Source organism: Biomphalaria glabrata, chromosome 1, assembly GCF_947242115.1.
Source record: "Biomphalaria glabrata chromosome 1, xgBioGlab47.1, whole genome shotgun sequence".
Classification (NCBI taxonomy): Eukaryota; Metazoa; Mollusca; class Gastropoda; family Planorbidae; genus Biomphalaria; species Biomphalaria glabrata.
This window is the reverse complement of record NC_074711.1, coordinates 57,256,440-57,528,588: the sequence shown is the minus strand read 5'-3', so window position 1 is coordinate 57,528,588 and position 272,149 is coordinate 57,256,440. Positions and strand designations below refer to the sequence as shown.

The 272,149-nt window shown below is 37.0% G+C and overlaps 3 protein-coding genes and 1 long non-coding RNA gene across 12 annotated transcripts; 3 read left to right on the top strand and 1 right to left on the bottom strand.

Moving 5' to 3' along the window:
* Positions 1–29,632: 29,632 nt before the first annotated feature.
* On the top strand, positions 29,633–40,235 carry LOC129926848 (uncharacterized). Its single transcript, XM_056033326.1, has 3 exons — positions 29,633–30,273; positions 39,157–39,264; positions 39,956–40,235. The coding sequence occupies exons 1-3, from the start codon at positions 29,753–29,755 to the stop codon at positions 40,179–40,181; spliced, it is 855 nt and encodes a 284-aa protein (XP_055889301.1). The 5' UTR covers positions 29,633–29,752; the 3' UTR covers positions 40,182–40,235.
* Positions 40,236–49,503: 9,268 nt separating this feature from the next.
* On the bottom strand, positions 49,504–73,846 carry LOC106071986 (uveal autoantigen with coiled-coil domains and ankyrin repeats-like). Its single transcript, XM_056004166.1, has 25 exons — positions 73,769–73,846; positions 72,068–72,166; positions 71,261–71,403; positions 70,644–70,732; positions 70,286–70,350; positions 69,759–69,887; positions 69,350–69,465; positions 69,157–69,251; positions 68,930–69,031; positions 67,632–67,675; positions 67,392–67,469; positions 66,222–66,359; positions 65,977–66,108; positions 65,786–65,851; positions 65,619–65,688; positions 64,005–64,117; positions 62,981–63,091; positions 62,570–62,749; positions 61,590–61,781; positions 60,412–60,711; positions 59,561–59,701; positions 57,781–58,767; positions 57,262–57,399; positions 56,977–57,042; positions 49,504–56,793 (listed from the first exon to the last, which is right to left on the bottom strand). The coding sequence occupies exons 2-25, from the start codon at positions 72,119–72,121 to the stop codon at positions 56,719–56,721; spliced, it is 3,624 nt and encodes a 1,207-aa protein (XP_055860141.1). The 5' UTR covers positions 72,122–72,166; positions 73,769–73,846; the 3' UTR covers positions 49,504–56,718.
* Positions 73,847–79,223: 5,377 nt separating this feature from the next.
* On the top strand, positions 79,224–269,497 carry LOC106059132 (furin-like). 9 transcript variants are annotated; one of them, XM_056004098.1, is made up of 18 exons: positions 79,224–79,975; positions 109,910–110,008; positions 126,682–126,771; positions 184,930–185,058; positions 224,213–224,289; positions 234,328–234,416; positions 246,217–246,389; positions 246,646–246,858; positions 247,726–247,826; positions 248,106–248,209; positions 250,438–250,555; positions 251,524–251,828; positions 255,091–255,627; positions 257,312–257,458; positions 260,935–261,038; positions 261,730–261,929; positions 263,168–268,037; positions 268,125–269,497. In XM_056004098.1, the coding sequence occupies exons 1-17, from the start codon at positions 79,805–79,807 to the stop codon at positions 263,403–263,405; spliced, it is 2,895 nt and encodes a 964-aa protein (XP_055860073.1). In that variant the 5' UTR covers positions 79,224–79,804; the 3' UTR covers positions 263,406–268,037; positions 268,125–269,497. The 9 variants fall into 9 exon arrangements, with proteins under 9 accessions (XP_055860073.1, XP_055860072.1, XP_055860091.1 ...); XM_056004097.1 differs by having other exon boundaries at positions 79,247–79,975; positions 263,168–268,008; positions 268,155–269,497; XM_056004116.1 differs by having other exon boundaries at positions 79,247–79,975; positions 268,155–269,497.
* On the top strand, positions 84,758–96,356 carry LOC129921698 (uncharacterized). The gene is made up of 3 exons (XR_008773676.1): positions 84,758–84,989; positions 90,349–90,511; positions 95,956–96,356. It is a non-coding gene; the product is annotated as an uncharacterized LOC129921698 (long non-coding RNA).
* Positions 269,498–272,149: the final 2,652 nt, after the last annotated feature.

Here is a 272,149-nt window from a genome sequence, read left to right as displayed (position 1 = left end):
CCCAACAAACTCTCTCCCAACAACTTCTCCACCAACATCAACTCTCTAAACAACCTCTCTCCCAACAACTTCTCTCCCAACAACCTCTCTCCCAATAACCTCTCTCCCAACATCCTCTCTCCCAACAACCTCTCTCCCAATAACCTCTCTCCCAACATCCTCTCTCCCAAAAACCTCTCTCACAACAAACTCTCTCCCAACATCCTCTCTCCCAACAACCTCTCTCCCAACAAACTCTCTCCCAACAACCTCTCTCCCAACAACCTCTCTCCAAAAAACCTCTCTCCCAACAACCTCTCTCCCAACAACCTCTCTCCCAACAACCTCTCTCCCAACAACCTCTCTCCCAACAACCTCTCTCCGAACAACCTCTCTCCCAACAACCTTTCTCCCAACAACCTCTCTCCCAACAACCTCTCTCCCAACAACCTCTCTCCCAACAACCTCTCTCCCAACATCCACTCTCCAAACAACCTCTCTCCCAACAACCTCTCTCCAAACAACCTCTCTCCCAACAACCTCTCTCCCAAGAACCTCTCTCCCAACATCCACTCTCTAAACAACCTCTCTCCCAACAACCTCTCTCCCAACAACCTCTCTCCCAATATTTTCAGAAAGAACATCCGAATGAAATTATATCAAAGACAAATGAGATATAAGAATGGAGAAAGAAGGTTGACAGATCTTAGTCTGTTTGAACCGTTGGGGCACCACACAATATCTGTCAACCGTCTTTCTCCATTCCTCTCTGGGTATGATTTCATTCATTGACAGGCCTGTCCATTCTTTGATGTTGTCTTCCCATCGATTTATTTGTCTTCCTCTTTTTCTTTTTCCTGATACTATTCTCTGAAGGAAGGTCTGTGCTACGTATGCTTATATGTCTCTCACTCTTCAGTGTTCTCCTTTTCCCGCTCTTTCTTTCATTGACTTTATTGAACATGCGCTCTTCTTTCTGTGACGTCAGCAATGTTTAGGCCAGGAGAATGCATCCAAGAAGCTCAGAAAACACGAAATCTCTTGGCAGACCCCACTATGGGGTTAGAACGCTTCCCCAAACACCAAGTAGGCTGAAAGAGGGACGCGAATGACTTTATTTCCACCTAGGAGGGCGTCCTAACGTTTAGAGAGACTGTAAAGCAGCCTAATATAAATGTTTACTCATAATATAGAGGTAATTAATATAATGCTATCTATATATCTATATGACAGTCAGTTGATAACTTCCTGACCAAAGAAACGTCTCACACACACACACACACATATCATATTGATTTGTTCTTGGTGCAGTGGAGACATTTGACCTCTTGACCTGACCAGCTATGACCTGTTAGGAAATTTATTCCTTGGTTACCGTAACAAATATTGTCTTGGATCAGATCAGAAAAAAAATCCCGGTAATTGAAACAGCGTATGAATCGTTTTCACTGAAGAGCCAGTATCAATCTTCTGCTGTCTATTTGTGGTATGCAATCGTGACTTTGGTATTCATCTCATCACGACACCAGCAGCAGACGCTAAACTTTGTTTATTTGATCTAAAACTAGTGCTGACCCCTGAGCCGTGACATCGAAAGCCCGTGTCTCTTTAAAGTTCTAGATCAAGAATATGTTTACATTTAATATTAACATTATGCAAAGGAACATCTTTTGAATCAATTCTCTGACCACCGTTTGAGATGAGAATGTCACTGTGGTCAGAACTACATGACGTCGGCTTACGGCCCAGGCACACAGTTTACATTTTGTTTCAAGATGCTATTCAATGTATAGACTCCATGAGTTACAGGGTTCTGAGGTGAAAGCGTACAAGCTCATTTTGTCCAAGTCTTTCCGTGCACGAAGATCGTAGATTCTTGTTCAATCACAAAATGAAATACAAATGAACTGAAAAGTTTTTTGACTTGCGGCTACATTCAACTTGGCAATACATTTATACCGAGTAACCTTTTTATCAGATCCTAGAGGAAGTTTCATCTTTTGGTTTGACTATTTCATAATTATCTGGCAAACATCTGTTTCGTCAACTGGATATACTAGATGGTATACTTATCAAAACTAAATTTCATTTGAAATGTAAATCGAGTCTGAATAGCGCTTCTTGAGCAAAGAACGGTGTAGACTTGATTGCAAATAGCAAGTTTACTAAGGAACCAACTTTTCTTGTTTGACTTTATACAATGCTTATATCAACTCTCTCTGTCTGTCTGTCTGCCTATCTTTCTGTCTGCCTGCCTGTCTGTCTGTCTGGTAAAAAGTGTGTACACGTTATTTCTCCCACACCCATTCTCGGATCAATTTGAACCTTATCTATGTCTATACATAGGCATAGACAAGACATAGACAAAAAAAAAGTGAACCAATTAGATAATTTATTACTCCAATTAACTATTTTGTTTGATACCAACAAGGGAAACTAATCCTTCAGTATTCAAAGATATGGCTACATGGTGTTGGATTTAGTCCCCTTAAATAATTGTTAACACTATTTCTCCCTCGTGTATTCTCCGATCAAGCTGATACTTTAAACTATTATTTATTGTAGCTAACAAACATGAATCAATAGGAAAAAAATATTTAATTAATTATTAGTAATTAATATTTTTTACGTCGAATGAAGGGAAATAAATTTTACATTATTGATAGATATAGTTTTAAGGGCGGAGTTCTTACCCTTTAGATAAGCTTTTTTTTAAAAAACAAACTAATGATTTTTTTATATTTTGCTTGTTTGAGTTAAGAATTATTTCAATGCGGTGTCCAACTTATAAAACAGGTGAACTGGAGAAAAGTTGTACATATTTGTTCAAAAAGTTGTACTTGTTTGTTCAAAAAGTTGTACTTGTTTGTTCAAAATAAAATGTAGACTAAACAAGGTTACAAAAGACAGTTTGTGTGGAAACACAAACTCAAAATCGGCCCTCGAAGTGGTCCACCCAGGCAGGCTTCAATATTTTCAGAAAGAACATCCGAATAATATTATATCAAAGACAAATGAGAGATAAGAATGGAGAAAGAAGGCTAACAGATCTTGTGTAGTGCCCCAACGGTCCAGCAGATCAAAGGATAGGTGAAAGTGAATGTAAAGTTCGATGTGAACCTGGCCTAACTAGTTCCCCTTTCAGACCTTGTGGTCTATAGGGCAGATGATGTAAAGTTCTCCTTTTTTGTGGCTTACGGTTAACCAGGGTGTCATGTAGCCAGCACAACTACCTACAGCCTTTACTTTTCCCCAACTAATGTCAGGTACCCATTAGAGCTGAGTGGACGCCCAAGGATTCCAAAGTAAAAAATCCCGTTCTTCACCAGGATTCGAGCCCGGGACCCCCGGTTTGGAAGCCAAGCGCTTTACCGCTCAGCCACCGCACCTCACCTGGCCTAACTGATGTCTTATAATTGATCTAATTGTTTTGAAAAATGTTCAATCTCTTATTCGAATCCTCAAAACAGTAATATCGCAGCTTTCTAATTGGTTTCAAACAAAAATTTGAAAATTTAATTTACAAAATTACTATTCGTTTTAAATTAGGTCTAACTTATAATGCGTACTAATTAGGTTTTTCTCTTTAAAAAACTGCTTGCATAAGGGATTTTTTAAAAATTAGATTTTTCGCTTTCAGAAAAAAAAAGTAGCCGTTGCATCAGAACTTTGAGTGGTCTAAAATATTGTGATGTCGGATTTTCAATATCTTTTCTAGTTTACGAGATCTAAACGGGACGCACGGACAGACGGACAGACATTTCGCACAAAACTGACCGCGTCTTTTCCCCTTTCGGGGGCCGCTAAAACGCAAAAGCATAATCACTGTTTAAGGTACAGCTCTTTGCAAATGTATTTGTCGAGTTTGACTCCCAGTGTGTAGTGAAAACATTTTTAATTGGGATTTGACTCAAGCTGAATTGTACTTGCTTAACGCCCAAAAGCAGCATAGAAACTTCGCACAGATACCCCTTCCCCAACTTCCTCACCCCCCTTCACATGTCCACAAAATAGATTCAACAAACAGGAGCTGCACTAGCAAGAAATAAGTGCTATACAAATGAAATGTTAAAAGTCATTTGTTGAAATCCTAAATCTCATTGTTCAGACGATACTCTCGACAATTAATTGAAATATTCTTTCAACAAGCCACACCTAAACAGCTAGAATTAATTTAAATACCGCTGTCTTTTTTTACCTACTCAATAACTAACGACCTCCAGGAGCGGTTTTGATATCCGACCGTCAGCAATCTTCATCTCTGACCTACAATGTATCAGTCGGACGTGGTCACTAAACAGGGATGACAAGTTTCATCCGGCCCGCTCAGTCTAGCGTGACATCTTTTCTTTTGACAATCATTAATCCTGTCCAACGTTCAGACAGGGGTCTTCTTTTCTTTGCACACACACCTGTCATAAGGTTACAATATATCGTCCTCCCCCATCCCCCGCCGTTTTTTTTAAAGAGGGGAGGTTTCTAGGGAGTGTCGTCGGAGATGTCAGGTCATATTTAAATTAAGTATAAAATAGCAGCCAATAATATAAGAGAGAAACTAGAGAAGGACAATCATCCTGTAATATTACCATGGAAACGTACATTTTTTTTTCTCTCATGTTTAAAACAATAACAAAAATAATAACAACAGAATACTTAATAATGACACTTCTTCTCGAGATAGACTTTCAACTTCTCGATTATCAACAAAAGCCTGGAGACCAGAAAACATAAAACCAATGACGTATTCAGAGCTGTGTCTAGAACATAAGAAACATGAATAAAACAGCTTGCATTCACAAAATGTAAATATCGCTTTATGATTTTGGTAATCTCCCCCTCCCTACCCCCCCCCCACTTTTGTTTTAAAAACACAATGCTAATTATTCCCATATTCTACTGTAATTAACTTTACTTGCGTGTTCTTCTTGTGTGTCCCTTTTAGTAGCCTTTAGTTTAGCTACCTTGTTGAAAATTCTAAATATCCCCCAAACATTCATTTATAGGATCTGACAAAACTACAGACCTACCAATGAACAATCTAGCTTTTTAAAAAATTTGCACCTTTATCTCTCAGACCGTGTTACAGTTCCTATTTAAAGGTCCGAAAATGTTTACATTTAATCTTCGGAAAATTCCGATCGCTTAAAAGTCCTAAAAATATCTGAATCGTTTCCGTGTTTCGGAAAACGGAAAGGAAGCTCAAGGCTGTTTTTTTTTTCTTGTTTAATGACATCATGAGCATCCAGTAGACATGCTAAAAATACAAATCAAATATGACCCGGATGTTCCTAAGTGTTTAGTGTCAGGCTGATGGAAGTCGGAAAAGGAAATATGCAACTACAAACATTACAATGAGGAAGATGGACAATTTCATTCTGAATGTCGATTGAACAAAATAACAGGTTACTTCCATTCCTCTCATAGTTCCCAAAGAGGTGCTCCTTTTCATCTCTTCTCATAATCCCCAAAGTGTAGGTCAATTCCCATCTCTTTATAAATCCCCAAAGTGTAGATCAATTTCCATCTCTTTATAAATCCCCAAAGTGTAGGTCAATTTCCATCTCTTTATAAATCCCCAAAGTGTAGGTCAATTTCCATCTCTTTATAAATCCCCAAAGTGTAGGTCAATTTCCGTCTCTTTATAAATCCCCAAAGTGTAGGTCAATTTCCATCTCTTTATAAATCCCCAAAGTGTAGGTCAATTTCCATCTCTTTATAAATTCCCAAAGTGTAGGTCAATTTCCATCTCTTTATAAATTCCCAAAGTGTAGGTCAATTTCCATCTCTTTATAAATCCCCAAAGTGTAGGTCAATTTCCATCTCTTTATAAATCCCCAAAGTGTAGGTCAATTTCCATCTCTTTATAAATCCCCAAAGTGTAGGTCAATTTCCATCTCTTTATAAATCCCCAAAGTGTAGGTTTACTTTTTAAAAAAGTCTCTGTAAAGTGAAAGTTTTAAGATGACTTTTTTCCAGTATCATAGTAAATAATGAGGATTCGTTTTAAGTTTATATTAGGGTTAGGAATACGATTTTCGATTAATTTCATGTTATTATTATTGTGGGTTTTTTTTTTTTCAAGGACAAGAATCAACTGTATTTTCATTTGATTACTCCATATTTAAGTATTACTCAAGAAAAAATAAGTTTATTATTAAATTATTAAATTAGGGGAGGTCATGTCATCTTTTAAGTTGAATCTTCCATAGCGTTTAAGAAGGAGTCTTCTGTGACGAGAACACTTAAAAACTGTCTTTTAATGAAGACATTTCTATACGCCAACACGATTCTAGTTGCCATTTAACTGTTAGGCGCTTCCACGCTGTGAATTATGCAGATAAGTCAAACGGAGGTAACTCTCAAATAATGAAATCCAAAAACACAAACGAAAGTCGTACACCATAAATTAGTCACGACGGTGATAGCGAATGTCGAACAGGGAGTTGAATACTAACGAAGGTAATCGTCGAATGTCGTCAAGCTAAATCTCTACGTCCGTAAAAACTGCCTCTCTCTGAAGCCTTAAAATGTAGTCTGTTTACATTTCGTTATTCTTCCTAAACTCCGAGTCTTGTTTTTACTAGTCGCCCGTCATTAAGTCAAAACGTTCCCTTCCTATGAAAGCCAACAACTCATGGGACCGTAACATAAGAGCGAGTTGGTCACGAGTCCTATACCAGAGTTCTGGTCACGTCTTTTGTCTTGCTGACCGCGACGTGCCGATTGCCGCCTTGTCTGGTTCGACTACTGCCTCCAATGGATCGTACACTTGAGTAAAGGCCCGCACCGCCCCTGTCGTAATTATAATATTATAATATAATATTAATAATAAAAATAAAGCTTGTCTTCGAGTCCGAAGATAAGTGAGGAATGCAGTATTTCCCGTGGCTCCTGTCTTAATTGAGCTTTAGTTTCCTGGCGCTCTTCTCAATAGAAGAAATAGGGGGCGCTGTAGACGCCAGAGCGTGCATTTCTCAAGCTCAGAATGCAGGAAAGCACTTGGCTGAAAAAGGTGGGGGGGGGGGGCGCACTTCCTTAAAATTATTTGTGTGGAGGGGGGCTTCACTATGAAAAATCTGGAAACACTTCTTTTAGAGGAGTGGTGATATCAAGGGCGTCCCCAGCAAATCTAAACTGTGCATGAAAAAATAACTATAAAAAAAGATCAGATGCGTCGGCTATGATATATGCACTAGTAGGTTATAACATAAAAAAGTTCAACGAACTTTATAAGAGTCATTGCTGATTTGGTTTTTTGGTGTTGTTTAAATACATTTTTTTTTCAAATCAATGAAACGTTGATGCTGAATAGTCTACCAATAAAATTAAAAAAAAATGCTAGAGACTCGGTTACAACATCAATGGAACCCCACGATGACCTGCCAACTAATGTAAAAAAAAAAAAAGCGCAAACTAAATCTCTATGGCAAGGTCTTCGGGTCTTGTTAAGACCTTCCTTCAGGGAACAGTAAAATGAAAAGAAGAAGAGGCAGACAGAGAAAGCGATGGGAGGACAATATAAAAGAATGTAAGGGGCTGCCATTGAAAGAGGTTTTATCCAAGACAAAAGACAGAGAGAAAAGGAGACAGACGGTCGATGGTCCAACAGACTACGGGATATGTTAAGGGGAATGGTGAATGCGGTGTTTAAGTCGAATTAAATTTAAAGTTTGGCTTTTAAAACAAGAAAAACTTAAACAAAAATATGTTTAAAAAAATTTTTAAAATCTTATATTAAGTGTAATTGTTTCAATTATTTAAGATTGACCAAGACATAATAAATATGTGCGGTTAGAAATATCGTTTCAAATAGTTCATGTTTAGCTTTTAACTTTCTCAATGCGCTATGATCCTATCACATGTCTGGACCAGTTGTGAAAAAGGGGGGGGGGGGGAAGAAGGGGGTATCTTGGTGAATGTTTACATGATCGATTTTGATAGCATAAAAAAAAGTTCACTCAGGGCTCAAGATACTAATACTCAAGGGTACTAATCCACCTTATACCACCACATCTGTCAAGTACGATTTCTTTTCCTTGTTCGAGATATCAAACAAAATAATTAATTACCAATAGTTAATTAACTGTGCTATCAGGTAAAAGAAATAATTATGCAAAATTTCATCTTAAGCCGAGAATGGGTGTGGAAGAAATAACCTGTACACACTTTTTACCAGACAGAGTTAGTTGATATAAATTTTGTAAAAAAAAGAAAATTCACAAAAAAGCTTCCCTGGCATAGCTACATTACCTTACATCTACATTATTATTTCCCCTCGCTCCTAGGATATCATTTCGTTGAGGAAACTTCGGCAATAAAATGCATTAATCTGGCCAGGTACACGCTGCATTTTCCTTCTGACGAAGGAAATAATTAAATTGTAGTGACTAATTCACTAGTATTATTTAACTTTAAAGTAGTTGAAATGACTTGATATCTGCCAGAGGGTGTTGGGGGGGGGGGGGACATTCCGAAGTTGATTGATAAATTAGTCCTTGGTTGGTCTGGACTATGATACATTCCCCTAGTCTAATGATGACATGTATCTCTCCCCTTCAACGCGCGCTCGGCCAACTCATAAAAAGAGACAAATTGTGTCTTCTGATGGCTCCTATTACTTATCACTTCATGGTTCGGTCACCTGCTTCCTGTTTACAGTCCAATTACTGCCAGTAGTATTTCAGATTGAAGTCTACAATTAGAGCGCCGTGACCTTTTCAATTTTAATGAATGTGGGAAATGGCAGGTAGACTTAAGGGATGATTCCGTGCTATTGTTAGTAACACTTTAGATAGACTGTGTAGGATCATACGATAAGTACTAGAGGAGAATAAGATTGATTAGATTAGGTGGAAATTGAGAATAAAAAATGGTTTTTGATAAACTTAACCGCTTCGATTTCGATCTTGAAAATGTCTTAGTTGCTCTAGGCTTAAGTTATGTAATAACAAGTTTAAATGTCGTAGTTTATCGTCCACGGCAATCCACGGGAAGTGGGAGACTTAGTGATGAATCAAGGCCAAGAATTTTTTATAGTAGAAGATTTGTACGGCCTTTAAAACATGTTGTTTTTTTTTATTACAAAGCTTGTATCAACTCTCTCTGTCTGACTGTCTGATTGGTCAAAAGTTGTACACGTGATTTCTACCACACACACCTTATCTCGGGTCAAGCTGAAATTTAATTATTTCTTCCACCTGACAACACAAGAATCAATAAATAAAAAAAATAACCATTTAGTTAATTAACAACTGGTAATTTTTTTTATTTGGTATCTCAAACAATGGAAAAAGGTGTACTTGACTGAAGTGGTGGTACAATTTGAATTAGTCACCTTTTTCGATGTAATTTAAAATGATATATGTGTCATCTATGTAATATAAAATGGTATATTTTTAAAATATGTAATATAAACTGGTAAATGTGTTATCTATGTAATATAAAACGGTAAATGTGTTATCTATGTAATATAAAACGGTAAATGTGTTATCTATGTAATATAAAATGGTATATGTTTAAAATATGTAATATAAACTGGTAAATGTGTTATCTATGTAATATAAAACGGTAAATGTGTTATCTATGTAATATAAAACGGTATATGTGTTATCTATGTAATATAAAACGGTATATGTGTTATCTATGTAATATAAAAGGTATATGTGTTATCTATTTAATATAAAACGGTAAATGTGTTATCTATGTAATATAAAACGGTATATGTGTTATCTATGTAATATAAAACGGTAAATGTGTTATCTATGTAATATAAAACGGTATATGTGTTATCTATGTAATATAAAACGGTAAATGTGTTATCTATGTAATATAAAACGGTAAATGTGTTATCTATGTAATATAAAACGGTAAATGTGTTATCTATGTAATAATGCCATGCTAACGTAAGATAAGTAACAAAACACAACTTTGCCAAGACTTGTTACAATTTTGCCAGATTTGTTATTTGTTAAATGGAAACTGATAGGAAATGTAAAAGGTAATTGACTGAATTAAAAAATTAAAACGTCTGTTTGATGTAAAAGTTATGACATTGACAAATATCATTTTCGTTGCTAGTAACGGTGCTTCGTCGATGGTAGGATACTATCGAGGTATACCAGCGTATCGAATGTATTGGCTGCCTGGTCGTGCGGTTTGCGCGCTGGTTTGTCGTTTGGATTTATCGATGGTCCCGGGTTCAAATCCTGCCCGCTCCCATCCCCCGTCGTCCTGCGGGAGGTTCGGACTAGGAAGTAAACTATCTTCAACTCTGAAGGAACATCCGAAACATGTAAAACATTTTATAAACAAACAAAACATTTTATTTAAAGTAAAAAAAAAACAAAGTTTCCCTTTCAGACATTAAGGTTCAGATTAAGGTCATCTGTTTCTTTGGCAAACGGTTCACGAGCAGGGTGTCATGTGGTAAGCACAACGGCCTACCGCCTTTACTTTCCCCAACTAAAGTCTATAAAGCTACTGTAAGCATTGGAGATTCACTAACTTTGCCAACATCATAGATTGGCAGTAGTTTGGCAGGGACAGAAGAATAGCTTAGCTGACTTGGTGATGCGCATTGACAAGAACTCCGCAGCATTTGCTGTGCAAATCAATGCCAAAAAAACAACAACACCCAAATTATGACCAATAGACAAGAAGGCTTTAAAAGGGACATCAGCACTGGAGTAGTTTTAAATACCTTGGCGCTATCGTTTTTGACGTAGGAACTAAACCGGAACTACTGGCCAGAATTGCACAGTCCACAGCAGAACTTGCAAAACTCAAAACACAGGCACAGCCCTCGACACTAAATCAGACCGATGCGCTCCCTGGTCATGGTCATTCTTATATGCTTTGCGAATGTTGGACGGTGACTGCAGAACTAGAGTGGAGGATCCTAGCAACGGAACTGAGAGGATGTAGAAGGATGCTAGGTATCACTTACAAAGCGTCACAAGCGAAGAGATTAGAGACAGGAGCACAGCGGCTATTGGTCCCAATGTTGACCTGTTAACTAACGTGAAAAAAAGTGCAAACTAAAGCTTTATGGCCATATCACAAGGTCATCATGGTTTGCAAAGATCTTCCTTCAAGGTTTGCAAAGATCTTCCTTCAAGGTTTGCAAAGATCTTCCTTCAAGGTTTGCAAAGATCTTCCTTCAAGGTTTGCAAAGATCTTCCTTCAAGGTTTGCAAAGATCTTCCTTCATCTTGCACCAGTGTCGATACGAAAAATTAATGTCTTGCCATGCTCGACTAGTTTTACAGTCCACTTGTCTTCAACGACATTGATTTCCTCATATTTACCCTTTTTATACTGGCTACTTGCAGTGCTAACAGGTATAATATTTTCATCACTGTGACTGTCATCTTCTACTAGATTGACGTTGCGTCTTTTTCTGCACATTTGAAACCAGTGGTTTTTCTTTTTGCAGAAATTGCATGTGGTTCCTATTGCTGGACATTTTCCCTTTTCGTGGTTCTTGCCGCATTTACTACATAATTTATCTGAGTTGTCTTTAGACTTCTGCTTGAGTACATCGTGTGACTGTCTCTTGATTGCTAGAACTTCTTGGCCCCTAAACATTTTCACTTGGCTTTGTGACATCTCATATTGTTGTCCAATTTCTATAGCTTTGCTAAGGGTCAACTTCTGTCCCTGATCAAGTAGTCTTAATTGTACCTTTTCGTGTATGACTCCACTAATGATCAAATCTATAAGCATATCATCTGGGTTGTCATACTCACAGTCCATAATGAGAAGCTTTAGGTCTTTAACAAAGTTATCAAAACTTTCTCCCTCTACCTGCTTTCTCTGATGTGCTCTAAATCTAGACACTCGTTTATTTTGTCTTGGCCTTATGTAGTCTTCTATTTTCTTTAATAGCAATTGCGGATCTCCCTCTTCACTATCAGTAATATTTAGAGTTTTGTAAACCTCACGGCCTTGCTGACCTATCCACATTCCCAGCCATCCGGCTTTTTGTTTACTATCGGCACCAGCTAACGGTCCTTTGAAACAAAAGCTCACCTGCTGTTGAAACCTTAAAAACTCTTGATACAAATCTTTAGCATTCCAATTCAAGATTGGTTGCTCAAAATAAAAAGAAGCCATTATTAGATTAATAAAAACCTTTGTCTGGACAGCTTTTTAAGTTTTATTCTGACACCATGTAGAATATTTGTATTACACAAATAACAAACTAGTGTTTAAGAGGGAAGACCATTTATTACGTAAACACAAGCGGTGTTGCACTGACGCGCTAGTGTGCAAATGTAGATATATTACTATTATGTTACAGTTTGCAAAGATCTTCCTTCAAGGAACAGTAACAGAAAAAATAAGAAGAGGTAGACAGAGAAAGCGATGGGAAGACAGCATAAAGAATGGACAGGCAGCTGACGGGCTTGTCAAAAAGATTCTATCCAAGGTAAAGAATAGACACGAATGGAAAAAGACGGTTGACAGATTGTGTGGTGCCCCAAGGGATCCACAAACATGTGAAGGTATACTGTAGAAATGTTCCTATTCCTACTTTTCACAATCTCTTCTCTGCATCCTTTCTAGCTGTTCAAAAAGCAGTTCGCCTCATTTAAGTTTGTTTTTGTTTGATGAGTCTCCTTCAGAAATAAAGATTAATATTTCCATCACAATGTTATGTTAGAACGTCGAGGACAAAACTACACACTATACACGGACTTCCTTTGGGTGTGTAAACTACATCAGACCATAACTACGAGAGTTGGATTTAGGAAATGATTTTTTAAAATAACATTAAAAGAATCCAGTCCAGTGTAATATATCTAAAGAGATTAGTCCAAACTTTCACCCTGAGACATCTTGCAAAAAGGCAACTTTCCCAATTATCATGTTCTTGCTGTAGACTTATATGTTGTGGTTTCTGATCATTGTATGCTCAATATAGTTTTGTTCAGATCTCAGATTTCAAATCATAGATCTTACAAACATATATTATATTAATAAATTTAGATAAATCAATATAAATCCCATAAGATATATTTATCTTATTTAATTTTTTGAGGCAGATTGATCTAATTAAAAAAAAAACCAGCAATTTATCTGACTTGAAACAGAACCAAGAGACAACTACTCACTCAATGTTCCAAAGTTGAAATAGAAGCGCTGGACTAAAGATTTCAGCAATTATCTAGATAGCTCTCAAGGTGCTCATAAATCTATAAATAGGGGTGCTTTTGTTCTTTTATATATATATATATATAACGGATGTAAAAAGAAATTTGAAGTAGGAGTGATAAAGTTAATTAGGTAAAGAAATTGGCAAATTACCTGTTGTTGTTTAATAATGATGTATTTATTTTGAATTCTTCTTTGGTCCTAGTCATTGCATGAGCTGGCACAGAAAGCTTGGTCTTACTGTTGACAGTGGAAATTTTCAAAGTGTATTAGCCCGCCCCCACTCGATACTAGAATCGTACGGGAAATTCCAGATAGTTAATATAGCAGTCTAGAAGATGATTTTCAAGAAGCTTCTAAAAATTTTAAAATTTTCTTGGATATATTAGAGGATTTGAAGAATAATTTAAACCTTGCTAAGATATATTAGAGCAGGGCCAGCCCCAACAATTGCGAGGCCCTATGCGAAACGGATTGCGCGGGGCATAATGTCAAAATTAAGATTTTGTATTAGAAAATACATTCGTCTTTGCAAAACATTTTTATTAAATGAAAGAAAGATAACAATACCATTTTTTTTCGCGCGTAGGATTGGCCCCCCCAAAATAACGTTTTTGTCTATTTTTCAGGAGATTTTTTCGAGTTTTTAGGACGCTTTAATAATTTCAGATTTCCAGGACTTTTTCATATCTTAAGCACTTTCATGAGATCTCCAGGAACTCCCTAAAAATCATAAGAAACCATGTTATTAATAAGTTACAATGTTTTAATTTAATAATTTACAAGCATGAAAGTGCGGGTCCCACTGCGGCAGCATAGGTTGAAGTGACCTAAGGATTTGAAGAATAATTTGAGTAAAAAAGTTCAAAAGGTGGCTTTAGGCTGTAGAACACCCAGGGTTGGGCGGGGCGGTAATGGGCGATTGAATTTGGAAAGACGGCTCACTTGGACAAAATATTAAGTAAATGCTAGATACTTTGAGTATATGTTACTTATTAATATTGGTGTAGAATATTGTGACGAACTTCTTACTTTCTCTAATCAAAACCTCAGCGTGCAGAGTATGTCTACTACATATCAAGATGTCACATTGAGTGGTGACAATGATGACGGTATGTCCCGAAGTTCAAGCTGATCACCCACTTTGTATGTTCCGAAGTTCATGTACATTTCTCTTTACGAAATAAAATAATTTAAATTTTCAAGTAGAAATCATGAAAAGCTTGAAAACATACTCTATATAGTATATATTAAGCAATAATACACTAAATATTCGAATTTCATAATCAATTCACAGAAGCAGACTTCACATAAACATGAAACAAATAGACCGACATTGACAAAAGCTTGTCTTTTCTATTTATAGTTTTTCAAACCGAAAGTTCCCGTAGAGGAAAGTAACTACACAATTTACATTATTTAATCCTCTTGTAGAAACTCAAAGCTACTAGAGGTAGGCTACAAGCCAAAGTAAACAAAAAAATGATGTCACTTACATACTGCTATAGCGCTGGCGCGTATTTTAACTAAAAAGAAACTTTTTTACAATGAATAATTAAGTATGAAGAACCAAAGAGTTAATTAATTGCTTTAGACTCAATTCTTATGTTTAAATTGCCTCAAAGCTAACTACGGAGTTTTAATCCTTCAACACCATCCATAATTTTTGCAAGCGTTATAAGTAATGTTTTAGATCTGCCCTCGACTGTCAATCAGGGGCGGACTGGCTATATGGGCAAACAGGCAAATGCCCGGCGGGCCGGTACCAAATGGGACGGTCTGGTCGCGACCAAAGAAAAAAAAGTTTTTCAATGCAGACAACTTAAAAAAAAAGGACAGCAGCGAGACACAGATGCTCGAACACATTTTCTTTTTTTTTTTTTTTTTTTTTTATTACACTTAATTTTGTTTGAAATTTAACAAGAATATCAAAAAAATTTACACTATACACTAAACAAATGTACATTATACACTGTAGTCTACTTATTATCATTTGCAAAACGTAAGACCGTACTTTTTGCTATGCACGAGCGGCATTAACTTCAATACTTCTTTGATGTCTTCGAGGTTGTGTTTGGCCTAATCATTTTGCTGATCGGCATGTACGTTTGATGGCACTCTTTTTTTATTTTGCGCCTTCCCTCCCCCGTCTTTTGATGGTTCCATTGTCAGTTAAGGAAAAAGAGGGATAAGAGAGGTTAAGTTAGAAAACATTGATATAATGTAGAAAAAAATTGGGGCGACAATTAGCTCTTTAACGGATACAATGGATTCCAGCACATATATAGAACTAGAAGAAAATGAGAAGGCTGACACACTCGCCAAGAGTGGGAGAACATATTAACAATTAAATTGCACTCTATCCAGAAGAAATGAAGAAACTAATAGTAAATAAAATAAATGAGAAATGGACAAGCTCTCATCTAAATCACAAGAAAGATGTTGCCTATTATAAACTCTAATCTTACGACTCAGGACCGGACACAACAGAATGAGACAACATGTCCTTCAAAACTGTTCTCTTTACCATGAGGCTCGAACAATACACTGGCCCCAAAACACCTCAATAGAAAGCAAACTATATGGAGAGCTCCCTAATTTGGAAACCATTTCGAAGTTCATCTCTTATATTGGTCTAGTCATCTGAACGCTCCAAAATAAAAATGAGAACGAAGAAGAAAAAGAAGACACTTTAACAATACTTAATAGGAATTAACACACACACAGCCGCGAAATTGCAAACCACTCAACTTATTCACAGCTCAATATGAGATTTGTACAGAAAAGTAAGTTTCCTTTTTGTTTATTTTTAATAACATCAATCTAAAAATACTACACCTAAGGCTTACAAAAAATATTTAATTAAAAAAAGACAAATCTAGATCTACATCATTTTTTTACAATTATAATTAATGGCAAAATTATGCTTAGTATGAAATCATTGATAATGTAAAGGCTTATAGCGCTGTCCCATCCGATATTTAATGAAAGGATCCACATATAGAAGTTAATTCGGTTCGACTTCTCTACTCACTTTAAAAGTTTGACAACATTTTCTAGTCTATTAATAGAGATTTATGCTTAATTTGAAAACTTACATACTGTATTGGTAGACTTTGTTATAATTATAGGCTACTCATTAATGCAGCACAGAAAGTGACAGATGTCTCACCAAAGATCTAGCTAGGATTAACATGACTATCTGTACGACAACTTATCGAACATTCATATTCCTGTAGAGAGTTATGTAGAGAGTTATGTAGAGAGTTATGTAGAGAGTTATGTAGACATCCACCAAGTGACTATGTCAACGTGAACATTTACCGGTGAAAGTCGACAGTCTCCGATTTCGTTGTACTACGGTTACAGCCTCACGGACAAAAAAGGTGTTTTGCTTTTACAATAAGAATTTTAAAAACAAACAATAAACTTTTTTGTTTCCTTGGCCAGTCTATGGTATATGTATATCTGCCCTGGCCTATAGTGCGCACTAAATGACTAACAATAGGGTTGGGCAGAAACAAAAATGTGAATGTTAATTTCAAGCATTTTTATTTCATGAACGTTTTCTCGGAGGTTCTCGTGAATCTATTTGAGTCCAAACATGAATGTAAAGTGTAGGGTGTGGAGGGGGCTGACACTGACACTCACCACCCGTAGACTACAACGACATGCATCAATTAGACGTTGCGGTCATAAGACAAAACAGAGTCCAGTTTCAGACAGGCCATATAGCACTTGCACGCAAAACATGTCCACAACTTAGGGTTCCACGCATGCGTCAATACCACATCCTAGGCCCGTTATTTGAACAGAAAGACAGGTAGAAGACAGACAGGTAGAAGACAGACAGGTAGAAGACAGACAGGAAGAAGACAGACAGGTAGAAGACAGACAGGCCATATAGCACTTGCACGCAAAACATGTCCACAACTTAGGGTTCTACGCATGCGTCAATACCACATCCTAGGCCCGTTATTTGAACAGAAAGACAGGTAGAAGACAGACAGGTAGAAGACAGACAGGTAGAAGACAGACAGGTAGAAGACAGACAGGAAGAAGACAGACAGGTAGAAGAAAGACAGGTAGAAGACAGACAGGTAGAAGACAGACAGGAAGAAGACAGACAGGTAGAAGACAGACAGGTAGAAGAAAGACAGGTAGAAGACAGACAGGTAGAAGACAGACAGGAAGAAGACAGACAGGTAGAAGACAGACAGGTAGAAGACAGACAGGAAGAAGACAGACAGGTAGAAGACAGACAGGTAGAAGACATGTCCACAACTTAGGGTTCTACGCATGCGTCAATACCACATCCTAGGACCGTTATTTGAACAGAAAGACAGGTAGAAGACAGACAGGTAGAAGACAGATAGAAGACAGACAGGTAGAAGACAGACAGGAAGAAGACAGACAGGTAGAAGACAGACAGGTAGAAGACAGACAGGCCATATAGCACTTGCACGCAAAACATGTCCACAACTTAGGGTTCTACGCATGCGTCAATACCACATCCTAGGCCCGTTATTTGAACAGAAAGACAGGTAGAAGACAGACAGGTAGAAGACAGACAGGTAGAAGACAGACAGGTAGAAGACAGACAGGAAGAAGACAGACAGGAAGAAGACAGACAGGTAGAAGACAGACAGGTAGAAGACAGACAGGAAGAAGACAGACAGGTAGAAGACAGACAGGTAGAAGACAGACAGGTAGAAGACAGACAGGTAGAAGACAGACAGGAAGAAGACAGACAGGTAGAAGACAGACAGGAAGAAGACAGACAGGCCATAAAGCACTTGCACGCAAAACATGTCCACAACTTATGGTTCTACGCATGCGTCCATACCACATCCTAGGCCCGTTATTTGAACAGACAGACAGGTAGAAGACAGACAGGTAGAAGACAGACAGGAAGAAGACAGACAGGTAGAAGACAGACAGGTAGAAGACAGACAGGTAGAAGACAGACAGGTAGAAGACAGACAGGAAGAAGACAGACAGGTAGAAGACAGACAGGTAGAAGACAGACAGGTAGAAGACAGACAGGAAGAAGACAGACAGGTAGAAGACAGACAGGAAGAAGACAGACAGGCCATAAAGCACTTGCACGCAAAACATGTCCACAACTTAGGGTTCTACGCATGCGTCAATACCACATCCTAGGCCCGTTATTTGAACAGACAGACAGGTAGAAGACAGACAGGTAGAAGACAGACAGGTAGAAGACAGACAGGAAGAAGACAGACAGGTAGAAGACAGACAGGTAGAAGACAGACAGGAAGAAGACAGACAGGTAGAAGACAGACAGGTAGAAGACAGACAGGAAGAAGACAGACAGGTAGAAGACAGACAGGTAGAAGACAGACAGGAAGAAGACAGACAGGTAGAAGACAGACAGGAAGAAGACAGACAGGCCATAAAGCACTTGCACGCAAAACATGTCCACAACTTAGGGTTCTACGCATGCGTCAATACCACATCCTAGGTCCGTTATTTGAACAGACAGACAGGTAGAAGACAGACAGACCAGGGCCGGCCCTACAGGTTGCGGGGCCCTAAGCGAAACGGATGGCGCGGGGCCTAATTTGGGTTATAATAAGGATAATAAGTGAAAATTAAGATTTTGTATTAGAAAAGAAATTCGTCTTTGTATTTTATTCATACTTTACTAAGTACAAAATCACTGTCAACTTAACTTTACGAGCCATCTACAGTAGATAGTAGTTTTCCAACAAAAAAAAAGCCGATAAATATTCAAATCTGCCTTTAGATTATAATGGATAAGACATCGACTAGCAAAATATCGCTTTTGTTGTTTTGTTGTTGTTTTTTTTCTAAGAGATCGACATAGATTTAGATCTATATTTGTATGCCAGTGACTATTAACGTAAATTAAGTATTTGAACTTCTTGTCTTGGTTAAAATTCGCCTTATTATTGCATTTTTATTAAATGAAAGCTGACAATGTCGGTTTTTTTTTAGGATTGGCGTTTTCCATATTGAATGACACCCCGAAATGACAATTTTGTTTGTTCTAAGGAGATTGGCATCAGTTTCCAGAAGATTTTAATAATTTCAGATTTTCATGACTTTTTCGTATATTTATTAATTTCAGGAGAATTCAATAAAAATACGTTAAAATAGTTTAATTTAACAATTAACACCTAGAATTCACATCGCGCGGGGCCTATGAAAGTGCGGGGCCCACTGCGGTCGCGTAGGTTGCAGTGGCTTAAGACCGGCCCTGAGATAGACAGACCGGTAGAAGACAGACAGGTAGAAGAAGACAGGCTGACAGAAGACAGACAGACAAGTAGAAGACAGATAGACAGGTAGAAGACAGATAGGTAGAAGACAGATATGTAGGTAGAAGACAGACATGTAGGTAGAAGACATGTAGGTAGAAGACAGACATGTAGGTAGAAGACATGTAGGTAGAAGACAGACATGTAGGTAGAAGACATGTAGGTAGAAGACAGACATGTAGGTAGAAGACATGTAGGTAGAAGACAGACATGTAGGTAGAAGACAGACATGTAGGTAGAAGACATGTAGGTAGAAGACAGACATGTAGGTAGAAGACATGTAGGTAGAAGACAGACATGTAGGTAGAAGACAGACATGTAGGTAGAAGACATGTAGGTAGAAGACAGACATGTAGGTAGAAGACATGTAGGTAGAAGACAGACATGTAGGTAGAAGACATGTAGGTAGAAGACAGACATGTAGGTAGAAGACAGACATGTAGGTAGAAGACATGTAGGTAGAAGACAGACATGTAGGTAGAAGACAGACATGTAGGTAGAAGACAGATAGGTAGAATGCCCCAGTGCAGTCAACTTAAGTAAACTACAGTCACCGAATTTCCTAAGCGTAGCCAAAAAGGGTTTTGTGGTTATCCCCCCCCCCCCCTCCAATACAAAAACTAAAGCAAAACTATAGTTACCATTTTCTGGACTCTATTAATTAAGTGCAGTGAATAGCAGATTTGGTTTGCGATTTTTTTGCGGAAGAGTAGCATGCTGATTGCACTGTAGATACCTCAGAATATGCATTTTTTAACGCTTAAGATAACGGAAATAATGCTTGGATCTGGGGTGAAGCCTCGGACCCAGCTGCAGACTCCCTAGCTGTCCTTGGGGGTGTGTACTGTCTTGTCACTAGTTAAAAGAAGAACCTACTCTAGGCTAAATAAAAACGCCCAAAAAGAATGAAAAGTCGGAATATAATGAAGATTAATTACATACATATACATTGCAATGGGGGGGGGTAGAAAAAAATTCCCCCCCAACGAAAAACGCCCATGATATGACGCCATTCATTTGTGGACCGGTTTATATTGTAAAACCCGGGCCGATTTTGATACCCAGTCCGCCCCTGCTGTCAATGAATCTTACTTATCGTCCCTGAGGAAAAGTCGTTATAATCAGTGTAAGAAAAAGGCCAAAGAGATATTGAACTGATGACAATGTTTAATAAGTTGGAAGAAGTCTAGATGACCAACGATTGAAAAGTTTTTATCTTCGTCATAACGAGACCGCGTACATACTTTGCGTTTAATGATGGCAGAGCAGCAGTACTCGCCATAGCACTGACTTTATAAGGTTCTTCCCTCGCTTGTGTCACTGATTGGACGTTCCATGGAAATGCTGTTTATCTGTCATTGCATTTGCATGGCAGGTGCGGACTGGCTATATGGGCATTCGGGTAAAGGCCCTGTGAGCTGGCACCCAAATGGGCCTCTAGGACCATCTAAATGAATTCCCTTATGACACGCATAAAACTGTTAAAGGTTTGATAATATTCTCTTATAAAAGTGGCCATCTGAGTTTCTACCTAGAAGGACTATATAATTATGCTGCGCGCTCATGTGTACATGCAGGTGTGCTTGAGATGTTATGTAACTCTAGTGCTGGAGAAGTAGAGCAAACAGGTTGTAGCCCCTAAGTCAGGGTCAGAACGTTACATGTTCCTCAATCTGTACAAATGAATTACTAATGTCACTGGGACGTAAATGAATAACTTGTTGCTTTGGCCTCGTTTTAGCTCAGCTTTTTTGTCTGCTAAGAGACCCCATGCCAGGGACGAGAAAAAGCAAGAGTGAGAGACAGCAAAAGAGAGAGAGAGAGAAAGACAGAAAGTGAAAGAGTGAGAGAGCAAAAAAAGAAAAAAAAAGAGAGAGAACGAAAGAGAGAGAGCAAAAAAGAGAGAGAATAAAAACATTCAACGGGTAAGATGCTAATTACTGAGAAATTTGAAAATTGAAAACAGATTAAAAGTGAGAGACAGACGGACAGAGAGACAGACAGAAAGATTGAAATAAAGAAAAGAAACAAAAAGGGGAAGAGTGAGAGAAAAAGGGAAAAAGTTTGAGAGAGATTTAGGAGAAAAAAAAGAAACAAAGAAACAAAAAGAAATGAGTAGATTAAGTAGATTAAGTAGATTGAGTAGATTGAGTAGATTAAGTAGATTAAGAAGATTGAGTAGATTGAGTAGATTAAGTAGATTGAGTAGATTGAGTAGATTAAGTAGATTGAGTAGATTAAGTAGATTAAGTAGATTGAGTAGATTGAGTAGATTAAGTAGATTAAGTAGATTGAGTAGATTAAGTAGATTAAGTAGATTGAGTAGATTAAGTAGATTAAGTAGATTAAGTAGATTGAGTAGATTGAGTAGATTAAGTAGATTGAGTAGATTAAGTAGATTGAGTAGATTGAGTAGATTAAGTAGATTAAGTAGATTGAGTAGATTGAGTAGATTAAGTAGATTAAGTAGATTAAGTAGATTGAGTAGATTGGGTAGATTAAGTAGATTAAGTAGAATGAGTAGATTAAGTAGATTAAGTAGATTGAGTAGATTAAGTAGATTAAGTAGATTGAGTAGATTGAGTAGATTGAGTGGATTGAGTAGATTAAGTAGATTAAGTAGATTAAGTAGATTGAGTAGATTAAGTAGATTGAGTAGATTGAGTAGATTAAGTAGATTAAGTAGATTGAGTCGATTGAGTAGATTAAGTAGATTTAGTAGATTAAGTAGATTAAGTAGATTGAGTAGATTGAGTAGATTGAGTAGATTAAGTAGATTGAGTAGATTAAGTAGATTGAGTAGATTAAGTAGATTAAGTAGATTGAGTAGATTGAGTAGATTAAGTAGATTAAGTAGATTGAGTAGATTAAGTAGATTAAGTAGATTGAGTAGATTGAGTAGATTAAGTACATTGAGTAGATTGAGTAGATTAAGTAGATTAAGTAGATTGAGTAGATTAAGTAGATTGAGTAGATTGAGTAGATTAAGTAGATTGAGTAGATTAAGTAGATTGAGTAGATTAAGTAGATTAAGTAGATTGAGTAGATTAAGTAGATTAAGTAGATTGAGTAGATTAAGTAGATTAAGTAGATTGAGTAGATTAAGTAGATTAAGTAGATTGAGTAGATTGAGTAGATTAAGTAGATTAAGTAGATTGAGTAGATTAAGTAGATTAAGTAGATTGAGTAGATTAAGTAGATTAAGTAGATTGAGTAGATTGAGTAGATTAAGTAGATTAAGTAGATTGAGTAGATTAAGTAGATTAAGTAGATTGAGTAGATTGAGTAGATTAAGTAGATTGAGTAGATTGAGTAGATTAAGTAGATTAAGTAGATTGAGTAGATTAAGTAGATTAAGTAGATTTAGTAGATTAAGTAGATTAAGTAGATCGAGTAGATTGAGTAGATTAAGTACATTGAGTAGATTGAGTAGATTGAGTAGATTGAGTAGATTGAGTAGAAAAATAATGAACGAACCGCATAGAGAGAGAGGGGGAGGAGATATTGAACAAGAAGCCTGAAGAATGAGGATGGGAGAGAAAGAAAGAAAGAGAAAAGAATACAACGACAAAAGAAATGGAAAGAAAAAGGAGAAAAAAAGAGATTGTCAGAAGAGACCGTAAGAAAGGATTGAGGGGGGGGGAAGGGGGACATACATTGAAACTATTTCCTACACACCAGGTTTGATGACTGTAGTCTGTTCTTTCATTTAGACTTTCACTCGAAACTTTCATTCAGCTCCATTTACAACAACAGCAACAACAACAACAACAACACACACACTCACACTCACACTCTCCTAACAACATAGAGTCAGCCCATGCGTACAACTTGTCAGTGTCTAGTTTGAAAGTGAATGGGTGATGCTGGGGTGGGGGGGGGGGGGGCGTGGGAATATCAAGGATGTGACGTCAAAAGGAAGTGACGCTGAAAGGAAAGATTGTTTTTAAAGTCCCACCTTCCTTTCCCCTTCTAGTCCACTTCACTTACTGCTGTCATTTTAACATACTCTTACTTTCCTTAGTGTCGTCAAATAATGAATTGAAACACGCGGGGGTGGGGGGGGAGACATGTAACACTTTTAAACACTTAATAAACAGAACTACATTACAATACTTCTATTAAACTCGTAACTTCGTGGAAACATCTGGGTGGGAAGAGCCTCCTGGGTGGAACCTGAACAAGGATCTCGAAAACGGCTCTAACGATTTTCCTAGAAATTCGACAATTGTTGTATATCGTTGGGGAAGAATTAACCAGCTCGTTTGCTACACTGGGAAAACTCTGGTTTGACTTATAATTTTCAAAGTAAAAAAAGAAATACCTTTCAAATTGTCTAGAGAACGAGAACATATTGAATGGACTCTACGCCAATCGGGTATTTCCGCATTCCTTGAAGAGTGTAATAACTTAAAGTCTAAATCTTAAGGCCTATCATTGGAATATTATATGAGTAGAACTATACATTCGCTTAACCAGAATTCTTTCTCGGTGCAAATAGGGCGGGGAAAAAATATGTTTCATTGTTTTCTTGAATCTAACATTCATTAGTTATTAAGAGAAAACCAATCGCTCAAGAATTGGTCTATTTTTAAAAAGGTATTTCTAATGTGTGTTTTTTTTTTGTTCGATTGAAGAGGATTAAAGAATATTACGTGACTACGCAGACCCAGTTTCAACCTACATATTTTGCCACAACTGATATAGATGAAGATCTAGTTCAGTTCTTTTTTCGTTACCAGCGTTAGTCTTCGCCAAGACGCCACGTTATGTTCTGCGAATTTTATGACAGTTTAAAACATGAATATATAGCAGCGTACCACTGGTCAAAACTATATCGACTGCTTAATGTCAGACAACTCGTGTTCCAGAAGATGAAAATAACTATTAGTGCAACCTAGTCCTAGAATGTCATATTGAAACTTGGTCCTAGAGTGTCATAGTGAAGTCTGAGCCAATATGTCATGTTGAAACCTGGGCCTAAAGTGTCCTACCAAAACCTGGCATATAGTGCCACTAAATAAAACGTGTACTTTCCTTAGAACCTGCAGTTATTGATCCGAGGATTGCACACTAAAAGAGATGCACAGAGACCTGTCTGATTGACCAAAGCGCAGATAATCTCAATTATACAATTCATTATCTGAAATTCTGAACTCTAGAAGATTGAAAATTGGAATTAATGAGGCGTGAGAAATGACGGCAAAGATAAAAGCAATTTTATATTACTTTATTTAGATTCTTTTCTTCATCTTTAAATTATGGGAGATGTTGTATGCGATATGTTATTAATTGTGTGGCAATTGTGTAAGTATTCATTCCCACCATCCATCCAAAATTTTTGGATTTATTTTTTGGTCGTTTTCTTTTCGAATGTTCTCTAGTCCATTGCTTTTTTTTTTGTTCATTTATTTTTTTTTTTACAAAGCTTATACTTGCTGTGACCTTTGTGTGTAATCTTGTACACCTTCTTTTCCCACTTGGATCAAGTTGAAACTTTGCACCATTATTCATTGTCGATGACAACACATTAATTAATTTTAAAAAGTAATAAATACGTTAATCACTTAGTTGTAATCAATTAATTTTTATTTAAAGAAATTATAGAAATTTACCAAGCTAAAGGGAGGCGAGAAACTATAGACTTTTTTTTTTAGATTTGTATAGCTCAATGGCTAACGCGTCGGCCTTCCATCATAAGACTCGAGATTCCAAGCTCGAATTAACATTCGAGCAACTTTTATTTAAAACAAAACAACAGCTTTTGAAAAAAGCCGAACGGAAACCTTCTCCCAGATATTACCCACCCCCCCCACACACACACCCACCCCCAGCTGTTCCACATAAGTGATTGGACCATAAGCGCACTAAGCATTGTCTATAAGTATGAAAGTTAGACGAAACTAAAACAATTTAATAAACATATTTCCAATCACACAAATTAATTATTGTTAGTCAAGATCTATTCAATCTAAGTTATCTTAGATCTAAGTTTAGATCAAATCATTAAAAAGCCAACTAGATTAAACAACACATTAGATCTCTTCTTAACCAACAGACCTGGATTAGTAGTAAATTATGATATTATCGCTGGTCTATCAGACTATGATATCATTAAAATAAAGTCAGATAAAAGCAGTAGCCAATACAAAACCCAAAAGAGTAATTGTACTTTTCAATAAATGCAACCTAACACAGCTACACCAAGCTACATTAAAATTTCAAAAACCATTCTTATTAGAAAAAGACATTAACCAACCATTCCATACATAAAACACTGAACCATAGTCTTCAAATACAAAAACTAAATTTAATAAAATACACAGAAAGACACAAAGATAAAGGCACATTCCTCGTTCCATATGCTAGGACAAATGTTTACAAATGCTCCTTCTTCCCTAGTGCTATTAGAGCATGGAATGGGTTGCCTGAGCTAGCCAGAAACCAGTGACTTGGCAGAATTTAAGTCATTGGTTAATAAGCATGACTAAATGCATGACGCTTAGGACGTAATCATCTTCTTTTTTGAAGTAACGTCTGTATTATATAAGATAAGAAGATAAGATAAAAATTAATTAACGATTGATTCAAAATAATTGATGCAATGTCACTCAATATAAGTTTTTAATTTTAGGAATGTTTTCTGTTTGACTTGTTTGTTAATGTTTTCTGTTTGACTTGTTTGTTAATGTTTTCTGTTTGACTTGTTTGTTAATGTTTTCTGTTTGACTTGTTTGTTAATGTTTCCTATTGATTGATGTAGCATCTTTTACTTGCATGTTTACAATGCCTCATTTTAGCTTGCCAACTCTTAATGAGGTCTGACTCTGGGTGGGTATAAAAAAAACGACTGTAACAATTTCCCTAGAAATTTAACAGTTTTTCTATATTTTGTGGAAACAAATAGCTACTTAATTGGCCTAGTAGTGAGAATTGGTTTGACCGTTATAAAACTCACATGAAAGACTCCTTTCAATAATGAAGCATTACAAGAAATATAGAGATATGAAAAATTATAGACCACCTTTATCTTTATGAAGAAGGAATTGATTTTTTTTTACATAGCTTATACTAACACACTCTCTTTGGTAAAATGTTTGAATATGTTTGCACAATTATTCATTGAACTTGACAAGTAATGAATCAATCAATACATCTAATCAATTCGTTGATTAATCGTTGGTGCTTAATTATTTTGTTTGATATCAAAATAAGGGGAATAAATGCTACTTAATGAGATAGGTGGATGTATATATGGATTTAATCCCCTTATTACGTTTTGACACGTTTTTTCTCCCACTTCCCATTCTCAATTCATCTTGAAATTTTGCATAACTATAACTATAACAAAACACGAATCAATCCAAAAATCAACCAATTAGCTAATAATTTAGTACTAATTTATCAATTTTGTGTTATATGGCAGAAAGGGAGGTAAACCCTGCCATTTTCATATAAATGACAGTGATTAGCGGTTTTTTCCTTCGAAAAGCTTTTTTTAAAAAAGTATTCTTTTTTTTTTTTTTGTATTGCTTTTTTATATTACTTGTTCTTATCTTAGGCTTCAAAAATGTGACAAAGGTTTAAACCAGTGATTCCCAAAGTGGTCTATATAGACCCCCAGGGGTCTATGAAGACTTCCAGGGGGTCTAGGAAAGGGAAAAAATAAATTGGGGGTCTACGAGATGTCCACGGGGGTCTACGATAATAGATTTCATTTAAGAAGGATGTGACTTTAATTTTTACATCCCATTAATGTAATTCTTTCATAAACCAATATATTATGTTTACCTAATCCATTAGATATTAATTTTTGTATTTAATTTCTATACTTATTTAAATAGCTTAATTTTGTCTACATGTCTACATGTAACTAATGTTTCACAAAAATAATGTAGATTTTACAGCTTTGATTATTTAAAATTGGGATTCATTCCTTCCTTGTCAAACAAGCGGTTGCCTAAGTGCCCTTTTATGACAATCTGAAACTAATTACACTAGAAGATCATTTGAGACAATGCCACCTTGACAAAACAGATGAAGATTTGAAAATCTTTCAAATACTCAAACATAAATTTCAGAATATACCCACAGAATCTCTTAGACATCATATAGAGAAGATGATGGTTTGTGAGCGGCTTACAATATCTCTTTATTTATAGCAAAATACGGAAAACATTCATTTTACCAGCTGTTGTAGTTTTAAAATCTGCTTTACACAAACCTATATCTGATTATTATTAAAAGAATTTCTTTAAGCAACAATATAGTTCATGGACTCATAGGTGGCATGAGTTGTAAAATTAAAAGCTTCTTATGCAATTCTTTGCAAACGAGTTTGGGATCAGGGGCGTCGCAGGCTCTGACAGGGTGTAGTGCTTTGTGTCTGCTCCTTATTTTTCTTCAGGGACGACCCACGAAACCTTTCCCATATTTGGGTATAGCTGTGAGGCAGCAGAGTTTTGCAGTCATTTTCCCTTCTGCTAGGTAGGTAGAAAGCCAAGATAGCCCTTCCCGCTCGAAGCTTACTGGTTTAGGTGACAGTTACTCGCGTTCGCTCCGTCTCCTTTTAGTAAAAACAGTTCCGCAGCCCCAATATTTGAGCCACACATGAAAGATCAAGATATACACGAGAAACTGTTCTTTGCGAAAACTTTTACAATTAAGGCAAATTAATTAATTAATATTTAATGTTTGAAGGACTACTTCATAGAACAATAAATTCCTATACGAAATATAATATCCATAGCAACGGATGATAAACTTGCTATAAAAAAACAACATATTTCCAGCGTGTTTAGTGATTCCAGTAATAAAAATTAATTGTTATTTAATTGGTTTAAATTTTAATTTTATCAATAAAAAAGATAATCTCTATAACTTACAGTGTCGCTTTAAATTAATTTTTCACTCTTTAACTCACTACAGTTGGAAATTAGTTTTTTTTTAAAATGTTGATGAATTTAAAAATGCAATACAAAATATGTAGGGGGTCTACCGAAAATCAGAAAACATGGCAAGGGGTCTACGAGACAAAAAAGTTTGGGAACCACTGGTTTTAACTCTCCGCTACATATTTGTATATAAATGTAAAGTCTAAAGTAACTGTGGTGGCTAATGTTGTACTAAATAATGCAATGTATTGTTTTCTTTCCACCTGAACATTGCCATCAAGAAAGTTGACCAGTCTAGAGACACACCCCCCACCCTCCTCCTGACGTGACCAGTCAGTTGTCCAATAGAACATGACAAGGTGAAACAGACACCTGAGACCCCTGTGTGACTTCACAGATTGTCCCTACGTTTGTCACCGCATCTCTTTGACCAATGCCACTATGCAGTTAGGATCCAAAGGCACTGTCTTTAGAGCTAGCCTACCGTTGATATACGGCTATTCTGAGCCTACCGTTGATATACGGCTATTCTGATCCTACCGTTGATATACGGCTATTCTGAGCTTACCGTTGATATACGGCTATTCTGAGCCTACAGTTGATATACGGCTATTCTGTGATTTTGGAATTACTGTCTACGTAACAAAAATATTTATGTAATGTTTTCAGAAACTTGCTTGTGGAGAGTTTTATGTTTGACGCTGTGATCGCGTGGAATCAAACAAGTTAATTAAGTATTAAAATCTTTGAATGTTAAGTAAGGCGCGATACATTTGAAAGGATCAGGTAAAAACTAGGGCACAAAAAATAAGATTGTTTACCAGACACACTCTTACATAAGCTGTGCTAATGTGACCCAGGCCTTCAATGTAGGCAGTAAGTCACGTATGATCTTGCAATTTTCACGATATTACTCTTAGTGATAATTTTTTTTAGAAGTGAAAGCTGTAGGGTGAATAATACATGACCCAATGTGTCATTGGCAGCATTGGCTTAATGTTTCTACTTCAAACATTGTAAGTAGAAGAGCTAAACATAGCTAATAAAAGCCCAAAAGGAACTAAAGGTTAGGTTTAGGGTTAGAATTCACAGTAACCAGAATAAAGTTGTTTCTAAAAGTATTCTTTGGAGGCAAAGTATACAACAAACATGCGTGGATATTCTGAATTACTAGTTTATTCTGTTTCATTTCAACACTGTCATCGTGACTTTATTTTGTCTTTATACTTGAATGTGCCTATACGAGTCAAGTTTGTCAAATTAAATGATTCAATTTGCTAAAGTTGATTTGATTTCATTAAAAACCACTTCACAAATCTTCGGCATTCGCTTGGATATCTCACCACTACACAGACGTCTAGCATTAAGTCTTTAAAATAACTACGCAATTCCAGCATTGTATTAATCAGGAGTCCCACAGATGGCGTTACTTGCATCTCATATACCTGTGTTATACTGCATGCTGTACTATCGAGGCGCCAGACACAACTATACTTCCCAGCTACTGCGCCCTTTCCCAGATTTTAGCATCGACTTAACCTCGAAGAATGACGCCTTGAGCGAAGAAACCGGCTTTGGGAGAAGGTCGTCCACTGAGAGACCATGGGTCTACCACAATCGAAAGATCGATCTCAATAAAGTTTGTTCTAACCAACAAGGAGCTGATCCAAAAGCAATCAAAGCTACCGGGCACCAAGACTCGAGCGACAGGTGTACATTCAGGCACCCAGACGAGGTCCGGAGAGCTTTGCCCACAAGATTTGTATCAGAAGAAGACCTGCAGACAATCACGTCACAGATTCAAACATCTGCTGCAAGAGAAGAGCACCTGAGCAAGATTAATTATGTGGTGAGATTGGTTGTGAGGCCTAAAAAGTCAGAGGCGTTGACAGAGGCGTTGGCAGAGGCGTTGACAAACGGAGATTGTAGATCCTGTGAAACGTAAGTATGAATTAGAATTCGTATGAACATTTTGTTTTGTAGCTATCAACAGTGCCAAATAATACAGCAACCGAGATGGCAGGGTCTCTAGAATCAAGAGACCTGCACACATTAGATCAAACGAGATGACACGGTTTCTAGAATCAAGAGACCTGCACACATTAGATCAAACGAGATGACACGGTCTCTAGAATCAAGAGACCTGCACACATTAGATCAAACGAGATGGCAGGGTCTCTAGAATCAAGAGACATGCACACATTAGATCAAACGAGATGACAGGGTCTCTAGAATCAAGAGACCTGCACAAATTAGAGGAAGATAATGAGAAGAATTATTACATTTTCTCTACCTTCGCATTGTAATTTTTTTCTGCAAGTGTTTCTGTAACAGGTAGTTGTATAGTAAAAATGTTCTCTATTTAAAAGCGCCGCTGTCATCATTAGGTGATGACAGCGCGGTGGCTGAGCGGTAAAGGGCTTGGCTTCCGAACCTGGGGTCCCGGTTTCGAATCCTGGTGAAGACTGGGATTTTCAACTTTGGAATCTTTGGGCGCCAGTGAGTCCACTCAGCTCTAATGGGTACCTGACATTAGTTGGTGAAAATTAAAGGCGGTTGGTCGTTGTGTTCTCTACATGACACCCTCGTTAACCGTAGGCCACAAAAACAGATGAACTTTGCATCATCTGCCCTATAGACCACAAGGTCTGAAAGGGGAACTAGTTAGGCCAGGTTCACATCGAACTTTACATTCACTTTCACCTATCCTTTGATCTGCGGGAAAGTTGGGGCACTACACAAGATCTGTTAACCTTCTTTCTCCATTCTTATCTCTCATTTGTCTGATATAATTTCATTTGGATGTTCTTTCTGAAAATATTGAAGCCTGCCTGGGTGGACCACTTCGGGGGCCGATTTTGAGTTTGTGTTTCCACACAATCTGTCTTTTGTAACCTTGTTAAATACTAATTATGTATTTATTGGAAAATACTATAAGTATGGAATTTTCACATCATACTAGATGTACTTGTATTCGTTTATCATTATCAATGGTCATGTGTCATTTTCATTGTATAAATATCATTAGATTAAATCTATATTGTAATGTTTATGTACAACTGGGTGTGTATGGTGTGTCTGTTGGGCTGAGCTTTGGGCCTAAAAGTAATAATAAAATATAAATTAATTATAACACACACATACATTGCAATTAATATTACTTTTAATACCTTGAAAAGTTAGTATTTATTAATGAAATCTTAAGACCTAACAGTTTCGTTTTTAATTCTACCAAAAAAAGTAGAGTAGATTAAAATTAAAAACTTAAACTACCTAAAGTACACTCTTTTTTGAAAGCTACAGAAAGCCACATAAATAGACTTTAACAGAGTATACTACTACTAGTCGACCAGCGGCGTAGCATACGCCGCTATTTGCAGGGCCGGCCTTAGGCCACTGCAACCTATGCCACCGCAGTGGGCCCGGCACTTTCATTATTTCATAGGATCCGCACTAATTCTAGGTGTATAAATTATTAAATTAAACCATTTTATAACTTATAACAGATTTCCCGCGTCCTCCTGTCGATTTACCACCTGGAAATCTCCTGAAATTGCAAAATATACGAAAAAGTCCAGGAAATATCCGGAAATTATTAAAATCTTTAGAAAACTCATTCAAATCTCCTGAAATATATAGACAAAAATAGTCATTTTGGGGTATCATTTAATATGGCAAACGACAATCCTACGCGCGATAAAAAAAAACGGCATTATCCCGTAATTTTGGAATCTGGCTAAAGAAGCTTCTCGCGCCTCAAACTAATGAGGAATTACTTGAGGTCAACTTAATGTCAACAATCCTTGTAGATAGATCGAAACATTTGGTAATTCTTGCTTTTGAGCGTGATCTGTGTACGAAATATAATTCTTATGATATACTGTATGACTTCGCTACACGCAAGGCTCGTGAAGTAATTCTGTAAGTAGTAAAGAATGAATGAAATGCAAAGACGAATATATTTTCTAATACAAACTCTTAATTTTCCCTTATTATCCGTATCCCTACCCAAACTGGGCCTCGCGAATTCCGTTTCGCATAGGGCTCCACAATGGTTAAGTCAGGACCTGCTATTTAGTGATGGGTGAATACAGAGTAGATTACTTGTTCTCTTCCCCCCTCTTTTTTTCGCCGCTAAAACTACGTGGGGTTGAAATAAAAAAGAGTGAACTTTCAATGACTTCTTGGTTACAACGGTTAGTCCGGCCCTGCTATTTTGTGACGGGCGAATACTACTAGTTCTCCCCCCCCCCCCCTCTCTTTTTTTTTTCGTAATGTCTGACTTGCAGAAATAAAAGAGTGATCTTTCCTTTACTTCTTGTCCAAACTCTTGAGCCATGAAGATAGTTATTTATCTATAGATTCGAAACTGTGCTTTCTACCCAGGTCCCACAGATTATGTCACTCCCGGAGATGACAATGAGACTGCATGAGACAGTAAGAACTTCCTCCTGCGGTAGTCACGATGCAGTTCTTTGACACTAAGCCATCTTTAAAAAGTTTTGATGAAGTCAGCAGTTTCTCGACGAAGGCGCCTGGCTCCGTCAATATTGGTCTAGTGAAGCTTGACGGAGTGCAAGTGGTTTTCTCTTTATAAGTCTAGTGAAGCATGACGGAGTGCAAGTGGTTTTCTCTTTATAAGTCTAGTGAAGCATGACGGAGTGCAAGTGGTTTTCTCTTTGTAAGTCTAGTGAAGCTTGACGGAGTGGAAGTGGTTTTCTCTTTGTAAGTCTAGTGAAGCTTGACGGAGTGCAAGTGGTTTTCTCTTTGTAAGTCTAGTGAAGCATGACGGAGTGGAAGTGGTTTTCTCTTTGTAAGTCTAGTGAAGCATGACGGAGTGGAAGTGGTTTTCTCTTTGTAAGTCTAGTGAAGCTTGACGGAGTGGAAGTGGTTTTCTCTTTGTAAGTCTAGTGAAGCATGACGGAGTGGAAGTGGTTTTCTCTTTGTAAGTCTAGTGAAGCTTGACGGAGTGGAAGTGCTTTTCTCTTTGTAAGTCTAGTGAAGCTTGACGGAGTGGAAGTGGTTTTCTCTTTGTAAGTCTAGTGAAGCATGACGGAGTGGAAGTGGTTTTCTCTTTGTAAGTCTAGTGAAGCTTGACGGAGTGGAAGTGGTTTTCTCTTTGTAAGTCTAGTGAAGCTTGACGGAGTGGAAGTGGTTTTCTCTTTGTAAGTCTAGTGAAGCTTGACGGAGTGGAAGTGGTTTTCTCTTTGTAAGTCTAGTGAAGCTTGACGGAGTGGAAGTGGTTTTCTCTTTGTAAGTCTAGTGAAGCATGACGGAGTGGAAGTGGTTTTCTCTTTGTAAGTCTAGTGAAGCTTGACGGAGTGGAAGTGCTTTTCTCTTTGTAAGTCTAGTGAAGCTTGACGGAGTGGAAGTGGTTTTCTCTTTGTAAGTCTAGTGAAGCATGACGGAGTGGAAGTGGTTTTCTCTTTGTAAGTCTAGTGAAGCTTGACGGAGTGAAAGTGCTTTTCTCTTTGTAAGTGGCTTGGTGGAAGTGCCTCTGTGTAAGTTGTTCTTTGTTAGTGGCTTGGTGGAAGAGCCTCTGTGTAAGTTGCTCTTTGTTAGTGGCTTCTTGTCCAAACTCTTGAGCCATGAAGATAGTTATTTATCTATAGATTCGAAACTGTGCTTTCTACCCAGGTCCCACAGATTATGTCACTCCCGGAGATGACAATGAGACTGCATGAGACAGTAAGAACTTCCTCCTGCGGTAGTCACGATGCAGTTCTTTGACACTAAGCCATCTTTAAAAAGTTTTGATGAAGTCAGCAGTTTCTCGACGAAGGCGCCTGGCTCCGTCAATATTGGTCTAGTGAAGCTTGACGGAGTGCAAGTGGTTTTCTCTTTATAAGTCTAGTGAAGCATGACGGAGTGCAAGTGGTTTTCTCTTTATAAGTCTAGTGAAGCATGACGGAGTGCAAGTGGTTTTCTCTTTGTAAGTCTAGTGAAGCTTGACGGAGTGGAAGTGGTTTTCTCTTTGTAAGTCTAGTGAAGCTTGACGGAGTGCAAGTGGTTTTCTCTTTGTAAGTCTAGTGAAGCATGACGGAGTGGAAGTGGTTTTCTCTTTGTAAGTCTAGTGAAGCATGACGGAGTGGAAGTGGTTTTCTCTTTGTAAGTCTAGTGAAGCTTGACGGAGTGGAAGTGGTTTTCTCTTTGTAAGTCTAGTGAAGCATGACGGAGTGGAAGTGGTTTTCTCTTTGTAAGTCTAGTGAAGCTTGACGGAGTGGAAGTGCTTTTCTCTTTGTAAGTCTAGTGAAGCTTGACGGAGTGGAAGTGGTTTTCTCTTTGTAAGTCTAGTGAAGCATGACGGAGTGGAAGTGGTTTTCTCTTTGTAAGTCTAGTGAAGCTTGACGGAGTGGAAGTGGTTTTCTCTTTGTAAGTCTAGTGAAGCTTGACGGAGTGGAAGTGGTTTTCTCTTTGTAAGTCTAGTGAAGCTTGACGGAGTGGAAGTGGTTTTCTCTTTGTAAGTCTAGTGAAGCTTGACGGAGTGGAAGTGGTTTTCTCTTTGTAAGTCTAGTGAAGCTTGACGGAGTGGAAGTGGTTTTCTCTTTGTAAGTCTAGTGAAGCATGACGGAGTGGAAGTGGTTTTCTCTTTGTAAGTCTAGTGAAGCTTGACGGAGTGGAAGTGGTTTTCTCTTTGTAAGTCTAGTGAAACTTGACGGAGTGGAAGTGGTTTTCTCTTTGTAAGTCTAGTGAAGCTTGACGGAGTGGAAGTGGTTTTCTCTTTGTAAGTCTAGTGAAGCTTGACGGAGTGGAAGTGGTTTTCTCTTTGTAAGTCTAGTGAAGCTTGACGGAGTGGAAGTGGTTTTCTCTTTGTAAGTCTAGTGAAGCTTGACGGAGTGGAAGTGGTTTTCTCTTTGTAAGTCTAGTGAAGCTTGACGGAGTGGAAGTGGTTTTCTCTTTGTAAGTCTAGTGAAGCTTGACGGAGTGGAAGTGGTTTTCTCTTTGTAAGTCTAGTGAAGCTTGACGGAGTGGAAGTGGTTTTCTCTTTGTAAGTCTAGTGAAGCTTGAGGGAGTGGAAGTGGTTTTCTCTTTGTAAGTCTAGTGAAGCTTGACGGAGTGGAAGTGCTTTTCTCTTTGTAAGTCTAGTGAAGCTTGACGGAGTGGAAGTGGTTTTCTCTTTGTAAGTCTAGTGAAGCTTGACGGAGTGGAAGTGGTTTTCTCTTTGTAAGTCTAGTGAAGCTTGACGGAGTGGAAGTGGTTTTCTCTTTGTAAGTCTAGTGAAGCTTGACGGAGTGGAAGTGGTTTTCTCTTTGTAAGTCTAGTGAAGCTTGACGGAGTGGAAGTGCTTTTCTCTTTGTAAGTGGCTTGGTGGAAGTGCCTCTGTGTAAGTTGTTCTTTGTTAGTGGCTTGGTGGAAGAGCCTCTGTGTAAGTTGCTCTTTGTTAGTGGCTAGGTGGAAGTGCCTCTGTGTAAGTTGTTCTTTGTTAGTGGCTAGGTGGAAGTGCCTCTGTGTAAGTTGTTCTTTGTTAGTGGCTAGGTGGAAGTGCCTCTGTGTAAGTTGCTCTTTGTTAGTGGCTTGGTGGAAGAGCCTCTGTGTAAGTTGCTCTTTGTTAGTGGCTAGGTGGAAGTGCCTCTGTGTAAGTTGTTCTTTGTTAGTGGCTAGGTGGAAGTGCCTCTGTGTAAGTTGTTCTTTGTAGTGGCTTAGTGGAAGTGCCTCTGTGTAAGTTGTTCTTTGTTAGTGGCTAGGTGGAAGTGCCTCTGTGTAAGTTGTTCTTTGTTAGTGGCTAGGTGGAAGAGATTTGGTAGAAGAACACAACTTGTGAATGCCCAACTCTTGCATTGCATTATACACCTCATTTTCTACACTCTCATTGTTAGTTTTTTTGTTTTTGTAAATGCGCCGACAAGTTAGTCAAGTTGATCATGTTGGACTAGTTGGTAAAATTGTCGATTTGGACATTTTGGACAAGTAGGAGAAGATACATTTCATGGAAAAGAGAAAAAACAACTCATTCTATTAAGCGGGTCAAACGTCTCTGGTACAGCCATGAAGGAGCATCCAACCTTTTCACGTCTTCCAAGATCTTTATGTCCTGACTGTCACACGCAGTTCAAACAAATATTTGACCCGAACAAGTCACACGGATCACAAATGAACACACACACACACAAACGATTTAGAGGATCGCGATGCCCTCCATGGAGTTTTGCAGTGTTCATTAATCAGGTCACTCGGGACTCGGGTCCAAAAAAAAAAAAAAAGCTGATCTGCGTGCATTTCAGACAGATTTGATTGACAGCTCCCGGCGGCTGGATGTAATCCTAGTCTGGGCATGTCCAGAAGACGAGCAGATTCTAAATGGTGACTGAGAGGTAGGGGTGGGAGGGGGATGACGAAGTCGATGGGCAAAAGTTTGGGTGGGGGTGGGGAGAAAGAGAAGTATACATTCCCGGCTCATAAATTTATTGAAAGATAGAGTGTCATAGCCTCGAGTCTTGTTTCTATTTTAACTTTCATTTGTATCTATATATAGTAACTTTTGATTGACTAGATATATTGTTGTATCGTATCTTATCCGTTGCCATTGTACACTATTAAACATGTTTTAAAAATAGCCCAAAAACAAACAAACAAAGAAGCAAAGTTTAACTAACTTCTATTTGACGTGCATACTGAGAAGTTGAACAAAATTATGAAAAGTAAGAATCTCTAATGTAGGCCCTAAAAGGATAAGCCAGTGATGCCCAAAATACGGCCCGCGGGCCAGATCCGGCCCGCGACGTGCTTCCATCCGGCCCGCCGAAATGTCAGCACAAATACAGAAATTCCCCCCCCCCCCCCAAATGTTCAAAATGTATCTTTACCTATGTTAGGGACGCTAACTTTTTCTAATGGATTACTAACAAGGCATTAAACATTTGTGCGTTCATGAAATAGGATTATAGAATCTTTACTTTTTTGTACAACATGATACCATTGCAAGCCAACATGTTTGTTTTTATAAAGAAAGTGTGGCTGTTTAAAAAAAAATAAGAAGAACAACAAAATATAAACAAAACTTACGTCATTTTTTGAAGTATAAAGAGAAAATTCAAATATCCCAATAATTCAATGTGAGTACTAGATCCTCAGGTTTGAAATAAAATAGTTTCAGGTCAATTCCATTACGTTTTTTGTATCTTTTACATCATGTGGCCCGCGACACCAATCTTGGAAATTAAAATGGCCAGCAGATTGAATTAGGTTGGGCATCACTGGGCTAAGCCATGAGAACCTATTTCTTAACACTGTTTCAGGCCAGCTCAATTGCACGCCCTCAAGCACACAATAGGCTTGATGAAATGATATTCGAAACTGTTCAAACCAAAAACAAAACTTAAAAATAACAAACGAATATGTGAGCACTTAAGATGGTTGTAATCCAGACAGAGTGAAAACTTCTTGCATAATGTTTAGAAAAAGAAGGTTACGAAGACAGTTTGTGTGGAAACACAAACTCAAAATCGGCCCCCGAAGTGGTCCACCCAGAAAGGTAAAAAGGCAGGTTTCAATATTTACAGAAAGTATATCAGAATGAAATTCTAACAGAGGCAAATGACAGAGACGAATGGAGAAAGAAGGTTGACAGATCTTGTGTGGTGTCCCAACGGTCCAGCTGACCAAGGGATAGGTGAAAGTGAATTTGAAGTTAAACGTGAACCTGGCCTAACTGATATCTAATAATGATTATCTAATTGATCTAATAGTTTTGTAAAGGGTCAATCTCTTATTCAAAGCCTCTTAAAAAATTACTATTGTGTCGTATTACAAGTCACGCGATAATGATTGTTGTTTTAAATTATTTTCCACTTATATGAATACTAAATAGATTTTTTCTCTTTTAAAAAAATACACATTTGACAGAACTTACTTAACTTAGCAATAAATTTGTAAAAAGAATAATTTTGACAACAAATCTAAAACTGTTTGCATAAACGTGTTTAAAATATGACAAACTGATATTTCCCTTACTAAACAGATGTCAGTATTTGCTTGTTTTACTAGTGCATAGTTGTAAAAATGGTGTATTTTTATATAAAAATATAAATATATAAAAAAAACAACTTTGCGTAATTGATTTTAAAAATGAGATTTTTCACTTTCAGAAAAGAAAAAAAGTAGTCGTTGCATCAGAACTTTGAATGGACTAAAATATTATGATGTCGGATTTTGACTATTTTTTCTAGTCTACGAGATCTAAGCGGGAGGGGCGGACAGACGGACACTGAAGAACAAAAAAGGCTTATATAAAATGTAATTGTATCAATTAGTTAAGATCAGTCATGTAATTAAATTTGTAATAGATCTAGACTAGCAATAATAAATCTGTGCGATAAATATTTTACCTATTGTTTTTGTTTAGCGCAATTTCATGCTTTTAACTTCTCAATACACTATGATCCTATCACTTGTCCGGATCACTTTTTAAATGCATTAAGAAAAAAGAAAAGGGGACTAATTCCACTTATATCACCATATCTGTCATGTACGATTTGTTTCCCCTGTTCAATACCAAAAAAAAAATTAATTAATTACCAATAGTTAATTACTAATTGGGCTTTTTAAATTCGTGTTTTGTCAGGTGGAAGAAATATTTTCAAAAACTCTACTTTATCCGAGATTGAGTGTTGGAGAAATAACTGTAAAAACATTTTACCAGACAGACAGAGTGAGTAAAAAACAAATTTTAAACGGCACTGACGCACAGACGGACTAACAGAAAACCCACAAAAACAAATAGCGGCTACTTCGCTTACGGAGGTCGCTAAGAATGTATTTTTATAGTTTAATTTTTTTTTTATATATTTGTAACAATTAAATTCCACTTCTGCTCCTTGTTGCCAGGGTGATTGGTTATGAGGTTGTGACGGAAGTGAGCGACTTCAAGGGAGTGAACTTTACAGTTGTCAACTTCAATAATGGCTACCAATTTATCGCCACTGGCCGGTGTCTGTGAGTATTTAGGCAGTTCTCTAGGCCTTCTGTCAAATAACCTATGATGGGTATAAATTAGCATTTAGGCCTACACACACACACACCTTGAAGCCATGTTTGTATCAAGCTAAAAACAAACAAATGTAGTTGAATGGATGTTTGTATAACTGGGTTTCTTTTTTATTTTTTACTAGTGTACTCCCCCACTCTCCAGAAATAAATACTCACACCCCCTTTTCAATTACACTCCTTAAGCTAGGTGCTACGGAACATTGGACGTTTTTTTATCTTACCTTGACCTCTTCCTTATGAGACGCGGTGGCTGAGTGGTAAAGCACTTGGCTTCCGAACCGGGGGTCTCGGATCCTGGGGAAGACTGGCATTTTTAATTTCGGGATCTTTAGATGCCTGAGTCCACTCAGCTCTAATGGGTACCTGACATGAGTTGTGGAAATTAAAGGCGGTTGGTCGTTGTGCTGGTCACATGTGGATCTATCTAGAGTTTCTTTTTCCCAACTTTTCCCCAACTGTTAGTCTCGATTTTGAAGAGCTTCATGTCGCGACTAGTATACATAGGTCTATGCTGTTCCCTTTTAATACCAAAAGGTAAGTGTGTGAGAGAGTGTATGTGTGTGAGAATGTGTTTGTATCTGCTTGTAATATGCAATGTAAGACTATTGCCTTCTTTTTAAAATTGTATCTTGTTCAGCAATGAAAATGCCCCTTGCAGAAGTGGAAGCCGGGCAAGGTGCAAACAAATCTACAAGGCCCACTGGACATTGGTTTGGACTAATGAACTTGGAGCTCAACTTGTTGCCCACGAGGTGCCATCGCACTGCGAATGTATAAACTTTGGCAGCGCCACCTACCCGATCTCAGCCCAATCTAACTCTGGGAATGTGGACACAACATTGGACATTGTTTCCAAACCTTAAGGAATTCAAGCCTTGGTGTATTAAAGCTAAAGATAATAAAATAAAATAAAGAATAAAAACCCCAACTACTTTTGTCATTGTTCAAATCCTTACTGTTAGCTAACATTCTCTGGGTGGAAGGAAACATTTGGTCAGAGTGGCAAGTTTGAAATTGGCCACTTAGAGGTTTGTCTAAAAAGACACTTCACTGTCATTTATTTATATAGACAGAAAACACGTTAATTATTCAATCGTAAAATAAACTTTTAAAATTGAAATAACATCTAAGAAGTCAACTAGAAAACAGACCTAAATCAGATCTGAGGGATTTATCACAAATAGATTACCCGTTTAACTAGAATCTAGAATAATATCATTGGTAAAATCACAAACCATAGGGACAATCAATGACAGATAACTAATTTGTTAATACTACTAATAATAATAATAATTTTATTTATAAAGCGCTGTTAACAAACAAAATGTAGGCTCAAGGCGCTGTAACAACATTACAAACATAAACATGAGAGCTGAGATGACTGTTAATCTAAAAAAGTTTTAAACAAATAGGTCTTAATGTTCTTCTTAAAAGTGGTGTAGCATGTTGTCTGTCTGAGATCAATGGGGAGTGAGTTCCAAACCTTTGGTCCGTGAACTGAAAAAGCACGCAGACCGTAGCTTTTGAGGGAGAAACGTGGCACTACTAAAAGCGTTGAGTCCATTGAGCGCAGGGCTCTCTGTGGGACATATGGAGTAATCAGTTCGCTAAGGTACAAGGGCATCTCATTGTTATATATACACTGATGACAAAGTGTGGCGACCTTGTAATCGATTCTCGCTTTCACGGGAAGCCAATGGAGCGTGCGCAAGAGCGTAGTAGCAGAATCTTGTCTAGTTTTTTTAAGGACTATTCGAGCGGCGTTGTTCTGTATACGTTGCAGCTTGGCTATTTTGTCATCAGGTATACCTGCTAACACGGCGTTGCAGTAGTCAAGGCGGGAGAGTATGAATGCCACAGCTAGCGTTTTTGTTGACTCTGTTGTTAAATATGGTCGGATCTGGCCTAATCTGCGCAGCTGCAGATAAAGACCTTTGCAGAGCTGACTTATGTGTGGGTCGAAAGATAGTGTTGAGTCGAAGAAAACTCCAAGATTCCGCACTACATGGACAAAAGGAACATGGCAGTTCGTGATAAAGAGAGAATCTGTGCTTTCAACTTTTGAGACATTGTTCCTAGTGCCAATCTTAATTATTTCTGTCTTGTCTTCGTTCATCTTGAGTTTATTTTCAACCATCCAATCGCTCACCCTTACAACGGTACTACTGATTTTCTCTGCCAGATGCGACACCTCTGAGTGTACTGATGAATCGTATAACTGTGAGTCATCGGCAAAGAAATGGTATAAGATGCCGGTTGGCCGTATGACACCGCTGAGTGGATATGTGTACATAGTGAACAGTACTGGGCCTAGAACTGATCCTTGGGGTACTCCGTACTTCAAAAGTAAGCTTGTTGATTCCGTCCCGCTAACAACGACACTTTGGGTGCGTTCCGTCAGGTAGGATCCAAGCCACTTTAGGACGACTCCTGCTAAACCAAAAGTTGCAGAGAATCTGGCCATCATAATTTCATGGTCTAGCGTATCAAAGGCTGCGGACAAGTCCAGCATGGAAAGAATTGATATGTGGCCTTTGTCGGAATTGTGAAGTAAGTCGTTTAGTACCCTGACCACTGCTGTCTCTGTGCTACGGCACTTCCTATATGCAGATTGAAATTCTTCCAAGAGACAGTACTGTTCAAGATGAGAAAGAATTTGCGCTAACACGATGCGCTCGAGAAGCTTTGACAGGAAGGGAAGATTTGATACCGGGTGATAGTTTTGTAGACATTCCGGGTCAAGACTGGATTTCTTTAATAAGGGCCTGACAAGTGCATGCTTAAATTGCTGTGGTACAATGCCTGAAGTCAGTGAAGAGTTCACAATGTTAGTAATTGTGGGTACAAGCTCATCTAAACATTCAAGGAACAAGGAAGTTGGAATAGGATCAAGGTCACATGACTTATTTGGCATCTTTAAAATAGTACTTTTGACATAATCTTCAGATACACGCTGAAACTCGCAAAAAGGAGAATTTTGAAAGATTGGAGAGTGGTCAAGCTGTGATGAGAGGGATGGCATGTCATTTCTAATCTGCTCAATCTTCCCAATGAAGAATCTATTGAAGGAATCAGGGAGTTCAGATACTGGGATAGATGACGGCAAATGTTCGTTATTTGCTCCCCCTAACATTTCAGCGGTGATCCTAAATAGCTCCTTTAAAGAATCAGAAGTTTCGATTTTTTGTCGAATATGACTAGCTTTTGCGTCTCTAATCATACGGTTAACCTTGTTTTTTTTCTAGTATCTATATTTGTCGATGTATCGTCAGACCTGTCTTTTGAAATGTACGTTCGGCACGTCGGCGAATAAGTTTGGCAGTCTTTATGTCTTCCGTCATCCAGGGTGCGGATGGCCTGAGACTGTACGAGTGACAAGAGGTGCATGGCTGTCCAGCAACTTTTTTAAGCAAGAATTGTAATTGCTGAGAACGTCTGTGTTGCTCTGTTGCAACAGCAAAGAGGTTACGTCCATTTTGAAGGAGGCAATATCTATGGCTTTAAGTTTACGGGAAGTCACGTTTTTCTTTGGCTTTTTTGCTTTTGATAGGCGCATTTCAAAGTGTACGAGAAAATGATCTGACAAGCCGCGGTCTGAGACATTGAGTTTGTCTATAAGCTCACTTGCATTTGTAACAATCCAGTCAAGAGTATGGCCTTTGACGTGTGTCGGGACATTTATCAGTTGGTCTAAGTTGCGATCCTTTAGCGCATTTTTCAGCGACATCGCGTATGTCTCATTTTCACTGTCAAAATGCAAGTTCACATCGCCTATGACAAATAGATCTTTTGTTGATATGTGACTGTCAAGGAGGTCTTGAAATTCTTCGATGAAAACTTTTGTTGTCAATTTATTTCTCTTGCTTGGTGGTGGGCGGTACAGGAAAATAAAAGTCAGTGTTCTACTGTGGTGGGAAAGGCGAAACTCGCACATCTCAAAGGTGCTGTACGTTGAACTTTCAGGTCTTATTGTTACATACTTGGCTAGACTATCTCTGTACAGTATTGCTAGACCCCCTCCGCTGCCTGTTTTTCGAGGGAGACTCTTTAAAATAAAGCCTGGTGGCGTTAGCTCAGTGGTTCTTGGCTCATCACCAACTTCTTTAAACCATGTCTCACTAAGGAAAACGATGTCGTAGCTATCATCAGTGATGGTGTCTGCAAGCTCAAGAGCTTTGTTACTGCATGACTGGGCGTTTAGGTGCATTATTTTAAGCCGACTGGAGGATATAGTCACCAGAGGCGTAGCACATTTTGAAGACACCGGTGGAGTAATATCACGAATTATAGGTTTTTGATGGGGACATCTGACCTCTGTTGTGTGAGGAGCAATAGGGGTGGGGTGGTTAATAAAACAGTTTAGTAGGGAACTGTTGAACTCTGTCGTAGAAGAAATGACAGGGGTAGGGGTGGGGTTAACAACACAGTAATAACCAAAAATATATTTTTAAACAAGGTTACAAAGACAGTTTGTGTGGAAACACAAACTTAAAATCGGCCCCCGAAGTGGTCCACCCAGGCAGGCTTCAATATTTTCAGAAAGAACATCCAAATGAAATTATATCAAAGACAAATGAGAGATAAGAATGGAGAAAGAAGGTTGACAGATCTTGTGTAGTGCCCCAATGGTGCTGCAGATCAAAGGATAGGTGCAAGTGAATGCAAAGTTAGATGTGAACCTGGCCTAATTAGTTCCCCTTTCAGAAAATGTGGTCTATAGGGCAGAGGATGTAAAGTTCATCTGTTTTTTGTGGCCTACGGTTAACGAGGGTGTCATGTAGCCAGCACAACGACCAACCGCCTTTACTTTTCCCCAACTAATGTCAGGTACCCATTAGAGCTGGGTAGACTCAGGGGCGCCCAGGGATTCCGAAGTTGAAAATCCCAGTCTTCTCCAGGATTCGAACCCGGGACCCTCGGATCGGAAGCTAAGCTTTACCAAGCCTCTCCTGGTCTTTACATAATGTAATTGTTTTGAAAAGGCTCTATTTTGTATTTGAATTTATGTTTGATGCATCCTAGCGGTTAAAGTTCAAGAAAATGAAGTTTATAAGATTACTATTCGTTTTAAATTAGGTCTAACTTATAATGCATACTAATTAGCTTTTTCTCTTTAAAAAACTGCTTGCATAACTGATTTTAAAAATTAGATTTTTTGCTTTCAGGAAAAAAAAGTAGCCGTTGCATCAGAACTTTGAATGGTCTAAAATATTGTGATGTCGGATTTTCAATATCTTTTCTTGTTTACGAGATCTAAACGGGACGGACGGACAGACGGACAGACATTTCGCACAAAACTAATAGCGTCTTTTCTCCTTTCGGGGGCCGCTAAAAACACTATAAAAAGTATCAAGTTAATGTAAGAATTCTTTATTTCCAAGTGCACTTAGGGAACAACTTGATGGAATGCTACAGCCAGGAAAACAAAGACGTATTCTCATCTGTCCTTGACATAGAGGTGCTGTATGACAGTTCACGAAACCAAATCTTTCCACTTTCCCAGCTGTTCCTAGCAGACTAATAAGAGAAAGGTTGGTCCATCCTTTTCTGTTGTACATCCAACTTCTCGAGCCTTTCTTCATGCTCCCGACACTGTATCGTGAAGGATGACTTTTGGCTGAGTCGTGTCTTACAATATCGCCAAACCAGCTCAGCGTTCGTCTCTTCACAGTACTGAAGAGTTCCACCTTTTTGCCAGCCAGAGTGCTGACTTGTAATAGTGCATACTCATTTCTTTTTCTTTTCCTGGTATCTGATACCCAGCACTTTTCTGTAGCATTTACTTTCAAAGGTTTGAATTCTTCCTTCAGCCTCAGCGTTCAGTGTCCATCTCTCAAAACCATAAACTATATAGAGGTGAATATACCACTAGAGAAGAAAACAGTTTTAATTACAATATGGTCCACTAAGAGAAAGCTTAAATGCACTATAATTATAAGTTGTAAGCCTGTTAGCAGCAGAATAATCGCCATTCTAGTCGGGTGTGACATAATGGGGAAATAACTATTTTTGATTACCTGTAAAGACAGGATTGATTCCCCTTACGAAGCTTAAATAAAAGCATGTAAAAGCATGTTTAACTCTTTCGCTCCGTAATTATTTTAATTTAATGAGTTCAAATCAGCGTTGGTTTCGTACAATAGGAGAGAGAGAGTTAATTGCCACGTGCTCCTGAGTTACCAGCTTGACCACTGGACCTGTGTTGTGAACTGTATATATTTTTTCTTTTAGTTATTGGTTGTGTGTCTTGTGGTACTCGGGAGAAGTGTGCCCTGCTCTGGAGATCTTTGGGCTAAGGATATCTTTAGTCATTATTGTATTTTATATAATGTTAGCACTGGCGGATCCAGGGGCGGGGGTGGTAGGGGCGATCGCCCCCCCCCCACTCGGCCGACCCCCCCCCCCCACCCCAAAGGGGGGGGGGCGGACGAATTTAATACAGAATTCACACAATTTGTATACGAATTTATTGCTTATGTTAACTATTTTTAGATTATTTCGCCCCCCCTCTAGTATGTTGGCCGATTTGGTAGTGTCGGGAGGCGATGGTATCAATCCCACCCCCCCATACACTTTCGGGTGGGGGGGGGGCGGTCCAATTTATTTGTAGAAATCACAGCTTGCTAACAGAATCAATTAGATATCTATATGATTAAAACTTGTTATTGATATTTTAACCGATCTTTATATTATGTCGTTCCCTGTTTGCCGATTGGGGGGGGGGGGGAGGGGTCGAATACCTCTACTGCCCTTCCCACCTTAACCCTTCGATTGGGGGGGGGGTCGGTCCTACTTTTATGGAGAAACCATAGTTTGTGAACAAAATTAATTCAATTAATATATAAATTTTATATTATGTCAATCCCCTTATGGTATCTTGGCCGATTCGGTGGGGTTGGGGTTGCATGTACTGCCCTCCCCACTCTAGCCCTCTGAGTGGGGGGGGGGGTCCAATTTTTATGGAGAATCATAGTTTGTGAACAAAACTTACTAGTTGAATATCTATATAATATAAACTACGTATTGATATGTGAACCCATTGTATATTATGTTGTACCACACTCTAATCTCAAATTTTATCATTAGTTAATTCAAATGAAAAAGGTTTGTACCAGGTGGGAGGGGCGATACATGCAATCACATTTCCCCCATCGGACAAATAAATACTTTTTCTTTTTGTATTATAGTTAAGAAATTACAAAATTAAAAAAATCTGTCACTAATATAATTTATATATACTATAAATTAAATTCTTATATCGAGTCGCCCAACCCCTATTCTTTAATGCCAAATGCAATCAATAGCAGAAATTATTAAAGGAGTGAAGATTAATCGTTTTCACTCTACCGCAATCCCATTTCCAGACAGAGTTTATGTAATTTCACATGAATTTATCATAATTATTTTAAGAAAGTTAGAATTCAAACGAAATTTTTCAGTATAAGAGTCATGATTGAGATGAGTTCTAAACCCAAATAGTAATTTCATAGTCGCCCTTTCCCAACCTTTACTCAATCTGATATATTTGTAGTTAAATAAATTTGGGACTATAACTCACAATTTATGCTTGCATTTAATTGAAAATTATTTATCGAATAATTTTTTTTTCGGCGGCGATCCTCAAAGCCAAAATCTAAATATTTATCTTTTCAAGGAACAAATCCGTTTTATTTGCAATGTATTAAGGGCCTATATATTCATATTAGAATATTTTTCAAGTACAACATTATTCAAAAGGTCCTTTTTAATAGTATGAATAATGAAATTTAGGTCAGGAGAATGCGTTTCTTCTGTGAAGTATGCAAGAAAAAGTTTTTGGCGTCGGAACCCCACTGATGAATAATGAGCTGTAGTTGTCAGGAGAATGCGTTTCTGCAATGAAGACTGCAAGAAAACGCCTTTGGCGACGGGGCTTCGCCCTGAACTCCACTGATTAATAATGAGCTGTCGTTGTCAGGAGAATGCGTTTCTGCAGTGAAGAATGCAAGAAAACGCTTTTGGCGTCGGGGCTTCGCCCCGAATTCCATTTATGAATAATAAGCTGTAGATGTCAGGAGAATGCGTTTCTGCAATGAAGAATGCAAGAAAACGCTTTTGGCGTCGGGGCTTAGCCCCGAACTCCATTGATGAATAATAAGCTGTAGATGTTAGGAGAATGGGTTTCTGCAATGAAGAATGCAAGAAAACGCTTTTGGCGTCGGGGCTTTACCCCGAACCCCACTAGGGAACCTTATAGCGTCACCCCAGTTGTTTTATTTTTCGCCGAATGTTGAGAAATGCTGCTGTTTTTTATTCTCATATATATATATATATATATATATATATATATATATATATAAAATATATATATGTGTGTGTATGTATATATGTGTGTGTGTGTGTGTGTGTGTGTTTTACGCACGTTTAGACATAGGGTTAGGCTTTACTGGGCGTTAGGGTTAGGGTTTGGAAAAAAATCGCCCCCCCCCCCCATTCCAAAGTTCTGGATCCGCTAGTGTTGATTAGTAGATATAGTCTCAAATGATTTCCAGGCAGTATATTTTTACCCTGATGTTCTGCATCCTGGGGTACTCCCAAACGTGACATATTTTTGTAGCCTTTTCTCTGAGGGATTCAACTCTGTAATGAATTATCAGATAGGCTTTAGTACCAAACGGATGTCTATAGGTGGGATTCTATGAAGTTTGTAGGCTCATAGGTTTCCCTGAAGCTTATAGGCTCATAGGTTTCCCTGAAGCTTATAGGCTCATAGGTTTCCCTGAAGCTTGTAGGCTCATAGGTTTCCCTGAAGCTTGTAGGCTCATAGGTTTCCCTGAAGCTTATAGTTCATCATGACCCTTTTGTGTTTTTGGCTAAAGTGGCTGTGTTGGCCTGAAGCCTGTAACCCCTGAGTGGCCAAAAGTGGTCGTGTTTTGACGTGAAGGCCTGTGACTTTCATTTTTGTTTTTACACTGATGTGTGATGTCCCTGATTTGACAATATATTGTATATTTAGTTGTAATATATGACTAGGGAAGTGTGCCATACTATTTCTGAATGTGTAACTTTTGTTAATTTTGTGTTGAGAAGGCCTGTGAGTTAATGGCCATTTATTTACACATTTATTTTACTTATGTAAATAAACTTTGTATATATCTTTTCCTGCGACTTTGTTGAAATTAAGTCTTGTTATGCATACATTAGTTTAGTTGTATACCTAGAGGTTATACTTAATAACCTAGGAAATACAAGTAGGGGCCAATGTACCACTGGACGAACGTGCCAGCTCACCTTTAACACTGATCTGTTGATCTGAAATACCTAAATCTAGCTATAATTCTAATTGAATCTTTTTAGCTATACCCGCTAATAGGTAAATTAATTGATCAAAATTTTGTTATGTAGAATGGGGTGCTGTTTTAGAATCAATCCCCATTATTATGTAAGCTGGGGTACTCTTACAAGCAACCTCATTCAATTTGTAACATGGGGCTAGACCTCTCAATATAACAATTATTCATGTGTGTGCCCCAACGTATGATTCTAAAAAGTTTGTAAAATGTTTGACATGTTTAGGAGGTTTCTTCAGAGTTGAAGATAATTTACTTCCTAGTCAAAACCTCCCGTAGGACGACGGGGGATGGTAGCGGTCAGAGTATGAACCCAGAACCATCTAGAAGTCCGAACGACAGTCCAGCGCGCATACCGAACGACCAGGCAGCCATACTTTATTTGTACTTACTATCAGTGCTAGAAATTTCATGTTTACAAATATATTATTTTGTGAAAATGTGTATCGGTAAGGCTATGTACTTAAAATAAGCCAGTGTCCTAAAAAAGAACAGATCTGGGGTAAAAGACACGTCAAAGAAAGACCTGTAAATGCGCGGTCTTCAGCAGCTTCTCTTGTTTTATAGTCTGTATCGGGTTAGATCCCAACACTACGTATTTGAGTATATATATATATATATATATATATATATATATATATATATATATATATATATATATATATATATATATATATATATTCAATTATTAATCTTGTTTCTGTGGCAAATGCAGCACAAGAACAACAAAATCTGGCTAAAAGAGGAAGTCCTGGACCCAGGTCTATCAAGAACGTAAGGGCTCAAACTGTGCAATGTAAATAGAATCAATACATTTCTACTATGGACGAACACACAAATTAAACAAATTCAAAAGTAGAAATATTTGAGTCGTTTAATTAAGTAGGTCTCTACAAATACTGACGAGTTAATACAAAAGTACAAAATGATAAAATCATTTAAATGACAACAAAACAAAGTTTGCTAACTATAAACACAGTCTACAAACAATTCAGATATTAGTGGGAAAATGGGAAACATAATTCTGTAAACTGGGAATGAATTTTTATCTTTATGTTTCCTTTATATCAAACAGTAAAATAGAGGGGACATAATTTCATAGACGCTTTATGAAGTTTTGTTCCTTTTACAAATGGCTAAATAAGAGGTTATCTCCCTTTGAGATAGCAACTGACTATTCAATACTACTAGATCTATATAAACACGCCAGGACTAACGATAACAGTGTAAAATGCACATAGAAAAGAAATCTAGATCTATATTTGATCATTACAAAATAAAATTTAAAAAAAATCGATTTCAAAATCAAATGGAATGTAGAAAGTGATTTTTTTTCTAAGCAATGAAAAATTGCTTTTTTTGTGTTTTCTTGTACATCTTAAAAATTAAGTCACACAATTTATTTTGTATCAGGAATGTAGGAAGTTTGCACGGCAAATGTTGAGCTTTATAAATTAATAGAACGAGATATTTTAGTATAAGTAGATAAATTCATATAAGTAGACAATTTAATATGAAGAGAATTTAGGTAAATAGATAATTAAGTGTAAATTGATAATTTCGTAAAAACAAGAAACTGGAAGCAGAGAGACTACAAAGACTAGCTGAAAAGTTCTGATGGAATATCCAAGACAGACTATAAGATTAGTCAATGGTGGAGACTTCAGTCCATCAGTAGGGTGTAGACAAATTCTGGGAAACATTGTCAAGGTAGATGTACATAGCAGTTCAACAACAGAACGTCTACTTTTATCAGATTGTTGCCAACTCATCAATCCGACATGCTCTTCATTAGTAGAACGTTACTCCCCCAGTAGTCCAGCAGTTAAACATTAAATCACCAAATGTACTAAGTCAGCAGTCAATGTTATAAACTGTGTAAATAAAAACTTACATGGAGCAAGATGTAGAGCTGAAGCAGCAGTTGTATCACTGACATATAAAACTACTGGAGGGAAGTGAGGGAAACATGACCTTGACACGTGTACATTATGAATGCTATAAAGCTGAAGAGCTCCATGTTCAAACAGTATTGAGACTGATCGAGAAATTATCAGATATCCCTTTCAGAACTGAACGATAGGGGGAGGAGGGTTGGGGGAGAAAGAGAAAAAAAAAAGGGAACATTTACACAGGTACTGTGGAATGATACAAGATGTACAAATATTTATAGAATCAGACATACGAAAACACACACAACTTTTGGTGATCAAGGAACAAACTAAAGTCAACAAATGTTTGTAGAACTTGTTCTACTTTTAGCAATAGGATGGTAAATAGTAAATGATATATATAGAGAGCTTTGATGAATTTACCAGTATAAGATATATACAATAATAAAATTACATTATATTTGTGTAAGGGAATGAAAGTAATTTACAAAGAAGATTTTGTAAAAATATTTTTTTGTGGTATTTTTTTTTCATAAAACTTTTTATAAATTTTGCCAAAAAAAAAAGCATGCAATAATCAAGAAAATTAAAATGCAATTTTGTACAATCACAACTTTTTGAGATAAAAGTTTTTACAGGAATAAAGAATTATAGATTTGAATGAGTGCTGGTCACTTCATCATCTGGTCATCTTATTTACCACCATTTCAGCCCTGGTCATTTAATCCCCAATTAAATAAATTTTTGTATGTCATTGTGTAATGGTGCCCATAAAAACTTTGACTTTAAGCCCCCATTAACCTAAAATATGCAAATATACTGTTTGTTGATACTTTGACCCCTGTCCTTACTCGAATTTAGAGATCTACAACAAAGTAAGAGAACTATCAAACATTATGCAGAAAAAAATATAAAATACATAGGCTTAGAGTTTGAAAGTATCTAGCATGGTGAGGGCAGACATAGCTATGCAAAGAAATCTAACAATATAATTGTAAATAAGATGTAACAATTCAGATATATTGAGAAGCTTGGTGTGTTTTTAGTTAATATGGTTCACTCTGAGCTAGGGGATGTCAACAGTATCCTGTGCATATAGCATCAAAGCTTTATTCATCTTTTCACCAAGGTGCGATGAAATAGGAGAGGCCAGAGTGTTAGGAGATATTCTTTGGAGTGTGTTATTATCATGATCAAGGGTCAATCTGAGGTGGAAATAGTGAAAATCTTACTAGAAATAAGAAAAAAAACAAGGAATCCTGACCATGCTGCTGATAACATCTTGGTACACTTTATCATCATTTGCCAATCATTCTTTCTTTCACTAGTCTTGATTTTGTCACCATGACTATGGGTGCATAAATTTTAACTTTGAGATAACTTTCCAATTATTCCTTTAAAGGCTTTCACTACTGTAAGAGTGAATTTGTATCGCTTAATTAACTTTTATTTAAATACTGTTGAAACATTAAAGTGGTATTGGACCATCATCTGTATCTGTGTATATATTTCTATCCATATTTCTAAATTGTTTATTGCTAGTTTAGAGTATACTTCCCACTACATACATGGACACAAATACCTGACGATTGGTACTTAGCAAACCATATTATCTTTAGAATGATTTCTTCACTCTTGATATTAATCGAAATGTTTACTGCATTTAGCTTAAAAGTGTATATATTTATATCCATATTTCTACATTTGTTTATTGCTAGTTTAGTTATCAACAAGAATATACTTCCCACTACATAAATGGACACAAATACTTGTTCATACATTTTCTAATTTGAATTTCTTGGATAAAAGGATCAGAGGAGGGGGATTGAGTGATCAGTGGAATTAAATGACCAGGATTAAATAGACTGGACATCATCCTTGGAATACAAAAACTGTGAATTGTTATTGGACCTGACAATTGGTACTTAGCAAACCATATTATCTTTAGAATGATTTCTTCACTCTTGATATTAATCAAAATGTTTACTGCATTTAGCTTAAAAGTACAAAGTACATCTTCATGGCCTGAAACGAAACTGTAAGCCATACACCCAATCAGATCGTTAGCGACTAAGAATTTGCTATAGATGTATTATATATGATTAGATTTTTTACCAGTAGTCTAAGACTAAAATACAGGAAGAATAACTCATCTACTGGAAAAAAAAAAAAGTATGTTACTAAGTTAGATGTTGTTTTTTTTTTAAACTTTTTAAAGCTGTGCTGTCAGTAATTATTTTCACAAAGTGAGATAGGTCTATGTAAAGAGAGCACTGGAAGACTATATAAATTAGGGCTATATTTCTTTTGAAATGACTGACCAAAATTAATTCAGAGATGTAACTGAGCAACATTATATGAATAAATAACAAACTGAGAAAAATTCAGATGAACAAAAAAAAAATAAACTTACCTTAAAAAAAAAGCCTAAAATTGGTCAAACCCTTAGCTTACTGCTTCATTGAACTAGACTAAACCCAGCAGCATCTCTGATATTACCATTTTCTGAAGTCAAAACTTACAAGAAAATGATACAACTAAGTCAATGCACTACAATATTGATTCTGTTTATCATCAGATACTCTTTAGAAGTTGGAATGAGGACATGAGAAAAGTTTGATTAACAGAATGGAATCATTGCTTTTGGCATTAACCCTTTAAATACATTACTGCATCATGGAAAGGTCAACACTTTGTCTCTATTGAGTAGCTTGCTGAGGTTGACAAAGAGTTAAAATGGTTAACTTTTGACACATAACAAGTAAACATAATTGTAGGCCACATAGCCCTGATCTGACAAGTAAGCAAACACTCAAAGACTTAAGACTACTTGTCAGCTACAGTAAGCAGCACATTATACAGATTCGAGCTCCGTTACTAACTCTTGGGTAGCAATACAATAGTTGAAGTAAACCCTACATTGTTTGCATTCAAAAATTTACTCAGAGCTCTCCAACCACAACATACTACAAGGCCAGACTATTTAAATTTCTTTTAAAAAGTGTGCATTGATAGACGCACATTATTTCAATGATACAGATGTTTTGTGAAATAAATATTCAAACAGTGTGGAGTTTCTATGTCACTAAAAATTCATTGATATTACCATAACATATAACACACCTTGCTAATGGTTAACATGCATAGCAAACAAAACAATAGCTTTAGTTTCATATCATCTAGTTACCTAAAAATTTACACAACGCAGGCAATATCCCTTGCAGGCAATATCCTTTGTCGTTAAGAGCACCGTGCAGCAATACAGCAGCACAAAGTTTTAAAGCTGCTCATTGGAACAATTTCGCTCACTAAATAGAAATATTTGAGAAAAATTCTGTTCCTGCAGTGTGTAAACAAAAACAAAAATAGTAAAAGTAAAAATGTAAAAGACAAATGGAATTACATAAAAACCTTTCTATCAATGTCAACAGAAAATCAGCAAACCAATTTATGTTACAATATACACTTCAAAAAAATATTTATAAAATTAAAACTAATAAGAAAAGAACATGATTGTACTATTAGATAATTTTGTCAAGAGGTGACATATTTGGACAAAAGTTTTACATTGAATGTAATAAAAAAAAAATTCAAGGCACTTTAGAAGCAAGGAATAATAATCATCAGTATAAAAAATGATCAGAAAAGAGTTGGTTTCTGGACTGGCAGCTTGTTCTGGTTTGGTGGAATGAAAAGTTAATACATTTAGAAAAGATATCTCAATTAGAATACAAATTATTTGAAACACTCTTATAGCCAGTGGAGTATAACATTTTAAAATTCTATATCTGGTTATGGGTTAGGGCTGATCTTTGACAGCCTTGAGGCTGCAGACATAAATGTAGACAACTATGTACATTTAACTCAGTAAAGATAAATACTTTAAGTAGAAAAAAAAACTTTGAGTGGCAAAATATTCAAATAGTTACAGAAATATCTGTAAAGTTTGCATCTGGAAGTAAACTTATGGTAGTGCTACTGACACCATTTGCTCTTGCAATGTTGGTCTTAAAATTAATTTTTTTTATTTTTAAAAGTGGTGAAAGAGAAAATATGTGGTGTGGTGGAAAAGTGATCGACTGCTAGACAGAAGGTTCTGAGTTCAGATCATGCTGAAGGGTTTCCTACTTAAGGATTTGAAGGTGTCCCAATATCTTGCTACAAAAATTCATTCATTTAGGTCAGTGTTTCCCAAACTTTTTCCTTAACTGAAAAATTCACATTTTATGAGTAGTTAGCAGAACACTTTGCTTATTTTTTAGAATGATTAATTCAGGTGGTGACCTACTTGCTAATTATTCCAATAGTTGTGGAACACCTATTCAGGCGTTGTGGAACACAAGAGTAGTGTTTGGCGAAACACAGTTTGGGAAACTGATTTAGGTAATAAGTTACAGTTCAGGAGCATGAGTCAAATGAAAGATAACTCTACACAATTTTACAACCAGTAGAGTTGTCCTCAGTTCTTGTGGCATGTTTGGCCAGGATGGGAACACAATTTAGGTGAGAGAAGCAAGATACTCCTCTACTCTCAACATGGAAACTGGGGGCAATGTGAAACCCTGTGGTTATCATAAAGGTAATAAAACATAAACTATCAGCCATCACAACTCAGTGACCACACAACCTTTGTGAAGTAACAATGAGGTGACCACAACAACAAAACAGGTCATCACAACCGAATGGCAAGGAAAAAAAAAAGTGGATATCACAACCTAATGGCAAGGAATAAGGTAGCAGATCACTGGAAATTAGGATAGGTTGTTACGACCTGATATTGCTATTCGTAATTCTGGCATCATTGTTATCAGGTGCAGGTGTTGTAGGTGATACGGAATGCTACCTAAAAAGTCGAGGTGATAACAAACTTGTGGCAAGGACAATCTGTGTTGCATAAATAATATCACATGAGATAAGACATAAAATATTTAGAAAAAAGATTTCAAAATGATACAAACATTAACACATGATATTTTTAAGCATTATGACCTTCAATTACTGACCAAAGTCTAAGGGCATTAGTAAAAAAAATAAAGATATTAAAAAAAAAGAAAAAGCAGAAATAAGAAAACAAAAGAAGTAATACAATATTTCTCATAATTTTAGAGCAATATCTGAGAATTAAACTGTACTACATAAAAATAGTTAAAATTAATTCAATAAAATGTTTCCCTTAGCTGCAACTTTTTTTGTTATATCTACAGCCCATTTCTAAAACTTAATACATTAGCCTGTTCTGTGTAACTCTTATTCCACCTTGCATTCTTGGATGGTATAGGATACAGTTTGATAATACTAACCAAGCTTTTTTTTTGTTTCCTACGCAGAATAAATTCAAGATTTGATAAAAGAAATGATGATAAAAAATAAAATGTAATTACTAGTGAATGAATGTGTCGCTCAATCTTAAAAAAGTCACTTCATGATCAAAGTCATCTCATACCTACAGATCAACCCAGGAATGAACTCGCATCATAACTCACAATTGATAGATGTGCAGACGGTTAAAACATCATGAAACTAAGATAACTTCATATTTTCTTTTCAAGTCATAATCATACAAATATATATAGAGAGAAGTTATTTACAAAAATATTTTTTAACTGATATGCAAAATGGTGGCTACTAAATTCATATGATATTCAAAAAAATCTTAACATTCTACATCAAAAAAAAAGCTATTACTGATTAAAGATTACTTTGTGCCTGCTATGAGAAATGCATATGATCTTAGAGATTAAGAATAACATGAACTTTGAACTTTAAAATGGCCAGTGATGTGAATTACAGAAACTTATAGACATAAAAGTCTGGTTTTTCAAAATAACTAACTCCTTATTTGAAGTAAAAAAAAGTAAAAATGGACAACAGTAACAAGCTACAAAGAAAGTTTTAAAATCTCAAACATTCATGAAAGTCTGTATATAATATAACTGACCTGAACTTTTAAGTACAATGTTCCTTCCTCTCAAATTGAGAACCACAGAATACAAAGCAACAAATGACACAATTGAATACTGTCTTTGAACAACAAACGTTTTGGTACTTGAAAGTTAAAGTGATATTTTTTTTACATTTTGTAAAGACTTCAAATTAACTTATCCTGAATATCTGATGCATCAGTTTGGAGTACCACATGCAGCATATTATGCACAACTTTGACCTTTTCATTAAGAGGGTCAACAGTATTGTTCCATACTTCTCAGCTCAATGATATGAGACAAGGCGTCCTTGACATCTGGATCAATATGGCCCTGTAAGAAAAAAAAACAGTGACATGTTTAAGTCAAGCTGACCTACACAGCAATTAAGATTAAGAAAAAAGGGCAGCTTACTAGTACAGCACTTGCTACTACTGCAAAGAGAACAGCCCTTAATGCTTCAATAAAGACTTCTAACCTATACAGCACTTAGTACTTCAACAGAGGACAGCTTACCTGTACAGCACTCAACAAATGGGTTCTGTAAGTGCTGACTGTTTCCGCATGCTTTCTTTCCCAATCCTGGTAATAGACAAGAAGAACGTCAATGTTACATGTCACAAGACGCAGAAATAGCTATGGGGGATGGTCTTTGTGATGACTATTACCAGAGAAACACAATTAGTTGTTTTTTTCTGTTTTTTTTATATTGTTTACAGTGTCTGTTGATTTCTGTTTAGCAATTAATAAGAAATAACTTCTGCAAGAGAGAAAAAGAGAAGTAAAGAGAGGACAACTTACAGCACACTCTGTAGTTAGTTTAGCTATTTGCTTCTTTAACAGAATTATCTCCTCCTGATTTCTCAACATCTCCTCCTGATGGGAGGCTGGATTGATTGCAGCTTTGGCTTCTGCAAGACTGTTCTGGAGGTGCTTCACCTGAAGAGGACAAAGAATTTTCTTTTAATTGACCACCAGAACACTGTCCACTATGCTTTTATTTTTTTTTTCAGCTCACTCTATTTCATTAAGCTGACTCACACTACTTCCCCAATAACTGTGTTTGTGTATGTGTGTGTGTGAGTGTTTAGGAAGGAAGGAAGATAACTTACATTATCTTATATTTTATGGCTCAGATTATAGTAACCACACTAGGATGCTTTGTCTATAATTGATTATAAAATATCCTATACGAAACGAAACAATAACGTTTTGGAGTTTAACTACATAAAAATCAAACATATAATTTATTTGCAAAGAATTGTTTAAAAACTTAAAGATCCTTAGAGATGATTTTACTGTCATGCATAAACTACTTACCTTTTTCTCAATGGCCACATTGTGTTTGGACAAGCCATGCACAACATTTTCCATTTCCTCCTTTTCTAATAGCAACTCTTGGTACTCTGCCTTCAATTTCTCATAGTCACTAGTTCTACTGTTATCAGTCTTTGTATCTCTCAACAGGGGGACAGTTTTTTCCAGCTCCTGAAGCCTCAGGAAATCTCTCTGACATCTCTCTTCCAAAGCAGACTTCTCCTGGAGCAAAGCTCTGTAATCAGCCTTGAACTTCTGCAGCTTTTCATGGTCTTTAAGATGTCTGGATTCTAATGCTTCTTTCTCTTTGAGCAGCTCAGCAAACTCATCCTCCAGCTGCTGGACTTTGGTCAGATCTACTTCCCCCACTGCTTGGAAATTGATGCGCTCCTCTAGCGCTTCTTTCTCCCTCAGCAGATCAGCAAAGTCTGATTCAATTTGGAGCAGCCTCTCAGCATCATCTCCTGTATTACTTCTAGCTTCGTGGAGAAGTTCCTCCAAGCTGACTTTCTCCCTCAGCAACTCATCACAAGTGTATTTCAGCAGCTCTATCTCAGCTTGGAAATGTTTCACCTGGGAGTCTTCGTCAAGCAGTGCCTCACTCTGGTACAGCTGCTCCTGTAGCATCTCTTTCTCTTTGTAAAGCTCAGCAAACTCTGCTTTCACATGCTGCAACTCTTCCTCTAACAGCATCACTCTGTCTCCAATGTCACCAGACCTTGTAGTTTCTTCACTTTTATGTTTCTTTTTGACGCCATCATTCCAGTCTTTTTTTACTTCACTAGCTTCCTGTTCTGAACTGGAGAAATGAACTTCTACCATTGACTCCTGTATATTGGTCAGGACTAGTTGTTCTACCACTTCTCTGCCGGACATGACTTGATCAAACTCTCCTTCAGTTTGGGTCCCTTCACTGTGTTGATCAGGGCGGAGTTGTTTCCCTTCTAATTTTTCTTTCTCTCTCAAAAGTTCTCCAAAATCAATTTCCAACTGAAAAGGTTTAAAATAATGTGATCCAAGCAAGCAGTGTTTATATACATACATACATACAAATATATACAACTGAACATACAGTTGACTCAACAACTTGAGATTTCCCAAGAAAAGAGGAGAGTATAATTTAAATATTCAAATACAAATATGTTTATAATTAAATAAAAACTTATTTTAGCTTTAATTCCAACATATAATAAATGTTGAATAGCTAATTTAAAGCACTTTTGCCTTATGTAAATTGAAAACATTAAATAAATATTATACAAAAACTATGTCAAAAAGGGCCCAAATAATGGTACAGAAGCTGGGAAAATATTTGGTCTAGACCATAGTTACTGAGAAAAATTGCATTAAATTAAAAAAAAAACAACAACTATCCAGTAATGCTTCCTAAGCAGATAGAAAACATTTTTTTTACCAATTTATACAAAAAGTTTATTCAGTCGCACAATTCAGTGGGCGATTCAGCAAACCTGGAAGAGGTCAGCCATCAGTGAAACTGAAGGTACTGGACTGACATGGGAGCAGATAAAGAAAGCTGCTTAGAACCGAGTTCAGTGGAGAGATGTGGTTGCAGCCCTGGGAGTGCACATGATGAAGTCAGTAAGTGACATCAGGACCACACCTAACTAATATTTTGTACATTTTGTTCAATGTAATTGGGTTCCAATAATTATTGTTATAAACACTATCATTACTAATATACTAACACAATTACTATATAGTCATTTAAGCAATTACTACAGAATGTTGTTATTCCATTGAAAAAAAAAGATTCTAAATTGACCTGGCCAAAGTCAGTCTGTAAAGCTTCATGCTGCTGACAAGTTTCATCCAGCTCAGAGGTCAGCTGCTCCTTCTCAATGGTCAAATTGTTGACCTCATCGGTCAGACTCTGAACTTCTTCCATAAGAATGTTGTGGTCATGCTGTTGGTCAATCAAATACAAACAATCATGTATGTTACTGGAGTCCAAACTCACCCTACAACAGAAATCTACAAAAAAAACTTTTTTTTTTTCAACTTTCTTTTTACCTGCGATGTAATAAATGACATTCCATTTTGTTAATCATTACTTTACCCAAATTCAATAAATGCTATTGAATAAACTAGTAGAATTAATTCAGATATAATGTTGATCACAATGATCACTATTTATGTTACAAATCTTTTAGAGCTGCGGGCCTTAGTTTGGGCATTACTGATCTAGTGAATTGAATTTAGGTCTATGTCAAGCATGGAGAATGTGCCCTTCAAATTTTTAAATTTCGCCATGAAAATAAAAGTAGAGTGTGAAAATGGGTTTACCTGTTCAGCCGACATATTCATATTTAATATAAAATACGGTGAAAACGGTTTTACTTGATTTGTAAAAAAAGTTTTGTACTTTAATAGAGATACAATTAGGTACTTTTTGTCTGTTTTTAGGACCATCCGGTTGTGGAAGGGACATTAGACATACACTATGGTCTCCCACATGATCTAAGGAACATTTATACTAAATTTTATCAAGATTGGTCAAACGGTGTTGATTTCTATGTAGGACATACATACATACATACGCCTTACTTTCTGCCTTATATATTAGATGACTGTAAATGACTACAGAACATGGCCAATGTCCAATCAATCATTTACCTGCAGTCGATCTTTGATTTCCTGTAAATCTGAACATTTGTTCTTCAGGTCATCATTTTCCTCCAACAGCCTGGTTACCTCCCCCACTTTGCCAGCCACAGCCACACTCCTCTTGAGTTCATCGCACTCTGCCTGGGCAGCTTGGTGCTTCTCCTGCATCTTCTCCAGCTCATGTACAAGCTTGTTCAGGTTATCATGGAGCTCGTTGGTGTCATTCATCAAGTACTCATTCTCTGTGATGATGTTTTGTTTCTCTCTCAGAGCTGCTTCCAGGTCATCCTGAATGGCATCTTTCTCAGCCTGGTGCAGGAATGGAAGGCCTCACAAATCAAACATTTTGTTAGAAAAAAGAAAACAAGCTACAAACACAGAATTCTCAAATAATAAATCAAGCTTCACTTTATGACGTGTGTGGTTATACTTGCTTTTCTTTTCAATTTAGCATCAATTTTCACTTCAACATATCTACTCAAATGTTCGTGATTGGGGGGTGGGGTGGTGATGTACACTTCACATGGTTCTGTGATCAATGATTATTAATGAATATTAATGGCAACACAATCTAGAGCCATTACAAGTGTGATTTATAGAGCATCCTGAAATCTGGTCTGAACTTTAAAATAAAAACAGTTTATTAATAAAATAAGTTTCAATATACACATAAAAATAACAAACTTTTGAACAAAACAGTTTTTTTTTGTCTTTACAATTATATCTACGTACAGCTAACTGATCATAGTCTATGTATATCTACGTACAGCTAACTGATCATAGTCTATGTATATCTAGGTACAGCTAACTGATCATAGTCTATGTATATCTATGTTCAGCTAACTGATCATAGTCTGTGTATATCTACGTACAGCTAACTGAACATAGCCTGTGTATATCTATGTACAGCTAACTGATCATAGTCTATGTATATCTATGTACAGCTAACTGATCATAGTCTGTGTATATCTACGTACAGCTAACTGAACATAGCCTGTGTATATCTACGTACAGCTAACTGATCATAGTCTATGTATATCTACGTACAGCTAACTGAACATAGCCTGTGTATATCTACGTACAGCTAACTGATCATAGTCTATGTATATCTACGTACAGCTAACTGAACATAGCCTGTGTATATCTACGTACAGCTAACTGATCATAGTCTATGTATATCTACATACAGCTAACTGATCATAGTCTGCCTGAAGATTATCTCCAGCTTTCAGAATTGCATCAAATGTTGTCCTCAGTTTGATCAGCTCCTCTGTCAGCAAGCTGCACTGTGCTTTGAGCTGCTGGTTCTGTCCCTGTAGAAACTCTTCTTTCGTCATGTCACGTCCATCCACAAACCCTTCTTCATCAAAGTTCACTTCCTGTTTATTAAATAATTGTAATACAAATTATCACCATCACAAGCCTGACAAAAATATAGATATAATAATTGAAACTATTCCCCCCCCCCCCTTCCCATATATAGTGTATTTAAAAGAGAATACTTTGCAAGAAAAAAGGAATCTTTAGAGTTTTTATTTTAACTCATGAAGTAATGGAACATTCTTTTATAAAAAGAACTTTTAAGATCATTGTTCTATCTATTTGTAATAATCCTGACTTTTTGAGAGCTAATGTATTATGGGTATAAAAGAAAAGGCAGTACAATCAAATCTGGTTAATAGGACCACTGTTTAATCCAATAGAATCCTAAAGTACTGAGACAAATCCTATTATATAGTCGAATCCAGTTAATCAGACCAGAAAATTATTATGAGCTTAATGATTGCATCACAATATGACTTCATTAATTAGATTTTACTGTAATCCTATCAAAGTTAACATTTTAAAATAACACAGCTGATGGAGGATGGATACAAATGTTAAGAAATAGGATTCAATTGGGTTCATTAAGTAGTCTGGGCAGAAATATCAGACCAGTGAAACATATTTAATGCTGCTTGGTTATGTGCTCCAGGCTGTCATCCTGATGTTCCTGAGTTCAAATCCTGCCCATTGTTATCTTCTGCCATCATGCAAGAGGTTTGAGATAGGAAATAATAATCTTCCTTTCTGAAAGCATGTACACAATCAAACTATAGAGTAAGACTGAATCTAAAAGACATTTTAATATGTACATTTTGGAGTGTATAGCAAATAATGAGTTCACCTCAAAGTTCTGATTGATTAAAGCATCCAATCTTTGAGCCTCTGTGGGCAGAGATTCACGCAGTGATGTAACCTCTTGGCGCAAAACTTCTAATTCTGAGGCCATGGCGGAGTTTTGATGAAGGAGATCCTCAGTGTCAACACTCTGAAGCTGTTCTAATTTCTCTTTCTGTTGTTTCAACTAAAAATAAAATATGTTTTGGTTTTATTCATTAGACGGTAGGCAAGCTGCTTGGCTAAATTATCCTAGCTGGCACCAAAATCAGGTTACATGCAGACTAAGGGCCTTGATTTCATGTGCATAATAAACAGCTTTGCTTAGTCAATATTGGTGGTAGAAAGTCACACAAAAAAAAACTTATATTGTTGAGCTTGAGCATATGCCTCAAATATCTGAGCTTGTAACACTTACCTCAGATATCTGAGCTTGTAACATTTTTCTTTCTGTAACAAATTGATTCACTTCATGGTCAAGCAAATCAGATGATTGAGTTCCATTGTTTTCTATGATTCCGTCCCAAGTCTGTCCAATAAAGAAGCCAAAGTAAAGAAAATACTAATCACATAAATAATCTCATTTATGTAGGGTTTATTTATGATTTTGGCAACAGTTTATATAAGGTGGTTATATCTAGTGGTTACCACAGACCCAGCTTTGACCTACATATTTTGACACATCCAGCAGAAACAAAGCTAATGTCTGCCTAGTTTCTATTTAAGTTCTCTTTATGCCTTATTTATCTGTCTTCATTTTGGTCTAGTGATCTTTGAAAGAGTTCTACATCTGTGTTTTTTTAGTAAGCAGTTTGCCACCAGGTATTCTGGAGGCCTTATAATTAATAGAAAATTTACAGAACAATAATTAAAGAAAAAATAATTATTAAGGTACTAAACTAATGCACATGATACTGCTTCTTAGAAACAAAAATCTTAACATAGAATATCTAGTTGTTATTGTTTTTTTGCCAAAATGAATTTTAATGATATTACCTTGTATGGCAAGTTTATGTTGTTGTTTTTTTCACGATTGGGTGAAAATTATATTTATTAGTGATTGCTTTCAAAAGGTTTAATTTGTTATGTTTAATAAAATACTCAGAAAGACACAAAGATAAAGGCACATTCCTCATTCCATATACTAGGACAAATTTGTACAAATACTCCTTCTTCCCTAGTGCAATTAGAGCATGGAATGGGTTGCCTGAGCTAACCAGTAAAACAAGTGACTAAGCACAATTTAGGTCATTGGTTAATATGCACAACTACAAGCATGACGCGTAGGGCATAATCATATTCTTTTTTGAAGTAACGTCTGTATTATATAAGATAAGAAAAAGATATGTATGTTTTCAGATGTATCCAAATTTAAAATATACGCTCAGTAATAACACATGATTTATAAACTGAAAAATAGATCATAACTCATATGACATTACCTTGGTGGTCTTGAGTTGGTCATTCTCTTGTTTCAATGCCAGAATTTGTGTTTTTAATTTGTTCAGCATGTGGTCATCATTCATCAGATCAATCTCCTGATTCCCCTTGAGACCTGATATGTTAACAATTGTGCTTAACTGTAATGTTGGCTTCATGTGTAATACAATACTCTAGACTTAAGCCTAGACATCAATGGAAAAAGTGTAGATGTAGAGCAAGCTATTTGAATATATCTATACTAGTAGTAACCCCAGCTTTGTTACGTTGACAAATAAATATGTTGCAAACATTCTATGTTTCTTGCAACTTTAAACAGAGTGGCATGCCTGAAAGGATACACCATTTTGGCCTATGAACTATAGTAGTGCTTAAAAATGAAATAGTGGTGCGGTGGCTGAGTGGTTAAGCACTTGGCTTCTGAACTGAGGTTCCGGGTTCTAATCCTGGTGAAGACTGGGATTTTAAATTTTGGGATCTTAGGCGCCTCTGAGTCCACACAGCTCTAAAGGGTAACTGACATTAGTTGGGGAAAAGTAAAGGTGGTTGGTCGTTGTGCTAGCCACATGACACCCTGTTAACCTCTGAGTCCACACAGCTCTAAAGGGTAACTGACATTAGTTGGGGAAAAGTAAAGGTGGTTGGTCGTTGTGCTAGCCACATGACACCCTGTTAACCGTGAGCCACAGAAACATATCACCTTTACATCATCTGCCCTATAGATGACAAGGTCTGAAAGAGGAACTATTTTGTTTTCTTTCTTGTATGTAAGAGGGAAAGTCCTATCCTCCTCACAGTCTATTGTTGCCTGTCAGCTAAAGCTCATGCCTGTGCTTGGCTACATTAAAAAATTTAAAGTTAGTTTATTCTGTTTGCTTTGACTCAAATTCTTTCTTCTTTCTTGGCAACCCTTTTCATAACAAACACTATTTTGAGTTACTAAAACAGGTCTCCACAAACTCAAGTATATATGTAGCTGCCTGTTAGTGTGGTATGCGCTTCTGACTGTTGGCATGATGGTCCCAAGTTCATATCCTGCCACCATCCTTCAGGCCGTCTGGGGTTAGGATGTAACAATCTTGCTTTCTGATGGAATGTCCAAAACTTGTAAAACAATGTTTCGGTATAGATTTCCAGTGTATGCTGGAATTTTTTTTAAAGATGTTCAGGTAAGCACCAAGTACCTGCCTGTGGTTAGGACAATTAAAGAGAGTTGATCATTATGCTAGCTACATGTACACCTCATAAAAAGTTGAAACTTAAATAATCTGCAGAGGGGGCATGGTGGCCGAGTGGTTAAGTGCTTGGTTTCCAAAACTGGAGTTGTGAGTTTGAATCTCAGTGAAGACAGTGATTTTAAAATTCAAGATTTTTAGGGGGCCCCTGAGTCCACTTAACTCTAATGGGTACCTGACTTAAATTGGGGAAAGTAAAGGCGGTTGGTCATTGTGCTGGTCACATGACACCTTGCTTGTTAACCATTGGCTATAGAAACAGATGACCTTTACATCATCTGCCCTATAGACCACAAGGTCAGAAAGGAAAACTTTACTTTTTTTTTAACTTTTTATTAAAATCAAACATGTCGTTTACTTATCCTAGAGTGACCTACTTACTTATTTCATTATCACACTGGGTCCATTCCTCCTGGCTGTCTTTCCTCACTTGGCTATCTACAAGTTCCTTCTAAACAGAACATTAGAAAGATTTTAAAATTGTTTCCTTATTTCTACACTTTGTTATTTGCTTCAAAAGAATACAAACTAGCAGATCAACATCTTACCAGTTTCTTTTCCAACTCCTCAACTTTCTCTTTTTCTGAAGCAAGTTTTTCTTCTAATTGTTTTACCTTCAATATGAATAAAACAAACATTTAAAATATAAAAAGATATAATAGAATGTAAATTAACAATAAATTAGCCAAGCATTCAATAAGGAAAATATCAATTCAAAATTGTGTAGTGAAATGTCTACCTGCAGGACTTCATTTTGGTGAATTTCTTCCATTTTCATGTGTAATGCTTCCAGTTTATCTCTAAGTCGAATATTTTCTATTGATACATTTTTGTAATCCACATTGAGTTTCTCATGATCAGCTTTTAGCTCCTGAAGAATTAATGACAAGAAATGTACATAATTAGACTTACTACACAAGATCTACCTCTAATATTTTTTTAAATAGGTTTTTTTAAAATGCACATCTTAAGTTAAAGACTTACATTATAAGTCACTTCTAAATTTGAGGTAAAACTATTTAAGAATGAAGGTTGAGAATTTCTACTTTGATGATTTGTGAGCAGTTCGTCGTCCATTGAATGAAAGGAGTGCAGAGAATGAGCATCTGTCCGAGAATAGCTCTACATTAAAAAGCAAAAAAATAATTTTAAAATACCATTTTATTTTACTGTCACAACAATTTTGTTCATCTTGATAAACCATTTTTTGTAATAAGTAAAGTGCCTCTTTATTTGTGAATATCCGTAAAAAACAAGGTTACAAAGACAGTTTGTGTGGAAACACCAACTCATAATCAGCCCCCTAAGTGGTCCACCCAGGCAGGTTCAATATTTTCAGAAAGAACATCAGAATTAAATTCGATCAAAGACAAATGACAGAAGAATGGAGAAAGAAGGTTGACAGATCTTGTGTGGTGCCCCAGCGGTCCAGCAAACCAAAGGATAGGTGAAAGTGAATGTGAAGTTAAATGTGAAACTGGCCTAAGTGATGTCTTATAATGAATATCTAATTATCTAATTGCTTTGGAAATGGTCAATCTCTAATTCCTCAAAAAAAAAAAAAACATTTCGTAAAACAAAAAAAAAAAAAAAATTTTTTCCTTTAGTTAATTGTTCTATAACTATATCTCAGCATTGCAGTTTATGCGATAATATGAAAAATTACTTATTAATTGTTGTTTGTTTTAAATTATGTCCAACTTATATGCATACAAAATAGATAAAAATGAAAAAACCTTGCATAAATGTGTTAAAAATATGGCGAATTGTTATCTCCCCTACTAAAGAGCCTCCACTGTTTGTTACTATAAATAGTTAATAGTTGTAAAAGTGGTGTATTTTTTATGAAAAACTGTGTTGCATAAGTGACTTAAAAAATTAAATTTTTCGCTTTTAGAAAAGAAAAAAATAGCCCTTGAACTTTGAATGGAATAAAATATTATGATGTCGGATTTTCAATATCTTTTCTAGTTTACAAGATCAAAACGGGACGGACGGAAAGACATTTCACACAAAACTAATTGCACATTTCCCCTTTCGGGGGCAGCTAAAAAAGGGATGTACGTTTTTCACACTGCATTTAGAATCCTTATTGACTCACAATTTATTTCATGAAAACACTTTGTCACTTCAAGAACCAAAAAAAAAACTTACTTCACTATCACACACAGACACTGCAGCACGCCCATAGCCCCGTGAGCGTGTTTGAAGCACTGGAGACATGCCATCAATCTACAATGGAGAGTGATGTTAACATGGTAATGATTGGATAAGAGAACTCCTTATTTCTTTGTATATAGTATGGTGTTATTATATTGATGAATATGACATAAGATTGAATACAAAAACAAAGAAACAATGCGTGCTACTATGTTTACAAATGAGCTGAATTACCTGATCATGTGTGGCAGAACCAGACTCACTCGGTGTATAACTACCTGTACAAAAGAGAAAATTGAGCTTTCAATGAATTAATTGTACCTTATAGGTATCCATTCAAATAGTTGGTACATGTTTAGTTAATAAAGTTGTTTTCTCTGCAATGAAAATTTAAATTAAAGGAAATGGATATTCTGTTTTATAATTTTTACTCACATAAATCTATAATCAGTTTTTTTTTTTAATGTACAAGTACTATTCAGTATTCTCTTAACTCTTTGACTCCATAATGACACCTCCAGCATTGATTTGATCCGGACTTAGTGTGCGAATCAACACTGGCAACGTCAGTGCTTTAAATATTTGCTTGTTGTTTTTTTATATGTTTTTAATTGCTTAAAAATTTATCTTGAATAATTTCACATAGCAAAACATCAGGAATTTCCTTCTTTCAGTATATTTTTACCTAGAAAGATGTTTTTAAAGCTCTTGGTTTTTTAAATTGATGTTCTATATGGAATTGATATAAGATAATGAGCTCAAGTCAATCATTATATGTGTTTTTAAATAAATGTCATAAAAAAAAAAGCCATAATTAGCTCAATAATTCCATTTATGTATTTAAATTTATATAAAAAATTGTTTCAATTTGGATTATAAAATATTTCCTAGATAAATTAATATTAAAATAATTTTTTAAAATAAAAATTTATGAAATTCATTACCGAATATATAATTTTCTAATAACAAAAAAAAAAAATATATAGGTTGAATCAAAGCATTTTTCTACTAAAATAGAGAAAAAATATGGATTCTGTCCGATTGTGAAGAATGATTCCCCAGTCAAAGAGATTTTTAAAAAAAGGGAAGTATCATTTTCTGCTATTAAACAGATGTATTGAGAAGAATGAAAGAAAGAAAATTGATCATACTGTCCTCAATGTCATTTAAAAATACTAAATAATATCATGAATACAATATTTAAATGAGACTGAATGGTATATTAAAAAACAGATCTTTTCAAAGGGCTCAAACAATGCACAAAATATGTAAAAGTATACAGGCATGTATCAGGCTCGAGACAGCTTACCACTGGAGTGCGTTCTTTCACCAGTATTGTATACCATCTACACCAATGACATTTGGAGCCAATCATACCACAGGGGTGCGTTCTTTCACCAGTATTGTATACCATCTACATCAATGACATTTGGAGCCAATCAGCTGATACGCCCATCATAAAATTATCTAGACACCAATTATCTTATCTTATCTTATATAAATTCAGCTGAAAACAAAAATCAGATAATAACCTTGTTCTGAGCTATTTTCAAATACTCGATTTGGAACTCTTTCAAATATTTCTTGTAGTGATGTATGCCCTCTCTTTCCAGCTTGTTCAAGAGCTGTTAAACCTGTCATCAATTCAACATTTGTAGAGATAAATAAAAATGTTTAAATATCAATTTTAAAGAAAAAACACTTCATATTAATTCTAAATTTAGATTTACTTAGAGTATCTCAAATTAATAAGACTTGCCAGTTTTATCTTGTAAATCCGCAATTGCTCCATGGCTTAGTAGATAGGCACACACATCTGCATGGCCTTCCCTAGCAGCCAACATTAAACTCGAACTAAAAAAGTAATTTTGAAATGACAAAACAATATATATTTCCTACATACACTACAATGTATTGTCTTGTAATGGAAAATCTAAAACACAGTTCCTTACGTTTTGTCCTTGTCTTGTGAATTAACATGTGCACCTTTTTCAATGAGCCACTGGCAGATTGTCACACCATATGGACCTCCTTTATGAGCAGCATAGTGGAGCGGTGTCCTTCCAGCCTAAGAAAAATGTTATTCAAATTGAAACTAATATTGATTTACATTTGCTTGTAATATTTCTTGAAGTTTGAAGAACAAGTCAATGTTCATCTTAATATTAAAGCCTAGGAATATTGAAAACAAATAGGCACTCCCTTTTAAAGTTTTCTTTCACAATTGCATTTTAAAATGACAGCAAGAACAAATACAGGAAGTAGTTTTGTTTCTGTAAATCAGAAATTCAAGTGTAGTTAAGAAATTTATTTTGAATTTAATAAACAAAATAAAGAAATAAATATTTTTGTTTCTGATACCTGGTCTATGGCTTGAGGATCAGCTTTTGACATCAAGAGCACTTTAACACATTCCAAATGTTGTCCAGCGCAGGCATGGTGTAATGCTGTCATTTTATTGCTGTCTTTTTTATCCACACTGGCCTGATGCTGCAATCAACAAATAAAATTGCCTTTCAATGCATGTTACATAAAACCTAAGGGAAATATCATGGTGAGATCTTTTTTTCAGCTTTCCTTAAAGGCACTCATTTAATTTTAAATGTCCATAAAATGTAAGCAAAAGCAGAATTAATGTGTGATATTTACAAAACTATCAGAGTGGTACTCAATGCATACTGCTTTCAAAAAGCTTCTCTCTTTCTTTCTCTCTCTCTCTTGTCATATGATATATATATATATATATATATATATATATATATATATATATATATATATATATATATATATATATATATATATATATATATATATATATATATATATATATATATAAAGAGAGAAAGAGAGAGAAAGAAAGAGAGAAAACAGTTCACTAAAATGCTGACCTTCAAAAGTTTCTCCACTGTAAACGCATGACCCTGAGAAGCTGCTATATGTAAGGCTGTGACACCTTTTGAAAGAGAAAATATGGGCTTAATAAATAAAACAAACTAATGGAATCTTTTCTTAAAGAGTAATAGCATTGAGAGTTTTAAACAGATTTTTTTTTGCTTAAGAAAATTAAATGCTCTAAAAAATGACTTTTTTTTTTATCTTTGTTCCAAAATCAAATAACATCCTATTGCAGTGTTTATAGAAATTGTCTAGATAACGTCACATCATCATGAATATTAAATATCATTATTAGTCCATCAATCATAAGCCTGGTAGTAACAATATAATTTTTTTTTAAAAGTTGTCTACCTTGGCAAGTACTATCATTAACATCTTGTGTCTTTGATAAGATCAAATCTAATATCTGTTTATTTCCAATCTCACAGGCACAATGAAACCTGACAACAAATCAAAGTTTTGCATCTTAACAAACAAATGTAGTGACTTTATTATGCACTTTCCTTTTTTTTAAATATAAATTGTGTGTAACTTAAATAAATACATTTAATATTTAAAGGAAGAGGTGCTGTGGCTGAGTGGTAAAGTACTTGGTTTCCGAACCGAGGGGGAGAAGGTAAGGGATCCTGGATTCCTAGGGCGCCTCTGAGTCCACCTAGCTCTAATGGGTACCTGACTTTAGCTGAGGAAGAGTAAATGAGGATGGTCATTGTGCTGGCCACATGACACCCTCATTAAACATGGGCCACAGAAACAGATGTCCTTTACATCATCTGCCCTATAGATCATAAGGTATGAAAGAGAATGTTTTTACTTTTACTAATATGACAACATGCACAATGAAACTTGCCAACAAAAGTTTTACATCCTAACAAACAAATGGAGCAACTTTATTTTGCTCTTTCCTTTTTTTTTTTTTTTTATAAATTGTGTGTAATTTAATTAAATTTAGTATAAAAGGAATTTACACAGATTTTCCATTTGGTCCTAATTTTGTAGTAATAATTGGTTTCTTGATCAGCAGTGTCCCAACTTTTTTAACATCCATAGCCTCAACTGCTTTCATCAGCTCTTTATCTTGCTTAGTCCATGGTGAGCTGTAGGATGGGAGCTGAAAGAAATACTTCTGGTTGAATAAACATGGATGCACAGCTAAATAAAAAAAGATGATATGTGTACTAAAATTGTAATACTGTCTAACAAGAGATGAATACCTAAAGATAAGTAAAATACAAATTTCTTTTTGATGTATCTGAGATTTTAATTTCCCAGACATAGATTGGAAGATATTAATAAGAAACAAACATAAACCTAAAGAATAGAACTAAATTATTTATAGCTACAATATACAATCAAACTGAAGAGTGAACAAGAAAAAAAATTTTTAAAATACTTTTTTTTTTAAACAAAGCTTATATTAAATGTAATTGTATCAATTAGCTTGGATCAGTCTTGTGGTTATATGTATGAATGACCTAGACATAATAAGTCTGTGCAATTAGAAATATTTTTACCAAATGTTTTTTTTTTATTTTTTTTTATTGATTCTTGTGTTGTCAGTTAAAAGAAATAACTAAGCAAAATTTTAATTTTTCTGATTGTCAGAGTGATCAACCTTATTAGGGTCTTAACCATATAATATATAGTTCAGATTCTCCTTAATGCCAGACCACAATTTGAAATATGTGCTGTATACTGCTGTACAAAAGAAATTTTAATAGTATTAAAACTTCAAAGTGATAAAAAAAATCAAATTCTTGAAAATTTCTACTTACATTAGGCACACTCTTGCCTTTCAATAAATTGGAAATTTTTGATTTACTAGTCATCTTCTTATTTGTAATCTAGCCTCAAGACTCCGACATGGTGATAAGCTGAATGTTTAGAATAAAAAAAACAACACAATTTTCATATTGACTTATAGTGTGTGCTATCAGCACATACCTAGGACTAATTTCAAAGAAATGTAACTGGCATCCTGATAGGGGACTGTACATAACAGGCTCAATCATATTTTTATTAGACTGAAAATTCAAACATTATTTTAAATGAAAAATGCATATAAAGCAATAAGATAAAAAATATCTATCAACAGATAAATAGTCTATCACAAGCCATGGTAATAAAATAATTTTGGAATGTAAAATTGCACTCTAATTGATCTAAAATTTAGTACTGCATAAATTTATTTGTCATCACTGTTTTAGAAGCTAGTTTTAGTTAGGATATTGTATGCCTATGAAGAACTAGACATGGGAAATAGTAATTTTTTATATAAAAACAAAAACTTGAAAAAAATAAATGTAACAAAAAAACAACAACATATAAATTGATATAACATTATTAATGCTAAGGTCGACAGGGACAGGTTAAAAAAAAAAAGATGATATGCTGATTACAAAACTATATGGGAAAAAAATAACAATAACAAGTTAGCATGTAGTCAATGGATAAATTAATCATCATTATCATTAAAAAACAACTCTTCAAAGTATGCTGAAGTTGAGTGAGGTTTGAGAGTATTGAGAGTATAAAAAATCCTTCTTTTAAAGCCTTGGATAAAAACCTTAAGGCTGAATTAATTGTAAGTATGTTTCCATACTTGACAAGTCAAGAGCAAATGACATCCTTAACCTGTCAAATAAATACAAATTATTAATTCACATATACAAAAGAACTACAGATTCTAATTTTTTTCATCTTTCCTTAAGCACGCACTGTGAGTCAAGGTTTGATGTCAACAAGGCAAAAATAAATAAAAATCCAAATCTAGAAATAGAATTGAAATCTAGAGTCTCGATCTATATATATAACAATACATTATAATTATACATAGAGAGATCTATATATTTAGTCTATTATTTGAGTATTATAAGTTTAAAATAAATAACTATAATCTTGAAAGATTTCAAGAGATCTAGATTATTTATAGTAGCTATTAATTAAATCTAGATTTAAATTAATTCTATTAGATATCTAGATCTATCATTCTAGGCTTATGATTATTATGATGAGACTAGACTGAGTAGACTAGATTTAGAATTTAGAGTGTCACTGGAAAGTCTACTTCCTCAAGTTGAAATTCATTAATTAATTTCATTTTTTAATAAATGTTTGTTTGTCTTTTAAATCTAATTTTATCAAAATGTAGACTAGAACACTAGATCTATCAAACGTTGTTATAATTGATCAGTGTTAGCAGCAGAATAGAATCTAGATCTACTCTAGGCTAGAGAATTCAGAATACATAAACACACAAATATTGTTGTGTTTTTTGTTAGTGATCATTGGCATTTTTCACTGTCACTCACTCAGTCACTGTGTCAGTGATTGTAATCAGTAATAACTTAATAAGTAATACATCTAGATCTAATAACAACATATAAAATTACATATAGAACCTAGTTTCCATAGATAGGAAATTATTCTATAAAACTCTTTCATCACAATCATAAAAACACTAAATTAAAACTTACTGAAATCATAACAACCAACCATAGCCTTAAACAAGTTTTACGAGATTTAACAAACTTCTTGTAACTCTTGTGTTTACAAAGTAAAGAATATACATTTTATAATTATTATTATATGGTTCAGTGGCTTCCAAAAATAAAAAAAGGGGGGGGGGGCGTGATAATATTTTAACTTTTCGAATAACAGGCGTTCATACACTGGATCGTTCTAATCTAGATCTAGAATCTAGATCTAATCGTAATGACTAGACTGGTTTATCCAAAAATTACAGGCATTCTAAAATAAATATTTAAAAGGTGAATATGCTTAACGAGTTAGGTCTTTCTTGGCTCTCTAAACAACAAAGATAGAAATAAACAATATTCAGCATACAAACATATGCATACATCCGCTACATCTATCCATCCGTATGACTATGGGGCAAGTGTTTGGTGCTTTCAAATTTAAACAACTCTTTATTTAAAATTTCATTTTAGGGTTTTATGATGTTTCTTCTTGGACAGAAAACCTTTTAATAAAAATACTTTAAAAAAAAAAGGTTATATATAGTGTAATTGTATCAATTAATTTGGATCATTCATGTGATTGAATTTGTAATAGATTCAATTTGTAATAGATATAGACTGACAATAATAAATATTTTTACCAAATGCATGTCTATTAAATTAACAAATTCAACTTATACATCTGTCAAGTACGATTTCTTTCCCAAACAAATGGTTACTTTTTTAGCGGCCCCCGAAAGGGGAAAAGACGCTATTAGTTTTGTGCGAAATGTCTGTCCGTCTGTCCCGTTTAGATCTCGTAAACTAGAAAAGATATTGAAAATCCGACATCACAATATTTTAGACCATTCAAAGTTCTGATGCAACGGCTACTTTTTTTTTTCTGAAAGCGAAAAATCTAATTTTTAAAATCAGTTATGCAAGCAGTTTTTTAAAGAGAAAAAGCTAATTAGTATGCATTATAAGTAAGACCTAATTTAAAATGAATAGTAATCTTATAAACTTTATTTTTATGAACATTTTTTTATTGCGGAAATTTTTTTTTTTTTTTTTTGAGGATTCGAATAAGAGATTGATCCTTTTCAAAACAATTGGATCAATTATAAGATCAATTATAAGACATCAGTTAGGCCAAGGGAGACGCGGTGGCTGAGCGTAAAGCGCTTGGCTTCCGAACTGGGGGTCCGGGTTCAACTTTGCAATCTTTGGGAGCCTCACTGAGTCCACTCAGCTCTAATGGGTGCCTGACATTAGTTGGGGAAAAGTATAGGCGGTTGGTCATTGTGCTGGCTACATGACACCCTCGCTAATCGTAGGCCACAAAAACAGATGAACTTTACATCATCTGTCCTATAGACCACAAGGACTGAAAGGGGAACTAGTTAGGCCAGGTTCACATCTAACTTTACATTCACTTTCACCTATCCTTTGATCTGCGGGACCGTTGGAGCACTATACAAGATCTGTTAACCTTCTTTCTCCATTCTTATCTCTCATTTGTCTTTGATATAATTTCATTTGCATGTTCTTTCCGAAAATATTGAAGCCTGCCTAGATGGACCTTTTCGGGGGCCGATTTCGAGTTTGTGTTTCCACACAAACTGTCTTTTGTAACCTTGTTTTTTATATTCTTGTTTTGTATGGTACAAGAAATAATTGTACAAAATTTCAACTTGATCCTTTAGATTAGGCGTGGGAGAAAAAACGTGTACAAACTTTTATTAGACAGATGGTCAGACAAAGTGAGTTGATATAAGCTTTTTGAAAAAGAAAAAAAAACACATTTATATTGCTTATTAACAGACCGACTTTATGATTTTTTGTTTCAAACAAATTACGACTATTGTGTGCGCAGGAATTGTTCTACATATGCATTAGATCTAGTCCTAATTGTTCCAGAAAATATATTTATATTACTAGTTCATCTCTCATCTCATCTGTCCCTTCTCTCATCTCATCTGTCCCTTGACTTTCGTCATATGGGAGCTGTGACAGTTCGCGGAACCTATTTAATTCCTCCACTTTTCCGGGTCAGCTGTTCTTAGCAGGATATCAAGAAAGCGGCCGGTCCATTCATTTATGTTAACCAGCCAACTTTTCTTTGGACGACCCTTTCTTCGTGCTCACTCCGCTGTACCTAGAACAATGACTTTTGATAGTGAGTCATATTTTAGGATATGACCAAACAAACCCAGATTTAGTCTCTTTAAAGTATTGAGTAGTAGCCTACTTTCTGTTTATTTTTGCAAGCCAGAGAGTTGACTTGTAAAAGTACAAACTTGTTTGTCTTCTTTTCCTGGTATCTAATACCTAGCATTTTTTTTTTGTAGCATTTACTCTCTGTTGGGAGGGGGGGGGTTTAACCCCTTAGCTAGGCTCATAGGATTTGGTGACTGTAGTTTTGCTTAGAATTATATTGAAGATGGGGTTTTCAACCTCTAAACTATCTGTAGGGGGATTTAAACTCAAAACCATCTGGAGGGGTTTTAAACTTAAAACCCTTTGGAGGATGGGGGTTTAAACTTAACCCCCACCCCTTGGCTATGCTCATAGAATTTAGAGTGTGTAATTTGCTTTTTTTAATTTGAAGAGGTGGTTTTTAGCTTCAAACCCCGCTGGAGGGGGGGGGGGGGTTAAACTCAAAACCCTCTGGATGAAGTTTTAACTTAAAGCCCTCTGGAGGGGGTCTTAAACACAAAACCCCTCTTGGCTACACTCATAGAATCTATTGACTGCTGTATGCTTTAGTCTTATATTCAAGAGGAGTTTTATAGTAAAAAAAATTTTGAGGGGGTTTTAAAATAAAAATCCCCCTTGGCTATACTCTTGGATTTGGGGATTTTCGTATTCATTAATTTATTTTTAATAAGAGGGGGTTTAATTTTAAACTTTAAAAAACCCTTGGCTGCGATGGGGCAAGTAATGGCTTAATATTAAAATCTCACCTAAAATTAACAAAAAATCAATGCAAAAAATGAGTAACAAAATTCTCCTCCCCTCCCCTGGGAGGGGGGGGGGTGATTTCATTTCGGGGGGGTTGAACCCCAACCCCCTCCCCTCTGGCTACGCCCATGGTTGATAACATATGTTGTTTTTTAAAGTATATGATAATTTTAGTGCACTTTTTAGCACTAATGAATCAAATCTAATAAGCTCTTCCGTTTGTTTCACAAACTCATTTCAATAAGAAGGAAGCATTAGACTTTCACACTATGACTTTAAAACATTTTTTTAAAACACAAAAGGCAACAAACTAGCGGTAATAGAGAGGGATTGATACGAAGATCAACACCCAGGCATTGAGATAGTGTTAAAATTAGAGCTCAATTCTTTTTTATTTTAGTTTTCAACAGTTCAATTTATCATCCTCGATAGTGTTTAGTTAAACTAGAAAATATCTAATAATACGATACTCGTGCATATATACCTTTTATCATGTTTCATAAAAATGTTTTCCGATTTCTATTTTTTTAAAGGACAAATAGGCCTTCTATTACTTTCAATGTTACCTCCACAAGTACATTTTTTTTTAATTTAAAGAAGTAAGGTTCCGTGTAAAAGCTTTAACATAAAGACATAAATATGCCGATAAAATTTACGCCTAGCCGAGTAAGGGTCTATTTTAATTGTTAAAGCTCTTTGAGTAAAAAGAATGCTACCCTAGTCCCTAGTGGACTAGTGCCGGCATAACTTAAAGGCAATGGTGCGAAGCTTGAAAATAAAAATTATTCAGGCTTTACCAATCAGGGATGTCAACCGGTGCAAACCGAGCCACACTTCTTACGACGCCCAGTGGCGTCAATAGTGATTGCTGGCCGCACCAGGTAATACCCAAATATACGTTTACACGTTACATATGGTGTTGTTTTTTTTGTACCAATGTCAAAAACATTACATGCTTACAAAGCAGCGCGATGGCGGTCTATATATATTCTATATTTTAGTATTTATAAAGGAAAAAAATCAACATTATTACGAAAGTTTACGAAATAAAATTATTAAATCAAGTGATATCCTTATGTCATTTCAGCTATCTGTGTATGTTAGAATGAAATATTTAACCCGAGTGACATACTGTCTATTGATACACGAACATGGATTTATAGTTCCAAATAACAGCTAATCCAACTAAACAGTTGTAGACATATTATAATCTTAATGCACAACGTTTATAAGCTGTCCAGGCATGACTAACATATAATATTTTGTCTCAGTACCGGAGACAACAGAATGAGACAACATATGTTCCGGAAGATAAATATAAAAACGATTGAAATTTGCTATTGTGGAGCATCATCAGAAAATGCCGACCATATTCTCAAAGCTGCATACACTAATGAGAGGCCAGAATAAGACACTGACCCTAACCCTAACCCAATACCCCATTATAAACCAAAAATTACATAAAGAGTTGCCTGACTTAGGAACCACTAATGCGCAGTTCATTTCAGAAATAGGGCTACTCATCTGAACCCCCCAACATAAAAATGAGAACGAAGAAGAAAGAAAACTTACATCCAGCTTGTCTTGTCCCCCCCCCCCTTTTTTTTTTCAAGTTTCACTCCCTTATTTATAACCTCAACCAAGAAAGACTTCCTCGTTGTTACATCCAAATCTTTTCAGCCTATTCAACCAAATTATCCGTTCAGGTAACTCATGATTACAACAGAAACACACACTCCATAAGTCTGTCATTCTACTGACGTCTTTTGCGTGATCAGAAAGGTCTGCTGCATGAGTTCTTGCTAAACACAAGGATAAAATTACGATGATTAGGCCCCCTATTACAAACTTACATCCTCTACTGTCTCGAATTTGACTCGAATGCCTCTCACTCTTGAGTAGTTTCGGACAGTCTCACCCCTTCGTAATTTAAAATTTATTGTATCTTTAAGCTTATATAATTAGAAATAGTGCTTTGTGGAGCTGATGAGAATGGGTTTCTAAATATCTGAAATTCAGGAAAACGCTTGGCGCCCTGACCCCGCTAACTGACTAAATTTCTAAAAGTCTAAAAAGTCTAATAAAGAAAAAAAAATTCTGTTGATTTAAAGTCTGTTTTTATATTTGATAAAGTGCCATAAAAAGATGTAAAAAATGGAATCAACAATCATATACACTTCCGAAACAATCAATGCGTGTATTTAATTAGCAAACTATATTATTGTTCAAAATGAACTCAATAAGTTTTTAATTGGGAAAATTTTTAAGGGGGGGGGGGGGCTGAGCTAACCGCACCAGGTGACACCGACCCTAGTGACGCCACTGTTCCCATCCTTAATGCTAAATAATTTACTAAAATCCAAAAGAAATAGCAGCACATAAATCTAGATCTAGAGATATATCGAAGTGTTTCTCTTTAATGATTGTTAAATGAAAATTAGCATTAGTTATTAAATTCTGTTATCATGTAACCCACCATGACCTAACCCCCACCACCACATGTTAGATCTAGACGTACTCGAATGTGTAGAAGAATTAGAAATGCGTAGTTGAAAGGAACTCGAATTATTTCGCCACGGTACTAGGACGGGAACGTAGCCAGTTGGTACCACCGAAGTCACTCTGTACAAACCCACAGTACCTTGCAATCGATCGGCAAACATCAACTAACACAAAACTCGCCCCAGTTTCAGGGAACGAACCGAAGAGAACGCAGAGAAGAGGAGATAGAGAGAGAGGCAAGGCAAATCGCGTTCCATCACAGTGGTTGATTCAATGTTTATAGCTGCGAACCTTTACACCATGGAGAATGGTTAAAAATTGTACTTATTTCACGGATTGCATAATGAGTGTTTCTACCAGAGGATTATTATTATTTTTGTAATTATTATCCGTGATGATAAACAGTGAATCGGTTGTCATGGTAAACTGAAAATGTGATTCATCGATGACTGCTATGTCGATGATAAAAGTGATCAAACCCGGCCGACAAGGCTGATTTTTGTACTCTAAAGGGAAGGAACGGTGATACAAGTAGAGATAGGGACTTTTAATTCCTATCTCTCGCACCTGACCGCCCTTACTAACACAATGCATGGATCTATTCACGTAGTTAAAGTTTTGATTTTTGGAATTTTTCTTCTCCTTGTGGAATCTGTTGTTGGAAAGCACTTCACTGACCTATGGGCTGTGTATATAAAAGGGGGCGAAGAGATGGCCAAGGCCGTAGCTGCCCGTCATGGATTTATTTACGTTGGACAGGTAATAAATCTATTACACAGATCTAGATTCTAGGTCTCTCTCTATATAATATATTTATTATATTTATTTATTTAGTTCAAGTCGAAGCCAATACAATTTTCAGGAATATTCTAGATCTAAATATAATTATGTATTAGATTTATCTAGATTCTAGATCTATTAAAATTAAATTATTATTATTATTATATAGAGTATAGAGTAGAGAGTCTATATAAATATAATATATAGATCTAATTATAATATAATATTGAATCTCTAAACTAGAGTTAGACTCTATTTAGTATAAGTGACTAGAGTCACTAGGTCAGTTTGTAAACTACTTATTACCTAGAATATATAAATATAGATTATAATAGATCTACTAAGTTACTAAGTATTCCTATAAAGTATATCTAGACATCTATATTCTATATCATATGTATTGAGTATTGTACTATAGCCTAGATGTTGAATCTAGTCAATCTAGATGATTTTCTAGATTTAGTCATTCTCTGCTTTACATACTACTACTAGTATAATATATATATATATATATATATATATATATATATATATATATATATATATATATATATATATATATATATATATATATAATATTTCAAGATCTAGACTCTAGAAGAAGTCTCCAGTAATCTCTATATATTGAGTCTTATAAAATAATATTCTATATATTATATATATATAGAGGCCTATCTAATTCTAAGTCGACTTAGTCATATATTATATTTATATATATATATATATATATATATATATATATATATATATATATATATAATAATAATAATAATAATCTTTATTATCCGTAAGGAAATTTGTCTTACAATTTGTGCATTACACCAAACAAAAAACATTATAACTATAAGAAACCAAAGTGTACATTCACACCAGACTCACTCATAATTTACATGTGACAAAGTTTATATACCAGATTGTTCTTATTTATTGATTTGATTGCCAGGGGAACAAAAGAGTGTTTGTGTCTGTTTGTCTTTGCTATCAGTGTCTTGTATCTCTTTTGTGATGGTAAAATCACAAAATTCTGACACAAAGGCTGATTCTTTATTTCGAGGATCTTGTTAGCTTTTTTATAGATGTTTGTCTCAAACAACTGCCCAAATGGGGTTTGTTTTTTGCCAATGATTTTGCCTGCAGCATTTAGGATTCTATAAAGTTTATTTTTATTTTTAATGCTCAGATTGCCATACCAGGCAGTGATATTGAAACTTAAAATATTGCAGATTAGTCTACATTCTAATGACTTTAACTAGATATATAGATTTAGATCACTATGTGAAATAAAATTTTCTCTCTCACCATTGTTGAAGTATTGACAGTTAGACTTAATTATTTAAATCTAAATCTACTTCTTGAGCTAAAATAAGTAGTCACCAACTTTAGGTAGATGTAGCGGAAAAAAAAAGGTTGTTACTTGCCATTGAGAGACTTTTTAAAATGTAGAATGCTGGCTCTTTTGCCTTTGTTTAATTACAGTACACTTTCATTTGTCAATTCAAGTACTTTAGTCATTGTAGGACACTATTGACTGGAGTACTGATTAATATCTGTTTTGTGGTTAAGTAGCTGTTCATGGTTAATTTCCCAGTCTGTTTGTTAGTTATTTCAATAATTTTGTTTTTCTAAGATGTAAAACATTTTAAAAGTTTAGCTCATAGGAGTTGGAGCATGAAGAAGTAAACTTGATCCAGGACAATCTGGTTTATGATAAGATAAGATATTACTCATATATGGTATACTAAAACTCACCCATGGGTCATTGGGACAGAAAACCCTTTGTTTAGCCTCATTGGGACAGGTAACCCTTAGTTATGGGTCATTGGGACAAAAAACCCTTAGTGGGTCATTGGGACAGAAAACCTTTAGTTGAAATCATGTTAAAATATCTAAAACTTTCTGTAATGTTATTTCACTTGTATATCCACCTTTGTCCTGGTCTTCCAGCATTTTATGTAACACTATTAATTGAAATAGAGTATCATTTTTTTTTATGTACAAGTGTTGTCTTAATTTGTTTTTTTATTGTTTTTCTATATTATACATTGTGAGTGTTACTTTTTCCTTCGTGTGTAATGAAAAGATACATCTCAGTTTAATATGGTGCACAAATCGTTGTGGAGATGTTAAGACATTAGCTTTGATTGGGGCACTATTTTGCAATACACACTTTGCCTTCACTTTGTTTTCAGATAAAAAAAAATATAATATATAAAACTTTCCTATTTACAGTTGTATGTGTATAACTTTCATTTTCTCTGTATATTATTATAAATAATTTTTTTTTAAGTAGACCTCTCACTAAATGTATTGTTGTAGCGCTTAGTTAACTTTAATGGTACAGCAGCCTTGTGAATATCAAATACAATTCTTTGCAGGTTCTAGATGCTCCTTAAGAAAATAAGATTATTATGTCATAGCCCAAATCTTTTGCATGAGGTAAGATGGTGGGCAGGTTTTGAACTAGGGACCATCATGACCTTTGTTCAAAGTGCATACCATTCGACTAGGCAGGTACTATTGTAGATGGGTTCATTCAAGGAGGCTTATACAAATATGTTTAAATGATTATTGAAAAAATGGAAAGATTTACATTCAGCTGCTCATTTATACATTGATATTGTTTTATTTATCTGATATGTGGAGAAAAAAAGTTTTTTCCATAATGGTGATAAAAAATATTATTTGTTGAATTATTTGATATAACTAATAAAAGTACCAATGAGCATTATTTGTACTAATAATAATTTAGTATGTCATTCAGCATTTGACCAAAGTAATTGCTTGATTTTTTAATGTGTAAAACATCGAATAAACAATGCATTTATTAAGGAAATTATACAGCATATTTTTTCAACAATTGTATAAATATATATATATTGATTAGTCTTTGTCTTGGATACATAACAAACACTCCATTGGACATACAAACAATGTAAAATTTGCCTCAGCTTTCTCTTAGAGATCTGGCTTTAGGAACTCTCTACTCTTTAGAGTTTCAGAAAGACTATTTCAGTGTATTGGTAATGCAAATTTTATAGTGAAAGTTGTTCAAGTTTTTATAACACAAATTTTGTTGCTGTTGTTTGTTAATGCGATCGTACGGGGATAAAGCAGTAAACACACTATTTCAGAATACTGGGTCAAAAGTTTCCCTTATGTATTCACACAGAAAAAAAAAGGAGGGGGGGGGGTGAAGAGGACGCTGAACTACATTTGCCTACAGGATTTCATTTTTTTTTCTCTTCTCTCTGCCCTTCTTTGGGTTTGTCCAGCCAACACAGAGTTATTGATTGGGGGGTAGAGAGAAACAGAGAGAGAGAGAGAGAGAGAGACTTCCAGCGCTTTGTTCTGTGACTTGCAGCCTGATGCAGTGGTTATGTTTACAACATGGCCCCGTGTCATGTCGACTGGGCTCTCTAGCTACTCTCCCTGTCCTGTATCTGGCGACTCGTGCACTATACAAACTCAAGCCATTTATTGATATCACCACAAAGGTCATTATTTATTGAGTGAACGTTGAGCTAATGTTTCAAACCTAAGTCCCTTACCAGATCTCAGGTGACTTAAGTAGCGGCTTTGTTTTGTTTAGGCTACCTCTGGAGGGTAATGATATATAGAGGCACTCACTGTGTCGTGATTGCTTCTTTTGTTTTTTTTTATATCTTTGTATAATTTGGTCTGTCTGTCCATTTGTCCGTCCCATTTAGATCGTAAAAAGCTAGAAAAGATATGGAAAAACCGTCATCATGATATTTTAGATCTTGTAAAGTTCTAGATCAACCGCTACATTTTTTTTTGAAAGCGAACCGTTTAACTTTTAAGATTAAATATGCAAGAATTTTTATCTTTTCATACAAATACACCGTTTTTACAACTATTCATTATTGAAAAAAACCAAGACCGAGATGCCATATTAGCACTAAACTAAAAGGAAAGGATTCTTCCTTGACGTCTTGAATGAGAGATTGACTCTTTATAAAAACAATTAATATATAATCATTTAATGACATCTATTATGCCACAGGTTCACATTAAAGCATATCGTCATCACAATAAACTCACTGAAGACATATGCATATTAACAATGTAATAAAAATAACATAAATATATCTCCGTTTCCTGTGGTATCAAGTCGTTAGTCAAACTAACACTACAACAGTATTGGCCACACTTTCGACACGCACACGTCTCTACTTGTATGAATGGAGATGGGCTTGGGTTGTTGATAATCTTTGGTTTTAGGGTTAGGTCTTTACAAAGCTTCTATCAACTGACTCAGTCTGGTAAAAAGTGTGTACACCTTATTTCTCCCTCACACATTCTCGGATCAAGCTGAAACTTTGCACAATTGTTCATTGGCATAGACAAGACAATTACTGGTAATTCATTATTTTGTTTGATAGCAACAAGGGAAACTAATACTTCAGTATGCACAAATATGGCTAAATTTATCGGGTTTAGTCCCCTTAAATAATTGTTAACGCTATTTCTCCCTCACGAATTCTCCGATCATTTGACACTTGAAACAGTTATTGTTGTACCTAACAAAACATGAATCAATAAACAAAAATACTCAATTAGTCAATTAATTATTGGTACTTAATTATTTTGTGTTATATCGAATAAGGGAAATTAGTATTGGTAGATATAGTTTTAAGGACGGAGTTCTTCCCTTTTAGATAAGCCTTGTTTTTTTTTTTTTTTAATGATTTTTTAATTTTTCGCTTGTTTTATTTTGAACACGCTTCAGCTAAAATAACGGCACTCGACTCTAAATATTTCTTTGTGTTTTCTTAAAAGAATTGGATAAATAAATAGACACACAAGAACATTTTGTCTTGAAGTAAATTAGAGTCTTATGTACAAATCAATAGCTGGTCTTTTCAAAGAAATGCATTTTTGTGCTGGCTCTATAGAAAATCTTCTTGCAATAATGAAGCATTGCAAATAAATAAATAGAATGAGAGATCAGACCACCGTCAGCTCCTTGAAGGTGACATTGATTGAAAAACAAAACTGTTTTATGTTTCTTGTTTGGTTGCCTTTGTACTTTGTTAAACGTTGCTTTTATAAAATGCATTTATCATGCTTATAGCATGCTCAGTGCGCTATGGTCTAATGATTTTTTTTTTTGTGGACCAGTGGTGGGAGGGGGGTATCTGGGAGAAGCTTCCGTACTGCCTTTGGGCGCTCAGCAAACACAAAACTCTTCTCGAGTCGGGATTCAGTCTTGGTCCCCTTGTTAGGTGGTCAAGCGGTTTTGGCCTATGTTGTAAATCTAGACTAACTTAACTCCCTAACCCTAACTCTTCAGCGTTCTATGACCACTTGGATTTAACAAAATCAGCACATTTTTATTAGACCGACATATCTTCTTCGCAATGTCAATGTATTAAACTCCTTCCCCCCTTCCCAAAGAATTAGTATTAGACTTTTTACCCTTGTCGAAACATGACATCAATATATTAGAGACTTTTTACCCTTGTCGAAACATGAACTCAATATATTAGAGACTTTTTACCCTTGTCGAAACATGAACTCAATATATTAGAGACTTTTTACCCTTGTCGAAACATGACATCAATATATTAGAGACTTTTTACCCCTGTCGAAACATGACATCAATATATTAGAGACTTTTTACCCCTGTCGAAACATGACATCAATATATTAGAGACTTTTTACCCCTGTCGAAACATGACATCAATATATTAGAGACTTTATACCCCTGTCGAAACATGACATCAATATATTAGAGACTTTTTACCCCTGTCGAAACATGACATCAATATATTAGAGACTTTTTACCCCTGTCGAAACATGACATCAATATATTAGAGACTTTTTACCCCTGTCGAAACATGACATCAATATATTAGAGACTTTTTACCCCTGTCGAAACATGACATCAATATATTAGAGACTTTTTACCCCTGTCGAAACATGACATCAATGTATTAGACTTTTTACCCCTGTCGAAACATATGACATCAATGTCTTAGACTTTTTACCCCTGTCGAAACATGACATCAATATATTAGAGACTTTTTACCCCTGTCGAAACATGACATCAATATATTAGACTTTTTACCCCTGTCGAATCATATGACATCAATGTATTAGACTTTTTACCCCTGTCGAATCATATGACATCAATGTATTAGACTTTTTACCCCTGTCGAAACATATGACATCTATGTATTAGACTTTTTACCCCTGTGGAAACATATCGCATTAATGTATTAGACTTTTTACCCTTCTCGAAACATGACATCAATATATAAGGGAATTTTTACCCCTGTCGAAACATGACATCAATGTATTGGACTTTTTACCCCTGTCGAAACATGACATGACTTTTTACCTCTGTCGAAACATGGCATTAATGTATTAGACTTACCCCTCCCCGAAAGAACGTGATGCCAATGTATTATCCCCCTCCCCTTTCCCCATTTTACGGAACGTGATGTCGATATATTACACACTCCCCTCCCCCGACACAGCGAGAGAAATAATGTTGGAGTCACGTGATCATAAATCAAAGTTGTTCGTTGTTTAGAAGTGGCAAATAGTTTTTCGACATTAAATCTTTATATAAAATTACAATATTTCTAATAGGCCCTATCGGGTCAACGTAGAATCTAGTACTTTTTCAACAAACATATAAAATAATTAAATGTAGTAATTGGTGGAATTTTTAATTAAGAGCTTGTGAAAAGTATTTAATTGTATGGTCAATAATTGAACCATAATTTTAGAAGTCTGAAGGAACACATCTAGTCCCTGAATGTGTAGTCTTTGTGAGATCTAGAAGTGTATTGGTTATCTTGTGATTTATCTGTTTTATTTGACAGCTCGTCGACAGTCGCTATATTCAGTCTAGTCATTTTCATCTCCTTTATCTACACACAGTCTGTGCTGAGTTGTACAAGTTTTATTGCCTTTTTTTAAACTGCATTTGTTTTCCATTGATCGATATACTAAAATTCCACTCCTACTGAACCTCTCTGATAATCTAGCCTCATAGGACATAAGATCTAGCAGCCTGACATAAGATCTAGCAGCCTGACATAAGACCTAGCAGCCTGACATAAGACCTAGCAGCCTGACATAAGACCTAGCAGCCTGACATAAGATCTAGCAGCCTGACATAAGACCTAGCAGCCTGACATAAGATTTAGCAGCCTGTTTCAGGCTACCCATGCCTTGCTCTGATGACACTAAGCGAGTCTCTTATAGTAATAATAATAATGATACTAATTATTGTCCGTAAGTAAATTTTTGTCTTACATAACACTCAAAGCTCACGCGACTTTGAAAAAAAATCATTTGACACATGTTATATTAGTATTCTCAAAATGTTACTTGCATAATTACGTCTGTAATATTCTGTCTACACCAAATAAAAAAAAGTCTCACATAAATTGGAATTAATTTTGTATTTTGGATTGATCATAGAAATAAAGAGAACAGAGTTGACATCACCGTTGATGTTTTCATATTAGTCCAGTGAAACAAATGACGCGACATGTAATGGCCTTGTTTACTTCAGTGGTGTTTATTTAGCAGTGTCAGATCAGTTCAGCCTTGAGTCTTGCAATGTCTAAAATGGAATTTATGTTTTTATTTGTTTCGTCTATCGGGTATAAAAAAAAAAGAGGACAGAGACGAAATAACACAGATAGTTAGGCATTACTAAATGTATAGATTGTTACATCGCACCTATAGAACAATAAGGAACACGGACAAGTAAGCGACCTTTGTTGGTTGAAGCACTATTAGTATTTTGTAGTCTGTCCTTTCGTCTAGAGTCTAAGACTTGTATCTATAACAATTAGATCTCAATAACTCAAAGTGTCCGTCTCTCTTCAATCAAACTCTTCACGTTAGCCTTAGTCAAACTTCATCAACACAAACAGTAGCTCATTACGTGACTTGTCCAGGTCGTGACTTGTCCAGGTCGTGCCTTCAAGTCGCTTCTTTTCCTTCCTTTTGGATTCGATGTCAACTTTAGGACAATGCATTCCTGTATTCGCTGATGTTGGTTTCTCGAAATGAAAATCTAGCCCTGAGACGAGGATCTATCAACTCTGTTACTCAATCACACAGCTACTGCTGAATGGTTGCGTCACGCATTGTAGATCTAGGTCGAGAAAGGTTGATAACATCCCATGATCCCTTTGACTGTGAGCCAAATGGTGTACTCTCGAGAGAAGGTGATAGAGCTTCTGTTGTTGAGCCACTGGGCAGTTTTATTTACTTTTGTCTTAATGCATCCATTGCTACAATATACAATTTAAACAGGCAATTGTTTGTGTGTCTTCTAGTTCTAACCTCGGAAGGAAATCACGTTAAGGAACTATGTTCTTTATGTCTATTCAGACAATTTTTTGGGTCTAAAAAAATACTAAAAAAAAACCCAAACATTTCTCTTTGGTGAAATCTGTAATTGTATTCGTTCTTCTCTTGTTGGCATTTTTTTTTTTTTGAGTATTCCTAAGTTTTTCTCACTTTCTTCTACTCCAGCCAGTTCCTCCTGTCCGGATTAGAATTTTGATGTCCTCCCGAGAGTCCTTGTAATTTGTTATCGCCCTTATTTGTAGTTTGCTGGCACGATTCCTTCCCTTTAGAAATTCAAAAGTTTCAAATTGCTAGAAGAGAAGAAAGTTGTGTAAGCATTAGAGAGAAAGGAGGGTGGAATTTTTACAAAGCTTTTATCAACTCTGTCTGTCTGTCTGTCTGGAAAACGTTTGTACACATTATTTCTCCCACATCCAATTGCGGATCAAGCTGAAATTTTGCAGACTTATTTATTTTACCTGACAAAACAAGAATCAATTTAGAAATGATAACCACAATCATTAACTTTTGGTAATTAATTATTTTGTATGGTATCTCGAACAAGGGAAAGAAATTGTACTTTGCTGTTAAGGTGGCATAAGTTGATTTAGTCCTATTTATACTTTGCTTTAAATTTGAAACTAACAATAGATAACTATAAACCCTTCTATTTTCATAAGCGATTCCCTGGCATAGTGGTTGCTTCTTCTGCTCGAGGAGGCCAAGAGACTTTAGCTCTCCAGTTCGAATTCAGGTCGTTCACCTTTTTAAAAATATAAATACATTTAAAAAGCAATCACCCAGATACCCCTTCTTCTCCCCCCCCCCCCCCTCCTTTTTCCCAGTATTTCCAATTGTTAGGATCACAGCGTATTGAGAAAGCTAAAAGCATTTAATTGCACAAAACAAAAACAATTAGTACAAATATTTGTAATCGCACAGATTTATTATTGCTAGTATAGAGCTATTAGAAATTTAATTACATGACTGATCCAAACTAATTGATACAACTACACTTAGTATAAGCTTCGTTTTTTTTTTAAAGTATTTTAAAAAAATATTTTTCTTGTTTTAAAAGTTTATTTAGCTAAATGAATATTAGTTGTTGTTTTTTTACCTATGATTTTTTTTCCGCGCTTTTTGTGAGTCTGCCTTTTACCGGCGTTATTGTATTTGTGTTACCATTTTAAATTTCGTATCAGATTGATTTGGCCCTTTTTTTTAAATTGTGCCCTTTTCTTTCTCTCTCTCTCTCTCTCGCTCTCTCTCTCTCTCTCTCTTATTATCTTCAGAGTCGTGTTAATTAGATTTGTTTGTCTCTAATGTATTATGGATGACTATGCTTTTTTTTTCTCTCTTTGTTTTCCATTATAAAAAAAAAAAACTTGAATGAAAACAAAATGTGTAGTGATCCAGAAGATATTAATGACCCTCCCATCCTCTGATGTGTATACACATTTGAACGTCTCGTATGAGGTTAAGAAATGTCAATGTTTGGCCTGCCTCTCTATCGAGGACAAACAGGAGGATGGGTTTCTTCTGTTGGGACAGAGTGGCCTTGTTGGTGTCACTATCGATTTCACATCCACTTCATTAGTATTGACACCACTATCATTAATCATGCCATCAACTGTACTGACATGTTCTGTCGATCACCAGAGAAATAGTTTAGTGAAGTTTAGTCTTTTTCTTCCCAGACGACATTCTTAAAACCCTTTTTGTAGAGTGATCTATATCTATCTAGCTATCTATCTATCTAGCTAGCTAGATCCATTCATCCATCCGTCTGTCTGTCTGTCATTACTGCGAGTTTAGCAGCCACTTCTAAATGTTACATAATGATCTAGAAGGACCTATAAATAAGCTTTTTTTAAAATAGTATTTTTTCTTTATTTTTTGGAAGTGATTCTCATTAAATTGTCTCTCATAGTCTGAAACAATAATACTAGTATGTGTGAAATATACACGTATTTAATCGCGGTTTGATTTCTTTATTTTAACTGACCTTTCAGAGTTGGATCTGCTAGTGCTCACATCAAATGTTATTGTTCTTGGAATTCTGTATCAAATGTTATCGATCATCACTATCGATGCATGTCCAAGTGAATCTTGTATGTTTAGTTGCAAGTGTCCGTAGACTTTTACAGCTCAAATTACAGATTTAAAAAATGTAAGGTAACATACTTGTTTGGAAGAAATGTTTATTTGACGTGGTTGCACAGCTTATTACATAATGTCAACATCTTGTGGTAGCCCTCCGAGGTTAGATTGATTTTTGCTGCCTCTCGACCTCCCAGTCACTGGCGGATCCAGGGGGGGGCGGTAGGGGTGATCGCTCCAGAAAATCCAGATAATCTTTTCCTTGTCAACTTTTTCCAACCTTTACTCTATCTCATATTTTTCTAGTTAAATAAATTTAGGACTATAACTCACAATTTATGCTTGAATTTTATTGAATTTTTTTTCGGCAGCGATCCTCAAAGCCAAAATCTAATTATGTGTTGGGTATCTTATCTTTTCAAAGAACAAATCGGTTGTATTTGCAATGTATTTAGGGACTATAAATTCATATTAGAATATTTTTTCACATTATTCAAAAGGTCCTTTATAATAGAATGAATAATGAGCTGTAGGTCAGGAAAATGCGTTACTGCAGTTAAGAATGCAAGAAAACGCTTTTGGAGTCGGGGCTTCGCCCCGACACTAATAAATAATGAGCTGTAGATGTCAGGAGAATGCGTTTCAGCCGTGAAAAATGCAAGAAAACGCTTTTGGAGTCGCGGCTTCGCCCCGAACCCCGCTGATAAATAATGAGCTGTAGATGTCAGGAGAATGCGTTTCAGCTGTAAAAAATGCAAGAAAACGCTTTTGGAGTCGCGGCTTCGCCCCGAACCCCGCTGATAAATAATGAGCTGTAGATGTCAAGAGAATGCGTTTCAGCCGTGAAAAATGCAAGAAAACTTTTTGGCGTCGGGACTTCGCCCCGAACCCACTGATAACTGTTGAGCTCTACATGTCAGGAGAATGCGTTTCTGCAGTGATAAATGCAAGAAAACGCTTTTGGGTGTCGGGGCTTCGCCCCGAGCCCCACTGAGGAAGCTTACAGCGCTCTCCCAGACCCCCAAGCTTGCAAGAGAAAGGCCTCACAACATGACTGTTTTTTTGTGTGTTTTTTTTCGCCGAAGATTGAGAATCAGTCTCATTTTATTCTCATATATCGAATATATATATATATAGGCTGTACGTACGTTTATGCATAGGGTTAGGGTTTACTGGGCGTTGGGGTTAGGGTTTGGAAAAAAAAAAAACCCACTCCAAAGTTCTGGATCCGCCAGTGCTCCCACTACAGGTCTGCATTCCTTGGTGACATCTTAGTTTGGGTTGTTTGACGGATATCCAGTCAAGGGAGACGTACGTCTCTGTAGAAAAAATGAAATCCTCAAGGCTCATTTTTAAGTGACGCTTTCTTGAAATCCGCGGGAAGGTTGCGTTGCAATGTGTGAATTAGGGAGTTAAACCATCACCACTACCACCCAACTCCATTATTCTCTCCACCAGACACTGTAGAACTAACAGATGTCATAGATCATACAGACCTAACAGATGCCATAGATCTTACAGACACTATAGACGTAACAGATGTCATAGATCTTACAGACACTACAGACTTAACAGATGTCATAGATCTTTAAGACACTACAGACGTAACAGATGTCATAGATCTTAAAGACACTATAGACGTAACAGATGTCATAGATCTTAAAGACACTACAGACGTAACAGATGTCATAGATCTTACAGACACTACAGACTTAACAGATGTCATAGATCTTACAGTCCTAAAAAATGTCATAGATCTTACAGTCCTAACAGATGTCATAGATCTTACAGTCCTAACAGATGTCATAGATCTTTAAGACACTACAGACGTAACAGATGTCATAGATCTTACAGACACTATAGACTTAACAGATATCATAGATCTTAGAGACACTAAAGACTTAGATATCATAGATCTTAAAGACACTACAGACGTAACAGATGTCATAGATCTTACAGACACTATAGACTTAACAGATGTCATAGATCTTACAGACACTATAGACGTAACAGATGTCATAGATCTTACAGACACCATAGACGTAACAGATGTCATAGATCTTACAGACACTACAGACTTAACAGATGTCATAGATCTTACAGACACTATAGACGTAACAGATGTCATAGATCTTACAGACACCATAGACGTAACAGATGTCATAGATCTTACAGACACTACAGACTTAACAGATGTCATAGATCTTACAGACACTATAGACTTAACAGATGTCATAGATCTTACAGACACCATAGACTTAACATATGTCATAGATCTTACAGACACTACAGACTTAACAGATGTCATAGATCTTACAGACACCATAGACTTAACAGATATCATAGATCTTACAGACACCATAGACTTAACAGATATCATAGATCTTAAAGACACTATAGACTTAACAAATGTCATAGATCTTACAGACACCATAGACGTAACAGATGTCATAGATCTTACAGATACTATAGACGTAACAGATGTCATAGATCTTACAGACACTATAGACGTAACAGATGTCATAGATCTTACAGACACTACAGACTTAACTGATGTCATAGATCTTACAGACAATATAGACGTAACAGATGTCATAGATCTCACAGACACTATAGACTTAACAGATGTCATAGATCTTACAGACACTATAGACGTAACAGATGTCATAGATCTTACAGACACCATAGACTTAACAAATGTCATAGATCTTACAGTCCTAACAGATGTCATAGATCTTACAGTCCTAACAGATATCATAGATCTTAAAGACACTACAGACGTAACAGATGTCATAGATCTTACAGACACCATTGACTTAACAGATGTCATAGATCTTACAGACACCATAGACTTAACAAATGTCATAGATCTTACAGACACTATAGACGTAACAGATGTCATAGATCTTACAGTCCTAACAGATATCATATATCTTAAAGACACTACAGACGTAACAGATATCATAGATCTTACAGACACCATAGACTTAACAGATATCATAGATCTTAAAGACACTATAGACTTAACAGATGTCATAGATCTTACAGACACCATAGACTTAACAGATGTCATAGATCTTACAGATACTATAGACGTAACAGATGTCATAGATCTTACAGACACCATATACGTAACAGATGTCATAGATCTTACAGACACTACAGACTTAACTGATGTCATAGATCTTACAGACACTATAGACGTAACAGATGTCATAGATCTTACAGACACTATAGACTTAACAGATGTCATTGATCTTACAGACACTATAGACGTAACAGATGTCATAGATCTTACAGACACCATAGACGTAACAGATGTCATAGATCTTACAGACACTACAGACTGAACAGATGTCATAGATCTTACAGACACTATAGACGTAACAGATGTCATAGATCTTACAGACACCATAGACGTAACATATGTCATAGATCTTACAGACACTACAGACTTAACAGATGTCATAGATCTTACAGACACCATAGACGTAACAGATGTCATAGATCTTACAGACACTACAGACTTAACAGATGTCATAGATCTTACAGACACCAAAGACTTAACAGATGTCATAGATCTTACAGACACTATAGACTTAACAGATATCATAGATCTTAAAGACACTATAGACGTAACAGATGTCATAGATCTAACAGACACCATAGACTTAACAGATGTCATAGATCTTACAGACACTATAGACGTAACAGATGTCATAGATCTTACAGACACCATAGACTTAACAGATGTCATAGATCTTACAGACACTATAGACGTAACAGATGTCATAGATCTTACAGACACCATAGACGTAACAGATGTCATAGATCTTACAGACACTACAGACTTAACAGATGTCATAGATCTTACAGACACTACAGACTTAACAGATGTCATAGATCTTACAGACACCATAGACGTAACAGATGTCATAGATCTTACAGACACTACAGACTTAACAGATGTCATAGATCTTACAGACACCACAGACTTAACAGATGTCATAGATCTTACAGACACTATAGACTTAACAGATATCATAGATCTTAAAGACACTATAGACTTAGATATCATAGATCTTAAAGACACTATAGACGTAACAGATGTCATAGATCTAACAGACACCATAGACGTAACAGATGTCATAGATCTTACAGACACTACAGACTTAACAGATGTCATAGATCTTACAGACACCATAGACGTAACAGATATCGTAGATTTTACAGACACTACAGACTTAACAGATGTCATAGATCTTACATACACCATAGACGTAACAGATGTCATAGATCTTACAGACACCATAGACGTAACAGATGTCATAGATCTTACAGACACTAAAGACTTAACAGATGTCATAGATCTTACAGACACCATAGACGTAACAGATGTCATAGATCTTACAGACACTATAGACGTAACAGATGTCATAGATCTTACAGACACTATAGACTTAACAGATGTCATAGATCTTACAGACACTACAGACGTAACAGATGTCATAGATCTTACAGACACCATAGACTTAACAGATATCACAGATATTCAAGACACTATAGACTAAGATGTCATAGATCTTACAGACACTACAAATTAAACAGATGTCATAGATCTTACAAAAATTATAGACTTACCAGATGTCATGTATCATACAGACACTATAGACCCAACATATCTCATAGATCTTAAAGGCATTCTAGAACCAAATATGTCAGATTTTAAAGGCATTATAGACTTGAAAGATGTCAGAAATCGTACAGGAATGATAGACTTTAAAGATGTAATAGATCTTACAGACTGTTCAAACAGATGTCATAGATCTTATACTGAATGTGATTCGTCCATTCGATCTATGCTTTTTATACATGATTTTTTTTTGTATTGAATCTAATAGAGTTCAAGGTCTCCTCCTGATATGACCTTGATGGACTATCAGCAAGCTCTGTCCGAATTCCCTTGAAATGACCTTTCCCAATTGTGACGTTAGTCTTGCACGTCAAGTTGGCTCTTATCTTTTCATCCTTTCTTTCCCTTGGACTTTTCTAGTGAATTCGACGTAACTTTCACAACGCGAGAGTGAGAGAAAGAAAGAGAGAGAGGAAAAGATAGAGCCCAACTCGAGATAAGGAGACAGTGAGATCAGTGCTAATGATGATGGAGAAGTAAAGATTGGCCTGCTACTAGGGGAGCGGAGGATTAGAGCAAATATTTCTTTTATTGCCCTCGCCAAGATTTGGAGGAGTCAGAGTGTTACCCCCCCCCCCCCCCCCCATTCGTGTATGTGTGTGTGCTTGCGTGCTGTATCGATCTCTGGGCCTTCACTGCCGCTATCTCTCAGACATTTTGTTACAGTGTTCCTTGAGCCAGGAGTCTAAAGGTGGGGGGTGGGAGGGGCAGGGGGAATAAAGGGGAGTAATGTTTGAAGGTCAAATCTAATGTCCCAGTTTGTTTTTTTTTTAATTCTTTCAATCTTTTCGCCTTGACATGCAAGTATTTGTTTCCCTTTCTTCAGAACAATGCCGATCACCAGCTAACATTATTTCTGTGAACAGATTTAGTATGCGTACACACTGTTACAAATGCAGATCTGTGTGTGACTTGTGCTGAGAAGAACACATAGCAATTAACCAATCCCTTTCTGTAGTACATGTAACAATTAACCAATCATTTTCTGTGAAACACGTGAATGCACAATGAGAGGGCACAACGCATGTAATGGACGACTTATATTTCAAGCCTAGAGGTCACGGTGCTCATGCATTTTTCAGTTGCACGGTATTTACAAAGACTGTCCAGGTCAACATTAGAGATGTGATTGTACTTTCTTAATAGTATGAATACCTTATATGTTGTTTTCTAAATAAACATAAATGGCTGTAAACTACGGTGTTCTTTAAGGAACAGTCCATGCTGTTTCAAATTTACTTGCATGAACTATCTAATGACTTAATTTCAGAAACAAAAGTTTAAACTATCACGCTTCAATATCCTGCTATAATTTTATTTAGCCTGAACTGTTTTAGAAAGAGTGGAGGTCCCGGGTTCGAATCCTGGGGAAGACTGGGATTTTTAATTTCGGGATCTTTGGGCGCCTCTGAGTCCACCCAGCTCTAATGGGTACCTGACATTAGTTGGGGAAAAGTAAAGGCGGTTGGCCGTTGTGCTGGCCACATGACACCCTCGTTATCCGTGGGCCATAGAAACAGATGACCTTTACATCATCTGCCCTATAGACCACAAGGTCTGAAAGGGGAACTTTACTTTTTATCACGCTTCAATATCCTGCTATAATTTTATTCTAGAAAGAGTGCTTTGTAGACGCCAGGAGAATGAATGTATGAAACAAGTTAGTGGAAAAATGTAGCAATGGTACATAAAACACTGAACCGTAAACCCAATTTGATAAAAAAAAAACACCCAGAGACCCAGAAAGACACAATAAAATGAAGGCACATCTCTTATTCAATATGCTAGGACTAATTCGTATTAAGTCTTTTTCTTCCCTAGAGCATTACTTATTTAATGTATGCTAGGACAAATCGACTATTTATCTATCTATCTATCTATCTATCTATCTATCTATCTATCTATCTATCTATCTATCTATCTATCTATCTATCTATCTGTCAGCCTGCCTGTCCGTCCGTCTGTCCGTCCGTTTGTATTTCATTGTGTCTGTCTGTCATACGTCAGCTCTTTCTGTCTATCCAAGAATCCACTCAAACTGCCCTGTCGGTGTTATTCCAACTATGCAGTTCAGCATACACTTTGTAACCCCACCGCCTACCTCCACAGGTCGCATTATTTAACTATCCAGTGATTCCTCTATTCACACAACACATAAAAACGACACTTGTGCCTATTTGTACCCACTCGCCGGAGAGAGAACGAAAGGAAGAAAACAAAAAAAGAAAGCCTGTTCATCCTCACGCACTTTCTCCAGACACGAACTCTCTATCATGTTTACACCCAGGTAGTGCCTGCAACATATGTTTCTCTGGCTACTGGTTTTACCCCTGAGCAGACTTCTTAGAAACTCAATCTCACAGCGCCCTTTATACCTTTTTAATGGCGTCCTCCAAGCCCCCCTCGTGTTTGTATTGTGGAAATCACGTGGTTCAAATAGGAACTCGGTCGGTGCTCGACAGTCTTTGGAATTCAGACCAGGGGGGAAAAAAAGCAACACGAGAACTAAGTTCAAAGTAGTATTATAATATACAATTTTGCTCAATTATTTCCTCTACCTGACAAGGCAAGAATCAATAAAAAATTAACAAATTAGTTAATTAACTATTGGTATCTCGAACAAGAGATAGAAATTGTACTTAATGATAGAGTGGCTATAAGCTGAATTAGTTCCCTATATACATTGTATTGAGAAAAGTATGAAACTACACGATAGGTAATTACAAAACCTTTTAGTTTCATAAGCACTTCCCTGACATAGTAGTTCGTATATTAGATTGAGGAGCCTGGCGGGGCTTTACCCTTCGAGCTTGAATTCAGGTCCTTCACTTCTTTTTTTAAATTTTAATTTTATAAAGGCATTTAAAAAGCGATCACCTATATACCCCTTCTTTCTCCTCCCACCCCCTTCCCGACTTGTCCAAACAAGTGATAGGGTCAGAGTGTAGCGAGAAAGCTAAAAGCATGAAAAAAGTATTTTTAAAAATGTTTTTCTTGTTTAAATGATATCCCTCCCCTCCTAGCCACTAGTAGGAAAGAGTTGTTCAAACCCGGTGTTTAACAGAGAATGCAAAGAGGTTGAACCTATTTGTTTCTATTTCTTTAATCCCAAGTGCATGTATATCATAATGGAAAGTTTTAAAAATAATATTCTGTGTACCTACACAGAGTTACAGATAAGGATCTTTGAATTCTTTCTAATTTTATTCAAGTATAGCATGCCATATATAATACTAATACATTTTCTTGGTGTTTTCTTACATTTCTGAACGGAAGACACATATAGTCGCATAAGAAACACTGCGTTAAAAATACAATAACGAAACACAAGCAGCACTTGGGACTAATATGGTATACTAGGTATGTAAATGATTTTAAAATAAAAAAATATAATTACATTTAAACCAATTTTGAGCTACTATCTCTTCAGGTCTTTCAACTTTCTTGCCTCTTGTTCATCCATGGCCAAGTCTTATTATTTTTTTTTTAAGAAAATGAAATTTACGAAAAAGAATTGAAAGATGACGCAGTTCAGTCCCTTAGTCTGTTGTACCGTTGCCGCACCACACTTGAATAGTTCCCTCTCCAGGATTAGTGTCCCTTTCATTGACAGGCTTGCCCTTTCGTTGGTCTTGCCTCCCATTGTGTCTGTCTCTCCTTCTTGTCCATGGTATTGTTCCATGCAGTCTTTGCGCACTACGAGGATCTCGTGATTTGGTCTTCACAGTCTTATCATGCATTTTTTTAAACAATGGTATGAAGATCATCATTGGGCCTAATCTTTATTGCGATCCAGATTCTGCTGTACATTTTAAAAAATGTGTCACCTAGGTTCATGACATCTCCATTCCATGAATTGGATCGATCTCCTATTCTACAGTGTTTCTCTAGTTCTACAGTTGCAAGCTTACAAGAATGTCACCATGAACAAGGAGTACATTAGTCTGAATTATGTTCCTAGGACTTAGCCATTGTTTTTCCTATTTCTCTTGAGCTGCTCAAGTGCTGCTGTGGACTGTGCAATGTCGGCCAGTAGTTCAAGTCTGGTTTCTTCGTCTGAAACGAGAGCTCCCGCGATATGTAAAACTGTTTACACTTGTCAAAAATGTGACAAAATCAAATTAGTCTAACACGAGGCGCATCTACGTGTCAAACACTGTAATTAATAAAATACTTGACGGTGACCTGTTGCTATTGTTGCTTATTTGTCAACCTTTATACCGGTATTTCTAAAGCACAAAGAAAAACTCAAACTATCAGCTGGCAAATGACAAATGTATGTGTTGAAGAAGCAGCAACTGATTGATGTCATGACATTGATAGGATATGTCAAATCTTGACCAGGAGTCAACCTTTATGTTATTCTAAATTATAAATAGCAAGTCGTTACCATCGGATCTTGTCGAAATTTGCTCCAGAATTGAGTCATTAAAATCATTTTTCTGAAACTAATCTTCTTAGCTCTAATCTTTGTTATCCAGTGCTTTACGTAGAACTTCAGAATTCGATGTGGGCCATGAACAATCAGCGACCAGTTGTAGCTATTCATTGAAAGAAAAGAAGGTTCTTGAATTTGGTTCTCAATTAGCATACGTTTAAATCAAGCATACTTAAGTCAATAGGGTGTTTCAATCGTATGTATGCAAGTGACCTCAATTGAACCAACTAATGTCGAATAGACTTTAAATTGAAACACGAAATGCATTTCTGTTTGATTGATACGTATGCGCGTGCAAAATGCAAACTTCATTGTAGAAACAAAAAGGGCAGAAGATATTTGAAGCACGATGATGATAAGAGTTACATTTTTTTTTTTAGTTTTTTTCATTATGCATTCGTGATCAAATGGTAGGTAATGCTAACTGCCCTTATCATCTGGTTTACACGTGTCATTGTGTGTGCATTAAAAAAATGAATACTTCATTTTAAAAACAAAAGAAACATGTCTTTGTGCCTAGTTCCATTGAAACGTAACCATAGCAACATACAATTGTCAATAAAGCTTTTAGTCTTGAGAAAAGGGCCATGCATGGCACCTCTTGGCTATCTATCAAAGGGGTTCGATCTCGAATCCCTACTGAGCTCCTAAATGCAGCTGGAAAGCTTCTCCCAGAAGGTCCACCAAAGAGATTGAAACTGAGTGCACTGATCTTGCATATAGCTGAAAGTTGCTCCCTATAAAAATGATATATTTCAACAACGACACGAACTGTCTTGTTTGACTTTCTTTTTAATGTTCGTCATTCTTATAAATAGTATGTATCAAATGCATATTTAATTTTAGAAACATAAGGGCGTGATCTCGTTGAAAAAAGTTGAGCATACGATGAACGCAATGGTGAAACCAGATTTTCAATATCGTTTCCAAACTGGACAGACAGAGTGTAAGCCATCAAACTGGACAGACAGAGTGTAAGCCATCAAACACGGTCATGCACTCATCACGAATGTTATACCCCCACACTTAGGAATGAACTCATGCATCGATTCGCCAATCCCTTAAAAGTAAATAAATTAAGACTTAATTTACATAGTTGTTAAATCACCGGAGTTTCGATATGCGGTAGGTGGTCTCCCGTCATCTGATCTTGCGGAGTTAAACAAAAAAAAAAAAGCAATTGAAGCAAGTCTCTTGTTCGATACGAGGACCTCCTTTGGACATGAACGCTACTAGAATTCTTCCAGGCAAGCTTGCATTATATTGTTTTGACACATAGAATAGATGTGTCTCGGTGCGTTCTCCTTGGGCTGCCATCAGTTTCAATAAAACTCAGAACGAGGCTAAACGTATGTAAATATATTGTCGTTCTTCGTCCCCCCTTAACAAAGTAGCCGACTAAACAAAACAAACGAGAAAAAAAACAAACATGTTCTCTTCAACTTGTAACTGGTATTGGTTGCACTTAAGTCGGCGGGAGGTCTATTCACAACCATCGGGGAAATAAAAAAAAAAAGCCCTTTTGAAATGTAACGCGGGTCTACAGCGAATGTTTGATACAATATAAACCTTCAAGTAGGCCTTTTTTTTTTATTTCATGTAAGGTGGCGGAGGAATATCTCTATAAAAGCGGATAAAAAGATTGAGTTCGAGAATCAACTAAGCGACATGGAGGCTGTAAGAATCATTGACCCGATACCAGCGAGCAGGTGGGCCAGTGGCAACGTGCAGAAATCCAACCTTTTTATCTCTCCGCCGCCCCCCCCCCCCCCATTTCCTCCCGTGCCTTCAGCCTGACTGTGGTTTGGCACGCGACCAGTTTTTATATCCTTGGATGCAATTATTCTTCCTAGACGCATATAGATGAGATAGTGTAGTGATAAGAGGCTTGAAGTCCCTCACGCTGGAACTGACTCCTAAGGTACTGGGCCCGTTATTTCCTTGCCATTTTATCTCGCGTTCTGGTCTTAGTTCGTTCTCATCCATTCCCCCCCCCCCCGGTCTTAGTTTGTTCTTAGCCATTTCCCCTCCCCCAGAGGTACCGATGGAGCGAAAAGAAAAAGTCAATACCATGTACAGAAACACACAAGAACGCACACACACACACACACACAACAACTGTATAATAACTGGGCAGATTTTACCTGTAGGCAACACAAGCTATAGTTTAGGGCCCCCAAGAAATATTTAGCACTGCCATTTAATTACACGACTTATAGAGGGCCTCATGTATCAAATCCTATAAAGTGTCTTTACAAGCGTAACTACGGCACTGAATACAAATCTGAATAGAATATCTTAGCGAAGTGTTGTTCTTGTCCAACTGAACAATGTATGGGCAGCAGAAATAGTGGACTGTCTATAAAGAACTTGAGAAAGGGCTGGGGGGGGGGTCTATTTTAAACAAGGAGACACAGGAAGTGACCTGTAGGTTTTTTTTTTTTTTGGCACGTGTTTTTTTTTTTTTTTAATTTATTTTTATTTTAAATACTGTAGAAAATGTCAATGAAAATATAAAGCTATTGGTGGAGCTGGGAATTGGATGAGTTGATCATTCTTCTACCTTCGACATGTCTGTGTGCCTGTCGTAGAGCAGGCTTGGGTTTGTTTGAACGTAATCAGGCAGAGCCTCTAGGGAACTGATGAGTAATTCACCAAGAATGTTTCGTCCCGAGACATGACGTTAAACTGCGCTCCTCTTTCCTTAGCACTTTTGGAGCTCAAAAGTGCCCTACTTCTTTTCTATCATTGTGTCTGCCTCCTCTTTTCCTAAGTCTGCCTTCATTGATCATCACACTGTCTCCTTAACTTTAAATTCTCACTACGTCCTAGACCAGTCCGTTTGCCGTGGACTGCGACGGGTAAGGGGGGATAAAGAGATCCTGGTGTTTGAGTGGTGGCTATCTGAGGATAAACCACAACAACACAATACTTTGGCTCCAAGTTCCCCTAGACCTGAGACCCAGATGGCCCGCTCTGGGTCAACCGGCTGGTCATGCCGAGCTACCAGCATAGGTCGTCGACCTATGCTGGAGGGCGGTGGCTGGAGGGTCAATCAGGGAGCTGCTGTATCGGACACATGTCCGATGTAGCAGCTGACTGAGTATAGCACCTGTGTAGCCCTGGCGGGCTCATTCTGGACATCCGAATGGCCCGTCCCCTTGTTGGACTCGATGGCGGGTGGGGAGCACAGGTGCCGAATTAACCAAAATATATATGGACCAAAAAACACACACAAAACTACTTGCCCCAGACCTATGTCTGGGCAAGAAACGACGAATTGACGATAAAAAAGAGGAGGTCCCAAAAAGCTGTGCCACCTGGCCATCATTTCTGGTGGTTAGATGCACAGAGGAGGGAAAAAGCCTGACCAAGTTGAGCCCTTTTATTATCTATAAGGGACTCAAGTCAGTAGTGGGAGAGCCCAAGAGTGTGTCTAAGCTACACAAAACAATGGAACTCCTTGTAGAAGTAGACAGCAAGACACACTCTGATGGGCTTTTAAGATGCAGAAGACTCTGTGATCTCCAAGTGGAAGTCATGCCACACAAGAGTCTGAACACCAGCAGAGGTGTAATCAGCTCTAGGGACCTACTGGAATGTTCCGAGAAGGAAATAGTGGAGGGCATTGAAGGAGTCACCCATGCCCGGCGCATTACCAGGCGCAGGGAGGGTGAGGAGGTCAAAACCGCCACTATTATCCTCACATTCGGAACTAGGACACCGCCAGAGTATGTGAAGGCAGGATACCTACGAGTTCCAGTGAGGCCCTACATACCTAACCCCATGAGGTGCTTCAAGTGCCAGGGTTATGGACACGGCGCGGCAGTCTGTAAGAGGAACACTGTGTGTGCCAGATGTGCTGGAGAGGGTCATGAGGACAAGGGCTGCACAGCCCAGTTCAAATGCCCAAACTGTCAAGCTGGCCACTCAGCCTACTCCAAGGACTGCCCTGTGTGGAAACAGGAGGTTGCCGTGCAGGAGTACAAGGCAAGAAACGGATGTACCTTTAGCCAGGCGAAATCGGCTGTACTGGCCCTACCCAAGGGCCAATTCGGCTTGACAAAGACCTACGCCCAGGCTGTTGCTAAGAAAGGAAGATCCATAGCCACACAGACGGACACATTGACCCCACCACCCCCTCCTCCTCCCCCAACTCAGAAGAAAACACCGCCAAAGAACACACCTCTGAAGAAACAAGAAAGCCCTGTTGTCATGCTAAAGAACAGGTTCTCTGTGCTCGCTGATGAGAGCATGGAGACTGAGCAGCATGTCAAAACCAATACTCCGGGAGAACCCGGAGACATCATGTCTGACACAGGTTCTCCTCAGAGAACCCAGCCAGACACCCCAACCTCTACTGAGTTAGAGGTTGACCAACTCCCTAAGGGGAGAAATCAAAGCGGAGAGGATGCCCGAGGTGAGAGAGGAGGAAATAACCTCCGCTCTAACCAGAGGGATCTCCCCTCTCCAGAGAGAAAGACTTTCCCCAAAAGGGGGATGTCCTCCTCTCCATCCAAACCCAAGAATAAAAATACCAAGGTCACTGGAATAAAGGGAAACCCCCCCCGGGGGCCTCCCAAGGCCAAATAGCTCCAAGTAGGTCATCTAGAATAAGCCATGGATTCCAGAATTGTACAGTGGAATTGTAGAGGCCTCAAGGCCAATTACGAGGAAATGCAGCTACTGATGGACTCTGAGACTCCTGTAGCTGTCTGCTTACAGGAAACATTTCTAAAAGATTGCATCAGCTTCCGAAGCTACCGTGCTTACACCAAGAATGTTGAGGATGCAGAGAGAGCATCAGGTGGAGTCTGTATCCTTGTGAAGGATAGCATCCCCCATGAGAGGGTAGAACTACAGACCACACTACAGGCCGTAGCAGCTAGGATAACCCTTCACAAGGTTATCACTTGCTGCAGCCTGTATCTACCACCAGGCGCTCCATTAAACCGAACAGACATGGAGGACCTATTGAAACAACTCCCCCGGCCTTATTTAATCCTTGGGGATTTCAATGCCCATAACACCATGTGGGGATCCAACAATACCGACACAAGAGGTCGTATGCTGGAGGATATCTTCCTCCAACATGATTTATGCATACTTAATGATGCATCACCGACCTACTTGCACCCAGGAACTGGATCATTCACATGCATTGACCTCACCGTATGCGTCCCCGGACTTCTGGACGATTTTAAATGGTCAGTTAGCAATGATCTACGGGGAAGTGATCACTTCCCAATCATCATTACTAACAATCTCCCTTCATTGGGACGACCTCAGCGGTGGAAACTGAATAAGGCCGATTGGGAACAATTCCAAAAAAGATGCTCTGAGGATATCACAGAAAATATCCTCCATGAACAGAACCCAGCTGATACCTTTGCTAGCAAGCTACTAAGTATAGCCAGGAAAGTTGTACCCCTAACCTCTGCAAATCCAAAACGGCCTAGCAAACCATGGTTTGATACAGCTTGCAAAAGTGCTATTGGTGATAGGAAAAAACGACTGGCTGCATTTATAAAGAATCCTTCCCAGGAAAACCTAAAGCTATTCAGGATAGCTAGAGCAAAGGCTAGACAAACCATACGGTCAGCCAAAAGGAATTCCTGGAGAAGTTTTGTCGGCAGTCTGGATGCCAAAACTTCTGCTAGAGCGGTTTGGAAGGCAGTTAGGCGAATCAAAGGGAAAGAATCAAATGCAATAGGGCATTTGAAAAACCAAGGACGAACTGTCACGTCCCCCAGAGAAATAGCTGACTGCCTTGCATCCTCAATAGCGGAAAAATCATCCACTGCACACTACACGCCAGAGTTCCAAAAAGTCAAAACCAGGGAGGAAAGACACCCCATTGATTTCAGGTCAGAGAACAATGAAGACTACAACAAACCGTTCTCGCTTGAGGAACTGAGGGAATCGCTGGACAAGTCACATGACACAGCGCCTGGAGAAGACGAAATCCATTACCAGTTCCTCAAGCACCTTCCCGAACCCTCATTGGCAGTCCTGCTAGGGGTCTATAACTGTGTGTGGCAAACAGGCGCTTTCCCAAACAGCTGGAGGAAAGCCACAGTTATACCGATACCTAAACCGGGAAGAGACGGCTCTGACCCAGCTAACTATCGACCAATAGCACTAACAAGCTGCATCTGCAAAACCATGGAAAGAATGATTAACAGTAGGCTGGTCTGGTACCTGGAAAGGAATAAAGTGATCTCAAACTACCAGTGCGGATTCCGGCAGGGGCGGACAACAACTGACCACCTGGTAAGGCTGGAAGCTTATATTAGAAATGCATTACTCAGAAGAGAACATCTAGTAGCTGTATTCTTCGATATAGAAAAGGCCTATGACACAACCTGGAAACATGGCATTCTACGTGACCTGGCGCTTATGGGGCTTAAGGGACACCTCCCCCGTTTTGTGGAGGAATTCCTGAAAGATCGAAAATTTCAGGTTCGAGTGGGCAACTCCGCTTCTGACACTCATGACCAGGAAATGGGTGTACCCCAGGGCAGCATTCTGTCAGTCACCCTGTTCAACATTAAAATAAATAGCATCATAAATGCGCTGTCCCCTGGCATAGAGTGCTCTTTGTATGTTGATGACTTTGTCATTCTTACTTATGGGAAAAACATGAACACCTTAGAAAGGAAATTACAGTTATGTTTAAACAAAATTCAGGGTTGGGCAAACTATAATGGTTTCAAATTCTCAGACTCCAAAACAGTTAGTATGCATTTTTGTAATCTAAGGGGACTCCACCCAGACCCTGAACTATTTATACACAAAAAGAAGATCCCTGTCGTGAAAACTACAAAATTTTTAGGCCTCACCTTAGATTCCAAATTTAATTTTCTCCCCCACATTAAGGAACTTAAGAAGAAATGCCAAAAGTCATTAAACATACTAAGAGTACTCAGCCATACGGACTGGGGAGCTGACAGAGATACCTTGCTGCTGCTCTATCGGAGTCTAATTCGATCCAAGCTAGACTACGGATCCATAATATATGGAGCAGCAAGGAAGTCGTACCTAAAAATACTGGAACCAATACAAAATGCTGCCCTGCGTCTCTGTCTCGGCGCGTTTCGTACATCACCTATCCCAAGTCTCCATGTGGAGGCTGGAGAACTCCCCATGGATATAAGAATGAAAAAGCTTGCAATGCAGTATATAGTCAAGCTAAAATCCAACCCCACGAACCCTGCTTTTGACTCCATATTTAACCCCACAGAGGTAGAATTATACAATCGAAGGCCTAACGTCATACAGCCGCTGGGCCTTCGAATGAGAGAACCCATCCAAAATTTAACCCCACCCATTGACCAAATCTCTAAAATAGAAACCCCTCAGAATCCTCCTTGGCTAATGAATAAACCCAAATTAAATTTATCCCTCCTTAATTTCAAAAAAGAAAATACAGACCCAAGCATACTACAAGTCCACTTTAGGGAACTGCAGGAGAGCTACGGAGATTGTGGCACCATCTACACAGACGGATCCAAAATGGAGGGAAAGGTCGCGTGTGCCTGCTCCTTTCGGAACAAAACAATCTCCCGTAGACTCCCCGATGGCTGCTCCATCTTTACGGCCGAATTGCACGCAATATTGCTTGCACTTATGGCCGTAAAGGCATCAGAAAGGAGGAAATTTATAATCTGCTCCGACTCCAAATCTGCATTGCAAGCTTTGGGGCAGATGAAGACTGACATCCCATTGGTACATAAGAGCCTGAAGCTGTTGGACCTAATAACAGCCGACCGTAGGGATGTCACCTTCATCTGGGTCCCCTCCCATGTTGGCATTGAGGGAAACGAAGCCGCAGACAGAGAAGCAAAGAGAGCCCTAAATCATGCGGTGTCAGGAACCCAAATCCCCTACTCGGACCTGAGACAAAGTATTGCCTCTGCCACCTATCGAGAGTGGCAGAACCGATGGGAGGCTGAGACTCACAGTAAACTCAGGCAGATTGTGGCGGATGTCAGGTGGCGGCCCACATCTAAGGGTCTGACAAGGCGTGGTAGCACAACCATGTCCAGACTTAGGATTGGCCACACCTACATCACGCACTCTTTTGTACTGAAGAGAGAGGAGCCCCCACTTTGCGAGTACTGTGACTCTCGCCTCACCGTGGAACATATCCTCGTTGATTGCCCCAGATACCAGGATGTCAGGGCGAAACATTTTAGAGCCACTAATCTAAAAACACTATTTAATAATGTCGACCCTGGGAAGGTACTGGGCTTTATTCGGGAAGTGGGGCTATCTACGAAGATGTGATTTCTGAATTTGTGAACATGCACTATTTACATTAGATTTTTACCAAATATTTAAATTTTTACTACCTTTACTATTTTAACTGTGAATAGACCTTAATTTTAACTATATTACTGTATAGAATCTGGCCCTTGCTGTTTGGAGAGAGAGTGGTCCTTGAGGGACTGCAGGCACGACATGGCCTAAATTGTGCCGATGTGCCTCGAGTCAACAAATCAAATCAAAACCAAGAATGTTTACATGAGAGACAAGAGAAGTCTGTACTGTGCATTGAAGACTCCTTAGGGTTTCATTGCAACATCAGCAAACACAAGCAGATTAAGATCAAATTGTGATGGCTACTTCCCATTCTCTTTTCTTGAAACATCAACAAGCTCTGTTTATCATCAAAAGGTTATAGCAGCGCCCCCCCCCCATATTCAAGTACTACATTCTTCATGCCATTGATGTATTTATTGCACTCGGTGGAAGAAAGCATTCCACAAATTTTCTAAATTTTCTGCTTGTTTCCCCCCCCCCCCGCACCCGCGTCCCCCCTTGTACACGTTGAAGGCAATCCGATACCCCCCTCTCTCTTTCTCTTTTGGCAATCACTCTATAGCAAGTGTGTGTGTGTTCGCCTTAGTGGCCTGTGCCTGTGCATTTATTTCTGACATAGCTAACGTTGTATAATTTAAAAGTGCAGCCACCATAGGCTATTTTCTTATAGCTCTTGATGGTTGTACGCAGCTTCTATAAAAAAGCGAATTTGGGATACTTTTACATTTAAAATATCGACAAAATTTGGCAACCAATGTTCCCTTGTGAATGTTTTGAATCTCCCATGCAACTGCTTATATTTGTTTGAAAAAAAAACAACACTCTCGAATAGATCGGTCAAACGTTTCTACTTTCAAGACAAAAAAAAATTTAAAATATCAAGATATGGGATTATGTCATCAGAACAAAAGTAACGTACTTCCTTTCAGGGTTTGCGGGTACTCCGGGTAGATATTTGAAGGTCATCTGTTTTTATGGCCGACAGTCAGTGAGGGTGTCATGTGGCCAGCACAACGACCTATACTAACTAATGTCAGGTACCAAACCATTAAAGTTGTTTGGAGTCTCCTGAAAATAACTGGGATTCATACACAAATGTTTATTTTTAAAGAGATTAGCAGGGCATACAGCATACATTCCTTAAATGTTATACATCATACATATCTCACATACCGTAATACATTAGATACCGTAGATACCATACATATCCGCTCACTACCATGAATATCATTGATATTATACATATCTCACATACCGTAACAGATTAGATATACCGTAGATACCATACATATCCGCTCACTACCATGAATATCATTGATATTATACATATCTCACATACCGTAACAGATTAGATATACCGTAGATACCATACATATCCGCTCACTACCATGAATATCATTGATATTATACATATCTCACATACCGTAACAGATTAGATATACCGTAGATACCATACATATCCGCTCACTACCATGAATATCATTGATATTATACATATCCCACACCATGACACGTACGTCTAAGAAAATGAGCCATTCATTTTTACTGCTCTGAAAGTTGGGCTGAAGAACTAGAACCTGGGGAGGAATTCAAAGACACTATCCAGAAGTATCACACTATCCCATAGCTCACTAGTTTGGTCAGTATCTTGTTAGATTATATCTTGTACTTATAAGATACACAGTTAGGAGTCGCGGGGTACTTTGGCTTTTTTGTATAGGATCATTCCATTGTTGTATGAGAATGGCTAGAGTATTTAAAATGATTCAATAATATAATCAATGTTAGCCTTCCAATCCATTGGTTACATCGATTACATATCGATTAACTAGGATGGATGTTACAATTTCGGGATTAACTCTATTAGGAAATAGTTTGGTTATCAAACATAACTCATAAACAAGTACGATAACCTGTCTACTTGAACTTGTCAAATGTAATACCCTCACTGCTCTCATTTTGCCTCCCCTTGTCAATGCTGCTAAACTTTTTTTTTTCTCTCCCCTTGTCATTCCAGATCATGCCAGACTACTACCATTTTCAACACAGGAAAGTAGCCAAGAGGTCTACGTTCGCCAGCACCCATTACCACCAGCCTCTAGCAGAAGATAGTGACGTGAGTGTCCTTTCATTGTTTGTCAGCCTGTTTATGCTTTAATATTTACTTCTCGTCGCTCGACACCTGTGCCCATTTTCTGACGGCATGTACTCGAGGAGACCCGATGCTTGGTGTGTGTGTGTGTTGAGTTGGTGGGCCTGCACTGGGCGGCAGTTGGCATCACTCGTTGCCTTTGAGATGCCTGCAACAGGTTTTCAAGAGCAGCAATTGTGTGTGTATGTGTGATTTGTGACTCACTTGTGAGTTGTTTGATGTACTCCCACGCCAACGAAATCTGGAACAGCCAGCTCAACAATTACAGTTTAATGTAGTCTACCTTCGACATGTCTGCGATAAAGAGGGGCAGTGGTAAGGGGGGAGGAGAGGGGATATAAAACAAACAATAACGGAAGAAAATGTATGAAGTTGGTAGGCCCTAATTCTTTTTTTTGTTTCTTTAAATTTTTAAAAGGTTGATCTATGTTTGCTTCAATTCAAGCTAATTATGTTAATTTAATTCTAATTTAATCTATTTAATTTAGCATAAGATATCCGGGAATATTTCATTTTTAATGGCTCTGATAGATTAAAGCCCCTATTGGTTTTGTCTAGTCTGTGCGACACGCCATGATCTCACACAGTAAGATCGCTATTGAAAATCCGATTTAACCATCGCTTGCATCTGCTCAGATTAGGCGCAAACACTCCTTTGGTCTTCTGAAAGAGAAATTTGTTTTTAAAATTTAAAGTTGTCAATTCGTAATTAGATTTTATAATGGTCTTCTCGATATAATGTCGATTCAGTTATTCAGTTTTGTCATTCAGGGCCTATGTTTAATGAGTTGAATAAGAAATATTAGATATGTTCGATCGTGCAACAGTTTCTAATGGTCTTCCGATATCGTCACGTTTTATTCCTTAAAACTAATGATGCATATTGTATGCACATACATTGTTAGGCGCGTCCACGCTGTCAAATAACGAAGTCAAATAACCCAGGCGAAAGTCCAACACTTTAAGTTTGTCGACGCTGATAGCGAATGTGGAAGAAGTTTCATACTAACGAAGGGAACCATCGAATGTTGTCAAACTAAATCTCAACGTTCAACCTGCCTCTCTCTAAAGCCGTCAAAAGTTGGCTGTTTACATTTCGCTATTGGCCCTCAAATCCCCGTCTTGTTTTTACTAGTCGCCCGTCATTGTCAAAACTTCCCTTTCTATAAAGACATTCCTAATCGTGCCATAACACATGTAAATATTTTGTTCAAGATTTCATTGGCAATTTGTGTTCTTTATTCGTTTTAAGAAATAGAATATCTAGATTTACCGCCTCTGAGAATCAATCTTTCCATTTATCAAGCACCCTACACTGTTCACGCTGGTCTGATACAACACACACTCAGTCGCTCACGCAGAAGTAACACGAGACCATGGATGCAAGAAAACAATAGCGACTGAAGGATAGATTGATAGCAAGAGAGGAAGACCAAAAGTAACTAAAAGAGATTGAGAGTAAAAAGTAGTAGATAAGAGATCTAAAGAGAGAGAGAGAGAGAGAGCGTGAATATGAGGGACGAGAAATGTATGCACAAACATTTATTACAAGGTTTAGTAGGCTCGTCGTGTTAATTCTTTATTGTTTTTTGTGATATATTTGTTTATTTGTGTGCATTGTTATTCCTGAATACAATCGACTCACAAGGGCCTCCATTGAGTTTACGTCTAACACAAACTGCCTTTATTGTTTTCCAAACGTACTGACTTTCCAGTTTTTTAAGATATCATGTGTTATTCTATTGTACCAGTAGAAGCACTTATCTTATGTAATCTTATATAATACAGACGTTACTTCAAAAAAGAAGATGATTACGTCCTACGCGTCATGCATTTAGTCATGCATATTAACCAATGACTTAAATTCTGCCAAGTCACTGGTTTTCCTGGCTAGCTCAGGCAACCCATTCCATGCTCTAATAGCACTAGGGAAGAAGGAGTATTTGTACAAATTTGTCCTAGCATATGGGACGAGGAATGTGCCTTTATCTTTGTGTCTTTCAGAGTATTTTATTAAATTTTGTTTTTGTATTTGAAGATTATGGTTCAGTGTTTTATGTATAGTTGCTACTTTACTTTTGAGTCTTCTGTCCTGAAGGCTTTCTAAATTTAGTGAATTTACTAAAAGTGTTACTCTGGTTAAGTGTGAATATTCGTTTGTTATGAATCTCACTGCTTTATTTTGTGTCTGTTCCAGTTTCTTAATGTTATCTTGAGTTGAGGGGTCCCAAACGGAGGATCCATATTCTATTATTGGCCTAACCAAGGTTAAATAACATTTTAGTTTTATGTTCTCATTTGATTTATAGAAATTTCTTTTAATAAATCCTAATGCTTTGTTTGATTTTTTTTTATAGTTTCATCAATATGTGGATTCCATGACAGTTTTTCATTTATTATAACACCTAGGTATTTTGCGTTTTTAGTCTGTGTTACTGGTTTGCCATGAATAAGATAAGTGGAATTAATTTGTTTTAGTTTTTTTGTTACTCTTAACAACTGACATTTTTCTAGGTCGAAAGACATGCTCCAAATTTTGTTTTTTATTGTTCTATATATTATGCAATCGTCTGCAAATGATCTAACTTTTGTTCCTGAGGTAATGCAATTTGGTAGATCATTTATGTAAAGTAAGAATAGTAGTGGACCTAAGACAGTTCCTTGAGGTACACCTGAGTTTAGTGTTATCGGTGTTGATTTAGAGCCATTTATTATTACAGTTTGTTCTCTCCCTATCAGAAAATCTTTAATCCACTGATGCAATGGACCATTAATGCCAAAATATTTTAATTTTTAAGCAAACTATGGTGGTGAACTTTGTCAAAAGCCTTGGAAAAATCTAGTAAGATAGCATCTATTTGTTCACTATTATCTAAACCTTTAGAAAAATCATCAATTAGTCCTATTAGTTGTGTTTCACGTGATCTATATTTCCTAAAGCCATGTTGGTATGGTGTGAGGACATTATGTTTGTCTAAGTGGTTTATAATGTTCCTACATATTATGTGTTCTAGGATTTTACATGTGATGCTGGTAAGTGATACTGGTCTGTAGTTTCCTGGGTCATTTTTTTTTCCTTTTTTTAATAGGGGGGTGAGATTAGCTTTTTTCCAGTCATTTGGTACTCTGCCCTGGTTAAGCCCTTTAAGATAACTGGTATATTTGGTCTCTAGAATTTATTGACATGTATCGTTGAAGCCTCCCCTCGCTACAAATATATTCTAAACTAGTTCGTGCAATGACAGTACTTTAGACTAGAGACACGTTATTATATGGCATACAAGTTAGCTATCTGTTTCATAAACAGGGGCACGTTTGACTTAGAGACAAAGACGGGCGGCTAGTAAACACTAGACTAGACGTTTAGGAAGAATAGCTGAACGTAAACAGAATACTTCTGAAGGCTTTAGAGAGAGGCAGTTTTTATTTTGTTTGACATCGAATAATGGAAATAACTTCTACATTATTGATAGTTATAGTTTTAATGGCGGATTCTTCCCCTTTAGATAAGCTTTGATTTTTTTATATGGATTTCTTATATTTTGCTTGTATAGTATCGAGGCGCGGTGGCTGAGCGATAAAGCGCTTGGCTTCCAAATCGAGGTCCCGGGTTCGAATCCTGGTGAAGAGTGGGATTTTTAACTTCGGGATGTTAGGGCACCTCTGAGTCCACCCAGCTCTAATGGGCACCTGACATTAGTAGGGGAAAAGTAAAGGCGGTTGGTCGTTATGCTGCCCACATGACACCCTATTAACCGTGGGCCACAGAAACAGATGACCTTTACATCATCTGCCCCATAGATCGCAAGATCTGAAAGGGGAACTTTACTTTTTTTTAAATTGTAGTATCAGTTTTGTCTTAACGAGTGTGCCTCATGTGTACATCGGTGTCTGGAAATTTAGGCACCCGGTAAGTTAGTCACACATCAATGAACCAACGAGCATGTTATTTATAGGGACTTTCTTTTAATGTCTAATGTCTGTAGGAATTGAATCTTAAGTTTTTTGTTACTTTCTAATATCTGTAGGCATTGAGCCTTGAGTTTTTGTTACTTTCTAATATCTGTAGGCATTGAGTCTTCGGTTTTTGTTACTTTCTATTATCTGTAGGCATTGAGTCCTGAGGTTTTGTTACTTTCTAATATCTGTAGGCATTGAGTCTTGAGTTTTTGTTACTACCATGTAATAAAGCGTGTCATAACATAAGCAAACATTTTTTCCTGATTCTAGATGCTTCTTGTTTCTACTAAGAAGAGTAGGTAATACATGTTAGGTAATTGAAAATTCTACTTTCTTTTGTTCCGGCAACCTATTTACAGATCTTATATCAACTCACTTTGTCTCTCTGTCGCCTGATAGAAAGTTTGTACACGTTATTTCTCCCACACCTATTCTGGAATCAAGTTGAAACTTTGCAAAATTATTCAATGGCATAGACAAGATTTTTTTTGGTTTAATTAACTAATTAGTCAATTAATTACTGGTAATTAATTATTTTGTTTGACACCAGCTAGGGAAATTAATCATCCAATATTCACATATATGGCTAAAGATGTAGGGTTTCGTCCCCGTAGAGAATGGAACACGCTATTTCTCTCAAACACATTGTCAGATTAAGTTGAAACTTTAAACAATTATTTATTGATCATAACAAAAAAAAATAAAAAAAATTAATCAATTAAAAAAATTGACTAACTAGTCAATAAACTTTTTGGTAATTAATTATTTTGATATCAAATAAGGGAAATAACTTCTGCGTTGTTGAGAGACATAGTTGTGGAGTGTTTGTTTTTTTTTAAAGATTTTTTTTAAATATATATTTTTTTAATGAGGATTTTTTCCGACCAATGCTAATAGACCTAACTACTCTTACTGTATTCACTCACCGCCCACCCCCAGTTAGACGTGAATAATATCTGGAGGCAGAAGCTCCAAGGTCATAGTTGCGTTTTATATTTTGCATAAGTTTTATTTTACTTGTGTTTGATATTCCAAAGTATAGTACTTTTTTTTTACCCTTACATAGCCCCCCCCCCAACCCCTTTTTCTATTCTATGAATTCGCTAGTGACCAAGTGTTACATCATAGAAAGGTAAACCGACTAGACTGTAACCAATACATTATGTAAGCTGTAATGTGTTCCTTGTACCTCGGGGATCAGGTGACAGTACAAGGCCCGCCTTGTCTTCCCTTTGATCGAACCGAGGGAATGTGCTGTCCTGCTGTGAGTGGGACCTCCCACCAAGTCCTTCAGACGTGGTGTGTACAGTGGAATGTTGAATCCAAAAGTGTCACTTAAATAGATATGTGCTGCACCCGTACACGCAGACAAGACACTGGTGAGAGACATGGCAGGTCTAGAACTTCTGTAGCGTTGTCTTCTTTTACTAGTCTAGTCTTACTGAGACTTGCGTAGTTAACTCTAATCTTACTGAGACTTGCGTAGTTAACTCTAGTCTTACTGAGACTTGCGTAGTTAACTCTAGTCTTACGTACTTAACAGAGAGAGAGAGAGACTACTTCAAGTCACACCTATATCTCCCATATCATCGTAGGTATCTCACGTATGCCGCCTATGTTGAAAAGAATTTGGAAATAGTATCCCTCGCCCGCCTAATAGAAGCAGTTCTAGCCTGCTGAGAGTTCCGTTTATAAGAACTAGGACATAAGTGCATATGTGTGTGTGTGTGTATGTAGCTATATCCGCGACACTCATCGTCCAAGTGCATCGGAAGCGATTCTAGACATTGGAAGGATTCGTTGAATGTCAGGGGGCAATGTCGCTAATGGGCGTTCTGAGACATTATGACATTCAAGTGTGGTCGTCGTTATCTGTTGCTTCTCGCTGCCCTTCTTCACCCGACAGTGTACAGTTAGTTAGGCCTAGGTGGCGCTGGCGTTGAGTGGGGAATACCATTCTGTAGTTTTAAACAATGGGTTTAGTGACTTTTGTGTTTAAATAGGGATAGGAATATTAAAACTTTAAAATGAATTGTCTTAAAAAACTTTCCAATGGAAGACACAAAAATTCAAAGTTTCAATTTAGATTGCACACTCTAATCCAGTCTCAATACCAGACCAACTGAAATAGAAAACGTACAACTTAAGGACGGCCCTGTTTATTTATTCATACACTCTCTATAACCCAGACCTTACCAGAAAGTCACAGAAATCATTAACAGCAACGGAAGTTATAATAACTTGTTTTTAGTTTAATTACCTCCCCTACCTTCTTGGATTTGGTAGAGGTCTACATGTTAGATAAGTATTGCTGTTATTATTTCAATTTGTTGTTGTTGTTGTTCTAGTTGTCCAATAAATCTTTATTTGAATTCCGTCTCTTACCATCTGATATTCCCCACCACAGTACTTAAAGAATCAGCATTCTCATGTTGACTAACCCCAGTACTAGAACACGGAGGAGCTCTTACTCAACCATGATTCTTGTTTCTTACCCTCAGTCGGAACATAGAAATAAATTCAGATCTGTTTTGAATTGATTTTCTGTCCACTGTCCATTTCTTGTAATGTCTATGAAGTCAAGTGACCATCCTTGTTTGGGACGAACGTGACGTCATAATATTTTTTTTGTCTTCTCTATCGACCTATTTTTTAAATTTTTATTCTCTCTCTCTCTCTCTCTCTTCATCTCTCTCTATCACTTGTCTGTTTTCTTCCTCCTGTAACCTAACGCTCCTTGCTGTAATCTCGACCTAGCATTTGTTTTTCTCTCTCTCTACTCTGTGAGAAGGTTACCTCGAGGTGTACACGTGTGACGTCACTCACTCATAGTCTAGATCTATGTGTCTTTCGTTTTCGCTTATTGCTCATCGATTGATCTGAATGACTATACACACGACCATAGGCAAGAGTTGTCTTTGTACTTGCATGTATTGTCTGACTATACACACGACCATAGGCAAGAGTTGTCTTTGTACTTGCATTTATTGTCTATCAGTTGACGTGTTTGGCTTCAGATACGACATTTGTGACTTAGCGGCCACATAACACTTTTGCTAAGCCTGACACTAGATACATTAATACCAATATTTCGTTGGTCTTCAGTGAATGGAGGACATGTCTAACTTAAGACTGGTGGAAATACTGTTGCTCGTCTTTACCAACCTGAGGACAAAACTTTTTTTTCTTTCTATTTAGTGCCCTACCTCGTTTCATTTGACCAGATATGGCGGTGATAAGATTCAATCTATCCTGCTTCCTCCGCGGAATATTTATGCCAAGTCTTATTCAGATCGCTTAAACCGTGGTTTCTATTAAGCACATACATACCTACAATTGTTTTACATAGAGGCCTATTTGATTCTTTGAACCCGCCTCTAACATGGACATTCTTGTTTTTGACTCAATCTCTTTTAATTTCAAAATGTTTGGCGCACCCCCACCCCCCATCCCGCAAATATACTTCTTCGTTTGTCTGCACCTTTAGACAGAACTATAGAATGACGTAATACTGGCAGTAGGGTATGTCCTGTTAACCAAACGTTCTTATCATACCTACCGATGGCATATCACCCCCCCTCCATGTTTGTTTTGTTTAACTGTCACCTTTACATCAGACGACCGTTTTGAATGACTCAAGACTCACAAGACCTGTATGGCGTCAACGAGTATTCATTGCCTTTGACGTAACAGTAAGCAGTACAGTACAGTACTGACCAGTACAGTAATGCTGCCCCTTTATGGTGTTTTATCGCGACATTTCAGTTGCAGCTCATCTGATGACGTAGCTTTAGGGAGCAAGTATTGGCCTTTCAACGTCGTCCCGCGGTCTCTGTATTGTACTATCCAAAGCAATGCCATGATCCAGCAGGTATATATAGAACTGCATGTCATTGTGCTGACAGTTGCCTGACAGACACACAGCCAGAGAGACGATGCAATCGCAACACTGTTATTCTCCCTCCTCCCCCCCCCCCCCCGGGCCGAGTGCTCTGTTGTTGTGGGAGAGGAGGGAAGCGGTTGTGAAGAATGCAATAACTTCTGGCATTCGATGGGGTGCCTAGCCTCCCTTTTGACTGGAGGAAAATACCCGAGTGACCTCCCTTAATTTAATTCTCCCCTTTCACTATCTTTTTTTTTCCCCCGGTGCAGGAGCTGACACATGATCGGCCCTGTATTGTGGATATTCAGGTCGAGATGTCAGAATGGCGCCCCCTTTGCAAATGAAAAAAAAAGATTCTGTAGCACCTTTATTTATAAAATACAATATTACTTGATGACAAATGAATCGCTGCTCATATGCCCATCCCCGGGGCCGACCATGAGATGAGAAATGTGTAGTACTGAGATCATACTCGTGCGTTCTTGTGTGCGCTTTATTTCGTGAGATAAATACGGTTTGTCAAGAAGGGGAATAGAATTCTCTCATTTTGTGTGTGGCTGACCTCCCTTGTGGCTTACCAGGCAAGCCCGAAGTCATTGATCATACAAGTCAGCTATATGTCCAAGAGAGAAAGTTTTGTATCTACGAAATGTGGAACATGTGGGAGTGCACGCGCGCTTGTGTGGTGGTGGTGGTGGGGGGGGGGGGGAGCATGATGAAACAACTTTGTGTGTGTGTTTGTATGTCAATCTGAAAGCCATGTTTGTGTTTTGATAGGAAGCTTTCATTGGCTTTGTTTGTGAGCTGCATCTTCCCGGCACTGACCTGTGACAATCACAGTTGTATGGAGGTGATGCAACTCTTGTTATGCTGTGTGATGCTGATACTGAATCCAAACAGAGTTCTCTGTGAAAAAGTGTGTTACAGTCTGTTGTGTAGGCTGGGTCACTGCAGGGATTTCCTCCTCATGTTTAATTTCATATTCTTTTTATGCATCAGATTAGATCAGTCATGCCCGAGGGCTACATTCTCATCCCGGAAGTCATTTCCGGCCCTGGTGTCATAGGCCGCACCATTGCAATAAAATCTTCGTGTCCTACGTAGCAGCTTCGGTTTCTTCATCATGCATTGAATGCAGACGTTTCGACCTGCCGAAAAGCACCTCATCACGGGCTGGATATTACCCACAGGTCGTAGTTTAGGCATCACTAGACTAGAAAAATTTATAAAAACTTAACAAAATCACTAACAAGAACAACATTTTCAAAATTCATTAAAAACAAAAGACAATGCATGTATTCTACAACTTTCAAAACTATAATAAATACATTTAATTTAAAAACACGTTTTCACTCAATATCGAACTCGTATTTTGTCACCATCGACTTGATGTACTAACGACGCTAACCATTAGGCCAGACCTACTTAGCATCGACTTGATATACTAATGACGCTAACCATTAGGCCAGACCTACTTAGCATCGACTTGATGTACTAACGACGCTAACCATTAGGCCAGACCTACTTAGCATCGACTTGATGTACTAACGACGCTAACCATTAGGCCAGACCTACTTAGCATCGACTTGATGTACTAACGACGCTAACCATTAGGCCAGACCTACTTAGCATTGACTTGATGTACTAACGACGCTAACCATTAGGCCAGACCTACATAATTGTATAGTTATTTCTTGGTATTTTCATTATATAGACTGTGACGATTTCTGTTTATTTATTTCTTGGTAATTCTTATATTAATTATTGATCAAACAGAAGCATTACGCCGGAGATGATGTGAATGACTTAAGAACACACTCAAGAAACATCTGTGTTTTCGTTGAACTTCTTTAATAAACTTCTTCCAATTACACATAGAAGAACATGCTCAATTCAATAACAACTTGACTTAAATATCTTCATAAAATGAAACTTTCTAATACTACAGCTTTAACTGATATAACTAATTACTGAAATAACTTTATGATACAAATTCAATTAAAGTAACTTCTACTACTGGACCCGCAAACGTTTAAACATAAGACTGTTACTATCAAAACTCGTTACAATGCGAGGACCCCGACTGAGTAACTTTCCCTTCATTTATAACTTTTCTCAATCGTACTTTCCAGAATCAAAGAAACGTCTCCCCTAAATAGTTTATGAACTGTGACCTTCTAGAAGCTAACGTCTGCTATTTTTTTTCCCTTAACCTCTTTCTCAGACTGGATGACTATAATTAACGTGTTTACACTGGTCATCTATGACCTGACCTCGGCTTCTAGAAACTGGTCGAATTAGGTCACAGTATCGACTCGTGACATAGACATCTAGAACTAGATCGAGATCTCTAGTCTATATCTACGTCTACTTCTTGATTTAGAATCTGGATGTAATGTTCATTATATTTATGTAAAAAAAAAAATAAGCAAAGCTTATATAATTTATCAATAAACTTAATACAACTTTAAATTTAATAAACAATTCAGTCAGCGGTACTACCATGTTGTTTATTTTACTCAAATTTATATCCAAATTTAATTTTTTTTTTTTTTTACTTCTAAAAATTATAATGAACTAACTAGAGTTTTTCCCATGTGACCAACGAGCTAGTAATTCTTTTCTTAGTGATATAAATCAACTGTTAAATTTCTAGGAAAATTGTCACAGCATTTTTTGAGATCTTTGTCCAGGTTCCACCCTGCACCCCCCCCCCCCCCGTTTCCAATTTCCATGAAGTTCTGACTTGAATAGAGGCATTGTAAAAAATAATGACAACGTTATTTCTTCCAATATGAAAGTGTCTTGGACAGCGAGAAAAGATGACGTACATTATTTCTCAAATGTACTTCTCAACTCTCCTATGTGACCTCAAATGTACTTCTCAACTCTCCTATGTGACCTCAAATGTACTTCTCAACTCTCCTATGTGACCTCAAATGTACTTCTCAACTCTCCTATGTGACCTCAAATGTACTTCTCAACTCTCCTCTGTGACCTCAAATGTACTTCTCAACTCTCCTATGTGACCTCAAATGTACTTCTCAACTCTCCTCTGTGACCTCAAATGTACTTCTCAACTCTCCTATGTGACCTCAAATGTACTTCTCAACTCTCCTCTGTGACCTCAAATGTACTTCTCAACTCTCCTCTGTGACCTCAAATGTACTTCTCAACTCTCCTCTGTGACCTCAAATGTACTTCTCAACTCTCCTCTGTGACCTCAAATGTACTTCTCAACTCTCCTCTGTGACATTTGTTTCTTCTATTCCTGCTATTAGCTCAAAAGAAAATCTTAATCGACCACCGGCGGACAATGGTTATGCTTGACCTTGATGTTGCAAAATATGTAGGTCACAGCTGGGACTGCGTAGCCACGGGAAATACTGCATTCCTCAATCTTCGAACTCGAAGAGAAGCCTTAATATTAGCTCACACACTTTGTTCATAGACAAGGGTCTAAAGAATCTGGTCAAAAGATGGAATTTGTCTGCAAGCACAAGTTAAAAACTCAAACAGTGAATCTTAACATCAAGATGAAATTTCACACATAGAATTATGGCTGGATAGCTAAATTGATAGAGCGACGTCCTAATAATGCAAACGTCGTGGGTAGTATCCAGATACTGACCTTTTTTCTATTTCTCTCTCGCTAAAGGATTAAAAAATATTATAATTTGAACATAAAGTAGAATTAGATTTGGTTTTAAAAAAGGTATATCACTTGTCTTCTTTGATGTTTGGCTAAGGCCATCATTTCACATGTATGTGTGTGTGTGTGTGTGTGTCAGATCAAGATGTCATCTTAACCTGCCTTGTCATTGTTCATTGCATTCATCTGACGACAAGATCTTGACTTGGACGCTGTTTGCGGTCTGTGAACTGATCAAAGTCCAATGCTGGTGTCACACAATATGGAAGATGATTGGCAGGCGCTTTAGTGTTGGATTGGGTTTCCTTTGAGTGATATGGAAATAAGCAAACGTTCCAGGTAGAAGCTACCTTCAGGTTCTTTTTAACCCGTGGTTACCATTGTCGTGCTGTAGTTGTTGTATGTAAATATATGTTTCAACAGCCAAAATAATAATGTGATTCATAGCCTGTCAGACCTCCCTACCGTCACTCTAAATGCGTATTCGTTACGCAAAATGGCTGCGAATAGGCAGTACTCGAATATCACGTTACTTTTTTGTACTAATTTAATTTTATTGATTTATGAATTAGCAGCCATATTAGTCTCTTCATATAAATGTTCTATTCAGCATACTAAAGTAATATTTAAATCTCTTCATATAAACGTTCTATTCAGCATACTAAAGTAATATTTAAATCTCTTCATATAAACGTTCTATTCAGCATACTAAAGTAATATTTAAATCTCTTCATATAAACGTTCTATTCAGCATACTAAAGTAATATTTAAATCTCTTCATATAAACGTTCTATTCAGCATACTAAAGTAATATTTAAATCTCTTCATATAAACGTTCTATTCAGCATACTAAAGTAATATTTAAATCTCTTCATATACAGGTTCTATTCAGCATACTAAAGTAATATTTAAATCTCTTCATATAAACGTTCTATTCAGCATACTAAAGTAATATTTAAATCTCTTCATATACACGTTCTATTCAGCATACTAAAGTAATATTTAAATCTCTTTATATAAACGTTCTATTCAGCATACTAAAGTATTATTTAAATCTCTTCATATAAGCGTTCTATTCAGCATACTAAAGTAATATTAAAATCTCTTCATATAAACGTTCTATTCAGCATACTAAAGTAATATTTAAATCTCTTCATATACACGTTCTATTCAGCATACTAAAGTAATATGTAAGTCTCTTCATATAAACGTTCTATTCAGCATTACAAAAGCAATATCTAGGATTTAAGAAAATACAAACTGTTCTTTTTGTTGACCCTGCCCTTTTGGCCCTCTCTGAGTTCAAAGATATTTGAAGATGTTTTTTAAAATGCAATTATTGATCTAGACTGAGTGTTAAATAGATAGAATGACATCAAACTGCCGCAAATGTTTTTTTTTTGTTTCAAGTCATAGGCCTATTTAAGACACATTTCGTTATGGCTTATAAAGATTATTCTTATTGTGTGTTGACTTGAAATTCTGCTTCTGGAAGTTACAGCAGGTACATCTGAACCAATCTGTTTCTTACCAGTTCCAAATGTCTAAATTTGTTCTCGAGGCTAAATTTAGATCGCGATAACGTTTGTCTTCGCCGAAATCATGTATTTCCTCTTAGAGCCACCAAACACGCACGCTCAGAGGCGCGTTTATATATATAAATATATTTACACACAGCGAAATGCTCTTATCCCGAGTGCCTCCCCCATCCCCGAACATCCAAACTCCTCTCCTAACCATCCCCCGCCCCTCATGGGGGGCCTTGCTCACTCTTTTGGTCTGGCAGTAGGTGCAGGTACCTTCAGACACAAGTGGAAATGTTGTATTGAAGTTATAATGACACGGCATGCTAAAGATATCTCAAGGGACGCAACGTGTCTTCTTCTTCTACGTCTTCTCCACTATCCTCCAGTTTTGTTATTGGCCCTTACTCTCACCTCGTAATGATCGCTTCCATGTCTCTGTAGTAGCACCATTCTATTAGCTGCTGGGCCTGGTTCAGTTTGACTGATGGGACTGAATGACACATAGTATTGTGTGTTGGTGTGGATGTCTTTAGGTCCAGGAGTTGATGCGGGCTAACTTTTTGTTTTCCTGATTCCGTCTCCGTCATGGGGCTTAGTGGTATACGGAGCTAGTTTGAAACTTAGCTATTGCTATGATCTAGATTAGTGTCTATAACTGTGGGGTGCCATCCCCTAGAAATTGAAAAACGGGGCGGGGAGTGCAAATGAGTTTTTTTTTTTGTTTTTTTTTTTCAGGCTAAGAACATCTCTTTCATATAGATTTCAGTACTAGATACAAAGTTTGATAGTGATCAAGTAAAACGGACTGATATCACCAAGTTTTTAAACCTTAAGACATCTTATCGAATTACAGACAAGACTTTTTTCTACCGTTTTTTCTTTTTAGAGAGGTGTCTGCAACAAGACAGACTCAAGACGCACTTCCACTGACACAAAATGATTTTTTTTTTTTTTTGCTTTTTTTTTTGCACCAGAACGGTCGAATTAGTCCTCAGCGCCGTACCATTGTAAAATCACTAACATCTTTTTTTTTTTTTCCGTATAAGATCAAAATATGCCCTCTAGGCTCTACAGAAATGGTTTTACAATGCTCTACTTTTGGTGGGTCAGGGCAGCGTTTCTCTTAATTAACGTTACACTTGTGTATGTTAAGAAAACTCTGGCTGTGAAAAACAAATGGAATATCAAATTATACAGACACTATTCACACACACATTGAACACAATAAAGAACAAGTGATAAATCCTTTATCAGAACAATAACTATTTCCTGGAGTAGTCTTAGTCTTTTGGCTTTACTTGTAAAAATGTAATTGCTGTTTGTAGTTATCACCATCCAGCGTTGAGGCGTCATTAGCTTGTAAGAGTCTAGCAAGGGAGGCAAATCTCCCTAGAAATGTTCATCGTCCACCGTCAAAACGCAAGGTAAATACGATCAGCCTGCAACATCCACAAGCTTATAGCTTTATAATCACACCAGAAATGTTTCTGGACATCTGGGGACTACAAGATAGTACATATAGACATTAGGGCTAATTTATGACTTTAATAGAAAGATTTAAAATAGTAAGTAAATGTTTTGCGCTAATAGCGTAAAGTGAATTTGCTTTACAGAATTATGAATCTGGATATATATATATATGTATAATATGTTTAGTAAGGTATATAGCCATGTACTCCATGAATTTATAACAACTGGACTTCATTAGTTTACAATGGATTTACCAGGTCTCAGAGATACGCTCTCCAGGTGCGCTATTACAAGCTTATATTATTCTTTCTGCATCCACTCGCAGTGTTACATCTACTATTTAAGGTGAATATTTGAGTTACAAAAGAGGTACATCAAAAGAAAATAGATTGAAACTTTACAAGAAATATACTATTAAAACTCTACGTCTTTAACTGTGTTAATGACTTTATAGATATTTCTTCCGTTTGTTCTTGGGTTTCGCAGCTTGCAGCCAACAAATAGAAATCAACTTTATTTGTACAGCCCAGAGACAGACATGGACAGACCCACAGAATGGAAAACCCGGAGAGAAGAAAGAGACTTACCAGAAGAGGAAGGGCGTAGCCTCTTCCTCCATAACAAGCATTCAAAAAGAGAAGTGGAGAAGATAACTCGACCTGTTGACTGATACAAACAAACAGACAGATGAGAGGAAAAGGAAGAAATTGTAGATTAAAAATAGAAAAAAGTATCGGAATAAAAAAAAAGATGAGGGTAGGGGTAAAATTGAGGCAAACAATTGATATATATAATATAACACATGCATATATATATATATATACATACATACATACTTCAGAGTGTTTTTCTGTGAAGTAATCATTGGATTGGGAGATAGCCTGCTATCAGTGTAGAGAGTTTCTCGTTCTCTCATCAAGAGGTTGTTTTTTTCCATATCTCATATATGTGTGTGTGTGTGTGTGTGTACTCTCTACTTTCAATCAATGTACGGAATCATCGCAGTGAGTTTGAAATAGTCAACTCTAGTCAAGACTCCCTGATGTAGTAACCGTTTGACCTGAGCTGAGATAAACATGACCCCATCTCCAACTGACTTAATCTAGATTACATCTCATTCCATAAGTTTCCTAGTTCTGTAGACATCCAGGGGTTGAAACTTACGCGCCTGTACCACAAGGATACAGGCCATTACGGTCAAACTCCGAGACACTCTCCCCCCCCCCTCTCTCTCTCTCTCTCTCGTGTTTGTGTCTATAGATAAATAGATCAACTTAACAACATTGGTAAAATCACTAAATTTACAGTCGCCCTGGCATAATTTTTTTTTTCTAGTAAAATTATAATGGACCTCATTCACCAATCGTAAACAAATAACATTTAGCCACGTTGGGGCTCTATCTCTTCTATATAATTTACGATCTCATGTTTAATTCATGATGGTTGTCACGTGACAGTTTTTTTTCATTGTTTTATCAATAAGATCACGTGACTAAATGTTGTTTGTTTACGATTGGTGAATGAGGTCCATTATATGTATGTATATGTGTATAGCTAATTATAGGCCTATGTATGTAAATGTGTATGGTTAATTATATGTATGTATATGTGTATAGCCGCTTCCTATTTCATATCATTTTCTTGATAACCGACCGTAGAACTTCGACTAATCAGTGCACCAATAACTCATTCGAATTATGGTGTCTAGGCTATATAGTTAATATGGTTTATATTTATAGTCCATACAATATGCAATACGTACTAAAATTAATCTAACATTGGAGTTGTCTATTGCATTCATACTGTGGGCCTTTGGATATAGATCTATATTGTGTATTTTCTCTTCGCTACAATATGTACTTAGCAAATATTTACTCTACACATACACACGATGTTCCTGGGTAAAGAATTTTAACAAGCAATGCTCGTCAAGCTAAAATAAAAATTTGAGTCATCAACTTTCTTCTGGACCCCCCCCCCCCCCCCGACACACACACAAATCTTTCTGTTTTGTTTCTCGACTGCTCGGCCAGGGATCTGGAAGGCTTGTACAAATGTGATAGAATGCCATTACACCTGCATGCATTAGCACCTGATTACGCTTTCGTCCGAACTTGACTTGAATTGTCTTCCCTTTGTATTTCAGGTGCTTTGGGTCGAGCAACAAGTGGCCAAGAGTCGGCAGAAGAGAAACGTGGCCTTTAATGATCCTAAATGGCCGTTAATGTGGTATTTGGTAAGTTCGTTCTCTTTCTTTCTGTCACTCCCTTCCCTTCTGTCACTCTCTCTCTCTCACTCTCTCTCTCTCTCTCTCTCTTCTATTTCCCCTCCCTATTTTCTCTCTAGGAGATAATTCCAGTCAGAAACTAGACAGCTTATATCATTGAACTTGATTTTGTTATGAGTTTAAAGTTTACAGCTTCAAGTGCCATGATTTTGAGGAATGTGTGCGTGTTTGCATTAAATGTATTGACTGTTTTTTTTTTTTGTGGGTGTTAATGGTGTGTGGGCATCGTGGTGTATGTTACTAGAACCAGAATCTAAAAGAAACATGCCAGCACATTAGACCGCCTAGATTAAACTAACAAAATCTGACGCCACTTAGTCACCATTAAGCTGAGAGATGCAAAGTCTTTCTTTCTATTCATGCTAAACAAAAAAGTTTGTTTCGTTTCTCCCATTCTGGGCGTAGTGGGGAAACACTTTTAGTTGCTTCTGGTAGTGATGGGTAAAAAAAAACACGATAGAATGACGAGGGTGTCGTGTGGACAGCACAACGACCAACTGCTTTTACTTTTCCTCAACTAATGTCAGGTCTTCATTAGAGTTTGGTGGACTCATGGGGGGTGGGGAACAGAATCCCAGTCTTCATGTAGACTTGAACCCGAGACTCCTTACAACTACCTCATCCCCTATCCCTTACACTGTTGGACCGTTGGGGCACCACACAAGATCTGTTGACCATCTTTCTCCATTCCTCTCTGTCTTTTGCCTTGGATAGAACCTCTTTCAATGACAGGCCCGTCCAATCTGTTTTGTTGTTGTCTTCCGATCACTTTATCTGCCTGCTCTTCATTTTCCTGGTACTGTTCCTTTGAAGGAAGGTCGTCTTTTCGAGCCCCCGGACGACCTTGTAATATGGCCCCTTATGAGTCTTGCTTAATTCTAGCTTCTGAGCTCCTTTCAGGAATGAAGATGAATACATCCTATCCTAAACCCAAACACGAGAAGGCATCGGGCAAGGTTCCAATACTTCATTTTTATGACTAGAGTCTGAAGTGTACTATTCATGACCGTGCAGTCCTCATTAGTCCTAACCACACCAATCTGGGTGGGGGGAGCGCTGGTACATTTTTTATGAAAATCTTCTCTTCGTGCAGGTAATGGGTAGACAGCATTGGGTCAGAAACGAAAACTAGTTTTTATTTTGTTTTTTTTTTTGGATATCTATCTATTAGGCAGGAAATTTGGACGGGATAACTTGATTGTACTGGCAGCCATCACAGGGCCAATTAGGATGTAACTTGATTGTACTGGCAGTCATCACAGGGCCAATTAGGATGTAACTTGATTGTACTGGCAGCCATCACAGGGCCAATTAGGATGTAACTTGATTGTACTGGCAGTCATCACAGGGCCAATTAGGATGTAACTTGATTGTACTGGCAGTCATCACAGGGCCAATTAGGATGTAACTTGATTGTACTGGCAGTCATCACAGGGCCAATTAGGATGTAACTTGATTGTACTGGCAGTCATCACAGGGCCAATTAGGATGTAACTTGATTGTACTGGCAGTCATCACAGGGCCAATTAGGATGTAACTTGATTGTACTGGCAGTCATCACAGGGCCAATTAGGATGTAACTTGATTGTACTGGCAGAGGGCCAATTAGGATGTAACTTGATTGTACTGGCAGAGGGCCAATTAGGATGTAACTTGATTGTACTGGCAGAGGGCCAATTAGGATGTAACTTGATTGTACTGGCAGAGGGCCAATTAGGATGTAACTTGATTGTACTGGCAGAGGGCCAATTAGGATGTAACTTGATTGTACTGGCAGAGGGCCAATTAGGATGTAACTTGATTGTACTGGCAGAGGGCCAATTAGGATGTAACTTGATTGTACTGGCAGAGGGCCAATTAGGATGTAACTTGATTGTACTGGCAGAGGGCCAATTAGGATGTAACTTGATTGTACTGGCAGAGGGCCAATTAGGATGTAACTTGATTGTACTGGCAGAGGGCCAATTAGGATGTAACTTGATTGTACTGGCAGCCATCACAGGGCCAATTAGGATGTAACTTGATTGTACTGGCAGCCATCACAGGGCCAATTAGGATGTAACTTGATTGTACTGGCAGCCATCACAGGGCCAGGATGTTCATTAAAAGCGTATTTATGCCTCGCTCGCTGCTGGTCAACGAAATCAATAGCCTGAAGCTGACGACAGAAGTCTCGCTAATCTTCAGCTAAGCAAACACCAGGCAGAAAACAACAAACGAGCCATGGGCGTTGTCCAAATTATGCTAATTATCAAACTCTTCACACGGACCATGTCTAATAGTGGAGTTCAGATTTTGTTTTGAAAACTAGTTTTGCACTCAGTTGGTTTGTTGAGAACTGCAGAACTTGACAACTTTTTTTTGCCTTATTCATTTGATGGCGTTTTTCCTTCTATCAAACAAACAAACAAACAGGAATTGTGTGTATATTGAATCGAGTCTTATCTAATGATTAATCTAGATATGTTGCGATAAAAAAGACATTGTTATTGTACCTCTAATACAGTGTCTCCCAAACTGTGTTCCGCGGAACTCTAGTTTCTCGCGAGGCCTTAATTGGTGTTCCACGAACTACTGGAATAATTAACTCTTGGGCCACCACGTGAATTAATCTCTCTAAAAATAAACAAAGTGTTCCGCTAACTACTCAGGATGTGCGAAGTTACAGAAAAAGTTTGGGAAACACTGTTCTAATAGTTTAATTGAACATTTCTTAATTTAGTAGGGTTTGTTTTCATCCAATCATTCAACATCATTAATATCAGGCTTTTATTAGCATTTTATATGAAAGTTTTTTTTTCCCTCTTCTTTTTTTTTTTGGACAGTTCAATATCAAATAGTGAAATTGTATTTACACCTGAAACCATTGTTTGATACAAATGTACAGCACCTTAATCACTGTCCTATGGATTGAAATTTTCTTAAGTCATAGAGTACCACAACAAACCAGGGAGTGATCAAATTATATTCGTCAGACTCACAGGGAAAACAAGTACTAAACAAATAAAGTTTTTTTTTGTTTTTTTTTTTAATCAATTTCTTCTTTATGAAGCTGATAATAGTCTGTTATTTCTTTTCTATTTATTTCTTCTCATGCTTCAATATTGGCAAGGAGTCTTTCCGGTGATCTTTCACTATCTAGTTCTTCTAGTACAGTTCAGCGAATTTCTACACAAGACGGTGCACAAAATGTTCATTTACTTTTATTTATGTATTCAACTCCTTACTGAATACATAGAAGCATTAGAGGTGAGTGCGGAAAGCGTGTTTGATCGAGTCCAACTGAAGAGTGTTCAAGAGTCCAAATTAAATTGTAAGATGTTTTATTTTTAAATTAAATAAAGATAAGAGTTTTCATTATGTGACCAATTAGGTAGTAATTTTGTTCCCAAAGATAGACATAAAAAAGTCAACTTACTAGGAAAATTGTAAGAGCCGTTTTCGAGATCCGTGTCCGTGCTTTAGCCATTGAAATAAGAGGAATTGTACACAATAATTACGCCCTCAATCTGCTTGTACTGTCTAACTCGCACGCGCCAATGTCTTTGTAAACAGTTTGGTCTGTGAATTCACGTATTTCTTCATACAAAAGTTGTCTACGATGCTGAAGGCATCATCGTTGAAGGAATGACCTCCGTCATCAGAGCGCAACTTTTCGTTGACTTAGAAAGCTAAGTTGGCTTACTATTTGGACGGCTGCTTAAAGAAACAGCATCGCTGGGAGAAGTGCATAGATCTAAATTAAGATTATGTTAAGAATCGCATCTTGTATTGCATAGATCTAAATTAAGATTATGTTAAGAATCTCATCTTGTATTGCATAGATCTAAATTAAGATTATGTTAAGAATCGCATCTTGTATTGCATAGATCTAAATTAAGATTATGTTAAGAATCGCATCTAGAAGTTCATAGATCTAATTGGACATTATGTTGAGAAATTAATTTAAATTAATTTTACCAATAAAAAAAAGTTTTGAATGTAAGGTCGTAAAAATTGTGTAGACCACCCTTGTATACATAGAACGTGTCTATGACTTGGCTGAGAGTCCATCTTTACTTTCCGTGACTCTCCTGTTCACTTGAAGTGCACTTCACAGTCTAGACACTTGTCCATATTTTTCTTTTTTTTTCAAGTACATTTTCATAGTTAAAACTTAAATGAGGTAAAATTTGAACTCTCTTGGTGTCCACCCATAGCCAGGGTGGGGTCGTAACTCGCGCACAATGGTTGGACATCTCGAAGAGGCGTTGCTGTCCTTGTTGTAAGCTGTTACACTTGAGTTTTAAATTGGACTTGCAAAATTTGTCTGCCAAGGGTCTGTCACGTAGACGTCTAGGATGTGGGTCAGTTTTACTTAGGACTTGTAACAAGGCTTATATCAACTCACTGGATTGGTCTGTCTGGTATAAAGTTTACACACGTTACTTCTTCCACAGCCATGTTTGTTGTAAAATGTTTTACTTATTTCGGATGTTCCTTCAGAGTTGAAGATAATTACTTCCTAGTCCAAACCTCCCGCAGGACGGCGGGGGATGGGAGCGGGCAGGGTTTGAACCCGGGACCATCGATAAGTCCGAACGACAGTCCAGCGTGCAAACCGCACGACCAGGCAGCCATCCATTCTCGGTTCAAGTTGCAGCTTTACACAATTATTTATTGTATGTAACAAAACATGAGTCAATCAAAAAATTAACTAATCATTTAATTAATTATTGGTAATTAATTATTTTGTTTGGTGAATAAAAGAAATAAATGCTGCTTATTGAGAGATGTATATACATATGGAGTTATTCTGCTTATTACATTTTGTATAAGTATTTTTTTCACCCACTTCTCATTCTCGGTTCAAGTTGAAGTTTGCATAATTATTCATAGTTGATGGCAATACAATAATCAATACAAAAAATGACTGATTAGTTCAAATTGATCAATTTTGTTTCATAAAGATTAAAAAAAATTAATATTGGCAAGGAGTCTTTCCGGTGATCTTTCACTATCTAGTTCTTCTATTACTGTTCAGCGAATTTCTACACAAGACGGTGCACAAAATGTTCATTTACTTTATTTATTTATTGAGCTCCTTACTGATTACAAAGAAGCATTAAAGGTGAGTGCGGGAATTCCCAAACGAAGCGTGTTTAAAATGCAAAGACACATAAACCTTTTCGATTTACACAAAGGCAAGAAGGGCAAGGGAAATAACTGTGTCGGTATAAGTAGGGAGAGTAGAGAGATGGAGATTTGCATATTGTTTTTTTTTTTAAGCGGCCCCCGAAAGGGGAAAAGACGCTATTAGTTTTGTGTGGAATGTCTGTCCGTCCGTCCGTCCCGTTTAGATCTCGTAAACTAGAAAAGATAGGGAAAATCCGACATCATAATATATTTTACACCATTCAAAGTTCTGATGCAACGGCTACTTTTTTTTCTGAAAGCGAAAAAATCTAATTTTTTTAAATCACTCATATTATCGCGTGAACTGCAGCGTTGCATTATGGCGATAGAACACTGAACTAAAGGAATTTTTTAAATTTATTTTTTTACGGAATTGTTTTTTTTTTTCTTTAGGAATAAGAGATTGTCACTTTACAAAACAATTAGAGCAATTATATATTCATTATAAGACATTAGTTAGGCCAGGTTCACATCTAACTTCACATTCACCTATCCTTTGGACTGTGGACCGCTGGGGCACCACACAAGATTCGTCAACCTTATTTCTCCATTCTTCTCTGTCATTTGTCTTTGATAGAATTTCATTCTGATGTTCTTTCTGAAAATATTGAAACCTGCCTTTTTACCAGCCTGGGTGGACCACTTCGGGGGCCGATTTTGAGTTTGTGTCTCCACACAAACTGTCTTTGTAACCTTGTTTTTTTTTTTTGTTTTTTTTTTTGGAAGGGAACTAGAATATTGCATATATCTAGACATCAAAAGCTTCGATTAAGTTATTAATGGACCTCATTCACCAATCGTAAATAAACACATTTAGCCACGTCATAATATTGATAAAACAATGAAAAATACGTATCACGTGACAGCCACTATGGGTTACATAATTTGTATAGAAGATATATAGAATCACGTGGCTAAATGTTGTTTGTTTACGATTGGTGAATGAGGTCCATCGACAAACAATGTCAGGACACATGATCACAGAAAAGTTGTAACGTAGCTTTTTTTTTTCTAAAGCCAAAACACTGACTTTGTGAAGGTATACATTTATCTTCTACTACCTCAGGTCACTCTAAACTGAATGACTGTTTGTGCAATTCCTTAAAAATCACTGACCTGGCGAAAAATGATCTTAAACAAATTCTGCCAGTTTGCTTGAGAAGTTATAAACTTACAAACATTCTCAGATTGAGACAGAAGAGAAAATCTCAGACCCATCTAACCAGTCTAGTAGTCTCACAGCACGTCAATCACCTCACTGTATATAGCTCCCACATCTCTCTTTTCATATATATATATATATATATATATATATATGTATGTCGAGATCTCTGAAAGAGACCACTGTACAATATCTTAGATTTAAAGCTAACGTCTCTTGCTATCTCTTCCATCATACTAAACACAGTAGAGGGCTTCTGTTCTGTAGATCTTAAGATATATCGCTTTCCCTAGTGCCTGAGATGAAGATGTATAGATATCTCTCTTTCTCTCTGGTGGTGCCTGAGGTGGAGACCATACAGCCCATATACTGATTGAAGAATTGATTTTATACACCATTCTGAGCGTTCCGAGTCAGTGTTTTTTTCTTTCTATATTATGTTTAAATGCACGCACACACACACACACATTGCAGGAGGGAGGGGGAGGAAATCGATGAAGTTTCTATTCTTGGTCAGCCTGACACGCTCTCTCGCGCACACACACATACAGGAGTGTACAGAGTTCTTATCTTCTTACTCACGGAGGTTTGATTGGATGAACTTGTTCAATAGAAATACTGGGTACCCATGACAAGAACAACTTTTAGGTTTACTACTGGGTACCCATGACAAGAACAACTTTTAGGTTTACTACTGGGTACCCATGACAAGAACAACTTTTAGGTTTACTACTGGATACCCATGACAAGAACAACTTTTAGGTTTACTACAGGGTACCCATGACAAGAACAACTTTTAGGTTTTCTACAGGGTACCCATGACAAGAACAACTTTTAGGTTTACTACTGGGTACCCATGACAAGAACAACTTTTAGGTTTACTACAGGGTACCCATGACAAGAACAACTTTTAGGTTTACTACTGGGTACCCATGACAAGAACAACTTTTAGGTTTACTACTGGGTACCCATGACAAGAACAACTTTTAGGTTTTACAGGGTACCCATGACAAGTAAAAATTTTAGGTTTAATACAGGGTACCTATGACAAGAACAAATTAGGTTTACTTTTAGACTTTGTATGTTTTTAACTTAAGAATAAATGAAAATCATGCGCTAACAGTAATTCTATCACCAGCATTAGTTCTGGGTCCTGGCTGATGCCAGCAAGATCAAATAGAAAATGGTTGAATGACTTAGAAACAAAATTAAAATGATTTCTCTCCATTGAGCACCGATGGTCTTATAGATGGCACAAAGTTGTGAAGCAGTCAACTTTGGTACCCCAGTACCCCCATAGACCCTTTTCACCGAGTTGCAAAATAAAATAAGTTGATAACGAAATGTATTTTCTTTTGATGTGGCGCAACAATCTGGAGGTAGCCAGCCAGGTCTCGGTACATAGTAGATCTACTAGTGTGATGAATTGTCCGTTTTTCTTTTCATCTTATTTGTCAACATTAGTCTTTTATCCAGTAGACGATTAGTAGTAAATTAGTGCCATCGTATTTTTTTTTGTAATATAGGTTACCATTGGCCAGGTGGCTAGTAGCCCAATAATGTTCAGTTTATCTTGTATCAGTCGCATACCGTATTGGTACTATTCTTGATTTCTAATGGCAACACTATTGGCCAGGGTGGGGCGTGGCGTGAACAGTTACGCTTTTCTTTGCTTCTGTCACTCTATAAAAACACCTCGAGCTCTCCCTCCACTGACCACTGTCCGGTCTTTAATGAGAGTCTTGGACATCTCCATGGAACAAATTTATCCATCGCGATGTCCTTTTTTTTTATTAATCGATTTCCGCTGACCCCCCCCCCTTTTTTTTTTCGCCCTGTTTCTTTCTTTGCCCCCCCCCCCCCACTTCACTGTTTCACCAGTTTTCCTGTCGTCTGCTCCAGGCGGACGGTCGGTTTTGAATCAATGGACTCTGCGGCACTCCACAGGCCCGCCATTTGGATTTTAGTTGTGAGTTTTTTTATGGGTCTGTGGTGGCGAAATAAATGTCTTAACTATGGGGGTAACGGGGGGGGGGGGGGGGGAAGGGGCAGAGGGCATTTTGAGAGAAAAGGGGAAGGGGTGGGGGAAAACAGCAAAACTGGCTAGATCCAGTTCTCATTGCACACTAAGCTATTGCATTTTGATCCATCGCCATCCCTGGAGCTTCTCATTACATATGCACAATACACAAACTACATTGAATCTACGCTGCGGTGTACTTGTGTTCTCTTGCTGTTTTTTTTTTTTTTTCATGGCTTATACAGCGCTGTCTTAAGGAGCTTCTGTTATCTTCAGTATTTGTATTTTTGTTTTGATTTGATTCATTTAAAATGCCTTATGGAGAACAAACCCCCTTTCCCTTCTCCCTCTTTCTCTCTCTCTCTCTCTCTCCCTTTCTCTCTCTCTCCCTCTCTCTGCCTCTGTTTGGGTGGGGGTGGGGGGGACGAATATCAGCTTTTTTAGCGGCCCCCGAAAGGGGAAAAGACGCTATTAGTTTTGTGCAAAATGTCTGTCTGTCCGTCCGTCCCGTTTAGATCTCGTAAACTAGAAAAGATATTGAAAATCGGACATCACAATATTTTAGACCATTCAAAGTTCTGATGCAACGCTACTTTTTTTTTCTGAAAGCGAAAAATCTAATTTTTAAAATCAGTTATGCAAGCAGTTTTTTTATGAAAAAAAAGCTAATTAGTATGCATTACAAGTTAAACCTAATTTAAAAAGAATAGTAATCTTGTAAACTTCATTTTTGTGAACTTTTTTTTATTGCGGAAATTTTTTTATTATTTTTTTTGAGGATTCGAATAAGAGATTAAGCTTTTTCAAAACAATTAGATCAATTATAAGACATCAGTTAGGCCAGGGGAGGCGCGGTGGCTGAGCGATAAAGCGCTTGGCTTCCGAACCGGGGGTCCCGGGTTCGAATTCTGGTGAAGACTGGGATTTTCAACTTTGGAATCTTTGGGCGCCTCTTAGTCCACTCAGCTCAAATGGGTACCTGACATTAGTTGGGGGAATCTTTGGGCGCCTCTTAGTCCACTCAGCTCTAATGGGTACCTGACATTAGTTGGGGAAAAGTAACGGCGGTTGGTCGTTGTGCTGGCTACATGACACCCTCGTTAACTGTGGGCCACAAAAACAGATGAACTTTACATCATCTGCCCTATAGACCACAAGGTCTGAAAGGGGAACTAGTTAGGCCAGGTTCACATCTAACTTTACATTCACTTTCACCTATCCTTTGATCTGCGGGACCGTTGGGGCACTACACAAGATCTGTTAACCTTCATTCTCCATTCTTATCTCTCATTTGTCTTTGATATAATTTCATTCGGATGTTCTTTCTGAAAATATTAAAGCCTGCCTGGGTGGACCACTTCGGGGCCCGATTTTGAGTTTGTGTTTCCACACAAACTGTCTTTTGTAACCTTGTTTATTATTATTTTGGATTCCCAGATTGCATGGGAATTTGTGTAGTGTTACACTTTTTATTTTGCTAAATCAGTCGACAGACTGAAAGTTAAATATCTATATTATAAAGTAGAATGTAAGGTGTATGTATGTATGTATGTTACTTATAGACATCAAAACCGCTTGGCCAATCTTGATAAAACTGGGCAGGAATGTTCCTTGGGTACAAACTTAGACCGTAGTGTATGTATTGTAGCCCTAAAACAAACTTAAGACCCTAAAAAAAAAAATAAAGTTGTCCGACTCTATTACAGCTATAGTATTTTATGGATCTAGGCCATTTCTACAATGTTGACATGAGAAAAGATCGAAAGGATTTAGATCTAGATCTAATTTTATGAAATACACTTTGCGCAGATAGTTTTTTACTTTAACACATGAAAATACAAAAGAAGTCCATTGATTTCATTGTAAAATAAAATTAACCTTCAAATTTGTGTTTCAAAACCATTTTTTTACATAAATTAGTTCCTTATATCTGTGACTACAGAATTCCTGACGAACATAAATAAAATAGTCAATACAGTAATGAATCGCATACTAAAAATTAATTCGTTTAATTGTTTACTTTATAATCCCATCCCTAGATCTAAAACTCTAATTCAACTCTAAGATGATAAAACTTCTCTTTGCACTGATAGTTTTATACTTTAACACATGAACATACTGATTATAGTCCATTCATTTCATATTTTGATCTAATAAACATTCAAATTTGGTTTTCTAAAGCATTTTTAAGAGACTACATTCGTTTACGAAAGTTGCGAAGCCGAGTTGAGATAGGCCTAGATCTATATTCATTCATGAATCGCATACTAAAAATTATTTCGTTTAATTGTTCACTTTAATTTAACATTCATTCACATTCATTCACATTCATTTAACAAAGCTATCGCTCTTTTCGTTTTTAATAGATATGTATGTATCGGCTTCGGGTAAACCCATTTTCGCAAAAATAATTTTATTTTCGTAGCGAAAGAGAAAAAACTTAAAAGGATCATTAGCTACGTTTAACATACATCTAAATCCAATCCACTAGATTAGTAAACACAAACTTAGACCCGCAGGCCGCGGGTAATGTCAGGCTAGTATATATATATATATATATATATATATACAAAAGTAATAATAATTGAGTTTGTGTTCAACCTATGAGTGGACCCCTATCGGTCAGTCTTGCTCACCTTTTACGATGTACACAAGTAGAGCATATAATACTCCAAAAGGCCCGCGGACCTTAGTTTGGGTGTTACTGATCTACTGGATTGTATTAACATTTATGTCAAACTTGGGGCATTTGTTCCCTTCATATTTATTTTGTATTTTGCCTCGAAAATTTGAAAATATGTGTGAAAATGGGTTTACCCGTTCAGCCAACATATCAATATCCAATATAAAATACTGTGAAAACGGGTTTACCTGAATTGTTAATAAGTTTCGTACTTTATTGAAATACAATAAGGTACTTTTTGTCTATTTTTAGGACCCTCCGTTGTGGAAGGGACATTAAACATACACTACGATCCCCGCCATGCTCTAAAGAACTTTTATGCCAAGTTTTATCAAGATTGGTCAAAGGATTAAGATTTTTATTCGGACATACATACATACATACGCCTTATTTCCTGCTTTGTAGTATAAATATTTATATATACAGGAATCTCTGTCACTTCATCCCCTGGTCATTTAATCCTCTGCCATTTCATCCTCGGTCATTTAATCCACTATTAAATAAATGTGTATAAGTTATTGTGTAGTTGTTAGTGGCCTTTTCACCAGTGAAGACATTCTTTTTGTCTTTATCTGCCAGTTTCTTTATAATTCTATGCCATTTTCTTTGCGATTCGTGTTAAGGACCACTAAATGATTCCTAGTATTCTAGAGATGTACAACTTTACCTTGACACTTGTTGCATCAGCGGCCGCAAAGACTTCACGTGTTTAGAACCTCTGCCCTAGATCAGTGGATCGTGGGCCAAGTTGCCAGTAAGTAGGGATAGGAAACATTTCCAAGCCACTAACAGCGCAAGTCTTCTGTATTAGGTTTCTGGGGACTGAAGGAAGTCGACTGTCAAACAAAATATTAGCGTGGAGCCGGAAGAGGGATGTACTGGATAAGGAAAGCTTTCTATTGGCTTCTTCAAAGACTGGGGGGAAAACGTACAATTAGAAGCTCGTGCATCTGTCTAACTCGCACATTGAATACCCGATACCCCCTAAGAGCTTCACATAACTGGCTTGAGAGTAATTTTAGGTTTCTTTTCATCTTTTAATTATCATTTATTAACCTTTAAAATACCAATGTTCATTATCTCATACCTTGTAGAAAAAAAAAAGTAGTTGTTAAATATATTATTAAAAGCTGTAAAAAGTTGTTAAAAAAATATTGGAAGAACTTTGTTTTCCCCATTGCTAATATAAATACAGTATTGTTTCATCTCGGTACTTTCCTTCATTGAAGTCTATCGCTGACTTTGTCATTACGTTTTAGACAATGTATAAATAAAAATCTACTTTTAAAAAATTGAAATGAATTTACTTTCTATCGTTTGATTCAAATATCTTTTCTCTTATTGTCGATTTCTTTCTTTCAGTCTGTCATTCTTTTTTTTCTGTTCTCTTATTCCATTTTTAGCGGTCCCCGAAAGGGGAAAAGACGTTATTAGTTTTGTGTGGCCTGTCTGTCCATCCTTCCGTCCGTCCCATTTATATCTCAGAAACTAGAAGAGAAAATGAAAATTGGACATCAGGATATTTTTCATTATTCAAAGTTCTGATACAATGGCTAATTTTTTTCTTTTCCGAAAGTGAAACATCTAATTTTTAAAATTAACCATGCAAGCAGATTTTTCAAAACAATAGACCACTTTTCAATGAAAAACTTAAGGAGAGGTAACTTTTTTTTAAAAGGTCATGGACTTCTTCACTAATAACTCAAGCTTCATTCATAGATTCGCACATTGGTATAAAAAAAATATGCATCTAAGGTCACAATGAAAAAAGTATCAATGGATCATTATAAAATAAATTTTCCATTTATTAACTAACTCATGGAATAAAATACTAATTCAAATGTTGTTTTAAAAAATATATTTTAATACGAACTTCGTTTTACTTGAAAGTCTAAAAATAAAAAAAAAGAACTACTTTTATAGCGCGTAGTTTTGACAAACCCTCATTATAGGGGCCTACACTTGACAGTCTAAATAAGACTAAATAGAGCCCAGAGCTAGATATATATATATATAATAAATGTATTAATAATTTGAACAAAATTTTAATTCTTAAGGCAATAACTTATCTTCTGACAGCTTAGGGGTGCAGATTTATTTATTATGTAAACAATAGTATCACATTAAGAAATGAATCGGACACGAACAGCATAAAACACCTTTACCCGGTAACAAAAGGCCTACTATCCATGATCAAAACATTGGGCTAGGTCTAGTAATTTTAAGATTGAAGGTGTAAATTCACACGAGTTCTAGTCTAGATATAGTAGATTTTATATCTAGTTCTAGATCTAGTTCTAGACCTAGACTTAGATTTTGAATCTAGATTTAGATCTAAAACTAGGTCTAGATCTAGCTAAATCTATGTCTAGCTTGTATGACAAATGACGATGGAGATATTAATTTTTATTTGTATACATCTGTACTCTGTAGCTAGCTGAAGTGCTTAAGTAGGTCAAGAATTTTTTTTTTCGTGTTGCCAATTTATCTTATTTTGTAAGAAGTATAAATATTTTTAGTTTCTCTTTATTACCTGTAACATGTTAATAATTTTGAATGTATGGATAAAGTTAATAATTATTATTTTAAAAAAATATAAGTGTACGCTAAATGATTATATGGAGATGCTGTGGCTGAGGGGTAAAGCACTTTGGAACCAGAATCCCGTGTTCGAATCCTGGTGAAGACTCTAGGCGGACCACTTCGGGGGCTGATTTGGAGTTTGTGTTTCCACACAAACTGTCTTTGTAACCTTGTTTTTTTTGTTTTTTTTTACATTATCTTTCTTTCTTTTAGTTCTTCTTTCTTTCAGTTCTTCTTTCTTTCAGTTCTTCTTTCTTTTTTCTTATTACCTTCCCATCATTTTTCTTTTTTTTTTTTTTTGTGTATTCTCTTTCCTTCGATTTGTATGTTTCTTTCTAATATTTCTCTCTTGTTTCTCTCTTTCTCTCCTGAATGTGTTTAAATGCGGCCTTTGAACTCTAGTCCACACTTCGTCGCTGACATAATCGCACTCTCCAGCGCACGCAAAGTTTGCCACATTACGCTTAAACTGTCATGACACCTTGACCTTTAGGGCCTGGACTCGTTCGCCGCTCAAATGTCAAACGGAAGATGACCATTACTGCAAATGTTTGGTGCAGCACCCTCTCCCACCCCCGGGGAGCACAAGGGACAAAGGTGTCGCTGACAGAAGAGGACGGGATGAGGCGGGCTGGGGGTGGGGCGTAGTGAAATAAGGAACACACTTTAGATTTCCAAAATAAACCTGCCTGAATTACAAGAAGGGCAAGGGGAAGAACTAGGTCGGTATAAGTAGGAGTATACGTTTTGTGTGTGTGTGCATACATGTAGATATCAAAAGCTTCGATTATGTTATTATGTTATTAATTAGTATGCATCTAGATCTATATGTAGGAAATGAATCGTTAGCATAGATCTAGATTATTCTAGATCTATATGGAAGGCATGAATCATTAGCATAGATCTAGATTTATATGGAAGGCATGAATCATTTGCATAGATAGAGAATTATAGATCTATATGGAGGAAATGAATTTGGTCCTATAAATAATCTTAAGCTGAAGTATTTAATTTCTGTTGTTTAGGTTGATTGATTAGGTTCGATTTTGCCGCCCTTGGACCTTGGAAACATTTCGATTCACATTGTTTGTATCATGCTTAGACTTTTAAAGTAAGGTATTGTTTTGGACCTTTTTTTCGTGTCTTTGTCCTATTTCTGACGTACCGCACTTGACTTGCATATCACATTGGCTTCATATATATTTTGATAATGATGGTCCAACTACGGTACGAATTACACAGTCACAGAAAGAGTACTTTCGCTGTGTCTTAGTACCTATCTACGTTTGGTTTAACTGTCTCATTGTTACATAGACGGATTTGGTTTTAATTCTGATATAGGTAGACATTGATTGTACATATGATGTGAAATAAAGCAAAGACTTTATAGTATAATATATGTGATAATATCTGGTCTTTATTAGTGCGCATATTTTATATTTTAAGAACCGCTGATCTTGAACTGAGAAACATTTAAAATCATTAAGATTTATTTTAAAAGCATGATTAAACTAGGCAACGCAAGTTCTCCTTGTCAATCAAAACAATGTTATTTTATTTATCCATTTCATATAGTAAAAGTATGTGTGTGTGTGTGTGTGTTTGTCTGCCTTGTGTGTCGAGCACGAGCAGGGAATCGCAACTGTTGAAAAAGAGGCATCCCTCTGCCCATTGTCCAGCTCCGTTTGATCCGGTAACGTGTGTATGCCCCCCAGTGTGGATCTGATCGATAGAATGTGTGCAGCTCAATGGAACAAATTGATCCCTTGGGGTCACCGGGGTCACAAATCAGCAATGTCAAAATTGGATTTTCCTCCCCTGCCTTATTCTTAGCGTTTATTTCCTTTGTGACTCCCATAAACCTTTTTTTATCCTCTTATTCTCTCTCTCTCTCTCTCTTCTTTAACGTCTCTCTCTCTCTCTTCTTTAACGTCTCTCTCTCTCTCTTCTTTAACGTCTCTCTCTCTTCTTTAACGTCTCTCTCTCCCTCTCTCTCTTCTTTAACATATCTCTCTCTCTCCCTCTCTTTCCCTCTCTCTCTTCTTTAACGTCTCTCTCTCTCCCTCTCTCTCTCTTCTTTAATGTCTCTCTCCCTCCCCCTCTCTTCTTTAACGTCTCTCTCTCTCCCTCTCTCTCTTCTTTAACGTCTCTAAAATCTCTCTCTTCTTTAACGTCTCTCTCTCTCTCCCTCTCTCTCTTCTTTAACGTCTCTCTCTCTCTCCCTCTCTCTCTTCTTTAACGTCTCTCTCTCCCTCTCTCTCTTCTTTAACGTCTCTCTCTCTCCCTCTCTCTCTCCCTCTCTCTCTCTTCTTTAACGTCTCTCTCTCTCCCTCTCTCTCTCTTCTTTAACGTCTCTCTCTCTCCCTCTCTCTCTTCTTTAACGTCTCTCTCTCTTCTTTAACATCTCTCTCTCTCCCTCTCTCTCTTCTTTAACGTCTCTCTCTCCCTCTCTCTCTTCTTTAACGTCTTTCTCTCCCTCTCTCTCTTCTTTAACGTCTCTCTCTCTCTTCTTTAACATCTCTCTCTCTCCCTCTCTCTTCTTTAACATCTCTCTCTCCCTCTCTCTCTTCTTTAACGTCTCTCTCTCCCTCTCTCTCTTCTTTAACGTCTCTCTCTCTCCCTCTCTCTCTCTCTCCCTCTCTCTCTTCTTTAACGTATCTCTTCCCCTCTCTTTCCCTCTTTCTCTTCTTTAACATCTCTCTCTCTCCCTTTATCTCTTCTTTAACACCTCTCTCTCCCTCTCTCTCTTCTTTAACGTTTCTCTCTCTCTTTTCTTTAATGTCTCCCTCTCTCTCTTCTTTAACATCTCTCTCTCTCCCTCTCTCTCTTCTTTAACATCTCTCTCTCCCTCTCTCTCTTCTATAACGTCTCTCTCTCCCTCTCTCTCTTCTTTAACGTCTCTCTCTCTCCCTCTCTCTTCTTTAACGTCTCTCTCTCTCCCTCTCTCTCTCTCTCTCCCTCTCTCTCTTCTTTAACGTATCTCTCCCCCTCTCTCTCCCTCTTTCTCTTCTTTAACATCTCTCTCTCTCCCTTTATCTCTTCTTTAACACCTCTCTCTCCCTCTCTCTCTTCTTTAACGTTTCTCTCTCTCTTTTCTTTAATGTCTCCCTCTCTCTCTTCTTTAACGTCTCTCTCTCCCTCTATCTCTTCTTTAACGTCTCTCTCTCTCCCTCTCTCTCTCTCCCTCTCTCTCTCCCTTTCTCTCTTTTCTTTAACGTCTCTCTCCCTCTCTCTCTTCTTTAACGTCTCTCTCTCTTCTTTAAAGTCTCTCTCTCCCTCTCTCTATCTCTTCTTTAACGTCTCTCTCCCTCTCTCTTCTTTAACATCTCTCTCTCCCTCTCTATCTCTTCTTTAACTTCGCTCTACCTCTCTCTTCTTTAACGTCTCTCTCCCTCTCTCTCTCTTCTTTAACGTCTCTCTCTCCCTCTCTCTCTCTCTTCTTTAACGACTTTCTCTCCCTCTCTCTATATCTTCTTTAACGTCTCTTTCCTCCTCTCTCTCTCACTTCTTTAACGTCTCTCTCTCTTTCTCCCTCTATCTCTTCTTTAACGTCTCTCTCTCTCTCTCTTTTCTTTAATGTCTCTATCTCTCCCTCTGTCTCTGTCTCTCTCCCTCACCGACTTCTTTAACGTCTCTCTCTCTCTCTCTTCTTTAACATCTCTCTCTCTCCCTCTGTCTCTCTCTCTCTCTCCCTCTCTATCTTCTTTAACGTCTCTCTCTCCCTCTCTCTCTTTCTCTCTCTTCTTTAACGTCTCTCTCTCTCCCCCTCTCTTTCTCTTCTTTAACGTCTCTCTCTCCCTCTCTATCTCTCTCCCCCCTCTCTCTCTCTTCTTTAACGTCTCTCTCTCCCTCTGTCTCTCTCTCTCCCTCTCTCTCTTCTTTAACGTCTCTCTCTCTTTCTCTTCTTTAACGTCTCTCTCTCTCCCTCTCTCTTTCCCTCTCTCTCTTCTTTAACGTCTCTCTCTCTCCCTCTCTCTCTTCTTTAACGTCTCTCTCTCTCTCTCTCTCTTCTTTAACGTCTCTCTCTCCCCCCCTCTCTCTCTCTCTTCTTTAACGTCTCTCTCTCTCTTCTTTAACATCTCTCTCTCTCCCTCTCTCTCTTCTTTAACATCTCTCTCTCTCCCTTATTCTCTTCTTTAACATCTCTCTCTCTCCCTCTCTCTCTCCCTCTCTCTCTCTTCTTTAATGTCTCTCTCTCTCCCCCTCTCTTCTTTAACGTCTCTCTCTCTCCCTCTCTCTCTTCTTTAACGTCTCTAAAATCTCTCTCTTCTTTAACGTCTCTCTCTCTCTCCCTCTCTCTCTTCTTTAACGTCTCTCTCTCTCTCCCTCTCTCTCTTCTTTAACGTCTCTCTCTCCCTCTCTCTCTTCTTTAACGTCTCTCTCTCTCCCTCTCTCTCTCCCTCTCTCTCTCTTCTTTAACGTCTCTCTCTCTCCCTCTCTCTCTCTTCTTTAACGTCTCTCTCTCTCCCTCTCTCTCTTCTTTAACGTCTCTCTCTCTTCTTTAACATCTCTCTCTCTCCCTCTCTCTCTTCTTTAACGTCTCTCTCTCCCTCTCTCTCTTCTTTAACGTCTTTCTCTCCCTCTCTCTCTTCTTTAACATCTCTCTCTCTCCCTCTCTCTTCTTTAACATCTCTCTCTCCCTCTCTCTCTTCTTTAACGTCTCTCTCTCCCTCTCTCTCTTCTTTAACGTCTCTCTCTCTCCCTCTGTCTCTCTCTCCCTCTCTCTCTTCTTTAACGTATCTCTTCCCCTCTCTTTCCCTCTTTCTCTTCTTTAACATCTCTCTCTCTCCCTTTATCTCTTCTTTAACATCTCTCTCTCTCCCTCTCTCTCTTCTTTAACGTCTCTCTCTCCCTCTCTCTCTTCTTTAACGTCTTTCTCTCCCTCTCTCTCTTCTTTAACATCTCTCTCTCTCCCTCTCTCTTCTTTAACATCTCTCTCTCCCTCTCTCTCTTCTTTAACGTCTCTCTCTCCCTCTCTCTCTTCTTTAACGTCTCTCTCTCTCCCTCTGTCTCTCTCTCCCTCTCTCTCTTCTTAAACGTATCTCTTCCCCTCTCTTTCCCTCTTTCTCTTCTTTAACATCTCTCTCTCTCCCTTTATCTCTTCTTTAACACCTCTCTCTCCCTCTCTCTCTTCTTTAACGTTTCTCTCTCTCTTTTCTTTAATGTCTCCCTCTCTCTCTTCTTTAACATCTCTCTCTCTCCCTCTCTCTCTTCTTTAACATCTCTCTCTCCCTCTCTCTCTTCTATAACGTCTCTCTCTCCCTCTCTCTCTTCTTTAACGTCTCTCTCTCTCTCCCTCTCTCTTCTTTAACGTCTCTCTCTCTCCCTCTCTCTCTCTCTCTCCCTCTCTCTCTTCTTTAACGTATCTCTCCCCCTCTCTCTCCCTCTTTCTCTTCTTTAACATCTCTCTCTCTCCCTTTATCTCTTCTTTAACACCTCTCTCTCCCTCTCTCTCTTCTTTAACGTTTCTCTCTCTCTTTTCTTTAATGTCTCCCTCTCTCTCTTCTTTAACGTCTCTCTCTCCCTCTATCTCTTCTTTAACGTCTCTCTCTCTCCCTCTCTCTCTCTCCCTTTCTCTCTTTTCTTTAACGTCTCTCTCCCTCTCTCTCTTCTTAACGTCTCTCTCTCTTCTTTAAAGTCTCTCTCTCCCTCTCTCTATCTCTTCTTTAACGTCTCTCTCCCTCTCTCTTCTTTAACATCTCTCTCTCCCTCTCTATCTCTTCTTTAACTTCTCTCTACCTCTCTCTTCTTTAACGTCTCTCTCCCTCTCTCTCTCTCTCTTCTTTAACGTCTCTCTCTCCCTCTCTCTCTCTCTTCTTTAACGACTTTCTCTCCCTCTCTCTATATCTTCTTTAACGTCTCTTTCCTCCTCTCTCTCTCACTTCTTTAACGTCTCTCTCTCTTTCTCCCTCTATCTCTTCTTTAACGTCTCTCTCTCTCTCTCTTTTCTTTAATGTCTCTATCTCTCCCTCTGTCTCTGTCTCTCTCCCTCACCGACTTCTTTAACGTCTCTCTCTCTCTCTCTTCTTTAACATCTCTCTCTCTCCCTCTGTCTCTCTCTCTCTCTCCCTCTCTATCTTCTTTAACGTCTCTCTCTCCCTCTCTCTCTTTCTCTCTCTTCTTTAACGTCTCTCTCTCCCCCTCTCTTTCTCTTCTTTAACGTCTCTCTCTCCCCCCTCTCTCTCTCCCTCTCTATCTCTCTCCCCCCTCTCTCTCTCTTCTTTAACGTCTCTCTCTCCCTCTGTCTCTCTCTCTCCCTCTCTCTCTTCTTTAACGTCTCTCTCTCTCTTTCTCTTCTTTAACGTCTCTCTCTCTCCCTCTCTCTTTCCCTCTCTCTCTTCTTTAACGTCTCTCTCTCTCCCTCTCTTTCTTCTTTAACGTCTCTCTCTCTCTCTCTCTTCTTTAACGTCTCTCTCTCCCCCCTCTCTCTCTCTCTTCTTTAACGTCTCTCTCTCTCTTCTTTAACATCTCTCTCTCTCCCTCTCTCTCTTCTTTAACATCTCTCTCTCTCTCCCTCATTCTCTTCTTTAACATCTCTCTCTCTCCCTCTCTCTCTCCCTCTCTCTCTCTTCTTTAATGTCTCTCTCTCTCCCCCTCTCTTCTTTAACGTCTCTCTCTCTCCCTCTCTCTCTTCTTTAACGTCTCTCTCTCTCCCTCACTCTCTCTCCCTCTCTATCTTCTTTAACGTCTCTCTCTCTCCCTCTCTCTCTCTCTCTCTCTCCCTCTCTCTCTCACTCTCTCTCTCCCCCCTCTCTCTCTCTCTTCTTCAACGTTTATATATTTTTTCCCTTCCATTATTTGATCACAGAAATAAAAACACAAATTCTTTGACATTCTTTAAAATGATCTTGATCACGATTCCTTTCTGGTGATCTCTCGCGCTCTCTCTTTTTCTCTCTTCTGTGTTTTTATGTGGTGAGTCTTGATCTGTCTGTGTGCCTCTTTATATCTGACATGTAGTTACTAGCATGACACACTGGCTACTCCCGTTTATCTGTTCCCAGGTTAGATAGTTTATTATGGCCGGAACATCCCTTCCTTATTTAGCTTGCGTATCTGTTTCATTGAACGGAAACGGCCCGCTCTCTTTCTCTTTTCTTCTCTCTCTTTCTCTCTTTCTCTCTTTCTCTCTCTTTCTCTCTTTCTCTCTCTCTCTCTGTCTGTTTCACTCTTCATGTCTTTGGCATAGGCTTTTGACTTGATTTGACCCTCACCACACACTTGTCAGCTCTTGATTTCTAGAAATAGCGCCTTTGGTTAGTTTTAGCTTCCTCCTTTCATCCTAAAGCACAGCACGACTTTTATGTTAGCCTGTGACCTATAAAACACATGAATATATAACACCAACTCCCATAGCCGAACACAATTTGGATAATCCAACAGGTCTGTGAATAACAATTCTTTGGATTTTAAACTCTAGATCTAGGTCTATGGGAAATTGACCTCTAGAAGAAAATTTTCTTGAAAGTCTTATTTTTGTTTTCTTTGTATATACGGAAATACATTCTTTATAGAATGCGGCCTTTTGGGAAAATACCGAAAATAACAAAGTTATAATAGAAATGTTTTTTTTTCTTTGGCCAATTGCGGCGTTTAGACCTGCGAATCTGTTACAACTGTTTCTTAGCAAACACCATAGAGGTTTAAAGGAGCTTGTGTATGAATTATCATGCTAATCCTTTCCTCAGTTGGTAGAGATCTCTTGATGTACACATAAATAAATGAATAAAGGAATCAGTAAGTGGTATTTTGCGCTTATAATAGAGATGTTTAAATACATATGTTGCATGTGTGAGTCTTTTTTATTCTAAATGTTCATCCTCCTGCTTTGTTTTCTCTTTCTCCTCACACACTCTCTCTCTCTTACTCTCGTTGTTTTATGTTCCACTTTACCCTTTCCCTCCAGCCCATCCTTCTCTCGCAGGAACCCCCCCCCCCTTTTTTTTTTTTAAACCCCAACCTCCTGCCTCACCACGTACCGCACTCCTCTGCATTGGTCAGTCTCTAGCCCCTTCGCTCACTTGGCTGAGTTTAAATAGGTTAGTGACCCCTGTGGTCAGTAGTCTGTGTGCTCGTCAGTGAATAAGAGATAACTGTGTGCTGGACACTGCGCTCACCTTTCCTGTCTGGTCTCCTCCTCTGGAATGTCAGCAATTCTCGGCCGAAGATGAAATATTGACTGGTTTCACTGCTACAATTTTCATCGCTACACTGACCATAGTCTCACTAGTGAAGTGTTGGGAATTTTTTGTCGTCAGGGAGAACATACTCTTTGATGTCCCCTGGAGTGAGTGAGAATTAACTTGTGGAATGGGGTATTCAATCGAGGACCAATCGTTATAATTGACGTCAACACTGACCTGCGACGTCGCAACGTGTCAACGAACTATTGGTCTCCACGGCTCACAGTATGCGACGTGTCCAAACGTGTCAACGAACTATTGGTCTCCACGGCCCACAGTATGCGACGTGTCCAAACGTGTCAACGAACTATTGGTCTCCACGGCCCACAGTTTGCGACGTGTCCAAACGTGTCAACGAACTATTGGTCTCCACGGCCCACAGTATGCGACGTGTCAAAACGTGTCAACGAACTATTGGTCTCCACGGCCCACAGTATGCGACGTGACCAAACGTGTCAACGAACTATTGGTCTCCACGGCCCACAGTATGCGACGTGTCCAGGCCTTCTATGACGATTGGTCTCGAGTTGAATATCTCGTTGAGAATTGAGACTAACGACTAATGAAGCTTTTAGAATCATTAAGGCATCGACAAGTCTGTTAAATTACTAGTGAACCCATACTCAGGGCGCGTTGGTTTTACAGATTGACTAGGGGTCACTAAGGCAAGAGTGTTTTGTGTTTTTTTAGCGGCCCCCGAAAGGGGAAAAGACGCTATTAGTTTTGTGCGAAATGTCTGTCCGTCTGTCCGTCCGTCCCGTTTAGATCTCGTAAACTAGAAGAGATATTGAAAATCCGACTTCACAATATTTTAGACCATTCAAAGTTCTGATGCAACGGCTACTTTTTTTTTTTTCCTGAAAGCGAAAATTCTAATTTTTAAAATCAATTATGCAAGCAGTTTTTTTTATAAGAAAAAGCTAATTAGTATGCATTATAAGTTAGACCTTATTTAAGACGAATAGTAATCTTATAAACATCATTTTCGTGAACAATTTTTCTATATAGCGGATTTTTTTTTTTTTTTTTTTTTTTTTTTTTTTTTTTGAGGATTCGAATATGAGATTGAGCCTTTTCAAAACAATTAACTTATTTAGTTCGAACCGAGGGTCCCGGGTTCGAATCCTGGTGAAGACTGGGATTTTCAACTTCTGAGTCTACCCAGCTCTAATGGGTACCTGACATTAGTTGGGGAAAAGTAAAGGCGGTTGGTCGTTGTGCTGGCTTCATGACACCCTCGTTAACCGTAGGCCACAAAAAACAGATGAACTTTACATCATCTGCCCTATAGACCACAAGGTCTGAAAGGGGAACTAATTAGGCCAGGTTCACATCTAACTTTGCATTCACTTGCACATATCCTTTGATCTGCAGCACCATTGGGGCACTACACAAGATCTGTCAACCTTCTTTCTCCATTCTTATCTCTCATTTGTCTTTGATATAATTTTATTTGGATGTTCTTTCTGAAAATATTGAAGCCTCTCTGGGTGGACCACTTCGGGGGCCGATTTTAAGTTTGTGTTTCCACACAAACTGTCTTTGTAACCTTGCTTATGTTTTATGTTGGCATTCTGGTTTATTCCAAGATATTTATAAAGAGAGGCAGAGTTCAATACCTCGATGCCTTCAAATGCAATGTTAGTGTAGGCTGCTTTGCCCCTTTTAATGCTTATGATGCCACACTTATCCAGGCCAAAAGACACACAGATATCGTCACTAAAGCGTTTTACCGTTTTGATTAAGGTATGTAACTTTTGCTCGGTCTCTGCATATAACTTTAGATCAGTGGTTCCCAAACTTTTTTGTCTCGTAGACCCCTTGCCATGTTTTTAAGTTTTCGGTAGACCCCCCAGAATTTTTTTGAATATTCATTATCTTCAGATGTGCTTTTCTCACTGATTACTATGCGATATATATTTATTGATGACATTGAAATCAAAATAAAGCAAAATAAAATTTAATATGCATTACAAGAAGTAACTAAACAACAACAACAACAAAAAACGCCTATTGGTGGGCAGCTTTGATAATAAAATGTCAATCTTGAGCTTCAATTTAGTTCGGGTTAACATTCTATCTTCTTGATTAGATGATGTCTGACTGATTTAAATTTGGAAAGTAAGAAAATTTATCCTTGTCATTGTATGCTTCATTGATTTAATCCTCACATGAAATACTTTGAGATTATGCCTTCGTATTGATCAAATTTAGGTTATCACATTGTAGCTGCATAACCTCATTAAATTATTGAAACAAGTCGGTTAAATAGACTTAGTCCGATTCCCGTTTAATTTCTGTGTTTTAAAATAGGATCTTAGCAACCAACAACTCAGAAAAAAATAGTGTCAAAGATAAGCCTTTCGACAACTATCATACTTCAGTATGAAGGAGCAATTGATCAAAATTTCAGGCAAAAAGCAATTCTTTATGAATTACTTGATTCATAACAAAAATATAATAATACCACTACATTATCAGGCAAGGTTAACTAGTCCAGCTTTTTAAAAAAGTAAATCGTAATAACACGATAACCATTCATTGTCCAAAACTCATTTCACCATTACACCTTTGAACTGTATTGTTGCTTAGAGGAATTTTTAATGATATCAGATATAGGATTGTGTAAAACAGATTGTAAAACCTCTTCTATTTTTGGCAAAGTCAATATTTTGCTTATAGTGTGCAGTTTTTTAGAGTTTGATATAAGCCTAAGTAAATATATTGTAAGACGCTCACAAACCTACTCACTTCCAAGATGTTTAATCAACATTTTTCTACTGTGGCTTAATTCTGAATTTAAAAGTTTTCAAAAGCATTTCAAATCTGAATCTATTTTATTTCATGTTGACTTTTCTCGATGTTCCAGCTTCGATGGTTTCATAGCGACATAGCTTCAAACTTTGTTACATAAAAATATAGAACAAATGCAATAGTTGTTCAACAAAGAAAGAATGAAGCCAAATTTTTAATAACCAACAATTTACGGTCAACATTTCATTTTATAGACTCGGCCATGTAAATTATTACTTTCATGTAGACACAATTAAGGTATTTAAAATAATACGTTTAAATCTTTAAATTAAAAAAAATCATTCCACTAACAGGGTTGAAATTAGAAGGATTAACTAAGGTACAAATCATGTGTGAACGAGTCAATTTCATGAAAGGTCATGCTTCAATGAGATCCGCCTTCGTAGACCCCCATTAACAGGCCATAAACCCCCCAATTTATTTTTTCACTTCCGAAGACCCCTTGGAAGTCCTCGTAGACCCCTGGGGGTCTATATAGACCACTTTGGGAATCACTGCTTTAGATCATCCATGTATAATAAGTGGGACACACATTTTGTACATTTAGTGTCAACCCTAAAACCGTTTGTAGTGTCATGGAGTAATTTGATAGTGGATTAATCGCTAGGCAGAACCAGAGTGGAGATAGTGAGTCACCATGGTATATACTTCTTCTTATGTGCACAGAACCTAGTTTATCACGATTAAGACGTAGACTTATCTTCCAATTATCCATACAGACTTTCAGTAATTGGCTTATTCTTGGTTTGATTCTATGAATATCCAGGGTTTTTAATAGCCAATCATGCGGAGCTGAATCGAATGCTTTTTTATAGTCGATGTAACACATGTGTAAGTTTCTTTTTCTTCTATTAGCTTGGTGCAATATAATACCATCTATAGTTAGCTGTAATTTACAGCCCATCGACTCTTCAATGCAACCTTGTTGTTCCTCTGCTAGTAGCTTATGGGCAGAGCAAAATTTATACATTTTTTTTACTTTATTATTATTATTATTGTTATTATTATTTTGTTTTCTGCACTGTTTCACCTACCCTTTGACCTTTTTTCCCTCTCTTTCTATAGAATCCTAAACATTTATCTCTTACACATAGTTCACTTTTGAAAGGCCTACTTTATGTGCATGTCTGGCCAACTTAACCTGTGCCATGAAAAATGCCAGGCTCTTAAATACCGTCCATCCACTCATATCAGGGTCACTGTAACTTTGTTTCTGAAATTTTACACAATCTATGAAATTTTAAGAATTTGCACAAGTTTTTAATTCATCTACCAATTTTATGGACATCTTAAAGTATAGTCAAAGACCAGGGTGAGAAGTTTGTGATGGTTTTTTGCGTGCATCTCCAGTTTGATAAAACTCGAACTGTCTACTCAACGTACTAACATTAAGTCAATCACATTAGGTCAAGAACACTAAGTCAATTACATTAAATAAAGAACTTGAAGTCAAAAATATTAATTATATCACACTAGTCAATCACATTCAGTTAAGAATTCTGTATCTAATATTAAATAATGAATTTCTTAGTCGACTCTACACGAACATGGTGACACATACACTTGGGGTAAATAGGCATAGCAGTGTCCAGTATATGACCTTAGGTCGACGCTGCTTACAAGATCCATTAGAATACAACGAAATCCCTACCCCGTACACACACATATTTTCTGTTAAGTAGCTGAAAGTCAATAGCAGCCATGTGAAGACTTCAGTTTGAAATATAGCTTTTTTAAACTAGTAGATATGCTCTTAGTCCACTGCAACAATAGTTCTCAGAGGATAACATTGAGTAATTTATTGTCATAGTGCGCCTTGTTGTTTGAAACTGTTTCAATCTAGTAAGTCTTAGACCACTTCAGACATAGACCAAATGTTCTGCACTGTTTCATTCAGTCGATTCTAAATAAAACGCTACCTCAAAATTCTCTATGGCGGAGTTTTTTTTTTAACTTTCAAAACAAAACAAAAGAGACTCAAGTATAAACAAACTACTCTTCTGTGGAAACAACTCTTTAACCCTGTCCGAAAAACCCAAAACTTTTTTACCACCCAACAACCACCCAGATTTAGTTCTTTGGCAATGCCATAGGAAATCTCCTTCTGCTAAATCTTTGTATCTGTAGCCTGTTAGCAGTACAGTCAAGAGACGGCTGTTTGTTCAAAGACGGTCTGAGGTGCAGGTAGAGACGCCTTCTGTCGCCGGGACCGGCATCGGGGACTAGGGGGGAACGAGAATTAATTCAAAACACTGTCTATCATGTGCCGGGAGGGTGTCTGAGGGAACGGGGGCTGAATTCCCGTTACTTGATACGTTTTTGGGCGAAAGGGGGTGTGTGGGGTGCCGAAGGTAAGAAAGTGGCGCCCCTGGTTGTGGGCTTGTAGTGTGTTGGGCGCACCTGTGGCAGGTGCTAGCCTTAACCTGCCTATAATGTTGGTGCTGTTTGTCAGATTAAAAGACCTCACGTGTGAATCGTGTTGCAGGGGGGGGGGGGGCAGGAAGCCAGCATTGTGTGAAGACTTCTTTTTGTTTGATTTTTTTTTAAAACGTAAACATTTTTCCTTCCTGGACCACATATTAAATTGAAAAAAAAAAAATACGACAACCATCTTTATGTGTATATGCCTCTGAGTTCTTTTGGCTAATCGAACCTGTATAAAGATTTCTTTCAGTTTCAGTGCCATTAACTGTACCACGTAGACGTGTTGAGACATGCCTAAAGAAACGAATACGTCTAGGAATTCAAAAGTGTGAACATTTATCCAGTGGCGTAGCCAGGGATTTGGTGGCCAGGGGGGCCCGTGCATTTTGGCATTCGACATCATGACATGAGATAATGGCGTAACACTCACTGGGGGGTATTTTCAAATTCGAACACCCTCCCCCCCCCCACCTTGGCTACGCCACTGCCTTTATCTCTAGTCACTCTCCTTTTCCTGTTTTACAGATGTGTATTTACTCTGAACAACAAAACGTGTAGATGACAGTCAACATTTGTGTTTTAATGCTGAAACTTATGTAGATCAAATACAATATAATCTATATAAATATGAACACATATTCGATAGTTTATCTGTGGCCATATGCTACCCTTATGAGCTACCCTTAAGACATGTCTATGTCCACATACGAGCACTAGACATTGGGAACTTGATTGCTGGAAGTAGAAGCTAAAACAAAAATGATTTTTTTAGTATGAATTCGATGAAACATACGACAGTTTTTTTTTTTTTTTTTTACTTTTGTATAGAATTAATATTAACCTGTTTGCCACATAGAATGAAAACGTTTTTGCTCCTTAGAATGAATTTTAGCTTGTTTGCCCCACACAACGAATGTGTAGCCAAAATATTCTCATTTTCTATTTCTATTTACAGTTGATGGATTCCTTGTTGTTGTTGTTTTTTTTCAAGAATCCTCAGAAATCTGGATAGCTGATCTCAAAAACTCCTTTGACGATTTTCCTATAGATTTAACAGTTCATGTATATCGCTGAAAAGAGAATTACTAGCTCGTTGGCCACATGGAGAAAACTCTAATTTGACCGTTGTAATTTTCAAAGTAAAAAATAAATAAATCTAAATTTGGCTAGAGACTAAATCTAGGTCTAGATCCAACATCGGTTTTGAAAGGCCTAACGCGTTCGGGCATTTTCGAATGTAAGGCTTTATTGATTCAAGAGTAAAATAAATGAATGTTTTTGGGCATCGTCTTTTAAGTCGAGATTTAAAGGCCTAGCATTGGAATTATTCAATAATAATAATAGACTAGAAACATCGCCTAGTCAGCCATAGTGGAGCGATTATGCGATAACTGAGTAAATTTAAAGTTGCTTTAAGTTTATTGAAATAATATCCGAGCATTACTAATATTTTTTGTACGTAAATCTAAAATAGATTACATCAAGATTCTATATCTAGAAAGAACTAGATCTTCTACATCAGAAGTCTAGGTCTAGAGTCTAGTGTTAGATGTAGATGTCCTTATAATTCTAATATCAATCAATAATCTCTAAACTACGCCTTTCCCATTGGCCGATTTGTTCAGGAAGCTGACGGTGTCAAAATCACGAGTTCGATACCCGGTTTAAACCATCATTAATTTTTAAACATTACCATTTTAATTGGTAAATGGAGGTATTGTCTTTTACATCAATGTATTTTAAACCTGTTGTTCTTGTTGAAAGCTCGTTACAAACAAGAAATAGATATTATTCTATTGAAGCCTCTGTTCGGTTCATTAAGGAAGAGGAAGTGTACCCAGCGTGAAGTTCAATTATTCTGGCAGCAGCAATCCACTTCACGCCCGGGGTGCTCAGGGTGGCAGCGCCTCCTACACCCGTCCCCTCCTATCTTCTACTAGTTCAAGTGTTGAGAGTTTCTCTAGAACCGACACCGCCTTGGGCGCCTTGGTGTCCATGCTCCGCAGAGCAAGATAGGTCGGGTGATGTAATGGCTCGAAGCAACTTCGGTCTGTCTTGTTAGCCTCGGGAGCCCAGGATTAATGGATGTCTGCCTCCAGAAGGAAAGTAGGCTGGGGGGGGGGGGTGTAGGAAGAGATGGGAAAAGGGGTGGGGTGGGGGAAGATGAGTTCTTCATTATTATACCAGACTACTTTTTGACCTCCAAGCACCGACGTTCGTTTGTCGTCTGATGATATTAATAGGCAATAATTTGATTGTAATGAATCGGGAGCGGCCCAGCAATGAAGTCGGAATGTCTAACATGACCAGATTGGGTGGGGATGTAGTCAAGTTGTTAGGTTGTACCTGGAGCCTGTCTTTTTCTTGGTCTGGTTTACCTCTGTAGTAAGTGAACTGTGGCGTCAGGGATAAACACAAACATCGAGAGAGAGAGAGAGAGAAGTTATGAAAAGGTTTGAGAGAGAGAGAGAGAAGTTATGAAAAGGTTTGAGAGAGAGAGAGAAGTTATGAAAAGGTTTGAGAGAGAGAGAGAAGTTATGAAAAGGTTTGAGAGAGAGAGAGAGAGAAGTTATGAAAAGGTTTGAGAGAGAGAGAGAAGTTATGAAAAGGTTTGAGAGAGAGAGAGAAGTTATGAAAAGGTTTGAGAGAGAGAGAGAGAAGTTATGAAAAGGTTTGAGAGAGAGAGAGAGAGAAGTTATGAAAAGGTTTGAGAGAGAGAGAGAAGTTATGAAAAGGTTTGAGAGAGAGAGAGAGAGAGAGAGAGAAGTTATGAAAAGGTTTGAGAGAGAGAGAGAGAGAAGTTATGAAAAGGTTTGAGAGAGAGAGAGAGAATTTATGAAAAGGTTTGAGAGAGAGAGAGAGAGAGAGAAGTTATGAAAAGGTTTGAGAGAGAGAGAGAGAGAGAAGTTATGAATAGGTTTGAGAGAGAGAGAGAGAATTTATGAAAAGGTTTGAGAGAGAGAGAATAGTTATGAAAAGGTTTGAGAGAGAGAGAGAGAGAGAGAGAAGTTATGAAAAGGTTTGAGAGAGAGAGAGAAGTTATGAAAAGGTTTGAGAGAGAGAGAGAGAGAGAAGTTATGAAAAGGTTTGAGAGAGAGAGAGAAGTTATGAAAAGGTTTGAGAGAGAGAGAGAAGTTATGAAAAGGTTTGAGAGAGAGAGAGAGAATTTATGAAAAGGTTTGAGAGAGAGAGAGAGAGAGAAGTTATGAAAAGGTTTGAGAGAGAGAGAAGTTATGAATAGGTTTGAGAGAGAGAGAGAGAATTTATGAAAAGGTTTGAGAGAGAGAGAGAAGTTATGAAAAGGTTTGAGAGAGAGAGAGAGAGAGAAGTTATGAAAAGGTTTGAGAGAGAGAGAGAGAGAGAGAAGTTATGAAAAGGTTTGAGAGAGAGAGAGAGAGAGAGAGAAGTTATGAAAAGGTTTGAGAGAGAGAGAGAGAGAGAGAGAAGTTATGAAAAGGTTTGAGAGAGAGAGAGAGAGAGAAGTTATGAAAAGGTTTGAGAGAGAGAGAGAGAATTTATGAAAAGGTTTGAGAGAGAGAGAGAGAGAGAAGTTATGAAAAGGTTTGAGAGAGAGAGAGAGAAGTTATGAATAGGTTTGAGAGAGAGAGAGAGAATTTATGAAAAGGTTTGAGAGAGAGAGAGAAGTTATGAAAAGGTTTGAGAGAGAGAGAGAAGTTATGAATAGGTTTGAGAGAGAGAGAGAGAATTTATGAAAAGGTTTGAGAGAGAGAGAGAGAAGTTATGAATAGGTTTGAGAGAAAGACAGAGAAAGAAGCTATGAAAAGGTTTGAGAGAGAGAGAGAGAGAGAAAGAAAGAAACTATGAAAAGGTTTGAGAGAGAGAGAGAGAAGTTATGAAAAGGTTTGAGAGAGAGAGAGAGAGAGAAGTTATGAAAAGGTTTGAGAGAGAGAGAGAGAGAGAAGTTATGAATAGGTTTGAGAGAGAGAGAGAGAATTTATGAAAAGGTTTGAGAGAGAGAGAGAGAAGTTATGAATAGGTTTGAGAGAAAGACAGAGAAAGAAGCTATGAAAAGGTTTGAGAGAGAGAGAGAGAGAGAAAGAAAGAAACTATGAAAAGGTTTGAGAGAGAGAGAAAGAAGCTTTGAAAAGGTTTGAGAGATAGAGAGAGAGAATGAGAAGTTATGAAAAGGTTTGAGAGATAGAGAGAGAGAGAGAAGTTATGAAAAAGGTTTGAGATATAGAGAGAGAGAAAGAAGCTATGTAAAGGTTTGAGATAGAGAGAGAGAAGTTATGAAAATAACTCGTTTGGCTTGTTTATGTTTCCACTATTGGTTGTGTTCACTTCCTTACAAATGTGGTTCTCGAATGTCCCAGTGGTTTCTTACTAGAGCAGCCATTTAGGATTGAAGGAAGTCTATTGCTGATGTTCCGATCGCCATACCAGGCAGTGATATTGAGATGTGAGCATGGTAATACATTGACAAGACATTTGTTTTCTAACAGTAAAGGATGATATTCTCTGCGTAATTATTTGAATGTGGAAATAGAGAATTAGAACTTGCAGTGAGAGAGAAAGTCAGCAAGAGAAAAGAAAAGTAGGGAGCTAATGAACAGAAGATAATATAGGTCTAGAGAGCGAGGAAACGTAGTTAGGTGAGAGAGAGAGAGAGAGAGAGAAAGTATGTAGTAAAGGGGAAAAAAGAAAGTGATTGGTGAAAAAGTACTTACCTACCTTGCTAAACAATCATTTATAGTACACCCCCGCCCCCGTCTTAAACACACTTTAAGGGTCTCCGGTAATAAATCGTATTTAATTCGATTCCCCCCCTCCCCCCATGCTGATTACATAGACGTAATGGCAGTGCCAATGAACAGGTCTGTTCAGTTTGTAAACACACCTTACGCCCACCAGCTCCTGCTGCCCAGTCAGTGACTCACGAAGCGTTGCTTGCTTCCAGTGGCCAGACTTACTTCCAGACTATAGCCGTCCCTGGAACACGTGACACTCACTATCTTGTAAGTTATTTATTTTTGAAATGATGGCAATCGGGAGTATAAAATAAATACCTGTGACGTATGAGATGGTGTGTGTATGTGTGTGTGTCTAAGCGTACAGAACATATAAAGTTCAACACCTATCCAGGTGGTTGGTAGAATTGACCTGGATGATTGGTCTTGCACTCTTATGCTTGCAAACAATCTTGTCTTGATTGATACAAACTGAAAGGTTCCTAAGAATGTATTATGGAAATTAGAATAATAGAAAGACCAATATTATGTTCTTTTGACTCCCTACTTTGGATGGATGATACTATCCGAACTTTAAAGAATGTTTATGTTGGTGGTATGGGACATTTCTGTGGGGCACAAATGTCGTGGCGTTGTCTCCTCTTGTGTAGACGTGTAAACATCGTCCCTGAATAGCCGGGAAGACCTGTTCCATTTCATTCCAATTGTTTAATAGCAGGTCGATCGTCAGTTGAAGATGTTACTTGGGGTACGTATTCTATTGATTCCCTCACTCAGATCTTCAATGCTAAATAAACGAACTTTTAACAATTTTTTTATTTGAAATTTCATACATGGCGGGAAACCTTTCAAATAGCAAGCTTTTGGTGTATCCGGTGTAAAAACAAAATGTGTTGCTAAGATAGGTGGTTTTAAAAAGTTAACTTATATGGTATTTGCACATTCGCTGCTTGATTTGTCAGCTCTTCTGTTTGTCACTTCTATTGAGTTGGCAAGTTGGAAGTTCACTTGAGCGCCCTTGACCTTGTCTAGTTTCTCTTGAAAATCTCCAGTAGTAACATCAATGTACACTACAATGTAACAGGCCTTAATGGATGACTATTTGGGTACTGTTGATGTGGACAACACTATCGGCCGTTTGTTTTACGTGACCATTGTTCACTAAAAACCAAAGTTCAGTAGATATATAGCGTTGTTTTTAGTACTCTGTAACTGATGATCTGTCACCACACACACACATGCACACACATGCACACACTTACCTTTCCAATCCTTTCCTTTCGGACACTGGCAGGGGAGATAAGTTTCCTTGCCTGTCGTTCCAGACTAAACAAAATATCTTAGGAAGTAAAACATGGATCTGCATTGTGTGTGTCTGTGCTGTGTGCGCATATATATGTGTTCGTATCCGTGCTAACTGTTGGATGAGTGCGTACATCTGTGTGTGTGTGTGTGTGTGTTCTGTGTGTCTAGAAGTGGTCATTGTTCAGATCAAGCTGACTACTTGACAGCGTTAAAACCAAACGTTTGTATTAGTAATGTGAAGTTTCTCACGTCCAGATTCAGTTTTCACGTCAATAAATATCAGATTCAGTTTTCACGTCAATAAATATCAGATTCAGTTTTCACGTCAATAAATATCAGATTCAGTTTTCACGTCAATAAATATCAGATTCAGTTTTCACGTCAGTAAATATCAGATTCAGTTTTCACGTCAATAAATATCAGATTTAGTTTTCACGTCCGTAAATATCAGATTCAGTTTTCACGTCAATAAATATCAGATTCAGTACTCACGTCAATAAATATCAGATTCAGTTTTCACGTCAATAAATATCAGATTCAGTTTTCACGTCAATATAAATATCAGATTCAGTTTTCACGTCAGTAAATATTAGATTCAGTTTTCACGTCAATAAATATCAGATTCAGTTTTCACGTCAATATAAATATCAGATTCAGTTTTCACGTCAGTAAATATTAGATTCAGTTTTCACGTCAATATAAATATCAGATTCAGTTTTCACGTCAATATAAATATCAGATTCAGTTTTCACGTCAATATATATCAGATTCAGTTTTCACGTCAATATAAATATCAGATTCAGTTTTCACGTCAATATATATCAGATTCAGTTTTCACGTCAATAAATATCAGATTCAGTTTTCACGTCAATAAATATCAGATTCAGTTTTCATGTCAATAAATATCAGATTCAGTTTTCACGTCAGTAAATATCAGATTCAGTTTTGTTTTCTTACAATTCTCATGTGCCACCAACCTCACCCCACCACACACACACTTTCAGAAAACATTTTTTTTTTTCAGTGAGTTTGGCATTAACTTCCAGACAATTAGTGGGTTCAGTTCGTCTGTAGTATGATCTGCTAGCACATCGGAAAAACAAAATAAACTCTCACACAAGAAACTAGAGGTACTAAAACATCGCATTGCTTCAACAACTCAGCTTTGCATGGACTGTACTGCGTTACATTGGATGTCCTGGTATCTGACACCACTAGTTTCAAACTTAAATCTCTAGTTCTGCTATGTGATTGCACATCGCTGCAGACTAGATGGGTAAGAGAGGTTGCCAGGAAGGTATGAGAGGTTTCTGTTAGAGATGTGAAACGAACCGAACTCGAATCCACTTACGACCTAACCGAACCCGAACTTTAAAACTTATCGGTACGAACCGAACGAACCGTCCTTACCTTAACTGAAACAAGTTTTTGCAATATTCTAGTAAGAAAAAAAAAGTTTTTAACGACATCCACCAGGGCCGGCCCTAGCAATTGCGGAGCCCTATATCCACAGGTTTCTAATAAGATGATTTATTTTTTATTTAATATTTTTTGTATCGTTTCTGTTATGTACCCGCGACACGAGTGTGAAAATTAAAATGACCAGTTCTCTGAGTAAGGTTTGGTATCACTGTTTTATCTTAGAAATTGAATTGAAAATTATTGCATGTACATAGTTTTGACTATTACATAATTTCATAACACCAAACCGAACCCGAACTTAAATCTGACCGAACCGAACCAGACCTTTAAAAGATGAGTTCAATTCCCGTGTCTAGTTTCTGTTGGTTAAGCGTGGAAGAGAGCTCCCTGCTGGCTACATGAGGAAGCGAAGTCCCTGCTGGCTTGATGGGGGAGAGAGGTTCCTTCTGGCTACTTGGGGAAGCGAGATTCCTGCTGGCTTGGTGAGGGAGAGAGTTTCCTACGGGTTACATGTTGAAAAGAGGTTCTAGATTGGGAAGAGAGATTTTAGCTGGTTACATGGGGAAGAGAGGTTCTTGCTGGCTAGATTGGAAAGAGAGATTTTAGCTGGTTACATATTGAAAAGAATTTCTTGCTCTTAGTTTGGGAAGAGAGATTTTAGCTGGTTACATCTGGAAGAGAGGTTCTTGCTGGCTTGATTGGGAAGAGAGATTTTAGCTGGTTACATGGGGAAGAGAGGTTCTTGCTGGCTAGATTGGGATAAGAGATTTCAGCTGGTTACATGGGGAAGAGAGGCTCTTGCTGGCTAGATTGGGAAGAGAGATTTTAGCTGGTCACATGGGGAAGAGAGGTTCTTGCTGGCTAGATTGGGAAGAGAGATTTTAGCTGGTTACATGGGGAAGAGAGGTTCTTGCTGGCTAGATTGGAAAGAGAGATTTTAGCTGGTTACATGTTGAAAAGAGGTTCTTGCTCTTAGTTTGGGAAGAGAGATTTTAGCTGCTTACATGGGGAAGAGAGGTTCTTGCTGGCTAGATTGGAAAGAGAGATTTTAGCTGGTTACATGGGGAAGAGAGGTTCTTGCTGGCTAGATTGGAAAGAGAGATATCATCTGGTTACATGGGGAAGAGAGGTTCTTGCTGGCTAGATTGGAAAGAGAGATTTTAGCTGGTTACATATTGAAAAGAATTTCTTGCTCTTAGTTTGGGAAGAGAGATTTTAGCTGGTTACATCTGGAAGAGAGGTTCTTGCTGGCTTGATTGGGAAGAGAGATTTTAGCTGGTTACATGGGGAAGAGAGGTTTTTGCTGGCTAGATTGGGAAGAGAGATTTTAGCTGGTTACATGGGGAAGAGAGGTTCTTGCTGGCTAGATTGGAAAGAGAGATTTTAGCTGGTTACATATTGAAAAGAATTTCTTGCTCTTAGTTTGGGAAGAGAGATTTTAGCTGGTCACATGGGGAAGAGAGGTTCTTGCTGGCTAGATTGGGAAGAGAGATTTTAGCTGGTTACATGGGGAAGAGAGGTTCTTGCTGGCTAGATTGGAAAGAGAGATTTTAGCTGGTTACATGTTGAAAAGAGGTTCTTGCTCTTAGTTTGGGAAGAGAGATTTTAGCTGCTTACATGGGGAAGAGAGGTTCTTGCTGGCTAGATTGGAAAGAGAGATTTCAGCTGGTTACATGGGGAAGAGAGGTTCTTGCTGGCTAGATTGGGAAGAGAGATTTTAGCTGGTCACATGGGGAAGAGAGGTTCTTGCTGGCTAGATTGGGAAGAGAGATTTTAGCTGGTTACATGGGGAAGAGAGGTTCTTGCTGGCTAGATTGGAAAGAGAGATTTTAGCTGGTTACATGTTGAAAAGAGGTTCTTGCTCTTAGTTTGGGAAGAGAGATTTTAGCTGCTTACATGGGGAAGAGAGGTTCTTGCTGGCTAGATTGGGAAGAGAGATTTTAGCTGGTTACATGTGGAAGAGAGGTTCTTGCTGGCTAGATTGGAAAGAGAGATATCATCTGGTTACATGGGGAAGAGAGGTTCTTGCTGGCTAGATTGGAAAGAGAGATTTATGCTGGTTACATATTGAAAAGAATTTCTTGCTCTTAGTTTGGGAAGAGAGATTTTAGCTGGTTACATCTGGAAGAGAGGTTCTTGCTGGCTTGATTGGGAAGAGAGATTTTAGCTGGTTACATGGGGAAGAGAGGTTTTTGCTGGCTAGATTGGGAAGAGAGATTTTAGCTGGTTACATGGGGAAGAGAGGTTCTTGCTGGCTAGATTGGGAAGAGAGATTTTACCTGGTCACATGGTGAAGAGAGATTTTACCTGGTTACATGGGGAAGAGATATTCCTGCTGGCAAGATTGGAAAGAGAGATTTCAGCTGGTTACATGGGAAAGAGAGGCTCTTGCTGGCTAGATTGGAAAGAGAGATTTTAGCTGGTTACATGGGGAAGAGAGGTTCTTGCTGGCTAGATTGGAAAGAGAGATATCATCTGGTTACATGGGGAAGAGAGGTTCTTGCTGGCTAGATTGGAAAGAGAGATTTTAGCTGGTTACATATTGAAAAGAATTTCTTGCTCTTAGTTTGGGAAGAGAGATTTTAGCTGGTTACATCTGGAAGAGAGGTTCTTGCTGGCTAGATTGGAAAGAGAGATTTTAGCTGGTTACATATTGAAAAGAATTTCTTGCTCTTAGTTTGGGAAGAGAGATTTTAGCTGCTTACATGGGGAAGAGAGGTTCTTGCTGGCTAGATTGGAAAGAGAGATTTCAGCTGGTTACATGGGGAAGAGAGGTTCTTGCTGGCTAGATTGGGAAGAGAGATTTTAGCTGGTCACATGGGGAAGAGAGGTTCTTGCTGGCTAGATTGGGAAGAGAGATTTTAGCTGGTTACATGGGGAAGAGAGGTTCTTGCTGGCTAGATTGGAAAGAGAGATTTTAGCTGGTTACATGTTGAAAAGAGGTTCTTGCTCTTAGTTTGGGAAGAGAGATTTTAGCTGCTTACATGGGGAAGAGAGGTTCTTGCTGGCTAGATTGGGAAGAGAGATTTTAGCTGGTTACATGTGGAAGAGAGGTTCTTGCTGGCTAGATTGGAAAGAGAGATATCATCTGGTTACATGGGGAAGAGAGGTTCTTGCTGGCTAGATTGGAAAGAGAGATTTATGCTGGTTACATATTGAAAAGAATTTCTTGCTCTTAGTTTGGGAAGAGAGATTTTAGCTGGTTACATCTGGAAGAGAGGTTCTTGCTGGCTTGATTGGGAAGAGAGATTTTAGCTGGTTACATGGGGAAGAGAGGTTTTTGCTGGCTAGATTGGGAAGAGAGATTTTAGCTGGTTACATGGGGAAGAGAGGTTCTTGCTGGCTAGATTGGGAAGAGAGATTTTACCTGGTCACATGGTGAAGAGAGATTTTACCTGGTTACATGGGGAAGAGATATTCCTGCTGGCAAGATTGGAAAGAGAGATTTCAGCTGGTTACATGGGAAAGAGAGGCTCTTGCTGGCTAGATTGGAAAGAGAGATTTTAGCTGGTTACATGGGGAAGAGAGGTTCTTGCTGGCTAGATTGGAAAGAGAGATATCATCTGGTTACATGGGGAAGAGAGGTTCTTGCTGGCTAGATTGGAAAGAGAGATTTTAGCTGGTTACATATTGAAAAGAATTTCTTGCTCTTAGTTTGGGAAGAGAGATTTTAGCTGGTTACATCTGGAAGAGAGGTTCTTGCTGGCTAGATTGGAAAGAGAGATTTTAGCTGGTTACATATTGAAAAGAATTTCTTGCTCTTAGTTTGGGAAGAGAGATTTTAGCTGGTTACATCTGGAAGAGAGGTTCTTGCTGGCTTGATTGGGAAGATAGATTTTAGCTGGTTACATGGGGAAGAGAGGTTTTTGCTGGCTAGATTGGGAAGAGAGATTTTAGCTGGTTACATGGGGAAGAGAGGTTCTTGCTGGCTAGATTGGAAAGAGAGATTTCAGCTGGTTACATGGGGAAGAGAGGTTCTTGCTGGCTAGATTGGGAAGAGAGATTTTAGCTGGTCACATGGGGAAGAGAGGTTCTTGCTGGCTAGATTGGGAAGAGAGATTTTAGCTGGTTACATGGGGAAGAGAGGTTCTTGCTGGCTAGATTGGAAAGAGAGATTTTAGCTGGTTACATGTTGAAAAGAGGTTCTTGCTCTTAGTTTGGGAAGAGAGATTTTAGCTGCTTACATGGGGAAGAGAGGTTCTTGCTGGCTAGATTGGGAAGAGAGATTTTAGCTGGTTACATGGGGAAGAGAGGTTCTTGCTGGCTAGATTGGAAAGAGAGATATCATCTGGTTACATGGGGAAGAGAGGTTCTTGCTGGCTAGATTGGAAAGAGAGATTTATGCTGGTTACATATTGAAAAGAATTTCTTGCTCTTAGTTTGGGAAGAGAGATTTTAGCTGGTTACATCTGGAAGAGAGGTTCTTGCTGGCTTGATTGGGAAGAGAGATTTTAGCTGGTTACATGGGGAAGAGAGGTTTTTGCTGGCTAGATTGGGAAGAGAGATTTTAGCTGGTTACATGGGGAAGAGAGGTTCTTGCTGGCTAGATTGGGAAGAGAGATTTTACCTGGTCACATGGTGAAGAGAGATTTTACCTGGTTACATGGGGAAGAGATATTCCTGCTGGCAAGATTGGAAAGAGAGATTTCAGCTGGTTACATGGGAAAGAGAGGCTCTTGCTGGCTAGATTGGAAAGAGAGATTTTAGCTGGTTACATGGTGAAGAGAGGTTCTTGCTGGCTAGATTGGAAAGAGAGATATCATTTGGTTACATGGGGAAGAGAGGTTCTTGCTGGCTAGATTGGAAAGAGAGATTTTAGCTGGTTACATATTGAAAAGAATTTCTTGCTCTTAGTTTGGGAAGAGAGATTTTAGCTGGTTACATCTGGAAGAGAGGTTCTTGCTGGCTTGATTGGGAAGATAGATTTTAGCTGGTTACATGGGGAAGAGAGGTTCTTGCTGGCTAGATTGGAAAGAGAGATTTTAGCTGGTTACATATTGAAAAGAATTTCTTGCTCTTAGTTTGGGAAGAGAGATTTTAGCTGGTTACATCTGGAAGAGAGGTTCTTGCTGGCTTGATTGGGAAGATAGATTTTAGCTGGTTACATGGGGAAGAGAGATTTTTGCTGGCTAGATTGGGAAGAGAGATTTTAGCTGGTTACATGGGGAAGAGAGGTTCTTGCTGGCTAGATTGGAAAGAGAGATTTCAGCTGGTTACATGGGGAAGAGAGGTTCTTGCTGGCTAGATTGGGAAGAGAGATTTTAGCTGGTCACATGGGGAAGAGAGGTTCTTGCTGGCTAGATTGGGAAGAGAGATTTTAGCTGGTTACATGGGGAAGAGAGGTTCTTGCTGGCTAGATTGGAAAGAGAGATTTTAGCTGGTTACATGTTGAAAAGAGGTTCTTGCTCTTAGTTTGGGAAGAGAGATTTTAGCTGCTTACATGGGGAAGAGAGGTTCTTGCTCTTAGTTTGGGAAGAGAGATTTTAGCTGGTTACATGGGGAAGAGAGGTTCTTGCTGGCTAGATTGGGATAAGAGATTTCAGCTGGTTACATGGGGAAGAGAGGTTCTTGCTGGCTAGATTGGAAAGAGAGATTTTAGCTGGTTACATGGGGAAGAGAGGTTCTTGCTGGCTAGATTGGGAAGAGAGATTTTACCTGGTCACATGGTGAAGAGAGATTTTACCTGGTTACATGGGGAAGAGATATTCCTGCTGGCAAGATTGGAAAGAGAGATTTCAGCTGGTTACATGGGGAAGAGAGGTTCTTGCTGGCTAGATGGAGAAGAGAGATTTCAGCTGGTTACATGGGAAAGAGAGGCTCTTGCTGGCTAGATTGGAAAGAGAGATTTCAGCTGGTTACACGGTGAAGAGAGATTCCTGCTGGCTACATGAGGAAAAGAGAACAAATCTTAGTTTCTACTCTTACGGAAGTTGTAAAAGTCTTTAAACAATAAAAGTTACTTTCTGATTTATCGAGTGTAGCCGGTGTAGAACTTTTTATTTTTAAATAAATTGAATTGAGCGGAAATATTTTACAAAAAATGTACCAACGTATCTGTCTTCACTTCAGATGAGGTATTTCTCTAAACCTCGACATGTCTGTGTTCACTTCAGATGAGGTATTTCTCTAAACCTCGACATGTCTGTGTTCACTTCAGATGAGGTATTTCTCTAAACCTGGACATGTCTGTGTTCACTTCAGATGAGGTATTTCTCTAAACCTCGACATGTCTGTCTCCAGTTCAGATGAGGTATTTCTCTAAACCTCGACATGTCTGTGTTCACTTCAGATGAGGTATTTCTCTAAACCTCGACATGTCTGTCTCCAGTTCAGATGAGGTATTTCTCTAAACCTCGACATGTCTGTGTTCACTTCAGATGAGGTATTTCTCTAAACCTCGACATGTCTGTCTCCAGTTCAGATGAGGTATTTCTCTAAACCTGGACATGTCTGTGTTCACTTCAGATGAGGTATTTCTTTAAACCTGGACATGTCTGTGTTCACTTCAGATGGAGGTATTTCTCTAAACCTCGACATGTCTGTGTTCACTTCAGATAGGTATTTCTCTAAACCTGTACATGTCTGTCTCCAGTTCAGATGAGGTATTTCTCTAAACCTGGACATGTCTGTGTTCACTTCAGATGGAGGTATTTCTCTAAACCTCGACATGTCTGTCTCCAGTTCAGATGAGGTATTTCTCTAAACCTGTACATGTCTGTCTCAACTTCAGATGGAGGTATTTCTCTAAACCTGGACATGTCTGTGTTCACTTCAGATGAGGTATTTCTCTAAACCTGGACATGTCTGTCTCCAGTTCAGATGAGGTATTTCTCTAAACCTGGAAATGTCTGTGTTCACTTCAGATGGAGGTATTTCTCTAAACCTGGACATGTCTGTGTTCACTTCAGATGGAGGTATTTCTCTAAACCTGGACATGTCTGTGTTCACTTCAGATGAGGTATTTCTCTAAACCTCGACATGTCTGTCTCCAGTTCAGATGAGGTATTTCTCTAAACCTCGACATGTCTGTGTTCACTTCAGATGAGGTATTTCTCTAAACCTCGACATGTCTGTCTCCAGTTCAGATGAGGTATTTCTCTAAACCTGGACATGTCTGTGTTCACTTCAGATGAGGTATTTCTTTAAACCTGGACATGTCTGTGTTCACTTCAGATGGAGGTATTTCTCTAAACCTCGACATGTCTGTGTTCACTTCAGATGAGGTATTTCTCTAAACCTCGACATATCTGTGTTCACTTCAGATGGAGGTATTTCTCTAAACCTCGACATGTCTGTCTCCAGTTCAGATGAGGTATTTCTCTAAACCTGGAAATGTCTGTGTTCACTTCAGATGGAGGTATTTCTCTAAACCTGGACATGTCTGTGTTCACTTCAGATGGAGGTATTTCTCTAAACCTGGACATGTCTGTGTTCACTTCAGATGAGGTATTTCTCTAAACCTGGACATGTCTGTGTTCACTTCAGATGAGGTATTTCTCTAAACCTGGACATGTCTGTGTTCACTTCAGATGGAGGTATTTCTCTAAACCTGGACATGTCTGTGTTCACTTCAGATGGAGGTATTTCTCTAAACCTGGACATGTCTGTGTTTACTTCAGATGGAGGTATTTCTCTAAACCTGGACATGTCTGTGTTCACTTCAGATGGAGGTATTTCTCTAAACCTGGACATGTCTGTGTTCACTTCAGATGAGGTATTTCTCTAAACCTCGACATGTCTGTGTTCACTTCAGATGAGGTATTTCTCTAAACCTGGACATGTCTGTGTTCACTTCAGATGAGGTATTTCTCTAAACCTGGACATGTCTGTGTTCACTTCAGATGAGGTATTTCTCTAAACCTGGACATGTCTGTGTTCACTTCAGATGGAGGTATTTCTCTAAACCTGGACATGTCTGTGTTCACTTCAGATGGATGTATTTCTCTAAACCTGGACATGTCTGTGTTCACTTCAAATGAGGTATTTCTCTAAACCTGGACATGTCTGTGTTCACTTCAGATGAGGTGTTTCTCTAAACCTCGACATGTCTGTCTTCGTGTTTTGTCTCTTTGTCCCCCTCCTTCCCTGCCTCCTCTCTTCAATTAGTGAACTAAGTCGATCGATTTTATAATTTTGTTTGGAACCTGATCCACTTCCTCATTTGTTATGCTCAATGCTATCATGTTTTTAGCTCTATTATTTTATTGGATATCATTCTAGCTAATATAAACTTGAGTTTAAAAACAGATCATCAACAAAGCCACAGTTTGTAATTGAATCTCTGCTACCATAGTTTTTGTATCCACTAGTCTGTGTATTTAAGTCTTATCTCTTATCTTAGTACCTCTATCCCATGTAGGTTTTGTACCACTGAGTGGCAGCGCTAGCTGTGTCCTACTCAAACATCCTTCAGGTATTCTAACGTTACAAAACACTTGTGTCTGTACATCTCAGTGAGTCTTATCTATCTTACATTTCGTCTAGAGATAGTTCTCTTAGACCCTGCGTCTGCATCTTCGTACTGCTTTTTTATATATTAAGCATTGAGATTTCGATTTTTTAAAAATCTCACCTATCACAGGAAATGCGGCATTCGGGTCAGGGGCGGCCCTGCACAGCTCCGCTCCCCACGGCCACTGAAGCTTTTCGCGGAGAAGGCTGCAATAAGCCAGAGTTTATCAGTCCATTAGTTAGATATATATCATGTATCAGAGAGAAAGAGAGAGAGTAAGATAGGAAACAAGAAGAGAGATTGAAAGATAGTGAGGGCGAGACAGATGATGAGAGAGAGAAAGGAAATAGACGTATAGAGAGACAGACAAAAAGATATAGAGAGACAGACAGAAAGATATAGAGAGGCAGACAGAAAGATATAGAGAGGCAGACAGAAAGATATAGAGAGAGACAAAAAGAGGCATAGAATGAGATAAAGGAAACAGTCGAAAAGAAACAATTACAGATAGAAAGAGACAGACAGAATGAGAGAAAGAGATGGTAGTCTTGCATGTTACAGAGAGAAAGAGACAGACAGAATGAGAGAAAGAGATGGTAGTCTTGCATGTTACAGATAGAAAGAGACAGACAGAATGAGAGAAAGGAAATAGACGAATAGAGAGACAGACAAAAAGATATAGAGAGACAGACAGAAATATATAGAGAGGCAGACAGAAAGATATAGAGAGGCAGACAGAAAGATATAGAGAGGCAGACAGAAAGATATAGAGAGAGACAAAAAGAGGCATAGAATGAGATAAAGGAAACAGTCGAAAAGAAACAATTACAGATAGAAAGAGACAGACAGAATGAGAGAAAGAGATGGTAGTCTTGCATGTTACAGATAGAAAGAGACAGACAGAATGAGAGAAAGGAAATAGACGTATAGAGAGACAGACAAAAAGATATAGAGAGACAGACAGAAAGATATAGAGAGGCAGACAGAAAGATATAGAGAGGCAGACAGAAAGATATAGAGAGAGACAAAAAGAGGCATAGAATGAGATAAAGGAAACAGTCGAAAAGAAACAATTACAGATAGAAAGAGACAGACAGAATGAGAGAAAGAGATGGTAGTCTTGCATGTTACAGAGAGAAAGAGACAGACAGAATGAGAGAAAGAGATGGTAGTCTTGCATGTTACAGAGAGAAAGAGACAGACAGAATGAGAGAAAGAGATGGTAGTCTTGCATGTTACAGATAGAAAGAGACAGACAGAATGAGAGAAAGAGATGGTAGTCTTGCATGTTACAGACAGAAAGAGACAGACAGAATGAGAGAAAGAGAAGGTAGTCTTGCATGTTACAGACAGAAAGAGACAGACAGAATGAGAGAAAGAGAAGGTAGTCTTGCATGTTACAGACAGAAAGAGACAGACAGAATGAGAGAAAGAGACAGACAGAATGAGAGAAAGAGAAGGTAGTCTTACGTGTTACAGATAGAAAGAGACAGACAGAATGAGAGAAAGAGACAGACAGAATGAGAGAAAGAGAAGGTAGTCTTACATGTTACAGATAGAAAGAGACAGACAGAATGAGAGAAAGAGACAGACAGAATGAGAGAAAGAGAAGGTAGTCTTACATGTTACAGATAGAAAGAGACAGACAGAATGAGAGAAAGAGACAGACAGAATGAGAGAAAGAGAAGGTAGTCTTACATGTTACAGATAGAAAGAGACAGACAGAATGAGAGAAAGAGACAGACAGAATGAGAGAAAGAGACAGACAGAATGAGAGAAAGAGACAGACAGAATGAGAGAAAGAGACAGACAGAATGAGAGAAAGAGAAGGTAGTCTTACATGTTACAGATAGAAAGAGACAGACAGAATGAGAGAAAGAGACAGACAGAATGAGAGAAAGAGAAGGTAGTCTTACATGTTACAGAGAGAAAGAGACAGACAGAATGAGAGAAAGAGAAGGTAGTCTTGCATGTTACAGAGAGAAAGAGACAGACAGAATGAGAGAATGAGATGGTAGTCTTGCATGTTACAGAGAGAAAGAGACAGACAGAATGAGAGAAAGAGAAGGTAGTCTTACATGTTACAGAGAGAAAGAGACAGACAGAATGAGAGAAAGAGACAGACAGAATGAGAGAAAGAGAAGGTAGTCTTACATGTTACAGATAGAAAGAGACAGACAGAATGACAGAAAGAGACAGACAGAATGAGAGAAAGAGAAGGTAGTCTTACATGTTACAGATAGAAAGAGACAGACAGAATGACAGAAAGAGACAGACAGAATGAGAGAAAGAGAAGGTAGTCTTACATGTTACAGATAGAAAGAGACAGACAGAATGAGAGAAAGAGACAGACAGAATGAGAGAAAGAGATGGTAGTCTTGCATGTTACAGAGAGAAAGAGACAGACAGAATGAGAGAAAGAGAAGGTAGTCTTACATGTTACAGAGAGAAAGAGACAGACAGAATGAGAGAAAGAGAAGGTAGTCTTGCATGTTACAGAGAGAAAGAGAAGGTAGTCTTACATGTTACAGATAGAAAGAGACAGACAGAATGAGAGAAAGAGACAGACAGAATGAGAGAAAGAGACAGACAGATTGAGAGAAAGAGACAGACAGAATGAGAGAAAGAGAAGGTAGTCTTACATGTTACAGATAGAAAGAGACAGACAGAATGACAGAAAGAGACAGACAGAATGAGAGAAAGAGAAGGTAGTCTTACATGTTACAGATAGAAAGAGACAGACAGAATGACAGAAAGAGACAGACAGAATGAGAGAAAGAGAAGGTAGTCTTACATGTTACAGATAGAAAGAGACAGACAGAATGACAGAAAGAGAAGGTAGTCTTGCATGTTACAGAGAAAAAGAGACAGACAGAATGAGAGAAAGAGACAGACAGAATGCGAGAAAGAGAAGGTAGTCTTACATGTTACAGATAGAAAGAGACAGACAGAATGACAGAAAGAGACAGACAGAATGAGAGAAAGAGAAGGTAGTCTTACATGTTACAGATAGAAAGAGACAGACAGAATGAGAGAAAGAGACAGACAGAATGAGAGAAAGAGATGGTAGTCTTGCATGTTACAGAGAGAAAGAGACAGACAGAATGAGAGAAAGAGAAGGTAGTCTTACATGTTACAGAGAGAAAGAGACAGACAGAATGAGAGAAAGAGAAGGTAGTCTTGCATGTTACAGAGAGAAAGAGAAGGTAGTCTTACATGTTACAGATAGAAAGAGACAGACAGAATGAGAGAAAGAGACAGACAGAATGAGAGAAAGAGACAGACAGATTGAGAGAAAGAGACAGACAGAATGAGAGAAAGAGAAGGTAGTCTTACATGTTACAGATAGAAAGAGACAGACAGAATGACAGAAAGAGACAGACAGAATGAGAGAAAGAGAAGGTAGTCTTACATGTTACAGATAGAAAGAGACAGACAGAATGACAGAAAGAGACAGACAGAATGAGAGAAAGAGAAGGTAGTCTTACATGTTACAGATAGAAAGAGACAGACAGAATGACAGAAAGAGAAGGTAGTCTTGCATGTTACAGAGAGAAAGAGACAGACAGAATGAGAGAAAGAGACAGACAGAATGAGAGAAAGAGAAGGTAGTCTTGCATGTTACAGAGAGAAAGAGACAGACAGAATGAGAGAAAGAGACAGACAGAATGAGAGAAAGAGAAGGTAGTCTTACATGTTACAGAGAGAAAGAGACAGACAGAATGAGAGAAAGAGAAGGTAGTCTTGCATGTTACAGAGAGAAAGAGACAGACAGAATGAGAGAAAGAGACAGACAGAATGAGAGAAAGAGAAGGTAGTCTTGCATGTTACAGAGAGAAAGAGACAGACAGAATGAGAGAAAGAGACAGACAGAATGAGAGAAAGAGAAGGTAGTCTTGCATGTTACAGAGAGAAAGAGACAGACAGAATGAGAGAAAGAGATGGTAGTCTTGCATGTTACAGACAGAAAGAGACAGACAGAATGAGAGAAAGAGAAGGTAGTCTTGCATGTTACAGACAGAAAGAGACAGACAGAATGAGAGAAAGAGAAGGTAGTCTTGCATGTTACAGAGAGAAAGAGAAGGTAGTCTTACATGTTACAGATAGAAAGAGACAGACAGAATGAGAGAAAGAGAAGGTAGTCTTGCATGTTACAGAGAGAAAGAGACAGACAGAATGAGAGAAAGAGAAGGTAGTCTTGCATGTTACAGAGAGAAAGAGACAGACAGAATGAGAGAAAGAGACAGACAGAATGAGAGAAAGAGAAGGTAGTCTTGCATGTTACAGAGAGAAAGAGACAGACAGAATGAGAGAAAGAGAAGGTAGTCTTACATGTTACAGAGAGAAAGAGACAGACAGAATGAGAGAAAGAGACAGACAGAATGAGAGAAAGAGAAGGTAGTCTTGCATGTTACAGAGAGAAAGAGACAGACAGAATGAGAGAAAGAGATGGTAGTCTTGCATGTTACAGACAGAAAGAGACAGACAGAATGAGAGAAAGAGAAGGTAGTCTTGCATGTTACAGACAGAAAGAGACAGACAGAATGAGAGAAAGAGAAGGTAGTCTTACATGTTACAGATAGAAAGAGACAGACAGAATGAGAGAAAGAGACAGACAGAATGAGAGAAAGAGACAGACAGAATGAGAGAAAGAGACAGACAGAATGAGAGAAAGAGAAGGTAGTCTTGCATGTTACAGAGAGAAAGATGTTGCAAGAATAAGAATGACAGTTTGAGACCGAGAGCAACGTTGATGCCTTCTAGCTGGCGTGTAGCTGTGTTGAAGCTGTGGTTAAACCAATTGTTCATATGAAAATAATTGTTCGGTTTGAAATTCCCTTAGTAAAACAGTCATGTATAACTAAAGAAAGGTTAGAAAAAGTTCATATTTACTTCTTTTTATTTCACAAGCCCCCCATTTCCGACACACCTTTAAATTTAAGCCTAAATAACCTTTTTTTGTTGTGAGGAAGTTGATGTACTTTTTCTTTATGGAGGTAAACAATTTTAGTTTAAAAAAAACAACACAATTCTACAAGACAAATGTATTACACTCTGAAACTCAAGTTATATACGGAAGTAATTTGAAATATCGTCTAGTAACCTATGCTTTCAATAGATTCTCGACGGAGGTAATGGAACAAAAAGAGGGAGTCTAACTATTTGAACAAAAACATTTATTCGAACTATTTAAACAAAAGTAATGAGACTATGTGTACAAAAACAGTTAACCTGGCTATTTAAACAGCTAGAATTGACTATCTACACAAAGAGAGCTAGTTTAACTATTTAAAAAAAACAAAAAGGTAAGAGCATTTGAAAGTACTAGTGCATATATTTTTTGATGAAGAATCTTCCCATTGACCCTCTAAACGTTTTAGAGAAAGAAAAAGGTCGATCTAGACTGAATAATGTTGGAAATACATTCCCCGAGAAACTGTTCTATTTATGTTGTGCAAATATGTAGTTTGTACTCGGGAGTTGTTTGTAAAGTGATGTGTCTAAAGATCTCAGTAACTTGATCAGGCAATGAGCTATAGTTTTGCACTTTTCGTACACACAGTAACTCTCTCTCTCTCTCTCTCTCTCTCCCTCACACACACACACACACACTTTCACTACCCAACGTTCATATTTTGTCTCTATTTCTGAAAATAAATTTCAATTCCTATCTTTTTTTTTTTATGCCGTGCAACCCTTTTTTATTTATTAGTATTTGTCAGTATATTTCTCTCTTCTCTTTCTTTCTCCCTCTCTCTCTCTCTCTTTCCTTGTCCCTCCTTTCTGTCTCTCCCTCTCTTTCTCCTCCATCTCTCTCTTTCGCCCTCCCTCTCTCCTCTCTCTCTCTCACAATCTCTCTTATAACTTCTAAAAATATCGTGAATTCATTAGGTTTTTTGTTGTTTTTTTTAATGTAGAGATAAAAGTTGGATTGAAAGAGAGAGAGAGAGCGAGTGAGGGATAGCGTTAGAGTGCAATAGAGTGACAGAGCGCTAAAATGTGCGAGGGTGGGATTGACAGAAGGAATCAAATAGTTACACGAAATAAAAAAAAACATTTAAAAAAGTGCTACTGGGAAATAAAACGAATCAAATATTTTGTACAGCTCTTTCTCTCTCGAGCTCAATGGTTTTGAAGCTAGGCGCGTGTGTGTGCGTGTGTGTAGGGGAGAGAGACCCCTCTCTCTGTCTATGTCGTGTCCCTGTAATATAGAACAGGTCTGTCCTGGCGGCACCACTGAACTTACCTGTTGCCTACGCCCCTACACAGCACTGAGTATTGCCCGCACCTTCCTCTAAACAGAGTGGTTTCTTCACTCTCCTGCCGCTTCTTATCATCTCCCTCCATCTTTCCGTCTCCCCCTCCCTCCCTGTCTCACCGCCCTCCCTCTCTGACTGATTCTTTCTTTTACTCTCCCGGTACAGTACTCATAATACTATTACAGCGTATAGATGCCGTAGATCAGCGGTTCTCAAGCCGGGATGTACTTTATTCACCCTGAAATGTCCTTTTCACTTCCACATACCCCCTCCCCCTTCCATCTCCCTTCTGCCTCCCCTTTCATAGAGCAACTTGTTTTTTTTTTTTCTTTCCGAAACAGAGTCCATCCTTACCAAAACTCTTTTCAATGGTATACCGCTCCCCTTCTGGTTTTGTCCCCTCCTGCTCAATGAGGGTATGAGGGCCACCCTCACCTTCATATCGAGAAACACTGACGTAGATCTACACGCTGCGATAAATCGCGTGCTGTAGGTCCATGAAAGTTTTCAGTCTCAGATTTCCAGTTCTTTGATGGTTGTAAGGAGCAGTAGCATTAGTCTCTTGGTTTCAACTGGTTTGAACAACCAATCGTAGATGTACTCCTGTTCTGTACTTCTTGATCTCTGGGACTGGTACTTTTATCAACCGTTTATCAGAGGAAACGACGTGGGTACTTTAGTGTTTGCATTCAATTTCTGTAGGTTGGGACGAGCCGCAGCCTTACCCGCTTTTGTTGAGATTGATGTAATCTAATGGTACAATCTTATTCATTTTTACTGTAGCAACCTTATTTGGATTCTTAACTTGACACGCTTAGGTTGAGCCCTTAATGTTGTATGTTTAATGCTACAATCTTCTTATCCTTGTATTAAGGTTAGGTTAATATTTAATGTTACATCCGCATGTTGATTTGTACCATTTTACAACTCAATGAATATCAATGACGGGGTACAACCTTAATAATGTCTTGTATGTTCAACCTTAATATCTTGTATGTTCAACGTTAATATCTTGTATGTTCGACCTTGATAATGTCTTTTATGTTCAACATTTATAATGTCTTGTATGTTCAACCCTAATAATATCTTGTATGTTCAACCTTAAAAATGTCTTGTATGGTTAATCGTGATATCTAGTATGTTCAACCTTTATATCTTGTATGTTCAACCTTTATATCTTGTATGTTCAACCTTAATAATGTCATGTATGTTCAACCTTAATATCTTGTATGTCTAACCCTTATAACTTGTATGTCCAACCCTTATAACTTGTATGTTCAACCTTAATAGTATCTGTTCAGCCTTGATAACATTTACATCTTGTATGTTCAACCTTAACAGTATTTTGTTATGTTCAATTTTAATAATGTCGTGTATGTTCAACCTTTATATCTTGTATGTTAATCTTAGTAATATCTTGTATAAGAAAAATGTTATCATGATTGTAACTTACTAGATCTTGTTTGACTATTTTAGAATGTGTGTGTGCTTCATTGGTAAACTCCTTAGCTGACTGATACAAAAAACTACGTCAAGGATTGTAACAACTCTCTAGTGTTGAGGAACTCCAAACTAAAGGTCTCTGATTCTACACTTTGAGCATCGTTCCAAAGTATAGTTTGCAAACATTTGTTTCTGATGAGGGATCAGACAGAGCAAGCCGTTGATCAGCTCTCGTGTTTAAGTGCAAGTCTGCTGTTGAAATGCGCTGAGCTGCTTTAAGTTTCAGTCCTTGTTGAGATCAGGGCGTTGACTCGCGGGCGATAATGTCACAACGACTAACTGGTTAGCCTGGTGTTGTGTCTGGCCCACACAGGCCAGTGATTTGGTTTCGCCTTTGATCTTTTGTAGTGTTTTTTGTTTTAAACTTTTTTCTTTTGTTATTGAATGTTGACGTGAATGAACGATTTTTGGTTGAGTTTCTAGAAACGCAGCAGGAGAAAATGTTTTCATTACATTCCTGGGAACACATTCACGTCATTAGATCTTGAAGTCTGAAGTTTGATTGAGATGAAAATCAAAGTATTTTGTCAAACTTTCATTAAGGCTTGCTTAATGATTTCAATTAAGATTTTATTTTTAGAATTCCTTAATTATCTTAACGTCCATATATTTTTTAAATTAGTTTATATAGCGTTGATAGCACTTGAAGGATTACGGGCACGACATGACCTAAATTGTGCCGATGTGCAAAAAACTCAAACTCCAACGATGTTGATAGCCTTGGGGTGCAGGCACACCTTGTCGATAGCACTGGAATGCAGGCACACTATGTTGATAGCACTGGAATGCAGGCACACCTTGTCGATAGCACTGGAATGCAGGCACACTATGTCGATAGCACTGGAATGCAGGCACACTATGTTGATAGCACTGGAATGCAGGCACACTATGTCGATAGCACTGGAATGCAGGCACACCTTGTCGATAGCACTGGAATGCAGGCACACCTTGTCGATAGCACTGGAATGCAGGCACACTATGTTGATAGCACTGGAATGCAGGCACACTATGTTGATAGCACTGGAATGCAGGCACACCTTGTCGATAGCACTGGAATGCAGGCACACCTTGTCGATAGCACTGGAATGCAGGCACACCTTGTCGATAGCACTGGAATGCAGGCACACTATGTTGATAGCACTGTTGATTTCTTTCTCTTTCATCTTCCTTTTTGCTGCGCCGCCCCCCTTTTTTTCCCCACCATGTTTAAGTATACATCGCCCTTGTGTTCAATAACTGAGTTTATTGTTGGCTTTCACCTTTCCTTGTCCGCCATGCTCACTCAGGTGTCTTGTTGTAGAGACAGATAGAAAACTTCAAGACTTTATTTCTGAGTGGCTTTGACAAATTACAAGTGTTTTCTAAGCACCCCGAACCTCCCCCTCCCCCTTTTTTGTTGTTCCCTCCATCGGCCACTCTTCCCTGTGGTGCTTTTGAAATATCCTTTTTAAAATTACATGACTGGACGTTAAACAATGGGATCGCTTTGGCCAGTTAGTATATCGTGAGCTACACATTTATCTTGTGTAGCACAGTGGACCAATTGTTTTATATGTGTGAGTTACACATTTATCTTGTGTAGCTCAGTGGACCAATTGTTTTATATGTGTGAGTTACACATTTATCTTGTGTAGCACAGTGGACCAATTGTTTTATATGTGTGAGCTACACATTTATCTTGTGTAGCTCAGTGGACCAATTGTTTTATATGTGTGAGCTACACATTTATCTTGTGTAGCACAGTGGACCAATTGTTTTATATGTGTGAGTTACACATTTATCTTGTGTAGCTCAGTGGACCAATTGTTTTATATGTGTGAGCTACACATTTATCTTGTGTAGCTCAGTGGACCAATTGTTTTATATGTGTGAGCTACACATTTATCTTGTGTAGCACAGTGGACCAATTGTTTTATATGTGTGAGCTACACATTTATCTTGTGTAGCACAGTAGACCAATTGTTTTATATGTGTGAGCTACACATTTATCTTGTGTAGCTCAGTGGACCAATTGTTTTATATGTGTGAGCTACACATTTATCTTGTGTAGCACAGTGGACCAATTGTTTTATATGTGTGAGCTACACATTTATCTTGCGTAGCACAGTGGACCAATTGTTTTATATGTGTGAGCTACACATTTATCTTGTGTAGCACAGTGGACCAATTGTTTTATATGTGTGAGCTACACATTTATCTTGTGTAGCACAGTGGACCAATTGTTTTATATGTGTGAGCTACACATTTATCTTGTTTAGCACAGTGGACCAATTGTTTTATATGTGTGAGCTACACATTTATCTTGTGTAGCACAGTGGACCAATTGTTTTATATGTGTGAGCTACACATTTATCTTGTGTAGCACAGTGGACCAATTATTCTTTGTTCTTATCAAAACATGAGTCAATTAGAAAAATAACTAATTCGTTAATTAAATAGTAGTTATTAATTTATTGTGTTTGATTTCGAAAAAAAACAAAAAACAGTAAAGTTCCATTTTCAGACCTTGTGGTCTATAGCGCATGTAAAGGTCATCTGTTTTTGTGGCCTACGGTTAAGTGATTTCGAAAAGGGGAAGTACATTTTACCGTATTAAGAGATTGGCTGTCACAGTATTTTGTTCTAGTTCGCTTGTTGATTCTCCAGTCTTGCAGTAAGTTTTATCGTATAGTTCCTCCAGTGACTACATTTGTCGATAGGTCAAGACTGAAACTACTGAAATGTAAGGTTAATGGCCTCCTCCAGGTGGTTGGTGAAACATCAGGACAGATATTCACCTAGCTTCGCTCTCTCTTTCTCTCTCTCTCTCTCTCGTCTTCCTTGTTCTTCTTGCTGAACGCTGCACGCCACTTCGACAAAGAAAAAGAGATTGATGAAAGATCGTCTGCTCAAATCTTCTGATTTAGGGGGGGGGGCGGGGAAGGGAGTAAAAAAAAAAAAGGTAGATCTATATTTCTGATGGTACTAATTCTACCAAGTCATGCAATAGGTGAAAAAAAAAAGAGCGCGCTGTTTGTTCTCTAACCAAGCCAGGTGAATGGGGGGAGGGTCTTCTTGGTCTCCCTAAGGGGGATCTGTAATCAGTTGACACGGGGCAAGTATTGGCCTTGCTGTTGGGGAATGCCAATATTTACATGTCAGTATCATCCCCAGAGAGTTCTGGGCCGGCAGTTTGTAACATGAAATGTACTTTTGTGTTTGTTGAACTGTGACCACCCGAGGCCAAACAGACATGTTTTCTAGGCTGAAAGTTGGATCCTGTAGGCAATCATCTGCTCATTCAGTCCTGCCCTTCAATGTAACATTTTTCAGGAAACTCTCAGGTGCGTGAAAACAAAATGGGCGCATACAACGCTATGGCTGCCTGAGATCTCGAGTTCCAATCCAGATCTACACTAGGAAGTTTTGAGATGTGTTGGCTGAGCGCCTAAACACAACACGCAAACCTTGTCTACCCCCCTTCCTCACAGTTCCACAAAAAATAATAAAAAGATTGAACTAGAATGCTTGAGCATGCTCCAAGAATATTTATAAATAAGATCTATCATAATCTATATTTTTGAAGCTAAACATCCTTGTTAAATATTTGTGTAATGAACACGCGCTCTGGTTTCTAAGTTTCTCGGCATAGAGTTGACCTATCACTCTGGCATTTTTCTCTTTCCAATTTCACACATGTCTAAAGAGGCCAAGCCTCATACACATCCACGACCATTGGCTGCAGCGTTTTTAGCATTTTTTTTCTGCTTTTGTTGTATTAAACGTCAGGACCGCTCTATCCTGCGCTTTATCCAGTTGTTGGTGGCCATCTTGAAAAGCATCGTTTCAAGTTTACCGATAGATTTATAAACTAGAAAATAGCCATTGTAGTCAAATTCTTTTACATTGTTTTGTTCCATCTCTTCCAAGTTTTGTTTTCTCTGACCTACTTCTTCCCATTCTATCCCGCCCCCTTTTCTCTTGACCTAGTGCCTCCTAGTCAACTCACGTGTTTTTCCCTTCTTGTTCCCTAAGTTGTCTTGATGGATGAGTCCTAAGTTCATCATATGTTGCATGGCTGTCTCGAGGTGTAGCCTCCTTAAAGCTTATCTGACACCCCCCCCCCCCCTCTCTCAATTGTTGCCTTTATTGACTGCTTCCTCGCACGTATCACGGCTGGTGACATTATACACAAGTCTCTTTTACGAGGTACAAACATTTCTGTATTTTTTTGGTGTGCAAATTGTTTGGGTTCTAACAGGGCCAGTCATTACATTGTGGTTCGCTGCGCCTTAAAACATTAAGTTAGTGTGTGAGTAGCAACCTGATGCTAAAGGTTGTGTCAACTCAAGAAAACACAAAGAAACTAGAGCAGACACAAAATAAAGCGTTGAGAGTTATAACAATTTAAATATTCATATTTGTCTAGTAAACTTAGTAAAATTTAGAGAAACTTCTGGACAAATGACTTAATAGAAAAACAGCAATAATACATCAAACACTGAAACATAACTTAGAGAAATACAAAAACTCAGGGTTGTGATGAGCTGCTTTGAACCATGTTAAGGAAGCAGCCTTGTCAAGTCAACGTAGCCGGGAATTTTCGTGGAGTGCTTTTTTTCTTCCCATTGGCGAATCTCATGCCCTGCCAAACCAACATTAACACCATCATTGTTTAGGTTCAGAGGGGTTCCTTCGGAGTCCTAGTTGCTTAGGAAGGAGCATTCATTACCTAAAGTTGTCCGGCCCAGGAGCAGTCCATTTGTGAGTTTTTGATATAGCCGCTGAGACTTCCTCAGCTGTAAAATCCTCATTATTATTATTATTATTATTATTATTATTATTACTGGAAAGCATACATTTCTAATTTGCTTCGCGAATGTTGTCCAGTAGTAGAAACATGACAGTAATTCATTGTGTGAGCCTGTTACTTATTCTGTTCAACGTGACTATCTTATTATTACCTATATAGCTTTGTTTGGTGTATAATCTTCCTCACCAGTTTGTAGGTAGGACAGACAGGATGAAGAGTATATTCCTAGACAATTAGATATCCACATATTTGATATATGAAACATAGAATCTGTGAATAGACTGAAAGGTATTTATTTCCACATTATTTGTGTTGTTGTAGACGGCCTGGCGCAGTCTCTCAATCATATGTTTCGCTCGTCTGACAGTCTTCCCTCTACTTGACTTGAATCAACATTGCCCCCTCCTTTTTTTTTCCGCTCTGCTGTTTCTTTTCTCGTGCCATTGGTTCTAGAATTGACACGTTAGAATTCCACGCCTCTGCCTGACCCACTCTCCACTTCCACTTGCTGGAGAGTGAAGCATGTTGCGGGAACCTCCATTATGGCCCATGTCCATGCCCTGCACGTGGGCTTGATGAATGGTGACCGAACGGTCTGTAGAGAGGGTATCAGGTCTTTTTAGTTTGTGGGTGGGAGAGGGGCAGGTGGTGGTAGATGTGGTGGGAAGGGGGCATAGGCTTTCAGTTCGTACACAAGTATTCGTGTCCTAACAAGCTCATGGTGACATCTTAAGCATCTTTAAGATTATCTCGAACTGTCTCTCATATTATTTCCATTGTCCATTAAAACTTTGTGAACTATTGTATATTGAAACTTTTGAATTGAAATATTTAAAGTATAGACTTATCAGTATGTTTGAGTCATTACATCGGCCTCTCAGCATATTTGAATCATTCGGTCGACATTTTTGTTTTTCAGTGAGGTATTAAAATAGCGCACTTGTAATGAATGAATGTAATACACCCAAATGCTATTCTGTCATTCGAATGTTCTGCCCCTGAATAACATCCTTTGATGCAAGTGTTCCGCTCCTGAAAGCCATACACTCACCAAAATATTCCGCCTCTGAATGTCATCATGTCATGCAAATGTTATGCCCCTGAATGTCCATGCACTCATCTAAATGTTCCGCCCCTGAATGCTTCCACTTATCCAAATGTTCCGCCCCAGAATGTCCATACACTCATCCAAATGTTCCGCCCCTGAATGCCCTACACTCCACCAGGTTTTCTGTTGTCCTGTCATCCAGCAGTTTGATCTCGAGACTGAGAGAAATGACATCCCTTACATGATTAGCACCTGTTGAAGTGAAGTGTCTAGGATGTAATTAGACAGGTGGGCAGCATTGAGTTCACCTAATCTGTATCACCTGTAGCACGTCCACTTGACACGTAGCGGCGTCTTGTACAATTTATTTTGCTTTTGTTCATTTGAGCCCAGCGATATTAGACTCAATGAATTCGAATTGATTTATTGAGATTGGAATCAAGCTTCCTCCTTTGTTCCCTTTTTGTATTCCTTTCAAAGCCAGTATATACGTTCAGGTAGTTAAGATTGCATTGGAAGTGAGTTGGAATTTTAAGGGCCATGCCAAAGACGTATTGCCTCCATTTTTTTAAATGACCTAACGGAATATACTTAATACCGCTATAATATAGGCCCAGCTCTCTTTGTAATTAGACGGATGACATTTTGTAGCTAGAAAGTACAACCGTTAGCGTGTTTCAAAGTGCATGTTTGTGTTTATAACTAAGTCTCCACTTAAAGTACTTCTTGTTTAGCGTTTCATTCCTGAAAATTAGAAATATACGATGTTCGGAAGGTTCTCATTTAAGAGACATTCACGTGACAGCCACCATGTGCGGTGCGCATTGAAAGCAAATGTAAAATCCTCGTGGCTGCCAAATTTTTGACACTCCAGCATTTCAATTAGTTGGTACTTGTTTTTTGTGACGACCGCACACAATGTGGTCGCTATCAAACTGGCATGTCACGGTTCTTGTTGTTTTCTATCTGTAGCAGGGAAGTCCGTGGAAGCTAATGATGAAGTTTGCTAACCCGAGACCAATTGTCATAGAGGGCCTGAACACTGACCTGTAAGGTCACAACCTATGGGCAGTGGAGACCAATAGCTTGTTGCCACGTCACATGTCTGTAGGACGTTGGAAGTCAGTGTTGAGGCCTACTATAACATTTGTCTCTGCACAACACGCAGGGACGTCTCTATAACTAAACTAAGAATAGCATACAATTGGGAACAACGGAAAGATTGAGTCATTGCAAATTTTGCTTTATTTCATTAGTATTAATGTTAATTTATTATTTCAATTCATGTATATCGTGTCTTACTGTCCTAAGGTTATTGGTTTATGATCTTTAACCATTTGATACTCTTATTTCTTTTTGAGTTCAGTGAATAATGTTCAGTAGATCCCCGGATGACGTTAAGTACATTGTGTCTCTAGATACAACAAAGCAACCCTACAACTACCAGCGGTTTCAGTCGCTCTAAATAACACTATACTCTGGCTCTTCCTAGCAATGCCTACATTAAATTACTGTGGAGATATTTTGTTCATACTTGCTTGCATGTTGTATTATCTCCTCTTTCTTTCTCAGAACCGAGGCAGTGGTCTAGACATGAATGTACTGAAAGCCTGGGATATGGGATATACTGGTAAAGGTGTAGTGGTCACCATTCTGGATGATGGCATTGAAAAAGATCACCCTGACCTCAGCCGGAACTATGTGAGTACAACTTTCTAACCTTGTTGAGTCCAGAACAGTGTTGTGGTTCTTGTTGTGTTTAGAGGTAGAGGAAATGAACTTGCACTACATATCAACTAAAACAAAAATAAACACACAGAGTGGTCATCAAGTTGTTTCCTCATAGGCCCTAAGAAGTGGAAACCTTTTCATTTAAATAAATATTTTAATAGGATTAGCTCATTCACAGATTTGAATCCAACTTAAAAATAAATATGTAGGTCTTTGCTAGAGCCTTTATTGAACACTGGAGAATTAGAATTAGAACATAGGAGTTCATAGGATTAAGAAATTGTTTCTCTTAAAATTGTTAGACGCCAACCTAATCTGCCCATGTTTGCTGTGTTTGTTTGTAGCTCCAGCTAGTACACTTAGACCGGTGTAAGCGTGTTTGTAGCTCCAGCTAGTACACTTAGACCGGTGTAAGCGTGTTTGTAGCTCCAGCTAGTACACTTAGACCGGTGTAAGCGTGTTTGTAGCTCCAGCTAGTACACTTAGACCGGTGTAAGCGTGTTTGTAGCTCCAGCTAGTACACTTAGACCGGTGTAAGCGTGTTTGTAGCTCCAGCTAGTACACTTAGACCGGTGTAAGCGTGTTTGTAGCTCCAGCTAGTACACTTAGACCGGTGTAAGCGTGTTTGTAGCTCCAGCTAGTACACTTAGACCGGTGTGTTATATAGTCTTAATGTAGGACTTGAAATCAACTTGAACAGACTCTAACATTTAGTTGTCAATGTATCCAGCTTTCCACTTCACTCTAGATGTATGTAGAAACACAAGTTAAAAATGAGACTTGAAGTAAGATGTCACTCCCTGGAAATACACTTCTTTCAATCACTCGTCTCTTTCTTGTAATCCCTTTCTTGAACGAACACCTCGTGGTTTCTTCAGAAACTCTTGTTGTCCCTTTCTTGAACGAACACCTCGTGGTTTCTTCAGAAACTCTTGTTGTCCCTTTCTTGAACGAACACCTCGTGGTTTCTTCAGAAACTCTTGTTGTCCCCTTCTTGAACGAACACCTCGTGGTTTCTTCAGAAACTCTTGTTGTCCCCTTCTTGAACGAACACTTCGTGGTTTCTTCAGAAACTCTTGTTGTTCCCTTCTTAACCGAACACCTCGTGGTTTCTTCAGAAACTCTTGTTGTTCCCTTCTTGAACGAACACCTCGTGGTTTCTTCAGAAACTCTTGTTGTCCCTTTCTTGACCGAACACCTCGTGGTTTCTTCAGAAACTCTTGTTGTCCCTTTCTTGACCGAACACCTCGTGGTTTCTTCAGAAACTCTTGTTGTCCCCTTCTTGAACGAACACTTCGTGGTTTCTTCAGAAACTCTTGTTGTCCCTTTCTTGACCGAACACTTCGTGGTTTCTTCAGAAACTCTTGTTGTCCCCTTCTTGAACGAACACCTCGTGGTTTCTTCAGAAACTCTTGTTGTCCCCTTCTTGAATGAACACCTCGTGGTTTCTTCAGAAACTCTTGTTGTCCCTTTCTTGACCGAACACTTCGTGGTTTCTTCAGAAACTCTTGTTGTCCCCTTCTTGAACGAACACTTCGTGGTTTCTTCAGAATCTCTTGTTGTCCCTTTCTTGAACGATTACCTCGTGGTTTCTTCAGAATCTCTTCAGCCTACACAACCAAACGATCCGCCCTCTTTTACTCATGATAACACCAAAAACACGTACACTCTATAATACCGTGTCCACTGTGATCAACACAAGCATGTTACATGGGCGTTAGGGGGTCTTAAACTTGACCTGTGGTCTTTTGTTAGAATATGGTCTTAAACATGACCTGTGGTCTTTTGTTAGAATATGGTCTTAAACTTGACTTGTGGTCTTTTGTTAGAATATGGTCTTAAACATGACCTGTGGTCTTTTGTTAGTATGGTCTTAAACTTGACCTGTGTTCTATTGTTAGGATATGGTCTTAAACTTGACCTGTGGTCTATAGTTAGAATATCGCTGCCACGAAACATGACTTTATATATTTAATGTGTGTCATTACTTGGTGAACGGTAGAGAAAGAGTGAGTGTATAGAAAAACTCAGCACCGAATTTCGTGACATTTAGAAGAATATAGATCTGCTTTTTTAAATAATATATATTAAGCTAAGTCCATTAAAAGTAGTTCTAGGATGTCAAATTAAATACACATAAAAGTAATAAGAGAAACATTTTAAAAAACTTTTTTTGTTCTAAAACATATCGGAAGTGTAATGGTATCAATTAGTTTGGACCAGTCATGTCATTAAATGTGTAATAGATCTAGACCAACAACAGTTAATCCGTTCGATTAATATTATTTTTACCAATTGTTTTTGTTTAGCGTTATTAAATGCTTTAAATGCTACTAAATGCTTTTAGCTTTCTCAATACGCTATGATCCTATCACTTATCTAGACCAGTTGGGGGAAAAAACGCGGGGGAGGGATGTACAATTTCTTTCCCTTGTTCGAGATGACAAACAAAATAATTAATGACCAATAGTTCATAAACTAATTGGTTAATCTTTTTGTTTGATTCTTGTGTTGTCAGGTCAAAGAAATAATTGTGCAACATTTCAACATGGTCCGGGATTGGGTGTCGGAGACAAAACGTGTACAAACTTTTGACCAGACAGACTGACAGAGCTACAATCTACTTTGTAATATATAGTTCCCATCTTGTAACTTTAAATTCGTCATCTGTAAACATAGGTAGGTTTATCAATTCATTCAAAAGACAACATGCTGCAAAGCTTATAGTAACTCGCTCCATATGTTTCTTGGATTTTATTTTTGTTTATAATCTCATTCTTCCCGTAAGAACTTTGTTTTCTTACATAAAACTGTTCCATATAGATAGTCTGCCCGTTGTTGGACTGTTTCCTTAGTTCGCAATGCATTTCTACAAACTCAACACAATAACCGAACCCTTCGTAACAGGACATTATACTATTGAGAACATTAATGTTCCTTAAATTTTAGAAAGAAAGTTTTATTTAATTTTGTGTTTTGTCATTGAGGAATTAACGTTTTGTTTGACCGATGATACATCCAGGAGGGTTTCAAGTTGGTCTGAAATATATTTGAGATCATGAGCAGCCTGTAGAGCCTTATAGAATAGTGACCAGATGGCTTCGCTCAATAAAATAAGATGATTAAATATGTTCCACTCAGTTCCTTTGAAATAATTGCACTGTTTGAGCGGTAGTGAATTGTTCTGGTCAGGCGTTGTTGGCATGCCATATACTAATTATTGTTGAAACAAACAGTTATTTTCAATATAACATATTATCAATTATGTGGAATGTGTGGCAAAGTGGCAAAAAACGCTTGGCTAGATATCAAGGGGACGAGTTCGAATCCCGACTCGAGCAGAATTGTGTTTGTAGAGCCTATAGGCAGCACGGAAATCTACCCTCCCCCCCCCCCCCATACTGGTCTACAAAATGCTCTGAGCATGCTATAAGCATGAAGGTTGCGCTATACCAAAGCAATTAAAAAAATATAAGATTATAACATATTATAATTTGTATTAGAACCATGACAAATCACCAAATCTAGTGAACAGAATGTCTTCCCTTACGTAACCAGGAGACATCTAGCAGAACAGCTTGACAGTGCCATAGAACCTACAGAGAATGTCTATTATTGCTAAAGTCACTAAATATATCACCGTGTCAATAAAGCATCTTCCCTCGGTCAGTTTGGTCTGTACCTGAATTCACTGTGTCACTTGATAGAAAACAAGACCGAGACAACGAGCCGCTGACACTTAATACATTTATAAAGAACATTTGAAACGCATTGCCTTTTTGTTGTTTTTTCGTATTTCCTATATAGACATAACTTTTATTTTAAAATGCGATTCTCTGTAAATAGTCTTATCCGTTCTGTTTCCTAAATACAGGCTAAATGATGGAATGGTATACATTAGTGTCTTTTTTATGTGTCAGATGTAAATTGTGTACATTTTAAAAATGGAATCATTAGATGTAACTTAGATTTTAACGAACACATTTTTTAAATATACAAGAGTGTTTTAAATTTGGTTGGATGGATTTTTTGAAACTCTGTTAGCCCTCAACTGCCAGTGTTTGCGTTACGTTGGAGCTTTAACGTTTTCCGGGTTTACCCCTTGTTACGTCATTGCGTTGATGCCAAAATAACTCCCCCCCCCCTCTCTTCTCTTATTCTTCCTTTTACTCTCTCCCTCTCTTTGAATGTTTCTCTGCTGCTGAAATATTATCGTCTCGTGTGTAGGATTTGAATGTCAACAATTTGTATAGAAAAGTGATGCAAGTGTTGACTGGCCTCTTCCCCCCCCCCCCTGCCATTTTCTCTCTCCTTCCCCCCCCCCCCCTCACGTTACACAAAGTGTGCTACTGGTAAGATAAAGGATTTATTTCTGTGCTAGAAATATTTATGTTTATGTTAAGAGTGGAAAGAGCTGGAGATACAGTCGCGGCCTTATCAACGTCGATGTTAAATAGAAGGAAGTCCAAACATTGTTTGTGATGCTTTGCAAGTATTTATAGTTGGCAACTTTGTTCTACGATAGTATACATAATTGACACACACTAATGTTAGCAACAGAGATGTTCAGATTTGGCAGCATGTTTATCTCACAGTTCACACTGAATTCAAGTCAGAAGACCAGGAAAAACTTAAAGATATAATTGGTATAGCTAAAGCATAGTGTTGTGGCATCTATTCCATTTCCTTATCGACCAGCACCATAGTCTAATTTAAAATGTAACACTAAACAAGTTTCCGCACGGGTTTTGTGTTTATTGAATGAAAAGATATACGCGGGCGTATTGTGTATGTGTGGTAATGTACTGTTCTTTAAATTGAACACAAGCAAAGTTCTAGCATTGTAATAAGTATCATTATTTTTGTTTAAATTATTCCAATGGACCAGCGGACAATGTATTCCGTTCTGTCTGAACAGCCAGAGAAGCACATTATTTTCTCATTTGTATATTAATATTTCTTAAATCTAGATCCAGTGTATCTACACATACATTCAGTACAGCTTGGTAGAAACCTTGATACAGTGTTTGTAAGCATTCATCTCCGAGTTAACAATTAATTCAATATCTGTGTCCACGGTGCCCGGTGACACCACACCATCCTACACAGGCGCCGAGATCCCCGAGGGCATGCGACCTAAGAGCAGCTTGGTCTTCACTTGGTACTCCCGGAGCGGCCTACATTACGACTCTATGCTAATCTACTATTTCCATACCGCGGTGCGTCCCAGAGACCAGACGGCAGTGGAATCTAGCCGGTAGTCCGAAAAGTAACAAGCTAGAGCTAGAATCTAAGTGTGTGACCAGATAACTAGCCAAGAGATCTCGCAGTCGTTGTTGGGGATGGGGAATCATACCAGGGGTCAAGCAGGGAGTAATAGTGTGTTAGGATGAAATTGAAACTGGATATAACTATGAGAAAAAGAAAAAGGGATGGAGTCTATTATTACTGCTTACATAGTGTTGTAGTAGTGTTTGTACTTGTGTGTGACGTAATCAATAGAATTACGTGACATAAAAACTTGTGTGACTTTTGCGTTGTTATAAAAAAAATTATCTTCTATATAAAAAGAGTTACAATAAAAACACATTGGACAATGAAGTTGTGTGCTTGTAAGAGGAAGTATTTTTTTAAATATATAACTTAGACGTTTTTATGTGTTCATGTTTTGTAAGGTTTTAAATTTCAACTGAGAGTCCTTCGATAGGCTGAAGTAAGCCATGTTTAAGAAGAGTCACACATTGAACAAGATAAAACATTTAAAAAAAAAAACTTTTAAAAAAAGCTTATATTAAGTCTAATTGTATCAATTAGTTTCAATCAGCCATGTATTTGTATGTACAATATGCGATTAAAAATATTTTTAGAATTGTTTGTGTTTAGCTTTTAAGTTTCTCACTGCGCTCTGATCCTATCACATGTCTGGACCAGTTGGGAAAGGGTGAGGGAAGAAGGGGGTATCTTGTGAATGTTACATGATCGTTTTTTTTTAATGCATTTTTAAAAAAGTTCACTCAGGGCTGGAGTCCTCAGGGGGACTAATTTTACTTTTACCACCACATCTGTCACGTACGATTTCTTTCCCTTGCACACGATACAACAAATCAATTAATTACCAATAGTTAATGAACTAATTGGTTAATTTTTTAAATTGATTCTTGTGTTGTCAGGTAAAAGAAATGTGCGAAATTTCAGCGTGTTGGAGACTTTGACCAGACAGAGGGACTTGTTATAAGTTTTGATGACCAGACAGAGGGACTTGTTATAAGTTTTGATGACCAGACAGAGGGACTTGTTATAAGCTTTGATGACCAGACAGAGGGACTTGTTATAAGCTGTGATGACCAGACAGAGGGACTTGTTATAAGCTTTGATGACCAGACAGAGGGACTTGTTATAAGTTTTGATGACCAGACAGAGGGACTTGTTATAAGTTTTGATGACCAGACAGAGGGACTTGTTATAAGTTTTGATGACCAGACAGAGGGACTTGTTATAAGTTTTGATGACCAGACAGAGGGACTTGTTATAAGTTTTGATGACCAGACAGAGGGACTTGTTATAAGCTTTGATGACCAGACAGAGGGACTTGTTATAAGCTGTGATGACCAGACAGAGGGACTTGTTATAAGTTTTGATGACCAGACAGAGGGACTTGTTATAAGCTTTGTATTAAAAACAAACGCTGTCAAGATTCTCACTCCCTGAAACTCCATTCCACTAGACAAACTGGTGAAGTCTTGAGGCAAAAAGGGGGCGAAAAGTTTCCAACTCTGACTGTTTAACGTCAAGACAGGCCGCTGTTGTGTATTTCAAGATGCTTTCTTAAAATGTAAAGCCCTTTTAAAGTTGTGCTCATCTTTTTTCTGAAGAAACGTAAATTGAATTTATTTGCGATTCTTTCGACTGCTTGTGGAACTGTAGTGTCCCAAGCTTTTTGTTTTGACATTGATGGCAGAGTGTTGGTGTATTTTGTGGCCCAGCTCAAGTCCTGGATTTCAATACCGACGGAGACCGAGATTTTGTGTTATTACTCTGGATGAGGCGGTTGGTTGTTGTGTAGGACTCCTCACAGTCTTGTAAGCCGTCAGAAACTTGTGCTATCTTCATTGACCTCTTTATAGAAAGAAGAACAATCCTTGAGATCTGATACGTTGGCGCTGAAAGCTTGGACATTGACTGACATCGAGAGCACATGACATTGACTGATATTGAGAGCACATCATCACATGACATTGACTGATATTGAAAGCGCACGTCATTGACTGACATTGATAGCACATGTCATTGACTGATATAGAGAGCACATGTCATTGACTGATATTGATAGTACGTCATTGACTGATATAGAGAGCACATGTCATTGACTGATATTGAGAGCACATGTCATTGACTGATATTGATTCCACATGTCATTGACTGATATTGATAGCACATGTCATTGACTGATATAGAGAGCACATGCCATTGACTGATATAGAGAGCACATGTCATTGATGTGTTGTTGATAGATGTTTTGTTGACTGTCTTAATGGTTTTGTCTACCCTAAAAACAAAATAAATTCATTGTCCAAGCTATTGTTCTCACATCTCGGCTCGTGATCTGATCTATCTTATGGCCATCTATTTCCAACTGTCCGGCCATCTTGCTCAAGTGACCATCACTAAATGATAGTAGGAAATGAGCTATCGATCAGAACTGTAGCCAGAGAGGCAACAGTGATAAATGGAGTTGGCTCAAACCTGAAGATAACATTATTCTCTTGACCTTTCCTGTCCTCCTCTCTCTCTCTCTCACACACACACACACGTACACGTCTTTCAAGTGACCCAGTATTTAGAGACTCTCACACTCTTTCTCCCTCCCTCCTTGTCTCTCTCTCCTTTTCTCTCTCTCTCTCTCTCTTATTCTCTCTCTCTCTCACTCTCTCTCTCTCTCTCTCTCTCTCTCTCTCTCTCTCTCTCTCTCTCTCGTCAAAGTCTATGATAAACTGTGCTAATGGAAAGTTTGAAGACGTGTATAAGCCGTAAGCTGTATAAAAAAAGGTGGATTTTATTTCGCATGTATTTGGTATAACGATGACTTGGACTCTACCTCATGATAAATTAAATCAATTACTGAATCACTCTTTTTTTTTTGGGGGGGGGGTCGCATGAAATCAATTAGTGAAACTTTGAATCATTCTTTTGGCATATCTAAAAACGTTTATAATAGAGCCAGACATTCTCTGGTATAATAAACAGAAGTCTCGGGGTTCATAAATGTACCCTTTTGTTTTACTTATTCAAATGATTTTGTTTCAAGTTAACCTTTAGTTCTTCATCTATTTGATTAAGTCTCTAGTAAATTTACTGGCGCGAGAGGTTCTGACAATAATTTATAAAACACAATATGGTTATAATAAACATAGTTTATTTCACTGCTATACTGTATATTACACCATGAGAGATATATATTTACATGCATATAGATAGATAGAATATAATATTTATATATGTGTTTTTGTACATAATTAATCTTTATTACATTCTGACCTTTCATTCTTTCGGAAGACGTTTATTGTACCCTAGAATAGGTTCTTCCTGGCGTTAGCGGAAAAATTGTAGACTCTCCGCCCTTGCCAGCAAGGGGTCTGGGGGAGCGCTGAGAGCTCCCCCGCCGCCAAACACTAAATCCGGTATTGAAAGCAAACAAAATGCATATTCTGAGGTATCTACAGTGCATTATCCTGCTATTAAATTTTTTTTTTTTTTTTAAAAACCTAATCTGCTATTCTTACTTACTTAGATCCTCAGGCGCCGTTCGGCGCATTGGGTGGCAAGCTGCTTCCACAAAAATCTGTCACTGACAATGTCTGAAGCCTATTCCCAACTGCTCTGAGGTCCTCCATAAAAGTGTGGCGCCAAGGTATACTAGGATTTCCCTTTTTTGCGCTTTCCTCGCAAATCGTAATTCATTTGTCGGAGAACATGTCCCGCAAACCTCATTCGACGCTCTGTCACCACCTTACTAACGGGTCGACTCACAGTTCGGCATAGAATTTCCTTTATTGAGACCCGATCTCTATAACTGACTCCTAAAATCCGTCTTAGCCATCTTTGTTGAGCCACATTTAGTCTTTTTCAATTTCGGCAGATTATTCACTGCACTATATTAATGTAGCCCAGCCACTGGTAGAAATATGTAACCTCTCTTGGCTACGCTCTAGGTGACTGTATTTTGCTTTAGATTTTATATCGAAAAGGGAAGTTTTAACGTCAAAATAATGTGTTCGGTTTTTTTTTTTTTCAGTTCAAAACTCCTTTAGCGCTTTTTCTAGAATTAGGTGAATTTAATTTGCTTTAGAATAATATTGAAGAGAAAGGTTTTCAACCTCAAAACTCTCTGTATGGGGATTTTAAACTCAAAACCATCTGGGGAGTGGGGTTTAAACTTTAAAAAAAAGCCCTCTGGAGGAGAGGGTTTAAACTCAACACCCCTCTTGGCTTGCTATGCTCATAGAATTCGAAGTGTGAAATTTGCTTTTTTAGCGGCCCCCGAAAGGGGAAAAGACGCTATTAGTTTTGTGCAAAATGTCTGACCGTCTGTCCGTCCGTCCCGTTTAGATCTCGTAAACTAGAAAAGATATTGAAAATCCGACATCACAATATTTTAGACCATTCAAAGTTCTGATGCAACGGCTACTTTTTTTTTCTGAAAGAGAAAAATCTAATTTTTAAAATCAGTTATGCAAGCAGTTTTTTAAAGAGAAAAAGCTAATTAGTATGCATTATAAGTTAGACCTAAATTAAAACGAGTAGTAATCTTGTTCACTTCATTTTCGTGAAATATTTCTTTATTGCGAATTTTTTTTTTTTTTTTTTTTTTTTTTTTTTTTTTTGAGCATTCGAATAAGAGATTGAGCCTTTTCAAAACAATTACATCAATTATAAGATTTCAGTTAGGCCAGGAGAGGCGCGGTAGCTGAGCGGTAAAGCGCTTGGTTTCTGAACCGGGGGCCCCGGGTTCGAATCCTGGTGAAGACTGGGATTTTCAACTTCTGAATCTTTAGGCGCCTCTGAGTCCACCCAGCTCCAATGGGTACCTGATATTAGTTGGGGAAAAGTAAAGGCGGTTGGTCGTTGTGCTGGCTACATGACACCCTCGTTAACCGTAGGCCACAAAAACAGATGAACTTTACATCATCTGCCCTATAGACCACACGGTCTGAAAGGGGAACTAGTTAGCCAGGTTCACATCTAACTTTGCATTAAATTGCACCTATCCTTTGATCTGCTGTACCGTTGGGGCACTACACAAGATCTGTCAACCTTCTTTCTCCATTCTTATCTCTCATTTGTCTTTGATATAATTTCATTTGGATGTTCTTTCTGAAAATATTGAAGCCTGCCTGGGTGGACCACTTCGGGGGCCGATTTTGTGTTTGTGTTTTTTGACTAATACATTTCTAGCGTCAAAACGGCTGCGCTAAAACGTCCTGCATTCTAGTAAAAGTACTCGTTTAAATAATTTCTCCATTTATGATTATACCAACGCCTTCTTCTTTTTTTTGTTTAACAAAGCTTATATCAACTCAATCTGTCTGTCTGATATAATTTTGCACACGTTATTTCTCACACACCCATTCTCGGATCATGTTGAAACTTTGCACAATTATTCATTGTACCGGGTACCTAACAAAACATGATTCATAACCAATTAGTTCATTAGCTAAGCTTTGTTTTCAAAATACCTCTATTAAACTCACACATTCCAATATTTGGGTGGACGAATCTTGGTGGATGGACGAGTTTTTCAATAACGGCTCTAATGATTTCCCAGACATTTGACACTGAATGTCGCTGGGGAAAGAGTTCCTAGCTTATTAGCCCCACACTTTAGGTAACTTTAACTTGTACGTTATTCGTTTGTAAAGTATACAAATAATAATATAATTTTGACTAGAGGACTAGAAAATATTTACTATACTTCGGGTATTTCCGCACGTCCGACCTATTCATTCAAGGGTTAAGTAAATGTTCAGTAAAAATTTGTGTATCGTCTTCTAAATCTATGGACCTTTCATTAAATATTAAAAAGTCTAGTAGATCTATAAATTCGATAATCCAGGATTTTTAACATTAACATTTATTTGTTTTTAAGAGAAAACTAAACATTCTCTATGGACTATAAAGGAGGTATTGTCTCAAACCATATCTATGCCTTAAAAGCACACATCTCTGCTTCAAAAGCACACAACTACCTCAAAAGCACATCTCTGTCTCAAAAGCACATCTCTGCCTCAAAAGCACATTTCTGTCTGAAAAGTACACCTCTACCTAAAAGTACATCTCTGACACAAAAGCACATTTTTTTCTTAAAGTACTTACCAAATCTCAAGTGATAACTTGACAATATTTCTTTATTTCTACAAGATACCTCAAAATCATATTGTCCCACCCAAAGGCGCGCCCATTCTTTCTCGTCCGCTGTTTCACGTGCCATACCAAAATATAGAAATCTGTAGCACATCACAAAGTGATCGTCCGCAATCTTATATTCCAAGCGTACGCATAGTACTTTCTTTTTTAATTGCATGATTTCGTAACTAAAGAGTTAAATTTGGCGGATCTTGGATATTCTTTCCGCTTCGGGTTTACCACAAGTAGTATGTAGATCTCCCTTGACAAGTGCCTCCTTGTTATCAATCACCTTTCATTAGTCCTGTCCCCCCCCCCTTTTCATCGCTCACATCTCATCTCTACGCCTGCTACGCCTTCGTTACTAAGTCAACATATCATTTGGTCCTAGATCAACACACGCTGATGTGGAGGCAATGAGGCCGCATCCGCTGCCACAGTCTATGTTCCCTTTGTTTCAAGACCTCTGCTCATCTGTGCATTTCTTGCATAAAGATCTTTATAAACACTTGTTGACAGCAGCAACAGGGGAACTTACTGCCACCACTTACAGGACTTGTTGTTTTAGCCGCGCGTGCAAGCCCGTGGCTCCTTCATTTCAGAGCAATTCAATGTTTACTATGTACTTTCGTTACGGCTATGACGTGAAACGAGTTATTTGCAAACTATTTGGCATGTCAATAATGTCTGAATTACCCTACATCTCATCCTTAGACAGGTGTCTATTTTTTGTCTACCTTTTATTTAGGTAAAGAAATAATCTTCTCTAAATGATAGACTCAAAACTCCAAAAATAAGAGTTTATCAATCAGGCAACAGAACTTTGTGCTTGCACTCTTTTCTCGACTTCCTGTTTGTTCCCACTCCAGTGTATTGGACATAGCTATCTCCATTGATTCCTCTACTAGTCACAACACCACGAGATGGTTAGGTGAGCTCCCCTTGTGTTTCTTCTGTGTTTCTTTTTCCGGTTGACAAAAACGTGATTTCAGATCTGAGTCTACTCTACCAAATACTGGGATCTGATGTTGAGGTTTCCTGGCGGTCGTTTTCTACTACAAGAATGACTTGTCCGTTTCACAATGTCAGATGGTCAGACAATCAAGATTCAGTGAACATTATTTACTTTGTCACTGAGGCGGGATTTAGAAGTATTACTATCAGACGATACATTCAGCAATAGTTTGGGTAATCACCCCTTACTATTATAACTAACGTGTTTCAATTTATTTCTCAGATTCATTAAAAGGGAAAAACTAACATTGTTGTGGTGAGGTTTTTACAAAGCTTATAGCAACTCACTCTGTCTGGAAATCTACAGAGGCGCCCATTTTAAACTTGTTACATAGGGGGTAGGGGTTCAACAAGGTGGTAAGGTTGAACGTTGTGTTGTCCCCACTATCTACTTGGAAAGAGAGTCTAATTGTCCCTAGTGTTCCGTGAGGTGTCCGCCTTCGTACAAGCGGAGAGGTATCCTACATGGAAGGGGAGGTAGATCATTATTCTGCTATCACACTTGCAAGATGCGGGAGGGGGATGCCGTGAACAGAGGAGATAAGTTCAGTGAACTTTTGTAATCCAGTTAGTGGATATAATTAATGGGAACAAATTTAACAAAAACTTTTCTGTCGAAACTTTTATATGTCAGCGTTTTCATTTCGTCTCGCCGTAGTCCGGTGAGAAGTCTTCAAACTATGCCAGTAGCACACCGACCTCTGATTAGCAATGGACATCTTCCTAGGCAGGTTTAGGGTCACGAAAATGTCAGTTTGTGGCATTTCTTAATGATCACAGAACGTCTATCTGTGAGATTAAATCAGGATAGATTATCATAAATTCCTAATACAGTTGTTGCCTATAAGATTTTTAAAATCATATTTATAAATACTGAAGAACGATTTTATAATAATAAGAATTATTATTATTGTTCTCATTATTTATAGAAATGAGCAAATATTCATTCTCTGACATTGCGAAGGTCGAAATTCGTTAGAGGGGAAAGAAAACTCATTGTTTATTGAAGTGATCAGAGACACTTAACACTAGACAAGTGAACACGATCAAAGCAGTAGCCAGCAGTACACATCGAGTCACTGGCACAGAGTAGCAAGTACACTTGACTTCAGTGAGATACATTCAAATATTTTTTAAACGCATTTTTATAAGCAATATTTCATTTACTTTAAAAAAAAAATAAAAAAATTCGAAGATCTTTAAAAAAAAACAACTTGTTAGTCTGACATTCAACAATTCCATAATAGGCCAACACTACAATTTTTTTCTCTCCCTGTTTCTGCATGTCTCTCGCTCCCTCTCTCTCTCTCTCTCTCACTCTGTCTCTCTCCTGTTTCTCCATGTCTCTCCCTCTCTGTCTCTTCGTCTCTCTCCCTCTCTGTCTGTCTCTCTCCGTCTCCTCTCTGTCTGTCTTTCTCCTATTTCTCCATGTCTCTCTCTCTCTGTCGCTGCCTCTCCCTCTTTCTCTCCCTTTCCGTCTCCTCTCTTTCTCTATCTCTCCGTCTCTCTCCCTCTCTACTCCCCCCTTCTCCTACACACACACACACACACACACGCACCTACTTATAAGAGACACATCGCCACGATCTAAACGGGTCTTAAATCAGCTGACCAACACGAATCCCCAGCCTGATTGAACTCTGTGCCGGGAATGTTGGTCTGGCACCGTCCACCATTTGTCCAGTTATTTATCGTCTGACTGGCTGGACTAGTTCCTGGGGTCCATCTCAAAAGTTGTTTCCTTTATGACCCTGTCTGTGATCTATCAGCCTCATATTTCATTACAGACGAACACAGTTACAGGCAGAGACAGAACGACTGTGGAGATTCAAAGCAGTACGCAATACATATCATTCTTTCCAGACACTTGAAAAAGAAATATATTTATTGACAAGACATGGATAGTCTTGCTCATAAACAAAACAATATCAAGAAAAACTTAGAAAACTCGACAGAACTATCATAAGTCTAGTAGTAGTATATGCAAGCGAGATCTGGACACTGACATAAGCTACAGGAAATCTGCTAAGTACTAGATTACTGTATTCAAATTAACAAGTAACTTTATTAGATTACTGTGTAGAGCAAAAAAATAATGTAAAATTTCTTGCAACTTGGCAAGTTTCCTAGTTTCTGAACCTGTACTCCCGTGAGCACTTATCGAAGTGGGCCATCGTAAACACGATGGACTGCACGGGATAAGACCAAAGAAATGTACAATAAATTATGTTGAAACAGTTTCACATCATTTCTGTCTCATTTCAAATGCCGTCCCTCCTCCGGTGTATCTGTATTTTCATTGGTCGATGTTGTCTGTCTTTATCTAGGCTGTCTGCCTGCCTGACTGTCCTGTCTGTCTGTCTATCTATCTATCTATCTATCTATCTATCTATCTATCTATCTAATCTGTTTCTCCCTCCCCCATCCTCTCTTCCCAATATAGACTCTACATCAAGCACTGGATGACAAAAATCGTTGAATCAGATTGTCTTCGTCTTAGTTGTTGTGTTTCTCTGCACTTTTTGTCTTTGTTTTAGAATGTTGTTGAGACGTAGGACCAGTGGTACCCAAACTTTTGTATTATGTGGTCCATGTTGAGACTTAGGACCAGTGGTACCCAAACTTTTGTATTATGTGGTCCATGTTGAGACGTAGGACCAGTGGTACCCAAACTTTTGTATTATGTGGTCCATGTTGAGACGTAGGACCAGTGGTACCCAAACTTTTGTATTATGTGGTCCATGTTGAGACGTAGGACTAGTGGTACAAAAACTTTTGTATTATGTGGTCCATGTTGAGACGTAGGACTAGTGGTACCCAAACTTTTGTATTATGTGGTCCATGTTGAGACGTAGGACCAGTGCTACCCAAACCTTTCTATTATGTGGTCCATGTTGAGACGTAGGACTAGTGGTACCCAAACTTTTGTATTATGTGGTCCATGTTGAGACGTAGGACTAGTGGTACCCAAACTTTTGTATTATGTGGTCCATGTTGAGACGTAGGACCAGTGGTACCCAAACTTTTGTATTATGTGGTCCATGTTGAGACGTAGGACTAGTGGTACCCAAACTTTTGTATTATGTGGTCCATGTTGAGACGTAGGACTAGTGGTACCAAAACGTTTGTACTATGTGGTCCATGATGAGACTTAGTCTTTAGGATGGGGGGGGGGGACGGTGTAGGAAGAAAGTCGAGCATTTTGGATTTTTATGATAAATCTTAGACACAGTTAACTCCTCTTTGTTTTGTTGTGGATGTTTAGGATCCGTTCTATCTGACTGAAGTCATCAAATACAGACACAGAGAGAAGGAATTCAAAGCGATTTGGGAAATGGGGGGGGGGGCAATAAAAGGTAACATAGAAAAAAAAGGTCAAGATAGAGATACATTCTGAAATCTCTAGAAAACTAAACAGTGCCAACGACTCTGTATTGACAGAGGCTAACTAAATAGAAAGAATTCATTTTTGTTACAAACGAAACAAGAAATTTGACTTTACAATGCTAACAAAAAAGTGCACACAGTTTCCAAATTTGGGATTCACACACAAAAAGTTTATCACAGTACTCTATTTGCACTTTAAAAAAATTTCACTCACGTTTTGAAGCAATAAAATTTAGAGAGAAGTTAATGAAAAGAAAAGATTTGGCGATAAGATCTATTAACAAATAACAGCAATACAATCCACATTGGCTTGAAGACAATAACACATTGTTAAAATCTATGTCTACTAGAAGACTTCTTAGACTGATCTACAGAAATAGCGCCCGTCAATCACTTATATGTTGTATTGTAAACCTATCGTGGAAAACAATGTCGATCTTACATCTCTACTTGAGTTATTATCTAGAGTAGATTTAGTCATTCATCTTGTCGTGTTTTCCACACACGTAACCTCTGAACTATGTTTACATTATTTATAACTGCATCAGCTACACGACAGACAACATCCGAAGATCTAATGCCAAAACCTGGTCCTGAACTCCTGGGGATGACGACGAAAGAGAAGTAGATGATAGACTCTCCAGACGTTGTGTTCGAGGAGCTTAAGACTTACACTAACATTGGTAAAACAGATCAGTCTTATGAAAATCAGATCTACACAGAACAAAATGAAGACGGTCTCTGTACTTTTGTGTATTTGTGTGGAAAACAAGGAGGTGTTGGTTTGATGTGTTACAATGAATAAGCAACAGAATAGATACAGTGCTTTTGTATAGATACAACTAGATACAGAGCTTTTGTATAGATACAACTAGATACAGAGCTTTTGTATAGATACAACTAGATACAGAGCTTTTGTATAGATACAACTAGATACAGAGCTATTGTATAGATACAACTAGATACAGAGCTTTTGTATAGATACAACTAGATACAGTGCTTTTGTATAGATACAACTAGATACAGAGCTTTTGTATAGATACAACTAGATACAGAGCTTTTGTATAGATACAACTAGATACAGAGCTTTTGTATAGATACAACTAGATACAGAGCTTTTGTATAGATACAACTAGATACAGAGCTTTTGTATAGATACAACTAGATATAGAGCTATTGTATAGATACAACTAGATACAGAGCTTTTGTATAGATACAACTAGATACAGAGCTTTTGTATAGATACAACTAGATACAGAGCTATTGTATACATACAACTAGATACAGAGCTATTGTATAGATACAACTAGATACAGAGCTATTGTATAGATACAACTAGATACAGAGCTATCGTATAGATACAACTAGATACAGAGCTTTTGTATAGATACAACTAGATATAGAGCTATTGTATAGATACAACTAGATACAGAGCTTTTGTATAGATACAACTAGATACAGAGCTTTTGTATAGATACAACTAGATACAGAGCTATTGTATACATACAACTAGATACAGAGCTATTGTATAGATACAACTAGATACAGAGCTATCGTATAGATACAACTAGATACAGAGCTATTGTATAGATACAAATAGATACAGAGCTATTGTATAGATACAACTAGATACAGAGCTTTTGTATAGATACAACTAGATACAGAGCTTTTGTATAGATACAACTAGATATAGAGCTATTGTATAGATACAACTAGATACAGAGCTTTTGTATAGATACAACTAGATACAGAGCTTTTGTATAGATACAACTAGATACAGAGCTATTGTATAGATACAACTAGATACAGAGCTTTTGTATAGATACAACTAGATACAGAACTATTGTATAGATACAACTAACTCAGTTTAATTAGTATGTGGAAAGCTCGTTTGTAATATTCATTTCTTTCGGTTTAAAAAAAATAATTAATTAATAGTAATTCTAATGATAAAATGAGAATGTAAATAGCGTTGTTACCAAACAGTATGTAGACTGAAGGCGCCATGAGAAGAGACAAATACAAGACAAACTAATCCAACTACGTCTTTGTTCTACTTCAATGTAGGGAAACCAATTGTTGTCTGAGCTGAATGGGGCACGAGTTCGAAACTTGAGCTACGTGTACTGAGTAGGTTGGAAACTTACGTTCTGAGGAGATAACGCGGCACTAGAGGAAGTGAGTCCACGGGACGCAAGGATCTCTGGAGAGACAAATGGAGTGATCAGTTCACTAGGAGTAGTATTCAATTCCTCGGAAACAAAACAAAACAGTGTGCGTGTTTATTTCAAGTTAGACTGTTTCGTTTATTGATACTACTTTCTATCTTTCATGTTAGACTGTTTCATTTATTGATACTACTTTCTATCTTTCATGTTAGACTGTTTCATTTATTGATACTACTTCCTATCTTTCATGTTAGACTGTTTCATTTATTGAAACTACTTTCTATCTTTCACGTTAGACTGTTTCGTTTATTGATACTACTTTCTATCTTTCACGTTAGACTGTTTCATTTATTGATACTACTTTCTATCTTTCACGTTAGACTGTTTCATTTATTGATACTACTTTCTATCTTTCATGTTAGACTGTTTCGTTTATTGATACTACTTTCTATCTTTCACGTTAGACTGTTTCGTTTATTGATACTACTTTCTATCTTTCACGTTAGACTGTTTCATTTATTGATACTACTTTCTATCTTTCACGTTAGACTGTTTCATTTATTGATACTACTTTCTATCTTTCACGTTAGACTGTTTCGTTTATTGATACTACTTTCTATCTTTCACGTTAGACTGTTTCGTTTATTGATACTACTTTCTATCTTTCACGTTAGACTGTTTCGTTTATTGATACTACTTTCTATCTTTCACGTTAGACTGTTTCGTTTATTGATACTACTTTCTATCTTTCACGTTAGACTGTTTCGTTTATTGATACTACTTTCTATCTTTCACGTTAGACTGTTTCATTTATTGATACTACTTTCTATCTTTCACGTTAGACTGTTTCATTTATTGATACTACTTTCTATCTTTCACGTTAGACTGTTTTATTTATTGATACTACTTTCTATCTTTCACGTTAGACTGTTTCATTTATTGATACTACTTTCTATCTTTCATGTTAGACTGTTTCGTTTATTGATACTACTTTCTATCTTTCATGTTGCTGTCTCTTACATCTTCCCCTGCCCCCTCCTGACTTGTATGCTCTTAGACGTTATGTAAGTAGAAGACAGTGTCTCGTATAGATCTACAGACTCTTCAAGCAGACCAATCACGTTCACTGACTTCTGACTTCTTGTTCAGTCTCTAGTCTTAATATCCATCTCTGGCACTTTGGATTACAATCAAGTAATGGATACCGTCAATACAGGCTAGAGTATTGGGTCAGAAATGTCTTGCACTTGAAAACGTGATCCTGCTCTGGTCAGGCACGATAGAAAGCTAGAACACTAACTAGTAGAAGCAAAAAGATATTCGTTTTGACAGAATATTAACCGATCCTTTTGCTAGTACTATACATTAATTGTGGATATAGTGTAATGATAAGTCTTTGTATTTGTGAGATCTAGTTCAAACAATAGAAAATAGTTTTCGGCGGCAAAATGTTCAGTTTTGTTTTCTGCAGTCATAAAAGAAATGATTGTAAACACGAACTTGTAAGTGGCATGTGTGGCTGTGTTGCATAAAGCTTTTTTTGGGCTACAAATGGGCTCGATTTCGTGTCCAGACCAACATTTCAATGCAACACAAAAACATTTGTATACACTAGAGTTTGGACCTTTACCATTTGTATACATTAGAGTTTGGACCTTCCCCATTTGTCTACAATAGAATTTGGACCTTCCCCATTTGTATACACTAGAGTTGGACTTTCCCCCATATGTATACACTAGAGTTTGGACCTTCCCCATATGTATACACTAGAGTTTGGACCTTCCCCATTTGTATACACTAGAGTTAGGACCTTCCCCATTTGTATACATTAGAGTTTGGACCTTCCCCATATGTATTCACTAAAGTTTGTGGACCTTCCCCCATATGTATACACTAGAGTTTGGACCTTTCCCATATGTATACACTAGAGTTTGGACCTTCCCCATTTGTATACACTAGAGTTTGGACCTTCCCCATATGTATACACTAGAGTTGGACCTTCCCCATATGTATACACTAGAGTTGGACCTTCCCCATTTGTATACACTAGAGTTTGGACCTTCCCCATATGTATACACTAGAGTTGGACCTTCCCCATTTGTATACACTAGAGTTTGGACCAAATCGCACTGAGCATGCTTTATGAAGCGTGGTAGATGCGCCATACAAATCAATAATACTCCTTCGTAACACCTTTTTGAACTCAAGTTACTTAAAACGAAAAACGTTCGCAATGTTTTCAAAGTTGCATGTGATGAACAAAATGTTTTCCTTATCTCATCCTTTCAGAACAAATGGCTTCAGTTGAACGTTCTATCATTCCTTCAGCTGCTTGACTGTGGCTAATGCCTGTTTATGCCTTCTTTAGTTCTAGGCAACACCCCCCCCCCACCTCCTTTTCAGTAGAACGAAAGGTTTAAGACAAATATCAAAAAAAAAATATTTTTTTTAAAGAACTCCGCCCTTAAAACTATACTTATAATGTATGAGTTATTTCCCTTATTGGATATTAAAAAAATAATTAATTACCAATAATTAATTGACTAATTGAGTATTTTATTTATTGATTTATTTTTTGCTAGGTACAATAAATAATAGTTTAAAGCAGTGTTGCCCAAAATACTGCCCGCGGGCCAGATTCGGCCCGCGACTCGTTTAAATCCGGCCCGCCGAAACGTCGGCACAAAGAGTAAAAAAAAAACTCTTTTCCAAAAAAAAAAAATGTTGAGAAATGTATCTTACATATGTTAGGGCACTCTGATGGGTTGGTACCATGACCTTTTAACATTTATAGGTTTATGAAATGAGAGAGTTGAAGTGGAATTAAGAATCAAATCTTTTTTTTTTTTTAAACGATAATAAGCCAACATATTTGATTTGTATAGAAAGTCTAGCCGTTTTATTTTTTTAACAACAGATAAACGGCATTATAAAACAAATATAAAATATTACATCATTCTAAGTTTGTACGCGAATAAAAAGATTTTTAAACTACGCCTAGAAATTGGAGGATCTGTGACAGGTTGGGGGAAAGTGACGTGTGTTAGGCGCGTTTAATGCTAGGGGATGATTGTTTTGGAGATTATCACACACCAACCCGTCAGCATATAAATCTGGAGCAGGCACTCAACGAGACAAACAATGAAAGAAAGATACAAAGTTAAAAATGAAGAATATTTATTCACATAAATATTTACATAAAAGAAAAAAAAATGGGAGGGTTTGCATCTATCTCTGATTGATACTATATTTAATCATCACTCTTGCACTTAGACGCCGGTGATATAGATCTTGTGGAGTCTCAATCCAAAGTTCTGATATCTGTAGTGGGCACAGTAGGGCGGGTAGCCGGCTACCGTGGGCACAAGTGGTACTGCGGGCAGAGCGGATCTGCCGTGGGCAGCGTAGTGAACAGGATATGTTCAGTGAGTTACGAAGTTCAGGCGGAGCTATGACGTCTCGCACAGACTCTGGGTCTATAGGGACGTCGTACCTAATAAGTTGACAGGGGCTGTCGAATAGGCAGGCAAGTAGAGCCGATAGCACCAAGTAAATGAGTGGATCCCAGTAGGCAGGAGATGATACTCAATATCAAATAGGCAATTGACTAGACAGACAATGCCAAATAAATAGGCAGGTAAATAGGCAGACACCTGAGGGAGGCTGCGGATAAATAAAGACAAGTTAGGACATGTCTCTCATGCATCTTATCGATGCCCTCGACTGAGATGCATTCGTCAGATTGGTAAAATTGCTTTTGAGTACAATGAGGAGATGATGACAAATGGGATTTGGAAAACAGATGGTTGATAGTAGCAATATAAAATGTACATAAAAGGGGAAATAATAATCTCAAATAAACAACACAAGTGGAAAGAGAAAAAGAGGGGGGGGGGGAGAAATGGGCGGTGGTCAGCGACCATGACGCTTTGTTTACATACGACCGTCGGCCGAGAACAATGGAGCGCGCTTGAATGGAGAGGGTGTCCGTTCAAGGGGCGCAACTCTCGTTAGAGTAAAATTGCTAAAGGGGATCTCTTTTCTACGCGCAGTATTAGTGCGCTAGTAAAATTATCACGGCGGTCAGCCGAGATAAAGGGAATAAAATAAGATGTACAAATATATACATGGATGCATCAACGATCAATTGGGCAACGTGGCATTAATAGATTAATGCAATACATAAATATACACATATGCCATGTTTATGTTTTCTACTTACGACAGTGAGAAATACACTATGTACTAATGAAATAATAAAATACACATGATAAAATCCAGTGAGAAATATGCACAAAGTAATTAAGATGGAACTTGTTCGGCTTACCACCAGGTATTCCTCTAGGAGTGAGAACAAATGATACAGTCCAGACTCGACTGCTCAGATAGAATGAGAAATGAGAGAGTGTATATTCCGCCTTATTCTACCTTATATAGGCCGGGAGATATGGGCGGAAACAGGAAATGTCCTAGGCTAAGAATTATCTTACACTTGGGTGAATACGACAAGAGTCGCACCTTGGAGTGTCACGAGGCGTGTTGACCAGAGTAATCTCTTTGATCAAAGAGAGTCGTAGGAGGGGGGGGGAAGATTGGTTGCATTCCACCGAAGGCGGTGTCAACTGCGGGTGTCAGACATCCGGCGGGTAAGACAAAAGAGACTGTGTTTTTATCTTTACCCCGGTCAAGGGGAGATATATGAAAAGCCGCCAAGGTGGTGGACCAAGTCTAGCCTGGAGATGGAAAGGTGGGGCGGGTGGAGAAATTGAGGATAGAGCGGAGGAATAATTAAAATAAAATAAATAAATAATAGTAAATAATGATTAATGCTGTGATAAATTTGAGTGACTCTGACAGCAAGCTTTTGACTTGTCACAGTGGGAATATTTACCAAAAAGAGACAAGAAAATGAAAAGTTGGATAGCTAGCTATAATTTTGCTCGCATTTTAAGTAGAGAAATGAAACCAGTTTCCAACCAAAAAAAAAAAAAAGATATCTTTCAGATATCCTATTAATTAATGTAAGCACAGCAAGTAGTAACTACTAGATAAACCGGTTTCTATTAAAATTGTTTTAGGTCAATTTCTTTTCGTTTTCGTACATTTTCAGTCTTGTGGTTCGCGACTCGAGTGTTGGAAATTAATTTGGCCCTCAGGTTGAATTAAGTTGGGCATCACTGGTTTCAAGTATCAACTTGATGGGAGAATACGCGAGGGATAAATAGCGTTAACAAGTATTGAAGGGGACTAAGTACCCAAAACATTCGCCATATCTGTGAATACTGAAGTATTAGTTTCCCTTGTTTCTATTCAACAAAGAAATTAATCACCAGTAATTAATTGTTTAATTGGTTACTTTTTATTGATTTATGTTTTGTCTATGTAAATGAATAATTGTGCGAAGTTTCAAATTGATCCCAGAATGGCTGTTGGAGAAATAATGTGTACACACTTTTTACCAGATAGACAAAAAAGAGTGAGTTGATATCAGCTTTGTTAAAAAAAAAAAAAAAAAAGAAGTCACATATCACGGAGTTTAACCGAGAAAAATAATTTCCCGTAACCAGATTGACGAGAACGGTTGTACTATCAGACTATCGGTGTAATCCACCACCCTCACACACACACCCTCCCACAACCCTTTACACACACACAAACTCCGTCTATCCTTGAGCTCGAGATAAACTGGGATCTCGGGATATAAAAGTCTAAACGCTCACGCTCTTACGCACGAGATACATGGTCGTGGCTGCAGGAAATCGCTGCAGTTTTGTTTTTATCTTAGCGTGCAGGCATTAACGTGTTGTCGTCTCAAGGAAGAAGTGATTCTCATTTGGCCTGCTGCCCAACTGTAATGATGATGTTGTTTGACTACAGGCACACACTGCTGCCCAGCACAGACATGAAGATCACAGTGAAGTTGCTTGTGCAATCAAAGTATGGAATTAGGCGTCACTCTTGTTGAACCCAATACATAATGCCGCCGATCACTTAGCCAGGTGTGATAGCAATCATAGTAGAAGAAGTAGGTCTGTGTCAAGATTGGTTGGGCTAGGAAGGTTTACTACGTAACTTAAAGTCATTTTGTTGTTAGCAGACATAAAAGAAAACTCACAAACTTTTCTTGTATTTTGTCAGTAATAAAATCATAATTTAATATACCCAAGGAACCTGGCGGAATGTTAATTTAACTATTAATTGCATTGAGCCTATATTTCATTAATTTACTTAGAGGAAGCAGTTACAAATCTGATACCATTATTTGGCGTATATTTCATATGCTAATGTATATTCATATTGGAAAACTATTTTTACAGTTTCTCTTATCAGCTTGCAAATTCTTCATTTGTTTTAAAAAAAAACCTGGTGGACACGGACCTCGAAAACGGCTCTAAAGATTCTCCTAGAAATTTGACAATTTATGTATATCTTTTGGAAATAACAACATAATAACATAACATACGAATAACATGCTGATTGGACACACAGGAAAAACTCGGGTTTAACCGTTATAATTTTTCTAACTATATTAAAATTTAGATTTGGCCTCTAGGTCTAGGCAATCTGTATCTTGAACAGTTATTCCCGCATTTAATCATTATAGAGTTCAATCATGGAACTATACTAATGGAACACCAGCTTCGAGTTTTTTACAAAGCCAAAGAGAGTCGAAGTGCCGTCGCGCATCATTTTCGCGCATGGTGCAATATGGAGAAATCCATGATGATGCCAAAGAAGAGATTTACTCCGCCAGTTCCTTGCAATGGGTGTAAAACTTTCGTACGCTCTATTTGATTAGATGTGTAAAAACTTCATCCATTTTCTGACTATCTGATATAATAGATCAAATTTTCCCGAATAAGAGATCGTCACAAAAGTTATTTTTTTCGACCACCCTATAAAATGCCACATTTTTTCAAAAAAAATAGAATCTAAATTCCGAAAATACAATCTTTCAGTGTTTCTGTGTTTGGTTTATTTACACTAAATCTGGATGAAGACCTGTCTACCGTTCCGCTAATTGCGTATTTGTTACGATATACTAAATTGCACGAAATAAAAATAAAAATAGGAGGCCTAATACAGTTTTGACACTCCAAGCTACGCATTTCTAATCGTTTTATTATTATTATTATCGAAAGGACTAGGCTATAGGCATACACGTCTCGTGGGAAACAAAGAAAAAGTTCATCTCGGTAATATTGTAGCCTAAATAAAATGACCTAAAAAAACTATAGCCTAATCTAAAATGAAATAGATCTAGAGCTAGATTTTCTTGGACGAATGATACAAAATAAGTATAAATAATAAGTCATAGTCATATGAATCTGATAGATCTAAAACAAATACTGATAGTCATTCATTTATTAATTATTAGAATTACTTGACTACCATTAACTGGGTATTTTTATTGCCAAAATACAATGTATTTTATGTGCATTTATTAAAAACAACTACCAAAAATTAAGCGTTCGACGCAACTAGATCTAATATTAATAATATAGATTCTGGTTCTAGATCCAGAAAGCTACTTCTCTAATTCAGTTTTCTAGTTTAATTCTAGTTAGATCTAGATGTCTAGACCAGTAGATCTAAATCTAGCCAGGGTTTTAGTCATGGAATAGATCTATAAACCTGCAGCCGCCTACTGATCACGATATGACAGATACTATTGATGAGATACTCTCTCTACTTCTATATAATATAATATTACATATATATTATAATATATAGATCTAGATCTAGTAATCTAGTAGATCACAGTAAAACTCAATGTGTACTTCCGACTTAAGCTCAACAAGTCTACTCCAAAGTATACTAGTAAAGTCACAAAGTGTAAAGGATCATTATATATTCAAATAAAAAATTTATAGTCCTAAATGAATCGAATAATCAGTCATCAGTCACTAATTTGACTAATCTAAATTGTTATTTTTTAAATGGCAAGTGTTATTGATGACTTCTGACTTGTACACGAGTTGCAGAGATTCTAGCTTTTATTTTGATGACATGTTACGATATATCAATGATATTTAGATAAACGCAAGTACTTAGAGGAACAGACAGAAGGACCATTTAATATAAGGCAAAGAAGTAAGATGTTTATAATCCATCAAACTCACAGAGGACTTGTGTCATTTGTGACGGCATTTCATGCATTTACAGAAGCTACAAACTATGCTACAAAAATGATAGGCTTGTCTTTGATTCCTAAGACTTATGAGGAATGCTATGTTTCCAGAGGCTACTCAGCCCCAGCTGTGACCTACATATTATGCCACACTGAGCACAGGCATAACCATTGTCCACCTGTGGTAGAATCAGTTGTTGTTTTTTTGCCGTCTACCCTTGGCAATTAATTTTCATTGGTGTATACCACACCTTTGTAAGTGACCTCCAGCTGTCTCGTTCTGAAGCTGTATGCAACCAGGTGCTCTCTTATTCTATGTCAGTTAAAGTAAGTTGGCGCCTAAGCTTGTCTTTAAAGCATTTCTGTGGTACCTCTCTACGTGCATATGACATGTTAGGCAAATGGCTTAGCCTATCGGAATGCCATTTCGGAAAGTATATGTGCTTAAAATGAAACTCCAAATATCTGGACTTCCAGTTACCAAGAAAATAAGCTTAGGTTTCAAAGAGACGACACTGGCACTTCAGCTAAGACGATCAGTAAAATTAATAGCAACTTTAATTGCAGTCCACCAAACAAGATTAAAAAAAAAACAAGTGTGGCTTCTATAGCATTGATGATATTTAGTTTACTTTTATCTCATTTACTAGTATTACTATTTCATTGACTAAGGTTTTTTATTGTCAAATAGGCATAAGTACATGTACTAGTTCCTGCAATAAGATGAAAAATAATAATTAAATTGTGTATAGTCTATATACAAATGTTTATAAGAGATCACAGCTTAGCTTAATTTACTTAATATTTTAAAACTATGATTTTGTGTTCTGACTCTACTCTAAATAAATTATATTTTATTTTAAGAATGCAAAGTTGGAAATTCTGTTCTGATGAAAAAAAAATTATTAAACTAAAGTAGATGTTTATGGTTCTTTTGTATTTATTTCTAAATTATTTATTCATTAAAAATTAATTGCTCATTAACATTTACTTGAAGTAAAGATCAAAAACACAAATTCAATACATGATCAGCTCCCAATTCACGCAGATCACAGCCCATCACTTAAATGTATTTACTGTTAATTCTACAGACTATTCATTTCAAAATGTTGCTTTAAATTGTTATATGACACAATCAAAGTACTGGTACCTCACATTGATGTAGGCCTAAACCAGCTGAAATAATGACAAATTTTCATTCACTAACTTGTACTGTCATTTATTATCAGACGTGTTAAAACTAATGACCTGTATAGATAATTGATTAAGCAGGAGCATCAACAAATCTTGAACAATAATTGTCTACAGAAAATTTTTATTCTTATCCAAACAATATACATTTACAATGTATTTAAACAAGTTAATTTATACAAATCTGTTTGGCCTAAAGATTATAGTGTATTTTGAGCATTGTGTGAATACCAAGTTACATTATTACATGAAAATAGTGTACTCATTTTTTAAATATTCTGGGTAATAAAAATTAACAACTAATATGATACAATAAAATTGAAGCATTAGTCAAATAAAAAAAAAAAAATTCACTCAAGATCTATGTGAACTCTATGCTTGAAAAAAATCATTTTGAAATTAATTTAAAAAAAAAATAATTATGGTTCTTTAGTCAATGGAATGATAGCAGCAATTATTTAACAATTTCATGATTATCCATTAATCTCAATATACTTATAACTGAAAAATAATTCATAAGGTTTAGATACAACCATTTGAAATAATGATTATAATTTTTTTCTTAATTTGCTTAATTCAAATCTAATATAAACAAGATTTCCTCTGTCAAGAAACTTATGAGGGAACAACATGCATGTTATTCTTAGTAAGTTTTGCAAAGGAAATTAAGAATATATGATGTTGCTTTTTTTTGCCAACATTTTAAACCTTCGCACCATATTTTATATGTTTACTTTTGATAGAGTCTTATTTTAATTTTTAAAAAGTAAAATTTCCCTTACATATCTTGCAATCTATGGGGCAGATGATATAAAGTTTATCAGTTTCTGTGCCCCATGGTTAGCGAGGGTGTCATGTACCCAGCACAACAACCAACCACCTTTTGAAAAAAAAATCCCATTTCAGACCTCACAATCTAAAGGGCAGATTATGTTAAGGTCATTTGATTCTTTGGCCAGTGCATCATGTGGCCAGCACAACAACCAACCATCTTTACTTTCCAAAACAAAAGTCAGCTACCCATTAGAGTTAGGTGGACTCAGGGGCACCCAAAAATCTAAAAAATTTAAATCTGAGTCTTCACAGAGATTCAAACCCATGACTTAACCATTCAGCCATGGATCCCCAAACTGCCTTTACTTATTCCTTACTATTGCCATGTATCCCTAGCCTTTTGAATTCTGAAATTGAAAATCCCAGTCTTAATCGAACCTAGGAACCCTCAGTTCAGAAGCCAAGTGCTTTACCACTCATTCACTGCACTCCCTATTGTTTTAATGGGGCTCAGATTAATATTTTCAAGTACAATATCAAACAGATATAAAGAAATACTAAATCCAAACCTGTTGGCTGAATGACAGGATATACATAAATATGTATAGAGCTTACAGCATAATATATATATCTTAAATTAAAATTGGTCCAAGACTTTTATTTTGCAACATGATGGGATTTTCCTTTCTGGTGGTGCTATGCAGGAGTCCAAGAATCTCATCTTTTCTCATAACAGAAAGTTATCTAGTTATAAAAATAAATAAAAGGATTTAAAAAAAATAAAAATATGTGTGACATATGTGTTGACCATGCTAAAGGTATATATGTTAGTAAGTATAATTATATAATTTTGCCATTCTAAAAATAGTCTGTACCTAAAAGGAGCTACTGTGTTAATGTGTAGACATGGCCCTGACCTTAATAGTTATGAATTATTACTAAAGGTGAAGGCAGATATTCAGTTAATTTGATGGACATTGCACTCATCTAAAAGCAACTATAACATATATTATGATTTACATTTTCATGGAAAACTAGTTTTTCAAAAATACAAGTACTTCAGCTTATGATAAAAGTGCATAGGGAAAAATTGCAGTACCTTACCTTTAAGAGGTGCAACCAATCATTGACTTGTCAGGAATGCATGCCTTTTTCTTGCATTTCCAAACAAAAAACTGTAATTATACAATTAGGCATAATGGCTAATTTCTTTTGAAAACATTAAAATTAAAAAATAATATTATTAAATTGAATACATTGTTGTATCAAACATACAAATTATCAGACATAATTTTGCCTAATTTCATCTAACAGTTTATTGTAAAGGAATGGCCTGCACAACAAGTATATTAGGCATTCATGAAAGATGAATTTGCTTAAGAGTATTATACAAAAAAACTAGAGAAAAATGTTAAATTCCATCCCCGATATTTGGATGTTGCTTGACCATGAAAATCACACTTCATAAAACATCTTTTAGATAACTAAAATAAAAATTGTATAGTAGTACTTACAATAAATATTGAATGGATGCCAATATTATTAATGTCTGCCCAGAGAGTAGAAATAGTATAAGTATGATCCTTGAGCCATTCTGGTACATCATCAGAACTGGTTGGCATGGTTCTACTTGTTAATAACTGAAACATTACAATCATTTTTTTAAATTTATAATTTATCACAGACTAGAATAGAAATGTTGCCAGGAAAAATACCAATGGTTAGAATACACCTGATGCTACTTTTGTAGCCTTATTACTGGTTAAAATGCACCTAAACTTCATTAATTAAATCTGATAAGAAACATATATGTATCACACAAGTCCAAGTTAATCAGAGTGTCAGCAAATAATTAACTAGATATGTGAGTTTTATATTAAAGTACTGAATTTCAGGGGATAGATCCAACTTGACACCACATCATTTATTATTTCATGAACTCATGGGTCTGGGTATGGCATGGAATGGAAACTAATATACATGGGGTGTAGGCAAGGCATGGATTATAAATTGTCTTGTATAGATTAGATTGGGTAAAACTGCCAATCGAAGGTAACTTTTACTGATAGATCTGGATCAATTATAAATTTATGGGACCTAGGCCTGCATAAATTTTATCTTTTATTTATATATTTTATGTACATATATAACTAGTCTAGAATCTATAATTATATCTTAATAATAATTTTTGTAGTTAGATGTCATATAATATCTAACATATTAAGTATAGATCAGTAGATTTAGAATTTTAGCTAGTGGAATATTTTTATATCCTAATCTGAACTGGATCTATATATCTAGAATTTAGATCAGTAGATTTAGTATTTTAGGTAGTAAAAACTTTTATACTCTAAATCTAAACTGGATCTAGATCTAATTATTCTAGAAGCTTAGATCTAGAAGACTAGTTGTCAAGATTTGACTACACTATGGCTAATGCACTAGCTTAGTAGGCCTACTAGATAGATCAAGAGACTGAGTACTAATAGACTCGTCTTGCCTCGTTGGGCCTCTCAAATCAGCTATAGACTTTAGAGACAATTTAGGAAGGTGAATATCGATCCAATTCAAAGATCTACAATCTACATGTTAGAGTCTAGCTAGAGATGCTAGATCTAGTCTAGAAGGCTTATCAATAAAAATAAAATTATCAATCATTTCTAAAGTTTGTAAAATTATATGTAGATCTAATCTATCTATTTATAATATAATAAAAATCTATGTCTACTTTTTAAATATTTAAAATGATATGGCTGGTGATATTAATTATTTTAATTGAGACATTGACATACTGTCACATACAAAGTAACAAAATAATTAGATCTTATACTAACTCATAGACTCATACCATATAGTATTAAACCTTCGAGTTTACGTTCCACTACCTTGACTTGACTATATTGACTAAATAAAGGGCACTATGATTATAGATGTAGATTATTATCTATGATGATGATGTTTATCAAATGGTAGATCTATAAGTAGTATCGTCACTTTAAGTATAATCAGTATAACTACTGCATTCGTTTCATTCACTGTCTGTATCAAATATCGTGTGAATGACTGAATGTGATGTGAAAGTGAAGTCTAGATTTAGAATAATTTAGATAGAATTGATAGATTATAGAATATAGACTAGATCTACTATTAAAAAGTATTAAATATACTAACTATAGATAATAGTGTCTATACTATAGTATAGCCAGTATGACTCGTATGAGTATACTCATATACTGTAAAAGTGTATAATAGTAAGTATAGCTATAAGACAGACTAGATCATAGATGATCGATAGATCTAGAATCTAGACTAGAGTCTAGAGTCACTAGATTTGACTCTAGATCTATAAATATTCATATTGACAATTATTGATCTCATGTATGGTCTAGATCTAGATAAAATAGACAATAGAGTGGATCTCATGACTGTCTATATTAGATCTATTGATTTTTTTTTTAAAACGTTAAATAAATCTAGACCTTAGTCTTTAACTTTAGTCTAGGCCTAGGTGTTGTAGATCTATATTATTCTAGATATTATACAAGAGATCTAGATCAATATAAGTTCGGTTTTTTAAAAATTCGCATTCGAAATTTTAAATACCCAGATTTAAGTATTTATATACCCATATTGGTAGGTCCGAGTTAATCATTTATTAGATCTATTAAAGCATGTCTATATAAAAGATTATTATTTTAAAAATATATTATTATATAAAAGATATAGTTATGAATATTTACTTTAAAAAAGTAAAGAAAATAAATTTTTCACTTTTGCCAATTAACACTCTGGCTAGCAAAAAGGATGACTCCTCAATACTGTGAAAAGACGATAACTGCATGAGTTGGTTTGGAATTGTATTTTGTAAGACTAATTTTCAAAACATATCCTTCATGAGAGAGAACGAAAAAAGGTTGTCAAAAAAAAAAAAGCTGGCTGAACTACGCAAATAATGGACCAGCCTCTCTCTCTTGATATCTTGTTAAGAACATTGGTGACCGGGAAAAGTGGATGGTTTGGTTGCGCGGGACAGATGATAAAAATGACATGTACATAAAAAAATCCAGATTTTGTGTAAAATACCCAAATGAGGAAGTACTGGAAACACCTATTTTAATGAAGTGGCCTTAAAAAAAAATCTTTTGTGACGATCCATTATTCAGGGAAATTGTATCTATTTTATCAGATAGTCAGAAAATGGATAAAGTTTTTACAGATCTAATAAAATATAGTGTGGGGAAGTTTTACTCTCAATGAAGGTCAATCCAAGTGGCTCTCGGAGTAAATTTCTTCTTTGGCATCCTCATCGATTTTTCAAATTGGTATGGTGCGCGAAAAAAGATGCGCGACGGCACTCTGATCATAAAATCTCGAAGCTGGTGTTCCATTAGTATAGTTCCATGATTAGATCTATTAAAGCATGTCTATATAAAAGATATTATTATTAAAATAATATATTATTATATAAAAGATATAAATGTGAATATTTACTATAAAAAAAAAATGAATTTTTTACTTTTGCCAATTAACACTCTGGCTGGCAAAAAGGATGACTCCTCAATACTGTGAAAAGACGATAACTGCATGAGTTGGTTTGGAATTGTATTTTGTAAGACTAACTTAAAAAAAAATATCCTTCAAGAGAATAAACGAAAAAAGGTTTGTCAGAAGAAAAGCTGGCTGGACTACGCAAATAATGGACCAGCCTCTCTCTCTCTCTCTCTCTTGATATCTTGTTAAATTGGTGACCGGGAAAAGTGGAGGATTTTGTTACGCGGGACAGATGATAATGATTTCATGTACATGAAAAAAATCCAGACTTTTGTGTAAAATACCCAAATGTGAAAGTACTGAAAACAGCTATTTTAATGGGGTGGCCTTAAAAAAATAACTTTTGTGACGATCCCTTATTCAGGAAAATTTTATAAATCACAAAACATTGTGAGAAAATGGATGAAGTTTTTAGAGATCTAATAAAATAAAGCGTAGGAAAGTTTTACTCTCATTGAAGGTCAGTCCAAGTGAATGGAGGAGTAAATTTCTTCTTTTGCATCCTCCTGAATTTCTCCATATTGCACCATGCGCGAAAAAAAATGCGCGACGGCACTCCCCTAGTAAAAACTAGGAGCTGTTGTTCCATTAGTATAGTTCCATGGTTCAATCAATAAATACATTTTGCGCACCGTCTTCAAAGTCTAAATCTCAATGCCAATAATTAGCTTTGTATAGACTCTGAGTAGACCATGAGTAGACTTATTCGTACATGCGCTTAGCCAGGAATCTTTTAGGAAGTGGGGTAAAAATTTCCCTTTTTTTTTTATCTCTCATTCATTAGATATTAACAGCAAGTTAACAGCGAGGTAACTGCTCCTACAAAAAAAAAAAATGATCAGCTTCATTAAGCTTCAATAAAATCTTATTTGTTGAACTTCTTTAAAAAGAAAATGTGAACTCTTCACAAACTCATCTCGAACTCTCCAGCGCCATTTCATGACGTCATTACTAGTTTGTATAAATTAGTTTCAGAGTTCTAAGAACGAGTTTGTTCCTTCTGACCTAACCTACCATTCTCAGTCAAATTACAAAGGAAGAAAAATGCCGACTTTGAGTTATCCCACCACCAGCAGCGTCAAAGTCTTCGTCTCGGGACAAGGGCAAACGCCAACTCGAATATTTCCCTATCAAAGAGCCAAATTAGTAGGAAAGCTGTCTGTTTTTTGTTCTTTTTGAGAATCACTGTATAGCTCATCTAAATGAGCTTTTCAGTTGTAAAGCTGAGCTTTCAAGCATCCAATCTTCAAATGAAATTGTATTATAAACTACCATTTTGATTAATTGAAATAGACATATTTAAACTATTAATAAGCAATAAATTATTATAATATTATAAAGGGACAGTAAGGAACTTTACCAGCAAGAGAGCATTTTGTTGAAATGTCTATCAGATCGTTTCATAGTCGAAAAAAAGCTTCAAGTCTAAAGTACAGTCACAAGAAACTGCACATGTCACTAGACTGGCGCAAATAGCTTCCTCAATTTTAGGATGGAACCTTCATCATGGGACTTTCTCCTGTCTGCTTTAAGGTCAATGGCTGCCAATGTCATCCTTTTAAAGATTGTACTTTAGTGTAATCATCACGTGTACAAATATAGCATAGAGACACATGTACACACTAACTCTCATACACACACGACGCACACACTTCCTCACTGTATGTATTATGTATCATCGCTTTGGTTCACTTAGCTACATCATGGGTGTTTATAAAATATTAGAAGTGCTTTAGAATTGTAGAAACTTTGCAGCCCTTCAGTAAACTAGCATTACCTTTGTGCCTAGGGTTCTAAGTAGACCAGCAATTAAGACTAAGACTGCTTTATTGATCCTTACGGAAATTTGTTGTGATTACAAGGACTCTTTTAATATAAAGACAACACAACAGAAAAATACCCATAAATACAACAGACAACATAAAGAGTTCATTCAGCGACTACACACAGGTATCTTGGTGCATTTCATGTTCCCTGATCAATGAGTGGAGGTGATAGAGTCTGACGGAGTAATGTACGAACGAATTTTTGTACCACTCCGTTCTTGTTTTGATTGACAGCAGTCGCCCACTTCGCGACGACCTGACGTAGTTCTGATGGAGCGGGTGGCCGTTGTCTTCCAAGGTTTTTTCGATTTTTCTCAGGCACTTTTGTTCAAAAAGTTCCTTTAAATGTGGTAATGTTGTGAGTGTAATTTTTGATGCTTTTTTAATTATGTTTTCTAGACGTCGCAACAGTTTAGATGAGGCGTTGCCTTGCCAACAGGTTATTCCGTATGTTAGCAGATTTTGTACTGTCGCGCCGTAAAAGGTCTCAAGGATCTTCTTGTTTAGTTTAAAGCTATTGAGTTTGTATAGAAAAAAGAGTCGCTGGGCTGTTTTCTTTGTCAGGTCTTCCCATGAAAGCTTGTTGTTGATGGTAACGCCTAGATATTTATATGCCTTTACTTGTTCTATAGATGTAGTGTTTATTTGCAGTTCACGCATAGTTTGTTTTTTCTTTCTAAAATCTATTATAAGTTCTTTAGTTTCTGTTACATTCAGTTTGTCAATGTATCTGAAAAAAAAAACATTGCTTGCTGTGTATCTTAGTAAACCAGAGTTGCCTTTGGTGTATTTGTGTCTTAAGTAAACCAGAGTTGCCTTTGGTGTATTTGTGTCTTAAGTAAACCAGAGTTGCCTTTGGTGTATTTGTGTCTTAAGTAAACCAGAGTTGCCTTTGGTGTATTTGTGTCTTAAGTAAACCAGAGTTGCCTGGCTTAAATTTCTGTCTTATAATTACACAATTTGTTGCCTTTTAAACCAGACATGTTGCTTTTTGGAGCCACATTTTGTGAAATCCTGGGATTCATATTGAATTCTTTGTTTTTCAATCTGTTCATCTCATGTCTAGTTAAAGTTTAAAGCATGTGTATTCATCAAGTGTAGGAGCTGAAATACAAAACAAAATGTTATTATCAAAATAAAGTCGGTTCATTACTATTCGAATTGGAAAGTAAGTTATGACTTAAATGAGACTTTTCTGAGCTCAAAGCTGTTTCATACAGTAATGTGAAGGGGTTTCGCTGACCCGGGTCACGTGCTCTGCATGACCCGGGCTTATCTTTATATGTTCTGGCTAATCTAAGGTGTTATGTTTTGTGTGAACGTGAAGTCACGTGGTGAAGTCTTGGCGTGGGTTCACGTCTGCTCATTGCTCGGGTGATCGTTTGAATGGTTTTCTTGCATTAAGTATTGACCGTATCGCGTCTACTGGACGGCAGGGTTTGGCTCACGTACCATTAGTATAGGAACTAAAGGTTTGGGTAGCTCGTCGATGGAAAGTAACCAGCCTGGGATTTACTAATTCACATAGATTTTAAACATGAAATAACTCATAATGATAGGGTCACTAAGTGGTTTGTCTTTTAGTAATACAAGAATTAGTTGGTTAACTTGAAAGTTTTATAGTGCATCCTTTAGGCTATGGCATGCTCAATGCACTGTGGTTCTATCTCTTTCGTCGACATGTGGGCGGAAGTTGTATCTGGGATGTAGCCAAGCGGTTTTAACCACTCAGCCCTACATAACTCAAGTGATATAATCACTATCCGAGTTTTTTTTTTTTTTTTTTGGTTAAAATTATAATGCAAAGATCTTTATTATCTACGAGGGAATATGTATACAGTTTGTACACTACACACAACAAAACATCATAATGATAGCATAACTCATGGTGTTTCAAATACTAGTCTTCTCTCGGTTCGTGAGAACACATTAACGACAATGCAATCTGTTCAACACATGATCTTCCATTTAGGCATTTCCTTTTCCAATCGAAGTTAATCAACTTAGTTCTCTTTGAAGTGTACTGGGTACTAGACAGAAACGAGTTTTTAATGGCATGGGCTACAACCTTTCTCTACATCGAGTTCAACTTGTGTTGGAAGTTATTAATACTTTACCTCGTGTATACTTAACAAATTAGACAATACTTAAATCTCTTGATAACCTACAATGAAAATGTGTTGTTTAAGACAGAAGCTTGACGTTCCGGGTGACACGGCAGAATTAATGTGAAAATAAGATCCCACATTGTAAGGTCTATACGCACGAAGGTATCTTCGACTAGATGTGACTAAAGATTGAGTTTTTATGTGTTGTTCACAATTTTATTGTGAAAATAAGATTTCACATTGTATAATCTATGAATGTAACTTTGACTAGATGTGACTAAAAAGTTTTTTATCTGTTGTTGGCAGAATTAATGTGAAAATAAGATTTCACATTGTATAATCTATGAATGTAGTTTTGACTAGATGTGCCTAAAGAGTGAGTTTCTTTGTGGCAGGAATTAAGACACAATGACTTTCCCTTGACTCGCCCCCCCCCCCTCACATCTCGCGCGTCACCAATCAATGTAGCTTGACCTCGTTCTAGTTAATGTCACTGAAATTTCCGCCATTAGCCAAGCCCGTGCCAACCGTTAGAAACCATTGGAACTGACCGTGGGTAGACTAAAGCTGAACTCATCCTTCTGAATACTAGATATTGTATGGGTGAGGACATGGGGCAGTTTCCTTAAGTTATGGGTTTGCTGATCCATTATTCTACTCACGAGATGTTGATGTGCTCGGATCCTTGTAGCTCATATATTGAGCTTGTTGTTTCTGCAACTCACGCACAGAAGTCATCCACAAGATATAAAGGAGAAATAAGTAATCACAGGGGCAGAAAATCTTTTTTTTTTCTAAGATGCAGAAGAGTTATCGGAAATTGTTTCGAGTATTCCTCGAGTAACACTGTGTAAAATAAAGGTGTTTTGAAATCAGTGCTACTCCCGACATTCATTTAAAGCTACAGCCTTTGTAAACTTAAAAAAAAAGACATTTTCTGTTTTAACTAATTTCCGGAGTCACTTACAAACACATGTACACAATATCTACGCATAATTTGTACGCTTCCTTTCGTAATTCGTAGTATGATCTAATGTAGGCCCACCGGGGGCTTAGAACCTCCATTCTGTAGATAATTGTACACTACCACGTATAGTTAGAATACAATTTGTCTAGTGAGACAGGTCATGGTCTTGATGGCTGAATTTGTTCACACTGTTAGTAAAAAAAAAAATCTTAGGTACATACAATGTGTCGTTCACCCTTCAATGATGTCAGAAAGAGATCCTCATTTTTGTGTTCAAGTGTTGGGGTGGGGTGTGGTGAGGTAAGATGTTGATAGTACTCACTTTCTTTGCTAACAGTATCACACCCGGGACACACAATTGTAAGTGATCCTTCGGGATTTAAAATTGTAAGAACACTTTTAAAAAATGTTCCGTAAAGATAACCTAATTAGTTGTTTTTTTTTTTAAATGCAAGATAATAACTTCTTAGGAAGAAATCGTTTTTATAAATCAATATGTAAGTTTTAATCGAAACACGAAGACACACTTCAAGAAGTAGAGCCAATGATTTGGTGCATTTGCTTTGCCATTCAAATTTATATTTCAGTTCAATGTCACGCAATCAGACGCGTTACTAATAACAACGGAAGTTGTTCTCTAAACCACAGAATGCTAGTGGTAGAGCTATAAATAGCTCATAAAAGTCCGATGGCGCTAAAACTAAACCTAGATGTCACGATGTTATTTGAAGAGAGTTAGGTATTGTATTGTCTTCACAGTCACGTGAAATACGCGGATTCTCAGGTACTTCTAATTGAACTCTCAAATCAACCTAGACTTTGCATTAAGCTGATTCTAGATGTTTCTAAACCCTAACTTCGACCAAAAACTTCAAATAAAGGGTGATAAGTAGTTAAGTCAGTTGTGGATTGTACTTAGTTTCAACACTATCACTGTGGTCTTTTCATTTCTTATGATTAATTTTGCGACTTTATATCTAAATATCCTCTGTGTTTACTAATTCTACATTTCAAGTTTGTGATATTTTTTAATTCAATACTCAGAATAGGATTTGTGTTAAATGAATTTTATTTAGTTCTAATTTTTTTATTTTATTTACTACCTCCCCCCCCCCTCCCCGCCCTGCTACGCTTGAATTTAGAGTTGCTAGATTTACATCTTGAATTCAAAGGAAGAAATAACTCAGAAACTCCAGAGTTAACAGAGTAGATTATAAAACTATGTGATATAGTTAGAAGCTGGTTACATGTATCTACATGTGTATTTCAGCATATTGTATATAGGATAAGAGATATACTGTCATCGTGTGTCGTCTTCCTAACATGGGTATGACATTGTATTTCTTTACAGGACCCTAACGCTGACATTGTATTTCTTTACAGGATCCTAACGCTGACATTGTATTTCTTTACAGGATCCTAACGCTGACATTGTATTTCTTTACAGGACCCTAACGCTGACATTGTATTTCTTTACAGGACCCTAACGCTGACATTGTATTTCTTTACAGGACCCTAACGCTGACATTGTATTTCTTTACAGGACCCTAACGCTGACATTGTATTTCTTTACAGGACCCTAACGCTGACATTGTATTTCTTTACAGGACCCTAACGCTAGCTATGACGTGAATGGCCACGATCCTGACCCACAGCCGCGGTATGATTATAGCAATGAGAACAGGTGAGTACTGATGACCTCTGAACTTAATCTTGAATATTTAGTCTAGAGTGGGTCTTCCTCATCAAAATCAATTTGAATAACAAAACATGTTGTAAAGACTGTTGAATTGTATTCATTAAAGATCTGTTTGCATCTTTTCTCTTTCTCCCTAACCCTCTTTCTCTCGTCTCATTCTGTCATCCCCTCTCTCTTATTTTATCTGTCCTCTCTCTCTCTCTTTTCCCCTCGTTCTTTCTCTCTCTCTCTCTCTCTTTCAATTTGCCATTTACAAGACATTATTAGACATGTTTACTTACATTCATGAATCTACTGTACAGTTCAATGCTTGGACTCAGTGAAACAAAACCGTAAAGTATAATTTAATGTTGAAACATATGGGATATAAAATCAATGTGTGATTTGTACTTTGTGTCAGTTGTGGTCAGTGTCCAGTTATTGTGATGGGCCTGGCTACACCACATGTCATGGTGGATGAGTGTAGGCTGTCAGTGGTTGTGTCACGTCATCCCTTGCCCCTTCATGACCTCCCAGACTGCAAGAGAACGTAGAGCGGAACACAATGGCTAACACAAAATACATAAAATATACAAACTAAACTGTTTTACCGTCCCCCCGAACTAAACTGTCGACATTGCTTCGATCTGATAAAATCCAACCTTTGCCCCCCTCCCCCATTTTGTTATATAATGCCCCTCTCTCTCTCTTTCTCTCTCTCTCTCTTTCTCTCTCTCTCTCTTTCTCTCTGTTTGGTCTTGTACTCTCTGTAATGTCGTCACGTCTATATTAAGACTTAACACGATGGCGGTCAGCGGAATCATAAAACAAAAAATGTGTCCAGTCAATGTGTAAAGCGAGCCAATCCTGTTGTCCGAGTCGTTAATTCTCTACCAGAGCTTACATTTGTGGTAGCCATTGCAATAATGTCTGGTTCAATAAATCTTTGGTCTTTTTAGCTTTCTTCTCCACTCCCCCCCCCCTCTCTCTCACTCTCTCTCTCTTTCTCTCTCTCTCTTTAGTATATATATATATCACAATTTAAAAGAGAAACACTTGCTCCCGTTATACCGAGATAGGGAAATCTTAGTACTAAGCAGGGGAGATAACTCCAATCAATAAAATCTTTGACAGAGTTATGTTTTTTACTATAACGTTAGCAGGGGGAAAAAAAAGAAGAAAATATTGTTTTGGTTGGTGTGTTGTTGTTTTTTTTTCATAATTATGTTGAACAGTTTGAATGTCTGCCAAAAGAACTATTAGGTCTAGTATTTGAGAACGTGGGTCTGACTAAATTACAGGGGCTATATTTGTTACTCGCTGTAAATGTCTGGCTATTCCATTGGACCAATACTCAAACACAAACTTTATAATTACTAACAATCTCACAAAAATTGTATGGATCTATGTTCATACTGTAAAAGTTTTAACTGTGTAATTACATGTAAGTAAAAGAATGAGAATTTTCATCACGATATAATAAATAAACAAGGTTACAAAGACAGTTTGTGTGGGAACACAAACTCAAAATCAGACCCCGAAGTGGTTCACCCAAGCAGGTAAAAAGATAGGTTTCAATATTTTCAGAAAGAATATAGGAATGAAATTCTATCTAAGGCAAATGACATAGAAGAATGGAGAAAGAAGGTTGACAGATATTGTGTGGTGCCCCAACGGCCCAGCAGACCATGAAATAGGTGAAAGAGAATGTGAAGTTAGATGTGAAGCTGGTCTAAATGATGTCATATAATGATTATCTAAATGATCTAATTGTTTTGTAAAGGGTCAATTTCTTATTCAAAGGCTCAAGATAAAAAGACATTTTCGTAAAAGAAAGAAAAAGTTTCCTTTAGTTAAGTGTTTCATTCAGCTGTGGCTGCGTTGCTGTTCACGCGATACTATGAAAAACTACTTATTAATTGTTGTTTAAAATTATGTTCTACTTATATATGGTAAATGGTCATCTCCCTTACTTAATAGCCTCCCGTATTTGTTACTATTAATAGTGAATAGCTGTAAAAATGGTACATTTTTATGAATAAACTGCATTCATAGCTGATTTTAAAAATTAAATTTTTCGCTTTCAGAAAAGAAAAAATAGCCGTTGCATCAGAACTTTGAAAGGTCTAAAATATTATGATGTCGTATTTTCCATATCTTTTTAGTTTACGTGATCTAAATGGGACGGATGGACAGACAAACCACACACAACTAATAGCGTCTAACCCCCTTTCGCGGGCCGCTAAAAATTGAGGACCATTAAATGAAAATTGTGAAACATTTTTAGATTTTCTACAAATTTATTCAAGATCTGTGAACTATTCAATAAGTAGTATAGCTTGTTTATTGTCTGTATATACCTGAATACCACTTCCCCCTCCGCTTCTTCTGTTAGTCCCACCCCTACACTGCTTACTTTGGTCTCCTCTACTTCAAAATATCGGTTATGTTTGTATTGTTTAAAGCCCTAACGCATTTCTCAATATAAATACAGATAGCTGTGGCGATGGCCGGTTTATGGAAAATGTTTTAAAACTCATATGTAGCTATAACTTGGCCAAGTTACTTCTTTTTAATGTTGCCAGTACAAGTTTTAGAAAATCATCAAAGAGAGACTATGTGTGTATTTGTTAGAGATTAATTAGGTTAATAATGACTTACCTTAGGCTTAGAGGCTAACCATAGAATCTAGTTCACAGCTAGACATTGCGATAAGGAAACCTAAGTTTATACATCTGTAGCAGTTCACAGCTAGACATTGCGATAAGGAAACCTAAGTTTATACATCTGTAGCAGTTCACAGCTAGACATTGCGATAAGGAAACCTAAGTTTATACATCTGTAGCAGTTCACAGTTGCTGTAGTGGGACATATGGGCTCATATAGTAGGACTTCACAGATCCTGTGACATCACGGAACCTGTAGTAAGACATCACAGAACATGTAGTAAGACATCACAGAACATGTAGTAAGACATCACAGAACATGTAGTAAGACATCGCAGAACATGTAGTAAGACATCACAGAACCTGTAGTAAGACATCACAGAACATGTAGTAAGACATCACAGAACATGTAGTAAGACATCACAGAACATGTAGTAAGACATCACAGAACATGTAGTAAGACATCACAGAACATGTAGTAAGACATCACAGAACATGTAGTAAGACATCACAGAACATGTAGTAAGACATCGCAGAACATGTAGTAAGACATCGCAGAACCTGTAGTAAGACATCACAGAACATGTAGTAAGACATCACAGAACATGTAGTAAGACATCACAGAACATGTAGTAAGACATCACAGAACATGTAGTAAGACATCACAGAACATGTAGTAAGACATCACGGACCCTCTAGTAAGACATCACAGAACATGTAGTAAGACATCACAGAACATGTAGTAAGACATCACAGAACATGTAGTAAGACATCACAGAACATGTAGTTGAACATCACAGAACATGTAGTAAGACATCACAGAACCTGTAGTAAGACATCACGGACCCTGTAGTTGAACATCACAGAACCAGTAAGAAGACATTATGTCCTCTGTAGGAGGACTTTTGAGCTGGCCGCATGACACCCTCGTTAAACGTAGGCCACAGAAACAGATCTGAAAGGGGAACTTTACTTTTTTTTTTTTTTACTACTCATCACTAGACTTACAAATACAGTTAGCATCAATATCAAGATTGAGTGTTGATATTTATAAAAAAGGACTTTTTTTTTTTTGCAAACTTGATTTCAGTGTTTGTGTTTGTTTGTTTGTAAGTGCTACCCACTTTGATGTCGGACTAGTTTCTAATGATCTCTTTAGAAAATGTTTTACTGTTTCCCATCTTGTTCAAGTTTTTTACAAGCATTCAAGAATTCAATCTCTTTACAATCTGATGAATAAACTTGAATGTTCTGTGGTGAGTGTGCGCTAGGCAGCCGAGCCTTCAGCCTGAAGGAGCTGGTATATATCATTACTTAATTGGATGTTTCATTTCGCCATCTGGCGTGACATAGCAACAGTTTCTTCTACTGCATGCACTTGTATATATTTTACTTGGGATATCATTTCTCAGATCTAGCCGTTTGATATCAAGACTTTGGTATAGACTCTTATTGTAAACTCTGGATGTTGAGACCCGGGTATAAACTTATAATGTAGACTCTGGATGTCGAGACTCGGTTATAAACTTATAATGTAGACTCTGGATGTCGAGACCCGGTTATAAACTTATAATGTAGACTCTGGATGTCGAGACCCGGTTATAAACTTATAATGTAGACTCTGGATGTCGAGACTCGGGTATAGACTCTTAATGTAGACTCTGAATATTCGATGTATATAACAATTATTATATTAAGTATCAATTCACAGTGACTCAATCAATGCGTTGTGGTGACTATACTTCATCCGTGACCATGGTTTCAGACAACTTTTAAGTTCATGACCGCTGGATATTGTTGTGGTCATGCTGGGATTAGCTTTAAACCTCTGACCTGTGAGAGTGGGAGGGGGGGGGAACTCAACCAGTCGAATGTATGTATTGTTAGCATCATGCTGGAACAAACTGTTTGCCCATCCTGCCCTAATGATAGTGGGACTGTGGGAGACTAAACAAATAGATGACTAGACTATCTGAATGACCGTTGGTCAGAGGAAAGTGGGGACAAAGAGCGGGCTAAATGACGAAGATGGACATTGATTCCCCAGCTAAGGACAGCTCTGTCGTTATTTAGTTAGGATGGTCACTAACTGACCGTTGTGCATGCTCCAAGCGTACGACTCTAACAAAGTATACACCTTGAAAAAAGAATACGGTATTCTACATCCGTGGGATCATTCCCTTTATTAACTTCTTACAATGTGGCGACCTTCATGAATAGCAAGAGATGAGAGAGTCTTAGGTTGTTTTTTTTTAAAGGCGCGATGTTGGTATGGCAACTAGTAACATGGTGGAATATTTCAAGTTACACATTGAAAATAGATATATGTAGGAAAAAAATGTTTGCGTGGCCTATTGTGAACAAACTAAAACTGTGCCAGTGGTCAAAATTAAAAAAAAAGATATGTTTATGTGGCCACTAGAAAAGAACAAAAGGGTATGTCTCTGTGGTTACAAGAAAAGAACAAAAGGGTATGTCTCTGTGGCCACTAGAAAAGAACAAAAGGGTATGTCTCTGTGGCCACTAGAAAAGAACAAAAGGGTATGTCTCTGTGGTCACTAGAAAAGAACAAAAGGGTATGTCTCTGTGGCCACTAGAAAAGAACAAAAGGGTATGTCTCTGTGGTCACTAGAAAAGAACAAAAGGGTATGTCTCTGTGGCCACTAGAAAAGAACAAAAGGGTATGTCTCTGTGGCCACTATAAAAGAACAAAAGGGTATGTCTCTGTGGTTACAAGAAAAGAACAAAAGGGTATGTCTCTGTGGCCACTAGAAAAGAACAAAAGGGTATGTCTCTGTGGCCACTAGAAAAGAACAAAAGGGTATGTCTCTGTGGTTACAAGAAAAGAACAAAAGGGTATGTCTCTGTGGCCACTAGAAAAGAACAAAAGGGTATGTCTCTGTGGTTACAAGAAAAGAACAAAAGGGTATGTCTCTGTGGCCACTAGAAAAGAACAAAAGGGTATGTCTCTGTGGTTACAAGAAAAGAACAAAAGGGTAGGTCTCTGTGGCCACTAGAAAAGAACAAAAGGGTATGTCTCTGTGGCCACTAGAAAAGAACAAAAGGGTATGTCTCTGTGGTTACAAGAAAAGAACAAAAGGGTATGTCTCTGTGGTTACAAGAAATAGAACAAAAGGGTATGTCTCTGTGGCCACTAGAAAAGAACAAAAGGGTATGTCTCTGTGGTTACAAGAAAAGAACAAAAGGGTATGTCTCTGTGGCCACTAGAAAAGAACAAAAGGGTATGTCTCTGTGGTTACAAGAAAAGAACAAAAGGGTATGTCTCTGTGGCCACTAGAAAAGAACAAAAGGGTATGTCTCTGTGGCCACTAGAAAAGAACAAAAGGGTATGTCTCTGTGGTTACAAGAAAAGAACAAAAGGGTATGTCTCTGTGGTTACAAGAAATAGAACAAAAGGGTATGTCTCTGTGGTTACAAGAAAAGAACAAAAGGGTATGTCTCTGTGGCCACTAGAAAAGAACAAAAGGGTATATCTCTGTGGCCACTAGAAAAGAACAAAAGGGTATGTCTCTGTAGCCACTAGAAAAGAACAAAAGGGTATGTCTCTGTGGCCACTAGAAAAGAACAAAAGGGTATGTTTCTGTGGCCACTACATATGAATGCGAGCCAATCAAAAAAAGAAATTGAATTTTAATTTTACGTCGCTTGAATTCTACATTTTCAACTGATAGTCCAAGAAATTCTCATTCCGCGCCAGGTTTTGATGGATTGGAATAGAAATACAAATACTCAAAGAAATAAAATAAACAAACATGTTTGGGTTTGCACGAGATGATTGAAGCAAAGCTAAGGGACTACTACAACGTGTAAGCCTGGAGTCTGCAATCTGTCAATCTGTAGGCTACATTATGTTGTATTGTATAGCCTCATAGAGCATTGTTTTCTGAAAATGTTTCTGTACAATGTGTTGTATATAATGTAGCCTCGTAGATCTTTGTTTTCTTAAAAGACTTAGTTTTTTCACTGTCTAGGACTACCTTCTGCTAAAAACTTTTTATTTTCGCTTATGTTAACAGATGTGTATATATATATATATATATATATATATATATATATATATATATATATATATATATATACAAGACAATGATACTTATTTCTCCTCAAGGAGTAAAGGTTTGAAGCCTCAAGACACAGCTCCCCCCCCCCCTTTTTTTTGCCCTATTTTTGTTGTGTTTCTTCATCCAGTTCGTGTGACTGTGGCCAGTGGCACAGAATTCAATTCTGTTGGTCTCGTGAAGTTTAAGGGAGAAAAGGAAGATCTGAAAGAACCATTGCACTGACATGTGTAGTATTAGATAATGGAAACGACCATTGCACTGACATGTCTAGTTATAGATACTGAAATGTATAGAAGAAATAACCATTGTACTGAAGTGTAGTTATAGATAGAAGAAATTGTACAGAATTGTACTGAAGTGTAGTTATAGATAGAAGAAATAGCCATTGTACAGAAAAGTGTAGTTATAGATAGAAGAAATAGCCATTATACTGAAATGTGAACTATTTGATTTTGCATTGGTACACCGTAGTGCAATGTCTGTAGTGTTGAGGTTGATCCTAAAATGGTTGTCATTATTAAAGTGGTAGTGAATCTCGTAATGTTAAACATAAAGTCTTGATGATGCGAGCAAAATGAGTGCACTAGAAATAGTGTAAGACTTTGAGGCTCATAGAAAGTATTACTAACATTGTCTTTCCCTCACTAATACGCTGTCTAAAACTACACTATTGATGTCTATCTGCTATGTAAGTGCTGTTACCAATCGGCTTCCAATGCCCTTGTTTAACTTGTTCCTACTTTCCCTTGCTAAAAAAAAATGATTGTTTATTGACTTGGTTATCTTCCCTTGCTGAGACAAAACGGTTTAAAAAAAAAGTCAAGACATTGTATCGAGCTGTGGGACTTGTCCAAGTCCAACCCATCCCACTGGTCGATGGGTCAACTTGCCGGAGACTATTTGCCATTTAATCAGTTTTAGTCTGGGACTAAAGAGATGGGGAAGCGTGTTGGTCGTTTAATATTTAATTTATGATAGTTGTCGTGGTCATTTGGTAGGCAACTTGCGCTGGTCCTAGGCTACACATGATCCTAGTTGGTTTGGTTAGTTAGACTGGAAACTTGTGCTGGCTCCTGGCCACCTATGAGTAGTGAGCAGACGTGAAAACAATTTTTTTAACCATTAGAATATATTCCTGATGTCTTCTGCTCTGGTATCTCTGAAATCTTCCACTAGTATTCTGTAATGGTACATTGATTTGCAATGAATCCCATGTCTGGCTACTGAAATATATACGAACTTTTAACATCTCGAGATAATTACATTTTAGCTTACACTTTTTTTTTTCCTCCTTGATATAACCGTTAGAGCATAAAACAGGTTGCCTGAATCAGCCAGGAAAACAGATGACAGAGTGTCTCTTAATTAACAGGAGTGACTATGATAACACTTTGAAATGTAGACATAATAATTATTTTAAGATAAGATAAGAAGATAAGAATTACATTATGATTAAGTTACATCTTTCCAACTAGTACTATCATTTCTTACTTGGGTTTCTTTAGTACAATTACACATGGGGTACACATAGGGCACTTGTTGACCTCTAATTTATGCACGTGGTTTTTAAACCTTCACTTAAGTAACATTATATGCAGCCATTGTGTTATCTATATATGCTTAGAGCTGTGCACAATTAGAGGCGCGGTGGCTGAGTGGCAAAGCGCTTGGCTTCCGAACCGGGGGTCCCGGATTCGAATCCTGGTGAAGACTGTGATTTTAATTTCTGGATCTCTGGGCGTCTCTCAATCCACCCAGCTTTAATGGGTACCTGACATGTCTCTCAATCCACCCAGCTTTAATGGTTACCTGACATGTCTCTCAATCCACTCAGCTTTAATGGGTACCTGACATGTCTCTCAATCCACTCAGCTTTAATGGGTACCTGACATGTCTCTCAATCCACCCAGCTTTAATGGGTACCTGACATGTCTCTCAATCCACTCAGCTTTAATGGGTACCTGACATGTCTCTCAATCCACCCAGCTTTAATGGGTACCCGACATGTCTCTCAATCCACCCAGCTTTAATGGGTACCTGACATGTCTCTCAATCCACCCAGCTTTAATGGGTACCCGACATGTCTCTCAATCCACTCAGCTTTAATGGGTACCTGACATGTCTCTCAATCCACTCAGCTTTAATGGGTACCTGACATGTCTCTCAATCCACCCAGCTTTAATGGGTACCTGACATGTCTCTCAATCCACCCAGCTTTAATGGGTACCTGACATGTCTCTCAATCCACCCAGCTTTAATGGGTACCTGACATGTCTCTCAATCCACTCAGCTTTAATGGGTACCCGACATGTCTCTCAATCCACTCAGCTTTAATGGGTACCTGACATGTCTCTCAATCCACTCAGCTTTAATGGGTACCTGACATGTCTCTCAATCCACTCAGCTTTAATGGGTACCTGACATGTCTCTCAATCCACCCAGCTTTAATGGGTACCTGACATGTCTCTCAATCCACCCAGCTTTAATGGGTACCTGACATGTCTCTCAATCCACTCAGCTTTAATGGGTACCTGACATGTCTCTCAATCCACCCAGCTTTAATGGGTACCTGACATGTCTCTCAATCCACCCAGCTTTAATGGGTACCTGACATGTCTCTCAATCCACTCAGCTTTAATGGGTACCTGACATGTCTCTCAATCCACTCAGCTTTAATGGGTACCCGACATGTCTCTCAATCCACCCAGCTTTAATGGGTACCTGACATGTCTCTCAATCCACCCAGCTTTAATGGGTACCTGACATGTCTCTCAATCCACTCAGCTTTAATGGGTACCTGACATGTCTCTCAATCCACCCAGCTTTAATGGGTACCTGACATGTCTCTCAATCCACTCAGCTTTAATGGGTACCTGACATTAGTTGGGGAAAAGTAAAGTCGTTGACAGCCTCGTTCACCGTGGGCCACAGAATGTATGCAAGCTCTGAGAGAGGAAATTTACTTAACTTTACACATGCCTCAGTTCACACATGATTTGACATTATTTGCACTAGGTTAACATGAAATGGCTATAGTGGAGAAGTCATGCTTACATATATTACGTTTTGTGACTGTACACAGAGTCTATATTAGTTCTTGTAACTTTATATACTATATTAGTTCTTATAACTTTATAAAACTTGAGAATATTCTGTCGGAGACTTGCCACCACAAACGATAGTTGAAGAATTGTAAAGGCAAGTGCGTCTATTCATTTAATGTAGAGCTTTACTTTTGGATGTCTCTAGAAGCCTATGTTGACAGTCTTGTTATTGTTGGTATTATTTGATTTCAGACATGGGACTCGTTGTGCCGGGGAAGTTGCGGCCCACGCTGACAACAATGTCTGTGGCCTTGGCGTGGCTTACAATGCCAGAATCGGAGGTGAGTCTCTTGACACTAACATAAGCACGCTGACATGACCTTTAAATGCTGTCGCATGAAGGGTGTTGATAAGCAAGCTTATGTGAAAATGCTGTTGAAATTGCTCGGGAAGTAGTGGAAAGCGGAGTGCTGGATGTCTTGGCTCCTAACATATAGTATTGCGACCTAGACTTAAGTTGACAGTTACAGTAATGAAATAAAATTCAAGCTACCCTTCAGTTGGTATTTAATCAAAAAGGAACTGAGTTTAATAATTAAATTCCTGAAGAATATCTGAACAATTGTTGAAAAATGCATATATTTCTCTTACAATTCACGTATACATTTAATGTTTGTCGGATGACGTGTGTATGTGTCCTCTTTGTGTGTGTCCCCTTTGTGTGTCCCCTTTGTGTGTGTCCTCTTTGCGTGTGTCCTCTTTGTGTGTGTCCTCTTTATGTGTGTCCCTTTTGTGTGTCCTCTTTGTGTGTGTCCTCTTTGTGTGTGTCCTCTTTGTGTGTGTCCTCTTTGTGTGTGTCCCCTTTGTGTGTGTCCTCTTTATGTGTGTCCCCTTTGTGTATCTTCATTATGAAGTTCACCAAAATGAAATGGTTTTTATTATTTCTTTAAATAAAAAAAAAAACTTTTAAAGTGAGGTGACCACACTAACAGCTCACAGGTTTTCCTCTCTATACACACCTCCACTCTTTCTGTGCCTCATCTCTGGGTAGCCTCTTCACATCTATTCACTCACGTCCATTTCTCTCTATACATACCTCCTCTCCTCTCTATACCTATCTCCTCTCCTCTCTATACTTACTTCCTCTTCTTTCTGTACCTGTCTCCTCTCTCCTCTATACCTACCTCCTCTCCCCTCTATACCTACTTCCTCTTCTTCCTCTTGCCTCTATACCAGTGTTTCTCAAACTTTTTTGTCTGGCGGCACAGTAAAAAAACTACAAAAATTTCGCGGCACACCACGAAGAGCAACAGTTGTTTTATAATAAAAAAGAAAAAAGATTTTACCCGTTTTTAAGTATCACATTTAATGTGAAGGGTGTGCCTGTTTTTGAGAGCAAATTCGATCTAATCGAGACTCCAGAGCCGACAAACAAATTCGCATTTCATCGTCTATTGTAAGAAGTCTTTCTCTTTTCTTAGACTTGATTTCAGTCAGTGCTGAAAATCCAAACTCACAAAACCATGAAGATGCAAGTGGAAGAATTATTTTGATTGCTTTTAAACTGATTGCAGGATATAACTTGTTGATTGAAATCCAAAAGACATCCAGGCTTTTCTCGGCAAAACTTAAGAACTGCATCGTTTTTTAAATCTATGAGCTGTTCTGCTTCTTCAGTTGTCAGATTTGTAGCTTCATTGTTTCCAAATGGATAGCTGACCCATCCATATTCATTACTTCCAATTGTTGGAAAGTAATGCTGCAATGCTGACTGCAGGTGTGTCAAAGTGTCCAGAATTTCGGGGGTGATTTCTTCATTTGAAGCACATTCATTGTAAGTAGGAAAGCAGTCGAAGACTCCTTTCGATATCTTACTTTGCCACAAAGACAATTTTTCCCCAAATGACTTCAGTTTTGAGGATGCAGTGATGATGGTTTCCGATGGTCCTTGAAGACTTAAATTCAATGAATTTAATTTATCAAATAAATCAGAGAGAAATGTCACCTTAACCCACCAGATCTCGTCATGAATTGAAAATCCAAAGTCTTTTCTTTTCAGCCTCCAAGAATGAGATCAACTCGGTCTTGAGTTGGACGACACGTTTTAACACTTTTCCCCTGGAGAGCCAACGAACGTTGGTATGATACAGAAGACATTTGTAGTCTGAATCCATTGCTTCACAGAGCTGAGAGAAACGTCAGGATGCAAGCAGTCGAGATATGATGAAGTTTACAACTTCAATCACTTGATCCAGAACAGACATCAAATTTTTCGGCAAAGATTTGAAGGCAAGAGCTTCTCTGTGAATCATGCAGTGAACAACTAATACATTTGGATTTTCTTGACGTACAAGAGTGACGAATCCCTTTCTATTTCCCTGCATGGAAGGACAGCCATCGATGCAAACGCTGACACAGTTTCTCCACTGTAGTTTGAATAGCAAAATGTTTTCGTTCACCACTTTGAAAATATCTTCGCCTTTGGTCGTAGTTGGTAAGTCTTTGTAAAATAAGAATTCGTTGACACATTTTTCATTCTTTATGAACCGAATAAAAGCTAGCAGCTGGGCTTTGTCGCTAACGTCTGTGGATTCATCAACTTGAAGAGACCACAGCAGAGACACTTCATCGTCAGTCACGTCGAAGTGTTCGCAGATTTGATCTTGTAAATCTGACGATAAGTCTTCAATTCTGCGCGAGATAGTATTATTTGACAAAGGAACTTTTTTAATTTTTTCGGCGGCATCGGGTCCAAGAATAGTTTCAACAACTATTGCTAAAGCTGGTGCAATGACTGATTCAGCCTCTGTGTGTGCTTTCTTGCGTTTTGCTAATAACTGAGCTATATTATAACTTGCAATTAATCCCTTTTCTGGCAGCTTTAGGTAGTTCGTAAGTTTCTTAGCTTGTTTATTTTGTTGAGCCCTGATGTTTTCAAAGTATTCCTTCGGTTGCGCTTTTACAGCTGGATGTTTTGTTTCCATGTGTCTCTTCAATTTGCTTGGAACAAGCGCCTCATTCGACAGAGTTGCATTGCAGATCAGATAGAATGGCAATGGAGCATCTTCAGTTCCCTGAAGATATGAAACCATATCCGATGTAATCTTCTTTGTACCTTCGTTTGGTTCCTTGCTTTTCATTTAACGCTTGCGCAGTTTCATTCTTGCTAACGTATTTCTCCATGGATAACAATGAATAATGCTTATTGATAATTTGTTATTATTAAAATTCACCTAAACAATTTACATGAAACGCATCGCTTATTATTTGTAATAGTAGGCTAGTACAGACTAACAAACACTTGCTTGTCTGTTTAAAGTTTAAATGCTGGTTTATTCAAGTTAGATCGTCCATATATATAGGCTTAAAAGGAATTCAATTACTCCCCCCCCCCTATCTGTTAATGAGCACATTCTTTCAACATGCCAGCATTGTGGGTTACTGGGTTACACTAACAGGACGGGGCTGACAAAACAATAACATTTACTATCACATTATTATCGTAACCAATTCAAGAACTGACGTGAGTCTGCTAAGGCGGCCTACATTTGAGTCATTATAATAATATTTGTATAGTGGACAATGCCATAACGGCCATAACCTGAAGAGCTAACAACCCTTTCCGTCAATATGGAGCGACCCACTACTATTACTGGTCATTGCAAATGGGGATGTCATCGCAACGTAAAAAAAAATAAATTTACTAGTAGGCAGATTGTGTAACGCTGCACTTGTGGCTTTCTGAAAACTCCCGCGGCACACCTGCAAATCTTCGGCGGCACACTAGTGTGCCGCGGCACACAGTTTGAGAAACACTGCTCTATACCTATCTCCTCTCATTTACTCTCACACCTCCTCTTTACAAACATCTTTTCTTTTCACTCATTCTCTCTACAACACCTCTCTCATCTCCTTAGACAGCTCCTCTTGAGTCTACACACAGTCATAATCTCTCTACACTGTACATACTACTCTCACACACAGAGAATGAAGGAAAGAGTTATAGAGGTGCCCACACGACTATCTAGTGTACTTTCTGGCCTGTGATGTCAATGTGCTACAATCTCAATGTCCTTTTAGATTCCAAGTTTTGATGTCTGCTTAGTTCTAGTCTTCCATTGTTGATATCTGTTTGGTTCTAGTCTTCCATTGTTGATATCTGTTTGGTTCTAGTCTTCTAGTGTTGATATCTGTTTGATTCTAGTCTCCTAGTGTTGATATCTGTTTGATTCTAGTCTCCTAGTGTTAATATCTGTTTGGTTCTAGTCTCCCAGTGTTGATATCTATTTGGTTCTAGTGTTGATATCTGTTTGGTTCTAGTCTTCTAGTGTTGATATCTGTTTGGTTCTAGTGTTGATATCTGTTTGGTTCTAGTCTTCTAGTGTTGATATCTGTTTGGTTCTAGTGTTGATATCTGTTTGGTTCTAGTCTTCTAGTGTTGATATCTGTTTGATTCTAATCTCCTAGTGTTGATATCTGTTTGGTTCTAGTCTTCTAGTGTTGATATCTGTTTGGTTCTAGTGTTGATATCTGTTTGGTTCTAGTCTTCTAGTGTTGATATCTGTTTGATTCTAGTCTCCTAGTGTTGATATCTGTTTGATTCTAGTCTCCTAGTGTTGATATCTGTTTGGTTCTAGTCTCCCAGTGTTGATATCTATTTGGTTCTAGTGTTGATATCTGTTTGGTTCTAGTCTTCTAGTGTTGATATCTGTTTGGTTCTAGTGTAGATATCTGTTTGATTCTAGTCTCCTAGTGTTGATATATGTTTGATTCTAGTCTCCTAGTGTTGATATCTGTTTGATTCTAGTCTCCCAGTGTTGATATCTATTTGGTTCTAGTGTTGATATCTGTTTGGTTCTAGTCTCCCAGTGTTAATATCTGTTTGGTTCTAGTCTCCCAGTGTTGATATCTGTTTGATTCTAGTCTCCCAGTGTTGATATCTGTTTGATTCTAGTCTCCCAGTGTTGATATCTGTTTGGTTCTAGTCTCCCAGTGTTGATATCTGTTTGGTTCTAGTGTTGATATCTGTTTGGTTCTAGTCTCCTAGTGTTGATATCTGTTTGGTTCTAGTCTCCTAGTGTTGATATCTGTTTGGTTCTAGTGTTGATATCTGTTTGGTTCTAGTCTCCCAGTGTTAATATCTGTTTGATTCTAGTCTCCTAGTGTTGATATCTATTTGGTTCTAGTGTTGATATCTGTTTGGTTCTAGTCTCCCAGTGTTGATATCTGTTTGACTTGTTGATATCTGTTTGATTCTAGTCTCCTAGTGTTGATATCTGTTTGATTCTAGTCTCCCAGTGTTGATATCTGTTTGGTTCTAGTCTCCCAGTGTTGATATCTGTTTGGTTCTAGTGTTGATATCTGTTTGGTTCTAGTCTCCTAGTGTTGATATCTGTTTGGTTCTAGTCTCCTAGTGTTGATATCTGTTTGGTTCTAGTCTCACAGTGTTGATATCTATTTGGTTCTAGTGTTGATATCTGTTTGGTTCTAGTCTCCCAGTGTTGATATCTGTTTGGTTCTAGTCTCACAGTGTTGATATCTGTTTGGTTCTAGTCTCCCAGTGTTGATATCTGTTTGGTTCTAGTGTTGATATCTGTTTGGTTCTAGTCTCCCAGTGTTGATATCTGTTTGGTTCTAGTGTTGATATCTGTTTGATTCTAGTCTCCCAGTGTTGATATCTGTTTGATTCTAGTCTCCCAGTGTTGATATCTGTTTGATTCTAGTCTCCTAGTGATGATATCTGTTTGGTTCTAGTCTCCCAGTGTTGATATCTATTTGATTCTAGTCTCCTAGTGTTGATATCTGTTTGATTCTAGTCTCCTAGTGTTGATATCTGTTTGGTTCTAGTGTTGATATCTATTTGATTCTAGTCTCCTAGTGTTGATATCTGTTTGATTCTAGTCTCCTAGTGTTGATATCTGTTTGATTCTAGTCTCCTAGTGTTGATGTCTGTTTGATTCTAGTCTCCTAGTGTTGATATCTGTTTGATTCTAGTCACCTAGTGTTGATATCTATTTGGTTCTAGTCTCCTAGTGTTGATATCTGTTTGGTTCTAGTCTCCTAGTGTTGATATCTGTTTGGTTCTAGTCTCACAGTGTTGATATCTATTTGGTTCTAGTGTTGATATCTGTTTGGTTCTAGTCTCCCAGTGTTAATATCTGTTTGGTTCTAGTCTCCCAGTGTTGATATCTGTTTGATTCTAGTCTCCCAGTGTTGATATCTGTTTGGTTCTAGTCTCCCAGTGTTGATATCTGTTTGGTTCTAGTGTTGATATCTGTTTGGTTCTAGTCTCCTAGTGTTGATATCTGTTTGGTTCTAGTCTCACAGTGTTGATATCTATTTGGTTCTAGTGTTGATATCTGTTTGGTTCTAGTCTCCCAGTGTTAATATCTGTTTGATTCTAGTCTCCTAGTGTTGATGCCTGTTTGATTCTAGTCTCCTAGTCTTGATATCTGTTTGATTCTAGTCTCCTAGTGTTGATATCTGTTTGATTCTAGTCACCTAGTGTTGATATCTATTTGACTTGTTGATATCTGTTTGATTCTAGTCTCCTAGTGTTGATATCTGTTTGATTCTAGTCTCCCAGTGTTGATATCTGTTTGGTTCATGTCTCCCAGTGTTGATATCTGTTTGGTTCTAGTGTTGATATCTGTTTGGTTCTAGTCTCCTAGTGTTGATATCTGTTTGGTTCTAGTCTCCTAGTGTTGATATCTATTTGGTTCTAGTGTTGATATCTGTTTGGTTCTAGTCTCCCAGTGTTGATATCTGTTTGGTTCTAGTCTCACAGTGTTGATATCTGTTTGGTTCTAGTCTCCCAGTGTTGATATCTGTTTGGTTCTAGTGTTGATATCTGTTTGGTTCTAGTCTCCCAGTGTTGATATCTGTTTGGTTCTAGTGTTGATATCTGTTTGATTCTAGTCTCCCAGTGTTGATATCTGTTTGATTCTAGTCTCCCAGTGTTGATATCTGTTTGATTCTAGTCTCCTAGTGATGATATCTGTTTGGTTCTAGTGTTGATATCTATTTGATTCTAGTCTCCTAGTGTTGATATCTGTTTGATTCTAGTCTCCTAGTGTTGATATCTGTTTGATTCTAGTCTCCTAGTGTTGATGTCTGTTTGATTCTAGTCTCCTAGTGTTGATATCTGTTTGATTCTAGTCACCTAGTGTTGATATCTATTTGGTTCTAGTCTCCTAGTGTTGATATCTGTTTGGTTCTAGTCTCCTAGTGTTGATATCTGTTTGGTTCTAGTCTCACAGTGTTGATATCTATTTGGTTCTAGTGTTGATATCTGTTTGGTTCTAGTCTCCCAGTGTTAATATCTGTTTGGTTCTAGTCTCCCAGTGTTGATATCTGTTTGATTCTAGTCTCCCAGTGTTGATATCTGTTTGGTTCTAGTCTCCCAGTGTTGATATCTGTTTGGTTCTAGTGTTGATATCTGTTTGGTTCTAGTCTCCCAGTGTTAATATCTGTTTGGTTCTAGTCTCCCAGTGTTAATATCTGTTTGATTCTAGTCTCCTAGTGTTGATGCCTGTTTGATTCTAGTCTCCTAGTCTTGATATCTGTTTGATTCTAGTCTCCCAGTGTTGATATCTGTTTGGTTCTAGTCTCCCAGTGTTGATATCTGTTTGGTTCTAGTGTTGATATCTGTTTGGTTCTAGTCTCCTAGTGTTGATATCTGTTTGGTTCTAGTCTCACAGTGTTGATATCTATTTGGTTCTAGTGTTGATATCTGTTTGGTTCTAGTCTCCCAGTGTTGATATCTGTTTGATTCTAGTCTCCCAGTGTTGATATCTGTTTGATTCTAGTCTCCCAGTGTTGATATCTGTTTGGTTCTAGTCTCCCAGTGTTGATATCTGTTTGATTCTAGTCTCCCAGTGTTGATATCTGTTTGGTTCTAGTCTCCCAGTGTTGATATCTGTTTGGTTCTAGTGTTGATATCTGTTTGGTTCTAGTCTCCTAGTGTTGATATCTGTTTGGTTCTAGTCTCCTAGTGTTGATATCTGTTTGGTTCTAGTCTCACAGTGTTGATATCTATTTGGTTCTAGTGTTGATATCTGTTTGGTTCTAGTCTCCCAGTGTTGATATCTGTTTGGTTCTAGTCTCCCAGTGTTGATATCTGTTTAGTTCTAGTGTTGATATCTGTTTGGTTCTAGTCTCCCAGTGTTAATATCTGTTTGGTTCTAGTCTCCCAGTGTTGATATCTGTTTGGTTCTAGTGTTGATATCTGTTTGGTTCTAGTGTTGATATCTGTTTGGTTCTAGTCCCCCAGTGTTAATATCTGTTTGGTTCTAGTCTCCCAGTGTTGATTTCTGTTTGGTTCTAGTGTTGATATCTGTTTGATTCTAGTCTCCTAGTGTTGATATCTGTTTGATTCTAGTCTCCTAGTGTTGATATCTGTTTGATTCTAGTCTCCCAGTGTTGATATCTGTTTGGTTCTAGTCTCCTAGTGTTGATATCTGTTTGGTTCTAGTCTCACAGTGTTGATATCTATTTGGTTCTAGTGTTGATATCTGTTTGGTTCTAGTCTCCCAGTGTTGATATCTGTTTGATTCTAGTCTCCCAGTGTTGATATCTGTTTGGTTCTAGTCTCCCAGTGTTGATATCTGTTTGGTTCTAGTGTTGATATCTGTTTGGTTCTAGTCTCCTAGTGTTGATATCTGTTTGGTTCTAGTCTCACAGTGTTGATATCTATTTGGTTCTAGTGTTGATATCTGTTTGGTTCTAGTCTCCCAGTGTTAATATCTGTTTGATTCTAGTCTCCTAGTGTTGATGCCTGTTTGATTCTAGTCTCCTAGTCTTGATATCTGTTTGATTCTAGTCTCCTAGTGTTGATATCTGTTTGATTCTAGTCACCTAGTGTTGATATCTATTTGGTTCTAGTCTCCTAGTGTTGATATCTGTTTGGTTCTAGTCTCCTAGTGTTGATATCTGTTTGGTTCTAGTCTCACAGTGTTGATATCTATTTGGTTCTAGTGTTGATATCTGTTTGGTTCTAGTCTCCCAGTGTTAATATCGGTTTGGTTCTAGTCTCCCAGTGTTGATATCTGTTTGATTCTAGTCTCCCAGTGTTGATATCTGTTTGATTCTAGTCTCCCAGTGTTGATATCTGTTTGATTCTAGTCTCCCAGTGTTGATATCTGTTTGATTCTAGTCTCCCAGTGTTGATATCTGTTTGGTTCTAGTCTCCCAGTGTTGATATCTGTTTGATTCTAGTCTCCCAGTGTTGATATCTGTTTGGTTCTAGTCTCCCAGTGTTGATATCTGTTTGGTTCTAGTGTTGATATCTGTTTGGTTCTAGTCTCCTAGTGTTGATATCTGTTTGGTTCTAGTCTCCTAGTGTTGATATCTGTTTGGTTCTAGTCTCACAGTGTTGATATCTATTTGGTTCTAGTGTTGATATCTGTTTGGTTCTAGTCTCCCAGTGTTGATATCTGTTTGGTTCTAGTCTCCCAGTGTTGATATCTGTTTGGTTCTAGTGTTGATATCTGTTTGGTTCTAGTCTCCCAGTGTTAATATCTGTTTGGTTCTAGTCTCCCAGTGTTGATATCTGTTTGGTTCTAGTGTTGATATCTGTTTGGTTCTAGTGTTGATATCTGTTTGGTTCTAGTCCCCCAGTGTTAATATCTGTTTGGTTCTAGTCTCCCAGTGTTGATTTCTGTTTGGTTCTAGTCTCCTAGTGTTGATATCTGTTTGATTCTAGTCTCCTAGTGTTGATATCTGTTTGGTTCTAGTCTCCCAGTGTTGATATCTGTTTGGTTCTAGTGTTGATATCTGTTTGGTTCTAGTCTCCCAGTGTTGATATCTGTTTGGTTCTAGTGTTGATATCTGTTTGGTTCTAGTCTCCCAGTGTTGATATCTGTTTGGTTCTAGTGTTGATATCTGTTTTATTCTAGTCTCCCAGTGTTGATATCTGTTTGGTTCTAGTGTTGATATCTATTTGATTCTAGTCTCCTAGTGTTGATATCTGTTTGATTCTAGTCTCCTAGTGTTGATATCTGTTTGATTCTAGTCTCCTAGTGTTGATATCTGTTTGATTCTAGTCTCCTAGTGTTGATATCTGTTTGGTTCTAGTCTCCTAGTGTTGATGTCTGTTTGATTCTAGTCTCCTAGTGTTGATGTGTGTTTGATTCTAGTCTCCTAGTGTTGATATCTGTTTGGTTCTCGTCTCCTAGTGTTGATATCTGTTTGGTTCTAGTCTCCTAGTGTAGATGTCTGTTTGATTCTAGTCTCCTAGTGTTGATGTCTGTTTGATTCTAGTCTCCTAGTGTAGATGTCTGTTTGATTCTAGTCTCCTAGTGTTGATATCTGTTTGGTTCTAGTCTCCTAGTGTTGATATGTTTGATTCTAGTCTCCTAGTGTTGATATCTGTTTGGTTCTAGTGTTGATATCTATTTGATTCTAGTCTCCTAGTGTTGATATCTGTTTGATTCTAATCTCCTAGTGTTGATATCTTTTTGATTCAAGTCTCCCAGTGTTGATATCTGTTTGATTCTAGTCTCCCAGTGTTGATTTCTGTTTGATTCTAGTCTCCTAGTGTTGATATCTGTTTGATTCTAGTCTCCTAGTGTTGATATCTATTTGGTTCTAGTCTCCTAGTGTTGATATCTATTTGGTTCTAGTCTCCCAGTGTTGATATCTGTTTGGTTCTAGTGTTGATATCTATTTGATTCTAGTCTCCTAGTGTTGATATCTGTTTGATTCTAGTCTCCTAGTGTTGATATCTGTTTGATTCTAGTCTCCTAGTGTTGATATCTGTTTGGTTCTAGTCTCCTAGTGTTGATGTCTGTTTGATTCTAGTCTCCTAGTGTTGATATCTGTTTGGTTCTCGTCTCCTAGTGTTGATATCTGTTTGGTTCTAGTCTCCTAGTGTAGATGTCTGTTTGATTCTAGTCTCCTAGTGTTGATGTCTGTTTGATTCTAGTCTCCTAGTGTAGATGTCTGTTTGATTCTAGTCTCCTAGTGTTGATATCTGTTTGGTTCTAGTCTCCTAGTGTTGATATGTTTGATTCTAGTCTCCTAGTGTTGATATCTGTTTGGTTCTAGTGTTGATATCTATTTGATTCTAGTCTCCTAGTGTTGATATCTGTTTGATTCTAATCTCCTAGTGTTGATATCTGTTTGATTCTAGTCTCCTAGTGTTGATATCTGTTTGATTCTAGTCTCCCAGTGTTGATATTTGTTTGGTTCTAGTCTCCCAGTGTTGATTTCTGTTTGATTCTAGTCTCCCAGTGTTGATATCTGTTTGGTTCTAGTGTTGATATCTGTTTGATTCTAGTCTCCCAGTGTTGATTTCTGTTTGATTCTAGTCTCCTAGTGTTGATATCTGTTTGATTCTAGTCTCCTAGTGTTGATATCTATTTGGTTCTAGTCTCCTAGTGTAGATGTCTGTTTGATTCTAGTCTCCTAGTGTTGATGTCTGTTTGATTCTAGTCTCCTAGTGTAGATGTCTGTTTGATTCTAGTCTCCTAGTGTTGATATCTGTTTGGTTCTAGTCTCCTAGTGTTGATATGTTTGATTCTAGTCTCCTAGTGTTGATATCTGTTTGGTTCTAGTGTTGATATCTATTTGATTCTAGTCTCCTAGTGTTGATATCTGTTTGATTCTAATCTCCTAGTGTTGATATCTGTTTGATTCTAGTCTCCTAGTGTTGATATCTGTTTGATTCTAGTCTCCTAGTGTTGATATCTTTTTGATTCAAGTCTCCCAGTGTTGATATCTGTTTGATTCTAGTCTCCTAGTGTTGATATCTGTTTGATTCTAGTCTCCTAGTGTTGATATCTATTTGGTTCTAGTCTCCTAGTGTTGATATCTATTTGGTTCTAGTCTCCCAGTGTTGATGTCTGTTGGGCTCTAAATTCTGATGATGTCTATTGGGCTCTAAATTCTGATGATGTCTGCAAGGCTCTTAGTGTTATTAATTATTTTATTCTGAATTCTGTTTCACTTTTGGTTGCAATCATTTTTATTTGTCCTTATTTTATTGCATGAGTAATTTTATTGATATGTTTTTATTGCTTTATTGAGGTTAATTATCAGTAAAATTGACAATATTTTGTTGATTTGTCTTTGTTTTTCTACTTGAACTAAAGATGTTGTTTACTAAATCATATTCAAAGATGGCCATCTTGTCTTATCTAGGTGTGCGGATGTTAGATGGCGATGTTACTGACTCTGTGGAAGCCCAGTCCCTGGGGCTCAATTTTGATCATATTCACATTTATAGCGCCAGCTGGGGTCCAGATGATGATGGAAGAACTGTGGACGGGCCAGCAACACTTGCTCGGAAAGCATTTTATGATGGAATTACCAGGGCAAGTTAAAGAGTGATAGAGTAGTGTTTATTTAAACACTTTTTTTATGAGCTGTTTAGTCTGAATTGTAAAATAATCAGTTTTACTGTCTCAATAACACTTCTTTTTAATCCACATTTTGTTTCCTTGCCCTCTTTAGTTTAACTTTCTTTATTTTAACTTTCTTTAGTTTAATGTTCTTTAGTTTAACTTTCTTTAGTTTCAAGAATAAGAAATTAAACATTATACTTTTTTTCTCTGTTAAAAAATAATCTAGGGTCGTAAAGGTCTAGGCTCCATCTATGTCTGGGCCAGTGGAAATGGTGGCAGAGATTCAGACAACTGCAATTGTGATGGGTACACCAACAGCATCTACACCATCTCCATCAGCAGCGCTACAGAGAATGGGCACATTCCATGGTACTCAGAAGCTTGTTCCTCCACCCTGGCCACAACCTACAGCAGTGGTTCTGGTGGAGAGAAACAGATTGTGAGTACTGAGGTCTAATGTTTAGTGATATTATAATTAGGACATTGACCCTCTCCGCACAGGCCTGACTTTTAAAAATGTAGTACTATAATCTCTTTTTTTTATTTTTAAGTAACGGTAATTCTCAGCACCTCATCTGTATCTCTGATGTGTGGCCTAGTGGCAAAAACTACTTGGCTAACTATCAAGGGGCTCGAGTTAGAATCCCAACTTGAGCTGAGTTGTGTTTAGTGAGGCCAGAAACCTTTTCCCCATTCCCACCCCCCCCCTACTGGTCCACAGCAATCTAAACATATTATTAGCATACAAGTTTGGCTATACAAAAAAAAAAACCCATGAAGTTAACCATTCAGCCATTAAATGGCAACATCAATTTTTTTAAATTACAAAATTAATATATGAAATATGTCATTCAGCAGCTATATAAATATCACATTCTGAAAAACAAAGAAGATCATCTCTGCAACTAATCTGAAACTTTTGTATTTTACTTGAGCATGTTGCCTAGTTTATAGCTGAAAATATTTAGAAATATTTCAAGTTTTATTAGATAGTGAACATGAAATGTGTGTGCACTTAACAATGATTTGTCTATTTACAACATGTGTCATTGTAATTTGTACATAATAAAAAGTCACTTTCAGTTTCACATTGATTAAATCACCAAGAAATTGTTAACAATTTAGTCTCTTTTTAGAAAAGAATTATCACCTGCACCTACCCTGCACACAATAGAAAATATTTGATGTTACATGTCACTAATGAGTAAATAGAAGTTGTCTGAGGCAATTGTTTCTACTATTGTTACCTTACAGCCTTATAGACAAAACTACTTACAATTTTTGTGTCTCCATTTGTTTCAATTAGGTGACAACAGACTTGAGGAAAAGTTGTACAGAAACTCACACTGGGACCTCAGGAAGTGCACCACTTGCTGCTGGAATAATAGCACTGGCACTAGAGGCTAAGTAAGTTACTTCATGAACAGACTTTGTGTTCAAATTGACATTGGTGCTTAAAGCTTTAGAATTTTGTTTCATCAATGAACTCCTTCAACCTGGAAGCAATGGAACTCTTCTGTCTCGGTAGCTTAGTTCTTGTTGAATGAGTTGTATATGAAATATATGGATCAGTTTTTATACTGAAAGAAAAGTTAAGTTTGGTTAGCATATTAAGAGAAATGTTATGACTGAATTAATATTCAAATGAAATGAGTTGATTGAAGTTGATCTGTTTGTGTGTTACAGCCCAATGTTGACCTGGCGAGACATGCAACACATTGTCGTGGAAACAGCTAAAGCAGACAATCTGAATGCTCCAGACTGGGCTTTTAATGGAGTTGGGAAAAAAGGTTATCTAGACTAATTGATTCTTTCCTTTTATGGCAATATATTTACTGTTCACTAATCACCTTGCTTCTTATCACTTCACTGAAAAAAAATTCATACACATCAAATGGTCACATACTTTGGTCCAAGCATACCATTTTGTACTGCATCCATGGGGATTCATATATTCTTATATGTTACCAGCAAAGTGCCAAATCCTGCATTCTATAGATGGCTAATGCTTGAAGATTTCAGGCAAAGTGAGAAGTAATTTCTCATTTTCTTCTTTGCCTAGGCATTGTATAAAATGATTAGGCATTGTATAGAATGATTAGGCATTGTATAGAATGACTAGAACTACTTCAGGCAAACTATGAAATGAAAAGTATTTTATCAATCAAAATAAAATGTCATGCATGGAGCATGTATGATAAAATTGGTCTAAACAGTCATTTTGTCTGAGAAATATATAAGATAATATGTAATTTTACAGCCTTTGATCTACTTACTTTTTTTTTATTAATTTTTGTGCTTCTATTAGTTTGAATGTGTTTGGGAAGCCCCAGTGGGTCACACACATAAACATAAGATAATAAGAAGCAAAGCCAGAGAGAGAGTTAGGAAATACAATAAAAACATGTACAGACAGAACATGTGGTAGACGATACTTTATCTTAATTTATCGACAGATTTTTTTTTATTACCCTTTTATTTTATAAATGAAGACAACTATTGGAATATTATTATATTCATTTTTTTTGTATTTGTATTTAAGGAGAAACTAACAAAAATATTGAAAAGCCTTTAAGAGTCTTAGAAGTTTCATTGATCTTCTGTTACTGTTGCTTGTAGAAGGTTTTACCCTATCCAAAAAGTTTCTTCATGTTTTAATTTCTCATTGTAGACTAGCTAGAAGAAACTAAACAAAATATATTTACTAATGTGTATTATTATTTGAAAATAAGATTAGTTGATTATTAGTTGTATAATTATTTTAAAAATTGAATTTCCGTTAAGTGTTGTATAAAGACATGAGGGCCTACAAGTGTATTCTTAGTCTTAAGAAATTCTGTTTTTAATTGTTCTTCCTTTTTCTCATTTATTTTTATTTTATTTATAAAATCTTTCAAAATAAACACATTTTCTACTTGACCTGATGTAGGCAAAGTGACAAAGTAACAAATGGAGAATCATTTCTTTTTTTGCCCTAAAATGCCAGGCATTCTAAATGACATCACACAAGGGAGACAACTAATTAAATATATATTTCTTAGAATATTGTAATTTACAAGTTCTTGGAAATCCAATTAAAACTGTTCACTATAATAGTTCTTAGTCTATCTCTGGCCCATTTTTTTTTTATTTTTGCAATCTATTGGTAGAATCAGTTTTTTTTATGTTAGACATTTATAGTCATTTAAATATTGAACTAGCCTAAGATTGTTATATCATTAAAGTGAGTTTATCTTACTAATACATTTTCATAATAATACAAATACGGATAGCAATGTATCCTGTCTATGGTTTTTCTTTTTAAATGAATGAGTTTTTTTTTAAAACTGGGCTAGGACTGTGATGAGTGACATTCATTCCATCTCTTACATGCATGGTATCTTTAAAATTGTCTGAAAATGTTTCTTGTATCTGCTACTCTAAGAAGAACTCTGTAGAACTAAAGATGTATGATAATGCTGAAACAATGATGTAATAGCATAAAAATATTTAGAAACATTCTGAACTTTTGACTCAGTTGCTTTGAATGCAGTTTGGGTCTTCATATTCCAATGTTTTTAAAATGTCTGCTATTTAACCTGCTTAAATGTGTCAGCTTAGAGAGTTGAAAATGTTAATTATAATGCTTTGAGCTATTTATAATCATGAGTAAAAAATTTTTGCTCTCACGCTATTGGCATACTTCAGTAAAAAAATGTATTAGAACATAATGAGGCAGTAGCTAATTTCATAAATCACTCAAAGAAATTGTTCTTCCAAAGTCTCTAAGTCTAGTTTTGCCATGTCTAAGCATCTGTGATTCATTAGAAAAGAAGATAGATGTATTCTATCTATAAAAAAAAATAGAGATAGAATAACAGACTTGCTTTATTATAGATAGTGTTTTTAATAGATTTTTTCTATGCACTTTATTTAAATGAGCGATATATTAAGATTGTATCTTATATTTTGTATGCATATAAGAATCAACAGTTTAATTTGTTTTGCTTATTTTAAGTATTTTTCTTTCTCATTTAAGTGAGCCATTCCTTTGGTTTTGGTCTGATGGACGCAGCAGCGATGGTATCTTTGGCTCGGAACTGGACCACAGTACCTGCACAGCATATCTGTGAAATACGTTGCTCAGACCACAATAGGTAAAGTATCGATGTAAACATTACTAAAAAAACAAAATGGATCAAGATGTCTGTGTGTAGTCACTCAGTGAACTTCTCTGTATATTGTGTCTGTTCTATTTATGTGGATATTTTTTGTTTGTAATCACATCAAATTTCCAAAAACTATCATTACAGCGTCTTAGTCTTTTACTTCTTGTAACTGCTGATGGGGATTGCCATCCACTTCACTCCTCAAGTTATGCTGTTAACTTGTTTAAATAGGTTTTACTTTATCAAATAATAATTCAGTTATTTATAGCTGGATATGGTATCATATTAATTGGGGGGGGGGGGTCCTCTAAAACTCAAAATATTCATGTATATTTAAAATGTAAAATCTTTTATGGTTCTTCCTGTGTCCAGACATCCTTGAAGTTACTTAATATATTATGGTAGAAGTCTTAGTGATTTGTATTCATTTGATCACATAAAATTTGTCACCAGATAAGTGTTTTTTAAATTGATACCTAAGTTTGTATCCCAAAATAAATTAGACTGAAATCATGGTGAAATTAATTGTACACATTTCATCAGAGTTTCCCCAAAGTGTGCATGTGAAGTGAGCAATAAATACAACTGGTGAAAAAAAGTGCTTGTGGCTTAATGAAAAAATTGCTAATGGCTTGGTGGAAAAAAAATTTGCTTATTGCTTGATAAAAAAAAAAGATGTTTATTGCTTGGTAAAAAAAAAAGTGCTTATTGCTTGATGAAAAAAGTGCTAAAAAGCCTTTAAAACTAACACAATTCTGTAACTTGATAAATCACAGAAAATACTTTGCAAACACTTTTCATGCCAGCTCTGCTCTGTCTTTAACTTTTTTGTCATTGAATTTTATTTCAAGATGTTAACTCAAAGTTGCAGTGAACTATCTAGCTCTAATTTAGTCTTACCTAAAGAATTCTTCACTCCACAGTATTTAATCTTGCTCAATGTGTCTGCTTTTCAGTCGCATTATTCCAACCAATGGTAAGATATTTGTCCCACTAACTACAGATGGCTGTGAACATACTGTCAACCATGTCAAATACCTGGAGCATGTCCAAGCTCGTATCACGCTCAGCTCCTACCGCCGTGGCGAAATTAGAATTTTCCTCTCCTCTCCCTCTAACACCCGCTCCACACTCTTGGCCAAACGCACGAGAGATGTGTCGAAGGAGGGTTTCAACAACTGGGCTTTCATGACCACTCACAACTGGGGAGAACCAGCTAAAGGGCAGTGGACTTTAGAAATTGAAAATGGGGCTAGCATAGGTAAGTGATATTTCTGTCTACTGCTTGATATGTTGGTGGTCAATCTGTAGTTCTCTGTTTGACTGTCTAGTTGTCTGCTTGTGGATGTGCATTTTGAATGTTTTCAATTGTTAATGTCCAGCACATCCTTAGATTGTTAATTGTATAATGTGTACTTCAAGACACTTCAAAGTGATCCTATTGCTTATATGCTTAGCAGCGAATGATCAATAAAATTTTGTCCTAAATTGTTTTCAAGTGTTCATTAATTATATTATTTGTCTAACAATTTTCATCAAATTGAAAGTTCATTTGCTTGGCCGCACACAATATTGGGACTATATCATTTAAAAAAAAATTGTTTACAATATGTAATGCAAAAATTCTTTTTAGTTAATAATTTTGTTAAAATAACTTTTTTAAAAGAAAATAGATCTCACTGTTTCAATAAGATTTTACTCTTAGATTAATGTTATGAACTTTGTTTTAGCTCACTCTATGTTAATACCTAACCCTTGTTACTCTAGTGTGCATGAATTTGAATTAGTTAGAAAAGTTCTTACTGCAGTCAAACTTGATTCTATCTATTAGTGAGATTTGTTTTGTTTATCAGGTATACATATCCCAACTTAACTACATTCTTACAAGCATGTATGCACTTTGTCTATTTATCAGTATAGGTCAGATCAATCTAATGTGGTTTGACTGCATGTATGTGACTTTTTGCTAATACAAATTTGGTTTCTCATACATTTTGTCACTTTGCACTGTGTTGCTTTTCAGTTTTAGGCCCAGGAGGGAGAATAGTTCTACTTTTTCTTTTTCTTCAACTTTTGTACCCCAAAGAAAAATGAAGGGTTTAGGATTTGCACTTTGTCCCTGTTGTAAATACAGACCTAGAGGTAGTCAGTACATTTAGCAGACATTTCAGAAATATTATATTCACTGTCTTACCATAGTGTTCAAAATTGTTGTGATTTTTTGTTAATTGATTAAACATTTATTTGTTCAATTATGTTGTTTTTCAAAGTTGAGTGCATTCCCTTTTCTCTATAGTATTGGAATCATTGCCCTCCTCAGCAGCTGTCTTATTTTTTTATTCTAGTAATGAAAAAAGTTCTTCTAAATTTGCATTTGGTACAGCTTTTAGAATACAACCTTCAATTAAAGTGCCTGAAAAATTTCTTTGTCATATGAAAAAAAATAATTTGCTTGCTTTTATTTTTCTGTTTTCATTTTTATGCAGAATATGCTCATTGAATGAATTTGTTGATTTTTCAGTTGACATGTGTTTACTTCATTTTTTTGTGTCTTTATTTTTCTGTGACATTTTTTTTTTTCTTTTTTAAATTTCTGTCTATATTTGGTTATATTTTGTCTGGACTATAAGGTCTATGTGTCTTTGTCTAATAGGTCTTTGCTGTGTATGTTTCATTATCTTTGCCTTATCAGTCTTATTGGTCTATTTTTCATTGTCTTAGACTATTAAGACTGTGGATTATGTAATATTACTATTTAAGTCAATAAAATGACCAAACTATATCATTGTCTGTTTTGCCTACTGCTCAAGTCTGCTGCTACGGGATCAGTCTCAGTCAGTCCTAAATGTTTGTCTCCAGTGTACAGACCTGTTCAAGTATTTTCTCTGTCCAAATAAAGCTTGCATGTTGGTTTTCTTTTGGATAGGAATGATGACTAACTCTTTGCCTTGCTTATTTGTTTCATGCAAGAACTTTTTTTGTTTCTTTGGCTAAGAATGAATAGTGTAAAATTGTTTGATATCTACTAGAAAAATCAGTCAATTGGGAGTGGATGGTCAAAACATTTTTAGCAGTTTTGTTTCTTTGCTTAGTATTTGCTTTGACTTTAAACAATATAATACTGAATTTCTTTATTTGGAAATTTTAATTTTAAAATTGAAAACAATATTCTGAAATCATTGATATTTTGCTAGAGGAGAAATGAAAAGTTCATTAGTCAAGTGCCAAACACTTTAATGGCATACAATATTTTATGAATAGTATCAAATGTGTAATAAAAAGATTTTATGGACTTGAAATTGTACACAAATTTCTTCAACTTTTTTATTTTGCTTCTAAAAAGAATCAATGTTTTTTTTAAAGTTTTTTTTTTCTTAAACTCACTTATCACCATTGATTCTAGGAAATATAGGTTTGGCCATTTTTACTGCCAACTCTTCTAGCTTAACTTAGCTTGCGTAGGTAAAATTGTCTGTATGCTTGAGAGAAAAAAAATCAATATTTTGATGACACTTCTCTGTCTGACTGTAAAACTTAGTGTTCACTACTCAGTTCTTTGCCTTGATAGAACAAATAACAGCATGGATAGATGACCACCATCGCCAACTAGTTTTTTTTTTTTTTTTTTTTTTTGCTGTTGTCTTTAAAAATTAAATCAAAACAAATACAAGGGTAAGTTGATATTATTTCTCATGCATTCAATGCAATTTTATTAGAGATATTAGTTTTTGTCAGGAATATAATTTTAAAGTAATAGTAATTTATTTAATTATATCAATTAATTCTTTCATTTTTTTGAACCAGTACTTTTAGTGCTAATAATGAGAAGGAAAACTTGATTTTTTTTTATTTTTTTTTTGCAATAATTCATATTCAATTTAAAGTAATTTTAATACTTTTAAAGATGATGTCTTAATGTTTAAATTTTTTGTCATTTATGGTTTGTTTTTATTGCACTTTCTGTCAAAGATAACCTTTGATTCTCGGATCTAATGTAAGAACAAACGTGATCATGAAAAAGTAATTTTAAAAAATGTTCTTCACCCTAATCAAAAGTTATTTACTAGCAACAGGTTTATATAAAACTATTTTTCCAATAATAATTATATGAATTTGACATCATTCCATGCAGAGTTTTTTTAAAATAAGAAATGTTTATTTTCCCAAACAAAATTTTTTTTTTTTCAATGCAATAAAAATTGAAACTTCTGAAGATTTTTGTATAGACGGCATTTCTAACTAAGAGTCATGGTTTCAAGAAAGGAAAGTTTTCAAGAAGTACCTACAGCAGTTATAGTGACCAAACAATATTCTTTTAAATGTATACATTTTTTATACTATTCACCATGATCATGGGAATATTCCCATTGACTATTTAAATTTTAAGTTTGATAATAAAAATGTTTAGTTGTGAAATGAAGAAGAACAAAGTGTTGTTTGAACTATTCCTTCTTGTTGTTGTAAGTTTTCAAACCTTTGTGACTTCTTTTCTTTCTCTTTTATCTCCTTTCTTCTTGTTTCAGCTCGACCAGTCAAGTTGCGAGATTGGGTACTGGTACTGTACGGCACAGACTCTCCCCCACGCAAGAGCCCCACATCAGCTCGTAGCCCTCATTATGACTATGGGGTGCACTATAACGTAAATGAACCACCCAGACCTGTTGACAGGACAAAGACTACCTTCACTTACGATGACCCCATGTACAATACTGACGAAGACGAGGACTACTACCAGAAAACCCCAGCCCCGCTGACGACAAGGCCGCCAACTACCACCACTACAAAAAGCACAACGCCCTTCTACCAGGCCTATCAAGGAAACAGAAAGCAGTCGGTTGACTCACCACATTACCCTACCCACAACCGTAAGAATTCGGATTATAATAGGGAACGTTATTACCCCACCTATGCACCATATATTAACCAGGCCCACTGGTATGACACTCAGCAGCATCACCATTCTCACCCAGAGCATACTTGCATTTATGAAACCTTAGCCAAAAAGTCCAACGTGTCTGTCTTGCAAACTGTTCGCAAAAGGCGCCCCCAACTAACCCCAGGCAAGCAAGCTTATTAACCCTTCTGCCTCATCTTGCACAAATATTGATGTTGTACTTTTGTTGTGGTCTTCAACAACTTCATCCAAAATTTGTCTTTCACATGTTCAGCTTATGATACTATTATACCTACTGCCATCTGTGATTAGTGTTGTTGTTGTTTTCAATATTATCTCTCTCCCCTATCATTGTCTACTGGTATTTGTTTAGTTTTCCTTGCACCTAGAACTTGGTTTTAATTTGTTTTAACTGTGATGTAAACCATTGTGTGACATCAACGTTTGGTGTTAGGTTTCACTCCACTGCTACCGACCTGAAAGAACATTGTCATATTTCTGCAAGAATAATTCTTTGATGAGTGAAACAGTTGTTTTTTTTTTGTTTTTTTATTATATTTGATGTCACACAACAATTTCATGTTTTTAAGTAGAGTTGGAGAACATTTGCCAGGTAGAGACGAACATTTTTTACTTCATTTTTTTTTCCAATGAAATATTTTATATTACGTTTAAATGAAAATTTTATTTTTAATAATGCAAAGCAAATTTAAAAAAAAAACAAAAAAACTGGATCTCTGGATGTTCTTTAGCCTCCTGTCCTGATGTTCTTTAGCCTCCTGTCCTTTGTGTTTCAAAATCTCATGGCTAGAAAGCTTGGTGCCTTCATTGCATGCTTATTGATTGGCTCATTGATTCCAAAGTTTTTAGGTCCAGCTCATTACTTTTATCTTGAGATTTAGTCCAAATTAAAATAAACATTTGCTCATAGATGAGTTGCATGAAATTGAAGTTGATTGCAGTCTCAATTTTATGCTGAACTATTTCCTTCTTCTCTTATTATAAACACTTCTATTTCAGTTTGCCTCCATCTTTGATTTTAATGGATGAATACAAATTTATTTGCTGTCACAAGTCTGATATATAAATTATTTTTTTTTTTTTTTTAATTGTTTGAAATGATTAACTAGCTAATTTTGTTGATTTCTTTTCCATTGAAAATGTCAATCTTATTTGGGGTTTCATGCTCAAATGTATTGATAATTGAAATGGGCTTTTTGTTTATATTACCAATATTAGTTTCACCTCAGTGTGTGTGTGTGTCCGTCCTTTGGTCTTCCAATTTATAATTTCTCTTTGTTTTGGTGTAGTCTGTTGTTTTGTTTTTTTTATAGTCTGTTGTTTTGTTTTTATTTAGTCTGTATGTGTCTATACTGTGTTTAGCTTTATTGATATTGTCATGTGTGTGAAATTAGAAATTTATAGGTCATGGTATTTTTGTCTAAATGGGATAGAGTTAAAGGCCAATATTTCATTAAATGTTAGCTAGCGTTAAGAAAAAACTTCGGAATATTACACTCTTGAAAATTAAACTATTTGCACCATTTAAAGTTTAAAAAAATTAGTGCAACAGACCTGGATTTTTCTTAAAAAGAAATATTGGGCATTGAAATTGTTTTTACTTTTAATTGTTAACTTCTTAGTTTTTCATTTAGGTTTAGGAAATGTTATAACTTTTAATCTATTTAACTGATCACTGAAATAAATCTAGCCATATTTGCTTTAAAAACATATATACAAAATTTTCTTACTGCTGGTTTGATTCCAAGAACTGTGTTGCCATCAGCAGTGGTCATTAGCTTTGTATTAACTTCCTGACTCTTAGCTGTTCCATTTCTCTGTACTTCCAGCTGAACTTAAGGAGTGGACATTGGTCATGATGGGAACATCTCCTCACCTAACAAAGCGCAATGGAAGTACTCAGAGCGGCTCCAACAATGCTACCAGTGATGGTAGTTTCACCTGCGCAGGTGTTACTTCCAATGGTATATGTATAGGTGTGTTCATCTTTTTATTGACTTTCCTTTAGGTGCTGGTGAGGACAAACTTTGAGCTTGTATCTCATTCTTCTGGTTGCATTGTATAGGATGTTATCATTAGTTATATGACCAAACACTTGACAGAAAGAAGGGAACAATTGTGTCTTGAATGTGAACAGAGAAAAAAGTGTTTTAAGTTTAAAGATTTATTGATCTTCTCTATTTAGACATTACCATTGTATCACCCCTACTGTACTTCATTCTTTAACATTGGCTCTTTGAAAAACAAAATTTACTGAGATTGTAACTAGAAGTTAATTACTTTTGTCTATTATCAATTGTGCCATAAATTGTTTCAATTCTTTTTTGCCCATCTTTTTTCTTTAGTAATGTAATGTAATTGTTAGTTGCTTGTATTGGTAACCTAGTAATAAAATGTAATCCATATCTTAATCTTTGAACTAGCTCAGAATGATGTGTCCTGCATATGCTTGTTGCTTTGCAATAATAAAAGGACATGAACTTTGTGTTCAATGTTTCTTTTTTTTTCCTGGGAGAGTTCAGTGTTTGGTTCAAAAACTGTGTTGTTCACTTCCTGGACTTTTGGATTCTGTTCATGTTTGTAAATGAAAAATAATAATAATAATAATAATAAGATTGTAAAGTAATTAGAAAATGGAAAGTCAAAAAAGATTCAGCGACTGCTGTAAAAAAAAAGTGATGGCCTGGAGTCAGCAAATGAGCCTGATAGAGAAATTGAGCATGGTAAGGAAAGGTTGGAGAGCTTAGAACAGTGCCTGGAAAGGTTAGAGTTCTAAGAACAGTGTCTGGAAAGGTTAGAGTTCTAAGAACAGTGTCTGGAAAGGTTAGAGTTCTAAGAACAGTGTCTGGAAAGGTTGGAGAGCTAAGAACAGTGTCTGGAAAAGTTGGAGAGCTAAGAACAGTGTCTGGAAAAGTTGTAGAGCTAAGAACAGTGTCTGGAAAGGTTGGAGAGCTAAGAACAGTGTCTGGAAAGGTTGGAGAGCTAAGAACAGTGTCTGGAAAGTTTAGAGAGCAAAGAACAGTGTCTGGAAAGGTTAGAGAGCTAAGAACAGTGTCTGCAAGGAGGGAGTTTGGTATGGGGTTGTGGGATTGAAATCAAATATGAAGGGGGAAAATAAGCTCAGTTTGAAGGGAAGGGTAAAGATAGTGATTTTAGAATCATTTTTATAAAATGTGGTTTAGAAATATTTTTGTTATTTATTTTTAGATTTTGTATTAATGATATTTTTGTTTAAATGAAAAGAGATTTTTTTTATATATAAATATAAAATTATCATTGTTAACTCAGTTCTGTTCTATTCTACTTTTTAGCGGCCCCCGAAAGGGGAAAAGACGCTATTAGTTTTGTGCAAAATGTCTGTCCGTCCGTCCCGTTTAGATCTCGTAAACTAGAAAGATATTGAAAATCCGACTTCACAATATTTTAGACCATTCAAAGTTCTGATGCAACGGCTACTTTTTTTTTTCCTGAAAGCGAAAATTCTAATTTTTAAAATCAATTATGCAAGCAGTTTTTTTATAAGAAAAAGCTAATTAGTATGCATTATATGTTAGACCTAATTTAAGACGAATAGTAATCTTATAAACATCATTTTTGTGCACATTTTTTCTAATAGTGGAAATTTCTTTTTCTTTTTTTTTTTTTTGAGGATTCAAATACGAGATTGAGCCTTTTCAAAACAATTAACTTATTTAGTTCGAACCGAGGGTCCCGGGTTCGAATCCTGGTGAAGATTGGGATTTTCAACTTCTGAGTCTACCCAGCTCTAATGGGTACCTGACATTAGTTGGGGAAAAGCAAAGGCGGTTGGTCGTTGTGCTGGCTACATGACACCCTTGTTAACCGTAGGCCACAAAAACAGATGAACTTTACATCATCTGCCCTATAGACCACAAACTAGTTAGGCCAGGTTCACATCTAACTTTACATTCACTTTCACGTATCCTTTGATCTGCGGGACGGTTGGGGCACTAAACAAGATCTGTTAACCTTCTTTCTCCATTCTTATCTCTCATTTGTCTTTGATATAATTTCATTCGGATGTTCTTTCTGAAAATATTGAAGCCTACCTGGGTGGACCACTGGTCGTGCGGTTTGCGCGCTGGACTGTCGTTTGGATTTATCGACGATCGGAGGTTCAAACCCTGCCTGCTCCCATCCCCCGTCGTCCTGCGGGAGGTTTGGACTAGGAAGTAAACTATCTTCAACTCTGAAGGATTATCCGAATTATGTAAAACATTTTACTTCGGGGGCCAATTTTGAGTTTGTGTTTCCACACAAACTGTCTTTTGTAACCTTGTTTATTTTTATGACATACTTGTACTTCCTGTTGCTTCCTAAAATGTTCAAATTTCACTTTTTGGAATCTTGTCCAATCTTTGAGGTGTCCTTCGCTCAGCTCACATCATGTGATGATTATGTTGAGCTTGAAGATACTCTTTAAATGTGCAGTGCTGCATAGACCCAAACATTAAAGCATGTAGCATGTAAAACAAATAGACTTTTTTTTTGTATGGAATAACAATCTTACCAGCCTTGACCTACTAAATTTTCCTGATGCTACACCCCAAAAATTATGATGAGAGTTGGTGACTATTCCAGCATGTACCAACATCATCTGTTTGATTTCCAGCCGCATGTGTTTGTATGGTCATTCAAACCAGTGGGCACCCATCTTCTTCTGTTCAGGATAATCTGTGACTGATTTTCTCTTTACTGGATAGTATTATTATATTTTTCAAAAACTTATTTATCAATGAACAATCCATGCAATGCTTCTTAGTAATGAACTAATAACTAACATGAACTGAAAAGTGTATTTACTTCAATGTTGTGGATGTTGCTAAATTTTTTTCATGTTAACATTTGGCAGATTGTTTTAAGCTTTTTGGTTATTCCCCAGAAAAGTGTTTTCAAAATAACTTAAATTGTTAATAAATTATTCTTTTATCTTCACACATCAATTCAAACAATCTTGTTTTTTTTTTTTTTTTTGTTTTTAAGTTTTGTTCTCAAAAGTTTTAATTTAACATTCTCAAAATAAAATGCTTTAAATATGACATTTTACCAGTAAAGAAAACTTTTCATCGTTTGGTTTATTTCATTTTAATAACAAACTTTAAAAAAAAATAGTTCTTGTTTTTATTGCTAATGTATTGGGGTTTTTTTATTTTAAACTTACCATTTTTTATTTCTACTTTTATTAATTTCTTTTTAATTCTTTTTTTTTTTTGTTTTTGTAGTTTGTTAGTTGAAACCTTAAAAAAATGTTGGAAAACTTTTTAATTTGAAGTAAAAATAATATGGCCTTTTTTTTTTTTGTTCTAGTAGCTCTAATTTCTTGCTGATCTATTTATTGCAGATTTTATAATTCCATTTTTTTTACTGCTTTTAAACTGAGAGTTATGGCAAATAGAACATTTCAGGAGTTTGTCTTTTGTTCTGTCCTCAGAGTGTAAGCCTGGCTACTTCAAGATGGGGGAGCATTGCGTGGCTCACTGCCCTCAACATTACTTCGGCAGTGTCCAAGGGTCCAAATCCATGTTGCACTCTCAAGTGAGAAGCTCTTCATTGTCAGATGCCTTCTTCTAATTACTTTTCGTTTCTTGTATCTTAACTTTAAATATTGTATGCTTAATGTATCTCAGTGATGCTCAACCATTTTTACTCAGGGGGCTATTTAAGTTTCTGATAGTGTGACACTAGCTGCACCTCCTCAAACAATGGAAGCAACCCCCCCCCTTCTGCTTCTTTATACACTGTGATCAGAAGTTTCATGGGACTAGATACCATCATGGATTGTAACTGAACCTTGGGCCATCATTGATGTACTCAGTAGTAACTTTGTGAAAGTATATTTCTGCTAAAAATAATTTCTAAAAAAAAGGGCTGAAAACTTTTGAGGAAACTTACAAAAAAAAAAAGCAGAAAATTTTTGTAGCAAGTAAAGACATTGAATTGTAGTCTCTTTTGATTTACTTTGTAACAGTAGTACACATTTTGTGTAAATATATTTGACGCAGTAGTCACACTAGTATGTATTCACACAATAAGGGAGAGGAATATCTTATTGTGCAAAAAAGAGGTTGAATTATAGACACTTTTAATTAGAGTTTTAAAAATAGTTTTAAATATATTTAACACACTATCTTATTATTATGTGTACAAATTAATTAAGATGACATCAAATCAGGAAGATTATTATCAAGAGATCATCTGATTGGATTGTTATTAATGTTCTTTGCAGGGTGAGTGTAAACTCTGCCATGACTCCTGCCTGAACTGCAAAGGATCAAAGCCCACTGATTGCTTCCAATGTGCCTCAGGGTTTGAAAGGAAAGGAGACGTTTGTGAGAAGAAAATGATCTGGGACCTTCTAGACCCAGATGTAATGAAGCATTTAGCCTGGGCCATTATTCTGTGTATAGCTGCCATACTCCTTTTTAGGTGAGTGGGTTCTCTTGTTTACCTAAGAAGGGAATGGACAAATTATATTTATTTTTAATTAATCATTTTTTTAAATTATATTTGTTAATTATATATGTTATTTTTCAATGACTTCCTACCTCTACTCTCAAGGTTGTGTTTCAATGACTTCCTACCTCTGCTCTCAAGGTTATGTTTCATGACTTCCTACCTCTGCTCTCAAGGTTATGTTTCAATGACTTCCTACCTCTACTCTCAAGGTTGTGTTTTAATGACTTCCTACCTCTGCTCTCAAGGTTATGTTTCATGACTTCCTACCTCTGCTCTCAAGGTTATGTTTCAATGACTTCCTATCTCTACTCTCAAGGTTATGTTTCAATGACTTCCTACCTCTGCTCTCAAGGTTTTGTTTTAATGACTTCCTACCTCTACTCTCAAGGTTGTGTTTTAATGACTTCCTAGCTCTACTCTCAAGGTTATGTTTCAATGACTTCCTACCTCTGCTCTCAAGGTTATGTTTCAATGACTTCCTAGCTCAGCTCTCAAGGTTATGTTTCAATGACTTCCTAGCTCTACTCTCAAGGCTATGTTTCAATGACTTCCTAGCTCAGCTCTCAAGGTTATGTTTCAATGACTTCCTAGCTCAGCTCTCAAGGTTATGTTTCAATGACTTCCTAGCTCTACTCTCAAGGTTATGTTTCAATGACTTCCTAGCTCAGCTCTCAAGGTTATGTTTCAATGACTTCCTAGCTCAGCTCTCAAGGTTATGTTTCAATGACTTCCTAGCTCAGCTCTCAAGGTTATGTTTCAATGACTTCCTAGCTCAGCTCTCAAGGTTGTGTTTCATGCTTCCTACCTCTGCTCTCAAGGTTATGTTTCAATGATTTCCTAGCTCAGTCTCAAAGGTCTAACTAATCTTTTATGCTTAAATCTAATAGAAAAAAAAAGCAACTGTTCTTGAAATAAAAATATACCTGCTTTGAGCCCATACAAAATGTAAAACATATATCATTTTTTTTGGAAAACATTTTGTTTAAAACATTACCAAAATTCTGTCACCAAAACACCATAGTCTGATGCCAAACAATTTATCAATTTATTTGAGAATTTTTTTTTTAACATTCTTTGTCATATATACTTTCTGAATCCAGGTGTGCATTAGAAACAAGAAGGTGAGCAAAAGTAACAAAAATATTTGTTGATTTTTTTAAGCAAAATGTTACAATTCTTCTTACATTTAAGAATTTTTTGTTTTCCAGTGTTGTGTTTGGGATACTCCAAGCAAGAGAAAGAGGACGGCTGTGTTGGAAAAATAAGCCAAACTACGTGCCAGACTGGGGTAAAGGTCACTATGATGGGGTCACACCAAACTTGGCTATGCATGACCGTGACATGGAAGCAGAGTTCTCTCTCCCTGCCAAAACACATACATTATTTTCCCAGGCCATAGGCTATAAACATCAGCGCTGCAGTAACCGACCTGGTCAATTCGTTTGATAATTAAAGCCATACACTGTAACATAGCTGTCAAAGGTACCAACACCTTGTGACCTAGAACTCTTAGGAACAAGTAAATATAGTACCAACTTCCATAGAACATGGCTTAGTCACCTGCATAATTATATAACCATGTACTGCAATCTACTGTAAGTTGGCTTTAGCTGGACACATCATCAACACCAGAATGGGTTTTTTTATGTATTGTAAGTGCCCACCTTTGTTAGTCCATTGAATTCAGGGAAAAGTAATTGTCATAAATCCAAACTCTTCCCCTTTATCTGTGGACAAGAGAATTGTCCACAAGAAGACGTAAAGGAATAGTTTTTTTTTTGCTTTTCTTTGTGCTTGATCTTCTCTCTCTCTCTCTCTCTTTGTTTGTTTTTTTAAAAGCTTTAAACTTTGCATTTAAAAGAAATGGCCACTATTTGTTTTCTCCACATTTTGTCATTGGTGAAAGCAGATTTCAGTTGAGTGGCCTTTCTAGTTCAAATTTTTATTTCTAGAACTGTTTGTATGACTGGGACATTGGTGTTCAGAGAGAGAGTTTGTGGTGACTTATTGACCTGCTAAAGCCTGAGGTCACTTGAGTACCTGCACAGTATGTGGTCACTTAGGCATCTTCTTTATTCTGTAGTCATTTACCTGCTACAGAATGTAGTCATAGAAAAACCTGCCACAGACTGGTTATAGAGAAACCTGCTTCAGCCTGTAGTTACATAGAAATCTGCTATAACCTTTGGAGAGAACTGTGACTGCCTGTGGGGATCTAACTACCTGTTACTGAATGTGGTCACTACCACAGCTTGTGATCAACTAATGACCAGTTACAACTTTTGGTCAATAAGATCTAATACTGTCAGTGGTCACACATTACTCTTCAAAAGTAACATAGTTGCCAGATAAGTCTTTTAGAAAACATAGTCAAGTCCTACAAGCAATACACTGTAACCCCAGCAATACATTTTGTGTAGTATTTATGTTTCACACATAAAAGTGTAAAATTGGTGTTTAATGTGTTCAAATTTGTGGAACTTTAAATGTATACAATCTTTTAGTAAGAAAGCTTGACATTTAAGTTAAAAGTTATATAGAAATATTAGTATATGCTAAGTTTTCTGATTACTTAGAAGTATTTAGAATCAATAATCTTATGAAAGAGACTTCTGGCCCTTTTTTTATTTGGCATCAGCCGCTATTGTACAAGTTAATTATTTATAACCAGGGGAACAATATTTTTATTTGAAAAATTGGCTACAACACAAATGTGACTCTATATTTAGATGAATTCATTAATGCTAGATCAATTAATAACCTGCTCTAAGGGACTGAAAAGTCCATGATATTTTTATATTCTATTCTAAAAGATTGAAAACTCAATGACAAATTCATAATTCTATTCTAAAAGATTAAAAAATTCAATGACAAATTCATAATTCTATTCTAAAAGATTGAAAACTCAATGATAAATTCATAATTCTATTCGAAAAGATTGAAAACTCAATGATAAATTCATAATTCTATTCCAAGGGATTGAAAAAAACATTTTTTTGTCTCCTGTTTATTTCTAAATCTGATCTTGGCAAGTACTTTGTGTGTAACTCCATCGGTGCTACTATATTTTGTTAGTACTACTGTACTGATACCAGTCTGTTATCATGACCAGTGAGTGTGACATCATGATATTGGTTAGGAAGACATTTGATTGTTGTCACTTTTTATGTATAGATTTTTTTTTACATTTGTAATTAATTTATTGTTTTTATAAATAATATAATTCTAGTCTAATTATATATTATTGCTTTTACAAATCAAGTCAGTAAGAAAGGCAATGAATGAAAACAAAAATTGCTTCACATCAAAACTTTTGTTGGGAACATGTTTCAAACTGAGCATAGAGTCAACCTGAAACACTTTACCAAACATATTTTGTTTTGGAAATTGCTTTTTTTTTTTTAATAACTTCCTCGGATGACATAGCTTGGTAAACATTAGTATAATTATTGTATGCTGAATTAGTCCCAGCATCTTTGCTACATTTAACTAGCTTCAGATATCTTCACCACAATAAGTCCAAATATCTTCACCACTTTCCTGGATCCCAGCATCTTCAGTACATTTACCTAAATGCCAGGATCTCCACCAGACATAACTTGATAACAAATGTTCCTAATGAGTTAAAGCTGTTTAAGATTCAATTATCCAAGCTTGCTTTGAAAAGTTTTATATCAAGAGTGTAGCTTAAAAAAAATTAAGTTATTCAAGGACATCTCCAGAGCTTGACTTTTCCTAAATATTAAAATTATTGTATCAGAGCTTGAAATAAAATGTAGAACAAAAATTTTTTAATATCTGAAAAGGTGTATTAATCTATTTTTTTTAAATTCTGTTTAATTATTTTATACTTAATCAATGAGCTATTTTAATTTGCTTAGTTACCAAAGACAATACAAAAAATGCTAATGTATTAAACATAAACTTTGATAAATAATGTATTGCCTACTTAAAGTATATTTAATAATTCAGTATTAAGACTCTGTACTTAGGTCAGTTTACAGCAAATTATGACAATTATTTATAAATGTTTGTATAAAACTTAGAAAAAAAGCTGTGTAATTTTTTTTATTGGTTCTATGAGGTGTTCATACTGTATGCCAAGAGTAGTTCTATTGTTCCACCAACAAATGCTATCATGATCCATTGAATGTTTTTGTTTTGTTAAAATTTTTTATGTTTTAACTTTTTATATTTATTGATTCATTGAATTACATTGTGGGATGTGTTTTGTTTGTGTACAGTATTTATTTTCTCATGCCAGACTGTAGATTCATGGAAAACATTTTTAGAGAGACATTTCATTGATGATGTAGCTTTAGACTTAAAAGTATGTCTCACATGTTTGAATGTATGTTCTGAATCAGGCTTTGCTTTCTACATTAGGCATCATCTGAGCCTGCTGGGTTTTTCTTTTTAAAATCAAAAAAGGTCTGTGTTTAAAAATTTGTCAACACTACATGCCTTCCAAGTGCATGCAAACAAACAAATTGGTACCGGTATTTTAAAGTTTTTCACAAACAAAATTATATGCATATCCTTCTAAGCTAACTCTAGTCTGAAGGTGTTTGAATTTGCTTTACTATCCATGAGAGAGAATACTTGAGTACCTTACTTAGAAAGAATTTCAAAGCAATAAAAATTAAATAATTCATCAGTCCATGTTTAGCCATAATAAAGATAAAGGTGCTCCATCAGTAATAGTAATTCAGCAGAAGACACAATTTTTGGCTTTAAAACTTAGTCTTTTTTTTTTTTTCTTGACATTCTGGTTCTTGCTGGTACAAAAAGTTTGTTTTTCCTCAAGGCTAAATGGTTTTCGTATTATTATTACTCTTTCTGTCACTGCTTCACTTTGGTGTCATCTCAGTCTATATTGTAAGACAGTCTTTATATTTCTTTGTTATAACTGCGTAGACATTTGCTATTTTAACTGATCTACAACATATGTAAAGTTTGTACTAAGACACAAGGATGTACTAATTTGTGTGTGTTGCTGTATGTATATTGGCCTCAACCTTTTGTTTGAACTGATGGTCTTCTTACATGTTGTTGTTCCAGGGCTGGGGAACATGTTCAGGACACCAGGGAACCATGGCCAACAGCTGGAACTGAAATTTTAGTCCCTTATCTCACTTCAAGCTGGTTTGTGTATTCCAAGCTGGATAAGGGAAAGGATTTACTTCCCCTGGGCAGTGTGAGATATCTGAGGAGTGATGGTCCTTTGGTAGAACTGACCTGCTTCCTGTTACCCCCCTTCCCTGCAAACAAGTTGATATTTGCTCATTCCAAGCTGGATGTGTCACCCTCAACTGACAAAAACCTTTGTGTTTATAATTGTGTCACTGTCTAGTCCTATTTGAATGAGGTCAAGGTCATTGAAATCATTATTAACGTTTTGGAATTAGTCATTAGTTTTATGTTTCACTCTATAGACAGTAATCTTTTTGTAACTTTTTTTTAATAATGCTTATTACATCTGAGCCAAAATTAAAAGAACTTTTTTTTCAATATTTCAATTAGATATAATGTTGAGCCCATAGGATAATATTAGAATAACTATTGTTTAAAAGCAAAGGCTCTGGCCATTAATTCAAATAAAAAGGTTAGGGAACAAAGCATTTTCAAATAATTATACAGTCACATAACTTGTGAAACTTTAGCCTTCTAAAGGTAAGCCCTAGGCTTTTGTTTAAATGGATTTTCTTTTTTTGAGTATCGAAAATATAAAAAAATTATAAAATTTAGGTTTATCTATAACATTTTCTAATCAATAAAAAAAATGTTTTCAGTGCATTTGTAATAAGTTCTTTCATGTATAAACATTTGATAAAATTGAGATGGTAAAAAATGGCCAGAATTTCTGGTAGTCAATAAAGTGTTTGTTTTCAATCCTGATTATTTGTTTCTTGCATGTACTATTTGGAAGCTAAGAAACTGAAGATTTTAAGACATTTTTCATTTTAAAACGTTTGTGGCTTAATAGCCATCTCTGTGCTCATGTTTTATTAAGTAAAAAGGTCTGAACATTTTCATGATACATCAATAGGTCTGAACATTTTCATGATACATCAATAGGTCTGAACATTTTCATGATACATCAATAGGTCTGAACATTTTCATGATACATCAATAGGTCTGAACATTTTCATGATACATCAATAGGTCTGAACAATTTCTAGATACTTAACATAGGTCTGAACAATTTCTAGATACTTAACATAGGTCTGAATAATTTCTAGGTACTTAACATAGGTCTGAATAATTTCTAGATACTTACATAAGTCAGAATAATTTCTAGATCTATTTACTCTGAGATAGTTGTGAAGATTATGTAGATTAAAATTGGTCTGAACATTTTCCAGATGGGTCTAAACATATTCTAGTTGCACTGACATAGATAAGTTAGATCCCTGTTATCCTTAGGGCTCAATTTTATCTTCTTTTTGCAAATTGAAGGAAATTTTATATGATGTCAATTGGTGACTTTCTTTGATTCTGTGAAATGTTGTCATAATTTATTGTTGTTGCCTGTAAGTGTGTACTGATGCTCCTCATCATTCTTTGAATCATTGCTGCCAACACGTTCATCTTCTTGCATATATACATATGTCATGATCATTTGCACTGGTTTCTTAGTTGACTCTGTTATAGTATTATGTCATATAATTATTCTGTTGACATTTTTGTGTCTATTGGCATTGTTTTGATATTGTTTTTATTTTTTATTTGCTTTTTTTTCATTTCTACTACCTCATTACTAGTTGATTGATTTGCTTTTGTTTCTAGGGGCAATAATCGGAGTTACGGTAGAGACCATAGTCTTAATTTTTATTTGAAGTCAGTGTATTTAGTCTAGCTGTTAGTAGACCATTCAATAGTTACATGATTAGGGCATACATCAAGGAGCACAAGTTGATGTAATTATATAGGAAATGTACATTTTTTTAATTTTTTTTTACTTTTAAACAACAACTACAACAGAAAAAATGAATTTTTTTTATTTGTTCATGTAGCAATCCATTATTACAATGTCAATACATTTGTTGCCCTTTTTGTCTTTGGACAATATTTTGCATTCAGTTTTGACAAGAATAGTTTTCTTCAGCCAATGTCAACAATTCAATTTCTTTTTGTTTGACCACCAAGAGAAAGATATGCAAAATGCCTTAATGCTTCATCACTTTTTATTTCATTTTTTTTGTTCCTGTGAATATTTCTCCACCTCTAGTAGCTCAGTGTGTCCTCAGTCTTTGTGTTAGCTTTGAAACTGATAGTTCAACAACAAAGAAACAAGCATGAAGATTTTTTTTTTTTATTTTTTTTTCTCATGAGCACTTCCAAAGAGTATTTTGAAATGGCTAATATCAGTTGACTTGTTTCCATGGCAACCTAGAGACTGGTCCTGTTACTATTGGTTAGTTTTGTTTCGTTTCAGTGTACCTCCTATTTGACATGAATGTAAACAAACCACTCATTGGTCAGTATTTATACAATAAACAAATTAATTCAATAAATGTACATGTGTAGTCATTTCAGCACTGCTCTTGTTCACTTGTTTCCTAAACATTTCTTACAGGCATTTCTTGTCTTAATTGTTTCTGGGGGATGTGGGGGGGGGCCTAACACTTGAGACCATATTGTTTCTGGGGATGTGGGGGGGGGAGTTGGCCTAACACTTGAGACCATATTGTTTCTGGGGATGTGGGGGGGGGGGGGGGGGAGTTGGCTTAACACTTGAGACCATATTGTTTCTGGGGATGTGGGGGGGGGGAGTTGGCCTAACACTTGAGACCATATTGTTTCTGGGGATGTGGGGGGGGGGCTAACACTTGAGACCATATTGTTTCTGGGAATGTGGGGGGGGGGGGGGGGGAGTTGGCCTAACACTTGAGACCATATTGTTTCTGGGGATGTGGCGGGGGGGGGGGGGAGTTGGCCTAACACTTGAGACCATATTGTTTCTGGGGATGTGGGGGGGGGGGGGAGTTGGCCTAACACTTGAGACCATTCTGAATGTTTAGAACTAAAATGAAACAAAGGAGAAGCTTGACATGTTTCAAAATTGGAAGTGACAAAACATTGTCTTCTTTCATGTGTCTGCAATTTTTCTCTGGACCAATATACCCATGATACTCTGTGGTCCAATATACCCATGATACTCTTTAGACCTTTGTACCAATGGTACTCTGTGGACCAATATACCTATGATACTATGTAGACCTTTGCACCAATGGTACTATGTGGACCAATTTACCCATGATACTCTGTGTGCCTATGAATCCATGATGGTATGTGGATCCATGAAACTTAGTGGACCTTTGTACCCATGATACTCTCTGTGCCAATATACCCATACAACTCTATGAATTAATGTACCCATAATACTCTATGGACCAATATGCCCATAATACTCTATGGACCAATATATCCATAATACTCTATGGACCAATAGACCACTGATACTCTGAGGACCTTTTTGCTCAGGATACTCTATTGATCTATGTACTCATGATACTATGAAGGTTTATGTAACCATGTTTCTTTATGGGTCAATGTATACAATACACTTTAGTCTAAAGGACCATAATACACTATGGGCCAAAGTACCCATGATACAATCTCATCAATTTCTGATATAAAACGAAATTTTTAGTTTACTAACTTACATTAAAAAAAAAAACATTTCTTATTGCCGTCTTTGAAAATCGATACAGTTTTGTAGGAGAAATCGAATCTCTAGTTTTCTATGCTAGAGTTTGTTTATTTTATGAATATATATAGGCCTTACTTCGTTTTACGATGTCTAAATATCATTTTTCTACTCTTGTTTTTGAGAATCCATGTGCAGCTCAAGAGTATTACTTTTTCACCTCACCCTTTGAAAAAAAAAAGTTTAGCGACCTGAACTTATTTGATTGACAAAAAAGGATGAGTAGGCCTATATACCTTATCTATACCACACATAGCGTTCAGTATTTATTTATATACTGCAAAGAGGAACAATAACTTTTTCTAGACTCATATTTTAATACTCTGTTTCACTCATAAAACTTGGGCAACTTCGCAGCCTGTTACAAGACAACCAGTTGTTATTAATGGGTCCGCCTCTCCAGATGTTCATAATTTAATCTAGGACGGATGTTGCAATGTGGATTGAATAAGGGAGATTATTCTAGAAATATATAACTTTGTGATCATAATAGGCCAATCAGTATCGATATTTATTTGAAGTTACGCAAATGTAAAATAAAAATAAAAACTTTTTCTTTTTAATCGTGGATGAGTCTATAATTTATTCTACACTTACACTTATAAGAAAATAAAATTGAGCAACCTTAAGAAGGACACCAACTACACTTTTGTTATTCATTAATTATACATGGGTCAAAGTGTAGTCACAGAAAGGGTTATGACCCTACGGAATATTAAAGTCATTGAGTTAACATTCCAAAAGGTTTTATAAGTATAGATCTACATGGAGAGTTCACCGATATCTGACCTCGAGCACTATATTTCTATTGTGTTTCTTTGTGAAGTTCTGTTCAACCTTTACATTCAACATGCTTACCTACCAGTCAGCGCTGCTAATCGTCTGCTGGTCTCTCTGTTACAATGTCATATTGTCTAGCCTGCTGACCTGGAGTGTAAATGTTTGTATGTTAGTTTTGGGGAATGGGGAGTGTAGTATATCGAATGGGTACAGAACGTGGCAGAAGTTGAACTGTGTTTCTAATTATTAATGCAGAAAAATGTTCCACTCATAATTTACTTTAAATCTAGAACAGATTTTAACATTTCGTTTGATTCCATAGAAGCCTGGCTCATCTAATGTTGTTTCGACTTTCAATGAAGACTAAGTGTAACCACGTCGCGTCTTGATCAAAGTTGAGTTGAACTTCATCTAGAGCAGGGCTTCTCAAACTTTCAAACGCAATTTTGTTGGCCCTTCCCCTAGCCAGAGTCTAGTGGAGCGCAGTAAGCTGTCTCAGTGGAGGGTACACTAAAAGAATGAAATACATAATTATAACACAATTTGTTTTTCTTTGCATACATAGTTACATCATGTTTGGAATCCAAATTTATTGAAAAAAGTAAAGTACCCCCCCCCCTTTTCAGACCTTGCAATCTATTGTGCAGAGATCACATCTGATTCTATGGCCGTGCCAGTACCACGAGTTACACTTACC

Coding starts and splice junctions, on each gene's coding strand:
- LOC106059132 (XM_056004098.1), top strand. CDS start 79,805: ATGCATGGATCTATTCACGTAGTTAAAGTTTTGATTTTTGGAATTTTT. Junction 224,290..234,327: donor GATTATAGCAATGAGAACAG/GTGAGTACTGAT, acceptor ATTTGATTTCAG/ACATGGGACTCGTTGTGCCG. Junction 246,859..247,725: donor CTGGTGGAGAGAAACAGATT/GTGAGTACTGAG, acceptor TGTTTCAATTAG/GTGACAACAGACTTGAGGAA.
- LOC129926848 (XM_056033326.1), top strand. CDS start 29,753: ATGGCGTTACTTGCATCTCATATACCTGTGTTATACTGCATGCTGTAC. Junction 30,274..39,156: donor GATTGTAGATCCTGTGAAAC/GTAAGTATGAAT, acceptor CCTTGTTGCCAG/GGTGATTGGTTATGAGGTTG. Junction 39,265..39,955: donor ATCGCCACTGGCCGGTGTCT/GTGAGTATTTAG, acceptor TATCTTGTTCAG/CAATGAAAATGCCCCTTGCA.
- LOC106071986 (XM_056004166.1), bottom strand. CDS start 72,121: ATGACTAGTAAATCAAAAATTTCCAATTTATTGAAAGGCAAGAGTGTG. Junction 70,351..70,643: donor TAATGATAGTACTTGCCAAG/GTAGACAACTTT, acceptor CTCTTTCAAAAG/GTGTCACAGCCTTACATATA. Junction 67,676..68,929: donor TGAAAATAGCTCAGAACAAG/GTTATTATCTGA, acceptor TCTTTTGTACAG/GTAGTTATACACCGAGTGAG.